Source organism: Malania oleifera, chromosome 13 (genome assembly GCF_029873635.1).
Source record: "Malania oleifera isolate guangnan ecotype guangnan chromosome 13, ASM2987363v1, whole genome shotgun sequence".
In the NCBI taxonomy this organism is placed as follows: domain Eukaryota; kingdom Viridiplantae; phylum Streptophyta; class Magnoliopsida; order Santalales; family Ximeniaceae; genus Malania; species Malania oleifera.
In genome coordinates, this window is record NC_080429.1 from 68,513,106 (window position 1) to 68,801,463 (window position 288,358).

The 288,358-nt window shown below is 37.4% G+C and overlaps 5 protein-coding genes across 8 annotated transcripts; 1 reads left to right on the forward strand and 4 right to left on the reverse strand.

The window, feature by feature from the left end:
• Positions 1-42,110: 42,110 nt before the first annotated feature.
• Positions 42,111-43,870, reverse strand: LOC131146017 (protein BASIC PENTACYSTEINE2-like). Its single transcript, XM_058095269.1, has 2 exons — positions 43,590-43,870; positions 42,111-43,278 (listed from the first exon to the last, which is right to left on the reverse strand). The coding sequence occupies exon 2, from the start codon at positions 43,148-43,150 to the stop codon at positions 42,293-42,295; it is 858 nt and encodes a 285-aa protein (XP_057951252.1). The 5' UTR covers positions 43,151-43,278; positions 43,590-43,870; the 3' UTR covers positions 42,111-42,292.
• Positions 43,871-44,831: 961 nt separating this feature from the next.
• LOC131146018 (uncharacterized) lies at positions 44,832-63,975 on the reverse strand. The gene is made up of 6 exons (XM_058095270.1): positions 63,772-63,975; positions 63,514-63,664; positions 51,437-51,597; positions 50,435-50,521; positions 46,695-46,853; positions 44,832-45,298 (listed from the first exon to the last, which is right to left on the reverse strand). The coding sequence occupies exons 2-6, from the start codon at positions 63,647-63,649 to the stop codon at positions 45,200-45,202; spliced, it is 642 nt and encodes a 213-aa protein (XP_057951253.1). The 5' UTR covers positions 63,650-63,664; positions 63,772-63,975; the 3' UTR covers positions 44,832-45,199.
• A 70,066-nt stretch (positions 63,976-134,041) lies between these two features.
• On the forward strand, positions 134,042-175,624 carry LOC131146540 (uncharacterized). Of its 4 annotated transcripts, XM_058096185.1 has the most exons (11): positions 134,074-134,767; positions 148,486-148,743; positions 154,234-154,476; positions 155,155-155,304; positions 155,675-157,197; positions 158,478-158,551; positions 158,695-158,776; positions 158,852-158,971; positions 159,143-159,243; positions 162,665-162,822; positions 175,172-175,624. In XM_058096185.1, exons 1-11 carry the CDS (start codon positions 134,327-134,329, stop codon positions 175,418-175,420), a joined length of 3,399 nt encoding a protein of 1,132 aa, XP_057952168.1. In that variant the 5' UTR covers positions 134,074-134,326; the 3' UTR covers positions 175,421-175,624. The 4 variants fall into 4 exon arrangements, 3 of the variants coding, with proteins under 3 accessions (XP_057952169.1, XP_057952168.1, XP_057952170.1); XM_058096186.1 differs by lacking the exon at positions 154,234-154,476 and having other exon boundaries at positions 134,042-134,767; XR_009134395.1 differs by lacking the exons at positions 162,665-162,822; positions 175,172-175,624 and having other exon boundaries at positions 158,695-158,768.
• Positions 175,625-177,441: 1,817 nt separating this feature from the next.
• Positions 177,442-217,129, reverse strand: LOC131146785 (surfeit locus protein 1). The gene is made up of 6 exons (XM_058096571.1): positions 216,861-217,129; positions 216,542-216,639; positions 215,631-215,869; positions 196,527-196,701; positions 196,144-196,427; positions 177,442-178,103 (listed from the first exon to the last, which is right to left on the reverse strand). Exons 1-6 carry the CDS (start codon positions 217,054-217,056, stop codon positions 178,034-178,036), a joined length of 1,062 nt encoding a protein of 353 aa, XP_057952554.1. The 5' UTR covers positions 217,057-217,129; the 3' UTR covers positions 177,442-178,033.
• Positions 217,130-230,624: 13,495 nt separating this feature from the next.
• On the reverse strand, positions 230,625-231,226 carry LOC131145879 (uncharacterized). The gene is made up of 2 exons (XM_058095057.1): positions 231,190-231,226; positions 230,625-231,118 (listed from the first exon to the last, which is right to left on the reverse strand). Exons 1-2 carry the CDS (start codon positions 231,224-231,226, stop codon positions 230,625-230,627), a joined length of 531 nt encoding a protein of 176 aa, XP_057951040.1.
• Between the last annotated feature and the right edge of the window lie 57,132 nt (positions 231,227-288,358).

The window sequence follows — 288,358 nt, forward strand, 5'->3', positions numbered from 1 at the left end:
CAAGGAAAGTTTTTAGATTTCTTTTCCAACTCATCAATGACTACCTTTGGATTGAAGTTTGCAGGTATCCAATAGCCAAAAATACTCTACAAAACTGATTTAGTAAGTTGGAGTCTACCAGCATAAAAGAGATATTTTTAGCTTAAGATTGAATTCTAGCAAATATCCTTTTAACAAAGGACTCACACTCAGCCTTTGAGATTCTTTTTGTAACTAAAGGTCCGCCAAAGTACTTCACCGAGAGATGTCCTCTTCAGAAGGCAAGATTTCCATAATAGCAAACATATCTCATTCGAAATTTCAGCATTGTAAATCAAAGTTACAGTTCAAGCCAGTCAAGCTGTAAAAAAACAGGAGGGAGTTTGGTATATACTTGCAGCAGAGTCCATATCACCTTTAGCTAGAATAAGCCAATCCTTAGCATAACTGAGATTAACTAATCCAATTTTTTCACATTTTGGATGGAAATAAGAAGAGCTTCCCATGAATAGTTAAGAAAATAAGGATTCTATTGAGAACCTCCATTAACGTAATAGACAGATAAGGAGAGATGGGATCTCCCTACCTTGAACCTCTCATACCTTTGAAAAAGTCATCCATGGATCCATTTATCAAAATGGAGAAAGGAAGAGTAATGATGCACTCTTTGGTCAAGCCAATGAAGTTCCAAGGAGTTTCAATGTAACGTAGAAAGTTAGATAAGGGAATTCCAATCAACTGAGTCAAAAACCTTCATGAGGTCAATCTTCAAAGCCAACCTAGGAGGTTTCTCTCATCTTTTTTGGTAATTGTGTACTAATTCCTGAGCAATGAGTAGGTTGTCTTGAATGTTAGGAACCTGTGAGCATCCAGATCAAATGTGACACCAAAATTTTAATGTGGTTCGGTCAATAACGACCTACGTCCATGGAGCACACACCAAATATTCACTATCGCCAGAAAAAATACAATTCTCTCACACTCTCTCTCTCTCTCTTCCTCCCTTCTTCCCCTATGCTCTCTCTGAGCTTCTCACTGTTATCTACTTTCTTGTATTCTCAGCCCTCTATTTATAGGGCTCACTATTTAATCATAATTAAATCACAATTTAAATACAATGAATCAAAACATGGGAAGTTACAATCATGGGATTAATTTCACCGCGTGAGATTAATTGTAATGCGTTTTCCAACTCAGCTCCATGAATGGATCGCGTCTCCAACTCAGCTCCAGCTCTCTCACTTGGAGACAGAGACGCCTCCTCATCCAGTATCATGAATAAATGATGTGCTCAAAATATATGTCTTCAAGCATGAAGACCAACTGAAGTTGAACACAACTTCAGCTTCTCTACAATTACCATCTTCCTGTCTGCTCGATTCCTGCGAACTAATCTGATGGCTGTCATCTTCACAACTGGTGTAAAAATGTCAGTGTAGTCAATCCCTTCCTTCTGCTCGAATTCTTTGACTACCAACCGAGGCTTGTACCTTCTGGAGCCATCATGCTCCTCTTCGATTCTATACACCCACTTGTTGTTAAGGCCTTTGGGCAACTTCCACATTCTGTTGGAGGTGAGGCGCTTCATCTCATCCTTCATCGCAAGCTCCCACTTGCTCGTATCTGCCACCTGACATGTTTCATCATAGCATTCAGGCTCTCCTCCATCTGTAGGAAGTAAGTAATCAATATACCTTCTGTTTGGTATATGAGACCGAGTAGATCTCCTAAGCTCCGGAGCTAGAGTAGGAGATGGTGGTGCGACGATCTGCTCCACTGGTTCCTCCACCTGAGGATTCTCGGTATTCTGATGTTGTGTCCCGATACATTTTGAGTGGACCAGTTCTAGTCCCTTCTTCTTTGGGGCACGGGTGTTTATCTGGAAACTAACCCTCTTCTGTTTCCCAACTATACAATCCTCACACATGTCAATCTGTACTGAAATAGACATTGAGGCATTTGAGGTTAGAAAAAGTGTTCTGATTTTCTTACCTCACGCAATCGTTAGCACACCCTTTGAAACTTTCCATTCATCGCCAATGAATTTCGTCGTGTATCCCTCATCTTCCAACTAACCAACTGAGATCAAATTCTTTCTCAGGTCGGGAATATACCTGACATACTTGAGCTTCCATACTGACCTGTTTATATTGATCTTCACAACTCCCTTGCCGGTTACGTTGCAAGGTTGATCGTTGCCAAGGTACACCTTACCAAAATTACCTAGTGTGTACTCTTCTAGGCAATCTATGCAGTATGTGGCATGAAATGAGGCTCTGGAGTCTAAGACCTAAGACTCTTGCTTGCTCTCCAAAGAGCAAATCAACATCTCATCATTCTCGGAAGTAATATTTTCTTCTGTCATTGCCCTCATCTAGAATTCTTTCTTCTGACTCCTGCACTAGTTCTTGTAATGACCAGTCTTTCCACAATTTCAGCACTCAATAACTTTTGTGCTTTGGGAACCTGTGTCCTGAGTACCTCTAGGATTTTCAGATTTAGACTGTCTGGGCTTAGATCTGCCGCGGTTGTTTGACCGTCCATGCCTGTTTCCTCTGCCTCGACTCTCTATGTTCAAGGCTAAACTCAAAGTGGAGTTATGGTTCGACTGCATTCTCATTTCCTCCTTCAAAATCATGTTGACAACTTCATCGTATACAAGCTTCGATTTTCCTGCGAAGCTACTGATGGCAGTAACAACACCATTCCAACTTTCAGGTAGCTGACAGAGAATCAGTAGGACCCGAATCTCATTATCAAACGTTATCCCGACTAAGGCGAGTTGATTAGACAACTCATTGAAGTTATTCAGATGCCTGCTAAAACTTTCACTTGTAGACATGTTCATCATAAATAGTCTTTTCATGAGATGTACCTTGTTTGCAGTTGAAGGCTGCTCGTGCATATTAGAGATTGCATCCATCAGAGACTTGGTGGATGTTATATGCTTGATATTGAACGCCATAGATTTCGACAACGTCATTCTGATGGCTCCGAGGGATTTTCGATCAAGCAACTCCCACTCGTCCTCATCCATGGATGTTGGCTTACCCTTCAACGGTAAGTGCAATTCCTTCCCAAACCAATAATCTTCTATCTGCATCTTCCAAAAAATCGAAATTGTTTCCGTTGAACATTTCAATTTTTGAGCTCTTTTCATTCAACATCTCGATTCCCTAATATAAATATGGAATTAGCTTAAATGGATAGCACGGTTGAATCCGAAATGATCAAAAACCCTAGAAATGGTTCAAGTCGCTCGAAAAATGGACCCAAAACGACTCCGAAAAGCTCAGTCAAAGTTTGGTCAAACTTGGTCAACTCTGCTCACATGGCGGCTGACGTGGCACAATGATGTGGCAGTGGGCCCACCTAATGACGTGGCGCTTTGAAGGTGGCTTACTCAGCAATGCTAACATGGCTGGGTCTATGCCTGCTGGTCGGATCCGGTTCTCGCGGACCGGGTCTTGGGTTGATCCATTCTGAGTCAGCGTCTAGGTCAGGTCGGGTTTCCTCCGGGTCGAGTTGAGGCTGACCGGGCGAGGACGTTGCGTGCAACGCATGTGGCACATAAGGGAGCTGGTCACTGGCGCGTCGCCGGCGCCTAGAAAGGCGTATTGCTCCGGCAAGGCGGGTGAGGGCGCGTAAGCCTTCGTCTGAACTCCGTTCGAGCTCCGACTTGCACAATTCTCTTCATCTCGGCGAGCTGAATGCGATGGTGGCCTCAAAACTTGGTTTCGATCCACTGGACAGAGCTCTGATTTCGGGATCACTTCCAATCTGGCTTTCCTACTCCAACCTAGCTCTAATACCACTTGTTAGGAACCTGTGAGCATCTAGATCAAATGTGACACCAAAATTTTACCATGGTTCAGTCAATAACGACCTATGTCCACGGAGCACACACCAAATATTCACTATCGCCAGAAAAATACAATTCTCTCACTCTCTCTCTCTCTCTCTCTTCCTCCCTTGTTCCTCTCTGCTCTCTCTGAGCTTCTCACTGTTATATACTTTCTTGTATTCTCAGCCCGCTATTTATAGGGCTCACTATTTAATCACAATTAAATAACAATTTAAACATAATGAATCAAAACATGGGAAGTTACAATCATGGGATTAATTTCACCCCATGAGATTAATTGCAACGCGTTTTCCAACTCAGCTCCATGAATGGATTGCGTCTCCAACTCAACTCTAGCTCTCCTAGCTGTCTTCTGGCTCCAGATCTAACATTGAATGCTCCTTCCTAGGAGGATGCAGTTTGGCTTGGGTTAATGAGGGAGTGCAAGCAGCCTTCGAGACTACTGGCTAGATTTTTGTGACGCGCTTATAAATAAGGTTTCAACAAGCAATTGGTCTAATTTCTTTTGGATGGGAAGGATTTTTAACTTTAGGAACTAAGGTTATAAGGGTAGTGTTTCCTACTTCAGTGAATTAGCATGCTTAAAGAAAGAGAGAACAACATTAGTTATGTCATTTCACACAATATGCTAGCATTACTTGTAGAAATTGGTGTTATAGCCATGATGACCAGGAGGTTTATCATTTGCAAAGGAGAACATGGTAGCTCTATACTCGTCTTTATGAACAGCTCTATTGTGTTGTGCCTCATCTTTTATCAGACCTGATTAAGAAGTTGTGCAACATTAATTACTTAAAATGTGGTTAGACCTGTTTGTAAACAACGCACAAAAATGCATATAGACTATTATGCACCAACAGCATTTGGAAGAACTGCCTCCCAATGCATCGACCATCCCTTCATAATGTCTTGAGATAGTGGATTCTAGGTTTCGTAAGAGGCACCTTAAAGTTTTGACTCTATGAAATTTTATATTTGAGGTTGTAGACAATGTATTGTTAAAATCAAGAGAAAATTTCTGTGTTTATTTCACCATTCACAATTACATGGAATAGTAGGTTATTATATACAAGAAAATTTCTAATTTTGGACTACACTGATTTTAAGGCTAGAATTAGGGTTGTCCCTTGTATCAAGGGATTTACAATGAAGACATTAATACAAGGGATTTACAATCACGACTTTTCTTAGAATCTCTCTATTAACAACAACTCACACCAACACTCACCCTCAAGTTGGTGCATACAGGTCTCACATGCTCAATTTGTCAAGTGAGTAGTAAACGACTTTGTTACATTCAACCTTTGTGAGTACATCTGTCAACTGATCTTTAGACTTAACAAAAGGAAATTGAATTGTCTTGCCCTTAAGATTTTGTATAATGAAATGTCGGTCCACCTCCACATGTTTAGTTCGGTCTTGTTGGACAAGATTGTGTCAGATATCAATTGTGGCCTTATTATCACAGAACAGGTCCATCTCACAACTTGGGGCAAAACCTATTTCAGTTAGTAGTCTCTTAAGCCAGAGAAGTTCACAAAGACCTTTAGCCATTCCACGGAACTTAGCTTCAGCACTTGACAATAGCACCACATTCTGTTTCTTACTTCTCCAAGTTACAAGATTCCCGCCAACAAACATGAAGTACCCCGAGGTGGATTTTCGATCTGATATATTTCCTACCCAATCTGCATTTGTATATCCCTCAACTTTGAGGTGTCTATTTTTTTTTATTTTTTTTTTAGAACATAAGCCCTTTCCCTGGAGATGACTTTAAGAATCGAAGAATTATGAGCACTGCATCCATGTGATCCTCACTTGGACAGTGCATGAATTGACTTACTACACTTACTGCATAAGCAATATCAAGGCGAGTGTGTGATAGATAAATAAGCTTTCTGACTATCCTCTGGTGCCTTTCTTTATCTGTTGGCATGTGGTCTGGGTATTCTCCTAGTTTGTGGTTTTAATCAATTGGTGTCTACAGGTTTGCATTATAGTAGTCCCACCTCAGATAGAAAGTCTAGGATATATTTCTGTTGGGAAAGAAATATACCTTACTTTGATCTAGCAACCTCAATTCCCAGGAAGTATTTAATTCCTCCCATATTTTTTATTTCAAAATCAATCACCAAACGCTCTTGAATTCTTGATATTTCTTCAAGATCATCTCTTGTAATAACCATGTCATCTACATAAATTATTAGAGCTGTGACCTTGCCCTGTTGATGCTTTAAGAAGAGTGTATGATCTTAGTTGCTCTGTTGATAGCCATATTTCTTCATTGCTAAGTTTAATTGCGCGAACAATGCTCTAGGTGATTGTTTCAGGCCATACAATGCTCGTTATAATTTGAACACCACCTCAACTTCGAAAGTTGCTGTATAGCCTGGTGAAACATCCATGTAGACCTCCTCCTCTAGATCACCATAGAGAAAACCATTTTTTACATCAAACCAGTGCAATGGCCAATCAAGGTTTGCGGCAAGGGAAAAAATTACTGTAACCGAGTTCAATTTTGCTACTGGCAAGAAGGTCTTTTAGTAGTCTACACCATATGTCTAGGTGTAACCTTTCGCTACTAGTCTTGCTTTTTATCGATCAAACAAACCATCTGCTTTGTGCTTAATGGAGAACACCCATTTACACCCCATCGTATTCTTTCCTTTGGGCAAGGGAACAAGTGTAGAGTCCCAAAAAATAATAGCAATTAAATAATAGAGAGAAATAGGGATAAATGGGAGAAAAAGGAAATCAAAAAAAGGGAAAAAGCAGGGTTCGTCAACGAAGCCCGGTTTTGTCGATGAATGCCCATATATGGTTCTTGGATGAGCTTCAGTGTCTTGTTGACGAAGAGATATGGAGATGGGAAATTCACTCTTTGGCTCATCGATGAACTTCCTTCTTCAGTTTGTCAATGAGGCCACGTGTCTTGTCGACGAGGCCACGTGTCTTGTCGACGAAGCCACGTGGCCAGCCATCTATAAATACACAAAAATCATAGTTTTGGCAAAAATTCAATTGTTTTCCTCTCTCTCTCTCTCTCTCTCTAGATTTTCGGATCATCTTCCTTCTCTCTAAGATTTCGACTCCGATTTTCCCCAGTTCGATGATCAGAAGCTACCACGTTGATCCTGTGGAGATTCTTTGCAACATAGCCGGAACAGAATTTTGATTTGAGAAGTTTAGGCACCATCCCAAAATCAGGATAAGTAAGTTATTTTAGGGTTTATATGATTAGTAGGTTTTTCTAAACCCAGATCTTGTGTAAGATGAAAATATACTGAAGTTTGAGTTGATTAAACTAGGGTATTGTGATTTCAGGGTTTGGGTTTCCAAACACCACAGGCATGGGCGAAGGATCCCATCAGGTGTTTTCTCAGGAACTCAGGTAATGCTGATAAATAACTAGCAGTTTAGAATTTCATTGATAAAGATATATGTGAGCCTGGGGAAAAAGGCGAGTATATTTATTATTCTGAATTTGGGTTGACTGAATTAGGAAATGTACATTATTTCAGGGTTTTGAGTTTGGTACGCCGTGGGCATGGGGATAAAGTTGAGGTCAGACTTCCCAGTTAGTTAGGTAAGGGAAATATACTATGCCAGTTAAATCAAATTTTTTTACCAGAAAAGTGTAGTATATGTTTATGGGTTCCAGAGTAAGAAATTATACAGTTTTACATATTATAGTTAATAAATATTATTTACTTGTGTGGCATGAGAAATATTGGTATAGTACATTATTCTACATAGCTTTTACAAAATTACGCTTATACAGTTTTATAGAATTATGTTACATAGAATATACAGTTTTATTTACAAAGCTACATTTATTCAGTGTTTTACAGAACTATGGTTTACTCAGTTTATACAGATATTATAGTGTACTCAGATATGCAGTTATATATAGATTTACAGTCTTACTCAGATATACAATTTTATTCAGATAAACAATTTATACAATACCACGAAATTCATATTATAGAATCATGGAAATACAATATTTTACTAAAACATGTATATACAAAGTTTTACAGAATCACGATTATATAGAATTTTATAGAACCATGATTATACAGAGTTTTACAGAACCATGATATACAGAGCATAGAACCATGACATAGAGAAATATAATTGATACAGATATAAAGTTATATCATAGCATCATGGTTAATATAGATAATTACAGCATCATGGTAAATATAGTTGATACAGAATCATGGTAAAACAGATAGATATTATATAGTAATAGTATTATATAGTATTAGACCCTGATGGAACAAAGCAGTTTACAGAGCACGGTACTGTAGCTATACAGTATAGTAATGCAACCATACATCTCATATAAAGTGTGGTGTTGAATGCCGATTGTGCCATTGGTAGAGTAGAGGGCTCTTTGGCGTCCGAACCAAGTGGAGCAGGCCTTTCATGCTATATATATATATATATATAGTTTCGATTCGATGATCAAAAATTACCACGAGACTCCTGGGAGATTCTCTGCAACATAGGCAGGGCAAAATTTCGATTTAAGAAGTTTAGGAAATATCCCAAAATTAGGGTAAGTGAGATATTTTAAGGTTTTATTATTATTTCAACATGTGCTTGAGTGGTCTGATTTGCTATTGATTTGTGTTGTCGTTCATATAAATTGCGAAATAACGTTGGCAGTGGTATGAGGAGGTTGTTATATGGGCGTTTATATTGGAGGGTAAAACATTGGCTGTGGTATGAAGAGTTTGTTTTACCTATTTACCACGAACAAGGTGGTTTGCATTGTAATCTGTGTGATTATTAGTCCTATGTGGACGGTCAAGTTAGGGAAGAAATGAGACGGGACTTCGGGGGATCAAGCTACCCACCAGTGTACTAGGGTTGCACGATTGATCAATTCACCCGTTCGAAACCCTCATTTTTTGAGGGTGGCACTAGCCCAAATAAGGCTGAGACGTGGATTCAAAATATGGAGAAGATAGTGGTAGTGTTGAACTACACTGAGGAGCAGAGGTTCTTTTCACCACCTTCAAACTGGCAGGAGAAGCTGAATGGTGGGGGCATGCAATGAAGCTATTGGAAGAACAGCAAGCAATACCTATAGCGATGACCTGGGGTCGTTTCAAGCAAGTCTCCTACAATACTTTCCCGCCACCACTGGAAATGCAAAAGCGAATGAATTTTTCAGCCTAACTTAGGGGTATCTCACTATTTAGCAATATGCTGCTAAATTTTTGGAACTATCTTGCTTTGCACCTTCCATGGTTCTAGGTGAATACCAAAAGGTGAGGTGGTTTGAAAGGGGCCTGAATCAAAGGATTCACGAGCACATGGCATGTTTGCAGATTTACGATTTTTCAGAACTGGTGGAGAAAGCCATCATGGCAAAGTCAAGTTTGTAGAGGGCTGTAGAGGCGTCAGAACGAAGGAAAAGGCCTGTGTCTCCCCGCTTCTAAACAAATTTAAGACAAGGGTCTTGGAGGGGAGACAAATATGTTCCAGGTCAGGGGTCGAAAAAGAATGATCGAGGACAACAGGGTGATTCATCATGCCCCCACTACCCTAGATGTAACCAGCGGCATTGGGGAGAATGCCGAAGTAGGGGTGTCGTGTGCTATAGATTTCGAAAATATGGTCATTTAGCCCTAGAATGTCAAGAACCACTGAACAATGCACCTACTCCGAATCAAAATCAGCAGAACAACCAAGTGCCTCGTGGCAACAGTGCCCCGACACGTGTCTATATGTTGGGTATACCTTAGGAGGACAATGCTAAAGGTGCAAGTGATATGTCTACATTACCATGGGTATTATTTTTGATTGAATTCGCATGATTCGGTGTTGTATATGTTTAAATTGATTGAAATATGTAAATGCGGTTAGCTAGCTTATCAAATGTGAGAAATGGGTGATTAACGAATTTCGAGGACGAAATTCTTTTAAGGAGAGAAGAATGTAACGACCTGGAAAATTTTAACTATTTAAAATAATAATAAAGATAATAAAAAGGAAAAAAGGGGAAATAGAAGAAAGGGAAAAAAAATTTTAAAAGGGAAGCAAGCAGGCACTCATCGACGAACTCCATTTTCTCATCAATGAGCAATCTTCTAAGCCTCGCCACCAAGTATGCATGTCTCGTCGACGAGGGTTTACTAAGATAGGTTCTGATATATCTAAATTTCATCGACGAGCTCTCAGTTTCATCCATGAGCGGTGTTCTTGGGCTCTTCGACGAGTCTAGATGGTAATGGTACGAGGAGGTTGTTATATGGGTGTATATATTGGGGGTAAAACAATGGCAGCGGTATGAGGAGTTTGTTTTAGCTATTTACCATGAACAGGGTGGTTTGCATTGTAATCTGTGTGATGATTAGTCCCGTGTGGACCGTGTAACCTGTGTGTATGATAGTTTTGTGTGGACTAGTTCTGTGTTGACATGTATGTTGTATGTATGATAGTCCTGTGTGGACTAGTCCTATGTGGACATGTATGTTGTATGTATGATAGTCCTGTGTGGACCAATCCAATGTAGACGTTTCATTTTTTGTGGATATGACACTTGTCTGGGTGTGAATGAAAATTGTACAAATTACCATGTGTGGATTGGTTGTGGCAATTGCATATGTGTGGAACTCTGTGAAATGACAGCATTGGATATGTGTGACTTTAATTACATTAGTATTTACGGTAAAGTAGAATACTCCGCCTATCATGCCCCGAACCCGCAAATGGGTCCCAGGTGTGAAAATAGTAACCTAACCTGTCGCTATATAAATTAAATATACATGATACAATACTAAAAGAGGGTCCGACCCCGTGAGGTAAACAGAAGCCCTACAAAAAATACACATATACATCCATACTCATCAAATACACAGCGCAAACTGTTCAATCTATCCATTTAACATACCATACCAAAGTCTATACAACACTAGGATATATGTTCCCATAATTGCAAGACATACTCTAGGTCAGTACAAAAACCATCACGACAACCCGATTACAAAACTCATACCCATCAGTGATCAGCCGGAACACACTAGTGATATTTCACACCCTTGGATATAGAATTAGATACTCTCGCCCACGGTAATGAACTGGTACATGGCGCATCGTACAGTAATTAACCGCCACATAGTTGTTTCAGCGTGCGGTAATTAGCCGCCACTAGCTGATTTCACAAAACCTGGAATCATTTTGGAACTCACATTCCTATACTCATCAGCGTACGGTAATTAGCTACCACTAGTTGTTTTACAAAATACCTTGAACAATTACATACAACCATACATTCCACACTTATTTGGCATACTATAAATCAAATCGTTTTCCAATTCAAGCATACAGTTTTATACAAATATGAATAAGTTCACCTCAATAATACAGTTTAAATACAACATACAATTTTTCAAACAAAGTAGAGATGATGCCCAATATTCCTGATTTTTCTGAAAATTGTAACCCGAAAATCCCACATTTTTACGCGATAGATTTCCCCAAATAAGTAGTCAAAACGTACATACGATCGTAACCTGCAGATTTACCAATCTTGATTTTAAAAATAAACTAACATAAATAGAATCCCCTTACCTTAACCAGAAACCAAACCACGAACTCTACGGCTCCCAAAACTACGAACCAAGACACCAAAACCTAAATAACGTAGAACAATACTTCCTTACAACTTGTACTACTACCCATATTTTAAAATAGAAATGAAAACCGAGCCTTACCTTGATTTTTTTCGAAACCCGAAACTGCTCAAAACGAGATTTCGATCCACTATTCACGAAAAGAATCTTGCCCTAATCTACGCGGTAACGTTGGATTTATGAATCAAGCGATGAACGGCGAAGAAATCTAGAAAGAGAGATCCTCAAGTTCTAGAGAGAGAGGGAGAGGTTATTTTGAGATTACTTGGCTTGGAAGCAATGGAAACTAATATTTATAGCTCTTGACTCGGCCATCCTCGTCGACTAAATGGTGTCCTCGTCGACGAGTCACTGAAGACACCTCGTCGACGAGCCTGAGATCCCCGGTTTCCTAAAATCCCTCGGCTTCTCCTCGTCAACGACCCTCTGAATTTCGTTGACGAGCAGCACATAGATTTCTTCGACGAACTCTGGCTTCGTCGACCAACTCTGCTCAATTACCAATTCACCCTTCTTTTATACAATTAATCCATATATCACGGTTCGGTTTCTTACAACCTCCCCTCCTTACAAAAATTTTGTCCTCGAAATTTGCAATCTCTCATTACAAACTCATTTATACTACTAAATACATACACACTCTAAGATGAACTAGCGGCCATTTATATGCAGCCCCATCACAATACATACATACATACATTCCCTATCTTATGGTGGAGGAATACCGTGGTTACATACATACATGGCCTCAAGAGCTCACAATACAACAGAACTCTCCTAGAGACTAACCACACAATACTAATACAATAACAGAGTACTACATACATACATGCATACTCATACTAACCCTATTATCTAACTACTACTCAAAACGACTGCAGATACTTCCAACGTATTTTCACTTCTAATTCCCAAGAAGCTTCTTTAACTGTGTGATTCCGCCACAAAACCTTCACTAACGGTATCTCCTTGGTACGCTACTTCTGAACTTTTCGGTTCAAAATCTAAGCTGGTACTTCGTCATACACCAAAGCATCCCGAAGTTCCAAGGACTCGAAAACTAATAACATGCGACGGATCCTGCACGTACCTCCTCAACATAGATATGTGAAATACATCAGGGATGCTCGAGAGCGCAGGGGGTAGCGCAATCCAGTAGGCCACCGGACCCACTTGTTCTAGAATCTCAAATGGTCCGATATACCTCGGGTTCAGCTTGCCCTTCTTTCCGAATCTCGTCACTCCTTTCATCGGAGCAATTCTCAGAAATTCCTACCCCCCACCTCGAACTATAATTCACGGTGGCGAACATCTGCGTAGCTCTTCTGCCGACTCTGAGCCTATTTAATCCTATCCCAGATCAAACCCACCTTTTGAGACGCTTGCTGCACAAGTTCCGGTCCTAACATTTGACGTTCACCAACCTCATCCCAATACAAACGAGATCGACACCTCCAACCATACAAAGCCTCGAACGGTGCCATCCCGATACTAGCCTGGAAGCTATTTTTATAGACAAACTCCACTAGTGGTAGAAACTGAATCCAACTACCACTGAAGTCTAATACGCAAGCCCGTAACATATCCTCTAAGATCTGTATTATCCTCTCTGACTGTCCATCAGTCTGGGGGTGGAACGTTGTACTGAAAGTAAGTTTCGTCCCCATTACTTCCTGCAAGCTCTTCTAGAATCGAGAAGTCAACCTCGGGTCTCGATCTGAAACAATGGACACCGGTATCCCATGCATTCTTACTATCTCATGCACGTACATATCTGCTAGCCTACTCAAAGGGTAACTAACCTTCATCGGTACAAAGTGAGTAGATTTCGTCAACCTGTCCACGATTACTCAAATAGCATTCTGCCCATGAAACGTTGGCAGTAATCCGATAACGAAGTCCATGGAAATGTGCTCCTATTTCCACACCATAACAACTAAGGGCTCTAACGGTTCTTCCGGCCTCTAATGCTCAGCTTTTGACAAGTTAGATACTGTTCCATGAACTGGGCAATATCCCTCTTCATACCACTCTACCAAAAGGACTCACGCAAATTTCGATACACCTTCGAGCTACCCGTATGTACCGTATACAAGGAATGATGTGCCTCCTCCAGAATCGTTCTTCTAATCTCTTCATCGTTTGGAACACACAGCCTTGTCCCAAACCTTAACACCCCTCTCTCAGAGATGTTAAAATCTGCAGTCAATCCCTGCTGTACTTTTTCCACAGTTTCAACCAACTCCGTATCTCTAGCCTGTGCGGCTTTAATATGCTCAAACAAAGTCAGCTAGATCACCAAGCTAGCAATGAAAGTCTGATGATCACCAACCACCAACTCTATGTCAAGGATCTCTAGATTCCATCTGATATGATGTTGAACTATAACTGTAGACACTATCGCATGCTCTGACTTCCAACTCAACGTGTCAGCTACCACATTAGCTTTCCCCAGGTGATAACTGATCGTGCAATCGTATTCCTTGATCAACTCCACCCACCGCCTTTGCCTCATATTCAACTCCTTCTACGTGAAAAAGCACCTGAGGCTCTTGTGGTCAGTGAAAATCTCACACTGAACACCGTATAGGTAGTGTCACCAGATCTTCAGCGCATAAACTATAGCGGCCAATTCCAGATCATGCGTATGGTAATTCTTCTCGTACTCCTTAAGTTCTCAAGTAGCATAAGCAATTACCTTACCCTATTGCATAAGCACACACTCCAAACCTTTCAAAGACGCGTCGCTATAGATCACAAAACTGTTATTCCCCAAAGGAATGGTCAAGATCGGAGCAGGAACCAATCGTAATTTCAACTCCTGGAAACACTGCTCACAATCATCGGTCCAATCAAACTTCACACCCTTCCTAGTCAATCGTGTCTGAGGCCAAGACAACCTAGAGAATCCTTCCATGAACCGACGATAATAACCCGCTAGTCCTAGAAAACTTCGAACCTCCTGCACACTCTTCGATCTCGTCCAGTCAACCGCAGCTTCAATATTGCTAGGATCAACTGAGATACCGCCCTTAGACACCACATGGCCTAAGAACACAACCTGATTCAACCAGAATTCACACTTCTTCAACTTGGCATACAGCTTCCTCTCTCGCAGAATCTGTAGCACCAACGTCAGATGATTTTCATACTCTTCCGGACTCCTCGAGCATACCAGAATGTCATCGATGAAAGCCACTACGAACTGGTCCAGGTACTCATGGAAAACCCTGTTCATCATATCCATGAATACTTCCGGAGCATTCGTCAGCCCAAAAGGCATGACTAAGAACTCGTAGTGGCCATATCTGGTTCGGAAAGCAGTCTTCGCAACATCCTCTGATCGAACCCTCACCTGATGATACCCTGACCGTAGGTCGATTTTTGAAAAGACCTGCATTCCCTACAATTGGTCAAAGAGATCATCAATACGAGGCAACGGGTAACGGTTCTTCCCACTCACCTTGTTAATCTCATGGTAATCAATGCACATATGCATCGACCCATCTACCTTATTCACAAATCAAACTGGAGCTCCCCAGGGCGATACACTAGGTCGAATAAAACTCTGGTCCAATAATTCTTGCAACTGCTCCTTCAACTCCCGAAGTTCTGCTGGAGCCATCTGGTACAGAACTTTAGAGATCGGTGTCTTAACAGGTAGGCAACTCTATCGCAAACTCCACCTCACGATCCGGAGGAAAACCGGGTAAATCTTCTAGAAACACATCCGGAAACTTGTTGACCACTCGAATATTCTCGAGCCTCAACTCCTTCTACGGCGGTTCCTTCACGCAAGCTAGGTACCCCTGACATTCATCCAAGAGTAGCCACCTTGCCTATAATGTCAATAGAATCTATGGTGTCAAACGTACACACGATTCTACGAACTCATAATCCTGCTTCCCAGGAGGTCTGAACACTACTACCTTCCTACGACAATCAATCACCACATAACTAGAGAACAGCCAATTCATCCCCAGTATGACGTCAAAACCAGACATGTCGTATACTACAAGATTCGCTAGTAACAGCCTTCCCTGAATTACCATTGGGTTGTTTCCAAACATCTTACTACAGATCGTCCCACTCCCAATTGGCGTCGCCACAGACAACCTCTTGTCCATCACTCAGGTTTCAACCCCACACAACTTCATAAAACTAGTAGATATAATTGAATGGGTTGCTCTCAAATCAAATAAAATGACAGCTCTATTCGAAAGCAGTAACATGGTACCTGTCACCATGTTCCCAACGTGTTTCGCATCTTCTAGAGTAAGTGAATATACCCTCGCTGGAGCCGTGGTTGCCTGGTAGTTTCCCCGAGGCATATGATTACCCCCACAGTTATGGCTCTGGGCAGGCGTATCTCTCCTCGGTGCCTTACAGTTCCATGACATGTGGCCTAACTTGCCACAATTGTAGCAGTTACCCCAGGACAGTTGACATTCGCCATCGTTCCATTTATGGCACTTGGTGCATGGTGCGGAGGATGAATCCCCCTGAGAACTTTGCCGCTCTGTGTTATGCCGATAACCTAAACTGTAGTTCTTCTTCTTCTTTCACTGTCCTTGCCAAGGACCAGTCTAAGGTCCAGAAGATGCTGGCCTCTTCAGCTATTCCAGCACCACCTTGTCTCCTTGGAGGTCAGCCTCAACTATGGTGGCTTTATCTACCAGAACAAAGAACTCGCAGATCGGCAGCATCCCCACAAGTCGGCGGATGTCTTTCCTACCCCTCTCAAACCTCCAAGCCTTCTCGTACTCGTTCGGGACCAAGTACGGTGCAAAACGAGATAACTCGATATATCTGGTTGCATATCTCTACACCGTCAAGGTACCCTACATCAGGCTCAACAACTCATCGGCCTTCCCATCACGAGCGAAAGTCAGGAAGTATCTCTCGAAGAATACCTCCTTGAAGCGGCCCCACGTCATACTCAATGTACCGGCTCTCTGCTTCTTAAGCAGGCTCGTCGCAGCCCACCAACGCCCGGCCTCTCCAGACAACTAGAAAGTAGCAAAAAGGACTCTTTGCCTATCAGTGCAATGGAGGACTTTCAGAATCTTCTCTGTCTTCGCAACCCAGTCCTCTGCTAAAATCGGATTAGGTCCTCCCGCAAATGTCGGAGGGTGCATACGTGTGAACCTCTCAATGATACACCTCGCATTAGTAGGAGAGTACTCGCATTTCCTAACACTCCGCCCGATCTCTCGCATAACCTGCCTCGTCAAACCTCGTGGCACGGAAAGAGACTCATCACTCGTAGTCCCCTCGGAGCCACAATCCAAGTTGTTATCCTTGGGCTCCATTCTGAAAACAGAATAGGAATCAGTTAGAATTCCTATATCGCACACAGTTAACACAATCATTAGCACTAATCATGTCAACTACCACTCTAACGGGTCCAGGTCTGTCCTATCACACTGACACGAATCCATCAAAGGTTTGTCGTGATCTTTCTGAAATTGTCATTCCAAGAAGAACACAAAACACTGCCAACGAGTCCCTATCTAGCAACAACAAAAACCTCAACCTACTCTACCCATTTCCTACATCCTATACTCTGGTATGTACTCATAAATATGCCTAATCAAGTCTACAAGACCTAACAACCTGATTAACTCTGATAATAAGTTGTCACGCCCCGAACCTGCAGATGGATCCTAGATGTGAAAATAGTAACCTAACCTGTCTCTGTATCAATTAAACATACATGATACAATACTAAAATAGGGTCCGACTCCGTGAGTTAAACGAAAGTCCTACAAAACATACACGTATACATCCATACTCATCAAATGCACAGCGCAAACTGTTCAATCTATCCATATAACATACCATACCAGAGTCTATACAACACTAGGATATACGTTCCCATAATTACAAGACATACTTCAGGTGTCTACAAAAACTATCACGACAACCCGGTTACAAAACTCATACCTATCTAGGTACTACTATAGCTAAACGACACCCCACTTCCAGATGCTAGAATGTCAGTTTCGGCTACCCGAAGGACCTGAAAACATTTGTATATACATTCGGGGTGAGACACCTCTCAGTAAGGAAGAAAGCAAGTTATATCAGTGTGTGGCATACAAATGTTATTTTACGTAAAACATAACATAACACCATACAATACAATACAGTTTCGAAATAATTCCATACAGTTCCATATAGTTCCAGTACTTTCACAAATCCATTCCAGTACATACAATACCCAAACATACGATCAGTGTCATCATACTTAAGCAATCGAAACCCTGTGATAATCGAAGCCTCACAGCAGTACGTCGCCAATACGGTGTAGCTTACACCCATCAGTGACCAACTGGAACACACTAGTGATATTTCACACCCTTGGATATAGAGTCAGACACTCTCGCCCACGGTAATGAACCGGTACATGGCGCAGCGTACAATAATTAACCGCCACATAGCTGTTTCAGCGTGCGGTAATTAGCCGCCACTAACTGATTTCACAAAACCTGGAATCATTTTGGAACTCACATTCCTATACTCATCAGCGTACGGTAATTAGCCGCCACCAGCTGTTTTACAAAATACCTTGAACAATTATATACAACCATACATTCCACACTTATTTGGCATACTGTAAATCATATCATTTTCTAATTCAAGCATACAGTTTTATACAAATATGAATACAGTCACCTCAATAATACAGTTTAAATACAACATACCATTTTCCAAACAAAGTAGAGATGATACCTAATATTCCCGATTTTCTGGAAAACTGTAACCTGAAAACCCTGTATTTTTTCCTCGATAGATTTTCCCAAATAAGTAGTCAAAACGTACATACGATTGTAACCTATAGGTTTACCGATCTCAATTTTAAAAATAAACTGATATAAACAGAATCCCCTTACCTTAACCCGAAATCGAACCACGAACTCTACGGCTCCCAAAACTACGAACCGAGACACCAAAACCTAAACAACGTAGAAAAATACTTCCTTACAACTCGTACTACTACCCATATTTCGAAACAGAAATGAAAACCGAGTTATTCCTCAATTTTTGATCAAAACCTGAAACTGCTCAAAACAAGATTCTGATCCACTATTCACGAAGAGAATCTTGCCCTTATCTATGTGGTAACGTTGGATTTAAGAATCAGGCGACGAACAGCGAAGAAATTTAGAGGGAGAGAGATCCTCAAGTTCTAGAGAGAGAGGGAGAGGATATTTTGAGATTACTTAGCTTGGAAGTAATCGAAACTGATATTTATAACTCTTAACTCAGCTGTCCTCATCGACGAAATGGCGTCCTCATAGACGAGTCACTGAAGACACCTTGTTGAAGAGACGGTGACCTCATCGACAAGCCTGAGATCCCTAGTTTCCCGAAATCCCTCGGCTTCTCCTCATCGAAGAGCCTCTGAATTTCGTCAATGAGCAGCACATAGACTTCGTCAACGAACTCTAACTTCGTCGATGAACTCTGTTCAATTACCAATTCACCCTTCTTTTATACAATTAATCCATATATTACGGTTCGGGTTCTTACACCGCCCAAGAGCTTGCTGAGGAAGGTGAGTGCTCTAGCAATTATATGTGGGTACCAGAGCACAGGGTAGCCACTTGTATGGGCGGGTGACCTTCCCTATTCACGGAGGCTTTACCTTGACACATAACTTGAGAGCTTACTAAGAAAGGTGAGTGCCCTGATTTTAGCACTAGAGCATAGGGAATCTACTTGTATGGGCGGGTAGACTTCCCTATTCTCGGGAATAATCAGTAAAAATAATTATGTATGTGTGTATTTGATTGGGTGACAAAGAAGTCAACGATGATGTGGTTATGAATGCATTTACTTGCCTGCTATTGATGGTGATATACAGTTGTATGTATACTTTGTAATTATATTAAACACTTCAGCAACACACTGTTGTAACTTATTTCTTCCTTACTAAGAGGTGTCTCACCCCGATGATTATTTAATCTTTTCAGGTCTTCCAGGAGATCGAGCTTAGATAGCTCCAGGGCAGGGTTAGTTTTTATGAGTGGATACCAGAACAGATATGTGTTTAGTTTTTTGTTTAATATATTTTTATACTGGTTATGTTATATGAAGAATAAGATTATATTTTATGGGTCTGCATATGTAAATATAGAACTCTAGTATTATTATTTTTTTAGGTAATATAATTAATTTTTCTGCATGAATGGTATCAGAGACGTATGATTGGTCTCATAACACTCCGGACCCCACGTGGCGGGTCCAAGGCGTTACACATAAAATCACAGATACAATACCGGAGTTCTAATACCATCAAACATCACATAAGTGTCTACCCATAAACATAATTACAACCCATGGTGTAAAAAAACATCACTATATACATATCAGTACTCACAAGCACTTACTTTTAACAAAATTATCTAGGTCCCGCCCCAGAGCATTCTAGACTTGATTTCTAGTAAGAAGGAATAGGTTATTATCAGTGTGTGGTAACATGAGTTTAAGTGTATCATACACATATCATGAAAATAATTAACTTTAACTGATAAATCACATAAATCTATACTCACATCTATATATACTTGAAAAATACATAATTTTCATCATAAACATACTTATCGTAATAACTTACTCTGTATATGGAAGTTATCTGTTATATATATATACTCAACTGAACTTTTTCCCTGGAAGGACAATCATATAATATCAATGAATTTATTTACTTTGTCTGAGAAATCATGCAAAACCGTTCTCACCCTCATATATATGAAAACACATATTTTCTTCCCAACATATGCTTTTGCTTAGTAAATTTCTCTATCTACATAAATCTACATATACGTTTTTTCCATATTACAACATATACCATGATCTCAACACATACTTCACAGAAACCCCCATCGTTTCTATATTGCGCTTTCCTCCCCAACGGCCTTTGTACAGACTTCACAATATAATTCTCTATACTGAACATCCCTCCCCATCGGTCTCAGTACAAACTTTACAACATAATTATCTATACCAAACATCCCTCCCCATCGTTCTTAGTATAGACTTTTCAACATAATTCTCTATATTGAACATCCCTCCTCATTGGTCTTTCTACAGACTTCTCAACATATTTCTTTATACTGAACATCCCTCCCCATCGGTCCCAGTATAGACTTTTCAACATAATTCTCTATACTAAATATCCCTCCCCATTGGCCTCAATACAGACCTTTCAACATAATTCTCTATACTGAACATCCCTCCCCATCGATCTCAGTACAGACTTCAACACATAATTCCCTATACAGAACATCCCTCCCCATCGGTCTCAGTACAGACTTTACAACATAATTATCTACACTAAACATCCCTCCCCATCGATTGCAGTACAGACTTTTCAACATAATTCTCTATACTGAACATCCCTCCCCATCAGTCCCAGTGCAAACTTTTCAACATAATTCTCTATACTGAACATCCCTCCCCATTGGTCTCAATATAGACCTTTCAACATAATTCTCTATACTGAACATCCCTCCCCATCGGTCTCAGTACAGACTTCTCAACATATTTCTCTATACTGAACATCCCTCCCCATAATCGATCTTGGTACATACTTTTCAACTTAATTCTCTATATTGAACATCCCTCCTCATCGGTCTCAATACAGACTTTTCAACATAATTCTCTATACTGAACATCCCTCCCCATCGATCTTAGTATAGACTTCTCAATATATTTCTCTATACATAACACCCCTCTCCATCAGTCTCAGTACAGACTTTTCAAACATAATTCTCTATACTAAACATCCCTCCCCATCAATCTCAATATAGACTTTTCAACATAATTATCTATACTGAACATTCCTCCCCATCGGTCTCAGTACAAACTTTTTAACATAATTCTCTATACTGAGCATCCCTCCTCATCAATCTCAGTACAGACTTTTCAACATAATTCTCTATACTAAACATCCCTCCCCATCGATCTCAGTATAGACTCATGTTCCTTAACACTGAATTATCAATAATCATTTCCACAAACAAGAACAAAACCTATCATATTTATAATTTCATAAAAATCCTGTCAAATCATAATTTATGCATAAACTGTCATTTCATAACTAATCACGACATAAAGCTGGCTAAACTATCACAGCATTAAGTCGGCCAAACTGTCACAGCATAAAGCCAGCTAAACTATCATATCATAATTTCTGTAATATTTATAACATTTTCTGAAAATCATTGTCAACCCATACTTGTTTTGGATAATCGTAAAATAATTTGACATGCTTATATATATATATATATACCGTAACAAAAATATTCATACTCATGCCACACAGCTTAAGTGATAAAATATAATATAATAGCTGCCTCGGAAAAATATATTTTTCTAAGGATTAACATTAAATCATCTTCTAGGGTTTACTCAAGTCAAAATACCTGGTTTCCCAAAAATATACATATAATAATTCATAATCACAATTTCCATATGCGTGATTATCCTAAAAAATCATATATATATATATATATATATATATATATATATATATATATATATCATTTCTGTAATCACATACTTCAAATTAATCTGTGAGATTTCTAAAAATACCTGACATAATCTATTTCCCTTACCTTTTTCTTGGAGTGGTGCCTAGGATGCCTAAATAGCAAATCTGCTCCGATTAAACTACTAAGATTTGTCATTGGGATCCTGAAATAGCATTTATCCTTTGATTCGGGCTTAAAACGGATGAAAAATCGAAGAGAGAGAGAGAGAGGAGAGATGAATTTTTTATTAAAAAAAATAACCTTTGAAAGCCTTTTATAGGCTGCTGGCCCAGGGGAAACCGTCAACTGTTTGGTTTTTAACTAAACCTTTTTACCGCATTTTTACCCTTAACGATCCTCTGTAAATCACAACCGTCGATGGTTTTCCAAAGCTTGCTAAAACCATCAATGGTTTGGTCTCACCAAACCATACACACACAAAATCGTCGACGATTTTCCTAAGACTCCTCAAACTGTCGACGGTTTGATCCTATACCAAACCAAATTTCCCTTTTTCTTTACTATTTTAATTATTATTATTTTTTCGGGTCTCTACAAGTAAAGTATGAGATAAGGATAAAGTGGGTGACAAATCCACGGTTCCCGCCCTTGTAGATGGAGATATGACCCTATTGGCGTTAGCAATGCAGGTGCGTCAAGGTTGAGATGCTTTGGAGAAAGCATTTTCATCAAATGTCATGTGATCGGTGGCTCCCGAGTCAAGTATCCAAAAACTTCTATCACCATCGCGATACGAACTACAAAAAGCAGTACCACACTGACCTGGTTCCAAGATCGGTGAATCACCCTAGGCGATCTCCATGTGGTGCGAAAGGGAAAGTCTGGACTCGGCTGCAGCTACTACAACCTGGCCTGTTCCTCCATCAACAACATCTCAATGTTTTTTTGCCTGAAGTTCATTCCACCAATCAAGATATCCATGTAGTTTGAAGCAATTATCCTAGGTATGTTTCAAATTACTGCAATGGGAACACTTGGTGCCATCTAAGGGAGAGACTTCCTGCTTGGAAGAGGTTCTAGTCTTCCCATTGCCCAGAGATAGAGATCAGGTATAATTTGAAGTTGAATGTCTAGTCTTAAAGCTTTTTTAGGCCAAAACTACTCCTTGAGTCTAGGCAGATCCAGCGGTGATCATAACAGCTTTACGGACAGCTTCCCAGCGAACATGAGCATATGCTTGTTCAATTGTAGGGAATGGTCGCATCTGTAATATGTTAATGCAAATGTTATCAAGTCTATCATCTAGGCCATCCAAGAAGGCATACACTCGGTCTTCTTGAAGCATGTCGTTAAAGTGATGAATATCAACATTGCATTCCATGGGGTTTGGGCGAAGAAAACAATCTCACACCATAACCCTTGAAGATTATTGCAATATTTCTCAAGAGAGCCACCTGCTTGTTACAGATGGGTTACACGCCACCGAAGGTCATATACCTAAGATGTATCGCTTTCGTCAAAATAAGTAGTAGCAATGGAGTCCCATGCCTGCTTTGTAGTCAGAAACCGAATGAAGTTGCCGATTAGTGATGGGTCCATGGAGTTAATGAACCATCCCTTGACAATGGCTGTGCCCCACTTTCGAAAGTATGGGTCAGTCTATAGAGGTTGGGTAACATCGTCATTGATAAATCCCAACTTGTCTTGACCGAAGACATACATCTCAACAATTTGGGACCAAAGAGCATAATTGGAACCTTCCAACTTAATATCGGTCGGAGCAGCAGCACTTTTGATGGTCTGCTGAAGTTTTATTCAAGACTTCAGTCATTCTAGTGGGTAGTTCTGTGATGATGGCAGTGGAGTGAGAGTCGTTGGGTTCTACCATAGGCACGGCAGAGTTGTTGGGTTCTGCCATGGGTGCGGCAGAAGAAAAACCACACCAACAGAGAAGAAAAAAAACGCTTCGTCAGGGGCGGGGCACACAGAACAACTGCAGAGTGATGTTGGGCGCGACGGAATGAGTCATGTATCCTTTGTCCGAGGGCTGGGCACACAGAAACAGTAGCCCATGACGTCGGCTTTCAGGCCTCAGTCGGAAATCTACCAGTAGGCACGCCCGGATTCCAGGAAACGGGGGAGTCAAGGCTTTGCTGCTCTCTCTTTTTCGCAGAAGTCAAAGCCTCAGGCTTTCTCTATAATGGCGAATGCTGCGATTTTTTAACTGGAGGGCTCACGGATGCTCGATTTGTGGTGCGCAGGGCAAAACAACCGATGATGGGTTGCCGGAGTCTGCAGAGGGTTCGGATTTTTGACCCTTAGCAGATGATGGATGCCGTTTGAAACAAAATACGGCCAGAATCACCGAGGTTCTGCTGGGTGTGCCGTTTTGAAACAATAGACGGCGGCGGCAGAGAAGGCATGGTAGTGTTAGGGAAAAGCTACGTCCAGAATCGGAACCTTGCTCTCATACCATGTTAAAATAAGGGGAAATTTTGGTGTTTATTTCACCATTCACAATTACATGGAATAGTAGGTAATTAAATACAAGAAAATTTCTAATTTTGAACTACAGTGTTCTTAACGTTAGAATTAGGGTTGTCTCTTGTATAAGGGATTTGCATAATTGTGTCTTCTTTTTTTCTAAAACGTCTCCAATTTTTACTTCAAATTTTCTTGGGAACTCCAGCCACCAACAAGTCTTTCAGACCCCCTGGTGCGGCACCAAACCTACGGATCGGCGTCCTTCCCCTAGGTCTCGCTGATCAGGTAAAGTCTGGAATGCAGACACAGTTTTCGTACATCAGTTGGACGTTCGGCCAACACGACCCTCGGGACACATCTCCATTACCATCCACGATCCCCACTGGCTCATAGAGAACTCTTATCATCCACGGTCCCCGCTGGCTCACAGAGTAAATTCTCACCATCCACAGGTACCGCTGATTCCGTTGGTGTATCTACCTGAAATTGAACCCCCAATACTCCTTCTTACGTGCTGATGTCTTTCCACCGCTCCATGCCCGTGAGGACAAATTTTACTTCTATTGCCTTCATGGTTAATGTACGTGTTATTCCCCTAAGCTCTGAGGAATAAATTGGGTTTTACTAAGTTATAAGATAAATCTCTTAAAATATTCTTTCTCTTTTCTATTGCATTAACCCAAAAAAAAAAAAAACCCCAAATCCTTTATTAAACCTCCAAAATAATATTTTCTTTAACTACCAAATATTTATACTTCAATAGTCTTCTAAAATTACAAGAACAAGTGATATATATGAAATTTATATTTCATGAAATATGGTGTAAGACTAGACTTTTTAATATGGATTTTATGGCTGTCTTTTATGGGATGGAGTATAGAATGGATCCTATGAGAGATGAACAACCTTCTGTCATAAGCTTAAACTAAACAAGAAGTCTCACCCCATTAAAAATAATAATTGGATTTGCCACTAAATGAAAGCCTGCTGAATCTTAACTATGCAATGGAACTCTTCCATATATTTTTTTTTTTTTTTTTTTTTTTTTTTCAAAAAGCATGATGAACTAAGCTCAATTTTAACTAACCATAACTGTGAATTGATGGACTTCCCAACATAATGACATCTTTGGGCCATAAATGGATCTCTTCTGATAAAAGAAGAAAAAGAAAAAAAAGGCTTATTGGAATAAAAAATACAAAACCAAAGTAGTAGCGAAGGGGTCGTTTTGCATCGATGTCGAAAATTATGAAATGAAAATTAGAAACAAAAACTAAAAATCAAAATATAACAACTTGTTTGGTTAATACTTATAAAATTATAGCAAATTAAAAACTTAATTAAAATATCAACATTTTCATCTTTAAATTAAGATATGTTTTTTTTAAATATGATAAAAATAATAAAAGGGCAAAGTAATTCAAATTAAAACTATTCTAATAAAATAAAAATTTTTATATTGTTTTCCTTAATTTTTGTATTTTCAAATTTCACTTTATAAGAACAATCTTATTGTATATGCCAATTGAAAAATAGTACACATATTTTGTAATCAGATTTTTTTTTTTTTGAATTTATTTTAGTTATATTTAAGTTCATATGATCATTTTATTTTTATTTTAATTACAAAAATATACATAAAATGAATGATTTAATCCAAATGCTATTTATGCATATTAAAATTTTCTAACAACAAATTGTCAAAACAACTAAAACCATAAATTTTGATTTTCAATTTTTTTCGAAATCAGCCGAAAACCAATAATAGAAACCAAAAATCGGCAACATGAAGAAATGCATTTTTCTTATATGCTCTTTCACTGTGTAAAAATAGAAAACAACAACAATATCAAACAACTAAGGAATCTAGATGAAGAGAAGTCATATACCATTTTGACACTCTCTAGTGGATCAAATTGAATACATAAAAGCATTAGTAGCAAATTTATATGTATAAACTTGTGTTATGTCAGATAAATGTTAAAACAAACTTCTAAAAGGGCAAATAGAAAGAAAATTTGTATGGAAAACCTTGAGGGATTGAGAGTCCGTTTAGATTAAGGATTTATGGTTAGGGAAAGGAAATGAAAATAAGAAAAAAAAAATCATTTTTCACTATATTTTCTCTCCATACCAAACATTGTTAAAAATGAATATTTGTTCTAACATGATTAGACTTTTTTTAAAAAAAAAAATAAAACATTTATGAGGTGGCCTATAAGCCTTTTATACTAAGAAAAAGATGCTAATGACTTTTTAATTGTATTTATTTTATCTAAATTGATCCTCATAATTAACATATCATCAACATTTAAAGTTGAAATAATAGTAGAATTATCAACGTACATGCTGAATGAAGCATAATTACCTTCAAAGTCATTGCAAATGAGGGCAGCAATAATTTTTTTTTTTTTTTTTCAAAACATGTATAGAATTAATATGTTCAGGGCGCCTTATTTTTCATTCTGGTTACTTTCAAGCCTTGTTTGAACTTGAAAAACAATAGGAAAGAAAAGAAAAACACAAAAATTCATTTACTTTTTAATATTTTTTTTTTTAAATATTCAGTTATAAAGGAAAGTCAATATATATATATATATATATATATGATCAGTGAATAGAAATTTGATAAATATTATCCCCAAGAATGAAGATTTTGAGTTACCCTTTTCAGCCTCATTATATTAAAAATCTACTTTAAACGTTTTACTACTTGATAGTAGGCACTTGAGAACATTTAACTCTTGCAAATAAAAAGGAGGGAAAAAAGTGATTGTGTGCAGTATGCTAGAGCATTGGCAATTTAAATTATTAAATAAATTATGCATGTTCAAATATTATTTTTCTTCTATTTGAATTGAATCATGTAGCTAATTGTTGATTTTTGAATGATCACTAGTCAAGCTTGTTTAGGGCATCATAATTATCTATAATTGCTCGTCTTGTACACACCGAGTGGCTTTAATTTTTTAATAGGACAGTATCACAACAAAAATAGTAAGTATAACTTGATTTTTGAATGACAGAAGGGCTTCTAACTTATCACTAGTCAAGCTTGTTTAGGGCATTATAATTATATATAATTGTTTGTCTTGTACACACCGAATGGCTTTATTTGTTTACTAGGACAATATCTCAACAAAAATAGTAAGTATAACTTGTTAGTCACTGGATGTTTCCCAGTGATAAATTGAAAATAGCATAGAAAACTCTTTTTGATAGGATGAGGGTTCATCAATCATTGTAGGACTCGCTAGCAAGAATAAACATATTTAACCTACTTGTCTTTCTCATTACAGACATATTGTCTACCAAAGTGTGAACAATGAATTATGTATCACTTTACAGTTTACTGTATAACTCGTTCGCTTCGTGTTTGCTTGATACTCCCGCTTCATTTGCATTGGATGGTTTGTGAATTGCAGCATGCTTTGAGGCCACTAATTAAATGATATGCTATAACTAGTGCGACACAACCTTTACAAGGTGTGAAGTGTTCGCATTTTTACTATGAGCTCATCTTTGTTTAGGATTTAAAACAGTTTTTTTGCAATAATTTATATATTTTAAATTTCAATTTCACTATGCAAAAAAGAGATGTGACACCTTCTATCTACCCAACTGATCTCACGGGCCCAGTGTTACATCTTTAAGATCATTTCTTCTCCTCTACGTTTTACTTCACCCAAAAACTAAAAGCAAATTGACGGACTAAAAGGCCATGTGATAGCTCCAAGTCAAAGACATCTCAATTTCTTAGAACAAAAGGGGCAGTTTCTAATCTCCATTTTTATTAAGAAAATGTTATTATATTATACCGGCACTTGCATTAAGGAAGTTTGCGTGTAATCTCTTCGGGGCCCTACAAACTAAAACTAAAAATTAAAAATAAATTGCTCCACTCATGGAGTGTAGCCCCCCTCGTACAATATGCAGTGAAATCAAGCTCTGACAGGCCTCTAGGTGAGCAAGTGATATGAAAGCTAATCATCCTACGACTTAAAGAGTGCTCCATGAAATAAAAGAGTAGCTAGCTACATATCACTAATGAACAGAGGAGTACTCAAAAAATAAAAAAAAGTACAGGCACATAAAATCATCCATCGACGCCAGTTAATAAATGGTTGGCTGATAGATTGAAATAACTCCAGCTTAAATTTTTGTTATGCTGTTGAACACTCGACACTCACTGGTGAGTTGAGCCATATCCATTACTTACATAGTTGTAATAGACAACGGTCCAAGGAGGAGCCAAAGAGAAGCTAGTCATTCAGTAAGGTTAGGACTGTTCAAAAATATTTGATAATCAATCCGATTCAAACTGAACCAAAATTTCGATAATCAATTTGTTCAGTTCGATTTTCATTTATTTATTTATTTTTACGATTTTTTATTATCAGTTCGATCTCAATTTTTATGTTCACGAAACGATGGTTGCCTTAACCGAACAAAACCGATATATGTATTTATTTACAATATATATATATATATATATATATATATATATATCTTAAAATTAGAAAAGAGTATGCACAAATATTTTTTGGGTGATTAATTTATATAAATAAAGTACAAATACACACAACAAATCATAAAACGAGTAAAATATCTCATTTTAATATAAATAAATAAATAAATAAATAAATTATAAAGGTTTGAAAATTAGTTTGGATCGGATAACGAAACCAAATTGTTGACTAACCACACTATCAATTAATCAAAGGATTTAGATCGGTTTCGATTCATAAAAGCATCGAATCAAAATTTTCAAGTTCCAGTTCAATTTCTAGAGGTTCGATTTAGTAAGCAAACCATGAACAAGTAATACCTTAAAGCCATAGAAGAGGTATGCACGTGGGTCCATAACATTGATCGCAACTTGGTGGTCTTACTAAGCCAATAAAGGGAAGGGTACCCACTAAAATATGAAAGCGCCTCGCTAATAAATAGTGAAGCTGGCACCTTGAAGAATGAATAGTTCATGCACATGAAACCCACCCCACGTTAATTAGACATAGAAATGGTGGTTGTATGGATGATTCTCCGAGTACATTCAGATTAAATGTAAATTTAAAAATAAAAGTAATTTGAGATGGTGCTTTTAGTTGATTGTTGAACAACAAACAGGAAGCAAAATTAGAAGTTATGTCAAAGCTTCCACAACAACTGGCTGGTCATTACACTACCGTTTTCAGATTTAATGTGCCCACTCAATAACTGTTGTTAGAAGGTTATATTAATCTGATGAGCAAGGGAATATACCTAATGTGTTGTTGTCACCTTGGTTAACATTCAAAAAAGGAGTCAAGAGAGACTCACAGTGGGAGATAGTTTGCCAGTGTACATATTTGAATTTGAGTTCCACCAAAAAGATTGCTGCAAGAGATATCGCATCACCAACTCTTACATCCCACTCACAAACTAGTTCTTTTCCTTCACACAACTGATATAATAGATGAGTTTTCTGAAGTTTGTACAACAGGTGAATCCTGCACCTCCCTGAGCACAAAACACAAGCCTACTCAAACCATACACCGCCCACGCGAACAAGTAGGGTCCGCTTGTCTTAAAAAACCCCTAGGAACCCCAAACCAAATCTTGCCTGGCCATTAGTTGAGCCAAGGCAGCCTTTAACCCATTAGCACCACAAGGCTCAAAACCCTTTTAACCAACACATTTTCCAAGAACCCAAATTAACCATATCATAAGCTTTTCCAAAATCTAGTTAGAAAAAAATGCCCTTTTTACCCCTTTTCCATGTCCTCGACCACCTCATTTGCTACAAAAACAACATCTACGATTTGCCTCTCTTTGACAAAAGTTGGGCCCATAGATATTGTTTCCCTTGACACCTCTCTAGATGTCCTCGACAAGACCTTAGTAAAGATACTGTAGATACTAATCACAAGACTTATCAACCTATAATCCTTCACTCTCCTAGAACACTCCTTTTTAGGAATGAGAGCGATAAAAGTAGAATTAAAGCTCAATCACACTACACCATTCCTATGAAATTCCTCAAGAAGCTAATCACATCATCTTTCAGCGCTTCCCAACTATTCTGGAAAAAAAAGACAAAGTGAAACCATCTAGTCCTGGGGCTCTGTCCTGTCCATCTCAAACACAGCCCTTCTAACCCCCTCCATCTAAAAGGGGCTTCCTACCCAATTGGCAGTCTCCTCCTCAATAGGTTTTGACTCAAGCCCCTCAACCATCACCCTATTCCTACATTCCTCTATTAAAGTGCTTTGTAGAAATTAGTAATTCCCTCCCTAGTCTCACACAATCCCTTGCCACACTTCCAGAATCTTTCTTTAATCATATTTTTTTCTCTTCTCCTACAACTAGCTACCATATGAAACAATCTAGAGTTACAATCCCCTTCCCTATCCCAGCAAACCCTAGATTTCCAACGGCAGCTCCTCTTCTCCTTTAAGAAGATGCACTCCCAATTCATTACAAAAATGAACTCTCCTCAACCTATCTTCCTCTCCCAAAAAGCTGCACTCCTCTAATCTGTCCAATGCAATCAATTGTTCAGAATGCCATTTTTCTTCTCCTCGATATTCACAAAACCCCCCTTTGTTCCAAACCTTGAGCCTCTCTTTGGCAAACGTCAACTTTCTCATAACCTTACAACCTTCCCATCTTTGAACCTAGCACTCCTTCCACCAATCACAAATCTTGTCTCAGTAGGAAGGGCGTGTTAGCCACATATTGTCAAACCTGAATGAAATCGGACCCATTGAACAAGATTGGAATCCAAAAGGATTAGACTATGATTGAAAGTGGGCCTGACGACCACCTCTTGTATGATATTTGAGAATAGTTCTTCCAAATCATTCACAAGAGAAATCTATCAATATGGGACAAAGCTTGTCTTTCTCCCAAAGCCACCCAAGCAAAACAACCATTATATAGCAGCACATCCCTAAGATCACACTCCCAAAAAAAAAAATCAAATCTCCTCGCATTACTATTCACCCTAGAAACACCCATCTTCTCCCTCAAAGTCTGGGTAATCTCGAAATCACCCTCCCCCACCCACCACCCAATGCAAATCACAAGTCCAATAGAACTAGCCAAATCTTCAAAAAAGCTATTACTTTGAGGTAGCATTTGGTTCACAGTTGGAATCAGAATCAAAATTCACCTGTACATATTATTAAAATTTACTATTATATATTTTTATTAATGATATTAATAATATTAATTTTATCTTATCTTAAGGTTATACATAATGATATAATAAATAAATAATCATACCACAATTATATCATAGTATTTTATAATTTCATACTAATCTATTACTTTTTAGGCATTATAATATTTAATATATTATGTAAATATTAACAATATTGGTTAAAATATTTTATATTAAAAATATGATATATTAGTATACATTTATATTTAATGATGTCATAATAATTAATATTATTTTTTCTATTAATGTAATATATATTATATAATATATAGCATTGTATTAAAATTATTTTTTATAGTTTTATAATATATATTTTATTATATTATATAAAATATTACATTATTATTATTATTATAATTATTATTATTATTATTATTATTATATATGCTTGCATGTATTTAATATACAATAGTATTATATTTTTCCTATACTATATCATTATTAAATTTTATTAATTTATATCAATGTTTTAAAAGGCTTAATCAAGGCTCGCGTTAAGGCAAGGCATGCCTAAAACGCCTTGAGGCTCAATCTAAAATACCAAATCCCAAAAAGGCAAACGCATTACACGCTGAAGCTTACGCGTTTGTACAAAAAGGCACGCCTTTTGCACCTTTTCACTTGAGAGTTATGCATTTTGGGTGTGCAATTCTCAAGTAAGATTTGGCTAGAAAATATTGATTCCATGTTTATATAAAAGGGATGTTATAACATGAGTTAATTTCTAAAACTCTTGAACCTCAACCTTTTCAAAAAAATTGAGTTGTATCTTAGATCTTGAAAAATAATTTGAACTCTGTAATGTTATAGCTATCTCTTGTCATAATTTATGTAATGAATTTAAGCAATTTTTTTTTAATGGCCAAGAAGTAGTTTGCAAATTATATTTGATTTTTTTTTCTTTACATTATATTTGTGATTTTCTTAATTTTTTCTTTATTCTTAAAATATATAACTTATTTACGTATTTTTATCTAAAAATAAAATCTCAAAAGGCTTACGCCTCAATGCCTTAAGGCTGACGCCTCGCCTCTTAAGGGTTAGAGCGCCCCGCCTTACGCCTTTGCCTTTTAAAACATTGATATATATTTATAATTGATGATAATAATAAATATTTTATTTTATTTTATTTTTTAAGAGTATAAATAATAGTATAATAAATCAATAATCACACCATAAGTATATTGTAATATTTTAACATTTAATATTGTTCAATTAATTTTTAAATGTTATAATGCTATTTTATGCAATAAAAAATATTAATAATGATGGTTTAACATTTATATTAAAATATATAATAATATTTTAAATATTAATAATGATATCATAATGTTAATATTGTTTTTTAATTTTATTTAATATATATATTATATAATGTGAATTATCATATTATAATAAACACTTTGTTTCTAGGAATCAAGATTTGATTACGGAGTAAAAGTTAACCCCATTCTTGCATGGAATGGGAATTGGAATAAGATTACCGTAAAAACAAACGTTAAGAATGGGAATCAATCATTCAAATTCCTATGGTTGATTCCCAATTACCAAACACCACTTGAGAGCAAAGAGTAGGACCCCACATAGAAGTGAACCACCAAATTGACAAGGGGCAAAAACAGATCCTAAAATACAATCCTTAAACAAGCTTATTCTACTGTATAGAGTCACTAATCCCCCCCCCCCCCCCCCCCCCCCCCGCGGCCGTAAGCCCCTAAAGAAGGAAAAACCACACACGCTTTTAACCTCGAGTCCCAAATGCTCCTAACGAATGGAGTATCAATCTCCTCTACTTTAGTCTCCAACAAAAACAGAATATTAGGGCCGACTCTCTAACCAAATCCCTAACAATCCTCCTCTCCCCAACCCCACCTAGGCATCTAACATTCCATGAAAGAATTTTCATTTAGAAAAATCCTTGACCCCTGAAACCTAAATAATTGCAAGCCGCCCCCCACCCCCCCCCCCCCCCCCCCCCCCCCCCCCCCGCCCCTTTCTCTGCGGAAGGCCCTAAAGAAGGAAAAAGTTACACACACTTTGAACCTCGAGTCCCAAATGCTCCTAACGATTGGAGCATCAATCTACTCTAATTTAGTCTCCAACAAAAACACAATATTAGGGCTGACTCTCTAGCCAAATCCCTAACAATCCTCCTCTCCCCAACTCCACCTAGACATCTAACAGTCCATAAAAGAATTTTCATTTACAAATCCTTTCTTTCTCATAATTCACTAAGGAGACTAGTCTACCAAATTCCCTACTCATTTCTTTAGTTTTTCTACTCTGCCCAACCCCCTCATTGCATGTTCTAACCTCATCCCAAAAGGACTCGTCAATTTACGACCTAAAACATTCAAAAGATCCTAGGCTTCAATGTGTCTCTCTCACCCCTGCAAAAGGTTAGCAGTTTTAGAGATCCCTTCATTTTCCAACTCCTTATGGCACATATTACCTTTAGGCATTTGCAACATACCCTTGCTTGGCTCCTAGATCATCCATATTCTTGTGTCACCTATGCTTCTCGTGAAACAACAATCGAACTATGCTTATCATATAAGATGCCTTTGAAATTCTACCTTCGTCTTCCTTTCCTACCTCTTCCATCTACAATACATCTTTCTCACTTTGTTTTTCCCCTCTGCCCTTCTTAAATTATCAATCAACAACTCTTCTGCTCAAAATTGTAGGAAAATAATGTTTCCTCCTCATCATCTTCGAGACTCAAGGGTCTCTCATCTTGGCTTTCCAAAGACAGCACTTCCTTCCCTTTTCTCTTTTCGTACTACTTCCTCCATCTTCCTCTTCACAATATCACAGACATCAACAACCTTGCAGGATTTGGGTCAGAATGCCTATATTGTGAACCCCTTCCAATTTCTCTAGTATTCCTACTATCAAAGCCCTCCTTACCCCTCACTTGCTATCAATTTCTTGAATTTGCATAGTAGGCTTCCTTGTTTCATTGTCTCTGTGGCCCCAAAGAATCTCTCCCCTAAAGACGAATGCTCCTAGTGAGTTACTTGACCCAAGCCCGTAACCTAATGAGTGAGCCCAATCTCCACTTGAATAGTAAATGATGGTTTTGGTTGGGCTTCACATAGGCCTGTTGCTTTTAGCCCATTTTGTAAAGTTCAGCTATAAGTGAGTTTCCTCTTATTGGGATTTATAACCCCATTTTTGACCCAGCTTGCCTCAAATTTGGCCACAAAGCCTTCCAAGCTCCTCCACATCCATATCTTCTAAATCCTCCCCTCAAGAACCCTCCTAGGTAATTTCGTCCATTATGCCTTCTAGATCCCCCATGAATCCCTCCATTCCCAAAACCAGACATTTTTCCATTTTCATTCACTTTCCCTACTTAAGTTTCGTCCATTATGCCTTCTAGATCCCCCATGAATCTCTCCATTCCCAAAACCAGTCATTTTTCCATTTTCATTCACTTTCCCTACTTGAAAAAAGGGCAATGTTTTTTAATCGTTATATTTATAACTGTGTTGGTGTTGTGAACTTGATGTAGCAATTCGAGGAAGGAGTTAGTAAGCCCTGTAGTTACAAGATTCGCAACAGCCTTCATCACTCTTTATTCAATACACCTTCAAAAGAACAACTTGAGGTAGATGTTTACCTCTGAGGATTGAAATATTAGTAAATGGACAAAGGAGATGACTGGTAAGAGAGCAGCTAGTATTGTTTTTTTATGCCTACCCTTTTGGAGTACTATTATTTATGCACTTAAATTGGCAGGCCCACTTGTCTGTGTACTCCATTTGCTTGTGGGAAAAAGAAACTTGCAACAGGATATATTTAGGAAGCTATGGATAGGGTTATGGAAGCCATTGCTAAGGCTTTTGGTGACAGAGAGGATAACTTCAAGGAGTCATTTGAAATTACTGATAGGGGATGCCAACTTCACCAACCTTTGCATGCAGCCACACACTTCTTGTACCCAGAATTTTATTATTCAAACCCCAACATTGTGCAAGATGAAACCATGCCGGGTTTGTACAATTGCATTGCAAGGTTAGTGCCATCTGTTTGCAAATGGAATTTCAAATGAGGTGGCAAATTACACAAGCACTAAAGGCCTCTTTGGAATTGATATATCTGTGAGACAAAGGAAGACAAAAGATCCAGGTAACGTAGCTACTTAGCTAGTAGGAAACTGAGTAACTTTTAGTTGGTAAATTAGTATTTGCGTGCATTTTTACTACCTCTTTCTCTTTAAAATAATTTTAGCTACTTAGCTAGTAGGTTTCATTTGAAATTAATTTAACAACAAGCGGGATGGTAGATCTTATTCGGATCATTAGCTCAAGGCTTGCAAAAGTTTGCTGGGAAATTTCTTAGCATCACATGTAGTGCTAATAACCCAACAATGCTTGAACGATTTGGTGATTGATAAATATAATCAAACTTTGGGACGCCAATAACAAGTGTGATACCAATGATCCCATCCTTCTAAAGGGCATTGATGATGGTAACAAGTGGTGTTGATTGGTAGGATGAATGGCAATTCTGATGAGGTCGGTGGATGGGTGTTTGAAGATGATTTTTTGACATGGGGTTTTGTTGCCGAAGCTGCTGGAGTAAACGAGCCCTTGTTTGCACTAGATCAAGAATAAGTAAGAATGTATCATCATCTTCTAGAGGAAGAACTTCATCTAGCACTGTTTATAGATGATGATGAGATCCAAGTGGGTAGTGCAGAGAAGATTGAAGAGAAACAAGATGTTCGAGAGGAAATGTCTGATGAAAAAGATGATGATGATGATATCTTAGTAGACTTAGTTGATGATGACAGAGGAGGGCTATTTGATTTTAGACTTTGAAATATTGTATTGTAATCTTTCCTTTTGATATTGAACTAATTTGTTGACATAGGTTCAGCAATTTCATTTTAATTGTAGTTAGAAGCTTGAACTTTGCGTACTGATGTTGAACTATGTTTGTTTCACTTGGAACATAGTGTTGAGTAGCCATAATTTCTATGCATTTATGTTTTGGTATTATATATTTTGGTATTGTTTAAGTTCTAATATACTGCTATTGTGTTCATAGCTCAATTACCCATCAAATAGGGCACTGTTCAATTTAAATCAATGTGTGCCGTATGTGAGGTGCACGCCTTCACCTCGCATTTTGTGCCCAGGTTCCAACTACCCTTCGCACCTCCGTGCGCCTTGCACCTTTGACGACTATGATGAAAAAGCAAATTTCTTCACATGTTCCTTTCCTAGTCCTAAAGTTTTCAAGTTCCAAACAAGGCCTAAACATAAGGATAGGAATGATAGCTTTAAGCCTATTCAAAATGTCTGCAATTCTAAGATAATAAATTAAATCCAATATTTTAATCGACCTTTTATCTTAAATTTTGTATTTTCATATGAATACTATATAGTTGATCAGTTACTTTTATTTTATTTTTTCAATGAAAATGAATTTCATTTATATTAATTGAAGATCTTGAATATCTTATCATTTTACAGTTATTGCATTTTATACACCCAATATGTGTAATTTTTACATTTACATTTATAATGTTTTAGATCTCAATGATGCATTTTTTGGGGTCAATAAAGAGAAGATTCATTAAAGGGCATCTGCTATCAAAAAAAATTTAAAGGCCATCAAGGGACCGCTCAAGTACAAACACATTATTATGTCTCTTAAATGTTTCCAACAACAACAAGAAGTAACCTTAGTCCCACTAGGTGGGTCGGCTATATGAATACTTTTCTACCAATTCACTCAATCAAGAGCATTTTCCTCTACTAGATTAAGAGCAATTAAAAATCCTTCCTCACTACCTCATTCCAAGTTATTTTAGGTCTACCCTTACCCCTTTCATGCCAAAAACAATAACTAACTCACTCCTCCTCATAGGTGTTCTACTAGGTCTGCGTTTCAAATGCCCAAACCATCTACACCGCCCCTCCCTTATCTTGTCTTCAACTAGTGTTATGCCTAGTTTATTGTGTGTATGCTCGTTCCTTAATTTATCTTCTAATGTTATATCACTCATCCACCTTAACATTCCCATTTTAACAACTTTTACTTTTCGTACATTTTTCTTAGTTGCCTGACATTTTAAATCAATGCTTTAAAAGGTGAACGCGTAATGCGATTTTACCCTTGGCAAGGCAAAGAGTAAGCCTCAAGGCATTAAGGCATAAGCCTTTTGGGAATTTAATTTTTGTTAAAAATATACACAAATAATATTATAAATACTAAACTTTAATACAAATTTTATTAAAATAATTAAAATAAAATGTATTATATTATTTTTAATCCTAGATAGCTTAAAGTGGGGCTAGAGTCAGAACTCATATCAAGGTTTGAAATTTTTTATTTTGACTAAAATTTCAAGGCTTCAACAGTACAAAAAATTTCAATGAAAATTTTAATTTTGATTTGAAAAAACGATGAAAATTAGTAGTAAAGCATGAAATTCTTCTATGAGCTTTAGCAATGGTAAATAGACATAATAATGTGAGTTTTAGGACTAACATATTGCAAATTAAATATATCTATGTTGTGTATAAGCAATAGTTGTAAACTTGTAATATAATATGTGTATTAAACATGTTTGTAATATAATGTGTATCAAGCATATCTGTAATATAATACGTGTATTAAACATATTAGGTTTATATAAATGAAATTCATTAATCAATAAAATATTATTTACTACACAAATAAAGATAATTAGGCAATGAATGGTTACATAAAATGTTGTTGAAAGTTTAATTTTTCATTTAATTTTAAAAGCCCTTGTCACAAATAAAGATAATTTGGCCATGAATAATTAAATATGATGTTGTTGAAAGTTTAATTTTTCATTTAATTTCAAAAGCCCTTGTAATATTTTTTTCATTTCAAAAAAAAAAAGTATAAATTAGGAGAGAAATTTCACTTTGCATCTAAATTTCACATTTGAATTCTAAGGAAATTTCATTCTATAGTCAAAATTTCGACAAGTTTCGCTAAAATTTTGAGATTTCAATAAATTCCAGATGATTTGTTGAAATTTCAAAAAAAAAAAAATTATGCAAGACAAAAATCGACAACCATTTCAATTTCAAGGGTGACGGAAAGAAGAAATTTCAATCGAAAATTTGATAATTTCATGGAAATTTAAGACTGCTTCAGATCCCACCATACAAGTGTTGTGGGTTAAAAAAAGCCATGTTTCTCTAAACATATATATTTAAAAATTCCCATAGCTGGAGTCTCTCTCTCTCTCTCTCTCTCTCTCTCTCTCTCTCTCTGTCTCTGCCATTTCAATTTCAAGGGTGACGAAAAGAAGAAATTTTGACGAAATTTCAATAATTTTTGTGAAATTTTAAGACTACTTTAGATCCCACCATACATTTGTTGTGGGTTAAAAAGAGCCAGGTTTCTCTCTGCTGCCATTTCAATTTCAAGGGTAATGGAAAGAAGAAATTTCGATAATCCCACCATGTTTCTCTAAAAATATATATTAAAAAAATCCCAAAGCAGGACTCTCTCTCTCTCCCTCCCCTTAATTGTTTCTGTCGAACAATCTTCAAATGCAATGGGAGATGGATCATGAAAGATCCAAGAACAATCGTCATTGCTTGTGCAATGAGAGAGATTACGAGAAAATTCTAAAGATTTGGAGATCCTTCTCTCAACTTGCTTGCCTCTCAGATCACCTTAACTATTTGTGTCAAATAATCTTCAAATGCAATTGGAGAGAGATCATGATAAATCCAAGAACAATCGTCACTGCTCATGGAATGAGAGAGGTTACGAAGATGAGAGAAAAAAGTTTGAAGATTTGAAGATCTAAGATATTTCGAGTGTTGAGGATCTAAATCAAATCTTCATGCTTCTTCCTCTAGTCGTTACTCCTCGTGGAATCAAATTGTTCTCGTCCAAGAAGACAAAGTTGCCCACGTAGGAAGATTTGGAGCTAATTGACCATCAAAAACGTTGTTGAAGGTCAGGAAAGAGGAGCATTTGCCAATAGGGATATCGTGCTTCCAAGAGTGACAATGGGCGAACAAGAAGAACCCTAAAATTTTCCTTCTATAAACCGTCCACGACGTGTACACTTCTTTGATTAAGGCGTAAAGGAATGTTTTCTTTGTTGGAGCATACGCCTAGCACAAGAAGGTGTATGCCTTTGAGGATTTTCACCTTTCTAATTGTGCCTTGGTGCGTTTTGGGCCAAAAAATCACTAAGGTGCACCTCAAGGCACGCCCCAATAATGCCTTTTAAAACACTATTCTAAATCATAGAGCATAGCTGACCTTAGTCGTCTAATAGAACTTTCATTTTAATTTTAAGGGTATTATATGATCACACAACACAGCTACCGCATTCCTCCATTTCACCCAACCACCTGCTTTAACTCTATGTATTACATCCTCTTTAATTTCCACTATCGATTGTATTAGATCCAAGTATCGAAATCTACAAGTGCTATTAATTTCTTGATTATCAATTTTAATCTTCTCTCCACTACTCCTTACGTTACTGAAATTACATTTCATGTATTTTGTCTTATTCTTACTGATCCTAAAACCTTTAGACTCTTAAATCGGTTCTCCAAAGTTCTAACTTAGATTTCACTTCAGCCATACTCTTATCAATCAAGACAATATCATCTACATACAACAAGGGATATCAAATTGGATACTCCTGACAAGTTCATCAATCACTAAAACAAAAATATATAGACTCATAGTAGAACTTTGATGTACACCTATTGTGATTAGAAAATCTACAAATTCTCCTCCTACAACCCCGATAGTAGTCATTACTCTATTATACATATCCTTAATGACCTCAATATATCTACTGCATATCCCCTTATTTTCTAAGACCCACCAAAGAATTTCCATAAATACTATATCATAGATTTTCTCTATAGGTCAATAAAAACTATAAGCAAGTCCCTATTCTTTTCCCTAAACTTTTCCATTAATCTTCTTAAAAGATAAATAGCTTCTGCTGTCAATCTCCCAGTCATATAACCAAATTGATTCTCTGAAAATCTCGTTTCTACTCTTATTCTTCATTCAATACCCTTTCCCATAGTTTCATCATATGAATCATAATATTAATTCCACAATAGTTATTACAATTTTGAATATCACTTTTGTTTTGCATAAAGGTATTAACATGTTTTGCCTCCATTCCTCTAGCATTTTCTTAGTTTTTATAATAGTGCTGAATATATTAATTGATCATATACTTACTTTATCAACTAAACATTTCCAAACTTCAATTGGTATGTTATCTAGTCCTATAGATTTCCCACTTCTCATTTTTTTAAAGCCATCTTAACTTCAAGGACTCTAACTTTGCGAATAAATCTCCCATTTTTAGTATTTTCCTCATTCGTTACTTCCAAGTTCAAGCTTTTGTTTTCATTTTCATTAAACAGCTTATCAAAGTATCTCTGCCACCTTTCCATTATGTCTTCTTCTTTAGTTAAGATATTATTATTCTCGTCCTTTATACCTTTTACATTTCCTAAATATTTGCATTTTCTTTCTCTAACTCTAGCAAGTTTATAAACATCTCTTCTCCTTCTTTTGTATCTAGTTTAGTATATAAAGTATCATAAGCTCTATGTTTCGTTTCACTAATGGTCTTTTTTGCATTTTTTCTTGCCTTTTTAAACTTTTCAAGGTTTTCTACATTTCTACAACTTTGCCATGTTTTATACCAGTTTCTTATTGTCTTAAGGGCTTTTTGGACTTCTTGATCCCACCAACAACTTTCTTTACTACCCAAATATCTTCCTTTGATTCACCTAAAATTCTTGTTGTTATCTTTACGATAAAGTTAGCCATCCTATTCCAAAGTTCCATAAAAAATTTCATGCGCTCATATTAATTTCCACCAGCTTTTTAAGATCAAAATCAAAGTCAAAACTGCAACCCTATCAAATTTTCAGTATTTTTAAGCCTCTAAAAGTTAGCAAAAATTGAAATTTAAAACCTTGGTTATAGATGACTAAGAACTCCTCAAAACATCCAAACAAAATGACTAAACAATTAATTAAGCTGCATGAACAATTGAACCAAGAACAGTCTGAAGGCATCCTACCATTATGGCAGATTTTTTTTTAATTCACAATGACAAAAAAGGGGGTGTTATATTTCACAAACTGCAAGTCTTATCTGGAGTAATCAATCAATAGAATTACCGATCACAAAGTCTTGCAAAAGTTGGAAAATCATGCAGTTCAAGCACTAAATCCAAAATACATATCAAGAGCAGTTCGGTGCAGATATCATATTCCTTTAAAGAAGAAAAGTAATATATATATATCCTCCAAGGATCCAGCAAACAAATCAAATCCACTCAAATTTTTTTCCTAGCATCCAATAAGATTAATATTTTATAAACTACATACATGGAAAAGAATGAAGCAGTGCACGCAGAGAGATGTAAAATGAAAAATTAAAAGTATGCAACTTGATTGCAAAAAATTCAGGAAGCAAGCTACCAGGGAAAGCTACAAACTAAATTAGAACCATCTGCAAAAGGCCAAATTGTAAATGTATATATACACATGAAAAAACTGATCAAAAGCAATTGGACCCAAATTACAGAATCCATGTTACAGATCTACCTGATGGTGACAAACTTGTTGGTACCATGTTTTGCCCAGTGAGTCCTCAAATCAATTGGATTAGAAAAATTATAACCGTCTACAGAAAGTCTCTCCAAGACCTTCTTAAATGCTCCCAAGCTCATTTTCCTTCCCGCTATCCTTGCCCCACGCCTCTTGGTACTCATTGGCAAGGGATATACTGACATTCCTGTTGTGCAGCAAGCAGATTGCCACCCTCCAGAGCCCCATCGATAACATTGCTGAGGAATTCCAGTGCATGAGCAAACTGGTACAGGAATACCCGAAATATCCATATCAATCCCATTTATAACAACTCCCACATTTTTCTTCACAGACCTTGTTCCTTTCGCAGAACTACTGCTCCCATCCTTCAAAATGGCAGAAGCTTTCTTCGCCTTTTTTGTCTTTGGGGATTTTGGGGCTTTGCCTGCTGACCTTTTCTTTGAACGACCATTGTCTTTTTCCCCACTTGCCTCTTCCATTTGAATCACCTGATCATCCTTTGATGAACTGGGAGGTTGAAGGATGGGCATAGTATGAGATCCAGGAACCTCAGGTGCAACACCAAAATTAGGGTGGTTTCCAGGTAACACACCCATAAGTTTCTCTCTCGGGTTTATCCAAGCATCCCTCATGTGCTCCATAGGGATAGGTGCTTGTGAATGCGAAAAACCCCAGTCCCTATGATGAAAACCTCTATTTGCACCAGGCATAATTGCAGCATTGCGTCCGTTAAGCAGATGCTTTTCAGCCAAAGGCGACATGAGCTGCAACCCTAGATGACCCTTAAAGGATGCTGTTGGTTCATAAAAACCCCAATTGCGCACATTCAAATCACCGTTCCCTTCCATAACAACTTGAATAAACACCAACACGCACGCCCAATTAATTTTTTGAAACTCCTTCGTAAAAAATTGCAATCTTTATTCCCATTTTCCGAGATTCACCCACTGCATTGCATTGCGCAAAACAACAACCCCTACAAACCACAGAAACAATAAATCCATATCAAATCAAACCAAAAGTAGATTGAATCAAACGCCCGGTGAAATAAACAGCAACCAAAAGGTAAATAACATCATCTCGCAATCTACATTGCGATTTTGTTCTATTCTAAGAAAAAATCTCAACATTTTAGGGTTTGATCTTGGATCGTCGGACGACATAACTAAAATATTAGCCGGATATAAGAATAATCCAAATGCGAATTGAAGAACAAATATTTGATAAGGGAAACGATTACAGATTTGCGCAGAGAGAGAGAGAGAGAGAGAGAGAGAAGGAACTTACTTGCAGGACAAGTACAGCTCGTCTGGGCTGTTTCCCACCTCGGGAGGAAGGGAAAAGGTATAAAGAGGGATGTCTGACGCACGCCGTTTTTTGCGTGGAATATTAAACTGATATCACTTGCAACTTGCAATAAATTATCAAGTACTTCTTCCTCCTCTCCCTCCCTAAAATATGAAAAACCAGAGTGAAATTCTCTTTCTGTTTACATTTTCCCCAAACTAATATATTTTTTAGGAAATATTTTTCCAAATAACACATTCCAAATTATATTTTTGAGCGATTCATCGCTCTAATTTTCTACCTAGGTATTAAATTGGGTAGTTTATATTTTTACTAGATTAAGAAAAATTACTAATTTATTCTTATACTTTATTTTTACTTAGTTTTAATTAACTAGAACTGTAAATCAAGCTCATTCATCTCATAATAAAATCCGTCATTCAAATCGATGCATGAAAAAACAAAATTTATGAGCGTGTTCCTACCCACTGCAATAGAGTTATAATTGATACTCAATTTATACACCTTAAAATAGAAAAAAGAAAGTTATGGGACCTTCCTGATAACCCTTTATTCTCTTACAATAATATTTTATTAGGCCTTTAACTTGCTATTCAATGTTTTTTAGATTTTTGAATAAAGCATGATGGTATCTGAGGCATTTATTTATTTATAGACACGCAAGTTCTTCAGGATAAGAAGTTTGCCTTAAGTATTCAAACAAGCCATCTAGGAATCTAAGATAGATATAAAAAGAATAACGCATGTCATATGAAAAGAAGTAAGAATAGTCACTTTTCAAATATAAGTAGCTAGTAAGTAAGTATTGATGCTATTCAATGAGAGCTTAGTTGCTCTGCCTCATTGCATTCCTTTCAGCTTTTTATTAGAAGCACATAAATTATTGTTCTTTTAACCACATTAATCTTGATGTTTGGTGGTTATTGAAACACATTCATGGGCAATCATGAGCTCATTGGTCAAGAACTACTACACCAACCTTGCACTTTAGTTTGGCATCCCTAAAAATACCAAAATTCATTTTGTTAGTCCATACATTTAACTCACATCCTTTCTCACCCTCTTTTAGATTAAAGTCTAAAACTTCCAACATGTAACTCAAACTCTAACAACTGCTATGTCTCCTAAGAGTTAATAAAAAGGAAACACACACACATGTATGCCCTAAATTTAAGGTCTATCATCACACAACTCGTCCTAAATTTAAAATTTTCAGAGAAATAATGGAGAATTGTGAATACTTTCTTTTGTATTCCATTAATTATTTATTTTATTCTAATTTCAAACATGTAGAACCTCATCATAACTTTTGTGCTCAGTAATAATTTGATATTACACCTAATAAAAAAATATTATATCTATAGAACAGATTTACATCATTTTGCCTTCACAAGGTTATTGCTGAGTGTAGGACAAGTGCGGTATGAGAACTTGAGAATCACCATCACACAGTTATATACTTTCCACAGCAGGTCCACTTCAAAGGGTGGCTATGAATAACCCCTTCTGACCATTGCTAGATGCTCTGCTGAAACTGATTACATGACCACTTCTCTACCTGCTGTAAATGATAAGAGAGCAGGTGACCATCAATTAAACCGTTTCCGGCTAGCAAAGCGCCTCTTCTCTTCCTCAACTTGCTCAAGTAATGCTTCTAGCTCAGCTTCAGTTAAGCTGTCCAACCGCTTCTGCAAAACCAGAACAAAGGAATTTGAACTTTAGGCCAGCCCACTGATTTGATTCAATGCAAATATATTCAAAAAATGGAAATGAAAAAGATAGAAAAGAAGAATGCAAACAATGAAACATACGCAATCCTCTTCTAGGTTCTACTCCCTCTTCACATCCAATTCATAGCCAGTGCAATATTTCAAAATAAAAACACCATTATTGCCTTAATATACACAATTCATTTAGCAGCATGGCTCCCCATCTTTTACATAATTTGAATTCCACCTGACCAAATGGGGTCTTCAACCAAAAGGAGAAGAAAGTGTTCGGACATTCTTCAAAATGATTTTTTGCTTTTCATATAATATTTTTCCAGTATACAATTATCAAAAAATGCTCAATGTGTTATCACTAAGCATTGAATCACAAATTTTAAAATAAAATTTCAACTGTCGGGGGCTGGATCAGAGCCAAATTTTACATATATTTGGCCTTAATTCAAATTTCTAGTATTTCAACCAGGACAACTCTAGCATTTCAACCAGTAAGACTCACACAAACAGCTAAGCATGCTGATATGCTTTTAGTAATGCTATAACTAGATCCTCATGACAATCGGAAAAAAATTATCATTGCACTAGAACATAAAGATAGGAATTTAATCACCCCATAATTTAGCATGTACAAATGATGGTTAAAAAATGAGATTCTCCTGCTCAGACAAGGTAACAACAGCAGGAAGAAGCGTTTGGGTTGTCTACCTATTGAGACATTCCAGTAACAAAGGCGGAATGCTGTGGCCGGACTCAAATGCTGGTAGAGCAGGACCTAATCCGGGATGCAATTGAACATGGGAGCATGGATAACATTAGAGGTAAGAGTGTACAATAAAAATAGGATGCAGCCCAGATCAGTCAATCAACCTGGGGGGAATCAATTGATTGACGGATGAAGGAATATACCAGATTTGATGGGAAGAGAATTGGTTAGTGGTTTATATAGAACTGCTAGAATAAGCAATAATATCTGAGCTTAAAGCTTTCAGCTATAAGGTAAGCCACTTACGTAGGTTATTTGACTTATTCAGCCGTTCTGCATTGGTGGCAACAACATAGCAATTTTAAAAAATATTTAAATATTTTTTCTTTCCATCAAGTGCTCATTATAATAATGATAAATGCAAGAAAAGTATACATCCCTTTGTTTTCTCAATATAATTTGTATTTTAGGCCTCGATTTATTAAAAAATTATAATGTTGGCATGAATCGACTTAGTGACCTCATGGTTGACAGCCAGCCACTTTTGATAGACAAATATCTAGCCTGAATCTAGTAAGACATCCACAAAATTCTTTCGTAGATTAAAAAAGTCAAAGCATTTACATTATAAAAACATAAAACTGAAAAACAAACCTGCATGACTTTGTTCTCATAGTCACGCAATTGTTGAGCGTATGTCATTTCCTTGTTTGAGACTCTGAAAATGTATGTAGATATCCACCCAACCATTAGACCCAAGACAATGATCAGCTGAACAGCATTCCCTGCTTGTAAAGGATCAACCCCGAGGAACTGCATGAAATGTCATAACAAGAACAGGTTATGAACTGATACTTGATAGAAATGCAAGGCATCTATCCGCCAATACCCAAGGTTATTAAAATGGGGATCGCTAGGTTGGTTAGCACGAATTGATTGCAGGATTGGATTGAGGATCATAAGATTCTATGAACTATATAGAGAAATATAAAAAGTGCATTTGTATGCTATTCTTAAACTTTTATAATGTAAACCTACAAAATTGGCTATCCAGTGTTGAAGACTCTTAAAATCACAAGTAGCCCTATGATAAAACCCTCGTGTGACACCAAAAAAAAAAATAGATGAAGTGTTCAGCACGTTGCACTCCTAACTGAGTCAATCTGGCTTATAATGAAAACAAAATAAATACTTATAAAAAAAAAAAAGTAAGAGCATAATTTTTAACACAGAACAACCAACAAACAACTATACAACTTTAAACACTCAATTTTTTTTCAATATAAGTTGCACCCAATTTTTTTTTAAATATATTCTTGATAAACAATGGCCAAACTATCAAGCTAGCTTCTCATCAACAATAATTAATATCAGCATCCAAACCACCATTTATTTCATTAACACACAAAGACCATCATCAAGCCCATCATCAAAATCATCACCATACAGCAACTACAGCAAACAGCAACAAACCAAGCCTTGAGTCCCACTAGATGGGGTCGGCTACATGAATTATTTTCTGCCAATTTACACTTTCATGGGCAATTTCCTTCTACAACTTCAAGACTACTAATTCTTTTTCACCATTTCATTCCAAATTATTTTAGGGATTGTCTACTGCCCTAACAGTAGCTAGCCCACTCCTCCTCACTATGCATTATTTGGGCTATGTTGTAGATGTCCGAACTATATGTGTTGCCCCTCCCTTATTTTATCTTTTGGAGCTACGCCTAACTTACCACAAATATGTTCATTTCTTAATTTATCTTTTAATGTTATACCACTCGTCTAGCTTAGCATTCTCATTACAACAACTTTTACATTTTGGATATGTTGTTTCTTAATTTCCAAACATTTTTTTTATCCATATAACATAGCTGGTCTTATAGTCATCCTATAAAACTTTCTTTAAGCCCACAGCACTAGTCTGTTTTACCTAACCTAAATTACATCTTCTTTAATTTCTCCTTCAGTTTGCATAATAGATCCAAGATATCAAAAACTATTAGTGCTATTAATTTCATAACCATCAAGTTTAATCTTTTCTCTAATATTCCTCCCACTATAACTAGAATTAGATTTCGTATATTTTGCCTAACTAGCCAATATGTCACGTGTGTTACGCGTGGTTGTATGCGAATAATATTGTGTAAAATATTTTTACAATTTTTAATAACTTTTAGACATTTTTAAAAACAATTAATAATATATTGTCATAATTTAATATTTACAAACATTAAAGTGAATATTCAAATTTATTCATATAAATTAATACTTTGTTTAAAAATTATAAAATTCAAACATTGACATGAGATACTATTATAACCCATGTAAATATAAGGATGTGAACAACCTTAAAAAATATATAATACGATATGACACGGATACTCTAATTAGAAGTATGACAAATATTGACTTTTAATACTTACATAACATTATAGATAAAAATAAATACATAAGTAGATTTTTATTTTTTTATTTTATAGAAATCTCAACATATGATTTCTTCCCATAAAATTTTAATAGCTTTATTACAATTTTAAAATTGTGATTTGCTACCTAGAATCTTAATTATTGTTATTTTTTGTTTACTTAACAATAAATTAATGAGTTTTTTAAACTGTAAATAAATTTAAAATTTATCATTTGGAGGGTACTTCTAGGTTTACGTTTCATTTTTAAAATTTATTTTTTATAAATTATATTATTATTTATCTAAATGATATTAGACACTTTAGAATAATTTTAGAAGACATGGGAGGAATTTACCTCTTTTATATTGGGATGTACAATTTATTTAACATTTATAATACCATTGCATTGATTTTATTTTTTTGAATGAAATGAATTTTTCTAGGTCCAAATCTTGCCCTATTCAAAATAATATTATTAAATGCAGATTTGTCTAATTTTTTTTAATTTGATTTTTTTTATAAATGCTTGTGTTACTTCTAAAAGTTAATAATATTTTTGTCCAGAAAATTATTACACTACTTGCACCATATGATATGTATAGACACTGCCTTTTTTCCCGTGTAAATATAGTTTCTTTGTTAGGCTCAAACTTTAGCATATCTAAAACAGATTTAATAAATGCAATTTTATCAAAATTTTGGTCGAATTTATTTTCTTTTAAGAATGTTTTATGTTGCTTTTAAATATAGGACATTTTTGCCACAAAATAATTTACTTTATTCGAAGTTCTATTAATTTATTATCATAATATAGATGGAAATTTTTATATATAATATTGCTTTATTTTATTTTTAACTAAATGGAAGTTTTTTCTTTAAGTCTAAACATCAACTTTTTGACATTTTAAATATAATTTCATCTAATTTTGGTTGAAGTTATTTTCTATATATACATATTATAGAAATTTACTTCTTTTAAGATTGTTTGATGTTACTTTCAAAAGATAAGAATATTTTTTTCAATAAAATGATTTACACTATCTATGCTCTACATATCGTACAAAAATTTACTTCTTTTAGGAATTTTTTGTCTGATAGAAATTTAATTTTAAAAATAAGGATACTTTTGTCCACAAATTGATTTACAATTACAATTTTGAGGAGTTTTTAGTCCTCATTTTAAAAGATAAGTATATTTTTGTCCATAAAATGATATTATATGTAGTATAGATTTCTACTTATCCTAAAACATCTAGATTTTAAAAATTCTATCCATAAAACTAACGTTGATCCTACTCCACCACTAATTTCATCAATCAAGACAATATCATTTGCAAACTACACCACGGAAAACCATCACCATCATTATTGTCAAGTGCAGAAATGTATTTTCTATCTCCATTCTTAGTGTTTAAAGTTTACACTAATAATTATCAATGATCTAAAAATAAATTTTTGAGTCATAATTTTGTTAGTCTTATCACTTCCTAAGTGGTCCGTTACAAGTTTAATCTATGCATGATGACGACCAATGCCATATGACAAGTAATTTAGCAAAGACTGTAAAAATTTAAATGCATGTAGGATCTTAAAAAACATACAATTATACTATGGTCCAACTGATCCTACGAATACAATTCTATGTAGGACCAAGATCGTTTTGGTAAAGTAAGATGAGGATTGCAATTCTAACAAGTAACAACCATGCCAAATGACCTAAAACAACATAGGAATAAGCCTTCTCTAAGACAACATATTTTCCAAAATTATGCCCAAATGCACCACAAGCATTAGCAAAGATGTGCAGAACTAAACATCTTCTTACATCAACCAATAAATTGATCAGACTAATTTATTAAAACGTATAAGAGAACGTCTTATTCTGTCAAAAAAAAAAGGACAAAGCTTCCCCAAGGAAAATAGAAGCAATATATAAAACATAACCATGGAATGAACAAAGAAAAGAACAAGCAAGGGTACCTCCAATCCACTTTTCAGAACTACACCAACAACTGCAACTCCAAGGCCAATCAACAGAACATCTTTCCTTGTGTATCCAAAAGACGCCTTCAGTAGGAACAGGTTACAGTATGATTACTTGAATTTAAATTTAGAAAATTAGAAGCCAACAGGTAGTCTTCATTCAGGGCACTAAAAATTATTGTTACTGATGCATTTTCATACAATTGACAGTTGAATAAAACAATATCAAAATACCAAGCAAAAGAGCAAGATCAAAACAAAGATATATCATCTTTCCCAAGTTTTCAGCTGTGACTCTTAAGAGTCTTAGGGCTTCAAGTAATATTTCACTATAAGGTAGTGGATGTTATAAAAACTAAAAACTGTTATCCCATAGCCTGATAATATTTAAAAAAAAAAAAAAAAAAACAACAACAACAATGAATATTGCTTGGCAGCAGCTGACAAACCCAACCATCTCCCTTCCATCCCCACCAAAAAAAATGGGAAAAAAACAACCAAACAACAAACAAATAAAACATTGAGGAAAAAAAAAAGAAAAATGAAAAGAAATTATTTTATTTATGAAATAGAGGCACATCTTTTGAGCAAAGAAAATACAACAAAAGGGTTAGTGCCATCTTTTCTTTAGCTGATTTTGACCACATCAAGTACTACCCCCTCAAACAACACCCTCCCCCTGGCATGAGGCAGAAAACAATGCACACACTGACACAATCTCTCTATCTCTCTCTCTCTCTCACATGCACCAAAGTCTCTGTCAACCAGCATATCTAATATGCTTTTATATAACAAATCCTTAGCACCTTGTTCAACATAAGGAGAATTAAATTTCATAAAATTACACTCAATAATTGAGATATTATGCATTAAAGACGTAACATTCTTTTTAGCAAATTACATATATCCTAAAGATCTTTCCCGCTAACATCATGAGATGCTAGCAGTAAAACCTCACATGCAGGCAAAAAGTTCACATGAATGGTTACTCCTACATACCTTGCTCAGTTCAGCGGAATCATCCTTAGTGCTATTAGAATTTGAGGAACTGCTGCATTTGGGGATTGTGAGCATCACTTGTTTTGATATCTTGCTGCTGGATCCTTTCCTTGGAAAAGGAGAAGTTTCCTTTGTATATGACCTTTGAGTTATAAATATTCCTTTTACCAAAGAAGAAGAAGAATATAGAGGTAAAGAATAACATAATTAAAGAAATGCAAGCTGCAGCATTGTAAGACAAACAAATCTGACTTAACACATTCCGTAATAGACACTATGAAGCAACAGGTAATAGTGATGACCTAGGGCCTGTTTGGAAACACTCAAAAAATGGACTTTAAATTACTTCTAAAATAAATGGTTGATATTAAATAAGTAAAAAGTTTGAAGCTCTAATCACATCAGTTGGCAAAAGTTGTGTTCATTTTAAGTATGCTGGTCTCTTCAAAAACTTTAGACCCCTGAATCTAGTTTTTAAGTTTATAATTTTTTCTTCAGCATCATGAATATTGTTACAGCTATTTGGTAGCTGTGATGGTATTTGTGATGTACAACTGTAAATGTCAAGTGAGCTATAAGCTGTATAGATGCGGTGGTGTTAAGGAGGGCTGGTGCCTGCATGTGGTAATGTGCAAGTGTGGAAGAAAAAGAGAGGGCATTGTGGGTGATGAATTTGTTAGGGAAAATGTTTTAAAGGGCGAAGGTGAAGCATTTTAGCCCAAATGAGGTAAGGCATAAGCAGGGACAGATCTGCCCATGACAGAGCGTGGGCGCCCCTACTCAATTTACTAAAAACCCCTTAGAGTATATATGTAGTAGAGTAAATCGGTAAAGGGGGGCTTTTGGTAATTCCGCCCATTCACCATACACATACATGGGGTCTAGGTTAAAATAAAATAATAATAATAATAATAATAATAATAATAATAAATCTGAGGCTACTCTCCCCAGGCTCCCTCATTCTCTGCACTCCCAAACTCCCCCCACTACTAGTGCCAGGCCAAACATGTCCACCCTTTCCACCTCCCGCCTCCAGCAAACAGCAGGCAGCAGCCCTGCTGCCAGTCCTCCTCGGCTCCTTGCAACTCCACCTTAGCGCCTAACACCATCATGCCAACAGCCAAAAGCTGGCAGGAACCCCCTCAACCTCAAGCCTCATTCCAGCTCCCCAGCAGGGCAAACCTCCTGGGTAAATTTTTGTTTGAAATTATGTTTCTCCATTTTTTTAAAAGCCTTACTTTGATGTTAGCCCTAGATTGTTTATCTTTTACCACATAAATTTAATATTTTTGTGACCTTGCGAGTAAATTATTTGTTTGAAACTAGATTCATTGATTCCATTTAAAAGTCCTAATTTGAAGTAACTATACATTGTTATAATGCTGTTTCTTGACTCTTGTCATATTAATTTGATATTTTATTATTAATTTCCTATTATTTGAAATTAGTTTCTTAGAGTTATTATAGAAGACCAATTATTAAATTCCTATTCTTTGAAATTAGTTTCTTAGAGTTATTATAGAAGACCTAATTTAAGGCAAATCCTAGATTGTGATTTCTTGCCATTGTCATTAATATTTTTAAGTTGCCTAAAATTGTTATTTCTCATATTAATTAAATGTTTACTTGTTTGAAACTAGATTCTTGATGTTCTTTTAAAAGCCTTATTTGAGGTGAATGCGTTAAATGCCCATGCTATCCTCATATTAATTATATATTTTCTTGTTGGAGGGAATGAGTTGAATGGTCATGATATTTGATGAGTTATAAATATGAAAACTATTTCATTTGAATAGGACATGGATAGATTTCTAAAAGGGATGAGACCAATTGAGAAATAACATCATTTCCTCAAGAAGCGAGACAAAGAGAAAATGAAAGAAGTTAGGAAAAAAATATTTGAGTTGAGATTAATTTATAAGATCTTCTAGCTGACACAGGGTAATGAAATAAAATTTCAAGTTATCATACATAAAGGGACCTTTTCAACGTCACCATCATTATTTCCCTAAAAAAAATGATTGGGGAACAAATGTGAAGGTTTTGTCCTTCTTGGTCTAATGACTTTGGAAATAGATTAGAGTATAGCATTGAAAAAATGCCACTTTTTGTCTATGTTGTTTTATTTCTAGACCCTACTCTAGAAAGTTAAAGGGTAGGGATTCATTTGTTGGTGAGGGATTTCGTAATTGGAATAAGAAAGATTCATTGCTTATGTTGAAGGTCCAAATAATGTTCATAATTAGGCTTGGAAGAAATGTCAATATTTGATGAATCAAAGTCAACATTGGAGTTGCTCTATTTAAGCAATTGTACCAAGCTTGAAGCATATATCAAGAACGTCTAACGGCATCAATTGACTGCGTTCGTTTCCTATTATGCCAAGGATTGGCTTTTTGTGGTCATGATAAATTTTGGACTTCTACTAATCAAGGAAATTTCCTTGAAATTCTCAAATTTCTAGCCAATCACAATGAAGCAATCAACAATGTGATCTTACAAAATGCTCATGGCGGGGATGAATTGTTTGCTATTATAGTTGATGAGTCACATGATATTTCACTTAAAAAGAAAATTGGAGTTGCATTGCTCTATTGGATAAACGGGGAAGTGTTGTTTAGCATTTCCTTGGAACTGAACAGGTTAAAGTAATCACTTAAAGCAAGAATCGAATCATTGTTGTGCAAAAATGGATTGAAAATATCAAGGATATGTGGACAAGGTTATGATGGTGCGAGCAATATGCCAAGCAAACTTAATGATCTCAAAAGATTGATTTTGACATAATCCTTCTACCTTCTATGTTCATTGCTTTGCACCTCAACTCCAACTCACACTCATTACCACTGCAACGAATTGCATTGATGTTGCTTCAACTTTCCACTTAACTACAATTTTTTTAAATGTTGTTGGAGGATCGTGTAAACAGCATGCCATCATTCAAGAGAAACACCTTGCTAAGGTTAGTAAAGCATTGGAAAATGGAGAGATTATAAGTGGAAGAGGCTTAAATCAAGAGATAAATCTTAAACAACCTAGTGATACATGTTAGGCCTTCTATTATGGTTCAATAATGAACATAGTTCTCATGTTTTCTTCAGCAATTGATGTTCTTGAGATTATCATTTAAAATGGTTCTTCTTTTGAACAAAAGGTTGAAGCTCATGGCTTGTTAAGCTCAATGCAGTCATTTGATTTTGCATTCAACTTGGATTTGATGCATAAAGTGTTGGGAATCACAAATGAACTTTCACAAGCTTTGCAGAGAAAAGATCAAGACATCATCAACGCTATGAAATTGGTTAAGATCTCTATGAAGTAGCTTCAGATGTTTAGAGATAAAGGGTGGGAACCTTTATTAGATGAAGTATTCTTATTTTGCAATTTCCATGATATTGACATTCCCAACATGGACAGAATATTTGTTATCACTAGTGACCATGGTGTAAAACTCAACAAGTTACAAGCCTACATCAGTATTATGTTGATTTATTTTATTCTATTGTGGATATGCCACTCCAGCGAGGAAAATACTGAGTTTTTTCTTTGCGTAGCACGTCTTAATCCAAAATCATACTTTCTTTGTTTTTAATGAGCAAAAGTTGATTTCACCTTGCTCAGTTTTACCCCCTTGAATTTCTTCAGTAGGCTAATGGAACTTGATACTCAACTTGAGACTTACATCTTTGATATGCATAATAGCACTAAATTTTTGGACTTAAGAAGGGATTGGTAGCCTTGTAAAAAGGTTGGTTGAGACAAGAGAAGATGTTCTTTATCCATTAGTTTGTTTGTTTGTGAAATTAGCACTAATTTTACTTGTTCCTACTGCAAGGGTGGAAAGGACATTTTCTATAATGAAACTTGTGAAGAATCGGTTGGGAGATGGTTGGACGAATGACTATTTAGTCGCTTATATTGAGAGAGAGATTTTCAATAGCATTACAAATGAATTGATTATGAAGCAATTACAAAACATGAAAACTCGTCAAGGGAAATTGGAAGGTGTATCCTTTTTCTATCCAATGTAGTAAAAGTTAGTATTTTTCTGTTTTGTTAAGTAGTACTCTATTGATATGTCTAAATTCATTATAATAGTTCATAATAATTAATGAATAATTGTAGAATAAAATAAAATTTTCTAGTGCATCAAAGGCTTAACCCCTACTCATAGGGTCTTGGATTTGCCACTGGATATAAGCCTTAAGGCATTGAGGAATAACCTTTTAGAGAATATTATTTTTTAATTTAAAAAAATGAAACTAAATTACATATTTGTAAAAATTAAGAAAATTACAAACAAAATGTAAAAAAGTACAATATAATTTGTAAACTACTTGCTGGCAATTCAAAAAGTACTAACTTGAACTCAATAAGTAAATCATGCCATTAGATAACTATATCATTACAATTCAAATTATTTTCAAGCTCTAAGATGCAACTCTCAATTATTTCAGAAAAGTTGAGGTTCAAAAGTTTTAGAAATCAACTCATATTAAGATATTCCCTTTCGTATAAACACAGTCAAAATTTTCTAGCTAAAACTAACTTAAGAAACACATGCCCAAAACGCACAAGTCGCTCAACTAAAAAGGTGCAAAAGGCAATTTTTTTGTACAAATCCATAAGCCTGAGTGCGTAATGCGTTGGTCTTTTTAGGATTTGGAATTTTAGTCTAAGCCTCAAGATGCTTTAAGCATGTCTTGTCTTGAATCAAGCCTTAATTGAGCCTTTTAAAAGAATGGGTCAGGAAGAAATGTCTTAGATTGGATGATTGGGGAAAAAAAAAATTAAGTTGAACAAGGTAAAGCTTTACAGCGTAAGTCAATTTTAATTTATTTTAGAATGGATAGTCTCTCTAACATTGAGTGAGCTAGGCCATTTATTCAAAGGGATCGGTTGGGGGCAGATTTCTTTCAGAAGTACTTCTTACTAGTTGAGCCAGCGAGGTTAAGCTAACATTCTATCTCTCTTTTTTTTTTTAATTGCTCAGAGGATCATCACCCTTGCCTTCAAAACTTCATAATACAGTCATTTTTTTTTTTAATATATACACATGTGTGTTAAAACTTGGAAGAAAGACACATTGTGAGATGACAAATTTCCAACTACAAATTTACAATACTAAGAATGAAATTTCGCAATGGCAATCTTTCTAGTTCAAAAGGCAAAAAAAGGTGTGACAACCAATGAGAAATACACTTAAACTCAAGGTAAACTGCAAAGGCAAATCATCCCTCAATATATACTACATTATCTTTATAATCACCAAAAAGATTGTATTCTTCAAAAAAGAGCATCCCTGAGCCACAAGGCTCACTACCTCATAGGAGTAGTGGGAGGGCCTTGACAGTATATGCAGGCTTACCTCCATTTTTAAGCAAAGAGGTTGTTTCCTTGGACTTGAACCGATGACCAACCATTTATAAAGGAGTAACCTTACCGTTGATAATAGTACTACTAAACAATACAAAAAAGGCCAATTCTTCACTATGTTGGATAGAAAAAAGATACACCTTACAATTGCCCTCGACGGGTTTTATGTTTTGAAATTGCTCCTATAATCAATTCATTTGTAATGCTATTGAAAATCTGTCTCTCAATATATGTAACTAAACAATGATTCATCAAACCATCTCCCATCTGAATACGCAGCCGATTCACACAAGTTTCATTGAACAAAATGTCCTTTTAACACTTGCAGTAGCAACAAGGCAAATCAGTGCTAATTTCACAAGCAAATAAACTAATCGATAAAGAATAACTTTTCTTGTCACAACCAACTTTTTTGCTAGGCAAAGTCCAAAAATTCAGTGCTAGTATGTATATCAAGGATGTAAGTCTCAAGTTAAGTATCAAGTGTCATGATGCCCACTAAAGAAAATTCCAAGGGGTAAAACTGAGCAAGGCAAAATCAACTTTTTCTCATTAAAAGCAAAGAAAACATGAACTTGATTAACACACACCACACCAAAAAAAAAATAGTGTTTACCTCCCTGGAGTGATTATTAAGCTCCTGGAGTTGCATATTGACAATAGTATGAAATAACTCAAAACGATATTGATGTAGGTTTTTCTAACCTATTGAGTTTTATGCCATGTTGGCTAGTAATAATAAAAGTTCCACCCATGTTGGGAATGTCAATATCATGGCAATTGCAAAATAAGGACATTTCATCTAGTAAAGATTCCCACCCTTTATCTCTAAACATCTAGAGCTACTTCTTAGAGATCTTAACCAGTTTCATAGCATTGATGATTTCTTGATTTTTCTTTGCAAACCTTGTAAAAGTTCATTTGTGATTCCCAATGCTTTCTTCATCAAATTGAATGCAAAATCAAATGACTGAATTAAGTTTAACAAACCACGTTCTTCAGCCTTTTGTTCAAAAAAATATATATAATAACCATCTTCCATGATAATCTCATGAACATCAATCACCAAAGAAAACATGAGAATTAAGTTCATTATTGAGCCATAACGGGAGCCCCAACGCGTACAACCAGGTCATTTAAAATTTGTCTCTTGATTCAAGCCTCTTCCACTCAAAATTTTTCCATTATCTGATGCTTTACTAATATATCAAGTTGCTTCTCTTGAATGATGGCATTTCGTTTACACGAGCCTCCAACAACATTCAACAAAATAACAATAAAGTGGAAAGTTGAAGCAACATCAATGTGATTCTTTGTAGTGGCAACAAGTATGAGTTGAAATGGACGAGCAAAGCAATGGACATAGAAAGAAGAAAGATTTCCTATCAAAATCAAAGAGATTATTATGTTCGTGTTGCATATTGCTAGAACCATCATAACATTGGCCACATATCCTTGATATACTCAATCCATTTCTGCACAACAATGATTCAATGCCTACTTTAAGTAATAAAGCACTAGTATCTCTAACATGTTCAATTCCAAGGAACAACACTTAACAACACTTCCCCTTCTATCCACATCGCGATGCAATTGCCATTTGCTCTTTAAGTAAAATATCATGAAACTCCTAAACTATTATAGAAAAAAAAAATCCATCCCTATAATCATTCATTATTGCAAGAGTGGGCTCAATTGCAACTGCATGTACAATATCTTTCTGAATATCAAGTGCAATCAGTTGTTGATTGTCAGGAGGATTTTGTAAGACCAAATTATTGATTGCTTCTTTGTGATCAACTAGAAATTTGAGAAGTTAAAAAAAATTTCCTTGATTAGCAGAACTCTCAAATTCATCATGACCACGAAAAACCAATCCTTGGTGTAATAGGAAGCCAATGCAATCAATTTATGCCATTAGACGTTTCCGATATATGCTTCGAGCCTGGTACAATTGTTTAAACAAAGCAACTTCAATATGTTGACTTTGACTCATCAAATATTAGCATTTCTTCCAAGTTTGATCATGAAAATTATTTGGGCCTCCAACATGAGTAGTGAATCTTTATTTCTTATTCCAACTACTAAATCCCTCATCAACAAATGAATCTCCACTCCCTTGCTTCACAAAGTTGGGTCTAAAAAGATAAAAATGTTACAACATAGACAAAAGACAGCATCTTTTGCAATGCTATACTCCAACCAATTTCCAAAGTCATTAAACCAAGAAGGACAAAACCTTCACATTTGTTTCCTAATCATTTTTTGAGGAAAGCATGATGGTGAGGTTGGATAGGTTCCTTTTGCAAGTATGCACTCAAAATCTTGTATCCCTCATTTGGATGACAAATTGAGATGTGATTTCGTAACCCCAGGTTAGCTGAAAGATCTTCTAAGTTAATCTCAACTTGATCTTCTTTTGCACTACTTCTTTCATCCTCTCTATGTCCCGCTTCTTGAGGAAATGATTGTAATTTCACTAGTGGCCTCATCCTTTATAGAAATCTACCTATATCCTATTCAAATGAAATAATTTTCATATTTATAACTCACCAAATATCATAGACATCCAACTTATTCACTCCAACAAGAAAACATATTTAATATGAGAAGAATATATATAATTAACACGAGGACAACATAAAAATATTATAGGCATTCAACCCATTCACCTCAAGTTAGGCTTTTAAAAGAATACCAAGAATCTAGTTTCAAACAACTGAAACAAAAAAATATATATTTAATACAAGAAGAAATAACAATTTAGGACAACTTAAAAATATTAATGACAAAAGCAAGAAATCACAATCTAGGGTTTGCCTTAAATTAGGTCTTCTTAAATAACTCTAAGAGACTAATTTCAAAGAATAGGAATTTAATAATAAAACATCAAATTAATGACAAGAGTCAAGAAACAATATTACAAAAAAATATATAGTTCATTTTAAATTAAGGCTTTTAAAAGAAATCAAAGAATCTAGTTTCAAACAAATAATTTACTCACAAGGTCACAAAAATATTAAATTAATGTGGTAGAAGATAACAATCTAGGGTTCGTATCAAATTAGGGCTTTTGAAAAAAATAGAGAAACATAATTTCAAATAATAATTCACCCAAAAGGCTTGCGGGGTTGCCTGCTGGAGAGCTGGAATGAGACTTGAGTTTGAGGGGGTGCCTGCCTGCTGCCAGCTGCTGCACGTGACAGCGTGAGGCACTAAGGCGGAGCATGGAGGAGCCAAGGAGGACTGGCGGCAGGGCTGCTGTCTGCTGTCTGCTGTAGGCGAGAGGTGGGGAGGGTGGATGGGCAGAACCACGAAGGTGGATGCAACAGCTGGAATCTCCGAATGGGACGTGGGGAGGGTGGACGTGTTTGGTCTGGCACTGGCAGTGAGGGAAGTTTGGGAGCGAAGAGAGTGAGGGAGTCAGGGGGGTAGTGCTGAAGCTGTGCAATTCTTTTTTTCAAAAAATTTGAACTAGCCCCAGAACTTTTTTTTATTTTAACCTAAACCCCATGTATGTGTAAGGTGAGTGGGTGTAACTACTAAACCCACCCGCCCCCCGCCCCCCGCCCCCAACTTTTACCATACTACATATATACTTGAAGGGGTTTTTGTAAACTGAGTGGGGGCTATAGCCCACACTCAGCCATGGGTAGATCCACCCCTGCCTATGGTCACCAACAGCCCATATATTCTGCTTAGCTACAGCAGATTGCTGCCACTTGGATTGGGCTTAATTTTCTTATTGATATGATCTAGTCCTCAAAATTATTAATGTGTTTATTGACTGTTAGATTACCACTTTACCTAAAAGTTGAAGCTAATAGGTTGTGGGCCATCAATGCATATGAAGGTTTAACACTCCCCTGCACATGCAGCCTGACAACACATGGAAAGATAACACACGATAGATAACACCCGTTACAAGGAATGCAATAAATTTTTAAACACGACACTATAAACACAGGCAACAAGACTAGAATCTAGGACCTCCTGATAACCAGCTCTAGTATTATGTTAGATTACCACTTTAGCCAAAAGCTTAAGCTGATAGGTTGTACAAATGTACGCCAACAATGTATATCAACCTTTAACATTAACTGAGTTTATTTTTTGAAAGCATAATTTTATTGCTCTGTACAAAGGATTCTTTTTCTGATTTTTAAACTGAGCTTTCTACTAGGTTGTTTGTTCCACCTTTGTCTTCGAGATTTTTTTTTTAGTTAACACAAAAGCCATTTCATATATGAACAAAGAAATAGAAATTTGGCACGCATTAAAAATTAACACTAATAGAAATGTATGAGATACAAAATTGAATTATAATCATATGTTGTTTATTTTGATTTGGCTACTTGTCGAATATTTCAGGCTTACATATGAATAATGCAAAAAGGGGTCGTTTCTATTACTAGTTTATGCACTTCAACTTGGTTGAAGCTAAAGAGCTTTAATAAAGAGTCAAAATAGACATTATTAGAACTCTGCACTATCAAAACATCAATTTTTGTAACAGTGTTAAATGGGAATGAAGATAGGTGTCATTAGCAATTTCAGATAGAAGAACATGTGTCTATTAGTTTTTATCAAATGATGAAGGCTCAGGGTTTGTTATGTGATACAAGAGTTGCTAGAGTAGAAGAGCAAATGAGGATCTTCTTGCTGACAAATGACCACAATGGACAAAATAGGATGATTCAAGAATGTTTCCACACTAATTATTAGAAGACACTTCAAAAAAGTCCTTCTAGTTGTAGCGCATGTGAAATTATCAAACAACATTAGCATTTGAACTATATCCCAAGGGATATTCTTAGGAATAGGAAGTATTACCCATATTTCCATAATTGTATTAGGTGAACGATGAGACACAAAGTAGTACTTCAATACTAAAGGCTGAACAAATTCTTTTTAGAAGCCAAAAGAAATACTACACATAGAATATTATGGCGGCATGTTCATTCAAAATGTTATTCACTTTTGTAAATTTTAGATGAGAGTCAAAGGGCATTGCAAAATGACTTTAGAATTTTGCTAGCTTGCATTCGAAAGAAAGATCCAAATTTCCCTAGGGCCCCAGAGATGAATATTATTTGGTTGATTCTAGCAACCCAAATATGCTAGCATTTTTAACACCATATAGATTTTCATTGTGGGGGTAGATCAAAAGGGAAGGAAGATGTTTTTTTTTTAACCATGCGCACTCATCCTTACATAACGTAATTGAAAGACATTTTGTGTCTTGAAGGCTAGATTCCCAATCTTAAAGAAAATCCCAAGTTAAAACAAATGTTCATTGTTGTTGCGTGCATGCCACAACTTAATGAAGTTACATTCAATGCTTGAATCCTTGTCTAATGACTATGGTCGAGAGGATGTTGAAAAAGAAGAATTGATGAAGGGAAGCTAAATAATATGTATTGGGTAAAAGAAGGCATAGCAAAGCAAAAGTTTTAAGATCACCAAATGAGCCTACTTGCTAATTGTTTGTCTATTTGTTTGCTCTTATGGCATGCATTGGATTTTTTGCTCTCTTTTTTTTTACTTTATTTAGTGGAATTTTGAATTAACTTTGTGCATTTTGCTAGCTACATGTGTTCTTAGTTAGATGACACCATACGTTAAACATGTGGCTTATGCAGATATGAAGGCAAGTGAGAGGAACACAAAAGAATGGATGCACTCTTCCTCTTTTGCCTCTTCTCTTTTGAAATCCTTGGCTTTTCTTAATTGTGAGTCTTCATGAATCATGGCTTCTATTCACTACAAGAGAGGGTGGTTCTCATCAAACTGTAACCCTTCGATCTGCATTTAGAGAGAGGAGGGAAGGGTGGATTGTTTGAAAGGAACCCTCTTCACAAAATAAGCTCATTTTTTTTTAATTTATGGATTGGGACCTTAATGATATAAAGTATTACAGTGTCGATTTCAAAAATTAGAGAACCCAATATAATTTGGCCACTAGAAAAAAGTGCAAAAGATATTCTGTATCTCCAAACTAGAACCTCTGTTTAGTATATATCTACTTTTATGCAAAGATAACTTACTTAGAAACCATATTCAGGTGAACCAAAATCCAAGCAGTGAATAGTTTCCCCCTATTTTACGACTAAAATCACCCCAAGATTCTTTTTCAATCGAACAAATCTTTTGTAATACATCGCCAGCGTTTCGGCAAAGAGAAGAAAATGCAAGAATTATACACTTAAAAGAGTATAGCTAGACCACAAGCAAATCAATAGACTTCAAGTTCTAGTGTTTCTATCTCCAACTTAAAATGATTTGTTTACTCACCGCAACCCTCAATTTTTATTTTTTTTATTTATTTAAAAAGAAAAAAGAAAAGAGTTATGCTCTCCATCACGGGCGTGGGCCCGTGGCACTAAACATTTACCAAAAGAAAAGGCACATACAATTTTGTACACTACACCGAGCAAATTCACAAAAACAACTGGTGCTGTTTTCTTGGAAATATACTGGAACTTAAAAGAGTTCAACTTTACTCAATACATGTTCTCTAAAATTATTTTCATAAATCACACGAACAAGACATTTCATCCCTAATATCCTACCCCCACAATGCAAAAGTGTAAAACCGGAATCCCCAAAAAACTCAAAAAGGCCGATGCCTAAAATGCTTCAGCGCAGCTATATGCAGAACTCCAAGGATAATTTCAGAGCAACTATTTGACTCAGCTGACCTTGCACGAAAACTTCAATATATCTGGCCCTGGATTGCGAAAGTTGAAGAGCCGAAGTACCCAGAGAAGAAATCGCTCCCCTTTCGCGCAAAATGTTGCAATTGGGGCATCCAAGGGAAAGAGAAGCCATGGCCATGACAGGTGCTCGCCTCTGGTAGCATCAAAAGGAAGTTTTTGACAAACGAAATTCTGAAAGTACTGAAATATGAAAACAGGAACACGTCCATGGATGGACAGAGGAGGGAGGGGGAGGATTACCTATGGACGAAGTGTAGAGAGCGAGAAGCCGTTTGTGGAGGACCCGTTTTCCGAAGACGAGAGATTTTATCCATTACGCTCGACCGTTTGTACGCGTTAGCCACACGGGGCTGCGTTCGGGTGGAGCAGAAGCAAATATCTTCAAACAATCAAACCTCTCTTATGAAAAATATGAACGAATTCATCTTCCACCACACCATGTAAAGGACCTTCTCCCTCTCATTTTATATTGTACAAAAAAATAATTAAAATTAGTAAACATATAAAAAGGATAAGAAAATAAGAGAGATAAAGATGAAAGATAAAGCGAAAAAAGATATTTTGTACAAATATGTTCGAAATAATCTTATAATTTTTTTCAAAATAGTAAAGTTTTTTATTTTATCCATCCATAAAGTAGGCATAAGCGAACTGCGTAAATTTCTGTCTCATATCTATTTATTTTTCTACATCTTTTATAACACGTTATCATTACAAAACTCTAATAATCTGAGATATTTCTTTAAATTATATTTAATTTATTTCTTGTAACTTTTATTCTATAAGAGTATAATATTCTCCATAATAGAATATGTCTTTAAAGGTTTAAAGAATACAAATTTCCAGAAAAGATAGTATTCCTAAAGATGCTATATATTTAAATTTTTCGTCAATATATTTAATCTCTCGAAAGAATAGACCTCCTAAATAGGCTATATATCTAGTTTTTATAAGAGATAGTAAATATTTACCTCCTAGAGAAGGTATTTTTTTAACCTCCCGAAGAGATGTTAAAATCAATTTCTTGAAGAGGTGAAATGTTTATCCTCCAAATGAGATAGTATATTTAACCTCTTGAAGAGATGGTAAATTATTACCCATTTTCATATTATAATTGAAAACATACTCCTAAATAGTACAAATTGAGGAAAAATAATGTTCATGAAGAAACATATTTAAGTACCCCTGAAATGATGGAAGTAATATTATATCTATTATTATCTCAATCTTATTTCAATTTTTATATTTTATTTTTCTAAATTGCTTTATTATTATTAATTTATTCAAATGTCGAACCTAAGTAAAATTGAATTTGTTCCCCTTGATATCAAAGGTAACAATTATTTATTATGGATTCTTTATATTGATAACCATCTAAAGGCAATGAACTTGAGAAACACTATTTTAAATGAAAATACCGCATCCTTGCACGCATCCTTGCAGGATTGCGTAAAGGCTATGATCTTCCTCCATCAGTATTTATATGAATAATTAAAGATTAAATACATCATTATTAAAGACCCACCTATCTTATTGAAAAATTTAAATGATAGATTTGACCATTAAAATATTGTGATTTTACCAAATGCTCGATATGAATGGTTGCACCTGAGGTTGCAAGATTTTAAAACAATCGGTGAATAAAACTCAGCTCTGCATCAGATTAGCTCGAAACTAAAATTATGTGACAAAAATATTACTGACGAAAACATGTTTGAAAAGACTTTTACTACTTTCTATCTCACTAATGTGCTCCTACAGCAGCAATCTAGGGAGAAAAAATTTACTAAATTTTTTTAATTTATATCATGTCTTTTTATTGCTGAGCAAAATAACGAGTTTTTGATGAAAAATCACCAAACTCGTCCAACTGGTTCAACCTCATTCCTTGAAGTGAATATGAACACATCTCATGGTCGAGGATGAGGCGGCAGGCATGGTAGTGGCCATGGTCGAAATAATCACTGGCATCGATGTGAGGTTGCAATCCCCCAGAAGTGGGATAACCCCCAGAAGAGGGATGACCCCTAGAAGCGGGATAATGATTAGGATCAATGACCCAGACATCATGAAAATGAATGTTACAGATGCGGAGGAAAAGGTTATTGGTCGCGTACCTGTTGTACGCCTAGACACTTAGAAGATCTATACCAAACCTCTATAAAAGAAAAGGAGAATAGTAAAGAAGTAGAAACAAATTTTGCTGATAATATTGTTCTAATAAACCTTGATGTTGGACCATCAAACTCTACTTATCTTTATGTTACTGATTTATTTTAAAATAAAAATAAAAATAATGATGTAATATTTTAAGATATAAAGTAACAATATTGTATTTGGATTTCAATAAATAAATTATCGTATTTATTGTTGTTGTGATCGATTATAATAATAGGTTTTTAAAAAAAATATGTGTTGTAGTGTGAATTGTCTCAAGGCTTCTATTCTATCGATTTTAAGATGTCTTTGGAAGAAATTTGTTTAACTGATAGTGCTACAATACACACAATTCTTCGAGACAGGAAATATTTTTATTATTTTAATATATTTTCAACAAATGTTAATACAATATCTAGGTCTACAAATTTGATTAAAGGCTTTGGAAAAGCAAATATAAAGTTACCCAATGGTACTTTATTACAAATTGATGAAACTTTATATTCCAACAGAACAAGAAGAAATATGTTAAACTTTAAAAATTTAAAACTTAATGGATATCACATTGAAACTACAAATGAAAGCACTGAAGAATTCCTTTATATTACTTTTATTGTTTTTGGAAAGAAACAGTTAAATCATATAATGTCTAGCAACATAAGTGCAATGACCCAAAGTTATTTACACTTTGGCATGATCATCTTAGACATCCTGGAGATGTAATGATGCGAAGAATCATTGAGAATTCTCATGGTCATCCACTAAAAAACCAGAAAATTCTTTTATCAAGTGATTTCATGTGTACTACTTACTCTCAAGAGAAATTAATTGACAAACAATTTATTTCAAAGATAAGTCTTGAATCTCCTAATTTCTTACAAATAATTAATGGTGATATATGCGGACCAATAAATCCACAATTTGGACCATTTAGATATTTCATGGTCTTAATTTATGCATATACTAGATGGTCACATGTTTATTTACTTTCTACTCATAATATTGCATTTGTTAGACTTTTTTTCTTAATTGATTATTACAAGTTCATTTTCCTGATTATCCAATTAAATTAATTCGTTTGAATAATGTTGGTGAATTTACATCCCAAACTTTTGATAACTATTGCATGTCACTTGGAATAGATGTTGAACATCTCGTTGCTCATACCCATACACAAAATGGTTTAGCTAAATCTTTTATTAAGAGACTTCAACTCATTGATAAACCTATAATTATTAGAACCAAATTGTCTTTATTTATTTAGAGACATGCTACTCTTCATGCAACTTGTTTAGTTTGTATAAGACCAACTACTTAAAATAAACTTTCACCTATGCAATTAGTTTATGGGTAACAACCTGATATTTCTTATTTAAGAACGTTTGGTTATGTAGTATGTGTTCCTATGCCCCTCCTCAAAGAACTAAAATGGGTACTCAACGTAAGTTTGGTATCTATGTTGGTTTTGATTTCCCTTCTATTATTAGATATCTTGAACCTTTAACAGGTAATTTGTTTAAAGCACAGTTTCAATATTGTCATTTTAATGTAGCAGTATTCCTTACATTAGAGGGAGCAAAATCAGTGTCTGAAGCATAACATGAAATCACATGAAATGCTATGAGTTTATCTCATATAGATTATCGCACAAATCAAAGAGAACATGAAGTTCAAAAGATTATACATTTGTAAGAGATTGAAAATCAATTATTAGATTCTTTTGCAGATACCAATGTCATATTAAAATCTCATATACCTGCTGCAAATATTCCAGCACGTATTGATGTCCTTGAAAGACAACAATCGGCTAATAAACTTAAACCACAAGTTAAGTGTGGAAGGAATGTTGGTGTAAAAGATAAAACTCTTAGAATGAGATAATTAAAGTTTGTAAACACTCTAGAAGAGGTTATAGAGGTGGATAATACATTCGACATTCACAAACATGTTTCTCTTGAAAATGAAATCCCTATTATGGAACCTCCTGAAGAGGAACCCCCCGAAGAGGAATCTCTTGAAGAGACATTCCTTGAAAAAAGACAGGTACCTAGAAATAATAATAATAAGATCTCAATTCATTACACAAGAGAAATGTGGGATAAAAATAAAGTTGTTGTCAACAACATATTTTCATATGCATTAACTACTGACATTACCAAAAGTAATGAGGGTCCTAAACCTAAATCTATTAATGAATGTCGATATAGAAGTGATTGGCCAAAATGGAAAGAGGCTATCACATCAAAATTAAACTTTCTATCAAAAAGATAAGTTTTTGGACCTATAGTCCAGACACCAGAAGATGTCCAACCTGTTAGATACAAATGGGTATTTATGCACAAGCAAAATGAAAATAATAAAATTAATTGATATAAAGTAAGGTTTGTGGCACAGGGTTTCTAGTAGAAACCTGAAATTGATTATAAGGAGACATATTCTCACGTAATGTGTGGAATCACTTTCAGATTCTTAATTGGGTTAGAGGTCGCTGAACGACTGAGCATGTATCTTATGGACGTAGTAACAACATACTTATATATATCGTTAGATAATGAAATTTATATGAAAATCCCTGAAGGATTTAAATTGCCTCAATCAAAATGCGGAAACTTATATTCAATTAAACTCCAATGATTACGCGTTAAAGTTGCTTAATTAAGTATTTAAATGCTTTAGTTAAGTGTTGTCATTTTAATTAAATACTTAATTATGTCAAGTATTTTAATCATCGAGTTTAATTGATAATATTAAGATAATTATCCTATTTTTGCTGTAAATTTACGAATATATATATATTTAATTAGTGCAAGATAAAAAAATCGAGCCACGTAGAAAATTTGTAGAGCCATGCATAAAGGGAGTTGTATGCAATGAAGGAGCATTTGAGGTTGGCAGCATGCGTGAAATGAAGCCTTTGTGTATGAAGTCGCATGCACGTGAAAGGGAGTATGGCAACCGATGAGACGCCTTGGGCTGTGTGCACTGCCATGCACCGAATGGAACCTAGGGAGCCGTGTGAGCTGGGAATAAAATGGAAAGGCCCATGCTTGCAATATGCATTCGACTGGGCTATGAAAGGAAAAGGGCCGTCCCATGCATGTACGTGAAGGAGCATGCAAGCCGTCCCATGCATGTATGTGAAGGAGCATGCGGGTTGTCCCATGCATGCACGTGAAGTAGCAATCGGGCCATTACATGCGCTGGGAAGCCGTGCGTGAAAGGAGACCGTAGTGTAGAGTGTAGGCGTAAATAAGGCAGGTCGTAAACATTAAAGAGCTGGAGCCCGTGCTAAGCATCGGGTGGGCTGGGCATTGGACAATAGGAAGCTGACATGCAAAGTGACAACCAATGGGTCGTATGGGGGTTGAGTATGTGCATGGGCCATGCACGTGAGAAGGCCCATGTGCTGGGAGGTTTTGGGAGCCCGTAGGGCTTGACAACTGTTGAAGGGCTACTTTTCTTGTTTCCAATACCTTAAAAGCCCCACCACATCATGCACAACCCCATTATTACTTGGTTGAAGTTAAGTAATTTGGATCTACTACATCCATGACTCACTCAAAAATGAGCAGCGCAAAGGCTATCCTAAGTATAGGAGTTTTATCGCATAATAATTAGCCCAAAAGGTCAGATTATCTCCTCAAGGAATGCAAATTAATTTTCAAACTTGCATCAAATAAAAAGAAGAAAATAAAAAAAATTACTAAACACAGTTCATATTCAATTTCTTTGGGTTTTTGAGAGTTCGGGACGAAATTAAAATAAGCGAAACTTAAATTAAAAACATAACATGCTTAAACAGGAAAATAACTACGATGTAATTAAACAAATGAACCAACTACTCCAACCCCTTATAATCCATTTAATAACTCAACAAAAATAACTAGACTCAACAATGACTTTTAAAAGTAATCTCAAACAAAAATACTAAACTTCAATCCAACAATAGATTCAAACAAAGACCAACTAAACTTAAACTTCAACAAACTCAACACCTTAATAACTTAAATGAAAAATAGATCCAACAATATCTAACAACCAAAATAATTAACTTCAACAATGACTTAAAAGTAATAAACCAACTCAACACAATAGTAGCTTGAATAAAATAAATAGATCCAACAATATCTAAAAATAAACTAAACTTAACAATGAATTAACTAAAAATAAACTAAACTTATCAATAAATTAGCTCAAACAAAGTCTTAAACAAAGATAACTAAACTTAAACTAATAAAAAACTCCAAGAAGATATTTAAAATGACATTAAAGTAAATTAATAAACTAAAATTAAACTAATAAAAAGCTCCAACAAGATATTTAAACTAGCATTAAAGTAAAATAATAAACATTAAAGTTCCAACAAAGTATTTAAAATGACATTAAAGTAAAATAAAATAACTAAATAACAACAAGGGAAAGAGAGAGAATGAGAGAGAGAGAGAGAGAGAGAGAGAGAGATGAGAAGCCGAATGAGGGGTGAAGAGCCTCTGTTCGGGTCCTCTACACAGCAGCAAAGTTGCTGCCTTTTCCATGTTCAACGCCGCACAGTCCCTTGCTCTCTCCTCCCGGTTCCCTAGGAGAGACTCTCCAAAAAAAGAACCCTAAAGCCCCTCCTTATAAAACCCTAGCTTTCTATTCTTTTTAAAGCCTTACTCTCTTTTTTTCTTTTAACCCTACGACCAGCTCACTTCTTTTTCATTCCAGCGCATACCTCCCTTGTTTTGGACCCAGCGCACGACTTCCTTCATGTTTGCATGCATGGCCCATGCAAGCATGGGCCTCTTTACGTACACAACTCCTCACAAGCATGCACGAGCCTCCTATAGAATTCCAATACACGACCCAACTTTCCTTTGCATGCATCGCCCGGTCTCCTCTTCATTTTGCATGGCCCGGTCTCCTTGTCATTACATGCATGGCCCTTCTCTTTTTTCAGCTCACACGACCTTCTTGTTTTTCATGCATATGAGCCACCTTTTGCATGCATGGCTCTCTTACTTCTTCACATGCATGGCCACCTTGCTTCTTCACGTGCATGGCTTCCTTGGTTTTGCATGGTTGTGCACGACCACCTTAATTTGCATTTTTGTGTCTCATTTAATTTCTGAAAATTATTCTGCAATAATTAAACATGAATATTCATAAATTTATGGCAAAAATAAGATAATTATCTTAAGATTATCAATTGAGCTCAATGATTAAAATAATGGACGTAATTAAGTATTTAATTAAAATTGTAACACTTAATTAATGCATTTAAATACTTAATTACGCAACTCTGACGCGTAATCAATCCAAGCCAAAATGAGGTCTCCTCCATTAACAAATGATTTGAAACGCTAAAAAGGGTTATTGTAGAATTAATTAAACTAATCAAGGTAAGGCACCAATGGCTGATGTGGGCCCCTCTCCACCACCAGGAATACCTTATGGATATGCTCCCTCGATTGCCCCAACTATACAAAACCTTTATACATTAATGTAAGTAAAATGAGTACCCTGGTAGAGCAAATCAAGGTAGAGAAAGAAGTCGAGTAGTCATCGGGTGAAAGGGACTATATGGTTATGATAAAGGAACATTCAAGGCCAAAGCAAGGGATTCAATGAATAACTTCAAAATGGGTTCAAGGCTAAAAAATTGGTGGACTAAGGTAATAAGAAATTTGTGGACTATATCATGTCCTAAGCCTCCAAGAAACAAACCACAAGGAAAAGGGCATCATTTTTTTGGGGGGGGGGGGGGGGAAGAAGAGCAAAAAAAGATAAGGCAATATCGCGAGTTGCAAGATCAAACAGGCACATATAGGAAATCAATAGTTAGCCTTTCAAGCTTACACTGAGTTCGTCTACCTCCAAGTCTATACCTCACCAATCTACCCACAATTTGCTTACTCAACTCCTTTAGCTTATGTATTAGATGCAATCTTTGGCTCATTTCTCCATGCTGAACCAAATCGCTCCTACCAATGTTCAATCCAATCATGCACCAATTGTACCTAATTCCAATACAATAATCTCCAACCTAGCCAACCCTTTCAATAAAAAGTAAGAATTCAGTGCCTTCCATATCCCACTACCTGAACTATACCAACAGTTGGATGGTTAAGGCAAAAATGCTCTTAACCTCTGAAGCCTGGTCCTTTTTGTGGTTTCATCAAAACTCTAGAGTTTTAAATAAAGAGTACAAGAAAAAAAGTTTGAAAGAGTTGGAAAGTTAGAGGGAGAAGTTAAAGAGAAAGATTGAGAAAGATATAAAGATAGGCAAAGAAAGATATAGAGATAGGCAGAGCGAGAGAGATAGATAGATAGATAGATAGATAGAGAGAGAGAGAGAGAGAGAGAGAGAGAGAGAGAGAGAGAGAGAGAAAGTTAGTTAAAGAATAAAAGGAGCAAAAAGGAGAGGAAGGAAAGCCCTTATCGAGAAACTAAGCGATCAAATTTCCAAACATGGCTGGTTGTGGTTGATAAGGTCAACAATGACCATTTGAAACATCATGGCAGACTATAGTGCAGGGACAGGGAGAGGGAGAGAGAGAGAGAGAGAGAGGAATGCATGTGTTTCTTGGCAACCACCAGACTATTAATGATGTCTCTAGCTGGTGATAAGATCATAAGCAGGGCAATGATCAAAAGCAAGGCGACAAAGGATGCTCGTAGGCGTAGACCCTAGGTATGTAATGAGGAGCACACAACAAGTAGTTAGGAGGAAAGAAAAGGAAAAAAAAAAGTTTCTAGCAACCTCCATTTTGTTGAGTGTCACTAGGTGGGAGTCAAAAATAGGAAAAAGGCTTTAAGGCATGGGATACAACACATAAGTAGAGCAACTATAGTGGAAATAGGGTTAAAAAAAATCTTAGTGTTAGCCCTAAGTTCTATCTAGGCTAACCTTGTACACTGCATCAGAAAATCAATGAGGACAAACCTTAATTCTCTTGCTCTACCCATTTTTCCATTTCAAGGCATTCTAACTCTTTTTAGCAATTTTTAATCATTTTAGGTGATTCAAAATAGTCTAAAATGGTTAGGAATAGCCCGAGAAGGTTTTTGCATGAAAATTATGAAAACTTTTATTTTGCAGGATTTTTTTTAAAACATATTTTAGCCATTTTGGATGTTTATAAAATTATGCTTTTCCACAATTTAAAAAATTATGTTTTTTTTTAAATAAATCATTATAATTAACTAAATAATTTGGCGCATGGCTCCATATGTTTGCACATGACTCCACGCAAGCATATAGACACTCACACAAGACCTCCTTGAACGGTGTTGTTTTGTGTTTTGAAAGTTTTAAAGTGAAAAATAGCAAGTGTATGACCCCAAAATAGCATCATTCCAATTACATTTAAAATTTTAAAATAATAAATGCGGGGGCTAAAAGAACGTGGTTTTGGCCCTATTTCTTCTTCCTCTAGTTTTATGTGTTTGGCATTGTTGGCTTGCAAGCTTTAGCAGCCTTTTCCTTCCCCTTTCGTATATTTTTCTATTCTACCTTTTCCCCACCTTCCCAACCCTTCCTCCTTCGGGCAAAACCCATTCAACCTGTTTGCCTAAAGCAACTCCAGCTAGCCTTCCTGTCTCCCTGCTTACCTATGTGAGCTCCCTTCTTGCCTCCTTTATTCCATCTTCGTATACCCTTTTTGTTGACAATATTTATTTATTGCTTATTAGCACCTATCCAAACAACTTGAAATGGGATCCCTTCAATCATTACTACTTGAAAATTCTAAAATTGAGTCTCTCTCTCTCTCTCTCTCTCTCTCTACCATCAAGTCATGTGAGTGTAGGTGTGTGCATGTGTATGTAATATATTAATTGGTGTAAGGGTTGTTTATAACAACATTGTGATGCATGCATGTGAATTAACTAAACTATTTGAGTGTAATGGAGTGCTAATATTCGAGTTTATATATGTGAGGTTGTATATACGATGTGTGTGTATATGCATGTGTTCATATGCTGTGGGGGAGAGAATATATATGCATGTGTATAAGTATGTGAAATCATACTTATAAAGAGTCTATAAATGTAGACACAAGTGTACGTGTGTGCACGCATTTAGGTGAATAAATGTTTTGATTTATATGCGTGTATGTTCTAAGGTGTATACATTTGTGTTGTATACAAATGTGCATGTGTATGATTTTGCATAAGTGAGCATATATTTGTAAGCATGCATGTAAGTGATTCATGTGTTTACATGTCCGTTCATGTCAATGGTGCAGGAATGTGTAGGTATGTATGTGTATATAGACGAATATGAATGTGGAAGCACGAACATATATAACTTATAAATGCATGCATGTGTGTAATGGCATGGTCATGCATAGGAATGTGAGTATGGATGTGTTAAGGTGCATATATATTTGGATTTGCATGCATGCATGCGTAAGAAAATGCATGTTTGAGTATATACATGTGTTTATGGCATGTGAATGCATATTTGTATAAGTAAATATTTGTATATGCATGATGTGAGCATGCATGAAGGTGCTAGTACATACATGAGTGTCCATATAAATGAATGCATGAATGCATGTGAGTCCATGCATGCATGCATGTATATGCAATTGTAAGTGCATGTAAGTGTGTATAGATGTATATGCATATGAAAGCATGTAGTGAATGTGTACATGTATGCATTTATGCATAATGAGTGTGTAAAAGTGCAAGCATACATGTGAATGTGTTGGTAAGGATGTTGTTGACGCGCAATGATTTTAATCTTCTGATCAAAAAAATAAATAGCACAAAGAACATTCACAGAAAAAATGTAGACGAGAGATTTTACGTGGTTTGGCAAGATTGCCTACGTCCACGGAGCGTGCACCTAGAGAAAAATCCACTATGAAACGATAGCAGTACAAGATCTGATCAGACTCTCCCCGATCCCAGATCCCCTGTACACCCCTTCACCTGTCAAACCAGTGAAGAAAAAAATCTTCCTAGAGAGAAAGCCCCCTTTAGCTCTTCTTGCACAAAATGACAAGCAATACACTCTTTTTCCCATGGCTTACAAACATATATATGACACCACACAATCGTTGGATTTAGAGACAATCCAACGGATGTGATAAAAGCCACAATAAATAAATTAAAAAAATATATATATTTTTTAACAATCTCCACCTTGGCTTTTATTCACAGCCAAGCACAACATTCCATCCCCACACTCTAGGATGCTCTATCAACAATCAACAAGAGACTACATTAACTAAGCCCATACAATGCTTGAACTTAGCTAATGTAATAGGCTTTGTGAGCATATTTGTAGCATTTCCATCTGTGTGGATCTTCAATAACTGGAACTTACGACTTTTAACCCGACCTCTAACTGCATGGTACCGCTCGTCAATATGCTTCGTGCGAGAGTGGTAGACCTGATTCCTTGCCAAGTGGATCGCACTCTGACTATCACAGAATACGTGTAACCTATCCTGTATAACACCAAGTTCCTCAATCAGTCCAATTACCCACAAAGCCTCCTTACCTGCCTCTACCAAAGCTATGTATTCAGCTTCTGTAGTAGACAAATCTATAGTAGGCTGCAACATAGCCATCCAACTAATGGAACCACTATTCATGGTAAAAATGAAGCCAGAAGTAGACTCCTCCTATCCAAATCACCTGCATAATCGGAGTCCACATAACCCTGAACATTACAATCATTAGTACTTTCAAACAAGATACCATAATCAGAAGTGCCACGCAAATATCTGAATATTCATTTCATCGCATTCCAATGCATTCTACCTAGATTAGCCATATATTTGCTTACCAAACTAACTGCATATGAAAAGTCTGGTCTACTACATACCATAGCATACATCAGACTCCCTACTGCACTGACATAAGGCACACTAGCGATATCCAACTTATCCTCATCAATAGAAGGACACAGTTTAGCAGACAACTAAAAATGAGCAGCTAGAGGTGTACTTACCGGTTTAGACTTATCCATATTAAGACTTTCCAACACCTTCTCAATATACTTACCCTGTGACAACCATAGCTTTTTCCGTTGTCTGTCCCTCCTGATTTCCATGCCAAGGATCTTTTTAGCTGCACCAAGATCCTTCCTCTCAAACTCATCCTGTAACCTGACTTTCAACATATTCAACTCATCAGTACTATTAGATGCAATCAACATGTCATCCACATATAGCATAAGGATCACATATACACCACTATCTAAATCATGCATGGCAACCAATGCTAACAAGGATCTAATAGAAGCATGCTTAACAACAAGAGAAAAAATTTCATTATAATCTATACCTTCTTCCTGTTTGTATCCTTTTGCTACTAGCCTATCCTTATATTTTATCCCTTCTAAGTCTGAAGTAGGTTCTTTCTTTCTGAAAACCCACTTACAACCAATCAGCTCCCTGTCCTTGGACTTCTAAACTAACGCCCAAGTGTTATTCTTATGAAGTGACTCCATCTCCTCAACCATGGCTCCAAGCAACCTATCTCGTTCAGAACTCTGAATTGCTTCCTGAAAATCAAAAGGATCTCCACTACTAGTAATCAGAGCAAATGCAAGCCAGTGGTTAGCCCTATAGGCTTATGTCTATCATTTGTCTAAGAAATTTCTTGAGGAACTGTAGCCTGTCTCATTATATCCTGTGCTATAGAATCAACAATAGTAGTCTGAGTATTACCCATGCCTAAATTCTGAATACTGTCCAACTCCACCTAAATAAGTACTCCCGCTGTATCAGACTCCACCTTCTTATCAACATTCTCCTTCAACATGGCTTCCACATCGAAGACCATATCCCTGCTAATGACCACCTTCCGTGTCATAGGGTCCCATAACCAGTATCCCTTCACTCATTCTTGAAAACCAAGAAATACGCACGGTTTAAACTTAGAGTTCAACTTTGATCTTTCCTGTTCCTGCACATGCATATATGATGGACAACCAAATATTCTTAACACAAAGTAATCTACTGGCTTACCTATCCATACCTCCTCAAGAATCTTTGTGTGAATAACTGCAGAAGGAAACCTGTTTACCAGGTAGCATGTCATACTCACTACTTTTGCCCAGAATGACTTAGGTAGATTAGCCTAAATCCTCATACATCTTGCCCTCTCTAGTAATGTTCTGTTCATCCTTTCAGCCACCCCATTCTATTGTGGCCCATGTGAAACTGTATAGTGCCTAGTGATCCCCTCTTCCTTACAGAAGTTAATTAACTGGTTGTTTTTGTACTCCAGTCCACTGTCAGATCTTAGAAATTTCACATGTTTCCCTGTTTGTTTCTCTACCTGAGTTTTTCATTCCCTGAACTTACTAAATACCTCACTTCTGTGCTTTAGAAAATACACCCAGACTTTCCTAGAAAAGTCATCAATAAATGAGACAAAATAAATAGCACCACTATGAGACTGTACCTATACTGGACCCCATACATCTGAATGAATGTACTCCAACACCTCCTTGCTCGTATGCTTTCTTGTTCTGAAACTCAACTTGTGTTGTTTACCAAACAAACAGTATTTATAGAACTTAAGCTTACAACAAGAATTACCTCCTAGTAAGTTCTACCTGTGTAACTCCTGCAAACCGCGCTCACTCATGTGACCCAGCCTCATATGCCACAGAGTAGTATCATCTGTATTTGTATCTGAAGAAGTACTACCTACAGCTCCACCTGTCACTGTGCTACCCACTAGAGTGTACAAATCGTTCCTCAGATGACCATTCATTACAACCAGTGAACCTCTAGCCACTTTCAGCACACCATCATTAGTTGAAAAAGAGAAATCATTACTGTCCAAAGAGCCAAAGGAAATCAGATTCTTTTTCAGATCTGGAACATGCCTCACATCCCTAATGGTTCTAACCACACCATTAAACATCCTGATTCTAACCGTTTCAATACCAAGAATACCACAGGAAGCATCATTACCCATCAACATCATCCCTCTAGAGATTGGTTCATAGGAGTCAAACCAGTCCCTGTATGGACACATATGATATGAGCACATCGAATCCAAATTCCAGGTATTGGTTAAGTAACTGGAACCTATAGCAACAGCCAAAAGATCCCCATCAAAAACTGACGAAAAACTCTCCACTATAGTAGCCTGCTTAGTTTTTTTCTTGTTCTTTTCCTTTAAATCTCTTTTCATCCTTAGACAATGTAGAGACCCATTGAATTATAGCAATTAAATAATAAAAGAAAGGAAAGGAAAAGGAAATTTTTAAGGGGGTAGACAGCAGGATCTCATTGCGAACGCGAAGCTTTCGTCGACGAAACAGCTTATTGGGATCGTCGATGGGGACACGTGTTTCGTCGACGAGGAATTACCAAGAGGGCTATTTCAAGGCCTGAAATTTGTTGATGATGAATAAGTGTTCGTCGACGAACTCTTTACTTGGCCTCGTCGACGAAGTGACATGTCTCCTCGACGAAGGCAGACGTATAAATAGCTCAAACTTGGTCTTCAGTGAGAAAACCTACATGTAATCCTTTTTCTCTCTCTCCATTTCGTCCCCCACCCCTTCTCTCTAAGATTTTGGGTCGGTTCTTCGCCGATTCGACGATCCGAAGCTGCCATGCTACTCCTTGGAAGATTCTCTCCATATCTGCTAGAGTGGATCGTTGATTAGGCCTACTTGGGCACCATCCCAAATTTTGGGTAAGTTAGTTAATTTCAGTTTTATTATGTTTTTGGTCTTTCTGGACTGAGAAGAATATGTTAGGTAAGATAATACTGAAGTTTTGTTGGAAAAATATCAATTTTAGGGTGTTGAGTTGGGGACCACACGGGTGTAATTTTGGAGTAATTTGTAGGCTTTTCCATAAATCAGGTGAGGGGATAAATTAAGTCTGTATATCTATGAAATTATTTATTAATATTCAACTTTTATTTTCAAGGAAACTATGTATGGTATAGAACCGAGTTTGGGAATATTGGTTTTTAATAGGAAAACTATTTTAATACAGTTCAGCAAGGATTAAGATTTTGTGTAAATTTTATGAATGGAACAATATCCATTTTTGTGTGGCATGAGTGTGAAATTCCATGATTTTATGTAATATCTGAATATTATGTTTTCAAAATAAGCATGTTTTTACTGTTTTTAGGAAAATATTAAAAAGGATACATGGATTTTCAAACTATGAATGTTATATGACATGCCAGCGTAAGGGCCGTGGACTTTATATGATATGTCGGCGTTAGGGTCGTGAATTTATATGATATGCTATGCCGGCGTAAGGGTCGTGAATTTTACATGATATGCTATGCAAGAATTCATGAAAATATTATCATGACAGATATTATTTTGAAACAACTATGTATCATTATTTGAAATTTACTATATGTTATCAAAACCCGAATGGCTTGGTTTAGGCTTTCACGAAGCACGATACCATAGCTATATGATCACGATCATGTATATGTTAGTGCTACCACTTGTCGTAAAGGGCAGTGGGAGATTGGCAGTCGATGTGGTTTTATGGTAGTGCAGGCGTCCCTCTGGTGTCCGGACCAGGACAGGCAGACCCATCGTACTTACAAACATATGTTGATCTAGCGTGGTTGGCCAACTATTGCTAGGTCCCGCATTCGAGCCGCACAACCTAGTCATGTGGGGATAAGACATGACACCAGCTAGCTATCCATCGAGGGTGTTATTTCATGTACAGTAATATGAGATTATTTTTATGTATAGAAATTTAGTATGTTATACCATGTTATGAGAAATTATGTTTTCCCCATATATGATACAGACAGTTTCATCAAATGAGATTTATGTACTATTATACGTGTAACACAAAAATACTTATGTTGCCACACACTGATATTAGTTTATTTCCCTTACTAAGAGGTGTCTTACCCCAGCTTTATAAACATTTCAGGAGCCCCAGATAGAAGAGCGGATAGAGCTCCGCAGCATTAGTGGTTGACCGTTCTACCCTATCGAAAGAATAAGTCATTTTGTTTGGGTCTAATGGATATTTAGGTTGTAACCCTAGGGCATTTTTTGGTTATTTTACGATGTGGGTATGCATGTTACATTTTCAATAAGACTCTGGTATTGTGTTGGTTGGATGATTTGTTATGTATATGATTTTACGTTTCGTGCTGCTTAGGTATCTAAGTTGTATTTTGAGTATCTCCCTGGTACCCATGGGTCCAGGTTGATTATGTTATTCAGTTGTATAGTATTATTATATTAAATGTTATTATGGAAAAAAATAATTGGTAAATTAGGCAGGACTTTACAATTTGGTATCAGAGCCTAGGTTGCTAGGTTTTGTAAACTTTAGAGTGCAGCGAAAACAATACCAGTGTTTAGGAAAATGATTTAAAGTTTTGTTTTTTAGTCTAGAGGTAGTATTTCCATGGTGGTTTTTGTGTCTTTCCTGGGGTGACGATTTCAGGAAATCCATAGTAAACTATTGTCGAGCTGTGTTTCTACAGTGTAGAACTGAATCTTGAAATAAGATATGGATGTCAAGATAGGGGATTTTAGTTAGACTTGTAAATTATAAGAATAGGGTCCCTGAGCCATATTTATGGTCTTTTTAGGATGGACCTTGGAGGTGGTAGTGCCCATGCTAGCGGTAGTGACAGTGCAGGGCCTTCGAGTGCAGGAGGGACTGATTTAGATGCAGTACTACGCAGCGTAACTCAGTAGGTTATGGCTGAGATCGCTAGGAGGTCCAGAGAGCAGGGAGGCCCGTCTGCAGGTCATGGGTGCACGATAGAAAAATTTACGAAGATGAATCCTTTGGCATTTTCAAGAGGAGTTGATCCTGCAGCTGCCGAGAATTGGATGCAGGAGATCGAGAAAGTTTTGACAGTATTGCAGTGTACAGAGGAGCAAAGGGTCCTCTTTGCCACCTATAAACTGACAGGGGAGGTTGAGAGGTGGTGGGCTGCTATGAAACTTTTGGAGCAGCAGAGGACGACGCCGATAGCTATGACATGGGACCGATTTAAAGAATTATTCTTTGACAGATATTTCCCAGGCACTATCAGTGAAGCTAAAGTGGAAGAGTTCTTGAATATGAAGCAGGGACAACAGTTAGTCCAGCAATATGCAGCACAGTTTAAAGAGCTATCCCGCTTCACCCCATATATTGTTCCTAATGAAGTAAACAAGACGAGACAGTTTGAAAGAGGGTTGAGGCGAGGAATATATAAGCAGGTGGTAGTGCTGAAGATAAAGGATTTTGCTGAGTTAGCTGACAGAGCAGCTTTGGCCGAGACTAGTGAGTGCATGGATGCAGAGGAGCAGGAACAAAAGAAGAGATCTGTGCCTTCAAGCTTCCAGCAGGGATCTAGGCAGGGTCAATGGAGGAGAGGAAACTATGTAGAGGACAGAAGCAGGAGACTGGAGGTTGTGAGTTTTAGGCGATGCATCCTGTCTGTCAGACTTGTGGAAAGAGACACTTGGGAGAGTGTAACGTCCTCAATTTCTCACTATAAAATGTAACATGATGAATAGAAAAGTCAACCCGAACCCATGGGTAACGGGGACCCCTGTCAATCACAGCGGAAACCTAAGCAGTAGTAAATGTAATCACATTCATCAACCAATATACACATAATACAGAGCTTATTATATTTCTCAAAGATACTGTATTCATATATACAATCTTCCAAAATAAAAAATGAGCCTAGGATCAAACAACAAAAATCTTCTGATCCTTGTACAACGCTTACCCTACTAGTAGGGAAGCTCCAATCACTTAACGACGGCCTTGACCTGCCGGTCCCTCTGGGTTTCCTGAAAATCATTTAATGTTCGGGGGTGAGACACTTCTCAGTAAGGGAAATAAACTAAATACAGTTGTGTGACAACATGAACATTTAAGGCAGTTATACATATACAGTACATTTCATATTTCTGTAAACATTCATCATATCGTACTGAATAATCATATATTTTCATATTTTCTAATAAATCATATCGTACATAAAACATCTATTATAACTAATAATACTGAAAACAAACCCAGGATAAATAGCTAGCTGATGTCATGTATTACCCCCCATGACGAGTTGTGTAGCCCGAAGGCAGGACCCGACAATGGCTGGCCGAACATTGCCGAGTAAAAAATGTTTGGAAGTATGATGAGCCTGTCACACCCTAGTCCAGACTGCCAGGTGGACGTCTATTGAAAGCCGCATCGACTATCCATCTCCCACCCCCTCGTGGGGTGGTTAGCACTAATCTGATTATAAACGTCTGATCTATAAGCTACGATACCGCGCTCCCGAACTGAACTAAACTAACATCTGGGTTTTGATAACATATAGTACATAATAATATAGCATCTTTCATAATTTCATAAATACGACCTCGTGCCTAATATTTCATAAATACGGCCTTATGCCAAACATTTCATAAATACGGCGTCCTGCTGATCGTTTCATAAATACGGCCTTGCGCCAAAATCATACATAAACACAACCTCGCGTCGAAATCATACATAAATACGTCATTATGAAAATAATCAATTTATCACGTATTTGTCAACGTCATAATATACTTTATACTTTCATAATTTCTCAAACCATACTTCATTTATATCATAATATTTCTCCATATAAAATAATATTCATGCCACACATTTACCGTTTAAAACCTTACATTGTATTCTAAAATCATGATTTCTGGCATCTCATACATATATACACGTTTCAATATAATAGCAGTATTTTTCCCAAACGTACATTTATTCCATAATATTCAAATATCGTAAATATTTTCAAGAAATCAACTTGCTCATAAATAATAGTAATTTGCATGAAAAGTAACTGCTTTAATTTATTCTCTTACCTAGCTACTGAGAAAGCCCCCAAAATATCCTAGTCTAACACCTGTAGGATTTTTTGATCAATACCCTAAAAATGAAAACTCCCAGTCTTAAACTTTAGTATTTTCACATGTACATCATTTCCTATAACTACCACAAGACCAAATTTGGCTTAAAAAGTCTTACCTCAACTTAGGGATGATTTCCAACTTGATTTCACCAACGATCCGCTCCGGTAGATTTGGAGAGAACTTCCCTAGGAGCATCGTGGTGGCTTCAAACTGTCGATCCAGCGTAAATTTAGCCCGAAATTGAAGAAAAAGAAAGAGAGAGAGAGAGAGAGAGAGAGAGAGCCGAAGCGGAGAGAGGAGAGAGGAGAGAGTTAGCTTAGTTGAGAAGTTAAAACTCAGATTTTTTATATTTATAGGACTAGATTCATTGACGAGCCACGCCATTCGTCTACGAGTCCTGTAATAATTTCATTGACGAAATTCAATCTACTAAAAAACCTCTCTCGGTATCTCCTCATCGACGAATCCTGTCTTCGTTGACGAATTCTCTTATACCCTCGTTGACAAATCCCCTGTATTCGCCGACAAAGCTCTGATAATTCCCTCAGTTATTCCTCTCAAAGTGTAATGTTTGACCTCCTCCTTTTGTTACTGTTTTCCATTTTCCTTCCTCTTTATTATTTAAATTCCATTTTTATTTGGGTTGTCACAGAGAGTGTCGAGTGGGGAGAGTTGTCTTCTATCACTGCGGTAGGCAGGGACATCTGGTGCTAGATTGCCCCATACAACTTGATACCGCTTCTGCTCCCAGACCGTACCGAGGAGGCTATCAGGCGCCACGTAAAGGCCAGCAGAGGAATGTAGCTCCAGCGAGGATCTATGCTTTGACGCCTGGAGATGCTGAGAGAGTCGGCAATGTGGTGACAGGTATGATTAACATGCTTTCATTTAAAGTTATTGTATTGTTTGATTCAGGAGCCACACACTCGTTTGCGTCTGTGGGATGTATTAGATTATATGAGGCAGAAACATAGTTGTTAGACACCAAACTATTAGTAACTACACCGACAAGGTCAGTAGCGAGGTGTAGTAGAGTGCTCTGAGGCTATCCAGTTGATATTCAGGGGAAAGTCTTGCCAACAGATTTGATAGTATTGGATATGCATGGGTTCGATGTAATTTTTGGTATGGACTAGTTGGCAGCCAATTACGCCAATATAGACTATCTTTCGAAAGAAGTAATATTCAAACCTTCGAGAAGACTAGAATTCAGGTTTATAGGGTCGTGTGCACAATCCCCACCTCAGTTAGTATCAGCCATACAGGCGAGGAGATTACTCCTAGATGATTGTCAGAGGTTTATGGCCTTTGTAAAGGAGGTGTCAGAGAATGAATTGAAGATGGACAATACACCAGTGGTCAAGGAGTTTCCAGATGTTTTTTTAGAAGATCTATCTAGGTTACCTCCCGATCGCGAGGTAGATTTCGTTATTGATATACTTCCTGGGACGACACCAATCTCTAAAGCTCCTTGCAAAATGGCTCCAATAGAGTTGGGAGAGTTAAAGGGTTAGTTGCAAGACTTGTTGGATAAGGGTTTTATTCGGCCCATTGTATCACCGTGGGGAGCTCCAGTGTTATTCGTAAAGAAAAAGGATAGGTCTATGAGGATGTGTATAGATTACAGGGAAATTAATAAGGTGATGATCAAGAACAACCTCTATCCCGTATAGACGATTTATTTGACCAGCTTCAGGGCACGTAGGTCTACTCCAAGATTTACCTCAGATCAGGCTACCATTAAGTGAAAGTAAAAGCAAAAGATGTCTCAAAGGCAGCTTTCAAGACCAGGTATGGACATTTGAATTTCTAGTTATGCCATTAGGTCTGACGAATGCTCCCACTGTGTTCATGGACTTGATAAATAGGGTCTTTCACTAGTATTTAAACCAGTTCATTGTAATTTTCATTGATGATATGCTAGTCTACTTTAGGAATTTTAAGGAGCATAAGACGCATTTACGGCTGGTACTTTAGATGCTCAGAGAAAAGAAGTTGTATGCTAAGTTTAGTAAATGTGAATTTTGGCTAGAGAAAGTGTCGTTTCTAGGACATGTTATTTTAGGGGATGGTATTTCAGTGAATCCCAGTAAGATTGAGACAGTGTTGAATTGGGAAAAGCCAAAGAACATCCAGGAAATTAAGAGTTTCTTGGGACTGGCGGGTTATTACCATCGGTTTGTAAAGGGGTTTTCAGCTTTATCGAGACCTCTCACACGTTTGACCAGGAAGAATGTTAGGTTTGAATGGGATGATGGTTGTGAGCAGAGCTTTTAGGAACTGAAATAGAGGCTTGTCGCTACATCAGTGCTAATCATTCCTTCAGGGGGTGATGGATTTGTCATTTACAGTGACGCATCTTTGAAAGGGTTCGGCTGTGTATTGATGCAGCATGGTAGGGTTGTAGCTTATGCCTCCCGACAGTTGAAAGAGTATGAAAAGAACTACCCTAACCATGATCTGGATTGGCTGCAGTGATGCACGTGTTAAATATTTGGAGGCATTACTTATATAGGAAGAGATGCGAGATATTCTCTGATCACAAAAGTTTAAAGTACTTCTTCACTTAAAAGGAGTGAAACATGAGACAGATACGGTGGTTAGAACTTATTAAAGATTATGATTGCACTATTAGTTATCACCTAGGGAAAGCAAACGTGGTATCTGATGCTCTGAGTAGGAAATCAGTAGGACCAGCACTGGCAGCTATAGAGGTATAACTTCTGATTCAGATGGATCTAGAGAGACTCGGTATAGAGTTGGTAGAGAGTGATCCTCAAACATTTATTGTCAATTTGGTTGTGTAGCCTACTCTACAGGAAAGAACTAAGACAACTCAGAGAGATGACGTAGAATTAGCAAAGCTGATAGCTAAGGTGCAGGATGGAAAGGGAGATGAATTCACTGTTTCTGATGACGGGACCTTGAGGTTTCGTTCCTAGTTGTGTATGCATTCTGTAACAACCTGCTATTAAACTTGGTTTTTTTTTTATATATACTGTAAAATTTACAATGCTCTGATACCAAACTGAATTAAACCCAATCATCAACCTAAATAGTGAGAAGCAGAAATCAAATGAACATAACCATATATAATTATATACAATACCAAAGTACTAAAATGTTTCCCAAAATATACATGTACGATTGTTCCCCAAAATACCCTCAACTGGGTTAGGGTTATACAAAAATACTCCAAAAACATACTCACTGTCTACTGACAGGGCAGTACTGAAGCCCTTCTATTTGTGAGCCTGGTCTGCTTGCCTACCTGAGTCACTTGAAAAATGTTAAAGTAATGGGATGAGCCAACGCTCAGTAAGACGAAATATGCTATTGCTAGTGTGTGGCAAATGAGTTATAATATTATGAAAATTTGTTCCTATATAATCATGTATAATTGAATTGTAATTGCAATACAAGTAATATAAACCACCCTCCTTTCCAGGTTGCTTAACATATCTATACTTTAGGTTTCTATTCAAAAATACTTCTAATGTAGATAAGTATATTTTCTGTCTCTGTAAATCTGTATATACATAATAATTACTGAAAACTTCCCTGCGGATAATTGTGTGTCATGATTTAACCCCTCATGACAGGGTTGTGCGGCCTGTAGGTGGGATCTACCCTGGCTGGCCAACCAGGGTAAATCACTTACTCCCTCAGTCAGATCGTCCACTCCTCAACCCATATCTAATGGGGAGCCTGTCCACGTCTGGGCACGATCGACCTACTACCATGTATTATCTGAATAGGTGGTTGCACTCTGAACTGAATATCTGTAGCTACGGTACCGTGCTCTATAAATTGTAATAGTCCAACAGGGTCTGATACTATATAATATATTTTTGTATACAACTATCTGAATTACCATGATTCTGAAATAACTGTAATAACCAAGACACTGAAATAAACTGTAACAGTGTCAACTGTATTTCTGAATTGAATTGTAATCTATAAGTCATGGTACTGGAAACTGTATAATCATGGTACTGAAAACTATATAATCATGGTATTCTGTAATTACTATAAAACATATCCACTCGTTGTATATTCTGTAAAACATACCCTGAAAATACTGTAAAACATACTTCCGTACTATTTTCATATTCTCAAGCCACACAATAATTTAATACATAATATTCATAATTAATAAACTGTAAAATGTGCTGCTGTGAATAATAATAACTTGGTAAAAATATACATTTCACACTGAAAATCATTTTAGAACTACCTAGCATAGCATATTTCCCTTACCTGTTTTTTTCTAAAAACCCCCTACTGTAGCGGGTCCTACACCAGCAGGGCTCTCCACTCAACACCTTGAAAATAACATTTGACAAAATAGAATATCAATATTTCTTTGCCTACATCATTTCCTACAATTGCCAGGAGGCCAAAAATTGACTAAAAGGCCTTATCCTGAATCTGGGAAGAAATTTGACTCAATCCCACCGACGATCCGTCCCAGTAGACTTGAAGAGAACTCCACTAGGAGTGTCGTGGCGGCCTCAGATCGTCGATCCGGCGATTGACGGGGCTGAAATCAAAGAAAGAAGGGTGAGGGACCGTAGGAGAGATAAAGAGGGCTTTTCGGCTGAAATTTTGCGTAAAATCCGAGTTTAAGCACTATTTATACTGCTGGATTCATCGACGAGCCACGTCACCTCGTCGACGAGTCTTGTAGAAAGTTCGTCGACGAACCTGCATCCTCGTCAATGAATTTCAGACTTCCCAAAATCCTCTATCGGTATCTTCTCATCGACGAGACGGGACCTCGTCGACAAGATCCTAAAGAACCCTCGTCGATGAAACCCCTGTGTTCGTCGACGAGGTCTGGGAAATTTTTTGGAATTTTTCACCTCCAAAACTTCGCGTTCGTCGATGAAGTTGGTTGCCTCCTTTTGTTACTATTTCCATTTTCCTTCCTCTTTATTATTTAAATATCATTATTCTTCGGGTCGTTACACTCTCCCCTCCTTATAAAATTTTGTCCTCAAAATTTACTATTTGTATTCCCTTCTATCAGCCCATAAAGGCAAATAGTCTACTTATTTTATTACCTGCCCTCACTTATGGCGGAGGAATATCGTGGTTACATGGGTAGTTCTGGGAGATTACAAATATAAAATAAAATTCTCCCTAAACCAAAATACTACCTGTCCTATACTCTAAATTGCATTTACGTTGCACAAAACAAAACTATCACTACTTTAATTACACATCACTACTATGACCCACTAAACAAGTGGGGATATTTCCACATGATCTCATCTTCAAGCTCCCATGAAGCCTCCTCAATTGTGTGGTTTCTCCATAGAACTTTTGCTAATGGTATCTTCTTACTGCGCAATTCTTGTTCTTTTCTATCTAAAATTTGTACTGAAACTTCTTCATATGCTAAAGCCTCACTAACTTCCAATTATGTATGGCTGATGATATAGGAAGAATCTGGGACGTATTTCCTTAGCATGGAAACATGAAATACGTTATGAACTCGAAATAAAGATGGCGGTAAAGCTAGCCGATAGGCTACCGACCCAATCTTCTCAAGTATCTCAAATGGGCCAATAAACCTGGGGCTTAACTTACCCTTCTTCCCAAATCTCAAGATCCCCTTCAGTGGAGTTATTCTCAGAAATACATGATCACCCACTTCAACCTCTAGTTTTCGATGGCGAGTATCCGCATAGCTTTTTTGCCGACTCTGCGCTGCACTGATCCAATCTCAAATAAGTCGAACTTTATCACATGCTTGCTGAATTATCTCTAGGCCCAAAACTCGCCTTTCACCAACTTCATCCCATAAAAGAGGAGATCGGCATCTCCTACCATATGATGCCTCGTAGGGTGCCATGTCGATGCTAGTCTAATAACTGTTATTATAAGCAAATTCAACTAGCACAAAAACTGAATCCAGCTACCTCCAAAGTCTAGCACACAAGCCCGAAGCATATCTTATAATACCTGGATTGTTCTCTTAATCTGACCATCGGTATAAGGGTGGAAAGCGGTGCTAAATGCTAGCTGAGTCCCCAATGCCTCCTACAAACTCCTCCAGAACCATGATGTAAAATGTGGATCACGGTCCGAGACTATGGATACCGGCACTCCATGGGGTCGAACAATCTCCTGTATGTAAATCTTTGCTAACCTGTTCATAGAGTAGTTAAACTGAATGGGCAGAACGTGCGCTGTCTTCATCAACCTATCAACAATTACCCAAATGGCATTCTAACCATGCAGCGCTGGCGGTAGCCTAGTAACAAAATCCATGGACACGTGGTCCCACTTCCACTCAGGAATGAAAAGTAATTGCAATTGGCCAACCGGCCTCTAGTGCTCAGCCTTAACCTGTTGGCACGTCAAACACTACTGCACAAATTCTACTATTTCCCTCTTCATGCCACTCCACCAGAAGTACTCCCGCAGATCCCTATACATTTTCGTGCTGCCTGGATGGACAGTGTATAGAGATCTGTGTGCCTCCTCTAAAATCGTCCTCTTGATGCTGTCATTTGCAGGCACACACAATTTGGTGCGAAATCTCAGAGCCCCATCGTCGGCAATACTGAATTCCTCTCCCTGACCATCCTGTATTCTGGAAATCACTTCTACCAATTCTGGATCATCCCTCTGAGCAGCTTTAATCTTTTCATATAATGTGAGTTGTACAACCTGACTGGCAATAAGCGCCTGAGAATCATCCTCCACTAATTCAACATCGAATCTTTCCAAGTCCATCTGAATCGGGTGCTAAACTACTATTGCTAGCTGTGTTGTATCTCCTGATTTACGACTCAAAGCATCAGCCACCACATTTGCTTTACCTGGGTGGTAACTGATGGTGCAGTTGTAATCATTGATAAGTTCTAACCATCTCCTCTGGCGCATATTCAACTCTTTCTGTGTAAAGAAGTACTTTAGGCTCTTGTGATCCGAAAATATTTCACATTTCTCACCATAGAAGTAATGTCTCCAGATCTTCAGTGCATGTACAACTGCAACTAATTCTAGATCGTGAGTAGGATAGTTCTTTTCATACTTTTTCAACTGCCTGAACGCATACGCCATCACCCTACCATGTTGCATCAGTACACAATCGAGCCCTTTCAAAGACGTGTCACTATAAATCACATAACCATCACCTCCTGATGGAATCGTCAGTACTGGTGCAGTGACGAGCCGCTACTTTAATTCCCTAAAACTTTGCTCGCATTCTTCATCCCACACAAATTTGGCATTTTTCTTGGTCAAACGCATGAGAGGTCATGACAAAGCCGAAAACCCCTCAACAAACCGATGGTAATAACCAGCCAGTCCTAAGAAAATTCTAACTTCCTATACGTTCTTCAGCCTGGCCCAATTCACTACTGCATCGATCTTGCTAGAATCCACTTATATACCGTCTCCTGAGATCACATGCCCTGAAAATGCAACTTTCTCAAGCCAAAACTCACACTTGCTAAACTTGACATAGAGCTTTTCTTCCCTGAGGGTTTGCAGTACCTGTTTTAAAGGCATCTCATAATCCTCAAAACTCCTCAAGTACACCAGTATATCGTTAATAAAAACCACCACAAACTGGTCCAGATACTGGTGAAAGACTCTATTCATCAAATCCATAAACACGACTAGGGCATTCGTCAAACCAAACGGCATAACGAGGAATTCGTAGTGCCCATACTTGGTCCTGAAAGCTATCTTTGCAACATCCTCTGCTTTTACCCTCACCTGATGATAACCTAATCTGAGGTCGATCTTGGAATAGACCCGTGTACCCTGGAGCTGATCAAACAAATCGTCAATACGGGGTAGAGGATATTTATTCTTAATAGTAACCTTGTTGATTTCTCCGTAATCAATACACATCCTCAGAGACCCGTCTTTCTTCTTTACAAACAACATTGGAGCTCCCTATGGTGATACACTGGGTCGTATAAATCCCCTATCTAACAAGTCTTGCAACTGATTCTTCAATTCTCCCAACTCAGTTGGAGCTATACGATAAGGAACCTTAGAAATTGGTTTCGTCCCTGGAGATAGATCTGTGGGAAAATCCACCTCGCGTTCGGGAGGCAACCCTAGTAGCTCCTTTGGGAAAACATTTGGGAATTCTTGTACCACTAGGGTGTTGTCAATCTTCAATTCATTTTCAGATACTTCTTTCACAAATGGTATAAACCCCTGACCTCCATCCAGGAGTAATCTGCTCGCCTACACAGCAAATACCAAATGCAACGGCGCACGTACACGTGAACCAGCGAATCTGAATTCCTGCTCACTAGGGGGTCTGAAAACTACTTCTTTTTTATGACAGTCAATACTCGTGTGATTGGCAGCCAACCAGTCCATACCCAGTATTATATCAAACCCACACATAGCAAATACGACAGAAGTACCCGGATCTCTTCAGCGGGGATTAGTAGTAATCGGGAAAAGTTACTGGTGAATATGTAAAAATTTCTTTTGTGCAGGTTAGTTAGATGTAATAATTTTCTAGTAGTAGATAGTATTTTGGTTATGAGAGAATTTTATTTTATGTGTATATGTAATCTCCCAGAGCCTTGAATGTAATCACAGTATTCCTCCACTATAAGGGAGGGTAAATAATAAAAGCCCATTTTCCTTGAAGGATGGAGTTCAATACAGATAGTAATCGATGATGAAATTTTTATAAGGAGGGGAGAATGTAGAGAATCGGTGAATTATAGCAATTAAATAATAAAAATAAAAGAGAAGAAAAGGAAAATTTTAAGGGGGTATACAGTAGGTTCTTGTTGACAAACGCGAAGCTTTCGTCAACGAAGCGGCTTATTGGGATTGTCGACAGGGGCACATGTTTCATCGATGAGGAATTACCGAGAGGGCTATTTCAGGGCCTGAAATTTGTCGACGATGAATAAGTGTTCGTTGACGAACTCTCTACTTGGCCTCGTCGACGAAGTGACTTGTCTCGTTGACGAAGTGACTTGTCTTGTTGACGAAGGTGGACATATAAATGGCTCAAACTCGAGTCTTCAGCAAGAAAACCTGCGTGCAATCCTTTTTTATCTCTCTTGATTTTGTCCCCCACCCCTTCTCTCTAAGTTTTTGGCCGGTTCTTCACTAGTTTAACGATCCGTAGCTGCCACGTTACTCATTGGAAGATTCTCTCCATATTTGCTGGAGTGGATCGTTGATTAGGCCTACTTGGGCACCATCCTAAAATTTGGGTAAGTTAGTTAATTTTAGTTTTATTAGGTTTTTAGTGTTTTTGGACTGAGAAGAATATGTTAGGTAAGATAATACTGAAGTTTTGCTGGGAAAATATCAATTTAAGGGTGTTGAGTTGGGGATCACACGGGTGTAATTTTGGAGTATTTGTAGGCTTTTCCATAAGTCAGGTAAGGGGATAAACTAAGTTAGTATATCTATGAAATTATTTATTAATATTCAGCTTTTATTTTCATGGAAACTATGTATGTTATAGAACTGAGTTTGGGAATACTGTTATTTAATAGGAAAACTATTTTAATACAGTTCAACAAGGATTAAGATTTTGTGTAAATTTTATGAAAGGAACAATATCCATTTTTGTGTGGCATGAGTATGAAATTCCATGAATTTATGTAATATCAGAATATTATGTTTTCAGAAATAAGCATGTTTTTACTGTTTTCAAGAAAATATTAAAAATGATACAGGGATTTTCAAACTATGAATGTTATATGATATGTCGGCATAAGGGTCGTGGATTTTATATAATATGCTGGCATAAGAGTCGTGGTTTTATATGATATGCTATGCTGGCGTAAGGGCCATGAATTTTACATGATATGTTATGCAACAATTCATGAAAATATTATCATGACAGATATTATTATGAAATAGCGATGTATTATTATTTGAAATTTACTATATGTTATCTGAACCCAGATGGCTTGGTTTAGGCTTTCACGAAACACGGTACCGTAGCTATATGATCACGATCATGAATCCACGTATTTCAATCAGATTTTTCAATCGAAAAATTTTGAAATAATTTTCCAACACCTGATATGAATCTGTGTACCTCAATTCGATCCGAATGAACCACTCTGATCTTGAGCACTCCCGCGGAAAAACTACTCGAAAAATTTCTTTCGATCTGACTTGATCTATCATATGTGCACCCAATTGAAATTGTGCTCTGATACCGCTTGTTGATGCGCAACGATTTTAATCTTCCGATCAACAAAATAAATAACACAAAGAACATTCACATAAAAAATGTAGATGGGAGATTTTACGTAGTTCAGCAAGATTGCCTACGTCCACGGAGCGGGCACCTGGAGAAAAATCCACTATGAAATGATGGCAGTACAAGATCTGATCAGACTTTCCCCGATCCCAGATCCCTTGTACACCCATTCACCTGTCAAACCAATGAAGAAAAAAATCTTCCTAGAGAGAAAGCCCCCTCTAGCTCTCCTTGCACAAAATGACAAGCAATACACTCTTTTTCCCATGACTTACAAACTTATATATGACACCACACAACCATTGGATTTAGAGACGATCCAACGGCTGTGATAAAAGCCACAATAAATAAATAATAAAAAACATATTTTTAATAAATGTGATTTTGCTTTTGTCTGTTTATGCATTGGTGTAAAGAAGTACATAAATGTGTTTCTATGTCTTAGCATGTAGGTATGTGCTAACATATACATACGTGTTTCATAGCTATTATTAGAATTGTCATGCATCTTTTTTCTTATTATTATTGTACGAGAAAATCCTAAAATTTTGTTTTCATTCTTCTTATTGTTGGTCATTGATATGCCCCAAACATATCAGCCTTAAAAATAGTCCATCTATCATAAAGAGCGTTAAGGAGCCACTACAATTAGGGTCGTTATCACTCAAGGGTAGCTGTTCTGGAGGAGTCAACGCCATGCACACCCAAATGGTTCGCGCCTGCGCCACAGATAGCTTTCCTCAGCTCTATAAAGGCTAGAGCAATTTGTGTCCATGCCATAACTAGCCAATAAATGGTCATACGCCCCTGGGTCAACTTTAGCCACTATAAGAAGGGACACAGAGAAGAGGCCAAGGTAACTCATTCAACAGTCACTCTTACTGTTGCATTTAGCCTCTTTGAAGCATTCCCCTTACTTAGGCATCAGAGTGATCCCTCGGAGTACACCCAGGGTCCTTCAAGCCTTTTTACTTTCATCCTTTTTAGGTCAACGAAGATTTGAGAGCAATCTCGCTGGTCACCACTGATTTTATCCCGCAACAGTTGGCGCCATCTGTGGGAACTACTTCAGAGAGGCACTCATCTTGCTTTTGACCTCCAATATTCAAAAAATGCCAACCACACATGGCTCTAGCTCCGGCCCTGCCGCTAGAAAAGAGTCACCCTAGTCCATTCACTCCACACCCACAGAACCTTCAGAAGTCATCAGGGAAGAATTCCTCACCTTCTAGAAGAAAATGGAGCATATGTTCAACCTACTCTTACAGCAAAAGGGTTAGGAAGGGCATGTCCCCCACAAACAACAGGTGAGTCCCGATCCACTCAAGAAAGCAGATAAACCAAAGGAAAGTGAGGAAAAAACCCACCTCACTAATAAGGTGGAAGACGCGAATAGCGTGGGTGTCAACGAGCAAAGATCCACTGAGTTGGAAGAAAGGATTAAGAAGATAGATCAAATTGAGAAGATGTTGAAAGAAGGCATAACCAACCCCTTCTACGGGGAAGCCTCTCTAAGATCTTCAGAGCTGCCATTCACCAAAGAAGTGATGGAGGTCCCGCTGCCCAGCAAATTCAAAATGCCTACCTTTGAAAGGTATGAGGGTTTGTCCCACCCGGTCAATCATCTGGACACCTTCAGGGTGTTGATGCAATTACAAGGGGCGCGTGACGCCATCATGTGCCGAGCTTTTGTAGCAACCCTCAAAGGTAATGCCAGGGATTGGTACCAAACCCTATGACTTGGATCAATCGGTTCCTTCTCGGAGATGGAGTAGTTGTTCACCGGCCACTTCCCCAATAGTCGGAGAATCGTCAAAACATTAGCCCATCTAATGAGCATGGTTCAGGGAGAAAGGGAGACATCAAAAAAGTTCATGCATCGTTTCAACACTGCGACCCCATAGATCCGTAACCTAGATATGGGGGTGGCTTTGGTAGCTCTAACCACAGCCCTCCAGCCTGGAAACTTCCTATATTCACTAGGGAAGAAGCCACCGACTGATGTGGGAGAACTGATGGCCAGAGCGCAGAAGTACATCAATCTGGAAGAAATGATGGACACTAAGGGAAATTGGATCTAGTTGAAAAGGAAGGGTGGTAGCCGGGAGACTGGTGAACCTTCCTGACCCACAAAGAGACAGGAGACCACAGTGCTGCACACCAAATCTAAGATGAGAGGGCATCCCATAGGTTCTCCACCCACACACCACTAAACGCACCACAGACTGGCGTGTTGATGCATATAAGAAAGAAGGAATATGTCTCGTGGCCCTAACCTATGTGAACCCCCTCATATGAATGGAACATGTCCAAGTTCTGTCAATTTCATAGGGATCACAGACACAACACATAAGAATGTATTCAGCTAAAGAACAAAATTGAAACCTTGATAAAAAAGGGATACTTTTCGAGATTCATAAAGAAGGGAGATAGACAAGTGGAAACTCACGAGCAGAAAAGGCCAAACAGGGATGAGAAGAAGGAACAAATCATAGGAGAAATCGCAGTGATCCTTAGAGGGTCTGCTAGTGGCAGAGACAGTGGAGGTGCTTACAAAAGATATGCTAAGCAGGTACTCTCAGCATAGAAAAGGAAATCAAGCGGCAAAAGGAAAAAACAAGATGATGCTATCGTTTTTTATAGCAAAGATGAAGAAGGAGTGCAACAACCATATGACAACGCTCTAGTAGTCTCCCTGCTGGTGGCAAATTATAAGGTGAGGTGTGTGCTGATAGATAATGGGAGCTCAGCCAATATTATGTTCTGGTCGGTGCTTGAGGGGATGAAGATCGGTAGGGAACAACTCAGGCCGATCTCCACCCCCCTGCTCGAGTTTGGGGGAGATGTAGTACATCCCGTGGGAACTATTACACTCCCGGTAGCAATGGGGACAGCCCCACAACAAATCACTTCCTTAACGGATTTCTCGGTGGTCGATTGACCATTAGTGTACAACATCATACTAGGTCGCCCCCTGCTTAATGCGGCCCGAGCCGTAACATCCACATATCATCTCAAGATGAAATTTCCTACTCTACACGGGACAAAGATGGTTAAGGGAGATCAAGCAGCGGCTCGGAATTGCTATGTAATGGATCTGAAAGGTAAGACAGAAGCAAGGGAGGCCTTCACTGTAGAAGACTTGGAGGTAAGGGGAGAATACTCTCAAATTAGCACGTTGGATAAAGACCTCATGTAGTGATAAAAATAAAAATAATAATAATAATAATTTAAAATTAATTAATTAATTAATTAATTAAATTAAATTAAAAATTAAATTAATTAAATGATAATAAGTATTAATTAAATAATATAATATAATATAAATATATTAATATAATATATTATATTATAATATAAGATTATATATATATATATATATATATATATATGTAAAGGATCCCAAAGCTTCAGGATCAATTCGAATTTTAATTCAAGCATAGAAGTAAGATGCGCCCCCCCCATAAGATGTCAACTACTCCAGCTGCCACTCCTCCGTCTCTTTTCTTTCTTTCCTTAATTTCTTGACAGATATTCAGCTGATCGGGAAATAGAAGGTGTCGTTGGATTCCTAGTTCCGCCGCCGACATTTCTACTAAAGCAGATTTGTCGTGGGAGCGACTTAGGCACTACTCCTGAGGAAAGGTAACTTTTCCCCATTTTCCCAATTTCTCCTTAAATATGTCATTAAATTGACGATCGGGCACCACCATGTGGTCCTAGTCGTGATTGTCATCATTTTGGCATTCCAATTGAGGTTTCCTATGCCCCACTCCAAAGTAAGAGTAAGATTTGGGAAAATAAGTAAATTAGCTATATTTGAGGGTATAATTATTGATTTAGAATTTATGGACCTAGGGAATATTAAAATAGTATTTTGTTTAGGGTTAATTTAATAGAACTATAATTTTTATTTAAGGGCTCAGGTGAGCACCGTAGGTATCTTTTTGGGGTCCCTGTTGACGTAGTTCAAGAAACCAGGTAAGAGGAAAAATATATATTAAACCACAATTCTTATGAATTTAATGGAAAATGAATTGTGTTATATATACATGTATATGTTTCGGTTTGGGTTTAAAATTTCAACCCTTTAAATTATGTTTTCTGAGCCTAGGGTTGTTTTATTAGATACTTATATGTGAATCTGAATTGATGAAATTGGAATATTTTTCAGAATAATTATGTAAGAAATTAAAGGTATTTGTTTCTAGTATGTGAATGTTAAATGTGGGTTGACTTATTTTATAGGAAATATATATGAATTTTACTGCTAAATAGTGTGACATGAGTAAATAGGAATGTTGTGTAGAAATATGTTATATGTATGAGATGCAGGATATACAAGAAATGAACTGAGTACGAAAATGTTATGTGAAATATGTTGCATGTGAGTGTTAATGCAACCATGTAAAACAGCTGAAAAATGTTGGATAAAACAGTTGAAAGATGTTGGGTAAAACAAATGGAAAATGTTTGGTAAAATAGCTGAAAAACACTGAGTAAAACAGCTAAAAGATGCTAGGTAAAATAGTTGAAAGATGTTGGGTATGAAATGAAATGAAAATGGAAATGAATGAAATGTGAAATGTGAACAATGTAAAATGAAAAAGAGTCACATAAAGTGAAATGAAATAAAAAGTAAAAGATGGAAACATGAACAGTTGAGAAATGCAAAAATAATGGCAAACAAAATAATGTATTATGGTATTATCAGTACTTATGCTAATAAAACATGTTACGTTTGGGTAAGGCAAACTCTTCGCCTGAGAGCTTGCTAAGAAAGGCGAGTGCCCTGGTTGCATCAAGTGTAGCGGTAGGCTACATAACGTGCTAGGGTACTTGTATGGGTGGGTAGATTTCCCTATTCTTGGGAGCTTTCGCCGGTAAACTTTTGGTATGAACTGTGTGAGTACAAGATTAATCTATCACTTGAGGGCTTACTGAGTAAGGTGAGTGCCCTAGTATGCTTTTGCTATGACTTTTGGGTTGCCTAATGTATCAGAACAGAGGGGTGCTACTTGTATGGGCGGGTAATCACTCCTATCCTTAAGTAATCTCGTGGGTAAAATACCTTACATGTGTTTGAATAGGATCAGAAAATTATTTCAGAAATTATCTTAATGATTTGCAAATGATGAATAATATGTTAATATGTTGTTTTTTCCATTACTGAGATGTGTTCCACTTGAATATGAACTTATCTTTTTCAGGACTTCCACAAGATCGAGCTTAGAAAGCTCGAGCTGTTATAACACTTTTGAGGAAAAGGGTATAATTTTGATAATATTTTGGGATGTAAATATTTTATGTTTTATGTTTTATGTTTTAAGTCTTATGAGAAATGGATGGTTGTGAAACATACTGGTGTTTGTGAATACTATAAGTGTAGGTTATGTTCTGGAGATATGTATATCTGTGAATATAGGTGGAAGCATGGTTTATTATGGTGTGTAGTTAGATTTAGAAAACTCTGGTATTATATTTGTTGGAAGATTATAGTTATGTCTACCGCTGCATAAATGATATTAGAATGTAGATTATTAGGTAAATGAATGGACTAGTAGCACTCCGGGCCCACGTAGAGGGTTGGGGTATTACACCTCACACGCGTACCTATGAACGGCAATTAGGAGAGGTGCGTGCAGATCAGGAGTCGTATGCCCGATGCTTTGAGAGCAGAACTAAGTGAGCTACTGAGCGATTTCACAGATGTGTTCGCTTGGTCGGCCAAAGATATGCTAGGTATTGACCCTGCAATCATGGAGCACAGGTTGCAGGTGGACCCCAACCACAAGCCCGTAAAGCAGAAGAAGAGGAGCTTTGCGATGGAGCGAATCAAAGTAATAGATGAAGAAGTGACGAAGCTGGTGCAATCTAAATTCGTTAGGGAGGTCAACTATCCAAAGTGGTTAAGCAACGTAGTTCCGGTAAAGAAACTGAACAGGAAGTGGCGCACGTGTATTGATTTCACAGACTTGAATAAGGCATGTCCAAAAGACAGCTTCCCTCTTCCTTGAATCGATCAGCTGGTGGATTTGACCTCCGGACATGAGCTCCTGAGTTTTATGGACGCCTACTCGAGATACAATCAAATCTTGATGCATCGATCAGACGAGGAGAAAACATCTTTCATCATTGAGAGGGGGCTTTATTGCTACCGAGTAATGCCCTTCGGGTTAAAGAACATGGGAGCGACATACCAAAGGCTAGTGAGCAGGATGTTTAGAGATCAGCTCGGAAGAACGATGGAGGCCTATGTAGATGACATGCTAGTGAAAAGCCTAAAAGCAGGGGAGCATTGCAAGGATCTAAAAGAGACATTCAAACTGCTGCGCAGGTACCAAATGAAATTAAATCTTCAAAGTGCGTGTTTGGTGTCTCTTTGGGGAAGTTTCTTTGCTTCATGGTGACGCACAGAGGGATAGAGGCCAACCTTGACAAAATAAGGGCGCTGTTGGAGATGGAAGCCCCTCGAACAAAGAAGGAGATCCAAATCTTGACAGGAAGAATGGCCTCCCTCGACATAATTGTCTCCTGTTCGGGAGACAAGGGTTTACCCTTCTTTCGGCCATTGAGAAAGAAATGAGGTTTTGAATGGAGGGAGGAGCAAAGTAAAGCATTTGAATAGCTCAAGCAGTATCTTGGCTCCCCCCCCGGCTACTAACAAAGGAGAAGGCGCGAGAAGACCTATACCTATACATAGCTTCGACTCCACATGCGGTCAGCTCGGTCTTAGTCTGAGAGGAAGGAAGGCAGCACAAACCCATATATTACACTAGCAAGGTGCTGAGCGGAGCCGAGAAGAATTATAGTATAGCAGAGAAGGCAACCTTCTCCATCATCTATGCCACATGGAAGCTAAGGCTCTACTTTCAGGCACACAAGATAATTGTGCTGACAAACCTACCATTAAGGCCGATTCTCCAGTGGCCAAAGAGTTCGGGAAGGTCGATGAGGTGGTCAATTGAGTTGGGGGAGTTCTACATATAGTACCAACCAAGGCTTGCCATCAAGGCTTAGGTACTAGCTGACTTCACAGCTAAACAATCCCACAAAATGGCGAAAAAATTTGAGGTATGGGTGTTGCACGTCGACGAGTCGTCTAATGCAGCCAGAGGGGGAGCAAGGTTTATCCTCACGGCACCAGACAACACGCAGACCTTATATGCATTGAAATTGGAGTTCTCAGCAACAAACAATGATGTTGAGTATGAAGCTCTACTAGCAGGGCTATGCTTGGCGAAGGCACTAGGGGTGGTAGCACGAATTCAGGTATCGAGTGATTCCCAGTTAGTGGTGGAGCAGGTGAAAAGAGAGTTTGAGACTAGGGATCAAAAAATGAAGAAGTATCTAGCCAAAGCCCATGAACACATTAGGGTATTCGTTCATTTTGATATAGAGCACGTACCAAGGGCTAAGAATGCAAAGGTTGATGCATTGGCGAAATTAGCCTAAGCCACATAGCCGGAAGGGAAGAATGCTATCTATTTGGTGCGAGTCAGAAAACCTTCATACGAGGAGGGCAGTGTTAACCTGCTAGTTGTGGAAGTCAACGAAGGGGATTGGAGAGCTGCTCTGATGCAATACCTCCATGACGGATCGCTGCCATAGGAGAAGAATGAATATTTAAAGGTGGGGAGGAAGGCAGCAAGGCACACACTCATAGACAACGAGTTGTACAGGCGGTCTTTAACGCTACCATACCTACTGTGCCTAAGTAATGGAGAAGGAGAATACGTGCTAAGGGAGATCCACAAAGGGGTATGCGAAAATCATCTAGCCAGTAGAGCTCTAGCCCACAAGGCCTTACGACAAGATTTCTATTGGCCCGCAATGAGGAAGGATGCGATTGAGTTCGTCAAACGGTGTGATAGGTGCCAGCGATGTTCGGGAATACCACACGTGCCATCCAATCTCCTCTCCCCCGTAACCAGTCCTTGCCCCTTCGCTTAGTGGGGAATATATATCTTGGGGCCACTACCTCAAGCGACTGGGCAAAGGAAATTTCTATTGGTAGCAATTGATTACTTCACCAAGTGGGTAAACGTCAAAGCCCTGGCTCATATAATCGAGCAAAACATCACCCAATTTGTGTGGATGTCGGTGGTTTGCAGGTTCAGAATCCCATGGGCTATAATCACGGACCACAGGAGGCAATTCAATAATGAACACTTGAAGAACTTTTGCGCCGATCTATCCATTAAACTCTTATTCGCATTAGTGACGCATCCCCAAAGTAATGATTAGGTGGAAAACATGAACCAAACGATATTACACAGTTTAAGGAAACAACTCGAGTTGTCACAAGGCAGGTAAGTGGAAGAGCTCCCATCCTTAATCTGGACAGACCACACCACCCAATGAGCAGCGATAGGGGAAACTCTATTTATGCTCGTGTTCGGAGTAGAAAACGTTATTCCTACTAAAGTAAGGATCCCCTCCTGGTGAAGGCAAGACTCTGACGAACAAAACAACATTGAAAAGCTAAAGGCAGAGATATACCTCCTAGAGGGGACACAGGAGCAGACACATATGAGAATCGCCGCGTACCAGCAAAAGGTGGCGAAGTACTACAATAATCGCGTCAGAGTGCAAACGTTCCACCCAAGAGATTTAGTCCTCAAGAAAGTGTGAAACAGCCCAACAGAACCTAGGCTGAAGAAGCTGAAGCCAAACTGGGAAGGACCATATTGAGTTGCAGCGGAAATTAAGCCGGGAACATACAAATTGGAGGACGTAGTTAGGAAGGAGATAAAAAATACATGGAACTCTAATATGCTGAGAAAATATTACTCTTAAGTTTTTCATTTCACAAAAATTTTTATAACGGAATTGTAATCTCAAATGAAAAGTTGTACCACCAAGAAACTTAAAAAGTACGTTATGTCATATTCAATAAAACTACAGAGATAAACTATTTAGTAATTAGTTGGCTTTGCTTCCCTCTGCAGCCTCCTATTCCTCCAGCTCGTCCTCCTCATCCATCTTGTCTACAGACTCGGGACTCTCACCGCTGTATCCATGTGAGCACCAGCCAAATAAAGGTCAGGGTGCATTGTGCTGACCTGCTCACGGCACCTCCTGAAACCAATACGATATGTCTTGGAGGTGTCCAAGACAAATAGTGAGGAATCCTTATACTCTCTCACCATAATTTTTGTCATGCCCTAAACCCAGAAATGGGACCCAAGGGTGAAAATGTAATCTAACCTGTCCCTGTATCCAATAAATCATCCAAAGATACAGTACAAAGGATGAGAGTCCGACCCTGTGGGTTTCCCAGGCACCCTATACACATCTAAATATAACAAAATGTACGCAGTGGAATAAGGTCTTACTATATACATACAGTACCATACCAGAGTCCATACAAGGGCAGAAACAGGCTCTAACATACAACGTATATCTTGGTGCCCAACAAATCCCAAAATGGCAACCCACCAAAACACAGTCCTAGCACTTACGCAAGTGCTAACCGCAGTACACCGGCTACTACGCTTCCTACACCAGGATGCTAGTTCTGATTACTCGAAGGACCTGTAAAAATGTACGTACAGTAGGGGTGAGACACCTCTCAGTAAGGAAGGACACAGGTTACAACAGCAGTAGCTGACTCCAAATCATGCAAGGGTAATTCTTCTCATACTCTTTCAATTGCTGAGAAGCATATGCTACTACCTTACCTTGTTGCATAAGCACACATCCCAAACCTTTCAGAGACGCGTCGCTATAGATCACAAACCACCATCCCCCGAAGGAATGGTCAAAACTAGGGCAGTAACCAGTTGGTGCTTCAATTCCTGAAAGCACTGCTCACAATCACTAGTCCACTCAAACTGCACTCCCTTCATGGTCAATCGAGTCAAAGGACCAGACAGTTTAGAAAACCCCTCCACGAACCGACGATAGTAACTCACCAGTCCTAGAAAACTCCGACCCTCTTGCACGTTCTTCGACCTCACCTAGTCGACCACTACTTCAATCTTGCTTGGATCAACTGATATACCATCACCAGTCACCACATGACCTAAGAATACAATCTGACTCAACTAGAATTCACATTTCTTTAGCTTTACATACAACTTCTTCTCCCACAAAATCTGTAATACTAACCTCAAATGGTCCTCATGTTCTTCCAAACTCCTTAAATATACCAAAAATATCATCAATGAATACCACCACGAATCGATCCAAGTACTCATGAAAAACCCTGTTCATCATATCCATGAACACTGCCGAAGCATTTGTCAACCCAAATGGCATGACAAGGACTCGTAGTGGTCGTATCTAATTCGGAAAGCCGTTTTCGCCACATCCTCAGCTCTAAACCTCACCAGATGATATCCTGACCGCAAGTCGATCTTTGAAAAGACCTGCGTCCCTGGTCACCTTGTTAATCTCACGGTAATCAATGCACGTACGCATCGACTCGTCCTTCTTCTTCACAAACAGTACTGGAGCTCCCCAGGGCGAAACACTAGGTCGAATGAATCCCCTGTCCAATAATTCCTGCAACTACTCCTTCAACTCTCGAAGTTCAGCTGGAGCCATCCAGTATAGAGCTTTAGAGATCGATGCCTTGTCAAGCAGCAACTCTATAGCGAACTCCACCTCACGGTTCGGAGGTAAACTAGGTAAATCATCTGGAAACACTTCCAAGAATTCGCTGACTACCCGAATATCCTCGAGCCTCAACTCATCTCGAGTTGGTTCCTTCACACAAGTTAGGTACCCCTAACATCCGTCCAAGAGTAGCCTTATCACCTGCAATGCTGATAGAATCTGTGGCATCGGATGCACACACGATCCCACGAATTTATACTCCTGCTTCCTAGGAGGTCTAAACACTACTACGTTCCTATGACAGTCAATCACAACATAACTGGAGAACAACCAATCCATCCCCAGAATGATATCGAACCTTGACATGTCGTATACCACAAGATTTGTTGGTAGCAGCTTCCCCTGAATTCCAACTGGGCAATCTACCAACATCTTCCTATAGAATGATACACTCCCAGATGGTGTAGTAACAGATAACACCTCGTTCATGACTTGGGTCTCAACCCCACACCACACCATCCAAAAAAACTCCCAGATATAAACGAATGGGTTGCACCCGAATCAAACAAAACAGAAGCTTTATTTGAAAGCGACAATAAGGTACCTGTCACCACGTTCCCCGCATGCTCAGCGTTTGCTGGAGTAAGGGAATATACTCTGGCCGGAGCGGTATTCGTCTGAATGATTCCCAGAGGCATCTGATTGCTCCCTCGATTCACACTGGATGCAGGCACATCTCGCTTTGGCGCATGACAATCACAAAACATGTGACCTGACTGGCCACAGTTGTAACAGTTACCCCCAAATGACCAGCACTCACCCTTATGTCGTCTGTGGCATCTGGTACAATGTCCACTAGTCTGGCTCCCCTGTGAACTCTGGCGCTCGGTATTTTGACGGTAACTCGAGCCCTTGTTCCTCTTCTTCCATGATCCCTGATGAGATCCAGTTTGAGAACCAGAAGGTACTGTCCTCTTTCTCAATTCCCGATCCACCTCGTTTTCTCGAATACCAGTCTCATTCACCGAGGCTTTATCCTCCAGCACCGAGAACTCACGGATCTGAAGCATACCCACCAATTTGTGGATATCCTTCCTCAAGCCCTTCTCGAACCTCTGAATCTTGTCATACTCGCTCGAGATCAAACACGGTGCAAACCGGGACAGCTCTATATACTGAGCCACATACCCCTGCATTGTCATACTCCCCTAAATCAAAGTAGAAAACTCATCCGCTTATGCATCACCTACTGAAGCTGGGAAGTATCTATCAAAGAACGCTCCTTAAAACGGCTCCACGTTATCTCCTTTGGACCACCCCTCTGCTTCTCCAACAGGTTCACTGCAGTCCACCATCGACCCACGTCCCCAGATAGGTAGAAGGTGGCATAAAGGACTTGTTGCTTATCTGTGCAGTGCAACACCTCCAAGATCCTCTCTGCCTTCTCCACCCAATCATCTGCTATCGTTGGGTCAGGTCCTCCCGAGAACGTCGGAGGATGCATGCGCGTGAACCTTTCATTGGCACACCCCGCAATAGTAGGAGAACGCTCGCGTCTCCTCACACTCCGCCTGATCTCCCGTAACACCTGCCTCGTCAAACCTCAAGGCACAGAAGGAGACTCATCACCCGCACTCTCCTCAAAGCCATTTCCCAGGTCATTATCCTTGGGCTCCATTCTGTAGTACAATAGGATTCTATCTGTATCCCTACAACTCATACAATTAACACAACGATCTACGCTAATCGTGTTAACTATTCCCTGCCAGGTCCAGGTTTGTCCTATCACACCAACAAGAAAGTCATCAATGATCTGCCCTGCTTTTACTAGAATCATCACCCTAGGAAAAAACGCGAAATATCGTCGACAAATCCCGGTTTAGCAACCAAACAACCCTCAACCAACTCTACCCATAGCCAACATCCTATACTCTAGTATGTATTCACAGCTAAGCCTAACCAAGTCTACAAGATCTAGTAACCCAGTTAGCTCTAATACTAAGCTATCACGTCCTGAACCCGGAAATGGGACCTAAGGGTGAAAATGTAATCTAACCTGTCCTTGTATCCAATAAATCATCCAAAGATGCAGTACAAAGGATGAGGGTCCGACCCCGTGGGGTTCCCAAGCACCCTATACACATCCAAATATAACAGAATATACGCAACGGAATAAGGTCTTACTATATACATACAGTACCATACCAAAGTCTATACAAGAGCAGAAACAGGCTCTAATATACAACGTACATCTAGGTGCCCAACACATCCCAAAATGGCAAAACACCAAAACACAGTCCTAGCACTTACCTAAGCGCTAACCGCAGTACACCGGCCACTACACTTCCTACACCAGGACGCTAGTTCTAGTTACTCGAAGAACCTGTAAAAATGTACGTACAGTAGGGATGAGACACCTCTCAATAAGGAAGAACACATGTTATATCGGTGTGTGGAATTTGAGTGTTATCATGACGCAACATACACACAGTTAAATGCAGTCCAGTACTAATTTTACACAGTGCAAACATGCACGCACACACATACGCACGCCCATGATCTACCCAGTGTCGTCACACCCATCAGCCTGAAGCTAGCCCATGACATATGACGTTGGCCTGTAGCCAACTCGGGAACACGGCGCCACCGGAACATGGCTTGTCCCTGACTCCCATGGCATCATACCGGCGCTAAACTGGTGGATCCACACCCTTTGGTGATCAGTCGGGATAGGCTCACGCCCTCAGATATAGAGTTGGACACTCTTGCCTACGTGGCAGGCAATAAACACACGCCCTTGGATATAGAGTCGGACACTCTCAGTACCTGGAACCAATTCAAAACCCCGTTCCTACTAGCCATTTAACCAATCACACACACATGCATGCTCATACAACCAAACAAACCACACCCATTTGGTAATCTAAAATCATGGTTTTCCAAATACATACAGTTTAAACAAGTCGAGGCACGACCATCCCCATAATACAGTATAAATTAATATATACGCTCGGTTTTTAATAAAACCAGGGATGCAGCTCGTCGCCCCCTTTTTCCCAAAACTGTAGTCATGAAAAACCCATAGTTTTCCCCGTTAGATCCACTAAAATGAGTAGCCAAAACACACACAGGACTATGAACCACAGTTCCACCGAGTCCAATTTCAAAAAATAACCGATTCAAAAACAATTCCCCTTACCTTTTCCCCGAATAGCCAATCCCGAACTCTAAGGTCCCTAAATAGCGAACCGAGTTCCAAAACCTACAATTAACAATACACAAGATACTCACAACATTGTTTCCTACAAAACTACTAAATCAGAATTGAAAATCGAGTCCTACCTTGATTTTTCGCCGAAATTTGAAAATCTTTGAAATAGGATTCTGATCCATAGAACTTGTAGAGAATTCTTCCATGATCCTCGTGTTAACTTCAGATTCACAATTCTAATGACGAACGATGAAGAAATCTAGAAAGATAGAGAGTGGGGAGAGTTCTAGAGAGAGAGAGATAGGATTTGAGTTTTCTTAGCTTGGAAGTAAAGAAAACTTCTATTTATAGCCCTTTGACCTGGCCACTTCTCGTCGACGAATTGCGTCCTCGTCGACGAGGTCGTGGAGTCTTGGATCTCTAGTTTTTCCGAAACGCCTCGACTTCTCCTTGTCGACGAGCCTCCGAACTTCATTGATAAGGCTTACATAGACTTCGTCGATGAACTCTGGCTTCATCGACAAATCCTGTTAAATTCCCATTTTGCACCTCTTTTATTTATTTAACCCATATATCATGGTTCAGGTTCTTACAACCTCCCCTCCTTACAAAAATTTTGTCCTCGAAATTTGCCATCTCTCGTTCGCAAACTCATTCGTACAATCAGACACATATACACACATCTCTAAAAAGAACACTGGTGACTACTATAGCGCAGCCCCATTATACACATACATTTACATACCCTCACTTGTGGCTGAGGAATACCATGGTTCATATACAACCATCTCAGGAGTTCACAATATACCCACTCCCGATGACTAACCACCTATCCCAACCCAAAGTAGGAGAACATACACGTGCTCAAAACAACTGTGGATACTTCTGGCGTATTTCTGTTTCCAGTTCCCAAGAAGCTTCCTCAATCTCGTGGTTTTGCCACAATACCTTCACTAACGGTATCTCTTTAGTACGAAACTTGTTGACCTTATCGGTCATGCCCGGTTTTGATAATGACAAATACTCATTGTAACTAATAGGTGTTTGAGGTTTTGTGCAGGAACTAAGATTGTTAAGATCAAGATGGGCACAAAGCAAGTAAAAGTCTGAAGACCGATTATCGATCTCAATTGTAACATAATTCATTTGTGAAAATCGGTCTGTAATAGTAAGTAGGGCTCTGGTTTGTAATAAGCTCACACACATCACATGCATGATAATGCATAAGCTCAAACAAACCATAAATGAAAAATGACCTTAGAAAGACCTTAAGGGTCGGTCAACCGACACCGGAATTTTTCAATGTCTTCTAAATTGGACCCCAAGTGACCTTAGGACACTCACCTTCACACTTGCATGCATTAGGCACTTGAATAGGGTCTTTATGTTTCGAAACAAGACCGAAATGCACACTTGGTGCACTTTCGATCGACCGGCCAAGGTAGTTCATTTTGCCCTGGTCGACCAAAACAGGCCTGGGTCAACAGTTGACCAAGGCCCTGGTCGACCGACCCTATGCAGTTCAAAACTCCCCGGTCGACCGAAACCCTCCCTGGTCAACAAATTGACCACCTAGTCGACCGAACCATTGCAGTTCAAAACTTTCGGTCAATCGAAACCCCCTGGGGTCAAATGTTTGACCATCTGGTCGACCGAGCACTTTTATTCTCCAACTACCTAGTTGACCGAAGGGTCCTCGGGAAAATTTCCAACTATCTGGTCGATCGAACCTCAGAAATTTAAGAAATCATCCTCTCCTAGTCGACCGAGCCCTCAGTTCAAAAGTCCACTGGTCGCCCGAACCATATGAGACTTGGTCGACCGAACCTATTTTGGTCGACCGGACCTCTCGGGTTGCCCTAATTTTTACCACAGTTAAATATTTTTAAATATGGTTAAAATATTTAAAAGGTCATTTATCTTTTCTAATTATTCGAAGTGTGTCCCCAACGGTCATATTTTGTGGGGTATCTATATATATCCCCTCATTTGGGATAATTAGCAAGGGATTAAAAATATTGATTAAGAGAAATTCTCTGAAAATCCCAAAACCTATAATACTCATATCCAATCCTCATTCACTCATGCTTACCTTCTTCGATTTCTTAAATCCTCTGTAAGTTGATTGAGTGTTTATATTAATAGGTTTGCTCTCTCATTCATATTTGATTGATTTATTTTCATTGAGAGCTAAACCTAAGTATTCTTAGGAGACTTTGTTGATAAGTCTATCCTAAGATGACTTTCATTTCATCTTCTAAGATTGCACCTTCATTGCAACATCTTGAGAAGATTGTATTTGTTTTTGGTTGCAAAATATATTCAAAATACTTTCAAACATCTAGTGTGCTTTATCTTGATAAATCTTTGAAGAGATATTTGTTCGTGTGAGAAAAATCTTTGTTACAATATTCATTGATTTATATCTTTAGTTGAATACAAAGATTAAACTCTTTTTGCAAACCAAACTTATACATTGCTAGAGCTTCATATATATATATATATATATATATATATATTGTTTGGTTGATATCTTTGTTTGAGCACTTAGATTGAATACATCTTGTGAAACAAAGATTGTAGTGTTCGCACTCTCACGTACTCATTACACTGATAGTAAATATATATATATATATATATATATATATATCTGAGAGTTGAAACATTGGACCACATTGAACTTACATATTGAATCATATTGTGGTGTATGTTATTGCGCGTATTTGGGTACATATCTGCTTTACACGAAAGCATAATCATTGTACCATTTGATTGTAATACACATCTGTTGTATTTTCAGGCACGGGCCTGTAGAGGGAGACTAGCCCTGGAATAGTCCCGGATTGGCTTAGACCCGATTAGGAAAGCTAGGTGCATTGTCCTGTTAAAGCGTGTAGGTTGAGGTCAACCCCGCTAATTGACCTGGTTAAGGTTGAGGTCAACCCTGTGTTAATTTGACCTGATTGTAAACGGTGTCGCTCCACCCTTAAGTGAGCTATTAGTGGAATCCTCGGGCTTGCGAGCTAAAGGCGGGGACGTAGGCACAGTTGACCGAACCCCGATAACATATCGTGTGTTGTGTATATTGTCGCACTTTATATTTATCGCACGTCTATGTTATTATGTAAATGATGCGCTTGATTTAAATTTCTGCATATCATATTCATCAGCGTATTTGGAACTGAATAGAAAGACTCTAGGTTGTTATATTTTGCTAACACCAATTTCAACCTAGGAGAAAAGTTTAAAATTCCAATTCACCCCCCCTCTTGGGAATACACCAATTCCAACAAAACTTCTGAAACATGTGATAGATCCAGCACGTACCTTATCAACATGGATACGTGAAACACACCATGGACCCTCGAAAGTGCTGGGGGTAGTGCAATCCTGTAGGCTACCGGACCCACTCATTCAAGAATCTCAAATGGTTTGATATATCTCGGGCTTAGCTTGCCCTTCCTCCCAAATCTCATCACCCCTTTCATCGCAGCGATACGCAGAAATACTTTACCCCCCACCTCAAACTCTAACTCATGGCGGCGAACATCTGCGTAACTCTTCTGCCGACTCTAAGCTGATCTAATCCTATCCCAAATTAAACCCACCTTATCAGACGCCTGCTACAAAAGTTTAGGTCCTAACACCTGACGTTCACCAATCTCATCCCAACACAAGAAAGATCAACACCTCCGACCATACAGAGTTTCGAACGGTGCCATCCCGATACTAGCGTGGAAGCTGTTGTTATAAGCAAACTCTACTAGTGGCATAAATTGTAATAACCCAAAAAAAAAAAGAATAATAATAATGGTCATTTAGTTAGTATCAAAACGAAAGTATTTTTCTATTAGGATCCGTGATTCCATGTTTGATGCCTAAGAAAGACCTTGTCTAAGTGAGTGCCGAGAGACCATTGCGGCTCAGTCACTCCCTGGAGGTCGGCCTGGTGAAAATGGAATTTCATAGGATAAAACAGGGTAGACACTGTTTATATACGTAAATAAGTACATAAAATAATATTTTGACTAACATAATTTGTAGAAATATATAATAAAATAATAATAATAATAATAATATAGGTATCCTATGTGGGGCCCACAAGACATTGTGGGGCCCACATGAGTCCCGAAGCCGTGTGGAGGTTTACACGAGTTTCGAAGCTGTGTAGGACTTATAAAATCATTTGAGAGTTATTGGAGTTACGTAGGATCTATTTGGGTCTCGAAGTTGTGTGGGGCCCACAAGACCATGTGTGGCCCACATGAGTTTTTCAAAATTCAAATTTAATTTTTTTTCAAAATTAAATAATAAAATAAATAAATACTAAAAAATAGTTTGAAAGTAATAATAATGATTTTAAAAAATAAAATAATAAAATACTTAATTAACTAATTAATTAAGTAAGTAATTAATTAAAAATTTATTTAATGGGAACGGTGGCAAGCACTCCCACATGGCCTCCATCCCCATCCTACACTCAACCCATACCTTGCACATCCCTTGTCCATTCTTTAATTTTAAAAAAATTATAATTTCACCCCTCTCCCCATACTTTAATAAATTCTATTTCTTCCCCAAAATATTCCTATAAATAGGAAGCTCTCAACCTTCATTTTTCACAACAATTTTTCCAAAGAAGAGAAGGATTAATGAGTGAAAGAATTTGTGGTGGAAAGAGATTTTTTGAGTAAGTTCTCACTCACCCACTCTTTCCAATCTCATTTCTTAGAGATAGCTATTGTGTTCGTAACACAAGGTAAAAAAAGAAGGTAAGTAAATTTGATTATGTTCGTTTTTTTTATTTAAAATTAATACCCGAGTTTATTTTTTAAGTAAATTTTAATTATGTTAGTTAGTTCCATACATGAGTTTATTTTTACGTAGAATTAATTATACCAATTCTATTTTTAATATACTTGCATTTATTTTTGGGTTAAGAAATGTTCTAATCCCCTTGGGTAAATTTTTAGCATTTCTTTCTATTCAAAAATATATATATTTTTAACACAAAAATTGTGTGGCATGAGTTTATTTCTACCTTGCATTTTTTTTTTATGAAAAAATGAGTAAAAATGAGATTTTCACGATATTATTTTAAATTATAATAAGATGATTTTAAAACCCCTTATGACAACGAAAGTTCAAAGTTACAAATGCTCAGCACCGAAACTTAAAATTTAAACGGATTAGAGTGCACCCACACTATTTACAGAGTGGTTATTTATGTTAATGGATTTCTCCTGAGTGCACACCTGATTCCGGACTAGGACTTAATAAGGAAAATCTCACTTAATGTTTACGTACGTTGATTTAGTTTGGTCGGCCAGCCAACTAAGTCCAGTTTTCGGACCGCACAACCCAGTCATGGGGGTAAACATGACTTACGGCAAACAGACCTAAGGGTGGTTTTTTTTTCAATATATGTTTATACATATTTAATTACGTGTATAGAGTTATTAATGAGTTGAAGGAAAAATATAAGTTTATATGAAAAGGGTCATTCTTGTGCTTAAATGACGATTTAAAGGAAACGTATAAGGAAAACTATATGTATGTATATAGTTAAATATTTTTATAGTTTTAAAGTTAAAAATTTAATTTAACAGTCATAGTATATGGTTATTAAATTTTACTGTTATAGTTGATGGTAAAAGTTTTATGCAGAAGTTTTTATATTTACATTTATTTTAGAAGAAATTTTTAAGTTATAGTATTAAATATTATTTTATGAAATTTTTAAAAGTTCATTTTGGCCACACACTAATAATAATCTTATTTACTTACTGAGCGTCGTCTCACTCCAATCATATTTTTATTTCAGATAACTCTGAAGGGCATGTCGGAAATCAGGCTTAACAAGCATACGAGTGGGGATAGAAAAATAAAGATTGATTAAAAATATTAGTATGATGCTACATATTTATGCTTGTGTAATTTTTCTTCTTTTAAAATAAATGATTGTAATATGGATAATTAACACTCTGATTTAATAATAATTGAGTTTATTTACTTCTGCTGTAAATCAATAGTAAAAAGTAAATATCCTAGACCCTTCGGGGTTAGGGTATTACATTTAGTATCAGAGCAATTGGTTATAGGTTCTGTAGACTTTAAGAAATAATTTTACCAAAGCATAGACATAACCATGATGTGGGTAAGAACGGGTAAATTAGGATGTTTTTCTTTTTCTATAACTTTGATTAAATTTTAAAGATAATGTTATGATTTTAAAATAACTCTAGTCCTTTCCCTCAGAATGGACCCAAGGAACAACAACGTGAGTGTTGAAGGAAACGAGAATAATACGAGCACTTGCAATGGAAAAGACATTAATGCTACTACAGTGTTGCGTGATGTGGCATAAGTCATGAAGGAATTTCTGCGGAACTCCAAAGATCGGAATGATCCACCAACCCATGAAGGTTGTACAGTTGAACAATTCAATCGAATGAGCCCTCCGACTTTTGAGGATAAAGCTGATCCAATTGCTGCAGAAGATTGGATGCAAGTAATGGAAGAAATATGAACGTACAACAATATGCAACAAAATTCATTGAATTATCATGGTTTGCACCATATTTGGTTTCGATGAATCAAAGAAGGCCCAAAAATTTGAAGAAGGCTTGAACTCAAGGATTTATGAAATAGTGTTGACCTTATTGGTCACACCCGGTTTTGATTATGACAAATACTCATTGTATCTAATAAACGTTTGAGGTTTTGTACAGGAATCAAGAATGATAAGATCAAGATGTGCACAAAGCAAGAAAAGCTTGAAGACCAAATCATATTCTTTGTAATATACTTATATTGGTCTGTAATAGTAATTAGGGCATTCAGTTTGTAATAAGCTCACGCACATCACATGTATGATTTACTACGTAAGCTCAAACCGAACCATGAATGAGAAAGGACAGTAGAAAGACCTTAGAGTGCCCTTCGGTCGACCGACACAAGATTTTTTCGATGCTTTCAAATTGGACCCCAAGTGACCTTAGGACATACACATATTCACATATATTTGTTAGGCACTTGAATAGGAATTGTTTGGGTAGATACGGGACCGAAATGCACACTTGGTGCACTTTCGGTCGACCGTCCAATTCAGTTCAATTTGGCCCAGTCGATCGAAACCGGTCCGGGTCAACTATTTGACCCAGGCCCGGTCAACCGAGCCCTTATAGGTCATTTGACCTCGGTCGATCGAACCACTTGGGAGTCAACAATTTGACCTCCCGGTCGACCTACCAAATTTGTACTCTAACTACCTGGTCGACCGAGGGGTCTTGGGAGGATTCCCAACGGTTTGGTCGACCGAGCCATGCAGTTCAAAAAGGCCCCAGTCGACCGAACCTCGGAGTTTTGGAAAATCGCCCTTGCCCGATCGACCGACCACTCAGTTCAAAATGCCCCTAGTCGACCGAGCCATTTGAGTCCTGGTCGACCGAACCATTTCTGGTCAACCGGACCTCTCGGGTTGGTCCAATTTTTACCGTGGTTAATATTTTTTTAAACAAGGTTAAAATGCCTTAAATGTCATTAAACCTTTCTAATAATACCCAATAGGTCCCCAACGGTCATATTTTCTCCCTTGCCTATATATACAAGTTCATTTGAGAAAATTAGTGTGGGATTAGTCACTTTGATTAGGGAAAATTCTTTGAAAAACCAAAACCCTATGACACTCATTTCCAAGCTCCACACACTCAATCCTACGTTCTCATATTGCCTACATCATTTGTAAGTTGGTTTTGAGTGTTTAAATTTAATAGGTTTGCTCTCCCATTCATATTTGATTGAGAGCTAAACCTAAGTATTCTTAGGAGACTTTGTTAATAAGTCTATCCTAAGAAGACTTTGATAGATCTTCTAAGATTTGCACCTTCGTTGCAACATCTTAAGAAGTTGGTATTTGCATTTTGGTTGCAAAAACATTTTCAAATATCTACTGTGTTTTTATCTTGAAAATATTTGATGAGATATTTGCTAGTGTGATAAAATCTTTGTTGCAATATTCGTTAACTCATATATCCCTTGCTGAATACAAAGATTGAGTATCCTTTTTACAAACCAAATTTATACGTTGCTAAGAGCTTCATATACATATATGTATTGAGAAAACTAGTTGATTGAAATATATGAAGTTTGGATAATATCTTTGTTTGAGCACTTAGATTGAATATCTTGTGATACAAAGATAATTTAAGTTTGCACTCTCACGCACTCATTACAACGATAGTAAATCTATTTGAGAGTTGACATCTTAGACCACATTGAGCTTACATACTGAATCATATTTGTGGTGTATATTATTGCGGAAATTTGGGTACTTATCTGCTTTACTTGAAAGCACAATCACTGTACCGTTTCATTGTAATACACTTTGGTTGTATTTCCAGGCACGGGCCTGAAGAGGGAGACTAGCCCTAGAATAGTCCCGGATTGGCTTAGACCCGGTTAGGAAAGCTAGGTGCGTCGTCTTGTTAAGGCGTGTAGGTTGAGGTCAGCCTCGCTAATTGACCTGGTTAAGGTTGAGGTCAGCCCTGTGTTAATTTGACCTGGTTGTATACGGTGTCGCTCCACCCTTAAGTGAGCTATTAGTAGAATCCTCCTGCTTGCGAGCTTGAGGCAGGGACGTAGGCACAGTTGGCCGAACCCCGATAACATATCGTGTGTTTGCTTACATTTCCGCACTTTACATTTACCGCACATGTATGTTATGGGTGAATGATGCGTATGACTTAATTTTCATATTATATTTATCTACGCATTTGGAAATTGCATAGATTAACCTAGGAGAAAAAGTTTAAAATTCCAATTCACCCCCCCTCTTGGGAATACACAAATTCTAACAAATGGTAACAGTATTCGAGCTCGAAGACTTCTCCAAGTTGGTAAACAAAGCAACAAAGGCAGAAGAAAGTCTACAAAGGAGTGCGGAGATATCAGACTAGAGAAAGAGGCCCATGCCACAAGGGTTTCACTTTGGTAGAAATCAAGGACCTTGGAAAAGGAGCAACAACAACAACAACAACAATGTGGGGCGAGGGCAAACAGCGAGAAATCCAAACAATGCACAAAGCACCCCTTGCCCAAAATGCAACAAATTACATGGGGAAGAGTGTCGAGCCAGATTAGGGGTCTGTTATCGGTGCGGTAAACCTGGTCACATGAAACGAGAATGCCCACAAAACAACTACAACCCAAATCAACAAAGAGGAGGCAACTAGGTACCTCGAAATAACAATCAACAAAACATCGCCCAGGCACGTGTCTATGCCCTCACTCTAGGAGATGCCAAAAATACTAATGATGTGGTGACATTATTCCCATATTCTCTAAGAAAGCAGTAGTATTATTTGATTCTAGAGCCACACACTCCTTTATATCTACAACTTATGTTAAAATATGTGGGGTAGAGACTCGGCCATTAGAAACTAAGTTATCTGTGGTTATACCAACGAGAACCTTGGTAGTATGTAGAAAAATACTTAAAGGTTACCCAATTTGTATTGAGGAAAGAATACTACTAGCTAACTTGGTAGTATTTAGTATGCACGGGTTTGACGTAATTCTTGGGATGGACTGGCTAACTTCTAGTTATGCTAGTATAAATTGCTATAATAAGGAGGTGGTGTTCAGACCTCCTAGAGAGCAAGAATACAAGTTCAATGGAACTCATGTATGCCCTTCACCACAAAAATTGTCGGCTATCCAAGCAAAGAGATTACTCTTGAATGGATGTCAAGGGTACCTAGCATGCATGGTGGAGGCACCAAAGGAAGAATTGAAGCTCGAGGATATCCCAATAGTATGGGAATTCTCGGATGTATTCCCTGAGGATTTACCTGAGCTACCTCTTGACCGTGAAATCGAGTTTGTTATAGACCTACTACCAGGGACGACACCGATATCTAAAGCTCCATACAGAATGGCACCGGTAGAATTAAAATAACTGAAGGAACAATTACAAGAGTTGCTGGACAAAGGATTCATCAGACCCAGCGTGTCACCATAGGGAGCACCAGTACTATTCGTTAAAAAGAAAGATGGATTGATGAGAATGTGTATTGATTATCGAGAAATAAATAAAGTGACCATTAGGAACAAGTACCCAATACCTCGCATAGATGACTTGTTTGATCAACTCCAAGGAACACAAGTCTTCTCTAGAATTGACCTCCAATCAGGGTACCATCAAGTGAAAATCAAATCAGAAGATGTTCCAAAGACTGCATTCCGCACGAGATATGGTCACAATGAATTCTTAGTTATTCCATTTGGACTAACCAATGCTCCTGCTACCTTTATGGACCTTATGAATAGGGTCTTTCGTGAATATTTAGATCAATTTGTGATGGTCTTCATTGATGATATTTTGATTTATTCAAAAAGCCCCCAAGAACATGAGAACCATTTGAGGCTAGTACTCAAAGTACTAAGAGAAAAGAAACTCTATGCCAAACTTACGAAATGTGATTTCTGGCTAGAAAGAGTTGCATTCTTAGGGCACGTGATATCTAAAGATGGTATTTCTGTGGACCCAAGTAAAATAGAGGCAGTAGTGGATTGGGTGAGACCGAAGAATATTCATGAGATCAAGAGTTTCTTAGGTTTGACGGGATATTATTGTCGATTTGTGGAAGGGTTTTCTAAAATATTTGGTCCTCTGACGAGATTGACAAGAACGAATGTGAAATATGAATGGACTGATGAATGTGAGCAAAGCTTTCAAGAATTAAAGCAACGACTCATCACTGCCCCAGTGTTGACAATTCCATCAGGAGAAGATGGTTTTGTGATCGACAGTGATGCATCTTGGAAAGGGCTCGGGTGTGTATTAATGCAACAGGGGAAGGTCATTGCATATGCTTCTTGACAACTCAAGGAGTACGAGAAGAATTATACCACGCACGATTTGGAACTGGCAGCTGTGGTATTCGCACTAAAGATCTGGAGACACTATCTCTATGGTGAAAGGTGTGAAATTTTCACAAACCATAAAAGTCTCAAATACTTTTTCACACAAAAGGAATTAAACATGAGACAGAGAAGATGGTTAGAATTGATCAAAGATTATGATTGGGCCATCAACTATCACCCGGGAAAAGCCAACATGGTAGCAGATACATTAAGTCAAAAGTCAATGAATACGTCAATCTCGGCAATGGTGACCCAACATCAAATTATGATGGACCTGAAAAGATTTGGTATAGAAATAGTGGAAGGAAATCATCAAGCTCTTATCGATAATCTGGTAATCCAACAGACCTTACCGGAAAAGATTAAGGCTGCACAGATGGAAGATGCAGAGCTAGTGAAGATTATGGGTAAGGTACAAAGTGGACTGAAGGGAGACTTTAACATCTTTAACGATGGAGTTTTGAGATTCCATGCTAGATTGTGTGTGCCCAATGACAAAGACATAAAAAAAAAATCTTGGAAGAAACTCATCGATCTCTTTATACAGTGCATCCGGGAAGCACGAAGATGTATCGGGACTTGAGAGAGTCTTTTTGGTGGAATAACATGAAGAGGGAGATTGCACAATTTGTGGAACAATGTCTTACTTGTCAACAAGTAAAGACTGAGCATCAGAGACTAGCAGGACCACTACAACCACTCCACATTCCCAAGTGGAAATGGGAGCACATCTCTATGGATTTTGTAATTGGGCTACCTCCAGCACTCCATGGAAAGAATGCCATCTGGGTGGTTGTTGATCATCTAACAAAGACTGCTCACTTTATTCCAATCAAGGTTAACTACTCTATGACCAAGCTTGCAGAGTTATATGTTCAAAAAATAGTTAGACTACATGGCATTCCCATGTCTATCGTTTCAGATCGAGATCCATGATTCACATCACAATTCTGGAAAAGTTTGCAAAGAGCCTTGGGATCACGACTTACTTTTAGCACAGCATTTCATCCTTAAACTGATGGACAGTCGGAGAGAACAATTCAGATATTGGAGGATATGTTGAGAGCTTCTGTACTGGATTTCAAAGGGAGTTGGATTCAGTATCTGCCGTTAGTTCAGTTCACCTATAACAACAGTTATCAGTCCAGCATAGAGATGGGACCGTATGAAGCATTATATGGTCGAAAGTATCAATCCCCATTATTTTGGGATGAGGTTGGTGAATGATGAATTTTAGGTCCCGAGATTACACAACGGACCTCTGAGAAAATTAAGCTCATTCGGGACAAAATAAAATCTACTCAAAATCGGCAAAGGAGCTATGCGAATACCCGTTCGGCGTGAGTTGGAGTTTGAAGTGGGGGATAATATATTTTTAAAAGTTGCTCCAATGAAAAGAATCATGAGGTTTGGGAAGAAGGGCAAACTAAGCCCTAGGTATATTGGACCATTCGAGGTATTGGAGAAGATTGGTCCAGTCGCATACAGAATTGCCCTACCTCCTGCATTATCGAGAATCCATGATGTATTCCATGTCTCAATGCTAAAGAAGTATGTTCCAGACCCTTCTCATGTGATAAGTTATGAGTTGTTAGAAGTTAGTGACACTCTATCATATGAAGAAGTACCAATCCAGATTTTAGACAAGAAGGATCAGGAGTTACGCACCAAAAAATTTTCATTGGTAAAAGTGCTTTGGCACAACCATGACATTAAGGAAGCATCATGGGAACTAGAAGCAGAAATATGCTAGAAATACCCTCATCTTTTCGATGATTGCAGGATCGGATAAAAGCACAACATTATACTAGGTACTCATTTTAATTTTAGTAAATTTCGAGGACGAAATTTTTATAAGGAGGGGAGGATGTAATAACAAAAAAAAAAAAGAATAATAATAATGGTCAGTTAGTTAGTATCAAAACGAAAGTGTTTCTCTGTTAGGATCATTGATTCCATGTTTGATGCCTAAAAAAGACCTTGTCTAAGCGAGTGTTCAGAGACCATTGCGGCTCAGTCCCTCCCTGGAGATCTGCCTGTTCAAAATGGAATTTCATAGGATAAAACAGGGTAGACACTGTTTATATACGTAAATAAGTACATAAAATAATGTTTTGACTGACATAATTTGTAGAAATATATGATAAAATAATAATAATATAGGTATCCTATAGGGGCCCACATGAATCCCGAAACCGTGTGGAGGTTTACATGAGTCTCGAAGTTGTGTAGGACTTATAAAATCGTATGAGGGTTATTGGAGTTACGTAAGATCTATTTGGGTCTCGAAGTTGTGTGGGGCCCACAAGACCATGTGGGGCTCACATGAGTTTTTCAAAATTCAAATTTAATTCTTTTTCAAAAATAAATAATAAAATAAATAAATACTAAAAAATAGTTTGAAAGTAATAATAATGATAATAATGATTTTAAAAAAATAAAAAAATAAAATACTTAATTAACTAATTAATTAATTAAAATTTTATTTAATGGGAATGGTGGCAAGCACTCCCACATGGCCTCTATCCCCATCCCACACTCAACCCATACTTTGCCCATCCCTTGTTCATTCTTTAATTTTAAAAAATTATAATTTCACCCCTCTCCCCACACTTTTATAAATTCCATTTCTTCCACAAAATTTTCCTATAAATAGGAAGCTCTCAACCTTCATTTTTCACAATAATTTTTCTAAGGAAAAGAAGGATTAGTAAGTGAAAGAATTTGTGGTGGAGAGAAAATTTTTGAGTAAGTTCTCACTCATGTACTCTTTCCGATCTCATTTCTTAGAGATAATTATTGTGTTCGTAGCACAAGATAAAAGAAGAAGGTAAGTAAATTTGATTATGTTAGTTTTTTTTATTTAAAATTAATATCCGAGTTTATTTTGTAAGTAAATTTCAATTATGTTAGTTAGTTCCATACATGAGTTTATTTTTACGTATATTTAATTATACCAGTTCTATCTTTAATATACTTACATTTATTTTTGGGTTAAGAAATGTTCTAATCCCCTCGGGTAAATTTTTAGCATTTTTTTCTATTCAAAAAAAATTATATATAATTTTAACACAAAAATTGTGTGGCATGAGTTTATTTCTACCTTGCATTTTTTTTTTTTTTTAATGAAAAAATGAGTAAAGATGAGATTTTCACGATATTATTTTAAATTATAATAAGATGATTTTAAAACCCCTTATGACAACGAAAGTTTAAAGTTACAGATGCTCGATACCGCAACTTAAAGTTTAAACAGATTAGAGTGCACCCACACTGTTTACAGAGTGGTTATTTATGTTAGTATATTTCTCCTGAGTACACACCTGGTTCCGGACCAAGACTTAATAAGGAAAATCTCACTTAATGTTTACGTACGTTGATTTAGTTTGGTCAGCCAGCCAGCTAAGTCCAGCCTTCGGATCGCACAACCCTGTCATGGGGGTAAACATGACTTACGACAAACAGACCTAAGGGTGGTTTTTTTTCAATATATGTTTATACATATTTAATTACGTGTACAAAGTTATTAATGAGTTGAGGGAAAAGTATAAGTTTATATGAAAAGAGTCATTCTTGTGCGTAAATGACGATTTAAAGGAAACGTATAAGGAAAAGTATATATATGTATATAGTTAAATATTTTTATAGTTTTAAAGTTAAAAGTTTAATTTAACGGTCACAGTATATGGTTATTAAATTTTACTGTTATAGTTGATGGTAAAAGTTTTATGCAAAAGTTTTTAGATTTACATTTATTTTAGAAGAAATTTTGAAGTTATAGTATTAAATTTTATTTTACGAAATTTTTAAAAGCTCATTTTGGCCACACATTAATAATAATCTTATTTACTTACTGAGCGTCGTCTCACTCCAATCATATTTTTATTTCAGATAACTCTAAAGGGCATGTCAGAAATCAGGCTTAACAAGCATACAAGTGGGGATAGAAAAATAAAGATTGATTAGAAATATTAGTATGATGCTAGATATTTATGCTTGTGTAATTTTTCTTCTTTTAAAATAAATGATTGTAATATGGATAATTAGCGCTTTAGTTTAATAATAATTGAGTTTATTTACTTCCGCTGTAAATCAATAGTAAAAAGTAAATATCCTAGACCCTTTGGGGTTGGGGTTTTACATAAATTGTATCCAGCTACCACCAAATTTTAACACACAAGCTCGCAACATATCTTCCAAGATCTGTATCGTCCTTTTCAACTGTTCATTAGTCTGGGGGTGGAACGCTGTAGTGAAAGTAAGCTTCGTCTCCAGTGCCTCCTATAAGCTCGTCCAGAATCAAGAAGTAAACCTCGGGTCTCGATCTGACACAATGGACATCGGCACCCCATGCATTCTCACAATCTCATGCACATACATATCTGCTAGCCTACTTAAAGGATAGCCAATCTTCATTGGTATGAAATGAGCAGACTTCGTCAATCTGTCCACAATCACCCAGATAACATTTTACCCGTGAAGCGCTGGTGGCAATTCAGTCATAAAATCCATGGAAATATGCTCCTATTTCCACACCGGAATAGGCAAAGGCTGCAATGGCCATGCCAGCCTGTGATGTTCAACTTTCACTTGCTGACACATCAGACACTACTCCACAAACTGAGCAATCTGCCTCTTCATACCCGACCACTAGAAGGTCTCGCGCAAGTCCCGATACATCTTTGTAACTAGGATGTACCACAAACAAAGAATGATGTGCTTCCTCCAGAATCGTCTTTCAGATCTCATCATCATTTGGAACACATAACCTGGTACCAAACCTCAGTACACCTCCTTCAGAGATATTAAACTCTGTAATCAGTCTCTGCTGTACCTTTTCCATAACCTCTACCAACTCTACATCACTAGCCTGCGTGGCCTTTATACGCTCAAACAAAGTCGGCAGGACCACCAAACTAGCAAGATAAGCCTGATGATCACCAACCACCAACTCCACGCCAAGGCTTCCCAAATCTCGTCTGATATGATGCTGAGCTATAACTGCCGATACAGCCGCAGGCTCTGACTTCCGACTCAACGCATCAGCTACCACATTAGCCTTCCCTGGGTGATAACTGATCGTGCAATCGTAGTCCTTATTCAACTCTAGCCACCGTCTCTGCCTCATATTCAATTCCTTCTGCATGAAGAAATACATGAGGCTTTTATGGTCGGTGAAAATCTCACACTGCACACTATATAGACAGTGTAGCTAGATCTTCAGTGCATATACAACAGTAGCTAACTCCAAATCGTGCATAGGGTAATTTTTCTCATACTCTTTCAATTGTTGAGAAGTTAAACGCTACTACCTTACCCTATTGCATAAGCACACATCCCAAACCTTTCAGAGATGCGTTGCTATAGATCACAAACCCACCATCCCTCGAAGGAATGATCAAAACTGGGCAGTCACTAGTCGGTGCTTTAATTCTTGAAAGCACTGCTCGCAATCACTGGTCCACTCAAACCACATTCCTTTCCTGGTCAATCGAGTCAGAGGTCCATATAGTTTAGAAAACCCCTCCACCAATCGACAATACTAACCCGCTAGTCCTAGAAAGCTCTGAACCTCCTACATTTTCTTTGGTCTCACCCAGTCGACCACTACTTCAATCTTGCTATGATCAACTGATATACCCTCACCAGTCACCACATGGCCTAAGAATGTAATCTAACTAAACTAGAATTCACATTTCTTCAGCTTAGCATACAACTTCTTCTTCCGCAGAATCTGTAATACTAACCTCAAATGGTCCTCATGCTCTTCCGAACTCCTTGAATGTACTAGAATATCGTCAATGAATACCACCACGAATCTATCCAAGTACTCATGGAAAAACCTATTCATCAGATCCATGAACACCGCCGGAGCATTCATCAACCCAAATGGCATGACCAAGAACTCGTAGTGGCCGTATCTAGTTTGGAAAGCCGTTTTTGCCACATCCTCAGCTCTAACCCTCACCTGATGATATCCTGACCACAAGTCGATCTTCGAAAAGACCTGCGTCCCCTGTAATTGGTCAAAGAGATCATCGATATGAGGTAAAGGATAGTGATTCTTCACAGTCACCTTGTTAATCTCATGGTAATCAATACACATACGCATCGGCCGTCCTTCTTCTTCACAAACAGTACTGGAGCTCCCTAGGGCGAAACACTAGGTCGAATGAATCCCCTGTCCAATAATTCCTGCAACTACTCCTTTAACTCTCGAAGTTCAGCTGGAGCCATCCGGTATAGAGCTTTAGAGATTGGTGCCTTGCCAGGCAGCAACTCTATAGAGAACTCCACCTTATGCTTCGGAGGTAAACCGGGTAAATCATCTGGAAACACATCTGGGAATTCGTTGACTACCCGAATATTCTCGAGCCTTAACTCATCTCGCGGAGGTTCCTCCACATAAGCTAGGTACCCCTAACATCCGTCCAAAAGTAGCCTTATCACCTACAATGCTGATAGAATCTGTGGCATCGGACGCACACACGATCCCATGAATTCATACTCCTGCTCCCAAAGAGGTCTAAACACTATTACCTTCCTACGACAGTCGATCACAACATAACTGGAGAACAACCAATCCATCCCCAAAATGATATCGAACCTTGACATGTCGTATACCACAAGATTCACCGGTAGCAGCTTCCCCTGAATTCCTACTGGGCAATCTACCAACATTTTCCTATAGAATCATACACTCCCAAATGGTGTAGTAACAAATAACACCTCGTTCATGACTTGGGTCTCAACCCCACACCGTGTAACAAAACTCGCAGATATAAATAAATAGGTTGCACCCGAATCAAACAAAACAAAAGTTTTATTTGAAAGCAACAATAAGGTACCTGTCACCACGTTCCCCGCATGCTCAACGTTTACTGGAATCATCACCCTAAGAAAAAACACGGAATACCATCGACAAATCCCGGTCTAGCAACCAAACAACCCTCAACCAACTCTACCCATAGCCAACATCCTATACTCTAGTATGTACTCACAGCTAAGCCTAACCAAGTCTACAAGATCTAGTAACCTAGTTAGCTCTGATACCAAGCTATCACGCCCTGAACCCGAAAATGGGACCCAGGGGTGAAAATGTAATCTAACTTGTCCCTGTATCCAATAAATCATCCAAAGATGCAGTACAAAGGATGAGGGTCCAACCCCGTGGGGTTCCTAGACACCCTATACACATCCAAATATAACAGAATGTATGCAGCGGAATAAGGTCTTACTATATACATACGATACCATACCAGAGTCTATACAAGAGCGGAAACAGGCTCAACATACAACATACATCTGGGTGCCCAACACATCCCAAAATGGCAACCCACCAAAACACAGTCTTAGCACTTACCTAAGTGCTAACCGCAGTACACCGGCCACTACGCTACCTACACCAGGACGCTAGTTCCAGTTACTCGAAGGACCTGTAAAAATGTACGTACAGTAGGGGTGATACACCTCTCAGTAAGGAAGAACACATGTTATATCGGTGTGTGACATTGTGTTATCATGATGCAACATACACGCAGTTAAATGCAGTATAGTACTAATTTTACACAGTGCATACACGCACACACACAATTACGCACGCCCATGATCTACCTCGTGTCGTCACACCTATCGGCCTGAAGCTGGCCCGCAACATACGACGTTGGCCCACAGCCAACCCACGAACATGGCGCCATCGGCACATGGCTAGTCCCTCACTCCCATGGCATTGTATCGGCGCTAAACTGGTCGATCCACACCCTTCGGTGATCAACCGAGATAGGCTCACACCCTCGGATATAGATCCGGACACTCTTGCCAACGTGGCAGGCGATAAACACACACCCTCAGATATAGAGCCAGACACTCTCGGTACCTGAAACCAATTCGGAACCCCGTTCCTACTAGCCATTTAACCAATCAAACACACATGCATGCTCATATAACCAAACAAACTATGCCCATTTGGTTATCTAAAATCATGGCTTTCCAAATACATACAGTTTAAACAAGTCATGGCATGACCATCCCCATAATACAGTATAAATCAATATATACGCTCGGTTTTCAACAAAACCAGGGATGCAGCCCGTCGCCTCTTTTTTTACAAAACTGTAATCATGAAAAACCCATCGTTTCCTTGTTAGATCCCCCCAAATGAGTAGCCAAAACACACACGGGACCGTGAACGACAGTTTCACTGAGTCTGATTTCAAAAATAACTGATATAAACACAATTCCCCTTACTTTTTCCCCGAATAGCCAATCCCGAACTCTAAGGTCCCTAAACAGCGAACCGAGTTCCAAAACCTACAATCAATAGTACATAAGATACTCACAACACTGTTTCCTACAAAACTATCGGATCAGAATTGAAAATTGAGTCTTACCTCGATTTTTTGCCAAAACCCAAAAATCTCTAAAACGGAATTCCGATCCGTAGAACTTGTAGAGAATCCTTCCACAATCCTTGTGGTAACTTCAGATTCACGCTTCTAATGACGAACAATGAATAAATCTAGAGAGATAGTGAGTAGGGAGAGTTATAGAGGGAGAGAGAGATAGGATTTAAGTTTTTTTAACTTGGAAGTAAAGAAAACTTCTATTTATAGCCCTTTGACCCGACCACTTCTTGTCGACGAATTGCATCCTCATCGATGAGGCTCTATAGTCCTCTCGTCAACGAGACAAGGACCTCGTCGTCGAGTATGGGATCTCCGATTTTTTTGAAACTCCTCGGCTTCACCTCGTTGATGAGCCTATGAACTTCGTCGATGCGACTTAGATGGACTTCGTTGACGAACTTTGGCTTCGGAGATGAATCCTGCTAAATTCCCATTTTGCCCCTTTTTTTATTTATTTAACCCATATATCATGGTTTGGGTTCTTACAGTTTTGGTGGCATCAGCAGCAGTAGCAGCAAGAATCTCCTCCCTTCGAATCTTCTCTATTTCTTCCCAAAGGGCCTTCTTGCGATGCTTGGTCTCAAGGAACTCATTCTGAGCAATGACATACTTTTCTCTGGCATCCAAGGTCTGCCGGTACATCTCGGTAACCTTTTCCTCCTAGGCCAAAGCCATGGTCACCAGCTGAGAACAAATAAAAAGGAATAACGAGTTAAAAACTTTAAAGAGAAAAAGGAGGTCGGACGAAGTACAGTCGAAACGCATGAGTTGCGTAGGTACCTGGTATGTAGTATGCCTAATCTTCGTGGATGGGAGGTCCGTAAGGGAACATTGAGCTGCCACAAAATCCTACAAATGAACTGCTCTACGCAGTGCGAGAACATAATGGGTCAGCTCATGGAAGATCACCTCAGTAAAAATGGTTGGGCCAGGAACATTCAGTGCAGCAACATTCGCCACAGCAGGAGGCTTACTCTCGCCTATAGTGACCTCTTCATTCTGGGAAGATTCCCCTTCAAGTTACCTCCTCTTCTTCTTGCTCTTACTCGCCCTCTGCTTCTTGGCTTCGCCTATGAGAGACTCATACTTGTTGAACTCCATATCTGCAAAAAAGAGAAAAGAAAATAAGTGAACAGAGAACGACAGGGGTATCCGAATATACATAAGGAGATTAAGGGTAAGATAAAACTTGGAGAAACGGGGCTGATCCCCCACTACACAAGGACTCTCTCCTTGAGCAGCTCCTCGTAAGGGACAATCCCCTGCCGACCAAGGGCTCGTAGGTCTTTTAGGATGACCTGCTCAGAGGGAGACAATGTGGGAGGTATATGACGCACCCGAACTAAAAGAAAAAGAAGAAATAGGTAAGCAACAAGTACCTACACATAGCTTGCGCATACGTAGAAAGTAAATAAAGAGAAGAGAATATCACCATCGAGAGGGGCAGACCAAACGTGAGACCTAGAATAATCCAACTCCCTAGATGCAAAAAAGTATCGAGACTTCCAATTGTGAATGGAAGAGCTACTTGGGGTAAAAAGTTTATACCCAGACAAGGAGTTGAAGTAGTATAGTTCTTTCTCCACAGAGTAAGTCCTCATTTGGAAGCAACTCCAAAAGAGAGGCACCATGGGTTGATAACCTTGACGGAAGAGGAGAACAGCAAATCACACCAACGAAAGGTAGAAGTTCGGAACAAGCTGCGAGGGGGCTATACGATAAAAGTGCAACACCTCATAAATGAAAGGGAGAAAAGGTAGTTCGAGTCCTAGGTCCAAGTAGTTAGTGTACAAACAAATTTCACTGGGGTCAAGATTAAGAGCAGACTCCGAACTGGTCGGCAACCTAATGTTAATGTTTGTGAGGATAGCAAAGAAGTAGTGGACATTTTGCATATCCGAGGAAGACGCACCCCTCACCGTGACTAAAGCCTTCACTAGGGGCGCTGAAGACTCCATGACAAAAGCAAAGTATAAAATAAACAAGACAAAAAACTCACGCAAAAATACAAATGGATCAAAAGGTAAACTTCCCACAAAAACAAAGACGCTACTGTACGAAAGAAGATCAAATACGTAGACTCTGCATAAAAACACGGCAGACACTATGCAAAAGAAGATAAAAAAGGCAAACTTTTCATAAAAATAGTGAAGAACACGAAGAACAAAACAAACATACAAATGCCACACAAAAACGGAATAAAGCAACCAAGGAAGGGCAGAAGGAGAGTGTACCTAGTAGATAGAAGGGACCCTTTGGGTGAGATGAGAAGCAAATGAGGGAGCTCGCGACCTTTATAGAGAAAGCCTACACGGATCCCCAAGAGAGTTAACATCTCAAGAAGGCAGGAATCCTCCAACTCGGGTGTGCGTCTCGAGGGAAAGAAATCACATCCTAGCACATATGCCAACGTGGCACCAATTCCAAGGAGTATCAGTTATCCCAAGGTACGGCTCAACTAACAAGTAGTTATTAACTTTTACAAGGAGGCGAACGTCATGAAAGGACTTCAACGTCGTATCATAGCAGCTAGACTGACAGGCATAGCAGAGGAAACTAGAAGAGAGTATAGCAAATGAGCAAGCTCATTAGGCAAGCAAGGCCCAACTGATGAGCATTGCTTATGAGGCCATGAAACAACCTAGCAAATGAGCACAACTCATTAGGCAGACAAGGCCCAACTGATGAGCACTGCTCATGAGGCCATGCAGCAGCCCCACAAATGAGCACAACCCAGTAGGCGAACAAGGCCCAATTGACGAGCATTGCTCGTGAGGCCTTGTAACAGCCCCGTAAATGAGCACAGCTCATTAGGCAGACATGGCCCAACTAACGAGCACTGCTCATGAGGTCATGCAGAAGCCCCACAAATGAGCACAGTTCATTAGGCGAACCCAACTGACGAGCATTGCTCGTGAAGCCATGCAATAGCCCCGCACAGCTCATTAGGCAGACAAGGCCTAACTAACGAGCACTGCTCGTGAGGCCATGCAGCAGCCCCATAAATGAGCACAACTCATTAGGCCAACAAGGACCAGCTGAAGAGCCCTGCTCGTGAGGCCATGCAATAGCCTAGAAAGTGAGCACAACTCATTAGGCAAAAATGCCTCGACGAGCAGCTCGGCAAAAATGGCTCGAAAAAAATGTCTGAAAGAGCAGCTCGACAAAAATCAGCTTGGCAAAAGAAAGCCTGAAAGAGTAGCTTGGTAAAAATGCCTAAAAAAGCAGCTTGACAGAACTAATCTCAGCAAAAATGACTGAAAGAGTAGCTCGATAGAAATTAGCTCGACAAAAATGCCTCGAAGATTCACTCGCTAAAAACGGCTCGGCAAAAAAGCCTGAAAGAGCAGCTCGGCAGAAATCGGCTCGGTAAAAATGCCCCCAAAAGCAACTTGGCAAAAACACACCCAAGAGCAGTTCGGTAAAAAATAGCTCGACAAAAATGCCCCCAAGAGCCGCTCAGCAAAAATGCCCTCAAGGGCAGCTCGGCAAAAAAATGCACCCAAGAGCAGCTCGGCAAAAATGCCCCCAAGAGTTGCTCGGCAAAAATGCCTCCAAGAACAGTTCAGCAGAATAGATTGACAAAATGCCTCGAAGAGCAGCTAGGCAGAAAACAATTATGCAAAAATGCCTCCAAGAGTAGCTCGGCAAAACAGCTCAGCAAAACATGCCTTGAAGAGCAGCTCGGCAAAATGCTTCCAAGAGGAGATCGGCAGAAATGCCTTGAAGAGCAGCAAGACAAAAAAAAAAAAAAAAGCTCGGCCAAAGATGCCCCGAATAGCAACTTGGCTAGAACAGCTCAGCAGAAAATGACCCGGAAGAAATAGTTGTCGAGATCAGCTCGACAAAATCTAGTCGAAACAAAATTCCCTCTAGAGGCTGCTCGGCACAGATGGCCGAATGGAGTTGGTCGGAAAAGTTTGCTCGGCACGAACCCGCAAGGGTAGCAGGACAAGATGACCTACTTGGCACAGCTTATCTCCTGCATATTGGCTTGGCTAAGTCGTTTGAGCCACATCATCGGCTCAGACCCGATGACATCCCACCGATCGGCTCGGATCAACCGTGTTGCACCCCTCCTTGGCTCGGATCAACTTGTTCTACCCCTCCTCGGCTCGGACCAGTTGAAACCGGCTCGGCAAATTCGTTCAAGCTCCTTTTGCCCTCAGTAGAGGTTTTTTGAAAAAATAAAATAAAATAAATAAAAATAAATAATAAACTATAGGCACATATGGAGGAAATAAGGCCACCTTTAAAATTCCAAGAACCAGTTCCGAAAATTTGAAACCAAGGGAGGGGGGGGGGGACAACTAATATGCCTTAAACATATCAGCCTTAAAAACAGTCCATCTATCATAAAGAGCATTAAGGAGCTGCCACAATTAGGGTCGTTATCGCTCAAGGGTAGCTGTTCTGGAGGAGTCAACCCCATGCACACCCAAACGGTCCGCGCCTGCGCCACTGATAGCTGTCCTCGGCTCCATAAAGGCTAAAGCGATTTGCGCCCATGCCATAACTGGCCAATAAATGGCCATACGCCCCCGGGTCAACTTCAGCCATTATAAGAAGGGACACGGAGAAGAGGTCAAGGTAAGTCATTCAACACTCACTCTTACTATTGCATTTAGCCTCTTTGAAGCATTCCCCTTACTTAGGCATTAGAGTGATCCCTTGGAGTACACCCCAGATCCTCCAAGCCCTTTTGCTTTCATCCTTTTCAGGTCAATGGAGATTTGAGAGCAGTCTCGTTGGTCACCGCCGATTTTATCCCGCAACAATCATTATTGTCTTGATGCCATTTTAACAAAAAATCAAAATTGTCTAAACCCATTTTTTGTATGATATCATGTTATCATCTTTTACATTATGTATATAAAAAAAGTCCCATTAATGGAGGACCAAAGATGGGGCATTTTAGGTCTCATTTATTTAACTCTAAGGGCATTTTGTCTTGTTCAATCACTTTGATCTATCTCGATCACTATATAATATGATATGTGATTTGCATTTTTTTTTGCATTTTTTTTCTATTATTTGTATGTACAACACTTTATTTATATATTCCTCTTCTAAAACATTATTACATAATTATTCCAATGATGGAACTCAAAAGTGGGGTAGTGGTATCCTTTCGAGGTGACATCAATCTCCGCTATTGTAAAATTGTTCAATATTTAAAGATTGTTAAACCAAATAAACATTGAAGAGTTGATAGTCTTGATAAGTTAGTGTTAGAAGGGTGTTGATAGTCATTTCTTGACTAGACTGCCAAAATCGAGCAACAAAATCCCACACCAAAGATTGACTTTGATACCTTGACATATTTTGACCATCTCGAATAATTCAAAATAGTTTGAAAGGGTTAGGAGCAACTTGGGCTGATTTTGGATTTTTGACATGAAAGCTAAGAAAATCTCCTTATTCGTTTTTAGCATTTCTACTCCCTTTTAACAAATTTTGACCGTATATCTAGAACGATCCGAAAGGATTATAAACGACCTGGGCAGAATTCATATTTTTGGCATGAAAACCAAGAAAATCTCACTCCCCGTTTCAAGCATTTTTGCTCTTTTTTTTTTACCAATTTTGGTTGTCCTTAATGATTTGAAATAACCCAAAAAGGATAGGATCAATCTAGATAGATTTCAGATTTTCCCAAGTTTTTTCCCATTTTCTAGTGTTTCCTACCTCTTCTGGATTTTCCTAGATTTTTAATTTTTTTTCTCAAACTCTGTTGGTTTTTTCCAACTATGGGAAATTAGTTTTTTTTAAAAATAAATTTAATTTTTTTAAAATAAAAAAAATTAAAAAGCTAAAAAATAAGAAGGCGCATAGCCACAAACACCAATGAGTGGTGGATCATGCATAGCACATGCGGATACACGCCTAGCTAAAACAACATCGTTTCGCATTGACCAATCAATTGCCAATGCCTCCCTTAAGCTCGCATGTGGCCACACATACTTCAATACAATGTCGCTTTGATGTTGCATTTTAAAAAAAAAAGGTGTTTGCATGCGCTCGCATCTTTTAATTGAAGCAATTTCATTTTTATTCAAAAAAAGGGAAAAAAAAAAGGATTAAAAGAATGGATTATTTTCAAACTATATATCAACAAGAAGCAAAGGTTATTTATTGCAAATATATACTTTATCATTGTTCATTTGACAAAATCTTTAATTAGTACTTAGCAAAAAAGTAAGCTAAACAAGCACTAGGAGATGCACATTCAGGAATTTGTGGTGTTCATCGGAATAAATTATTGTCAGTGTATGACAACATGAGTTTAAATGAGTTAAAACACGTTCATTTAATAAATAATTTAACTGAGTAGTCATGAAATCTGTACTCATATTCATATACAAATTACACATTTGCAACCATATATTCTTCTCAAAAATATATATGTACTCAATACGTTTTCCTGGATTCGAAACCCAACATGTCTGTAAATGTAGTTTCATCGTGTTTGTAATTAGAAACCAACCTGAATGTAATCACCCCACATGACCGGGTTGTGCGATCCGAATGCGGAACTTAGCCATGGTTGGCCCACTAGGCTAAGTCAAAACAATTATCGTCTGTAGTACGATTGGCCCACCACTGTCTGGTCCGGACCTAGGGGCGGTCAACAACTCTCTATAGGCCCAATCGACTTCCAATACCAACACTCTCCTCAACAAGTGTGGTTGTACTGACTCATTTCCTAGCAACGGTACCATGCTCTCAAGTACATCACTGGTCCATCAGGGTTCTCATTTCCACAATTTCCACAGTAATCAATATAAAAAATATCATATATGTATAAATCACATTTTTCGGTATCAAAATATCATGTATGTATTTTCAATATTTCTCATAAGTGAGTATAAATCACATTATACCATAAAATATTCCCACATATTAAATATAAAATCATATTCTACCATTTCACAATATCTACTAGAATAAATCACATTTTGTCATAAAATATTCCTACATATTAAATATAAAATCATATTCTACCATTTTACAATATCTGCCAGTATAAATCACATTCTGTCATAAAATATTCTCACATGGTAAATATACGGTAACAAAACCAATACTCATGTCACACAAAATTTTGAGTAATATTTCATAAATTAATAATTGCCAGATAAATATATGATATTCTAAAACTAGTATTTTCAAATGTCGGGTACGTTAGAAAATCCTTTACATTATTATTATTTTCTCATGCTTTAAATTAATAAACTGATTCCCAAAATACATAGCATAATTTATTCCACTTACCTGTTTCTCGAAGAAATGTCTGCAGGGGTCGTAAAACAATGCCTACTGCGTTCATGCAACACCCTGTATCCATAGATCCTAATTTAATCAGTTCAACTCCAAGATAAATATAATTTTAACATTCCTAAGCCAACACACTCCCATTAACCAATTAAATCCTAAAAACAACATATATAATTCATTCCCTTATCCCAACCTTGGGGTGATGTCTAGGATTCTCAAAAAACAAATCTGTTTCGATTAAAATGATGAGGGTTGAATTTAGGACCTCGTGGTGGTGTTCGATTGTCAATTCGGGTAAGATTTGAGGGAGACAGTGAAGAGAGAGAGAGAGAGAGAGAGAGAGAGAGAGAGAGAGAGGAATGAGTTTTAATCTAAAAAAATGAATTGAAATATATTTATAGGTTTTGGAACCGAAGCAAAACCGTTGACGATTTGATTTCAACCAAACCTTAATTCTATTGTTTTACCCTTACCCAGTTGTGATAACTCAAAACCGTCGACAATATTTTGAACTCATCCAAAACCGTCGACAGTTTGATCTATACCAAACTAAATTTCCTCCTTTCTTATTTATTTTTATTCTTATTATTATCTAGATCACTACAATGCAAATCAAATATCATTCTAAAAAATAAAACATGACCACTGCATAGACTAAGAAAAATGCAAAGCAAAAAAAAAAATTGACAAAATAAATCTCATTATACAACACATAATTGAGCAAAATATTATAGGTGAAAAGAATTGTGGAACACATAAAAGTTTGTAAACTTTTAGAATCTTAAGACATGTTCAAAGTTTTATATCATATGTATCATAGCTAGTAGAAATTTCAAAGCTCAAAAAAAAAAAAAAACCAGAGGGAGAAGCCTTGCCCAATCATTGGACGCAAAACCAAATGTAAGACCAATCCTCTCGCTTATTCTGTTTCTTTTGACAGGGACATGGCCGTTTGCCTTTCTGCTCTCTTTCCAATCCCTCCAAAGCCCCCATTCTCTCTCTCTGTTCCCCTCTTCCTCCTTTCTCGACTTCCTCTCTGTAACCATTTTCTCATTCAGATCTGTACAACTTCCCCCTCTCTCTCTGCTCGAAGATTCTTAATTCTTGAATTATCCTCTTTACATGTATTTCACTCTCTAGAAACCCTAACCCCGATCGCCCTATAAATGGCGATTGTGACAGGGGATCGGTACCTGGAATCCCTGGTGAAGTTCGTGGAGCAGGAGGCAGGGCCGTTGATTGAAGGAACTCTGGTGCTAAAGCTAAACCCGGTGGGCCTCCATTACGTGCACTCTAGGCTGGAGGCTCTGCAGGAGCTCGAGAGCCTCCTTGCTGGAGCTCCCGTCGACTACCTCCGTGCCTATGTGTCTGACCTCGGTGACCATCGCGCGCTTGAGCAGCTGCGGCGGATACTCCGCCTTCTGACATCGCTCAAGGTTGTGTCGGTGTTGGCGGCCCCAGCGAGGGATCCGACACCGCTGTCTTTGTTGCCGTTTGGAAGGTTGAGGTTATTGGAGCTTCGTGGATGTGATCTCTCCACGTCCGCGGCTAGAGGCCTTCTTGAATTGAGGCACACATTGGAGAAGCTCATTTGTCACAATTCTACTGTGAGTTTGTACTGAATTTTGCTTAAGCTTGTTAGGGTGGACTCTCCCATGTGGCTGGGCTGAATGTGTGTGTGGGGTTTTACATTGATTATTTTTGAATTTTTTTCCTGCACAAGGCTACCAGGCCATTGGAGGCTTAAGGAGGGCAACATGTATGCAGCTAATGTTTGGAGAGAATGTTTCATGATTTGAACTTCTCATGCATGCCAAGACTTAATTAAATGTTAGGTCTGCTGATTTGATTGTGCTGGACTGGTTGGTTGTTTCAATATGTAGCAGGGCTCACGTGTACCTTAATTTGGTCAGCCAAGTCAATTTTTTTTGGTCATTATTTTAGCTTGAAGTAGTGTGCTGGGTGGATTTTTCTTTATAAAATTTTTAAATTGGGTTTTTCTTATCCTTGTTTTATTGCATCAGAGATCTGTGATTTCGTCTCTAATATTTACACGGAGGAGGATGTTTGTAGGAAGATGATCAGGGATCTAGATTGGAATAGTTGAATGAGAAGACTTTTGAGGAGGAGGAAGTGAAGATAATTGTGTGTGGGATGGAGAGGGATAAGACTCTGGGTCCATATGGGTTCAATATGGTTTTTCCTCAAGATTGTTGGAATGTGGTAAGGGTGGACCTGTTGAAGGTCTTTAATCAATTTTATTAGAATGGGATCCTTCAAAAGAGTATTAATTCCACTTTCATCAATTTGGCGCCTCAGAGGAATAAATCTATTAAGATTGCATATTTTAGACCAATTAGTTTATTGATTAGTGTGTACAAGATCATTGTTGAAGTGCTAGCTAATAGGGTGAGTGCAGTGTTAGATGAGACTATCTCGAAGGCTCAAAGTGCGTTGTGCGGGGCAAACATATTGTGGAGGATGTTCTTAGAAGGAATGAGAAAGAGATTATTTTAAAATTGGATTTTGAAAGGGCTCTGGTGGGGTAAGTTGGCATTACAAGATTTTTGCTAGGAAGGGTTGGGGACAAGTGGTGGTCTTGGATGAGAGTTTTTTTGTCTAATGTTTTCTTTTTGATTATAGTGAATGAAGAATCTAAATTGTGGTTTAAAGTGATGGGGCAATTAGGCAAGCGGATCCATTATCTCCTCTTTTTGTTTGTGTTAGTGGTTGATGTTTTGAGTAGAATGGTAGTGAGGGTGGTTGATAATGGTATTGTGGAAGGGTTGTCCCATCTTTTGTTTGCTTTTTAGGTGATCATAGAGATTCTTTGTTGAAAATTTTGTCTCTTCTTCAAATATGTGAGTGAGTTTTTGAGCTTAAAATTAATTTGAGGAAGAGTGTTATTGTGGCTATTAATTTGAGTTCTTCTAGATCTAGGGACTTGGCTGCACCTAGTGTGTTGTGATCTTATTGATTGGTCCTTCTCTTATTTGGGAGTCCCGTTGGTTGGTAATCCTAGGTCGGTGGTTTTTGGGATCCGGTGGAGGAGAGGGTGTCTAAGTGTTTGGATGGGTGAAAAGGTCCCTGAGGGGTTGCGTTACTATTTTTTAGTCTTGTCTTGTTAGTATCGCTCTTTATTATTATTGCTTATTTTTAGGATTTGAGTGGGGATAGATAGTAAGCTTGAGAAGATTATGAGAGGTTTCCTTTGGTTTGAGGTTGGAGATAAGAGGGACCATTTAGTTGAGAGATTGTGTTGATTGTGCATGGGTCTAAGTTGGTTGGCGCTTTGAGCTTGGTAAGCTGGTGTCAAAAAACACCACTGTTTTAAAAGGCGAAGGTGTAAGCCTCAAGGTGTTGAGGCGTAAGCATTTTGGGACTATATTTTTTTAAATAATTAATGAATAAAATAAATTTATATATAGTAAAAAAATGAGAAAAGATTTAGAATAATGGAGAAAAAAAATAAAAACATAATTTTTAAATATCATATAAGCCAATTTTAGATAACAAACACAAATAATTCATATTAAAAAATAAACATGAGCCGCATTATCAAAAGAATAGAAAAAGCCAAATTAATAGAAAAAGCCAAATTAAAGTCATCCACTAATTTGTAAGAATATAAAACTAAATGAACAGAGGTAGATCAAATTGGAAAGGTCCACGACTCGTTGGAGAGAGACGGGAAGCTTGGAGGAATTGTCAGAGAGGGAAAAGGCGCTGGAGGAAAGCTACAGAAGCTTCGTCGAGTCGTTAGAGAGGGAGAAGGAGCTAAAGGAAAGCTACGGAAGCTTCGTCGACTCGTCAGAGCAGACTTGAGGCTTTGCCGAGAGATCTAAAGGTTCGTCTAGTGGAATTGTTGAGAGAGGAGAAGACTAGAGGCTTCGTCGAGAGAGGAAAAGAATGGAGGCTTCGAAGAGAGAGCAGAGGCTTCGTCGAGAGAGCAGAGGAGAAGAAGCTTTGCGGGAGAGAGAGGGAGGATAGGGTTTTAGGTGTGTTCTGGTTTCGAGTTTTTTAAATATATGTTTTAAACCAAGAATTTCAAAAGGCGTACGCTTTGCATTTGAGGCGTAAAAAGGCGAGCTTTTTTGACTGAGGCATACGTCTTCTCACTTGAGGCATACGTCTTTGTGGACGCGCATTTTCACTTATGCCTTGGTGCATTTTAGGCCAAAATCGCCTCAAGGCGCACCTCAATTATGCCTTTCAAGTTTCAAATCACTGAAAAACATTGCTCTTATGGCTAAATGGTTATGGTGGTTTCCTTAGAGGTGTCCTCTCTTTGGCACATAGTCATTAGAAGTAAATTTGGCTTGCAAGTAAATGAGTGGGATACTAATTTGGGAACTAGATGTTCTTTTGAAAGTTCATGGATGTGTATTTCTCAAATTTACCACTTTTCATTCCTCACAATTTTTTTTTTTTGGGTAATGGATCTTGAATTCGTTTTTAGGAAGATATCTGAGTAGGTGCTAGTATGAATTTGGTGCATAACGATGTTATTTCTTCTTTTTTGACTTATGTTGTTGATTTGTGTTCCTTCGCTTTTCAATTTCGCAGAATTGTAAATAGTAAAGAGATGGAGGAGCTTCCTTCTTTGCTACTTTTGTTTGGAGAATTATCATCCTTTTTGCCCAAGGGATAGTTGTTCTTGATCTTTAGATTTTTTGGGAGTTTATTCTTGCAAATATTTCTTTAGTCTTTTGACTAATGCTAATATATACTTTCCACTCCATACAACTATTTGGAAGGCCCAAATTCCTTCAAAACTCAAGGCCTTTTTATTTGGTTAGTTGTTCATAATAGAGTTAGGACCAACAATTTGTTGCAGAGCAGGAGACCTGCAAAGGCACTTCCTCCTTGTGTTTGTCTTTTATGACTAACTTCTCATCTATTTTTGCACTGCACGTTTGCTTGGAATATTTGGAGTGAGCTTTTTGGTCTTTTGGGAGAAACTTGGGTTTGTTTTCATATTTTTGCGGGGTTTATGGCTCGAACAAAGTGCTAGTATATTTATGGGAAAACTTGAATTCCTCTTTGTTGAAAAGATTCATTATTTAGCCTCACTTTGGTGTGTTGCTGCTGGTTGTTTTAAAGGAGTGAGTTTTTTGGATATTTAACAGTTCAACTAACTTTTGTTGGTCTGATTGCTTTTTCTTCTCCTTATGCATTCTTTCTATCCTAATGAACTCATATTCTTTTGTTATCATTTTTTTTTTAAAATTTAAATTGGGGCCTATAGGTTTATTTAAGAAACATTAATAAGTAAGAGGCTGTCTTATGGGTAAGTATAGGTTATTTGCCAAAAAGTGGGTTTGAGAGCATTACAAAGAGTTTCACATTGAAGTCTTTTTCTCCTATACCTCTTTTCTTCTTTGGATTTAAAAAAGGTTTGTGGGTTCTTAAAAGGTGTGGGGAGAGCAGCGTTTAAATTCTCTTGTTATTTTCTTCAATATAGTGGATTTTTTCTTATGAATTGTTTGCGGATGTAGGCCTAGCTTGTGCTTGGGCTCTTTTTTCTTTATTATTTTCTTGCAATTTTTATTTATGCACTTCATCCAATTGGGTGTGGGTGGCCTCACAGCCCATCGAAGGGGTATGAGTCTCGACTTCTTATTGACAAGGTTTGTGGTGAAATTGCTTGCAAGGAAAGAAAGATGGAGCAGTTTGTGGGTAATTGGTCAAGATGGAGAAATTTGATGGTAAAAGAAACTCTAAAAGGTTCATGATGCCTGAGTTGGGATGTAGAAATCTTTACTTTGTAAGGAGAAGAAGTTGGAAAAGATGTTTGATCATAATTGGGAAGAGATGGACATGCAAATGATTTTTAGTTTTTACAATTGCTCATGTCTATTGGAATGATACTGTGCTCAAAGTAAAAGGTGAGAGCATACAATTATTACCGAAAGGTGAAAAACAGAAAATCGGCTCCCAAAACCCATTCACTTTTTGGTTCAGTCCTTTGGTTATGGTTTTCAGTTTTAAATTGGTTTTGGTTTGCATGTAAATTGAATTGAAAAATCGAAATGTGGCTCTATTACTTAAGTTACATTTAGAAGTATGCATTTATAGTACACATACGTCTATATTTTATCTTAATTATTTGAATTTACTATTTTATAATTTGAGTCATATATTGTAAAAAAATGTGAGTATGGGAAGGCTTTATAGAAGAGAAAGAGACTTCCAATGTGGGACAAGCATCATATTCACACAGCCACTGTAGATCTGTAGCACTATGCATTCCAATGCACTTGTCTTAGATTGGTTATTAGTAGAAGGAAACCAATTCCATCTCCTATATACTCCCCTCAATTCTCTTGCAACACCCAAGTGGGCCTAGCTTCTTTTCAAGTTGGGCCTACTCTTGAGCCCAAACAAGAGTGGGCGTGGCTAGGATTCTATAGAGGATGATGGTGACTTTCTTTGGTTGGGTTGGGGGGGGGGGGATTGGAGAGATTACCTTGTTAGTTGGGTGGTTGTTAGTAGACCCAAATCAAAAAGGGGGGCTGGGACTCGGGGATGTGGCTTTCAAAAACATCTCTTCAATTGAAAATGGTTGTGGAGTTTAGAGGTTAACTCCTTATAGCACAAGGTGATTAAAAGTAAACATGGGATGCATCGGAATGGGGTGGGACTCTAGAGGAAGTGGTCTTATTTTTCTTGCTAGCCTTGGAAGTTCGTGTCTCGTTTTATTTCTATGCACCCATTTCAAAGTGGGCTACGGTAACAAGGTTTGTTCTAGGAGGATCCTTGGTTGGGAGAGGGTTTGTTGGAGTCATTGGCTTAGACTCTTTTCCCTTGATAATGCACCCATTAGCACCCCATTTTTTTTTTCTTCCTTCTGAAGGGGGCAATCTTCCTTGAGATTTCCACTTCTTTAGGATTCTCAACAAAAGAGATATTGTTTAGATGACCCCTATTGTTTAGATGACCCCTATTTACTCAATACATTGAATCATTTTGTTCCATCTAGTAGGGGTGATCAGATTGTGGGAAGGAGAATCTTCAAGACTTTTTTCCACCAAATCCTTTCTTCTTCACCCTCTCAAATCTTCCACACCTAACTTGTTTTCTTGGAGCCACATCGTTTGGAAAGCTGGAGTTCCATTCAAGATTTGAACCATTTTTCTGGACAGTGACTTTGAACAGGATTAACATGGATTTTTTTAAGATGAGAAGGCCTTGCATGGCTTTCAAGCTTGATATTTGTGTGATGTGCTGATGTTGACCTTTCCCTACATTGTAGAGTTGCTGCCCATTTTTAGTGCTCTTTTTCTTGCGTTGGTGAAGCCTAGATGCCCCCTCAGGCTGTGGGTGATTTTTCGCTTGTGAGTTACTGAAGTTTTGGAAAGAGTAGGAAAGAAGTGCCATGGCCAAGGTTGTTAGAATTGGGATTCTAAGGGGATCGTTGGAGGGGTCTCAAGATCGAATCGTAGAATCGGATTGAGAATCGTAAGATTCTACTTTCAATGTAAAATAAATATTAAAAAAATATATATGTGGAACTTTATGACAAGTCTTAAGACTAAAAACTTGGTTAGTAACTTAGTAAGTATAAGAAGGTTAAAAATACAATAAAAAGTTCAAACAAAAAAAAAGAAGAAAAAGAAGAAAAGCAAGAAAAGCAGAAGAAGAGGGAGAAAAACAGTGCTCACTATTGAGTCTTTTTAAGAAGCAAAAAATTTGTTTCAAAGCATACCTCTGCAGCTCTGCTGGGCCAGCCGACTTGGCTCTTGGCTGCTGCTGATCAAACAAGAACTCTGTGTTGAAGAGGGCTGATGTGTTATTGTTGAACACCAAAGAAGGAAGAGGACTGAGGACTGAGGACTGAGTTTTTGTTGAACCCCAGGAACTCTGTTTGTTGAATGTTAAAGAACTGTTGATCAAACAGCAAGACTGCTAGCTGCTGCTGATCAAACACCAGTCACAAGATGGAGGGCTCTCTGGTTGTCGAACATAAGAGAAATTCAGGTGCAGGGTTGCTGAATTTCAATGAGGAGTAGAGGACTTAGGTGTCGAACTCAAGGGAAATCAGGTGCAGATTCTGCTGAATCTGTTCACTGATGGGAAGCTGCGAGCCATTTTGCCCCAGTTTTAGAAGACTTTGGACCAAATGTAAACCTTTTGGGGCCTTTGGGCGAATAAAAACATGTATTGGGCCACATTATTAAGGCCCAAAAAAGAAAAAAAATCCCAATCCTGGTAACAGAATATGATCTGTATGATTCTACGATTCCAACTCTACGATTCCAACTCTACGATTCTACCAATTCTTTTACAATTCTACTTGATTCTGATTTTTATGGTGACTTGGATTGTTTGGGTGAATCTGGATTGTAGAATCATACGATCCTACGATCTAGATCGCGATTTTAATGACCATGGTCATGGCATAGCCCCCATTTGGGGGCACTTAAAAATATGTGCTTATTGCACTTATCACTTAAAACATAAGAATGGGGTAATAATCATTGTAGATAAAGACCTCAAAGATAGTGTTATAGATGTTAAAAGATCAAGGGATAGAATCATAAAAATCAAGGTGAAATGTCATTAGTGCTTATGCTCCTCAAACTAGCTTTGTAGAAAGCCTTTAAAGATAAATTTGGGAAGATATGGATAGTATATACTAAGGATATTAGGAGTTTAGAAAATATTCATAGGAGTTGATTTGAATTGACACATTGGAATGGACAATAAATGTTGGTAGGATACATAAAGGTCATGGATTGGAGATGAAAATGAGTCTGGTCATATGATCCATGTCATATGATCTTATTACAATGAATAAATTCTTTTAAAAAGAGAAAAGTCAGATAGATTTTTTCTTAAGCAGGAGGGTAGATCATTTATCATGTAACCATTGAAAAGTTATCTAGGTAAAAGTTTAACTGCACAACATAGAGTTTTAGCGTGAGATATATGTATTAAAATATGGACAAGAAAGAAAAAGGGTAAAATAAATTAGTATAGCATCGCTTGCAGGTGGATGGAGGATGGCCCTGTTCGTCTCTCTCTTTCTCTCACACTAAGAGTCTCTCTCTCTCTCCCCCCTTGCAATACTATTCCTTTTCCCCTATTGTGCGTTTGCTGCGACAAAGTTTGATCTAGGGTATGACGAGCCGAGTGATCATATCAAAGGAAAATCTTTTGATTTGCATCAAGGGCGAGGGGAGTTCATCTATGCTCGTGGTTGAGAAGAATGCTATTTGCAACAAATGGGTGAGGTTATTGAAAATGGCTATTTCGTGGTTTGTTGAAGGGTTGTCCGTTTTTGGTTGGACGGAGAGGGGTTTTCAGATTTTTTGCAAGGGTATTACAAACTATTGGTTGTTGATGGACAAAGGTGGAAGAGTTTTTGGAGCTAGGGTTGGGCTGGAATCTTAGAGGTTTTTTGTGTTCATTCCTGGTGGCGCAAAAGGTGAGGGATGGTGAAGCTTCGCAAATGTTTTTTGTGACCTGGCAAAGGAAATACGAAAAGATGTGGGTGAAATAGTTGTAGAAGGTCAGCTGCTTTTCAGATTGTGGAGGCAGGTTGTGCTGGTAGGTACTATTGATGGAGGTGAGGGTCATGATTGTCAAGCTGTCTTTGGAGGTCGAGTTATGGCAGCCGACAAGGAAGATATATGCTGTACGTGTGGCGGTGTTGTTCAGTTGAAAAAGCCGAGCTTTCAAAGTCAGCGGCAGTAGCTGTTAATCGGCTAGAAACCACAATTGTTCGATCAGTGAAGAATGACCAGAGAGTCCAGCTATCTAGTGTTTCGAATGGAGAGTGGAAGCTAGCCAAGGCGGCTAGGGAGATAGGTGCTGTACGTGTGGCGGTGTGGTTCAGTTGAAAAAGGCTGAGCTTTGAAAGTCAGTGGCGGTAGCTGTTAATCAGCTAGAAACCCCAATTGTTCGATCAGTGAAGAATGTCCGCACAGTCCAACTATCTAGTGTTTCAAATGAAGAGTGGAAGCTAGCAGAGGCAGCTAGGGTTGTGCTTGGGGAAGACAAGACATAGAATATTGGGCCTGGAAGCTTTGTTTTCATCTTGGACCTAGGCCAGTTAATTGAAAAAGGAGCAGTTTCTTTTTTAACTAAGTTGGGTGAAGTTATTGAACAAGCCCATACTCTTGGTAAAAACGAATTGGGCCATTTTTTGGAAACAAAGGAGATTTCTTTTGAGGTGGGTCATTCTCAGATGGATCATTCATTTAAATAAGCCCATTGTCTAAATAATGACCAGGCCCAAGAGGCTGGTTTAAATGTTCAAGAAACTGGTCAGTACTCAATTAGCGCCCAAGAGGTTCCTTCCAGTGGAGTTTCAAAATACCAAGGATGTTTGGCTGGGATGGTTGGGAGGGGTGGATAAAAAAAGAGCACTTGCATGAAGCTGTTATAGAAGCATCCTCTTGGCTTGAGCAGTAGTTACCAGAAGTTGTAGGTCAGGTTGAGGAAAATAAGAGGTTTCCTGCATTTCAAACCCAGAAATTTCCCACTAATTGGTGTAAGCAGGCAAGGGACATAACAGGTAGGCTGTCTTCCAAACAGATTTTGGGTACAAACCATACATCCAAACTGATTTCGGGTACAAACCATACCTTGCAATGTTCAATTTCAAAGCAGATTGGCCAAGATGGATTGCCATATTCATTAGAAAGAAGCAATAGTACTAAAAGGGTAAAAGAGAAGGAGGCGATGAAGGAAAGTATTGTTTCAAACAATTTTGAAGTTTTGGTTGATGGTTGTGTCATGAAGCAAGCGCATGTTGCACCTAAGGTTTATAATGGTGATGGTGTTTTGGGTAGGATATCTGATACCTTAGACCTTAAGGCAAAGGGATTTAAGGGTCCCAAATTTTAGACTCGTTGAAAGATTGTGCAAATGGGTGCGCAGATACGAAGAAGTCATTCGAAGAAAAAAAGAGCATTCTGGTGAGGTAGTGCCAAAGATTTTAAAGAGGAATTTAGAAGGAGACTTAGTATTATGGAAGATATAAAATTTAAGATAAAGACATGCAATTCTTGTGATGGGGTTAGCAAAGGAAAGGAGGTATTGAAATGGGGGGATTCATCAGACAATGAAAGCGATGGTTTAAGTGAGTTTTATTGTGGTGATGGTTTACTATTAGATGAAATTAGGGAACGATATGCATATGTTTTTGACTACAGTGACAGTTTAGGGGACTTATCATATGTACATCCATCCTCTTTGGAAGGATTGGAGGGGGTCTCTTTATTTGAAAATGACGATTTGGTTAATGAGATGCAACACAAAGACAGTATTTTACCAACACCAGTGGAGGAGATTTTAGAGAAGGATTTTGAAGTTCAAGATCTCATGGATAAATTGGATTTAAAGTTTTGTGATCTGAGGGGAAATGAAGTGCATCTTTATGGGTGTGAAAACAGAGCTCTCAAAGGGAGTTAGCTAACTTGATGAGTTAAGTGTACTATGAAGGAGAAGGATTGTAAAGCGGGTTCCTTGTTTAGTTGTTAATTTTTCTTTTTTCCTTTTTCTTTTTATTTTTTCATTATTTTATTTTATTTTATTGTTTTGGGATGGACTTCTTGTCCTCTTTCGATGTAACTCCTCTTTCTCTATCTAATATACCTTCTTTTATTATAAAAAAAATAGAGTAAAATAAATCATTGCAAGAAAACTAGGTGTTGGAAACTAAAAGGAGAAAATATAATAAAATTTGAAGATAAAATGAAGAAAGTTGGTGATTGGACAATAGGGGATAGTGTTGAAGCAAACACTCTTTGGAGTAGGACAGCTAGGTCTATTAAAAAGATAGCAATAGAGATTTTAGGTGAATCTAAAGGAAGATTTTTGGCTAGTAAAGAAAGTTGGTGGTGGGATTAAGATGTCCAAAAAGTAGTAAAGGTGAAAAAAATTTGGTATAAACCATGGCAAAAATATCGAAACATGGAAAATTTTGAGAAGTATAAAGAGACAAGCAGAGAATCTAAGATGTAAAAAAGGCTGTTAATGAAGCTAAACATAGAGCATGTAATAGTTTGTATGCTAGATTAAGTACAAAAAAAGACATATTTAAAGTTGCTAGAGCTAGAGAAAGAAAGAGCAAGCACTAAGTAATGTAAATGTATGAAAATGAGGATGATAGTGTCTTGGTTAGAAGAATTACTTTAATAAGCCATTTAAATAAAACCAAGTATAAGGCCTAAACTTAGAATAAAAAATAAGAAAAAGGCTAAAAAAATTGAGATTTATTTGCCAAATTAGAGTTAATATCTTGAAGTAAAGTTTGCATTAGAAAAGATGAAGAATGAAAAAAAAGCTATAGGACTAGATGACATCCCAATTGAAGTTTGGAAATGCCTAGGTGATAATGGAATTGTATGGTAAACATATTTATTCAACACAATGATAAAAACTAAGTGAATTTTAAATGAATGGAGGACAAGCGCATCAATACCTGTACACAAAAATGAAGAAATTCAAAATTGTAATATCTATCGTGGAATTAAACTTACGAGTCATGCAATGAAATTGTGGGAAAAGGTTATTGAATAATACTAAGGTTAGAAATGAGGGTCTCAGAAAATCAATTCGATGTCACAGGCATGAACCAAATTGATTTTATATATATTTTAAGAAGAATAATGGAAAAGTTTAGGGAAAAGAAGGGGGACTTGCATATGGTTTTTATTGACTTTGAGAAAGTCTACAATACGGTAGCTAGGCAAGGTCTGGTGGGTTTTAAAAGAAAAGAGAGTATGCACTACGTATCTTGATGCCATTAAGGATATGTATAATAATAACTAGCATTAGGACTACAGTGGAGAGTCTAGGGAATTTCCAATGACAATATGTGCATATCAAGGATATGCTTTGAGCTCTTATCTCTTTGCACTAGTGATAGATGAACTTATTAGGGGTATCCAAAGTGAGGTTCCATAGTGTATTAGAACCTAAGTTAGATTGATGAAACTAGGGGTGAATTAGAACCTAAGTTAGAATTATGGAGAGAAGCTTTAGAATCTAGGGGTTTTAGGATGGAATAGAAACAAGATAGAATATGTGAAATGTAATCTCAATTATGGTAGGAGGAGTATTGGAGAAAGATTAAACTTGATGGTCAACAAATTTATAGCACTAATGGATTTCAATACCTTGAATTTGTTATGCATGCTGAAGGAGAAATTGAAAAAGATGTAATACATGGGTTATAGCAAGTTGGGTAAAATGAAGAAGTGTTTTGGGCGTGTTGTTTGATCGTAAAATACACTTAAAGTGAAAAGGAAAGTTTTATAGGGTGGCTATTAGATTGGCTATGCTCCATGTATCAAAATGTTGGCTAACTAAGAAACAACATGTGCAAAAAGTAGAAGTTTTAAAAATGAGAATGCTAAGGTGAATGAATGGCAGTGTTAAAAGGTAAATTTAGGAATGAATATATTCGCAGTAAGTTAAGTATACCACTAGAAGATGAGACAAGAGAGGGGTTGCTCAAATGGTTTGGGCATTTGTAACATAGGCCAAATAGTTCATGAGTGAGAAGGAGTGAGCTAGTTGCTGTTAATGACAATAGAAGGGGTAGGGGTAGACTTAAAATAATTTGGACTGAGATAGTGAAAAAGGATTTAACAATCCTTCAACTATCGATGGAAATTGCTCACGATCATGTAAATTGACAGATAAATTGCCTATGGCCATGTAAATTGACAGAAAAGGATTCGTGTAGCTGACTCCGCCTAGTGGGACTTAAGGCTTGCTTTGTTGTTGTTATAATTGGCCGTGGTTGGATCATTGATTGGGCCATTTTAAACTCTTGTTTGAGCTCAAAAGTGTAGGCACAGCTTGAAAGGGTGTTAGGTCAACTAGGGTAGTTGCGTGTTGCAATAGAATTGAGGGGAAATCATTGCCTTTTATAGAAGGGGCGGATTTCCTTTTGATAAATAACGGACACGGGACAGGTGCCTTGAAATGCACAGCACTGTGGTAGACAGCAGTGTGAATCTGATGCTTGTCCCACATTTGCCAGGTAGAAAGATGGGAACCTCTTGCTCTTCTATAAAGCCGTCCATACTCCCATTTTATTACAATATATGCCAAAAAAATTATAAAAATAATAAATTTAAATAATAAAGATAAATTATAACTATATTTGTGCTATATATATATATATATATTTAATTTTAATGATTACTTAAATAGTAGTGCCATATTTCAGTTTTTTCCATATGGTTTACGTGCACAACTGGAATTAAAAATCAAAGATTGATTTTTTGAAAATTTAAAACTGTAACAAAAAAATTGAATCACGAAGTGAAATGGGGTTCAGTTTTGAGCCGAATTTTGGAATATTTGTACATTCCCATCTTCAAAGTTTTAAAGCTTTTACTTGGGCTGCTATTCTTAGAAAATCAATATTAATGACTAGCTATAGAAGTGAGGACCTGACAAGGCACTGTTGCCCGATGTTTGTCTTTCATTTTATGAGTGGGGAGAATAACTTGTTTGGTATTTTTGGCAAAGATTGATTCTGCGCCCTTCTTTTGAGAAATTGTGCAATATTATATTTTAGGGGTTTGGCATGAGGAAAGAGAGGAAAGCATTGTGATGTTGTACTGTTGTGGGTATCATCATGTTTGTCTTTCATTTTATGAGTGGGGAGAATAACTTGTTTAGTATTTTTGGCTAAAATTGTGTCTGCTCCTCTTCTTTTGAGAAATTGTGCACTATTGTGTTTTAGGGGTTTGGCATAAGGAAAGAGAGGAGAGCATTGTGGCATTGTGCTCTTGTGGGTATCATTTGGTGTATTTGCTTGTCAAAAATGCTAGAATTTTTAAATGGGCAGCCGCTTCTGTTCATGCTTTGGAGCAGAGTGGTGTACCTTGCATTCTTTTGTGTTTAGCAACTGGCTTCTTTCGTCATGTATCTTTTGAAGACCTACATCGGGATTAATTCACATTATATTATCAGAATTGTCTTGTATTTTCTTTTTTGCCTATCTGTTTCCCATTAATAATGGGAGGATATCTTGTTCGCTCTGTTTTTATTTTCTTTTCTTTGTTATGCTCCTTTCTTTATCTAATATATTATTGTTTATAAAAAAAAGAAAAAAATATTTTTTTTATTTTAATAAATCTGATACTAAAACTGTAACGTAATCTCTCTCCTCTGTCTCTGATTGAATTATGCCCATATTATTGCTGGTTGGCAATTTTAAACACGAGATATATTAGATTGAGCAGCGGAAATTTTGATTAGTGTTCGAATCCCTGAAAAAGTTGACTTTTGATCATTTGTCTTAATGTATGTTGTCAGATAATTTTCTCATTATATGTGCTGTCAAATAATTCAGGATGCACTACGACATGTGTTTGCCGGTAGAATAGCTGAGATAGAGGATTCTCCGCAGTGGAAGCGGTTGTCATTTGTTTCTTGTGCTTGTAACGGTGTGGTTGTGATGGATGAATCTTTGCAACTACTCCCTGTTGTTGAAACCCTTGATCTAAGCAGAAACAAGTTTGCAAAGGTTGATAATTTACGGAAATGTACCAAATTGAAGCACCTGGATCTTGGGTTCAATCATTTGAGGACAATTGCATCTTTCAGTGAGGTGGAATAATTGGAACTATTGCTTTCATATGTGTGATTTAAGTTCCTTGTGTTATATATAATACATAGATTAGTTTGAAAAATCACTTTTTTTTTATGATATAATTGCTTGTTAAATTTGTAATCAGACAACTGTTTTCTTCATTTGTTTGTTTTGTACACTTTGCAGGGTCAAAAATGAAATGCTTTACTATATTATGTACATAAGATCAAATTTCAACTTGAGATTGAGATATAGGCACCAAAACTATTGAAGATGTCTGAATTGCTATTCCAGAAAGCTATAATCTATGCGATCCATGGGTTTTTTAGGGAAAATTAGAATTTCACTGAATATTTTTTTTCCATAAAGATTTTAAGAGAAAAGAAGGTAAAAAAAGGAGAATATAAGATGCCTCCTTAGAAAATATAAAAAGGAAAAAGAAAAATATCAAAACAGCACTGTCCGCTATCATGCTGTAAGTCTGCAAAAAACTATACTCGGAAACAACTAGCTGCAAAAGCCTGCAACTAAGCCAAATACTATGCAATGAATGGCTTGGAGAAAATTATTAAAATTTTGAGAAATCAACAGGCATAATGAAAATAAAAATTCAGGGTAATTCGAGTTATTTCTTGTTTTGTAGGAGTTGGAATTCCGAATACCAGCAGTAAAAATGGTTGATTTTAAAGGATTTGCTGTAAATCCTGAGAGTGAGTAAAATATTTCCAAAGTAATATGGGTGATACAATGAACCTCTTTGTGATTATTCTCCACTGGAACCTCAAACCCCAATCTCCATCTACCTCACAACCATGTCTGCAAATGCCTTGCCCTCTAAACTAATTTCCTCCACCAGACTGACTCAGCTCAAAATCAATTTTTGATTTTTTGTTGTGCTGAGGCTTTGACAGTGTTATTGTGTGTTCACTTTACTTTTAAGGCTGAATGGAAGGAGTTCAACTTGAATTGCGTTGATTTATCTGCTTGTCACATATTGGAATTTTCTGGGAGGCTCGTATCCATTTTCTCGTTGAAGAAAGATGTGTTCTTGTGGGTTTTGAGGTCGATGGATGCTTTGTGTTCTGGAATTTGAGGCCTTGATGTCAATTTATTTTTTTGGGGGGGGGGGGGGGGGTTGGCTTGCTCTCAGAGCAGTGGGAGGATAGGTTGAAGATTTTCTTGAATGGGAGGGGCAGATTCTTGTGCCTAGAGAAGGTTATCAAAGGAGCGAGAAGACATGACTTACACATCCCTGAGTAAGAACAGAGTTCAGGGTGATGATCCTTCTTTGCTGCTCTGATGGAATTAATGATTGGTAATGATGAGTCTGGCGGAAACCAAAACCCTGGCTTGTGGTGCGCTTAGTGTGGATCCTTGAACATTTAAAGTTCCAATGTGCAGGTCGATAGCGTCTTCCGCGGCTCTTGTTGGGGCATTCTTTTTCCGGCGTGGTCACAGGTGCTTTGGCGACTGGCTTGATGTTCTCTGGGATGCATGACACCTGCAATTGCAGGGATCGGGGGCAGATCTTTCACTAGCTCCTGCTCTCTGGAAACCTACTGGCAAAGAATCTTATAATTCAAAATTTAAACGTTTTTGATGAGCCTACGGGTCCTGGCAAAATTGGGCCTTTACCTTTTGGGTCTATTCAGATTGAGCAAGGTATGAATGTTTACAAATGTGTCGATAAGAAAAAAGAGATGAGCCCTATTAAGGCTGGAGTTTTGAGCCCATGAATGGGTGATAACTAAAGAGATATCTAAAGGAGTATTGGGCCTTTCTAAACTAGATAAGGGCAGAATTTTGTGATGACGGAGATGGGCGATTAAGGATGTATCTCCTTTGGCCAAGAGTGAGGCTGTTGGTGTAAGTGAAGTATAGGAATTACATGAAGATAGGGTGATTTGCCCAAGGTCTTAGATTTAGATTTTGACTCAAATTTCGAAGCTTCAAAAGTACGGAAATTTCGATGAAAATTTCTATTTCAACGTCAATTTCGATTTCGATTTGAAAAAAATAACATAAATTAGTAGTAAAGTATGGAATTCTTTGTGAAACTTTAAAAATGGTTAACAAACATTATAATATAAGTTTTTGGATTAATATATTACAAATTAAATACATCCATGTTTTGTATGAGGTGGAAAAGTTGTAAAATAGCATGTCTCAAACATATTTGTAAGATAATATACATTAAACATATTCAGTTAATACAAATGAAATTCATAAATCATTTAAATATTATTTATTATACAAATAATGATAATTTAGACATGAATGGTTAAATAAATTGTTACTGTAAGTTTATTTTTTCATATAATTTCAAAAGCGCTTGTAATAATCTTTTGTTTCGATAAAATAAATAAAATAAATTAAGATAGAAATTTCACTTCACTCCTAAATTTCTCATTTGAATTATGGCAAATTTCCATCGTATAGTTAAAATTTCGACAAATTTCCCTAAAATTTCGAGATTTTGATAAATTTCGGATGATTCGTTGAGATTTCAACGGAAATTATGCAATACGGAAATCGACTGCCATTTCGATTTCGAGGGTGACGGAAATCGGAAATTTTGATGGGAATTTTGACAATTTCGTGGAAATTTAAGATCATGGATTTGCCCTATGGTCAGTATTTGGTAATTCCCGAGCAGAAGGAAGAATGCTCTTCCCTTCGAGAAGGACCGAAAACATATTGGAGAAAGACTCAATTATCCCTACTGAAACAAACAGTTCTGTTAATAATGCTTTCTCTGCTCTTTATCTGATCTCTGGGGCAAATCAAGGGCAATGGATTTTGTTGATCAGAGGATGCTTTGTCTTTTGATTCTAAAGATGAGATGACATGGATGTGTGAATCCGAGAAAGGCTTGTTGGTTGACCAGTTGAGAGCAGACTCTGTTTCGGTAGGGGAGGACACTCTGTTGCAGTTACCAGGGGATGATTTTGATACTGATTCTGAGGAACTTGTGCTTCTAGATGATGCCTTCTTGCAGGAATAAGAACAGCTTGAGGAAGTGTGCCCAAACATGATCTCTGAGGCTGCTCAAGTGGGTGAAGACCTTTCTAAGTACATTGATAAACAGATGAAAGAGTTGATTGCTAAGGGATATTTGGCCATTTCCCTTGTCCTTGTGCATAATTCTAATCCAGTGGATACTATGGGCATTTCTTCTTGGGTGGAGAATACTGATGAGACAAATGTTCTCTTGGAGGTGTCATTCTCTTTCCTATTCATTCTGTTCGTACCTCTGATGTTTTATGCCAAAGGGGGAGTCTTTTTGAGGGAGATGCTTCTGGTTTTAGTCTTAGGAGAGAGGGGGTTGGGAGTGAGAGAGAATATAGAGACCTGCAAAAGCTCCTTGATGACTTGAGTTTGAAACTAGTGAGTCCTACGGGGCAAGAGGTGAGGGTGGGGATCCGTCTTAAAACTTATGAGAGGAAAAGAAGAAGGTTCAGAGAGAATTAAAAGATTTAGTATCATCTATACTTGAACTTGGTATCAGTTATGGCTTACCAAAGTTTCAAAACAGGGGATAAATCGTTTTTGTATTCTGTTATATGGGGAAGAAAATTGCAATGGAACATCTAAAATGACTATGATCGTTATGATTGCACGAACTGGCACCATTTTATGAAACTATGAATTCTGTAGGTCAATAGGCCAGGCCACGGATCATTGTTCCAATTGGCCTGGTTTGTCCAGGATTAATTACTATGACTTGGACTATGTACATTTGATGATTTGGACTGCCTAAACTTTTGACTTGTTCAACTACTTCAAACAAAAGTTGTAGCTTTAGTCCTCTTTGAGTGTTTAAGATCCTTATTGGCAAGATTTCTTGCCTTCCAAGGTTTAATATGGGAAGGATTTTTATCTTAATAGATGAAGGAATTTTTTATGAGAGGAGAGAAAGAGAAGGTGAGAACAACTACTAACCAGACAAAGAAAACAAAAGAAATGGAAAAGAGAAAACGGAACACATCAAACTAGTAAAAAAGCCAGCCACTAACGTTGAACAAAGACACTCCTTTGAAACAACCAACAGAGAAAAGTCAAAGCAACACCAAATTCTATCCAAAGCAATCGTAATGGCAAAAAATCTCTTTAAAAATGTGCATTACAAAATAGCACATCCACAATAGCATCATAAGTCCTTCACACCCAATTCTCTCCAACAAGGCAGATAACCTTCCGATAACCTTTAGACTGTAGAGCAGTGGAACAGTTCGTGAGAATGTCTCACCACTATTAAAACACATCACCCAAACATATGGAGATACGGTCTTGTGAGGCTGGCTAATCTGTAATAGAATGTTGTTATTAACTTTATTAAGGATTGTCAATCTTAAAAGGCCTAGACTATGGAAGGGACCCTAGTTCTCTAAATATGATTAGCAACTGAAAAAGAAGATGAATGAATCACATGGGGAAAAAGGATTTTCAAGAAAAAATCCCAGAGCCATCCAGAGTCTAGGCTAGAGAATTCCTTTTAAATGATGGCAGGAAAGAATCAGATTAATTAAGCAAGAAAATCTCACCAGCCTTGTGATAATTTAGATTTCTATGAGAATGCAAATTTCAAGAAACACCATCCCTTCAAAAACCACGAAGGAAGAAATGTGTAAATGTGTACAACATGCAGTTAAGTAATATAAAAAACTCAAGGAAAAGAACAAGGAAGCATCCCTATGCACATATCTTCCCAAAAACGTGCCTGATAGGCATCATTTTACATTTAATATGGCCAAAGAACAAGAGAGCGATATGTGAAAGGAATTTCCAATGACTCTCATTACTAATCATAGTTTCAACATTAGCATCCATTCACCTGCAAGCTGAACTTTCTTTTAATCATTTTATGTCAAAGCCTTGCCACATCACTTTCCAAGTGCAATGTTCTTGGACATGTAGTTACCAAGACCCTACCGTTCTTCATCATTAGACCAATACAGACGCTGAATAAGCAATGCCAAGGCCTTTTATTCTGGTTAACTAATCTCTCTCTGCTTTTGGAATCAAAGGCAAAGGGTTAGCAAATTGTTGGCTCAATGTGGGAGAGGATACCGGTGAGACTGGACGTCATTAGTCCGAAGTCACATGTAGAAGATAGCTTTAGAAAAAAAAAAACATGCATGTCACATATGAGATTAGATGATTATTTTTTAGATAAAGGGAATGATCTGAATATATTTGACGTAAGACAAGGAGTTTTCTGCCAGCATTATGCGGAGATAAAGGTCTATGTTTTCAGAACTGAACTTGCCTCCTTTACTCTCCATTTGTTGGCTGAAGCAGCTTCAATTTCAAGGATGAACAACTCATATTTTTCCAAAATCAATTTTTTGACAAAAACTCAGATGGTTTTATTTTGAGGCAAATGCCCAACACAACTGATTCTTCCATGTTTTGTAGTTAGTGCACTAAAGTAATTTGTTTTGGTTCTTAATTTTTGACTTAGGAATTAGCGTTGGACCCATGCACCAGTGTTGTTGGACTATGCAGGTCTCCTGTCATATTGTTAAACTTGTTTTGAGGAACAATGCTTTAGCTACATTGCATGGGATTCAAAATTTGAAGTCGCTTGAAGGGCTCGATCTTTCCTACAATGTTATTTCCAAGTTTTCAGAATTAGAGATTCTTAAGGACCTTCCGTCTATACAGTGTTTATGGTTGGAAGGAAATCCCTTATGTTGTGCTCGATGGTATCGGGCACAAGTATTCAGCTTCTTCACCCATCCACATAAAGTAAGTAATGGTTTATATAAGCTTTTGGAACATATGTTGGGCCATGAACTCTTAGTTTCATGTTTATTTATATGTTTATTTATTTTTGTCTATACTCATGGATCTCAAGTGGCATAATGTGTTGTTCTGTGTTTTTACATATTTGTAAAATAATTACTGTTTTCTATACTTTTTTTAAATAAAAAGTTGCAGGTATTATTTTCTTAGATACCTCCCTAGTAAGTTGGTCAGTGTTCTTGTTTAGGTGTTGGCGCGTCCAGCTAATGTGGTAGGTTTTCATGGGATTTGACTTTTGTGGGTTTGGGAGAAGTAAGAACAAACATATTTTTTTGTGGAGGTATGCCTGGTTTGGTATTCTCTGGGTGTAGTGAATTGCACAAAATGAGATGACTTATTGATAAGTTCAGTCCTCCTTTGCCTTGGGATAGAGTTGTATTCCTATACTTGATGGTTTTTCTAGGGGTATTTCTTTGAGGTGACTTGCAATGTGATTTGAGAGTGCCTTTGAAGTAAATTTTTTTTTTTATTATTAGGAGGATAAGTATTTGTATTTCTCCTCTTTCTTTATAAATGTTGTTTTTTTCCTATCCAAAAAAGATATATCAGATGGCCTCATCTAATGCATTCCAAACTTCTAAGTCCTACTCATATTTTTCTTTTTGTTCTGTGACTGATCAGTTGAGATTAGATGAAAAGGGAATAAGCATGAGAGAGTTTTGGAAAAGGCAAATTATAATTGCCAGCAGGCAGAAACGTCCTGCCAGTTTCGGATTTTATTCTCCTGCACAGGATGATGCTGAAGCAGAGGGGAGCATCAACATAAAAAGGGTAGGTGATTTATGATGTTGACAGGAAGGTTCTATAAACTGTTTTTAAGGTGGGAAATTGTTTGATGAGCCCATAAGTATGGGCAAAAAACTGCATTTGCTCCCCTGATTTCAAATATGACATTTGCCCATTGAATCTCTGTCAGCGAACAAGTTGACATAATGAGAGAGGATGTCATGTTAGATACATAAAATCTAGGGGCATATAGAAACAATTTTCAAATCTTGTGGCAGTGTGTAATTTTTCTCCAAATTTTATAGCATCTTGTTAAATACATTACCTAATCTAAGTTAGAAAGTGTTCTATATGTAGCCTTTTGTATTTCTAACCTTTACATTTTATTAATAAAAGTTATGCATTTTTTTGGCAGAAGAAGCTATCGCGTCTTGTTTGTATTGAGAGTGAGCAAGGCCCATATATCTGTTCTGACCATGAGTCAGTCTCGTGTGATAATGAGATTCGAAGTGGAGGGGAGAAAGTCATTTCCGATGATGAAGCTGAAATTGCTGATTTGATGAATAGGGTTGAACTCATGAAGAAAGAGCGTTCTGTTCTTTGGTTACGGGAGTTTAAGGAGTGGATGGATCCGGTGTCTGAGAATTTCTTGGACAGCAGTAAATATGATGGAGCTAGTTTAAGTTGTGAAAAAAATTATATAAAAGACACAACTACAAAGAGGAATTTTGGTGAAAGCTCAAAATTCGTCTCAGATGGTATTCACGCTTCAGGAGATGAGAGCAGCACAAACATTTTAGAATCTGAAAACTCTTTTGCAGATGTGTCTGTTGGTTTATGCATCCACCAGTTTTTTGATCAAGTTGGTGAAGCAGGCTCACTGGGGGATGCCTCCAATAATCCTGTCTTACTCTCACAGAGAATGGATCTGAATCAGGAGCATTTGAAATCTAATAGACTTGAAGGGGTTAATTGCATCTCTGTGGAATCTAAGAACTCTAATCCCGATGCTGTTATTGTCCGAGGACACGGAATGGGTGCCAATGTTGGCATCACATCGATGACTGTGATTGATGATATTATGGAGTCTCATTCATCCTCTGGCTGTCCTGGTTCACCACCCCACTACCAAGAGGATATTTTACAACGTCGTCACAACTTGGTGGAAGAAATACTGCAGCTATCTGCTGAGTCTTTTTCAGTGAGATCATCTGATAGTAATACTAGTGATAGTGACGATGATCTCTGTGAATGTGAGACATTAATAACTGAAGATGTTCTGACTAGTAGGGTGGATGGATGCTTGCATGTAAGTCCTTTCGAGGACGCATATTATGACCAAAGAAATGATGCTGCAGAGGAAAGATCAAATGGTAGAGGTTTTTTAAATTCTCATGATGTGCAAGCCTCAAGCAGTCCAAAACTTCTGAAACTAGACCACTCCATGCAGTTGTGCAGCAATGATTTTCCTCCTGGTGGTGGTGGTGGTGGTGCTGAAGTTGCTCACTCTGTGTCTGTGAACCTAGGGAGTAATTGGACGGAGAAAAAAAAATGTAGGTGGAGGCCTAAAAGAAGAGTTATTTTACTGTCGGAGGAGAATAATATAATTAGCAAGACTGAAACATCCCAAAATGTTAGTGGGAATTTAAATGTTTCAAGATATAATGAAAAATATGAGCCAAGAAAACAAATTTTTGATGCCAGTGATTTCGCTGTTATTCACGATGAAAAACGAACACAGGCAGATGCAATCGCAGGTTCATGTAGTCATGATACTCATGAAATCCTTTCTGGGGTAAAACAATCCTCACTTGAGATTGATGATTTCATTGAGGACTATTTCAACACAAATCTTGCAGATTCCCGAGTTCATGAGACTTGTACACAGTACATGTGTTGTGGATGTATACTTGAACTGGAATCTAAGTGCAAAGAAAGGTAAATATTTTGTCATCCTTATGATTACTGGAAGACACAAGATTTAGTGGGTAAAACTTTCTTTCCACTCCACAGGAAATGCTATCCTGTTATGGTAATAAGTCCCAAAACCATTATTGATGGGGCTTAGAGGAGCTGATTCTTTTAGTACTTTGCCTTGTAGAGTTCAGCCTGTTTCGTGACTTTTGTTGTTCATTGTGCTTCTTTTTTATCCATTCAGCCTCGTTTAGGTTGTCTCTTTGTAGTATTGTGAGAATTTTCTTTTCGCAAAACATTTATATGAATGTCTTATTTCCATTCTTCATGGTCTTCTCTTTCTCTCTACCTTTATGCTGTATTCTTTAGTTCTTTAAAAGCTATATAGCGATGGGGATACTTCTTTTTGTTTCATTTTAGCATGAAATTGTTATTATTTTTCATTCTTTGTAATCCTTTCAGATAAAGTTGTGCTGGAAGCATGCTTAATCTAGCTTTGCTCTATTTGACGTTGCTTATCCATCCTTTTATGGATTGGCCTATTATTTTCTTCAACTGTACTCCTCCATTGCAATTTGGCGAAAAGACGCATACATCCCTTGAGGTTTTGAAAATCCTAGAGATCTCCCTTGAGGTTTTAAAAATTTCAGAGACCTCCGTGGAGTTTTGCCACAAAGATACATGCCTCTTCTTATATTTGCCAAAACGACAAGCTTTTTAAGGGGTATAAATGTCCCAAGAATCAAATGCTAGGGGAGGTTTATGCAAGTTTGAGATTTTAGGGGAAGTCCATTGGTTTTTGAAACATTAGGGGAGGTCCGCATCTTTTTGTCAAACCTCACGGGAGGTCGATGTCTTTTACCCTTTTGTTTAAATTCAACTCTATAGATTTCCTTCCTTGCCCTCTGGTTTTCATCCCACTGAACGACGACTGTTTCATGAGATCAGTAAACAGAGTCCACTTGAGCCCTCATTTTTTGTGGTATCATTTTGACATTTTGAATATAAGTTCGAGGCATGGAAACAGTCTCTTGCAAATTTTCAAGGTAAGGCTGTGTACAATAGACCCTGCTCCCTTTCTGGACCCCACGCACGCCGATTCCTTTGAGTTCAATTTTATCCACAATATTTTATTCCCATAACTTTTTTTAAATCATTTTTGAATTTATTGTTAGATCTGTCTCCTCTAAACTTAAAGAATTTTCGAGGAATACCTAGCTAGTAATATTTTGATTCTATCTAAAGGATTCTCATGATTTAATATCCTTGCCATCTGTCCCCTGCTCTCCTTTTTCTGTGTGCAGAGAAGTGGCTGTGTTAGTTAGCAGTGAACAGAAGTTGTATGTGCTACTCATTGATGCCACACTTGATGGGTCAGGTTAGGTTTGCTGTGGTATGAAACTAATACAGGAGGCATACCTTTCATTCCTTGCTTGGTTAATGCAGTTTCCTTGGTGTATGTTTTCTGTTTATTTTCAATCTGTTTTGACAACTGCAGTTCAATTTGCTGGCTATTTTCAGGAATTGCACTAAAAGCAATGGATTGCCACAAGGTGGAAGAAGTTCGAGAGGTTTTGATTGCTCTAGGACTTCAGGTTGTGAGGTTAGTTGTTTCTGGTACTCCTAGTAAGAACAAACTTCCTCATTATCTATGTGTCATTCTCTATGGATTCAACAGGGTGTACATTGCGGGCGGTGCAACATACCTGTTTATAACTAGAGGTATTGAGAAGTCAAGGGAATTGCTGTGTACGTTGCAAGTCTCTGATTCATCAAGTGATAAATGTGTTTTGAGGAGGTAAGCTATAAAATTCTGTATCCTTGCATTGAAATTTGAAGCTGATATTGGTGTTGTGCTTTTGAAGGAATTTTTTTACCCTGTATCTTCATTTGCAATCAAAATGTGCTGTAATCTAATCATAATTTGTTTCCCATGTTATGGTGGACTGGGATTATGGAATTAGTGCAGTTTGGAGCAAGTTCAGGTTGAGTTGTTTGAAAAACTGATTTGTGGAGGTTTGAGAATGAGCATGTTCCAATATTCTTTGGTGCATTTTTGGTCCAACAGAGGTATGTCATTACCTGGATTTTTTGTTCCTAATTGTTTGTTTGTTATATTTATTTTTTAAATGGCCCAGTTTATGTCCTGAATGAAAGTACGGTGTAATCCCAAGAGGGGGGTGAATTGGGTATTTAAAATTTATTACGTGGAAGCTTGACTTATTTTAAACCTTTATAACAATTTTAATTGCAATCTCAATCACCACACAATCAACTAATCAGCGACTTGCTATACCAATAAGCATCCTAGGTATATATATTGTATTTAAAAACTCAATCTGAATTTTACCTTCAGCAAGTTCAACAATGAATTCTAAATTCCAACAATGAACAAGTATAATGTTAATAATGTTAATCATGTGAGTATTCTTCTTATACTTGAACAATCAAACAACTACAACAATTTTACCTCAGCCAACCAGATTAAATTCAGAGTTTCAGCAATTAACTGATATCCAATCAGAAATTTAAACCATACAAAGCATTCACAATCCGATGTAATTAATCAAAGTGATCCAAATCCAAACTCAGCATTCAATCAGATTTTCCCAATAAATTTAAACATACACAGCAGTTTATAAGTGCAGAATTAAAGAGAGTTAGGGAAAGAAGATTGAACACACGGATTTTTTACAAGGCTCGGCTTCCCGCCTACGTCCTTGCCTCAAGCAATTTGCTGTGAGGATTTTCCTTACCTACTCCGTTCAATAGGTGGAGCAGCTTCTCTCCGTTGGAAGATGGAGACCCCTCTCTAGCAATAACGCCCTCTTGCTGGGCAACAACTCTATCCCCGAGTTATCTGATTGCAAAACAGCAAATCAATTGTTCGTACAAGTAAATTACTCTCACAGAAGAGCAGATTTTGTACGATAATAAAATCGCTATATACTATAAACAACAATTTGCAGTGAAGCTCAATAAGAAATCTAAAGGTTTTCTGATTTGTATGAATGAGATTTCAGAAGAAGAAATCAGAAAAATAGATTAGGGCTCAAGGATTTCACACAGCAGCTTTTCAAGAAGAATGTATAATCGTGATATGTATTGGAGCCCAAATGCGAATATAATAACTCTTATATAGTTTAGAAAGAAATATTATCGTTTTCCCCAAGTTTGGAAACCATATCTTGTAATTTTGGAAAGAAATCAGTGCAGTTCATAAGTTTAAAACACAGACTTCAGTCGCCTAAACCATACGTTCAGTCGCCTGAACTATTTAAAATAAGCGCTCCAGAACTGGCAGTAGTAGTTCAGTCACCTGAACTCGTGAGTTCAGTTGCTTGACCCTGTTCTCATTTCTTTTTACACTGGCATTAGCACTTCAGTCGCCTGAACACTATGTAACTCAGTGTTTTTCCATATTTTGATTCCAACATTTGTTTGTATTTACTTTGAAAAGAATTTTGGACTTTATAAAAATATTTTCCAGATTTTTAAATAGGTCTCTTACTCTCAAGTCCAATGTTTATTCCTGAGAGCCTCATAAACAAATTTGAAGTTTAAGAGTACTTAAATAAGACTAAGAATATTAAAAAACATGTAAATCGTAAGTCATCATGTAGTATTGCTTTAACGTTGTCCAAGCTTGATCAATACTTCAATGAGCTTGTATTCTTCATGACTTGTGAATTTAAGTTGAGCTTTAGTTAGTCTTTACCAGGTTTATCCATTGTGCTTGTGAGAAATATAATACCTGAAATTTAACTTGAAAGCACAATTAGTATTCTTAGTTTGTTATCATCAAAATGAGATTAAGCCTGTTAGGCCAACATTGAATTTCCTCCACCCACCCCAAAAGAGAGAAAAAAAAAAAAAAAAGTAGTCTAATAGCCATGTCCCCAGCCCCTGCAATGGTCAAGCAAGAAACAGTCAGCTCCGACCCTGTGTACAACATGGATCGTAGGATGAGGACATGTACTAGGTAGAATTGCACGTTGATATTACACTCTTTTGGGGATGGGTGATCTAAAGTAGAAGCATCTTCGGAAATTTTTTCTTCTCGAATGCTCCTATCATGTATGACTCCAATGGATAATAATTGGTGTACACAAAGGTTCTGCTTTGAGTTCATGTCCTTTTGCATTAGTGATTATTGAGTTTATTAGGAGTATCCAAAATAAGGTACAATGGTGTATGTTGCTTGCATATGATATTGTCTTGATCAGTGAAACAGAGGTGTAGTAGAATTTAGGTTAGAATGATGGAGAGATCTTTAGAATCTAGAGATTTTAAGTTATTTAGAAATAAGGTAGAATATGTGAAATGTAATTTTAGTCATGGTAGGAGGAATCATTGAAAAACTTACACTTGATGGTTAAAAAACTAATAGCACTAGTAGGTTTCAATAACTTGGATCTATTACGCAAGCAGTAGGTGAAATTTTAGGAGATGTTATAAATATATTTAAAGCTTGGGTAACATGGATAAGTGCGTTGGGGATGTTGTGTGATTATAGAAAACCTTAAAATTAAAAGGATAAGTTCTATAGATGGCTATAATAGCAGCTATTGTATCTAGATCAAAATATTGGATAATTAAGAAACAACATATCCAAGAAACAAAAGCTGCCGAAATGAGAATGCCAAGGTGGATGAGTTGTATAACTCTAAAGGATAAATGAAGGAATGAACATATTCGTGACAAGTTAGGCATAGCACCTATAGAAGATAAGGGAGGGGCAGTTGAGATGGTTTGGCACGAGCAACTTAGGCCACTTAATGCACTAGTGAGGAGGAGAGTTAATGTTAGAGGTAGTAGGAGTGGGGTTAAACCTAGAATGACTTGGAATTATTTAGCAAGTATTTAAGAACCCCCTTCATTTAAGAAGATATTGCCCAAGATCATGCACATTGGTGTAGAAGGATTCATGTACTCAGCCCCACTTAGTCGGACTTAAGGTTTGGTTGTTGTTGTTTTAACCCGAAATTGAACCTAAGCACTATATAGTTGGAAGGACTCCAATTGGTATTAATTTATTGATGGCAAGTAAATTGAGTCAACTTACTGTTACATAAAATGTCACAAAGCACAAGTTCTCTCTAATATTACATCAATGATATTCAATTCTTGCTTTTGATGGCACCTTCCCACTTTTTTTTGAACAAATAGTACCTGTTTATGGTATATTACTGTTTAGTGCCCACAGTACTATAGACATAACTATGTGAAAGTTTATTTTGATTATGACTTAAGAATGATTTGGGGCTACAGAAGATGTACCAAGTTCATTTTGTTAATAAAAAACACCAATTGAAATTCAGGGATTCCTGGACAGCTTGCGCTTAGTTTCCTGTGATAAGTTCTGAATAATTAAAAAATGAGGCACTGAACTATCTGTTGAAAGTTCATGTATCATAAATGTTGTTTGGGACTATTTGTTATATATGTATGATGATTCTTTGAAAATTTATATTATTTTTTGACTGGGCAGAGAAATCATGGCTTTCAAGATCGCTGTTTGTTATTGGGGTTGATTTGGCTCTGTGTATTGAGGACTTCAAGCAACTAGACTCTCTTTCACTGCATACATCTTCCTCTCCATATTTCTTGCTCGATTCATGTTGCTCCATCACTGATGTATCTGAGATGGTAATTTCTTTATTTACTGAAACTCTTGTTTAGATTTGGTATATCCAAGAGAAAATTCCAGATCACAACACCCCCCTCCCCCTGGTTGGAAAAAGAAGGCAGTTATTATATTTGTTGCTAGCCATCCACCAAATGTCAAACGGATTTCTACTGTCTCTTGTATGGTTGCAAAAAGTTTATGTTGGGTAAAGTTCTAAAATTGTCTTTATGTCAATAAATTGACGGTTTTTCATCATTAGATCTTTAAGTCAATATGAAGCTGTTCTCCCTGTGACGTTCAGTGTTTCAAATTAAACAGTTTTGAAATTCTCAAATGTAGAATTATGGAATTGATTGATGATGCATTTTGTGTCTATATGAGAATGAAACAGACAATAAAGTTATATCTTGGAAGTCTGGGTAAATGATTTAGCCTCCTTTCTAATATTTGAAACAGATTTATCGAAAGATCAGGCTATAAAATTGAGAGATATCTACCTTTCTCACTTAGATGATTTGTGAAAATGTCAAGATAAAGGAAAGATAGGCTTTCTTGTAAACTTTAGTGACTTGGGAAAACTGAAACCATGTGACGTGGACTGTGATCAGCTTCAAGAAGGAAGGAATGAGAGCATTGTATCGACTTAAAAACATCACTACAATGGACTTGTGACTTTTGAGTCTTGTGACTAGCACAGGAGCAGTAGATGAGAAGTAAATTGTCCATGATGATCGTGTGCTTGTTCAGAAAAGCTGCCATGGCATGAAATATTTGTTTATGATATAGTTTTAAGTGAAGCAACCAGAACAGGAATAGACCAGAAACAATGCAAAAACCAATTTCCCAAGTTAATGCAAAATGAGTTTCTTTTGAACCATGATATAATTTTATCACTTGAATGATTCAGTGGAGCTTTCTTGCTCATTGATTCGTTGAAGGATTAGATGGGGAAAGGGAAAACTTCAATTAGCTTTCATTGACTCATGAAAAAAAAAAAAATCTTGTAAAAGGGTTAGATATATATATATTTCTTATGTAATAAACTGTATTAAAATATAGTACTAGTCTGAACACCATTGGAGAGGGGAATTTCCAGTGACAACTTACTGCCCATCTCTTGTTGCCTCTGACCATAGTTGTCAAATCGAGATTTGAAAATCAATTCTAAATGACTTGCGTGCATATATTGATATACAAACAACAAGCAACATAGTAAAATACATTTAAAAAATTTTGACATTAAAAAATATTATATTTCATGTGTATGCTTTCCCTAAACAAATGAAAAGTAAGAGAGTGAGTCTGGAAATATGAATAAAAAATGAGCTTTATGTTGTTTAAGGGAAGGACTAAAAAAAATAAAAGTAAAAATTTGAACTTTTGGTGCTTATCAACAATTAAAAAAGTAATAATATTTCAAGTAGTGGATGTGTGAAGACTGAAATATAACTGACAGCTGAATGATTGGGTACAGTCGTGAGGTTTAGAAGGGGATCTTTTGGTTTGCAGAATCTGTACGAGATTGTGGCAACTACTCTAGTATGTGAAAAAATGTTCTATTTTTTGTTCACGTCCCATGTTAGAAGTTTAAAATTTCAACTTAAGCTAAATAGAAATAAAATTTTAGCTGTTGAAGTTTCACTTGAACTAAACACTCCCCACGCCAATTGCTGCTAGATTTCTAAATGATTTTACAATCTCATTAGAAAGATTTTCATCTGAATCTGCTTCACTTCAATTAAGAATCTGATGTGTTGAATGTTGTGCTGTCTGGTGGAGTTGCCATTAAAGCATCAGTGGGATTTAATTTTGATCCCCAAAAAAAAGAAAAAGAAAAAAGAAGTGTGCAAACCATGTGATGTAGGGCAAATATTAGAATTCAGAGGTAGAGAAAGAATTGATAGAATTAGGGGACAGAATTAGAATAAGGTAAGGGAAGAAGATCCTTCAACTGCAAGTACTAGAGAAGGCTGCAATGCCCTCTGATTAAGTAGCAAGCCCTCCAAACAAGAAATCAATTTAATATCCAAATCTATTGGTAGCTCAAGCAAATATGTATTTGGTCCATATTCCAGAATGATGGACAGTGTTTCATCTGATTTGGTTAAAGAAGATGTGGAGGGAGAAGATGCAAGGGATGGTGGCACAAGTTTATTGGATTGAGGAGAAATCATCTCAAGGGGATTTCAACAATAGGTTCCATGATTAAAGAATTTTCAACAAACTCCGGTGCAACAAATTGTTCCTCACTCTTCGGGTTAGAAATGGAAAATTGAGCTTGAAAAGCAAGGTCATTGACAAACATATCTGTTTTTAGTGGTTGGCAACTCATCTTGATGTTCATTGCAAGTCTTAACAACCAAGTTTAGTGACAAGTCAAGGTCCATCTCTGGCCTAGAGGCTCCAACAGTGTTTAGGGTCACTAAAGACAGTTTACGACCTCATTTTGAAAAGATTCATGACTCATGTGCACAGAAGAATCAAAAAATTGTGCACTAGTTATATTCAAATCATTTATGTAGTCATGATATTCAATTATGCAACAATTTGCATTGGTATTTCTGATATTTGATTGTTTATCCTAAAAAAATTGAGTTTTTTCTTGAACCATCTTGGGAGGATCTAGGAATACCTTGTGACCATGGAGAAATTGATCTATATTGATTCAATTCTTTAAAACAGAAAGTGGTGTTATGGTTGGTAGCTGGGGAAATCTCTTAGCTTCCAACACCATATGGTAAGCCTCGGATAGAGTAGTAGTATGTTTTTGAACATTTATATACCTTTTGATTTTATTCCTCAACTCTTGCTTGAACAAAATTACTGTTTTAGGTTCCTTATTAACAGCACACCGATTAATGAGATTTCTAAATTCAAGGTAATAATTGGTGAGACTAGAATAAAGTTACCTAAAACTACACAGTTGGACCAGTAATTGCTCCCTATGAGAATGGGGGGCATGTGTCTCTCTTAAGATATATTTCATTTTAGATCATTTGGTTACAGGTGGTTCTCCAAGACAATTTTTGCCCCTTTCAAGCCAATATTAATTTGCTAACTAGCTAAGTACATACTTAGATGGTCAGACTATCCAGTTAAAATAATTGTCCATGTCATTCAACCAATCTAGGAAAGAATGAACAAAATAAGGACATTTAGGTTTTACAAATTGTTGAGATTTTCCAACCAGGTGGGTACTAGATATGTTGAACCGACTCATCATTTTTCTTTTTTGACTGGAGAACAAATATGGACCAATGCAGATTCAAACGAGGACCAAATAAATAACATCAAATCAATTTTTGTGGAGCCAAAGTACTGTGAGTTCATACAACATTACCAAAAGGTCCATGCGCTGACTTTGTAGCTTTTGAGAGATTATTCAAATATTACTCTTCAATTTCTCACAAATGCTCCAACCAATCTCCAATTGTAAACCTGGAAAAGGGTGCTGGCACATTGAATTTATCTGTCAAAATAATGTTCTGAGCAATCAAAATGAATTTTTTCAAATCAATATCAAAATATCACAGAGGAAAACCAACTTGTTGCAGTAAATCTCAAAACATGGCAGCTGAGCCTCAATCTCGAGATTTGCTCTGATAGTCCAAGATTAAGCTGAATTGATTCTTAGAAATGTGAACCAAACTTGATAATTCAGTTTTCAATTAAAAAACTTCAAAATATCAGGAGAAAATGGAAAATATCATGGCTGGAGGCAATTTCTCATGAGTCTGTAAAATAGAGAAGCGCAGCAATTCCCTCACACGCACGGCCGGCATGTGGGCTGCTGCCAGGGATCCTCCAGCAATGAAATTCTGGCTTGAGGTAGGTCTGGGGCTCGGGGGTTGAAGGTTGTGGTGGTGTGTCAAGTAAACACTGTCAGATCTGGGATTACAAAGGGGGTTCAGCTGGAGAACATTGTTGTGGTGGGGCCACACCCCTTGTCGGGTGAAGGTGAAATTGCAGGGGAGGTGTTTTTGGAGGGTTCTAATTCTGATGGTGGAGGGGTGTTGTAAAATGGTGCCTGGATCTTAGAGTTTGAGTCCACTGGAATGACTATAATTTCTGGAAGGTGATCGTGGTTTGCTCTGATGCCAATTTGATGTAGGACAAGTATCAGAATTCAGAGGTAGAGAGAGAACTGAGAGAATTAGGGGAGAGAACAGAAGAAGAGAAGGGAAGTAGGAGAAGAAGAAAAAGAAGAAGAGGCAGAAAGGGGATCCTGTGGGAGAGAGACAGAGAGGGAAACAGCAGCAGTTCTGATTTCAAAATGATTAACCGTACACTAACTTACATGTCCAGCACTTATGCCACCACAAATGCATTTACATAAAAGCCCCAACAAAACAAGGAATTACAAAAGAACTCCAAGGTACTTAAACGTACCAAATAAACCTAAATTAACTTAACTTATTAAATAACAAGAGTTTTTTCCCAAACTAAAATATAGAAACCTAGCAACAAAATAAACATCTAAGTTTCTCCATTGGTGGTTCTCCATCACCGTGGTATCGTCCCTATTTTGTGGGAAGCTCAGCTGGGCTCTCACTCTTTAGGCTTCTCCAGTTAGCTCACCACCTTTGAACCTGGATTGACACCAAGTTTGAGGGTTGAGCTAACTGGTAAAAATGTGTGATAGGTTAACACTTTACCTAAAAGCTTAAGCTATTAGGTTGTGGGCCAAGAATGTATATCGAGCCTTAACACTCCCCTGCACGTGGAGCCTGACAGCACGTGGGAAGAAAAATACACAGCCAATAACACCCATTACAGGAAGTACAATAATTTTCTGAACACCACACAATAAATGCGGGTAACAATACTAGAACCCAGTACCTCCTTAGCTCTGATATCATTTTAGATTACTACGTTACCTAAAAGCTTAAGCTATGTTGTGGGCCAACAATGTAAATCAAGCCTTAACAGTGCATTAAAAAAATGCTGGCGTGTTGGGGTCTGGCTGTGGACTGGATGGGCAGTGGTTTACTAAGGCAATTTTGGCAATAACCAGCCTGGCGTCCAAGTGGGCCAATACTTGTGCAGCGTAGCTTTCCAGCTGCCCAGCATAGTTTCGATGCTTTGTTGGGTCTTACTGTGCTAACACTATGATGCACAAAATAATGGAACATTAAAAGCAAGTTTAAAAGCTTCACTTTATTTTGGTGTTCCCAGAGCAGCGGATTGGTAGATTGCAACTTTATTATCTTCAGGGGCTTAGTTGTAATTTCCTAATTTTTTTGCTTGTTATTTTGGATTATTATTAAAGAATCTTTAGTGATGTTGTCAAATTATTTGTTTGGAAGTTAGTTATTGGTTGGTTTTTGAAGTTCTTTCTCACCCAAGCGAGTTGAGTTCTAGTATGATTGGTTATTAAGTCTCTATAAAAGGTGGTCATGTTTTAATTTCTAGTAGATGAAGAGATGAATAGAGAGAATTTTCTGGGATGATTGGTGAGAATTTTCAGGGATCGGTGCTTTCTGTTGGCCATCATTTGCGTGGTGGATGACTCAGAAATGAGAGGTGGATAGGTTCCATCCTCCTCTACTTTTCTTTTTCAATTCTTTTCATATTTTAGATAGGATTCCATCCCTATTTCCTCAATTTCTCCAATGACAAAAGCCTAGTTTGAAGCCAGTCTCCCAAATCCATATTCACAACCTTAGAACCTAAGAGCCCTACATTTTAGCATAGCTATCATTTCCTTGTTCTCCAAGTTTCTTGCTAAGTTTCACCCATCAGAAGCCTAATCAAAGGCCCAGATTTAGTGAGCCAACCAGCCCTTTTTTTGATAACCCCAAGTCTTAACTTCCAGCCTTACAAAACCACAAAATACTTATTAAAATCTGATTTCAGTATCTGATTCTTTTTTGATTGAGTTGTCTTGCTTTACCCTGCCGTACCACATTTATTTTCAGTAATATCTGTGGTGTTGCGTGCCCAAACAGTGAGAACCTTGTTCACTGATAGAGGTGCGTGTTTTGCTTCAAATAGAGAATATCTCCCCTTCTCCCCACCACCTAGAAAGGCATTTTAGTATGTGATATAGGACGGCAAGGGAAGAGGACAGCTAAGGAAGAAAGAGAGAAGACAAAGAAGGAAGAATCAGAGAGAGCAAGAATAGTCGACAAGAGAGGGGGAGACAAGTGGGGATTCTGGATTCAAATTACATTAGCACATAAACTATTATATTACCCTGCAGCAGTTATGTGACTTATGTCTTACATTGCCAATGTTCACTAGATAACTTCTAAAAAAGTTGGAATTCCCAAAACAGATAGATTTTATAAATTGAAATAAAATTCCAAACTTCCTCAGCCTATGCCTGAACTGAGTGTGTCGTACAAGCAGCCCAAGTGAAGTCATCCATCATATTCCCTTGGTTAGAAGGAACATGACGTTGGAGATACTGCAAGCACCACTGTAAAAGTATTGTCTCAAATAGCAGTCATAACATTATGTAGCAGAGTTTTGGGGTTCCAGATGCTGCTCTAAACCATTAAATTTGTGGCATTAAAAATCACAGCCCCAATATCTGTAGATTGTTACGGCTACATAGTGACCACTGCAGAGCTGCCGCAGAACTGTTACAAGACTGATGCAGGGTCTTTTACTAACAGCACTATTCCTATGGAATTAATGCTTAGGTTTATAAGTTTTTGGTCAGGTGATTGGAATCGGGTTAGTTGGTTACGCAACTGTTCTTGCTGCAGACACAGAATCACAGCTATGTTCCAGTCAAACATGCTAATGATAATATCGCCCTCTAGGAATGGAACAAAACTGGGGACTTTCTTGCTCACTTCGTTGCTTTTAAAAGAGATTATATGCCCCTTTATATGGAGTCCTTTCCTTGGTGACCAAGTAAAACTTGAAGAAAAAGTCAACAAACATTTGGATTTATCAAGAACTTCTAGACTCACTAAAACTAACCCAAATAAAACAACCGACCTGAGAGCAAAATCCAACAGCTTTGGTCCACCACTATGATTCTGTGACCCAAAATTACCAGAATACCTTTGAACTTAAAAATTGAAAATGCACAAGAAAAACGAAATCCTTGAACTCTTTAGGCAAGACCTAACATTTGAGTCTTGATAAATAACATAATTTTCCACCAAATTCGGTTTTCCCATTTTCTTGCAATATTTTCCAAATCGTCCCATCATATAACTTGCATTAAAACTATTTTTAATTTGTTTAAGCCTTTTCTCATTCTATCCCATTTCCTTTTAGGATGACCAGGATGCACAATTGTTTATAGGAACCAAATTTACTTATAAAAACAACTATGCAAGTTGATGAAAAAATTGGTATATATATTTATGAAATTTTGATAGCTAGTAAAATGATGGTACTTGTATAATTATTTGAATTATTCACCTTAGAGATTAGTGTGTACTTTGCTATGTGTGTTAAAGCTTGATATACATTGTTGGTCCACAACCTAACAGCGTAAGCTTTTAGGTAATGTGGTAATCTAATATGGTATCAGAGTTCTAGTTACCAGGAGGTCCTGGGTTCTACTCTTGTCGTCTGCTTTTATTTTGTGGTATTATTTATCATTTATTTGTCTCTCCATGTGCTGTCGGGCTGCACGTGCGGGGGAGTGTTAAAGCTTGATATACATTGTTGGCCCACAACCTAAGTGCTTAAGCTTTTAGGTAATGTGCTAATCTAACAATATGTTTATTAAATTTTTAGATTTTAATAAAATAATGGATCTTCTATGACTAATTGCATGTATTGTGTGTCTAATAGATTATTTGTGTACATTGCATTACCTGCATAATCTATTCTGTTTTGTTAATTTGTTTATCACATGACAATTTATATGATTGATATACCTGTGCATTTAATATGATCGATCAATGATTTGTTTATGTTGATTATCCTAATTAATAAAAAATGAAAAAAATTAATTTCCTTTGACAATATTTTAAGACCAATATAATTTTTATTATCTTATCAGATAAGGTGCGAAAGATAGTAGGCCTTTTCCAATTATTATCCAAAACAGTAGACCAAGGTTTGTCAAAATCATTTTTTGAAGAATTAGGAAATCTTACGACTTTACAAACTAATTAAAGTAGTTTTTGAAATGAATAAAATAATACACACACATGGGATTGCTCGTGTTTTGAGCTTTTCTATGTTTTTTCATTTGCCTACTCCTTTTAATCCAATTTCTTATATAGGGGGAGTGAGGTGTCATGGATTATCTATTTCCTAGCATTTTGAAAGAGAGGGAAAACGATAATTCAGTGCTTTTGTTGAATCAGTTGGGTCTTTTTGGTGTTCTTTGGGGAGCAATTATTGAGTTTCAGATTCTTCTGGGAACTTCTCTTGCAATTCTTTTTTCATTCATTTGACTGATGTTCCTGCTATTCTTCTGTTTCTCTTGCTTGCTTTTATACAGAAATCTAATATTCCTCGAACATAAAGCTTTTACTTGGATTGCAGTTCTTAATAGGATCAATAGTAATGATTTACTTTAGAGGAGAAAAACAAATAAAGAACTTTTCAGGTGTACACACTTTGTTTTTAGAGTGGGAAGACTTGTAGCATCTGTTCTTATATTGCCACTTTCTATATGGTATTTTAAGTAATTTATTTGGTGTTATAAGTCAACTTTTAGTTTCCTTTACTTTTTGTATGTTTATGTCTTTGTCGGCTTTGGGAAGCAGAGGAAAGTCATTTGGGGTTCTAGTGTTGGTTTTTCAAAAATTTATTTGTATCTAGTCCTAAGGATGGTTTATGCATTTGTCAGTTTTGATTATTTGCTAGAAAATTTCGAGGGCTCTGTTGCTCCTACTTTGTTGGTTTGGAGTAGGTTGTTGATTGCTGCACAGGAACATAAAAAGGGAAGAGAGAGAATTAAGAGAGAAACGGATAGGGAAGAAGATTAAGGAAGAGAAAGAAGAAACAGCAGTGATGGGGAATGCGTCCAGAGGGAGAGGGCTGCATGAGAGAGAGAGAGAGAGGAAGAGGATAGAAATCCAGTTCTGAATTCAAAATATAATAACTGTCTAACACAATAAACAAAGTACTTGTACCTCTAGTATTACAACAAAAACAAATAATTACAAGATAACCTCAAAGTACTTAAAATGCATAAAATAACCTTAAATTAACTAAAATTCTAAAATAAACAGTTTTTCCCAGCTAAAATGTGAATCCTAATTTCTAAAACTATATCTACAATATAAGCGTCTAAAGTTCTCATTAGTCTTTCTTGTGTCACTTTGATTTTTTTTTCTTTTTTTCATTTTTCTTGTTGGCTAGGAGAATGCCTTATCCACCTCTCTGTATATTTTTTTTCTTTTTCCTTATAATTTTATTTGTTTATAGTGAAAAAAATAAAAATAAATAATGATTATGAAGAGAGACCTTGGCAATCACAATTGGGATCTTAGTAGGGGTGCACAAATATTACTAGGAAACTAAAACCCAAACAAAACTGAACTATTTGACATTTACTTTGGTTCTAAATCACAACCATCTTTGTTAAAGTCATTGCAATTTTGTATTGCATTTTATTTAAATTCATAGAAATCTAAATCCAAGGTCTGAACTCCAAGCTCCAAAATATATATTAAGTTTTCATTTCTTTTTTTTTTTTTAAATTGAAATCGCAAATTCTAAATTGAAATTTCTATGAATGGAGACCCTTATAGTTTCATTCAAATTGAATTTTTAGTTTTTGGTTGTACTTAGACTCTCAAGCTCACTTGATAGGTTGGCTAGCCTAAACAGATCTACGAGTTTCTAGGGGTGTAAATCACCTTATTAGGAGCTACATAAACTAGTCTAGAGGATGTGTGCTGATGAAATATGGAATTAGTGGTCGTCTCCCATCCTTGAGCTTACATAGTAATTTCAAGGCATGTTGAATTATTCATGAAGTTTCTTTTATAGGGGAGAATCTTACAAAGTAATTAATTGGAAAAATAAAGTTTGAGCATCAATATTTGGGGTTTCAATTGCGCGTGTGTGGGGTGGGGGTGGGGGGTTCATTATTCTTCCTGGTGGTTGTGCAAAAGAGCAAAAAGTGAATTGGAATGGTTGAATGCCAAGGAAAACTAAATCAATTTTTGCAACTAATATGAATTCTAAACTACTAAGTTGCAAACAACCAAGCCAACATATATAATGCAAACAAAATGTCGAAGTTTTGCCAGGTGCAAGCCAAAATGGCTAGAAAGAACTAAACATGGCAAAGGTTAGAAGTGAGCGAGATAGATCACTCAAAATAATAGTGTGGAAGGGCCAACAACAATTTCCCCTTTTTTTATGTTTTTGTGTTTTCGTTGTGTTGGTTAATGTCAATGGATAGATTTCTTAGTGCATCTCTAGATCTTTCGTGATGATGAACCCTGGCTATTTTTGGAAATACTTGGGAATGTATACACAATTTCCAGGCTCTGACACAGAAAAATCAATCTCTCACAGAAAAACTCAAAATATTGTTGCTGTATTAGGTAAAATCCTAGCTGGCAGCTGCAATTTTTAGGATTCTGAAATTCTCACAATGAATTACAATTTCTTTCAATATGTACTGATTTATCATATATTTGGATTAAAATATCATTGGGTTTGAAAAACACCAACAACACTAAGCCTTAGTCCCACTAAGTGGGGTCGGCTATATGAATCATTTTCCGCCAATTTATGCGATCATGGACCATTTCTTTTGATAGATTCAAGGATATTAAATCTTTACTCTCTATCTCCTCCCAAGTTATTCTAGGTCTACCCCTACCCATTTTACTGCCCCCCATAGTAACTAAGTCACTCTTCCTCACAAGTGCACTATGTGGCCTACGTTGTAAGTGTCCATACCATTTGAGTTGCCCCTCCCTTATCTTATCTTCTATCAGAGTTACACCTAACTTATCACGAATATGTTCATTCCTTAATTTATCTTTCAATATTATACCACTCATCCATTTAAGCATTCTCATCTCGACAACTTTTACTTTTTGGATATTATGCTTCTTTGTCGCCCAACATTCCGATCCATATAGCATAGCTGGTCTTATAGCTGTCCTATAAAACCTTCCTTTCAATTTTAAGGGTATTCTACGATCATATAGCACACTTGAAACACTTATCCATTTTACCCAACTTGCTTTAACTCTATGCATTACATCATCTTCAATTTATCCTTCAGCTTGCATAATAGATCCAAGGTATCGAAATCTACAAGTGCTATTTATTTTTTCATCATCAAGTTTAATTTTGTCTCCAATATTCCTCCTATCATTACTAAAATTACGTTTCATATATTCTGTCTTATTTCTACTTATCCTAAAGTCTCTAGATTCCAAAGCTTCTCTCCACAATTCTAACTCAGCCTCTACTCCATCCCTAGTTTCGTCAATTAATACAATATCGTCTGCAAACAACATGCACCATGAAACCTCCTTTTGAATATTCTTAGTCAATTGGTCCATCACTAAAGCTAAAAGATAAGGACTCAAAGTAGATCCTTGATGTACACTTATGGTGATTGGAAATTCTCTGGTTTCTCCATCTATAGTCCTTACACTAGTCATCATCGTACATGTCCTTAATGACATCGGTATACCTACTACATATACCTTTTTTTTCTAAAACCCACCATAGAACTTCCCTAGGTATCCTATCATATGCTTTCTGCCAACTGCCAACTGCCAATGCGAAGTTAATAATGCTTCAAAGTTCAGTCAAAGAAAATTGTTATTAAAGAAAAAAAATATTGTTGGGTTTGGTGAACATGTTTTGATTTCTGGCCAATTTTTCAGTGTCTAAGCCTACTATGGCAGCTGAAGTGGTGTTCCTCTGTTAGTATGCCTGTACAATTTTCTTTGACTGAACTTTGAAGCATTATTAACTTCACATTGGCAGTTGACAATGCTACAGCCAAAAAATTGGTCAGAATCAAAGCATGTTCACCAAACCCAACGAATTTTGTTATAACAATTTTCTTTGACTGAGCTTTGAAGCATTATTAACTTCGTATTGGCAGTTGGCAGTGCTATATTTTTATCCACTCGATCCGTTTTCCTGATAAGACATGATAGATGTGAATTCCACTCTTGACCCTTTTGTTCCTTTTTTCTTTCTTTTTATTGGCTGATCACTCTCTTTTAATCAGAGAGTTGTTGGAAGAAAACTGACCATCTCTTAATTTTGGTGATGATTCAATTGTAATTTCTTTGTAGAAATGCGATCCAGCACAATATTAGGAAGTCTTATTATGCTTCTGAAAAATATATATAGTGGCTAGTTTTTGCTGAGTACAATTTCTCACAGCTTGCACATATGGTAGTGTGCTCATTGAAGCTTTGACGAACTTCATGATCCTGAAGGAAAGTTTATTTACAGGTTATTGAGATCGAGGGTTGCTCTGTGACACTGGCTCTTGAATGTGCTCGGTCAGAGTTCTGCTGTACAGCTAACACTCAGATGTTTAAGGATGTTGCTGGACTTGATAACCAAAAAGTGGCCTCAGGCTCTTTGACATGGAAACTGAGGTGGTCCTCTGAGGAGAGTCTACTCAAGTTTTTGATGTTATTGAAGGCAATTCATGCAGGAACAGCCATGTCTCCTTTGCTTGTAAGGTGTATATCATAGAACTTTTTTGCCCATATTCATTCATTATATTCTTTTGATATGGTGTGTCCACCCTGTTTGCCTGTTTTAGTGTGGCCAGTAAATAGAATATTTGTATTCTTTGATTTGTTTCTTCTAGCATCTAATTTTCCTTATGTACAATTTGTACAGTATAAAGCAACAAATGAAATTGCCAGACCCAATCATTTTTTTTTTTTATTGACATTGCTGCTGCTCTCGTTCCGTTTGTTGGTCCCCTTGCCCCCTCTCTTTATTTATTTATTTATTTGGCCAATTTGAAAGACTTTCTTAGTAGTGGTATCAGAGCAAATATGAATTCTTAGTGGTATCAGAACAAATAAGAAATTTGTGTAAGTTTTCTTATTTTCCTAAAATGTTCTTGAATAATAATAATAATAATAATAATAATAATAATAATTTGCAGTATTGATGCAATACTGATGCCATGCCATAAAAAAAGAACCAAATTTTAATTTGTCTTGCTAGAGAAGATTCAAACATAGTAATGATCATGCGGCGAAGGGTATACCAGTTTGTTCCATGCCGTGTTGAGTTTTGGAAGATAATGTAGCATCTGTTTGGGAAATACTTAAATAAGGTAAAGCTGCAATCATATTTAAATTTTCTCCGACTGAAACATAGAACAGGAATGTCTCTTTACTCAGTTTGTTTGCAAGTTCATAGTAGAATAATTCTTATTCAGCAGCAAGGGCCAAGGGCAAAAAATCTAGTCAGGGTGGTGATATGAGAGATGTGAATAGTTTTTGGGTTGCAATGGATTCTGTGTTAGTTGGGATTTCTCACCCAACATAATACAGGAATATGCATACTTTGTTATGTTTCATTTTGTTGCACTACATTGCCTCGTCTTCCTTTGTTATTGCAGCAATTTACAAAATAGCCTAAAATAATGAAATAAGGCAATAAATACTGGTGCTAACTGGTGAGGCAAGGGAAAGGCTTTTGTTTTAGCACCAACTTGTTTAACTTCAATTTTTTATTTTTTTTTTTGGTGCCAATATATCTCAAAATATTTTGAATAGCTTACCACTTGCGATAAACTAGGAGAATTGGACACCCGAATTATGGCATTCGTCATGACTCAAGGAAAATTTAAAATAGATCTTTTGAAAATCAATGCGTTCAGAAATCTGTTTTCAGTCCATTAATAGAGTAGAAATCAAGTTATCAGATTTATTTTATGTTAAAATGCAATTATTCCACCTTCTTGTTCCCTTGAGGTCTTTAATTGATCATTGATGGCACTCCCTGTGTGTTTTAGTGAAAAGTACATAAATAGCAATGGCTAAAAGAAAACATTTTTCTCTTCAATGCAATTCAAGGAAGATAGTTGCACCCTCTCTTGGATGTGAAAGACAACGTGTTATTTTTTTTTTTATTATAGTAATTTTCTCAAGTAATATCTATTTGTAATATTAATTTTTTGCAATATTCATGTAAATTATCTATAACTACATAATATTAAAAATGTCCCAAATATAAGACTTTAGTTCTTTCCTAAATTTGTACTATATAATAGATATAAAGATTAAATCATGGGTAACACAAATCAAACTTCCAAATTTTTATGAAAATGTTGGAGAAAATAAAACAATCATGAAAAACTGAAAAAAGATCCAGGATGCCTTCACATTTTAGTGGTAAAATTGAATACTTGAAATTCAACGGATCTATTTTTCGTTTTTTCCCCTTCTTTTGAAATTACTATAATGTTTTTGACTGCCCAACAATAATTCTTGGAACAGCAAACAACCAGGGCCTACCACTCACTACAAGATATTTCCATTGAGATTTAAATTCATTGAAAAATAAAAAAATACACATGATAAAATGATAGTTGTTATCTACTCCGAGAACAAATTATTGGTCTAATTGAATAACTAAAACCTACCACTCACTACAAGATATTTCCATTGAGATTTAAATTCATTGAAAAATAAAAAAATACACATGATAAAATGATAGTTGTTATCTACTCCAAGAACAAATTATTGGTCTAATTGAATAACTAAAACAATATATATATTTTCTAATTTATTATATAGGATATGTTTGGAATATATAACAGCCTCCCAAAAGGGCAACCATATTGTCCAACACTCCACGAGCCAAAACAAAAAAATAAAGGAAAAAATTGTTTTTTCCTCAGAAGAGAAACAAAAAAAAAAATAGAACAATATCCTTTTCTGTATGTGCCAAGGAAATAAGAAATGAAACTACCAAAGAAAAAATCATTACGACAAACTGGGGACTATTGTGGCGCCGTTGCGATACCTGTTCTTTCCCACAACCTCTATTTGTCTTCAAGGGAAGTAAAAGATGATGAACACGATACAAAATTGCTTCAAACAGTAGTACCTCTAATGATAAAACTGATGAAACAGACTGTCTGCCCAAATAATTTTCCCATATTTCTGTTCATGTAGCAGCTAATTTTCCCTAATGATTGTACCCATAGGAGAAGCAAAGATCTGAGGGACAGCTTCCAGCTCAACAGAAATTAGCATTATGCAAAGAATTGTTTAACAAAATTTCTGTATGTTATTCAAAGAGTGGATCAGTAAAAGCTGAACCTCCTATAGTTGAGGGTTGCTATCTCCTGCTCTTTTTTGGCATTAATCTCTTGAAAGCCATATATGTTACCGCAGCAGAAAGAGAATACCTGTTCATAACAAACGGACACCAGCAGCTTTTGAGTAGGTATGACATACTTTTAAAATAAAACAATATTAAGGAAGAAAAAGAATACAGAAGGAGAACAAAAAATCCTCCAGAAAAATAAGTAAAAAACAACAGTGAGAACAGCACTCCAATCTCTTGGAAAGTAAAAGAATCCCACAAATTTCTTGAAGCTAAAGGTCCAAAGAAACTGTTAAAGAAAAGATGCACATGTAACCTGATATCTTGAAGATCCTTCATCAGCACCTGAAGAATGGTAAAACCAGATGCATTGCCAGAAGATCTTGCTTATGACCAGCGCTACCTCAATAAGCAAAAAACTTATTTACAAAGAAAATCTACTCTTTATTGGGAAACCAATCTCTCAGCAAAAATATGAAACAAATTATTCCATACCTAAGAGAGAGAAAAAGATGCCGATTTGTTTGGTGACTAGAATAACACATCACATAAACATCAGGGATAACTGTCCTGGGAGGCCTTCTAGTAGTTGTTATTGTTATGGGCCGAAGTCCAAGTGAACATCATGATCTTAAGAGGGAACTTCCACCTTCCAAATAATTTTTTCCAGAAGGAAGGCACCAAGCAAAATATTATTCCTGAAAATTTTAGATCTAATAATATGTCATCTATATCTTCAAACCATAAAAAATTTTAGTACCAAGCACCTCTTCCAAACAAACACACGCGCACACACACAAGATGAATGCAGCTAATGATTTCTTTGCCCAACTAAGCTCCTCTTCCAGGTCTTCCTTTCTTGAAATTTGAACTGAATATCTCTTTACCTTGTGGTATTTCACATCCAGACCTTTCTTATCTTGCACAATCAACTGAACTGGCCAGGTTTCAGCTACAATCTGTTCAAGGGTGCTCAGCCTCTGATAAAAATGATCATCTTCAACTTCTATTGTAAATGTAAACCTCATTAGCTCAAGGAGTGTCACAGTACCCTATGGGATTCGAGGATGAGCGCTTCTTATGAATTTTCTCACCTACTTTTTTGCACCCTCTCCTCTTATTTGAGTCAAATTATCCTAATGATGACGTGATAGGCTTGATTTTCAGTAAAATTCATTAAAAACCTTCATCAAGTCATCTTTAACCATCACCCAACATTCTTGAAAGGGAGCCAGATTGAAATCATCTGGACCTAGAGCTATATCCCTTTCCATCCCAAAGATAGTAGATCTCACTTCTTCTTTCTTGAAAGGTCTCTCTAACCAAGCTATCTTATCACTAGACAAAGGCCACTCTAACCCTTCCAGCATCGGTCTATTTTCATCCACCTCAGAAAACAAATTATAATAAATATCAGTAATCTTTGAAGCTATCCTACTATTATCCGAGATGATTTCCCCCCTATCCAACTCCAGCTCCCTTATCAAAATTTTCCTCATTTTCCCACTTCCCATCTGATGAAAAAGTCTAGAATTACAATCACAATCTCTTACCCATTTAAACTTCGTTTTCTGCCTCAAACTTCTCATTTCCTTAAAAATCAGTTCTTCCAATTCATTCTTTAATGAGACTCTTCAGCTCCTCCTCTCAAATGAGATTAATAACTTTTCCTTTCTACCTAAACCAACCCTCCTAAAATACTAGGTCCTCTTCCAATTCATTCTTTAAGGAGACTCTTCAGCTCCTCCTCTCAAATGAGATTAATAACTTGTTCCTTTCTATCTAAACCAACCCTCCTAAAATACTAGGCCTTTTTAAGCTTAATGTCTCTGAACACCTTCCTGTTCCACTTTCAATTTTTCTTTCAGCCTCTTCAATTTCTTCATAAATCTAAAACCTTCCCAACCCTGTCCAATTTCTCACTCCAAGAGTCCCTCACCAAAGGCTGGAAAGTATCATGATCCAAACACATGTTTTTAAAACTGGAGGGAGCAGGCTCCCAAGACACCTTCCTAGACTCCAACAAAATAAGAAAGTGGTTAGAGGTGGGTCTAGGTAGAATGACTTGGAAAAGATTAGGGAACTCCTTCTCCCACTAGCTAGAGAACAAGATCCTCTCGAATATACTAGCCATTGCCCTAGGTTTAACCACTGACCAAGAATAATTAGCATTACTAGGAATATCCCTCAAGCTGCTCTCCCTAATGAATAATTCAAATTTCTGCATTGTTGAGTAACCTTACCTTCCCCCTTCTTTTTCCTAAGGGAACCTCATTGCATTGAAATCACCTCCCACAATCCCAAAAGGAACTCCTCAGAGCAGGCCTAGAAGGACCATACACCGAACCAACCACTGACTACGATCTCTCACTTCTAACAAGACAGACAGAGAAAAGAAACCCACTAGATTATCTACTTTGGAGATAACACCCACACCATAAGAATGCCCCTTGCCAACCCTTGAGAAGGTACAAAGACCCAATCCTTATTATGCCCCTCCCAAATCCATCTAACAACCTTCCCATTGACTAATTTAAGTTTAGTCTCCTAGATTCAAACAATATTTGAAGAACTCCTAAGCAAATCTTCCCTAACCAAACTTCTCCTCCTAACATCCCCTAGACCCCTAACATTCCAACTGACAATCTTCAGAATCTAACGTGTTATCCCCTTCCATGTACCCTTTCCACCCCAACAATTGATAGACGAGGTTAGATTCATTAACTCTTTCATAACTTTCTTTTTTCTCCTTTTGTAAGTTTTAGGACTCAATCTCAATCTCACCTAACCTCTAGCAAGACTCACAAGTTTCAAACCCAAGCCATTCAAGACTTCATTTGGGTCTCTGCTGTAACGCCCCGAACCCATAAACCCGGTCCGGTGCGTTATGCCCGATAAAATCTTGATAATCCATAAATAAACATGCAGCGGAAAACATAACTCTGATCCTTAATCATAAAAATACCAAAGTTTACTATGTCTATCTACATTCCATATAAAATCATTCATCCATTGGCATCCATATTTACACATCTCCAAAAACATAGCCAACAACTTCCAGTATTCACAACCCAAAAGATTGAAAACATAAACATAAAACATAAAATATACACATCCCAAAATATCATCAAAATGTTTATACCCTTTCTCTATCTATAACCCAAAAATGCTATAAACCTCGAGCTCTCTAAGTTCGATCTCATGGAGGTCCTGAAAAAGATAAATTTGTATTCGGGTGAGACACATCTCCGTAAGGGAAGAAACAATATATATTAAAAACAGTGTGTGATCAACATGAGATTATAAATAACATACTAATATCATTTGCAAATCATTAATATAAATTCTGAAATCATTTTCTATACCTAATCATACACATGCAAAATATTTACCCATGAGACTACTCAAAGATAGGGGTGATTACTCGCCCATACAAGTAGCACCCCTTTACTCTGATACATTAGACAACCTAAAGGTCACAACTAAAACATACCAGGGCACTCACCTTACTCAGTAAGCTCTCAAGTGATAGATTAATCTCGTACTCACACAATTCATACAAAAGTTTAACAGTGACGCCTCCGAGAATAGGAAAATCTACCCGCCTATACAAATAGTTTCTCTCTGCCCTAACACGTTATGCAGCCTAATGCCACATCTGATACAACTAGGGCACTCGCCTTTCTTAGCAAACCCTCAGGCGAAGAGTTAGCCCCGCCCAAACATAACATGTTCTACTAGCATATATACTGATAATACCATAATACATTATTCTGTCTATTATTTTAGTAATTCACATCTGTTCTTGTTCTCAGCTTTAACATTGCATAGCATTTCACTTTACGTAACCCTTCACATTTTACATCATTCACATTTCACATTTTATATCCATTTCATTCACATTTCCATTTCATTTCATTCATTTGTACTACAGCTTCTTTTAGCTGTACATCAGTTAGTCCACATAGATATGCGCTAGCCTGCTAACACAGCTCCTTTTAGCTGTCATCAATTAGTTTACAGCTCCTTTTAACTGTCATTGTATTCATGGTTGCATTATCAAACACAAACAACATAATCCTTATAACATTTTCATTCTCAGTACATTTCTTACATAACCTACATCTCATACATATAACATATATTTGCATAAAATTTACATTTACTCATACCACACAATTTTGCAGTGAAATTCATATATATATATATATATATTCCTTGTAAAATAGGCCAACCAACATTTAACGTTCATATACTGAAAACATACCTTTCATTTCTTACATAATTATCCTGAAAATATTATTCACTTTTATTAGTTCATTTTCACATATACATAACTAAATAAGTAGCCCTAAACTCAGAAAACATAATTTACATGGTTGACATTTTATACCCACATGAAAACACATATACATATATATAACATAGTCCATTTTAATTTAATTCATGAAAACCTGATTTAATATATAAATTTCCCCTTACCTGTTCCTCGGGATTCCCGCCTAAACCAAACAAAACGAGATCTTGTATTCCAAGAACCCCAACTTACTCAAATCTTAGAAAAATACTCATTTAATATTTCTTAGGCTCCAAATAACAATATTCGTTAAGAAAATTTCAAAATAACTCACTTACCCTGATTTTGGGATGTTTCCCAAACCTCTCAAATCAACAATCAGCTCCCACAACCTTACAGAGAACGAACCTACGAACCTCGTGGTGGTTCCGGATCATCAAACTGGGTCAAATCTAGCCCAGAATCGAAGAGAGAAGACCGTGGGTCCGTTTTCTAGATAGAGAGAATCCGGAATTTTTCTCGCTGAAAAATGAAAGCAACTCTATTTATAGGCAGGGTCTTGTTGACGAGACACGTGGACTCGTCGACGATACCATGAAGAACACTCGTCGACAAGGCCGTGAGCTCGTCGATGAGTTTCAAAATATCTCAAACCCTCTTAGTTAATCCTTGTCGACGAGTCTCAAAAGATCTCTCGTCGACGAGAAAATCCAGCTCGTCGACAAGCACCTACTTGTTACCTTTTTAAAATTTCATTTTCCTTTCTTCTATTTCCCCTTTTCCTTTTATTATCTTTCCTATAATTTTAAATAGTTAAAATTCTCTAGGTCATTACATCTGCAGTCTCTCTCACCACTCCCTATGCCAAAAACATAGGCATAACCCCCAGCAAAACCTTCCTTGAGTCATAAAGCATCAAATGAAAAAGAGGACTGAATCGAAAGGGAAGAATACCTTTCCTAGATTCGATTGAATTTGGATTGGCCAAATGAATAGTTGTCACTTCATCAATACCCCTTCCGACATTAGAAGAAATACCAACAATTTCCACCGTATCATGGATAGACTCAGGAACAAAGGACAAACTCCTTTTCAGTCAATTCTTTAGTTTGGTTTTGAGTTGTTCTTCATAGTATCTTCATCCATTGTTCAGTATCAAAGGACAATTAAAAGATCTCTTCTCCTAAATGTTGAGTTTCTTGTGAGGGAATTACGCTTCAATTGATATCTCCTCCTTCATTTGCAAAAAGTCTCTTTGAGAGTTGAACACAATCATCTTCTCCTTACATGACTAAATTGGCTTGCAGCTGATCAATCAACAAACCATTTTCTGAGTAACAAAAACTACTCAACTTGTCTTCTGAGTCTAAGAACTTTTCTTTGTCATCATCTTCCTCACCCCTTCCGATTGATATCTCCTCCCCTTCATTTGCAAAAAGTCTCTCTGAGAGTTGAACACAATCATCTTCTCCTTCCATGACTAAATTGGCTTGTAGCTAATCAATCAACAAACCATTTTACGAGTCACAAAAACTACTCAAATCGTCTTCCGAGTCTGAGAACTTTTCTTTGTCATCATCATTCTCACCCCCGTTTGTTACCTCAAAATTGGAAAAATATTGGAGGAAGAAGACCATTATCAATACCACTCTCAATTCTTTTACTGAGTGATGGATCAACTTTTGAAAAGTTGCAAATGGACATAGAAACTAATAATTCAGGTACTCAATTTTGTCCCTCTTCAAATTGCCTTTTGCTTTGTGCTCTACAACCCCATTAGCTATAATACTCCCTCTCCCCCTTGAATTCAAATGTGATTCTTCAGAATTGTCGATTTTGTCTTTAGGTTGAGAGACCTAACAATTAGCCGAGGGTCTGTCTCCTTCCATGCCAGCTGCAACTGGAGGAATCAGGAGCTTAACTAGGTTTCAACTCTTACTTCCTCACCCTCCAGGAGGCTGATTCCCGCTAGCCTATGGATTAATGAACCCACTCCTTAAATCCACGAAGAGACAGAGGTTCCTCCTAAATTGGAATAAAAAACAATTTGAAATTCGAATTGGAATGGAAACCAATCCTTTTGCCCATGAAGTCGAGGGATCAGTCCCTCTCTTGATCTCCCTCCCTTGCCGGCGTTGTTTTGACGACATCGGCAAAAGATCACTTCTCTGATTGCCTTGATTCCCCACTCCACTTCTTTGTGTGCATCTCATGGCTAATAAAAGGTTTAAGGAGCCACACTCTATACACTAGAAAGCAAAACCATCATCAAGTTTAGTCAAAAGCTTCTAGAGATCTTTGAAGAAGCTTCTCCAAACTTTGCTACTCTTGAATTCAGGTACACAAAGGACTTTCCTCTTTCCTCCTTCGGTACGCTTCTCTATGAATATGAATCTCCCCTTCATGTTAAGTCACAAATTGATGGGTTACCGAGGCGCCTCTGCCTTTGAGATTAAGGCCTCCTCAAATATGCTCTTTGACACCTCGACTTCCTTTGAATTCACCTTTAGAGCCTTCATAATCCATGAAAAAACTCCTCACTCTTTAGCAGAATAAAGGAGAAGTGTCTCCCAATGAGTTTCGATATTTGAATGATTGAGGAATCAAGCTGATTTGCACAAAGTATTTATGCTCCACACTAATAGTCGAATGGCCTTCCCATGCAAACGCCAACTCCATATCAATTTTTGATTCATCATCCACCCGTTCCTCCATTTTCAATAGTCTCCACTAGTCGTTTGAGAGCCTCTTTTCAATTGATGAGAGGGGAAAAGAAGCTGCATCGTCAGAGATAGAGAAGGGCAAAAATGTTGCAGCGCCAGAGCTATGTCGGACGAGCTTTTTATTGTTTTTCCAAGTCATATTGTAAAAAAAAAAAAAAAAATTGACTCTACAACGGCTCAATAGTCTCACCCAAAGGACTGCCAACATCAACCCTATCCCCCCGCCCCCCCCCCCCCCCCCAATAAAAAAAAAACTGCATGTGAACCTTGCACAAATCCATAGTTCAAATTCCAAGTTCTTGCATCTCAAAATGATAATCCTAAATACCTTTGTAGGATGGGCTCTATTCAACTCTCAAAACCTCAACTCCCACAAGTCTCCATTAAACATCATCCACCTAGACACTTCCTTGCCATCCAAGAGGATGAGTGACTCCCAAAAATCTTTTCAATATATAAAAATTGCGCCTATCATGCGCCAATGTAGAAAGGAAGCTAGTGGTTTAAACATTTTAACCCCATTTTGGAGCATGAATTTCAAGCCTTGAATTTGGATCGAACTCTGTAGATTTTTTTTTTTTAAATAACAAAAGAAGTATTAAGAGAATAGAGAAATATACAAGCTAGGGGCAGAGGACGAGATCCTCAAAATCAAAAAAGAGAAAGAAATAAAAAAGAAAAAAAACCCTAGAAGAAATAAATAAAATAAAAACAAACAAAAAAAAGAAAACAAACCCTAATTGAGGAAACCCCTATCTTTAAACCCTTCCCTTCATAATTGATAGAACTTTGAAGCCTTGCTAATTCCTGCTGAACTATGTTGATTTACTTTTAGCTCAATCCAATTGAACTTCAATCCCTCCATGATCAGCCATCCATAATCCCATTTTATCTAAAAGATTTGAGCCGCTTCATAGGTGTAGGTACTATCCCATCCTTACGTTGATTCCTCACACAACCAAATTCTCAACTAGCTCTCCTTCAAAGATTGAAACATCCTCTAAACCTTCAAGTAGGGAAGGGGATACATAAGAAGTATACCCCTATACATCCGTAAAATTAGACCAATCCAAATTTTAACGTCTCTCATCCATTATAAACTTCTATCACAAACAAAAACACTATCAAATTCCCTATCCTTATTTGAGGCATCTTCCCATTTTTCTTTCTCTAAATTTAATTCATAATTTTCCCCATACTAACCTTATCCAATTTTGAGATTCCTCAACATAAAAATTCCCAGCATCATCGATTTTTAATAATTTGCACCCCCCCCCCCTCTCCTGATCCATGGGTTCGAATTCATAGAATTGTTAACAACGAATTTTTTCTTGTCTTCCCCTCCTTCCTTGAATCCTTGTTGATTGACGCTTGTAAACCTTCATAACCACATCCGTCTTACATTCATTTTCATTCTATAAATTCCTATAAATACTTACCTCTTGACCGAAACCATTAATAGCACACTCATCAATTTGTTCTCCTATTGATTGAATTTCATACTCCATCTGAGATATCCATCCCCCTTAGTATCTTTGACAAAATTCTCCTTTCTCAAACCAAGAACCCCACTATCCTCATGTTTATTCCTTAAAACTTCTCAAGTTTTTCTACTGCTTAAATTTCTCCCAAAAGAAACCCTGTGGCCTTTATCATAATGTTGATTAGGCTCTTGGGCTTTCAAAACACCAATTAAGAGTATGGCCATGGGCCTGATCATTACAATGGCCCATCTTAGAAAAGGAACAACCCTCTCTTCTTTTTTTTTTTGCCAAAAAAACTATTGATGTACGCATCTTTAACGCATTGGGCCTGTTCAAAGGCTTGACCCATCTTCAATAATAAATGCCCTCCTCCTTTCTCGAGTAACTAGCCCAAATCTAAGACAATCAAAAAGTTCATGGCCCATCTGCATTCTCTCATCAACCCCAAGAGAAACCCTAGCAGCCTTTAGCACCTCACAACCATAGCCACCTTGTCAATAGGAGTTGCCACCTCCGAACAAGTAATAATTATTTCCAGAGCAGATTATTTCGATTGCAGCTCACCTCCACATTGAAAGCAGATCGGAGGGCTTTCTCTAACAACTAAAACAAGAAGAAAAGGAAAATAAAAACATAGAAAAAATTTATTAAATTATAAAAACTAATAAAATCTGCACATTTAAATCTGGAGTGGAGAAGGAAATGTGCCAATCAAAAGCTCACCCACCTAGTCAACTTTGGTTTTCCTATCAAGACTGGCTTTCTTCTACAATTCTGGTTTTCTAATCTTCTTCAATGGCAGAAAAGAGGCAAAAATACAAGAAGGCCAACAAACTTCTTTCTTCTCTCTTTTGGACTGAACTCACATGAACAGTAAATAGAAGTTCATCATGACAAAAAAAAAAAGTGTTTAGAAGGCTTCAAGTTGGTTTTTGGAGTTTGATCTGACTGGATCTGGGATGTGAGCCAATATTTCTGAATCCCACAATATGTGCAATTCGATTTGATTGTATGGTTCACCCTCAGTTCATAGCCTTCTGTGATTCTCCTATGCAGTTTGAACTGATTTATGCTTTCTCAATAGGAATCGTGCAATTCAAAAATCAATAATTGTATGACACGATACATATTCTCCTATGCAGTTTGAACTGATTTATGCTTTCTCAATATGAATCTTGCAATTCAAAAATCGATAATTGTATGATACGATACATATTAGTTACAGTTCTAACAACTATGGCCAATATAATGTTTCTATTTAGGCTATCATAGCATGGCATGGCTCATGTCACCATGTAAAGTCAGCAACAGCTCAAGTGTCTGTTGGGCTACCTTTAAGTATTTATTTTTTTCATTAAAAAATTAGAAGCAACTTGAGTGATATCATTCAATTTTCAATTTTTATGAAGGTTCATATTATGAAATATTTTATTTGTATCAGGCACTGGAGACCTCATGATAGTTGTTGTGGAGGGGAGGGTGTTGGATTTAGACAGTTCATATCAAGCTCAAATGTCAATTGATAGGCAAATGAACATCAGGCAGTCTGAGGATGAGAGTAAAATGCCAAGGAAAATGAAACATTTAGAAATATTCATGAGACAATAGGGCATGATGATGTGTGGATATAAAAATGGTAGTGAGTGAGATTTCTACAGTTTCAAGTAAAACGAGTCAAATGCTTAAGAAATTTATGTTTTTTATTTTATTTTTTCCTTGTGGGTTGTTTGTATTTAAGTCATGTTTGGTTCATTGAATGTCTATTCCTTGGAATAGAGGGGAGTAAGATGGGAGTGTAATAATAATGTACAGGATATAATGATTAAAAAATACTCAAGCAAAAGCCTGTGTTATTTTATTCGACATGGAATATGATAGGAATATGGATTCATAAAAATATTCGCATTTAGTTTGCTCTATGTTGACATGACAACTCCTTCTGCAAGGTATCAAAATCTTTATTTATGACCATTCTATTCTATTATTAGAAATAGGCGAGCGCAAACCAAACATAACTTTAGTGTTAGACAAGTGGCCATATTCTAATAGAAGAATGCAATCTAGTACCTCAACTAAGGAGGAATGGATATCTTATTGAACTAACAGCATGGGTGCTACTTGAATAATTTAAGTAGCAGTTTTAAAAATACGATATACTACAAATGACACACAATGGATGCAGGCTCTCTTAAGAAAAGGTAAAGAAGATGGGACTTTTCTGAACAGGCTTTGATTCAAGCATGCCAAGATAAATCTCTCAAAATTATCCTAGAAACCCAGTTAATCTCCATTGGCCACCATATGGCATACTGACGACAAATCAAACATTAAGTATAAATCGGCGTCGGCCCTCATAGCAGTTGATTACATGTAATCATGAAAAAGACTAAATTAATAATGATAATATATAACTGCGACAATGAGAATCATGTGGGAAATTAAAATATTAATCTCATACATTCATGCCACAAACAATAACTGGCAACAATCATGATTATATGGCAGCGAATGCAAAATAGGTCATCAAGGACCTGAGCAGGGATCTTGGAATGAGCTTGTAACACCTTAGAAGAGACTAATCCATGGGCCATAAAAGCTTAAGCTCAGTGTTACTAACGCACTCCCACAACCCATTGTGGGATTTCTATCAAGCAAGTCCAGCACCTCAAACACAGATTCCTCACCATGCACCTCCTGCCCTAATGAGGGTATATAGCACGATCCATGTGCTTTGCTACTCAATGTGGAGCTCAACACTTGAGAAGTGCACATTCCTCTACTTGCAAGCAGTGGAGTCTAGCACAGTGGAGACCATGTTCCTCCACTCAAAATCATAGACTGCATGGAGTTCATATTCTTCTTCCAATACAGTTCTAATCATCCCTTCATTTCCAGCTAACGCTGGTATACCATAGCATGGAATATGTAATGAGCTTGTAATACCTTAGAAGTGCCCAAATCTACAGGACTTAAAAGCTGAAATTGTTGTACAGAGCCATTCCACGAAGTGATAATATAAAACTACAGTTATCAAATTTACTCAATATGGGATTTCTATTAAGCATTAGAACATCTCAAGGACAAGGGATGTTAAATGGCTTATCAACATTTTGCCCCCTACACTGGTATTCCATTGGTTTCTCAGAGGAAAGGCTACCACTAATCATACGACAGCATGACTGAATCACTTTCTAACAGGCATGATGCACTCCAAAAGCCATGGTAACTTCTAGAGGCACAAAAGTCTACATATACACATCTCCTAAAATCTCTGCTCACTGAATGTGGGGCAAGATCATATGTTGGCATGAATTAAGCACACAAGGGTAAGGGTGCAACAAAAATGTGGAAGCTTATGCAACTTTTCGACAAGAAAAATTCTGTATATAATGCTTCTGAGTCAGAGCCCAAACAGAACCAAACTTACTGAAGGTAAGATGCAGAAAGGGAAAGTCATGGGGACCACATATTGGCATGACTACTGCAGGTGATAAAGTAGCAGACAGGATCAATTTGCACAATATATTTCAAAAGCCCTGACAAGTTTTAGAGGAAATTTCTAGACAAGCAAACCCAGCTTATACAATACTCTTAGCATGCCTGCAATCCTTGGCTGAATACTTCTAGTCATACAGGACTTTTCTCCCTCTCTTATTAACGAGAATCCACAACTATTTTGCGTTAAAAAGTTTAAACTAATAAATTGATCAATAGACGAAGATTCAAAACCAGTGGGGGTAGTTTGCTGCGAAAGGCTAGGTCACATGTGAGCATCCCACATGGTCACCTGGGTTTTGTCCCACGTCTATGGCCTAAGACAGGACAAAGGAACTCCTGAAATCCTCCCACATGAAGGCATGTAATAAGGCTGCACAACAGACATCCTGCAGAAGACAGCTCGTGCAGCCTGCACACACTTAGGCAAGGAAAACCATTGCCCACTGTAGTGACCCCAATGGGAAATCAACTTGAGCTAATAAGTTTCTGGTCAAGCGTGATTTGGCTGTTGACACTTCCAATACACATGGCCACTTGTCACATTTCCACATTGTATGTGTACTAGGGAAATATTGAGCTTATAAGGATGGTTTGGGCTCCAACTATGTAAGACACCTTTTATAAGAAAAAACCACGAGGCTAGTGTGCCAAAGTGGACAATATCTCACCAGAATTGGACCCCGCACAGTGACATCACTCCACTAGGGAGTTCCGTATATCTATTATGTTCTAGGAGTATAACAATCTTGTTCGCATGGTTCACCAGCTCCAAACTCAGTCCTCTACATGTAAGTGCATGCAGCCCATTCAGGCAAACTCTAAGCTTCTTGGCTCTTCGTCCTCCACTCATTGGGTCATTGATTCTGGTGTCTCCTCCTACACAGTACTTTAGTCCTTGAAACCAACACATAACACTCTTAAGGTTACTCTTGCTGATCGTTTGACTACCCTGGTTTCACAGCAACCATATTCTTTGGCTTCCTACTATTCCTCTTTCATCTATATTATATGTGCCTAAATTTCCCTTAGTCAATTAACCAAATCTCATAACTCCTCCATAACCTTCTTTCCCTTCTCATTGAATCATTCAGGATCTCAGATTCTCAAGACGAGGAAGAGGATCGATATACAACAAGAGAAGGATGGCATGTAATATTTCACTGGTGGTGGTGGTAAGATATCGTTCCTATCACCCGATTTCTTCAAAAAAAAAATTTGGTGAAAATAAATTGTATCAATAAAGGAGAAGCACGGATTTAAACAGCTAGTAGTGGGTAGCATAGTGTAACGGTAATGGGTGTAGTGGAAAGCAGGTGTAATGGCTGTGAATTTTTTTAAAGCACACACAATCTTATGTATATTGGTTTATTCACATGTTTTAAGCTTTTAACCCTCCTTAAAAAGAGTTTGCATTTTGAATCCTTTAGTTTGACTTACTAACATTGACTAGTAAAAAAAAATATTTTGCATTTTTTTTAAAATGCTTTTGATAGAAAAATTATATATATATATTTTCACTTTTCCATTAATACACAAAAATACAATAACTTAAACAAGTATATTATCTTATTTGTTAAAGTAATAAAAATCTAATAAAGCATTTTTGGCTTGCATAATGGAATGACCAAATGAGGTAGGAAAGAAATGGAGTGAAAATTTAAATGGGGAATAGGATGAAATCAAGTGAAAAATTCGGTTCCATTCCTTCCTACGTACCAAACATGCAATTAAAGTCTTAGACCAACATGTTATATTTTATATCCTAAGATTTAAAATTTATAATATATAATCATAAAATCTATCATTAAGAAACAACTTGAACACAGCAAGAACTGGAAAGAGAAAAGGTTGAAGTTGAACAATACAGAAAAGAAATATCAAATTATTAATATTAAAAAAATATTCCTTTTATCAAATTGTTACTTAAAGCCACACTTGTAAACATTAATAAAAATAAATAATTTTTAAATCATTATCATCCTCATTATAATCTTCTCCCCCCTCTCTTTAGATAGCTCACCAAGAATGACTTATGAGAAGGAAAAAAAGATAAAAAATGAGAAGAAAAATTAAGAAAATAAAAATATATATCAGCTCGTAGCAGCAGTTATGGCTGTTAATTTTCTTCCTGCAGTGTGTAATGGTATCGGGAACCCAAGAAAAGTTAAGTCATGGCTTCTATTTGAAACCATGAGATGAAATTACAATCTAAAAAGAGGACAAGAGATCCTCAAGGAATGAAAACAACAAACAAAAATCAAAAGAAACAAAAAGAATTTGATAAGAAAACTCCCTTTTTAAAACCTTCCCATCGTAATTCACTAAACACTGCAAAGTTAGCTAATTGCACAGACCCTTCATCTTTCATTTACCCTCAGCTTCCTAACGGATTAGAGGACCACAGACTTGTCTTATCCAGCAATTGTCGAGCTTCTAAGTATTTCTGATTTATCTTCTCCATAAGAGTGGGCAAAATGCATCCTTATCGTCCTTTACCCATTCGACCAGCCTCGAAGACAGGGACACCCTAGAAACCTTCCATTGGAGAAGGAGGAAATCCCCAATTAAATCAAAAGGATCAGAACCATAACCAAATTATTCTTGAAACTCATCTAGAAACAGACCACCATCATGATGGCTAGTGTCTATCACTATCACTCTTTGAAATATCACCTATTCTCCTTCCTTTTGCTAAATTTGTTTTTTCTCTCCCATCAAAATCACCTCATTTGGCTTCAAAAGCTATTACCATATTCGCACCTACCTGCCCTGCTTCAAAAGCAATTCCCATATATCCACACCTATGCACCCAACGTGTTGACAATGTATATTTACGATCCAATAGCAATTAAGGGTGTAAGTAATCGAAGCCTACCAGCTAGCAACTCACTCTCTAACTCGACTCAATTTCGCTCAACTTCTAAACGAGCTCGAACTACCAGAGTAGCTTCACGAGTTGAGTTCAAATTTCGTCATACTACTCACAAGCCTTATTGAGCTTTTATATATATTTTATGTATACATTTAACATATATATCCAAATTGAGCTTAATTGAGTGGAGTTCAAGTTTTAAGAATATGTAGATGAGTCGATGAATTCAACAATTTTGAGATTGATTTGAGTTCAAGTGGAGTTTTGAACTTCACATTTCAAGTTGAGTCGAGTTCGAGTATCTCATTTTTTCTACTCGAATCAACTCAAATACACCCATGAGAACAACCGTCTTCAGCTGAAGACCCAAAGACGATAGCTAGCCTCCTAGACTCATCTACATCATTGTTATTCTAAGCTAGCTTCCATTGTGCTGCGTTCACCTTGTCCTTGAATCAGAATATTGGGCTTGAGTAGACACCCATTAAATTCTCCAACGAATCCCCAGCTCTCCCTTTAGTCCTTGTACACTAGGCCTCAACATTTCCCACATGGGCTGGCTCCTTGGCCTTCTTTGATCAAAATTAAAACCAAAACTACCCATTTTACTTGGCAAAGGGTACAGATCCAATACAATTGTGAAGGACCAAGGCTCAGACCAACCCATCTTCAAATCTTGACTTGCCTCACATGAAATTAGCTGCCTCTATCTTGCGCTAATTGTCTGCTAACCCTCATAGCTTTTCGCCATTCTCTGCTAGTATATTCTTCTTCACCATACTTATTTTATTTAAGAAAAATAAACAAAGAAATTTAAAAGAAAAAGAGGAGAAAAGTAAAACAGGAGAAGAAAGGGAAAAATGGAGGATAAGATGTCCACTTGAAACAAAATAAAAGAAGCAAAAAAAAAAAAAAAAAGATCTACTCAAGCAAAGCCACTTATTCCTACTATAAATCTACTAGAGGAATATGACAAAAGAATCCATTCATCGAAGTCCAGAGTGACGCAACAAACACCACTCTAATCCAAAGGAAGTCAAGGGGGGTGTCCAAGTTCCTAAAAATTTTGTCATCCCTCTAACCATATACAGCAAAATACAGCCATAATCAAACATTTCCACAAAACCTTTTTCTCCTTCTTCTTACCAACCCCTTAAAAGTCAAAGAGCAAAATGCCTCCAAGGAGGAAGGGCAAACTCCTCTCTCTAAGAATTCTGAACTTGTTCCAAACGACCGAGAGAACTGACAATGTAAGAACAAGTGAGAGTAAGTCTCTCCACTCTTCAAGCAAAGGAGACACACATCAGGTGGAAGAGCCCTATAAGGTCTATGTTTCTAGAGCAAGTCAATTAGGAGCACGAATCAAATGAGAATAGAAAGAATTACAAGAAAAAACACCAAAAGAATCTAGATCCCAAACTCTTTAGTGAATCTTTGAACTGGAAAGAATGTAGCTTAGTTCTCTCTCATTAAGTTTCCTCTTCAAATAAAAAACTAAGAATGCCCACTCTCTTGCAAGTGGACAAAAAAAACAACAGGAGAGTCACTAAGAAAAGGAAAAGGGAAGAGACAAGGATACATGAAAGCCAAAGGAGCCCCCCAATCCAATGATCCTCGTAGAATCAGATTCTCTCTCCATTACCATAGTGAACTAAGCACGAGGGAGAAACAAATGGTGAATTTGGGACTAATTATCAAGGACTAGAATAGGCAATGCTAACCCCAAAATTAGCATCGTGCTCATTATGAAGAAGTCCAAATTTACTTAGATAATTTTATGCCAAAGAGAGTTAGGTTATAAATGGAAACACCATACCCTGTTACCAAATAGAAGCTTTTGGAAACCAAGTTACTGAGAGCCAAATTTCTCTCCCTTTTGGACCTACTCAGTTGCTCAACTAACAAGATAGTCTCTATAGTGCTCACTTATTCTCAACCACAAGAAATCCTTCATTAGTTTCTCTAGCCTATTGGTCACTCCCACAGCATTTTGAAAAGAGATAGGTAATATAGGGGAATAGAAGATTAGAAAGCAAGAATAAGAGTGGTGTGACCACCAAGAGTGAAAAAACACCTTTCCACACATCCAACCTCCAGTAAACTCTCCCAAAAACTGGGCCCCAAAAGGAATCCACAACATGTTACCACCTAAGGAAAGACCTAAAGAGATAAGGCCATCTCAAAGTACCACAACCAACTAGCCTAGTGGAAGGACTTGGGTTAAACTTGATACCCATGGTGCCACACTTTGAACAAACATGAACATTTTCCGACATCACGACTCCCTTAGATGACCAATCACCTCGTCGAGCTACTGATTCACCTAGTATACTCAGCTCTGTTTGCCATTGAACAGAATATCTGCATTCTGTTTATTGAGTTTGTACTTCTGGCAGACATTCATGTCATCACCAACACAATGAGCTTGCTTGTTTCTTTCTTGCTGCCATAGGGGCATGTTCTATAGTCTCCTCGCGGCATTTGATTATGCAGTCATAGTTTGTCACTTTGTGCTTTTTATACTCTTGCGCTTCAAAATTCAAGGTAAGACTGCATACTATAGACCCATCTTGGTCCCCACCATCCCGGGACCCTGCATGGACAAGAGCTTTGTGCGCCAGACAGCCTTTTTTATTTGACAGAAAAGTCATGTAAAAGCATAAACATCTAATCAAAGAATAAGTGGTATGGAGCAGAGACTAAAAAATACCTGGCTTCAAATTTAAATTTTAACCTGATTTTTCAAGCAATTGAAGGGTGTAGATGTATGTTACAAATATAATTTCTAACCAATAGAAGAATTTCATTTGAGTTAACTTCATGAATATTGTTCATGAAAATAGTTCATAATTCTATTTCAAGCTCTAAAAGATTGAAATGTTTTTAGAAAGTAAAAAATTAGAGCAAAAATTTGCGAACAAAATTCACGACCAGTTTGAAAGCATAACAGCCTGTTGCAGACAGTAAAGGTCTATAAAGGACAATAACAGCCGTTACAACACCATGGCAGTGCTGGTGGTACCCATGTGAATCAGGACACACGTGAAATATTGTCCTGTTAACTGTACTGGAAAGGCACCAATTTTGTTACATAATGATGTTGTGTAACGGATGATTTTTAATACCATGGTTGATATCTAATCTCGTAAGGCACGGGGGAAAAAATCAATACATAATATTCAATCACTTAGGCATAAAAGAATTGTTTATGCAAGCATAAATTGAATAGAAAAAGGCAATAAACATACCACGTCAATGTGTAGTTTAGATGGTCCTGGGGCATCACAGAACTATGAACTAAGGTATTTGCATCCTTTGGAACAGGGTATGGGTTACTAGGATTGATGTTTTCATTGATGTCTTCAATGTATGTAGCACTCTCAGAAAGTCCACAAGCATGGGCAATAGCAGGGACATCAACATAGAACCACTGAAAGGAGCTTGGATCATTTGCTGGAACAAATATGCTAGGCTTCTCACCGCTGCGAACAACTCCAACTACTTCTACAGAAGCTGCAGCATGAATTTGATCCTGTAAGCAGCAAGAAGTCTTGTAAGTTGTTACCAATGTCATCTTCAAAATGAATTGGCTGCAAAAAAAATTAAACATGATGAAATGACAAGAAACAACCTCAATATCTCTAGGCTTCTTAGCCCAAAACCTCCACCAAGAGTGTCTTTCACTCTCTTGAACAGAGGAATGTTTCATATTTGATGGTTGTACAATGTCTCGTGAAACATCTAAAGACTTGTCTCTCCAACTGCGAGGAACCCATCCTCTATTGACCAGAACTGGAGACTGCACGCTGAGAGAAAATTTCTCAATATATTTTTAGCTAAAATAAGAGATAAAAAATCATCTACTGAATCAATCAAGAATCCCAATGAGACAGACAATAAGGTTGCATGGACATGACTCAAATGAAATAATGTTATGTCACAATGTTGTTAAAGGCACTCATGCTGGCCTACCATGCGACGCAAGGCACACTGAAAGGCTCACTTAGGTCCAGCCATGCAATGTCAATCAGGCAAAAGCCTAGGTGAGCCCCAGGGATCAGACGCCACTTGGATGAAGCACTCACATCACCTAATTTTGTAAAATTTACATATCGGCCCCCGATTAAAACCACGATTGGTGAATGTGCTTGAGGGGCTTTTCGTTAAAGTATGATATAAAATAAATAAAATAAAAGGCATTAGCTTCCGGCTTTTGATTAAGAAAAGGCAGCATACTTTTGGGTTTGGAGAGGCATACCCCCACAACAAAAACTTAAGGGTAAAGTCCAGCAACACCCCCTGAGTTTTTTGAAAATGACACTCCACCCTCTGTTTTAAAAACTAACAAAGAACCCCATAAGGTTTAATTTTATTGACAAAATGAACCTTCCATTAGTTGACTATCAGTCAATCATTAAGTATATGCAAAAAAAATTTAATTTTAACCATAATAAAATGATTTTTTAAAAATGACACCTGTTTAATAATAAACTAAAAAAATTGGTTAGCATAATCTTGAAAATGCAGCGACTCAAAAACCTAATTGATTCTCAAATTAATCCAATCACTTTGGTTCAACCAATTGACATCAACATAACAAAAAAAATTCTATTATTATTTCAATTTATATGAAAAATAAAAATTATTTAAATTTATATGAAAAATAAAATTATTTATAAATCATAAAAATACCTAGTAATTATAATACTACAAAATGTTTGTTAGATTTAATTTTTATAAAAATTTAACAGCTAAACACAACAACAACAAAACCAAGCCTTAGTCCCACTAAACATAGCGTTTTTAAAAAAACTAAAATTTTAAAATTCATTCTTTATAAATTAGAATTATAAAATTGGATATTTGTTCTTCTATGTGAAAGAAATATGAATGCTAAATGGATAAAGAAAACTCAAATTTATTATTGGTTGACCATTTGAGACAATTCATAGACATTTTCTGATTTTATTCAAGTTGCTATGTTATTAAATATGGAATTCAACTAGATCTAGAAAGCAAGACACAATTCAACCAACCATGCGAACTAAGCCTATTTTTTAAAACTTTATTTTATTTGTTAAAGATATATTTTGTCATTTAATTTCATGAAATCTATACAGCAAATCTATTGTAACAATATAATTATTTAAGTATTTTTTTAACTACTAGTATTATTTATTTATTTTCATAATTTTTAATTTTTTTAAAAATAATAATTTAATTATATTATCATGCCTATGTCAACTGATTGACCTGGCTAAATTGCTAAGTACTCAATTCAGTTATAAGTTTACTTTTTTCAAAATATATTGTAATTAACTGATCAATTTTTCCAACTTAATTTGTTAAATTAATGTCATTTTCTTAATTTATCTTATCAAAATAGAGTAGAAAGGTAAATTTGCCATTTTATTTAGAATAAATTTTAGTTATTTTTCACTAAACTTAATGATTGACTAACAATCAACTAACAAAAGATTCATTTTATCAATAAAATCAAATCTCAAGGGGTTATGTGGTAGTTTTCAAAGCCTCAAGGAGTGGAGTGTCATATTTTGAAAAGTGAGCGGGTGTTCTTGGATTTTAAAACTAAAACATGACAAGAAGAAAAGATGTAGCATGTGAAATTTAAAAAGGCGACCACAGAAAGGGCTCGGGGTGTTGCTTTTTTGTATATTTCCCTTTATTTTAGAGCTTTTTCCTTTTTTCACTCAGAATAGAGCTTTATCCTCGTTCCTGTCATCTGTTTCCAAGATTTGTTTCCTTTAATTAAAAAAAGGGCTACAGCTATGTTTGCATTTCCATCTCTCTCCCTTCTTCCCACTCCCTTTCTTTTGGCTCTGTTGGCTGCCATGTTCTTCATAAGAAAAGAAGATACTACTAATAACTGAAAGAATGCACAAGAGAAAAGACAAAGAAGTGCACCCATGATGCCATGAAAATCAAAACAACCAAAGACCTTAGAAAACGAAAGCTCTGAAGCACTTTATCAATGCACATAGTTACGGATGCACCTGGCACTTGGCAGTGCTAGAATTTTTTATTATTTTGGCTATAATGTTCCCCCTTTTTAGATTAGATAACAAAAATAAATATTATTAATTGAGAAAGCAACGGATACACAATAAGGACAAGAGGTCATCAAATCAAAAGAAACCTAAAAGAAAATAAAACAGGAGAAAATTTCATAAAAAAATTAACATAACTTGTTTAGAAATGATCAAATATATCATATCATATGATACTATTTTTTGAGCAATTGATGCGTCCACTGTACTTAGCAACTAATGATATGGTATGCTATTCAGGAATACTCTACTAACTAAGAAACTTGGAGGCTACCAAGTATTAACCCTCAAGAGTGGGTGTGTTTTACATCATTGCGGGCACAAAGGGGTCATATAATTGTTTGGGATGGTGGAGTGGCATCCATTAAGAAAGTCATTGAGGAGTCCTTTTTGTCTTAAAAATTCATGATATGGTATGGTATTCATGAATACTCTACTAAAAAACTTAGTGGCTACTAAGCCTTCAAGACTAGGTGTCTCTTACTTTGTTGGGCAGCGCCAGGGGGTCAAATTATTGTTTGGGATATTAGAGTAGTGTCCTTTAAGAAAGTCCTCGAGGGGTCCTTCTGTCCACCTTGACATTAGAGATGTAGTGGAGTGGTGATTCACTTCTGCCTATGGGCTGATTTTTGTCTCTTTGAAAGCCAATTCCTTGAGGAGTTAGTAGTTGGTTTGTGTAGTCCTTACTTGGTTTGGTTTGTTTTTTTTTTTTTGGTGGGAGTTGGGGGGGGGGGGGGGGGGGGGGAGGTGGGATTTTAAATTTGTCTAGAGAGATCCTAGGGAGCCCTAGGACTTCTACGAGCATGAGAAAGTTCGACTTCCTTATCTGGGGTTGTGGGCTTAGAGGTATTCGTATTGGTAACAATCAATTAACTTGGGCGGCTTCTGGGGAGAGATAGGATTGCTCCCATATTGACAAATTTATGTCCCCAAGGGAGGATGTGTGTGTGTGTGTGTTTTCAAATATTAGATTGAGGAAGACAAATTACAACCAAGGGGGAAAGAAGTTCATTGGAAAAAATAAAAAACAGAATCAACATAAAAAATAATAATAATAATATTTAAAAATAAAAAAATATTGAAATAAAACTAAAAATAAACAAATAGAACAATTTAACTAAGAAAACCCCTTCCCATCGTAGTTCACCAAGCACTTTAAATTTGCTAGCCGCATTCAACCCTTCTTCACTTCGAACTTAGTAACTTAACCCCATCAAAGCACAGTTCAATTCCGACAGCATCACACATTTTTAAATCCAGTTTATCCATTATACCCTTCCTAGATATCACCTCCGTTGGTGTAGTTGAAACTCCATCCTTGCGCTGCAGTTAATTATCCAATGCATTGTTTCCACATCTTGTCTAGTAAATCCTCCTAGATTCACCTTTGACTGCTGCCTTCTCCTTTTAGAGTCCAACCCTGTGAAGTGGGGGCCCAACCCTCCACATTTTTTAGAACAATTGGATAACATATCCATCCTTTTGAGAGAATGTTAGGCTGGTGGGGCGAGTGTCAAGTGGAGGGATGGAAGGGTTTTTAATTCATAAAGTTGAAATTCCTGAATTCTACGCTGAAAGATTGGAATAAAGAGACTTTTGGGAATATAATAGATGCAAAAAATTGCACTCTCCCTGAAATCACGGGGTTGGATAGGTTAGAAGAGTGCGGTCTTCTCATCGAGGATAAGTGTAGGAGGGCTGATCTCAGTAATGAGTTAGAAGTTCTCCTATTGAGAGAGGATATCTGTTGGTGTCAAAGGTCTAGTGCAAAATGGGTGAAGGAGGGGGACTAACTCTAGTTATTTCCATAGGGTAGCAAATGGGACGAGGAGGAAAAGTTACATAAAGTTGACTTTAGACTCAGGCAAGGGGCTGGGTCAATCTTAGATTGGAGTTGAGACCACTAACTTCTATGAACTTTTTTTTTCTGAGCTACCCGAAACACATTGATGGTGAAAGGCCTTTGTCGGATTTCTAGGGAATAAATTAGGAAATTCTATTTTTTGCAAATAAAATCTGAAATTACTAATTCAGATTCTAGTATTTTCTGTTTCCTGTTTTCTAGCCAAGAGATCTGCTGATTTGATTTGCTGATTTTGTGGGGATTTGATTTGCTGATTTTGCGGCCTTCCTAATTTGGTGGCCTTCCTCTACTATTTATCTTGTAATCGCGTCACTTGAAATTAAATAAGAATGGTTATTCTTCTTCTCAAAAAACCTTCATGGTATCAGAGCCTCATGCTCTTTTTCTATTTTGTTCCTGATGATGTCGTATAAGTTGGCATTGACCGGCGCCCAATGAATTCCTGCCGGCTCTTCCAATACTTCCGAAACCATTCCGCCCAATCCCACTATTCCTCCCAAGCCTGTATCTGCTGATTACTATTCCCAGAATTCAGCCCTTTCTCTCATGGTTACAAAACTCAATGGGCACAACTATCTCGAGTGGGCTCAGTCTGTAAAATTGGTGATCGATGGCAGAGGCAAAATGGGGCATTTGACTAGCGAAATATCGAAACCTGCTGTTGGTGACCCAAATCTAAAAAAATGGCAGTCCGAAAATTCTATTGTTATTTCTTGGCTCATCAATTCCATGGAACCTGCCATTGGAAAACCTCACCTATTTCTTCCCACTGTTAAAGACGTCTGGGAGGCCGTTCGAGATCTTTATTTGGACCAGGAGAATTCTTCTCAAATATTTGAGTTGAAAACATGACTCTAGAGATCCAAGCAAATGATTGCGATGTTACTACTTATTACAACAAATTGGTAACGTTATGGTAGGAACTTGATCAGTGTAATGATGATGTTTGGGAGAATTCGAACGACCATGCTCACCAAAAGAAGAGAGAGGAAAACAACAGGGTTTACATGTTTTTAGCGCCGGCCTTTATTGGAGTTTGGACGAGGTCTGAGGCCGCATTCTCGGCAGGAAGCCATTGCCCTCTATTCAGGAAGTTTTTTTTGAAGTTAGACATGAGGAGTCAACGAGAAAAATCATGTTGCGCAACACCGAGCCTGGTTTCAACCTGGAACCTGAGAGCTCTACTCTTGTGTTAAGAGGTGTTGATTCTGACAACGACGGGCGTAAGAAACCGTGGTGCAAGCATTGCAAAAAACCGTGGCATACGAAGGAGACATGTTGGAAGCTTCATGGTAAACCAGCAAATTGGAAGCCAAAATCCAAACATGACAATCACGCCTACCAAGCCACTGTTGAAGAGCTCAGGAGCCTTCTACCAACTCGGATGTAGTCCCTTTTACCAAGGAGCAATTCTGTACAAATTGTTTCAATCTCCAAAACTGAACTTAACTTCGTCTTGTTCTTTGGTGCAAAAAGGTAACTCTCTTGCTACTGCATTTTTAGGTGTTATTCCTAACTCTGTTTATTCTTGGATAATTGATTCTAGCTCAATTGATCATATAACTGGTTGCTCCAAATTGTTCTCATCCTATAGTCCATGTGTAGGCAATAAAAAGGTCAAAATTGTAGATGGTTCACTCTCGGTAATTGCCGGGATAGGAACTATCAAACTCACTTCATTGTTAACTCTCTATGATGTGCTCCATGTTCCCAATTTGTCTTGCAATTTGTTGTCCATCAGTAAAATAACTTCTGATCATCAATGTCAAGCTAATTTCTACTCTTCCTATTGTGAGTTTCAGGAATTGACCACGGGGAGGACGATTGGTAGTGCTAAGGAAAAAGATGGACTCTATTGTTTTGACGATGGACCTAACTCGAGTAGACAATGGCAAAGTACTTGCTTAAATTATGTTTCTGATTTCAAAGATAATGATATCATGTTATGTCATCATAGGTTAGGCCATCCTAGTTTTCAATATTTAAAATACTTGTTTCCCAATTTATTTCGAAATAAAAGTCCATCTTCTTTTCAATGTGAAGTTTGTCAGTTTGCTAAACATCATCGTGCATCCTTTTCCACCCAAACCTACAAACCAACTACACCATTTACTGTGATTCATAGTGATATCTGGGGCCCATGTTGAACATCTACATATTCTGACAAAAAATGGTTTGTGGCCTTTATTGATGATCACACGAGATTAAGTTGGGTTTATTTGATGAAGGAAAAATTTGAAGTGGAAACAATTTTCAAAAAATTTTACACCATGGTACAAAAACAATTTCAAAAAAAATATTCAAATATTGCAGAGTGATAATGGTTGAGAATATTTCAAAAACATTTTGGATCAATTTTTTTTGAAAAAGGAATTGTCATCAAAGCTCTTGTGTCGACATGACGCAACAAAATGGGCTGAAAGAAAAAACAAACACTTATTGGAAGTAGCTCGGACATTACTTTTTACCAATCAGGTACCTAAATATCTTTGGGATGCAGCCGTTCTTACTGCTACATATCTCATAAATAGAACGCCTAATAAGGTTTTAAGCTTTGAAACACCTTTTGATGTTTTTCATAAGTTTTATCCAACAAATCAGCTTTCTTCTTCTTTACCACTAAAGATATTTGGTCATACTGTTTTCGTTCATATTCATAGTCATAATCGAGGAAAACTTGAACCCCAAGCCACAAAATGTGTGTTTGTTGGTTATGCTCCCACTCAAAAGGGGTATAAATGTTTTGAACCCATTTCCAAAAAAATATTTGTTACCATGGATGTTACACTGTGTTTCATGATTTTTTCCAAACTAAAGACTCACAAAATGATCCTTCCCCAACTTTGATTATTCAACTTGAAAACCCAAGCTTTATTATACCAGGAGAAAGTGCGTTGACTTTTTTAGTTTCTAAAAAGGCATGTCTTCCTATAGTGCCATCTCATGATGTTCATAATCCTATAATGACTTGCAAAGGAGAAACAAAAAAAAAAAAACACCACAACTTTGGTACCATTTGACATTGTCTACTCTTGACAGAGGACAACTTGAAAGAAAGGGTCTTCCAATCCTTTACACTGTCCAAAATCCATAAACCCTCTAGGTAATGTCCTCACCGAGCCTTTACTCATGTTCAATCCATTTCATCTTCGAGTTCTAAGTCCTCTAGTTCTAAACCCAAGTTTGGTTCCAATCCTAGGTTCAATGATTCCGAACTTCTCATTGCTGTCGAGAAGAGTGTTGAGGTTTTGCACCCAACATCCATTGTCCAATTATGTGTCATATGAAAATCTCTCACCTGTTTTTCGTGCTTTTACCTCACAATTGTCTTGTATGGAGATTACTAATACTGTGCAGGATGCTCTGAAAGTTCTTGAGTGGAAGGAGGCTATCTTCAAGGAAATGAAAGCTCTTGAAAAAAAATAGCACGTGGGAGTTAGTTGATCTACCAAGAGGAAAGACAATTGTAGGGTGCAAATGGGTGTTTATAGTCAAGTATAAACCTGATGGTTCTCTAGAACGGTATAAAACTCGATTGGTCACCAAGGGATTCACTCGGACCTATGGCATTGATTACTTGGAGACATTTGCCCCAGTCGCAAAGCTAAACTTTATAAGAGTTCTTTTTTCACTTGCAGCTAATCGTGACTAGCCTCTGCAACAATTGGATGTAAAAAATGCATTTCTCAATGGAGACCTAGAGGAAGAAATGTACATGGATGCACCTCCAGGATTTGGTGAAAAGTTTGGCACAAAGGTGTGTAAACTGAAGAAGTCCTTATATGGGTTAAAACAATCACCAAGAGCCTAATTTGAGAAATTCACTCAGTTTAATAAAAGTCAGGGGTATACTCAAGGGCAAGGTGATCATACGATGTTTATAACATTCATAGGATGGGAAGATAGCGATACTAATTGTGTATGTAGACGATATAATTCTCACTGAAGATGACGTACTTAAGATGAACCAATTGAAGACTTCCCTCTCATCAACATTTGAGATCAAGGACTTAGGATCTCTGAGGTATTTCCTTGGAATGGAGGTTGCTTGGTTGAAGAAAGGGATTGTTGTCTCCCAATAGAAGTATGTCCTTGAACTCCTTAAGGAGACTGGGATGAGCGGTTGTAGGCCAGTAGACACTCCAATAGATCCCAATTAGAAACTTGGAGATGACAAGGAAGGTGATCAAGTGAATACAACTCAGTATCAAAAGTTGGTGGGAAAGTCAATTTACTTATCACATACACAACACGATATTGCTTTTGCTGTGAGTTTGGTAAGCCAGTTTATGCATTCACCCTACAAGAAACGTCTTGAAGTAGTTTATCGGATTCTCAAATACTTGAAAAGTACACCAGGCAAGGGTTTACTCTTCCAGAAGACCACACAGTAGAACATAGAGGCATACACTGATGTAGAATGGACAGGCTCAATTATTGATAGGAGATCCACATCAGGATACTGTACTTGTGTCTAGGGAAATATGGTCACATGGCGAAGCAAGAAACAGAATGTGGTTGCAAGGAGCAATGCCGAGGCAGAATATAGGGCTATGGCTAACAGAGTTTGTGAGATGCTATGGCTGTAGATAATTCTTGAAGAGTTGTGGATGCTAGTGAACATGCCAATGAAGTTGTATTGTGGCAACAAAACTGCCATAAGTATTGCTCAAAATCCAGTACAACATGATCGCACGAAGCATGTAGAGATTGGCAGACACTTCATAAAATAAAATATTGATAGTGGAGCTGTTTGCATGCCTTTTGTTCCTACTACTCAACAAATAGTCGATATCTTCACCAAAGGACTTTTCAGACCTAGTTTTGAGCTCTTTATAAGCAAGTTGGGCATGATAGATATTTACGCTCCAACTTGAGGGGGGGTTTCAGATTTCTAGGGAATAAATTAGGAAATTCTATTTCAGATTCTAGTATTTTCTGTTTCCTGTTTTCTGGCCTAGAGATCTGCTGATTTGATTTCCTGATTTTGTGGTGATTTGATTTGCTGATTTTGTGGCCTTCCTAATTTGGTGGTCTTCCTCTACGATTTATCTTGTAATCATGTCTCTTGAAATTAAGTAAGAATGGTTATTCTTCTTCTCAAAAAACCTTCAGCCTTGATTGGAGTCCCATACAGGAGAGTTCTGCTTGGTGGCCAGAATGGCCTTTTGAGGCACAAGAAATTAGAAAAATGGTCTTTGCTATGTGCAGAGACAAGGTCCCAGGCACACATGACTTCATGATGGCATTCTTTCAAAATAACTTGGGAACGTTGGAACTTTTTTTTTTTCTTTTGAAGAATTCCATGATTCCATAATAAGGTGAATACTAATGTGAATTCTGCATTTATCACCCTTGTCCCCAAAAAAGAGAGAGCTAGGAAAGTCAGTACCGATCAGTCTAGTTACAAACCTGTATACTTTTTTTTTAGGGAGGTAGGTGGGGTTGTGGCTTTTTTATATATTTCCCTCTATTTCAGAGCTTTTCCTTTTTCTTTTTTCTTTTTTTCCAAAACAGAGCTTTATCCCTGTTCTTGTCATCACTCTCCCTCCATTTCCCATATTTCTTCCCTTCAATAAAACAAGGGCTTCAACTATGCCTACATTTTCATCGCTTTCTCTTCCTCTCACTCCCTCTCTTTTGGTTCTCAGTTGGCTGCCATGTTCTTGTTGAGAAAAGAAGATTCTACTAAGACAAAAGAAAGAATGGACAAGAGAAAAGAAAAGAAAAGAAGTGCACCCATGAAAATCAAAACAACAAAGATCTCGAGAATTGAAAGCTCGGAAGCAAGATTTCACAATATTGCTTTATCAATACAAGCAGTTATAGATGCACTTGGTAGTAGGGGTGAGCAAATGGTCGGTTCGGCCAAATTCGGTTAATTAACTAAATTAACCGAAATTTTCGGTTAATGAATGCTGTAACCGAACCGACCGAACAGCTGGGCCTCACCAAACTGAACCCGACCGAATTACCTTCTCGGGTAATTCAGTTAACCGAATTAATTAATTAATTGAAGTTTGGAATAGAAATAGTTATATTTTGTCATATAATTGGAGCTTAATCACAGTATTTAAGGAGCAAGGATCAGATTTACTAATAAACAAATAAATATCACAGGGAAGGGAATAGTTAATTGGGAAGCTGGGGGAAGAGGGGACAACCAACTTTTTTTAAAAAAAAGTTATCATTGTTTTACCAGAAGATATTTTTACAAGATTTTTACCATTGCTGTATTGTATAAGATAGCTTCACTAAAATTTTTATTCATATCTCATGTATGTTTTACATTAGAATTCGAACCCCACAAGTGTCCAGTCCACTCCAGCTTGCACTGCTCTGTCTCTCTGCAGTGTTCACTTCCAGTTTCAAACTTTTAAATGAGCCCCATCTCCAGTTTTGAATTTCAATCCGATCCTCTCATGGCCACCCACATCCCTTACTCTTCGTTACCCAGTTCAGTTTCGGACTCCAAGTTTGTTTCTCTGTAGCACTTCACAAGCAAGCACAGATCCAAGGAGCTGCCGCCTTTAACAAATTAATAGATACTAATTTATATTTAAATTTTAATTAATTATTAAATTGGTTAATCGGTTAACTGAATTAACATTTCCTATTCACCGAACCGAAACTTGATTCACCGAACTTTAATGAAGTATAACTGAACCGACCGAACCGGTTTTTTTAACTGAACAGAACCAACCAATTTCGGTCGGTTAATTCGGGTTTCCCCGAATTATGCTCACCCCTACTTGGCAGTGTTAGAATTTTTTTTTTTTTTTTTTGGGGGGGCTGTCATGTTTTCCCTTTTTTAGATTAGATAACAAAAGAAGTATTATTAATCGAGAAAGCAAAGGATACAAGGTAAGGACAAGAAGTCCTCAAAGCAAAAGAAACCTAAAAGAAAACAAAACAAGAGAAAAATTCATAAAATTAACACAACTTGCTTAGAATAATGCAATATATCAAATGATACTGTTTTTTCTTTTTTTTTTTTGTGCAACTGATGAATCCACTCCACTGTACTCAGCAATTCATGATATGGTATGGTATTCATGAATACTCTACTAAGAAATTTGGTGGTTACCAACCCCTCAAGGCTGGATGTGACTTACTTCATCAGGGGCACCAGGGGACCAAACTATTGTTTAGGATGCTAGAGTAGCATCCATTAAGAAAGTCCTTGAGGGGTCCTTCTGTGCTTGACATTAGAGGTGTAAAGGAGTAATGGTTAACTTGTGTGTATGGGCAGAATTTTGTCTCTTTGAGGAGCCAATTCCTTGAGGAGTGAGTAGTTGGTTTGTGTAGTCCTTGCTGGGTTCCCCCCCCCCCCCTTTGGTGGAGGGAGGGGGTGTTTAATGTGTCTCGTAGCTCTTGAGAGATCCTAGGGGCCCCTAGGACCTCTATGAGCATGAGAAAGGTTTTCCTTATCTGGGATGGTGGGCTTATAGATACTCACTTGGGGGGCTCCTAGGGAGAGATGGGATTGCTCCCGTATTGACAGATTTATGCTCACCTCGGCTCTGATCACTGCCTTCTCCATTTAGAGTCTGACCCTATGAAGTGGGGGCCCAACCCTCCAAATTTTGAGAACATGTCGTCAACATAGCCAACATTTCGAGAGAGTGATAGAGACTGGTGGAGCCAATGTCAGGTGGAGGGGAGGGAGGGTTTTAAATTCATGAAGTTGAAGTTCCTGAAATCTAAGCTGAAAGATTGGAACAAAGGGATTTTGGGAATTGGCTCCTCAAAGAGACAAAATTCAGCCCATAAACAGAAGTGAACTACCACTCCCCTACACCTAAAATGTCAAGGATAGAAGGACCCCTCAAGGACTTTCTTAATGAACACTACACTAGTATCCCAATAATAATTTGACTCCATGGCGCCTTCGATGAAGTAAAACACCCAGTTTTGAAGGGTTAGTAGCCACAAAGTTTTCTTAGTAGAGTATCCGTGAATATCATACCATATCATGAAATGTTGAGTGCATGTCCATCAATTGCGCAAAATATAGTATCATAAGAGATGTTGTATTATTCTAAGCAATTTGTGTTAATTTTATGAATTTTTATCCTATTTTATTTTCGAGGATAAGTGCAGGAGAGCCAATCTAAGTAATGAGTTAGAAGTTCTCCTATTGATAAAGGACATTTGTTGCAGTTAGAAGTCTAGGGGCAAAATGGGGGAGGGGGACTAAACCTAGTGATTTCTACAAGGTAGTGGGGAGGAAAAGCTACATCAAGGAGTTGATTTTAGACTCGGGCCAGGTGTGAGGGGTCAATCCAATATTGGAGTTGAGATCACTAACTTTTATAAACTTTTGTTTTTTGAGGAGAGCCCAAACAAATTGATGGTGGAAGGCCATGATTGAGTTCCATACAGGAGAGTTTTTCTTGGTGGCTGGAAAGGCCTTTTGAGGTAGAAGAAATTAGAAAAATGGTCTTTGACATGTGCAAAGACAAAGCCCCTGGCCCACATAACTTCACGATAGTTGGAAGTTGATATCCTAAATTTTTTGAAGAATTCCATGATTCCATCGTAAGGGTGTGGTGAATACTAGTGCATATTCTACATTTTTACCATCCTTGTCCCCAAAAAGGAGCTAGGAAAGTCAAGACCGATTAGTCTAAGTCACAAGCTTCTATAAAATTCTATCTAAAGTCCTTGGTAATAGACTTAGGCTAGACTTGAGGAATATAGTTTGCAATATCCATAATAGACAAGTCTTAGTTGATGTTCGAGTGGCTAATGAGGTGGTAGAGGATGTTAGGAGGTATAGGAAGGGGCTTCTCATTGAAGTGGATTTCAAGAAAGCCTATGATATGGTCAAGTGGGGCTTCTTAGACATGGTGTTAGGTTAAAAAGGCTTTGGGGACCTATGGATAAAGTGGATCAAGGGTTGCCTAAGCTCGATCCATGTGTCTGTCATTGTCAATGGTCAACCTAGTGAGTGGCTTAGTGTCTTCAAGGGTCTTAGCAAAGGATATCCACTCTCTGATGGAGAACCACCAATGGAGGATTTTAGATGTTCATATTGTATCAAGTTTTTTTATATTTTAGTTTGGGAAAGTCTTATTATTTTAAAAGTTTAGTCAATTTAGGTTTATTTTGTGTATTTAAGTACTTTAGGGTTATTTTTTAATTTCTCGTTTTATTGGAGCCTTTAGGTAAATATGTGTTCTAGTTAGTAGTGGGTATAAGTGCTGGACATGTAAGATATTGTACAGTTATTGTTTGAATCAGATTGCAGTTTCCCTGTGTGTTTCGCGCTCTCTCTCCCCCGCAGGCTCTGCTGTTCTTCTTCCTTCTCCTCTCTTCTCCTTCTTCCTTCTCTTTCTCTTCTGATTCTGTCTCTCACCTCTATTCTGTTCTGTTCTTCCCACTGCTGCTGCTGCTTCTCTTCATCCCCTTCTTCTCTCCTTCTAATCTTCTCCTCCTCCTCCCTCTTCTTCTTCTAATTCTCCCAATTCTATACATAAAAATATATATTATGTATTTTCTAACATCTATCCTGCATCAATTTTTTTATGGAGAACCACCAATGGAGGATTTTAGATGTTCATATTGTATCAAGTTTTTTACATTTAGTTTGAGAATGTCTTGTTATTTTAGAAGTTTAGTCAATTTAGGTTTATTTTGTTTGTTTAAGTACTTCAGGGTTATTTTGAAATTTCTCATTTTATTGGAGCCTTTATGTAAATACATGTTCTAGTTAGTAGTGGGTATAAGTGCTGGACATTTAAGTTATTGTACAGTTATTGTTTGAGTCTGATTGCAGTTTCCCTCTCTGTTTCTCTCTCTCTATCTCTCCCACAGGTTCTGCTGTTCTTCTGCTTCTTTCCTCTCTTCTTGTTCTCTTGTATTCTTCTTCTTTCTTCTCTATTTCTGATCTCATGTTCTGTCCATAGTTCCCTGCTGCCCAGCAGCAGTCAGCCCTCTTCTTCTTGTCTCTTTCCTTCTTCCTTCTCTTCTCTCTTCTGATTCTGTCTCTCACATCTATTCTGTTCTATTCTGTTCTGTTCTTCCCCTACTCTGTTCTTCTCTTTTTGTTCTGTCTCCCTACTGCTGCTGCTGCTGCTGCTTCTCTTCTTCTTCTTCTCCTTCTTCTTCTTCTTCTTCTAATTCTCTCAATTCTATCTATATATATAAATTCTAACATCTGTCCTGCATCAAATTGGTCTCAGAGCCTAATTCGATTCAGTTCCAGACAGACTTCTTGTTGTTCTTACATCATATTCGAAACTCCTACAACAATCTCCATAAGGTTCATCCAAAAACTCAAAAACATCCAACACACAGCTGCATTCTCCAACAGGCTCCATTGCTGCAACAGTAAGTCAGAAATCGCAAGAAAATCCCAGAAAACAAAAGCAATCATCAGCCTGCAACTTTTCCAGAAAATTACAGTCATGCCACTGGGTTTTGAAATCCTAATTTCCACCAACCAAACCACAACACCTCCCTTACCACAAAAATCAGACACCCCCGATAACTCCTTCCCCTACAATATCATCTCCATCCGACAAGGGAGTGGCCCCCACGCGCCACCTGATAATTTTCCAGCCGACTCCCCCCCTAAATCCCCCATTTCCAGCAATTTTTTTCCTGCACAGCCACCCTCACTGGAATACCCACCCTCTGATCTGGTTTCACCCAGAAGCTCATCACCAGAGGAGCCCTGAAGGCAGCCCACGCGCCACACGCGCAGGGAAGTTGCTGGACTTTCCCTGTTTTGCTCAGATTGGCAAGAAATTGCTTCCAGTTTCTCAAATTTGGGTTTTGCCTCATATTTTGAAGCTTCCTGAGTGAATATTGAAGTATCAAGCTTGGTTCACATTCCTAAGGTGGAACACAGCCTACTCTTGGGCTGCTGAGCAAATTTCAGAGTCTGCCAACATCCAAACTGAGGCCTAGTTGTTGTGTTTTGAGATTTTACTGCGACAAATTGGTTTTCCCCCGTAAGATTTTGATGTTGATTTGAAGAAATTAATCTTGGATTGCTTAGTACATATTTTTGGAGGGTAAAATCAGTGTGCTATCATAGTTCTTGAAGCATCGGTGAGAAGTTGAAGTGAAATATTTGAAATCTCGAAACTACGAAGTCAGAGCAACGACATTTTGGTAACATTATATGGACCATAGAAATTGAGTTAATGTTGCTTATCTATTTGGTACTTGTTTGAGTTTGCATCGGTCCATATTTACTCTTTGGTTGAAAAAATTAAAAAATAGAAAATAAAAAAAATAACAAATGAGTAAATTCCATTTATGTGGTTCCTACAAAGTTGGCAATTCTCAATAATTACTGAACTGAATATGTAGTCTAAGACAACTTTCTTCCAGTGTCACTGACTATTACCTTAAATTTAGAGACCTCATTTATCGGTGTGCTCTTAGTAAGAAACCTAGAATGGTAACTTTGTTTAAGAAAGGGTTAAGGGATGAATTCAAAAGGTTTATGATTATGCAAATTCAAAAATATCCTACCATTCGCTTTGAGGCTTACCACATGGCTTTAGAAGCTGAGAGATTTCTCCAGCCACCAACCTATAACACCACTTCCTATCTTGAAAAATTTCATCACTCTAGATCAATTTCTACGTGGTCATGTAGTATTCCTAGATCCTCACAAGATGTTCAAGAGAAAACTCAAATGGTTTGAGGATAAACAATCAAATATTGAAAGTGCCAATGCAAATTCTTGTGTAATTGAGTATCATGACTACACAAATGATTTGCAAATTACTAGTGCATAATTTTACATGACTCATGAATCTTCTAGTCAGAAGGTAGTCCTAGGCTCATCAAAGATGTTCAAGAGAAAATTTGTTGAGGATATCAAAAGTGCCCATCCAGATTGTTGCATAATAGAATATCATGACTACATAAATGACATGCATATAACTAGTGCACAAATTTTTGATTCTTCTGTTCTTCTCAGAATGAGGTTGTGGACTTGTCTTTAGTGACCCTAAGCACTATAGGGGCCTCTAGGCTAAGATGGACCTTGATTTGTCATCACACTTAGTTGTTGAAACTTGTAATGAACAACAAGATGAGTTGCCAACTACTAGGACAGATATGCCTGTTAATGACCTTGGAAGCTCTTCAACCTCAATTTTCCATTTCTAACCCAAAGAGCGAGGAACAATTGGCTGCTGTAGAGTTTGTTGAAAATTCTTCAATCATGGAATCTATTGTTGAAAATCCTCTTGAGATAATCTCCTCAATCCAGTGAAATTGCACCTCCATCCCTTTCATCTTCTCCCTCTAAATTTTCCTTGACCAAATCTAGTAAAACATTGTCCATCATCTTAGAGTATGGTCCGAATGCATATTAGCTTGAGCTGCCTATAGATTTGGATATTAAATTCATTTCTTGTTTGGAGGACTAGTTATTTTATCAGAGGACAGTACAGCCTTCTATGCTACGTGCGGTTGGACAATCTACAACATATTTTCCAATGGTGATTGACAAAGCAATGCAGATCGCGCCTCCTTTTGGTTTGCCTGCATGTTTGACTTTGTTCCCACACATGAAACTAAAGCTATTATGTCATTACAAAACTCGAGGTCAAGTTTTCTCTAACAAGGGGTGTTTGATGGAGAACCACCAATGCAGGATTTTAGATGTTCATATTGTATCAAGTTTTTTATATTTCAGTTTGGGAAAGTCTTGCTAATTTAGAAGTTTAGTCAATTTAGGTTTAGTTTGTGTATTTGAGTACTCATTCTTTCATCTTCTCCCTCTAAATTTTCCTTAACCAAATCTAGTGAAACATTGTTCTTGTTTGGAAGACTTGTTACTTTATCAGAGGACAGTGCACCCTTCTATGCTACTTGCGGTTGGACAATCTCTACATATTCTCCAATGATTGACAACGAAATGCAGATCGCGCCTCCTTTTGGTTTTCATGCATGTTTGACTTTGTTCCCACACATGAAGCTAAAGCTATTAAGTCATTACAAAACTCGAGATCGAGTTTTCTCTAACAAGGGGAGTTTGAAGGAGAACCACCAATGGAGGATTTTAGATGTTCATATTGTATCAAGTTTTTTATATTTTAGTTTGGGAAAGTCTTGTTAGTTTAGAAGTTTAAAAATGTGTTGTGTTCTTTAGTTAGTAGTGGGTACAAGTGCTGGATATGTAAGTTATTGTACAGTTATTCATTGAGTTAGATTGCAGTTTCCCTCTCTCTCTCTCTCTGTTGTTCTTATGCTTCTTCTTCTTCTCCTTTGGAAGTTGATTGCCTATGGCATATGGTGATTAAGAACAACATGGGATTCAACAAAAAATGGGAGGCGACAACCAATTGCATCCTCTCATGCGTGTCCCTAGAAATTCATGTCCTAGGTAGCTAGTTAGTTCTTTCATCTCATTCGGTTTGAAGTCAATAATAGCAAAAGAACATTCCCTTCTTAAAGGATGTGTGGGTAGAGGAAACCTTGTTGGAGTTAAATTACTCATTTAGTTAAGCTTTCATTGCTACAAAACGCTACCATAAGATCCTTCATTTTTTCTAAGGGGCTTTCTTCTTCTTGGGGTTCCTATTTTTTTAAGGAATCTCAATGAAAGAGAGGTCAATAAGCCCACTACCTATAACACATGGACCCACTACCACAATATTGTCCACTTTAGGATGAACCCCTCACGATTTTAAAACGAGACGTGATGGGTGAAGATCCCAAACCCACATATATAACTGAGGCCCTTCTCCTCCCCAAGCAATTTGAGACTCCTCCACATCCCAAGATAACACTCCGGGTTGTCCGTCTCACCCGACTATGTGATATATTGACATAGAGGGTACACCCAGCTGCCGAGACTTGTCGTCCTTGGCAAGTGTCATCCTCACAAATGGATGAGGCTCTTCCCCTCCCCAAGCAATGTGGGACTCCTCCTCACCCCAAGATAATACTCCTAAGCTGTCTCACTCAACTCGGCAATCTTTTGACATAGTTGGTACAACCCACCTACAAAGACTTGCCATCCTCAGCAAATGTCCTCCCCACACTTCTGATCGAGGTCTAGCTTTGATACCATATTGTAACGTCTCGACGCACTACCATGATAATGTCTTCTTTGGGGTGAATTCTCACTGTTTTAAAATGTATGGTGACAGGTGTAGGTCCCAAACCCACGTATAAGGTCAGCAGCCTTCTCCTCCCCACACAATTAGGGACTCCACCCTTGTCTCACCCATGGGTGAGACAACAATGTTTACATTTAGATATCAAATAGGCCATTGACACCATGGGATGTTTACATTTAGATATTACTTCTCAAACAAGTTAGATTTTTTTCCCCTTCTTCTTTGGAACTATTCCAATGTGTCGAACTATTGATTCATTGTTTTTTTCTTCTTTGTACAGATCGGTCATTTGAGCCATGCTTTATAATTATATATCTATAGACACACAAATAAATATACTTTATATATAACAAAAACAGCCATGTTTTTATATTGCATTTATCAAACATGTTTCTTGTTTATAACAGCAGAAATTTTTTACAAAAATATTTTATTATTATTTTTTAAAAACAAAAACAGCACTAAAACATGTAGAGCATATTTCTGGGAAACAAACAGCAATGAAGCATTTCCAAAAGCACCTTTTAACAATTTAAAGTAGTATTTTATTATTATTATTATAATAATTATTTTTATTATTATTATTGGGGTTTTTTTTTTGGCGGGGGGGGTTCAATAACTTGATATTCAATAGACAAGTTTCCAATGAGTAACATTTTGGCTTAGCCATATTTTTAGCTGAAGACTGTAAAACCAATAAGTATTACCTCTCAGGATCATCCGGGATTGGCATAAGCGGTGTAATGATATAGTATCCATTTTCAGTCACTCCTGAAATGCTTCTTGAACGTGGACCAACATATATTGATTTATTCTCATCAAAAACTCCTTTGCATACCACCCTCCTGAACTCCAGAGAATCAGATTTCTCGCTCAAGGGTACTAGGTTGTTCAACTGAACAGGTTCCATATCTAACCTCAACCGTCTATACTCCAACATTTTTATCTGCAGAAACAGTCGTTATGCATAAAATTGTAATCCATTTAAGCTCACACAAAGTCTAAAGAATATAGCAGCTCCCTTGTTAACACAATGGCTAAGCAATCAAGTTGCATAGTTCTATCCAAAATGTAACCTATGAAAAGAAACATGAAATAAGAACAAAATCAGAACAAACAAAAGGCAAAAAAGACAAAGTCAACTTGAAATGAATGGCCAGGAAAAAGTCAAATTTTTTTATAACGCAATCAATTTTTTCCCAACCTTCAAAATAATTTGAATGGATTTTCCAGCCAAATGATCTTCTCTTTTGCAATTCAATTGGATATAATGCCTTAGTTATTAAACTTTTTTGTCTCAAGTCAAATTCAAGGATCCAGGACAAATCTAATTATCACCTAAGTTTCATAAATGTCAACGAGCTTCAAACCATGAAAAAATAGAATTAGTAAATAATTTATTTTAGGATGGTAAGCATTTCCTAGAACTTGTGAGCAAATCAAAATGATATCCAAGGGTGTCCAATCTTTCTGCACGCATATATGACCACACATAATTTTTTTGTAGGAGAACAAGAAACGTTATTTGACATGAAAATATTCAGAGAGAGAAAGAAATCACTAATTCAAGAACCGAAACAGCAAAACTGCTCATAGGAACGGGGAACGACTTTCACACTTTTTCCTGTCTTCTGAATATCTGCCAGGTTCCCAGGCCAAATGTGATAGCCGCAGGAGTAAAAAGCAACCATCTCGTCCATCTTCCCCGCGGTTTTTCTAAAAAACACCCATAAAATAAATAAGTAAACAAATAAATAATCCTCATATATAACTCAAAACTGTTCATAATCCACACTACCATCAACCTTGAGAATGAGCTAAATTCACCACAATGCACGATATAACATATGAACATAAATACACACATGTATGGGCATAAGTGTACACACACACACACACACACAGAGGGAGAGAGAGAGAGAGAGAGAGAGAAGAACCTAGCGATTGGGAAGAGGAGGGTGATGAAGAATTAGGTGAAGAAGAGGAAATCGCAGGGGCAGAGCTGGAGAAAGAAGAAGACGAGGGTGTAGGGGCGTAACGCTTGGGAAGGGATTGAAGAGCCCAATTCCCACGATGGAGCTTCCTTAGGGTTTTGGAAATGGAGACTGCTGCCATACTGAGGCCTGCTGTCATCCCATTTTTCGCCGTGCTCCGGTGCGCATACAAGTCCAAACGGGTCCAACCTCCCTCTCTCTCTCCCTCTCGCCTTCTAGAGACCCGTGTTATCCGCGAATAAAAATAAATTTAATTTTGTGAAATTATTATCTTAATATTAAACCGTTTAAAACTAAAATAAATTATTATTTTCTGAATCAATTTTTAAAAATATGTTCCAAAACTTTCAATAAAGTATACTAGTCTTAGTCCAGCCTTATGCAAGTTGCATGATATTTAAAAATTTGAAATTTTTAAATATTTTGTTATGTTTGTGTTTTACAAGCATGATCATGTATCGCGAATTAAGTTTGTTCAGGGCTTGTAACCGCTTGTCTATAAAGTATACTAGTAGTTTCTTTCAATAAAGTATACTAGTAGTTTCTTTGTATGTCAAATAAGACAGTATGACTCCTCGGTCACTTTAATATTTCCTAGTGCCTGGATGACATTTATATAAAAACCTCTTTAGGGGAGGGTGAGTGTTCATTAGTCTTATAAAACTCACTGGCTATTGTCAACGTATTTAGCATACTTGCCTCTTTCGTTAAACACACAATGTCAATGGAAGTGTTGTTAATGAATTGCATTGCTTCAATGTTTACTGCTTGCTTGTCACTGCTTTCATGATTGCTTACTGTTTCTATTGCCATTTGATTGAATGCTAATGAAAGTGTTTCGTGGATGAATGTTGGTAAACGATAGTCTAGCAAGTTAAGAAAGAGTACTTTAGCTAGCGCCGCACGACCCTTTCACAAAGGTGTGAAAATAGTCAGCCTGTTACACTTGGTATCAAAGCAGAGGTTAGTTGCTACAGGAATTCAGTTACCTTCGTCGTAAGATTTAAAAAGCTTTGGTAAGTGATCATGGCACCAAATAATGCTGAAAGAATTAGCATGCTAGAAGCACAGGCTGATGCAAAAGCCAACACTGTGGTTGCGGAGGTGGCCCAGATAAGGGAACTTGTTGATGAAGTGATGGGATCAAAAAAGCATCAAGTAGTTTTGTTAGGTGAGATGTCAAATGACTTTAACGATACAATGGAAACTTTGCAATCGCAGATCACTGGTCTAGATGCAAAGATGAATATGATGGTTCTTGTTATGGGGAACTCCAACACTTCAAGAATTAACAAGACCAAGGTACTAGAACTTAGGACATATGGGGGTGCCCGTGATGCCAAGGAGTTGGAGAACTTATTGTTTGATGTGGATCAGTACTTTTGTGTTGTGACGACGACCTTAGAACATGTGAAGGATACTGCGACCATGTACTTGGTTGGTGACGCCAAACTGTGGTGGCGTACCAAGTACCAGCAAATTGAAAATGAAAGCTATGTAATGGAGAGTTGAACAGAATTGAAGAGAGAGCTCAAGGCTCAATTCATTCATAAGAATGTTGAGTATAATGCTAGGAAAAAACTGAGAGACTTTAAGCATACTAGGTCAATCAGGGAATGCGTGAAACAATTTTCTACTTTGATGTTGGATATTCGAGACATGTCGAAGAAGGACAAACTGTTCTGTTTTCTTGAGGGGATGAAACTGTGGGCAAGAACTGAACTTCATAGGCATAGAGTTTAAGATTTGTCTACTGCACAAGCTTCTACCGAACGCTTAACTAACTACGCTGGGGATAATACCACTTCGTCCAAAGGGTTTGGCTCAGAGGGAAACTGTCACGACCCAAAAATTCTACTATATATATTTCATACTGCTAAAACATAAAAATGCTTTGATACCAAATTTAATATCCACAAAGTCAACCTGGACCCTAAGTGGGGTACCAGGGATATACCTGTCATAAATACATACTATCTATGCAGCAGAAAACATAATGTACCTGAACTTCATATACAATACCAGAGTTCTACTATCTCCATAAATGTACATGTACGCCCCCAAAAATCCATAAACATCCTAGGGATTACACAAAACATATCTTCCAACTCTACCACTTACCCTGAAACTAGGACTGTACCAACACCTCCTTTGCCTCAGAGCTCGCTTCGCTCGTTTCTATGGATTTCCTGAAATGTTTGAATTCTGGAGTGAGACACCTCTTAGTAAGTTGGGATAGATTATCATCAATGTGTGGTAACATGAGTTATAGGGTGTTATAAACATATATTGCAAGTAATTTAATTGTAATATAATAAACTGTAACTACTAAATTAGGAAATTTATACTCATACTTATATAAGTCTGGTGAAATCAATCTTTTCATCATAAGCATACTTTATCATAATAAATTTCCATAAACATGTAAATCATCTGTTATATCTGTATAATATTGAAATTCTCCTCTAGATGGATAATTAGCCGATATTGTAACGACCCGGAGAATTTTAACTATTTAAAATAATAATAAAGAAAATAAAAGGAAAATGGGAAATAGAAGAAAGGGAAAAAGAAATTTTAAAAAAGGTAACAAGCAGGTGCTCGTTGATGAGCAGGATTTTCTCGTCGACAAGAGATCTTGTGAGCCTTGTCACCGAGTATGCATGTCTCATCGACGAGGATTAACCGAGAGGGTTTGAGATATTCTGAAACTCGTCGACAAGCTCATGGCCTTGTCGATGAGTGTTCTTTAGTGGTTCGTCGACGAGTCTTGTCTTCTCGTCAACGAGTCTACTTGGCAAAGTCGAGTATAAGAAGGTTTTGGGAAGCTTCCATGCGAAGGAAACTTATTTTCCTTCGTTTCTTTCTCTATCTAAAAGTTCCTCTGCCTTATCTCTAGCTTTCCGGCCCAGATTCAGCCTGAATCGATGATTGGAGATCGCTACGGTGTTCTAGGAAAGATTCTCTACATATTTAGCGGATTAGTTTTCTAAACTAGACTTTTCGGGAAATGCTCCTAAGTTGAGGTAAGGGTTAGGATTCCTAGTTTTTGGGTTTTAAAAGGTTTAATTGAATTTTATAAATTGAGAAATTGCTTAAATAGTAGATTATTTGGGGTTTATCTCATCTAACTATGATTTTGATTCAGGGTCCGGGTGAGCACCACAGGCATCAGTTTGGGATACCTGCTGGTGTAGTTCAAGGATTCGGGTAAGGGGAAATTTATATATTAAATCAAGTTTTCATGAATTAAATGAAAATAGACTATATATATATATATATATATATATGTATATGTATATGTCTTTTCATGTGGGTATAAAATGCCAACCATGTAAATTATGTTTTCTGAACTTAGGGCTGCATATTTAGCTATGTATATGTGAAAATGAATTGATAAAAGTGAATGATATTTTTTCTGGATAATTATGAAAGAAATGAAAGGTATATTTCAGTATATGAACGTTAAATGTTGGTTGACCTATTTTATAGGGAATGTATGAATTTTATTACAAAATTGTGTGGCATGAGTAAATGTAAATTCTATGCAAATATATGTTATATGTATGAGATGTAGGCTATGTAAAATGCACTGAGAATGAAAATATTATAAGGATTATGCTGCTTGTGTTTGATAATGCAACCATGTATACAATGACAGTGAAAAGGAGTTGTACACTAATTGATGACAACTAAAAGGAGTTATGTTAGCAGGCTAGCGCATATCTATGTGGACTAATTGATGTACAACTAAAAGGAGCTGTAGTACGTATGTATGAAATGAAAATGAAATGGAAATGTGAATGAAATGGATATAAAATGTGAAATGTTAATGATGTAAAATGTGAAAGGTTACGTAAAGTGAAAGTTATGAAATGTTAACGTTGAGAACATGAACAGATATGAATTACTGAAATAATAGATGGAATAATGTATTAAGGTATTATTAGTACTTATGCTAGTAGAACATGATACGTTAGGGCGGGATAAACTTTTTGCCCGAGGGCTTGCTGAGAAAAGCAAGTGCGCTAGTAGTATCAGATGTAACAGTAGGCTGCATAACACACTATGGCAGAGGGAAACTATTTGTATCGGGTAGATTTCCCTATTCTTGGGAGCCTTCGTTGGTAAACTTTTGTATGAACTATATAAGTAAGAGATTAATCTATCACTTGAGGGCTTACTGAGGAAGGTGAGTGCCCTGGTATGTTTCAGTTATGACCTTTGGGTTGCCTAATATATCAGATCAGAGGGGTGCTACTTGTATGGGCGGGTAATCACCTCCTTGGGTGGTCTCGTGGGTAAATACTTTACATATGTATGATCAGGTTCAGAAAATGATTTCAGAATTATGTTAATGGTTTACAAATGATATTAATATGTTATTTATAAATCTCATGTTGGCCATACGCTGTTTTAATATATTGTTTATTCCCTTACTGAGATGTGTCTCACCCGAATACAAATTTATCTTTTTCAGGACCACCACGAGATCAAGTTGGATATAGCATTTTTGGGGTTATAGAAAGATAAAGGGTATAAACATTTTGATGATATTTTTGGGATGTGTATATTTTATCTTTTATAATTATGTTTTAAGTTTTCTGAGACATGGAAGGTTGTAGAACATACTAGTGTTTGTGAATATTGAATGTTTTTGGAGATATGTGTATATATAAGAATACAGTTGATGAATGATTATTATGGATTATGGATAGAAATAGTAAACTCTAGTATTATTTTTATGATTGAGGATCATAGTTATGTTTTTCGCTGCGTATTTATCTATGGATTATCAAGATTTTATCAGGTATAACGCGCCGAACTGGGTTTAAGGGTTCGGGCTGTTACAGATATCATGTATTACCCCCACATGATTAGGTTGTGCAGCCCGTTAGCGGGACCTAGCAATGGTTGACCTACCACGCTAAGCCAAAATTGACTCGTTTGTAAGTACGATTGGCCTGGCCAGCCTGGTCTAAACTACTAGGGGGGCACACTACTCTTCTCTAGGATCAATTGACTATACCAATCACCAAAACTCTATCTAATATGTGTGGTGACACTAATCTGACATAATAGCTACGGTACCGTACTATTAAACTAAACTAATCCATCAGGGTTCTACTATCATATAGTACATTTCATAATATAAGTATGACATAACTCATTTCATGTTTCTGTGTAAAATCTGTCATATTAAAATTTCAGAATAAATTGTTATATATATCTGATCACGACACTGGGCCTACTGAACTCTCACGGCACTGGGCCGACTAAACTGTCACTACTCTAGGCCGATTGAAATATCATGACACTAGGCCGGCTGAACTGTCACGACACTTGGCCGGCTGAATTGTAATAGTATACTGTGTAATATTTTATTTTCTGTAATGTCTATATCATTTCTGAAAATCATTATCAAACTGCACTTGTTTTGTATAATCATAAAATATTCTAGTCTGTACATACATACTGTAAAATAATCATACTCATGCCTCACAAGTGAGTGTTACACTATAGTATACTAACTGTCTGGGGAAAACATATATTTTTTGAAAAATAATATTAAATCTGATTCGAGGGTTTCCTCATATCAAACAACAAATTTCCCAAAAACATACATTAATTCATAAATATCCTTCCCATATACTTGAATATTTAGAAAAATTATATATATAATTTTTGTAATCAAATACTGTATTTTAAACCGGTAAATTTTTTAAAAGTACCTGACATAATCTATCCCCTTATTTGATTCCTAAAGAAATGCCTATAGGGATCTTAAAACCGTGCTTGCAGCGTTCGTACAGAACCCTATATCCATAAACCCTAATTTAATCAGCTTAATCATAGAATAATAACCATTTTAACATCCCTTAGGCCCACACATTCCAAATAACTTATTTAAACTTGAAGAACAACTTCTTTACCTTAGTTTTGGAGTGGTGCCTAGAATGCCTGAACTATGAAACCACTCCGGTTAATCTACGGAGAATCATCGCTTGGATCCCGTAATGACATTTATCCTTCAATTTGGGCTGAAATAGAGCCAAAAATCGAGGAGAGATAGAGAGAAGGCCGCAACCCTAGAGAGAGAGAGAGAGAGAGAGAGAGAGGGAGAGAGGATTTTAAATTTCACAAAAGAAATGAGCTTATGACTATTTATAGATGGCTGTACCCAGATGAAACCGTCGACGGTTCCCTGAAACCGTCGACGGTTTGGTTTTTAACTAAACCCTTTTTCACTGTTTTACCCTTACCAAACTTCGGTAACTCAAAACCGTCAACGGTTTTCTGAGCTCATGCAAAATCGTCGACGATATGGCCTGTGCAAAACCAAATTTCCTCTTTTCTTTATTATTTTTATTATTACTATCTTTCCGGTCTCTACAGAAACAATGGAAAGTCTTTTAAGAAAGGCAAACCCAAAAGTGGAGGAGCCTACTATAAAGCATCAACTTCTAAGGAAGCTTCTTCGTCTCGAGGGTTCAACACACCCAATGGAAAGGGGAAGAGTAAAATTTCATGCTACTTGTGTGGAGGACCTTATAGAGTGAGTGAGTGTCCACACAAGGGGTTACTCAATGCCTTACAAGCTTCCACTTCGAGACAAGTGGTGGAAAGTTGTTAGGAAGAGGATGATACCTCGAGGATGGGTGCAATGCGGTAGGTGAACGTATTGGAAAAGTAGGCGAAAGCATCGAGAGAAAGGATTAATGTTTGTGTTAGAATTGGTGTATTCCCAAGAGGGAGGGGGGGTGAATTGGAATTTTAAACTTTTCTCCTAGGTTGAACTAGATGTTAGTAGAATATTACAACCTAGGGTCTTTCTATGCAATTCCAAATACGCTGATAAATGTAATATATGAAAATTTAAATCAAGCGCATCATTCACATAATAACATACACATGCGATAAATATAAAGTGCAAAAATATAAACAAACGCACGATATGTTATCGGGGTTCGGCCAACTGTGCCTACGTCCCCGCCTCTAGCTCGCAAGCCCAAGGATTCCACTAATAGCTCACTTAAGGGTGGAGCGGCATTGATTACAACTAGGTCAATTAGTACAGGGCTGACCTCAACCTTAACCAGCTCCATTAGCGGGGCTAACCTCAACCTACATGCCTTAACAGGATGACGCACCTAGCTTTCCTAACTAGGTCTAAGCTAATCCGAGAATATTCCAGGGCTAGTCTCCCTTTTCAGGCTTATGCCTGGAAATACAACAGATGTGTATTATAATCAAATGGTACAGTGATTGTGCTTTCGTGTAAAGCAGATATGTACCCAAATACGCGCAATTACATACACCACAATATGATTTAATATGTAAGCTCAATGTGGTCTAATATATTTCAACTCTCAAATATATTTTCTATTAGTATAATGCATATGTGAGAGTGTCAACAAACAATCTTTGTATCTCAAGATATTCACCCAATAAGTTCATACAAAGATATCAAGTCTCAAATATTTCAATCAGCAGGATGTCTCAAGCATGTAAATGTCAAATAATGTATATTGGTTTGCAAAAGATGTGTAATCTTTGTATTTAGCAACTAATATATGAGTGAATGAATATTGCAATAAAGATCAGTATCACATAAACAAATACCTTCTCAAAGTTATATCAAAATAAATACCACAAGATATTTGAAAATGTTTTGAAGAGATTTTGCAATCCACAAACAAATACGAACTTCTCAAGTTATTGCAATGGAAATGCAATACTCGGAAGTTTAATACAAGTCTTCTAAGGTGAGACTTATTAGCCAAGTCACTTAAGAACACTTAGGTTTAGCTTTCAAGAAAATTATATTAAGCAACTAGAGCAAGGAGAGCAAACCTTTATGGACAACCACGCTTAAACACACTTACAAAGATATTTTAGAAGTAAGATCTGGTAAGAATAAGTGTTGGAAGTTCAAAGATGAGTACTATGGGTTTTGGGATTTTCAGAGAATTTCTCCCTAATCAAATATGCTAATCTCATACTAATCTTAGCAAATGATGGGCTATATATAGACATGGGACAAGTTATGACTGATAGGGACATATTGGGTATTATTAGGAAAGTTTAATGACCTTTCAAATATTTTAACCCTGTTTAAAAAATATTTAACCACAGTAAAAATCAGGGCAACCCGAGAGGTCTGGTTGACCAGAACCATTTCGGTCGACTAGAGTTCATATGGTTCGGTCGATTAGGGCATTTTTGAACTGAAGACTCGATCGACCGAAAGTAGGCGATTTCCCATTTTACCGAGGTTCGGTCGACCAGGCCATTTTGACCTGAATGGTTCGGTCGACCAGATAGTTGGGATTTCTCCCAAGGACCCTCGGTCGACCAGGTAGTTGGTATTCATTTTTGGCTCGGTCAACTAGATGGTCAATTTGTTGATCTCAAGGGGTTTCGATCGACCGGGGGGTTTTAAACTACATTGGTTTGATCGACCAGGACCTTGGTCAACTGTTGACCCAGGCTTATTTTGATCGACCGGGGCAGAATGAACTGCCAAGGTCAGTCAACTGAAAGTGCACAATGTCTGCATTTCGGTCCTATTATGATCCACTCAAACCCTAATCAAGTGCCTAACATTCATAGGTGCAATGGTGAGTGTCCTAAGGTCACTTTTGTCCAATTAAAGACACCGAAAAAGTGGTGTTGGTCGACCGAAACCCTTAAGGTCATTCTAAGGTCACTTTAGGTTGTGTTTGGTTTGAGCTTACGTATTATATCATGCATGTGATGTGTGTGAGCTTATTACAAACCAAAGACTTATTTACTATTTCAGACCATTTACATGAATGAACTATATATATTACAACACAATGGTCTTCAATCTTTATTTGCTTTGTGCTCATCTCGATCTTGACAATATTAGTTCCTGCACAAAATCTCAAATACCCATTAGATATTATGAGTATTTGTCATAATCAAAACCGGGCGTGACCAATAAGGTCAACAGTTTGTGGACTTGAGGATCAATGGGAAGGGTACCCATGCTATGGTAGATACCAGGGCTACTCATAATTTTGTTTCGCAACTCGAAGCTTGGATACTCAACTTATCCTTAGAGAAGGATACATGATGCATGAAAGCAGTTAATTCTGTCGCCCAGCTTACTCTAGGAGTAGCCAAGAAAGTGATTGTGAAGCTTGGGTAGTGGGAAGGTCATGCAAATTTCATAGTGGTGCCATTTGATGACTTTCCAGTCATTTTAGGAATAAAGTTCTTGAGGGGGATGAAGGCAGTGTTGATGCCTTCGGTTGGTTCCCTGTGTCTGATGGGAGATCCATTGTGCATGGTGCAAGTCGTTGCAACGAAAGGAGATGATGGGAAGTACCTTTCAGCCATGCAACTCAAGGAGGGATTGAGAAAGGCTGAGCAGGCACATCTAGCCACAGTGGTGGTTAGATGAACAAGTAGGCCAAGAGTTGGCGCCTATGACCGTCCAAGCAGTGTTGGATGAGTATAAAGAGGTGTTGCCAGATAAGAAGCCTCACAATTTTTCTTCACTACAAACTGTGAGCATGAGATCAAGTTGTTGCTAGGAATGAAATCACCTGCTAAAGGGCAATGTGGGATGGTGCCTCCAAATTCAGAAGAGTTAGGGAAACAACTTTATGGGTTGGAAGCGGGACGTGTTCGCCCTTCCAAAACACCGTCGGGAGCATCAGTGTTGTTTCAGAGGAAACATGAAAAGCATCTATGGAAGGTGTTCAACAGGTTGAGGGGAAATAGTTTGTATGTAAAGAAATAGAAGTTCTTTTTCGCTCAGCGGAGCAACAAATTTCTTGGTCATATGGTTGAACAAGGTCATGTTCAGAGGGGTATGGAGAAGGTAAGGATGATTCAAGAATGGAAGATCAGTACGATAGTGAAGGAGTTGCGTTCCTTTCTTGGCCTTAATAATTATTACATGAATTTTGTTGAGGGGTATTCGTGGAGAATGACTCCAATGATAGGACTACTGAAGTAGAGGTATTATTGGTCGCACATGCGAGATGATGTGGTTGATTATATCTGAACTTGTCTCACTTGCCAGCAAGACAAGGTGGAGCGAAGGAAGAATGTAGGGTTGTGGGAGTCCTTACCAGTACCATCCAAACAGTGGGAAATTGTCTCATTGGACTTCATCACCAACTTGCTCAGAGTGGGAGATGCAAAGTCTATACTTATGGGTGTAGATAGGTTTTCTAAGTATGGTACATTCATGGCCGCACCAGGTACTGTTCGTAAAGGAGACGACACAATTGTTCCTTGTGACTATTGTGAAATATTGGGGTGTTCCCCAGGACATTGTTTATGATTGAGACTCAATATTCACTGACAACTTTGACATAATTTTTTAGGTGCCTTAGGTCAAATCTTGACATCTCTTCGAGTTCTTACCGATAGACAGACAAAGAGATTCAAAGAGCTACTAGAAGAGTACTTGCGCCATTTGTCAACGACAACTAGAAGAATAGGGTGTAACTACTTGACGTGCCTTAGTTTTGTTGCAATGCCCAAAGGAGTTTAACAACCAACAAGAACCCTTTTGAGTTTGTTATATGCCAGCAGTCGTTGTTACCTCACACAGTGGGCAAACCGTATAGAGGAAAGAGTCATAGAGCGTACATCTTCAATGTAGTGCATCATGTGTTTCATGTTAGCTGCCTCAAGCCATTCAACGCCGACATCGACGATCTGAGCAAAAGTCAGTCAAACAAAGCAGAGTTGAAGATAATGCCACCTAACAGACGTGAAGTTGAAGATATCCTTGAAAACAGAGAGTTCATATTCTCAAGGAAGAAGTGATAGGAGTTAAGTGGAAAGGCATTGGTGATGAAAAAATCAACTATATTTTTGCGAAAGATAGGCAACCGTTCATGGACAAAGTTGAAGTGTACCTAACGCCAAAGTCTATAAGGACGTCAATCGAATAAGTGAGGGAGTGTCACAAGCTAAGCTTGTTTAGGGCATTACGCTTGCCTATGACCGCTTGTCTCGTGTGCTGGGATAGGTTTCCATAATGTAAATACTAGTGTAGGGTTATTTTCTACTTGTAACACCCCGAACCCATAAACCCGGGTCCGGTGCGTTATACCTGATAAAATCCTGATAATCTATAATTCAAGACATACGCAGCGGAAAGCATAAACATAATCTCCATAAACATAGTTCTACAATACCAACATTCCATAGTACCAGAGTTTGCTATATCCTAACTAAAAATCCATAAAATTTATCCATCACCTGTATTTTCCATAGATACACAATACTCCCAAAACATTTCAGTATTTTCACATTCATTCCTTACTTAATATCCTTAAAACATAAAGACATAAAACATAACATATACATCCCCAAAATATTATTAACATATACCCTTTCTCTTTACAATCCTCAAAAGGCTAAAAACCCTCGAGCTCTCTAAGCCCGACCTCGAGGATGTCCTGAAAAAGAAACATTTATATTCGGGTGAGACACATCTTAGTAAGGGAAGAATATATACATATTAAAACAGCGTATGGCTAAGATGAGGTAGATAGATATCATTTTAATTACATTTGCAAATCATTAACATAACTATGAAATCATTTTCTGAACTTAAGCAATCACATGTAGAGATTTAGCCCATGAGATTACCCAAGGATAGGGGCGATTACCTGCCTATACAAGTAGCACCCCTCTGCTCTGATACATTTGGTAACTCGAAGGTCATAATTGAAACATACCAGGGCACTCACCTTACTTAGTAAGCCCTTAAGTATTAAATTGATCTCGTACTCACACAATTCAAACAAAGGTTTACCGGCGAAGGCCCCAAGGATAGGGAAATCTACCTGTCCATACAAGTAGGTTCCCTCTACCTTAATACGTTATGCAGCTACTGCCACACCTGAAGCCACTAGCGCACTCGCCTTTCTCAGTAAGCCCCCAAGTGAAAAGTACTCCTCGTCCAATCATAACATGTTCTACGTACATAGGTACTTCTAGTATCACAATACTTTATTCCTTTCTGTCATTACATTTATACACATATGTTCATGTTCATAGCTAAAGCATTGCATTTCGTTTCACTTTAAGTGACTCTTTCCCATTTACTTCGTTCACATTTGTCATTTCATTTAATGGTCATTCCATTGTCATTTCATTGCATAACGTTTTCATTTCATTTCTTCGTACTACAACTGGTCTTTAGCCATCATCAGTTAGTCCACATAGAAATGCGTTAGAATCTGCTACTGTTAGTCCACATAGAAATGAGCTAGAATCTGCTAACATGGCTGTCTTTCAGTTGTCTTACATTTACATGATTGCATTTAACATATACAAGCAACATTGTCTATATCATATTTTATTCTCATTACTTTACTTGCTTAGCCTGCATCTCATACATTTAATATATATATTTGCACAGAATCTCATGCCACACAATTTAACAGTAATTTCATACATATTCCTGTAAAATAGGCCAACCCACATTTAACATTTATATGCTGAAAATTACATTTTCATTTCTTACATAAATTCCTTAGAAAATTACTTTTCACTTTCATCCGTTTACTTTCACATATACATAGCTATATAAGCATTCCTAGGCTCAGAAAATATGGTTTTACATGGTTGGCATTTTAAATCCACATAAAAACATATATATATATATATATATATATATATATATATATATATATATAAAACACATAATCCGTTTTACTTCTTGAAAAACCTGATTTAATACATAAATTTCCCCCTTACTTGACTTTCAAATGACGCCTCTAGGATCCCCGAACTGATATCCACAGCGTTCACTTGGACCCTAAATCCAAAAATCCTAACTTAATTAAAATAAATTCCAATTAACTCAAATATTAAGGAAAACACTTATTTACTACTTTTTAGGCTCCAAGTAACATTATTCCTTAAGAAAATCCCAAAATAACTCACTTACCCTGATTTTGGGATGTTTTCCGATCCCCTCAAACGAATGATCATTTCCTACAGCCTTGCAGAGAACGATCCTACAAACCTCTTGGTTGTTTCGGATTGTCAGACTGGGTCAAATCTGGCCCAAAATCGAAGAGAGAAGGCTGGTAGAGCCGTTTTAGAGAGAGAAAGAGAGAGGAGAGAGAGTTCGTGAATTCTCGCTGGAAAATGAAGAAAACTTTATTTATAGGCAGGACTTCGTCGACGAGACACGTGGGTTCGTCGATGAGGCACTATAGAGACTTCGTTGACGAGAAGATACCTTTGTCACTGAAATTCAAAGTTCCAAAATATACTCTCTCGGGATTCCTTCGTCGACGAGGAACTAGATTCATCGACGAGCTTTAGAAGGACACTCGTTGATGAGGATAGGACATTCATCGACGAGGCTTGCTGTTCCTTCTAAAAATCCTTCCTTTTCCCTTATTATCCATTAATTCATTCCATTTATTGTATTTCCTAATTATTTTAAATTTCGGGTCATTACATTCTCCCCTCCTTAAGAAATTCCGTCCTCGAAATTTTACTATCTAATCATCCTTTTACATGACTTACATTCATTCGCTAACTACCATCATAAGAGCTTAACATGCATATCATCATATAAATCATTCAATCATTATTGATTAAATTAAATCATCTTATACCTGCTTCTTTGATGGCATCCTCCTCAACTTAGAGTGTGTACAATCGGGGTAGAGCACCTCTTTCAAGTGATATCTGCTACTTTCCCCTGTCCTGATTCTGAACAGATACCATAGGCATTGATTCTTGGTAATCTTTCCTGTGGTTCCCTGGCTTACCGCACCTGAAGCAATTCAGAGTGCCATACCAGCATTCGCCCCTATGTCTCTTATTACACTTCGGACATACATAGCCTATTACTTCCTTCCCTTTATTTGCTGATCCCTGACTGGCCTCAGACTGAAAACCAGATGGTACAAGTCTCTTCTTCTGCTTTACAGACTCAGTACTACACTGGATACTCTTTTCCAGCACCGAAGCCTTATTAACTAATTCTGAAAAATTATAAACCTGAAATCCAACCACCAGCTTGTAGATCCTGCACCTCAGGCCTTTCTCAAATTTCCTGGCTTTCCTTACCTCATTTGGGACAAAAAATGGAGCGAAATGTGACAATTCCACAAATTTAGCCGCATACTCCGCAACTGTTATATCCCCCTGAGTCAGATTGGTGAATTCCTCAATCTTTTTCTCTGAAAGATGAAGGAAAATACTTGTCAAAGAATAGCTCTTTGAATCTCTCCCAAGTAAGAGCTATCTTTACCACCCTCTGATCCTTTAGCAACTTCATAGAAAGCCATCAGTGCTTCGTCTCTCCTGTCATCTTGAAAGCGGCATAACAGACCTTCTGCTGGTCCGTGCAGTCGAGTACAGTCATGATCTTTTCTATCTCTTGTACTCAATTCTCTGTTGTCACAAGATCAGGTCCTCCTGTAAAGGCTGGAGGGTGCATCCTCATAAACTTTTTTGTGCTGTAGCCCTGTCCTGCAAGTGGACAGTTCTGTTCCTTTGGATCCTTCTTCATTTCTGCTTTAACTTGACAGATGATACCTCGCAGCACCTTAGAGGTATCTATTTCTTCCTCGCTATGGATCATTGAATCCTCCCTTCCTTCAGCCTCTACATTCTTATCGCCAGAGTCCATCCTGAAAATAGGACATAAAAGAGATAAGAATTCCATATTATAACCTTAAACAACATAATCATTAGATTAAATCTAATAAAAATCCAAAACCTCCATATAAGGATCAGTCTCACAATTCAGAAACAAAAACATCTAAGGTTTACCGTGGCTTTTTTGAGGTCGTCGACTGCTATAGAAAAATCCCATGAAATCGCCAACGTATTTTCGCATCTAAATTACAAAACAAAATCCTATACTTCCCAACATAAAACCTATTTCTCAATACCTAACCTATTCATCTCCTATTTTCATCCTAACTCATTCCTATACTTTGGTAAATCATTTCCTAAATTATCAAAATCCCAAAATCATTTATCTAATACCAAAATGTAACACCCCGAACCCATAAACCCGGGTCCGGTGCATTATACCTAATAATCTATAAATCAAGACATACGTAGCGGAAAATATAAACATAATCTCCATAAACATAGTTCTACAATACAAACATTCCATAATACCAGAGTTTGCTATATCCTTAAATAGAAATCCATAAAATTTATCCATCACCTGCATTTTCCATAGATACACAATACTCCCAAAACATTTCAGTATTTTCACATTCATTCCTTACTTAACATCCTTAAAACATAAAGATATAAAACATAACATATACATCCCCAAAATGTTATTAACACATACCCTTCTCTTTACAATCCTCAAAAGGCTAAAAACCCTCGAGCTCTCTAAGCCCGACCTCAAGGATGTCCTGAAAAAGAAACATTCATATTTGGGTGAGACACATCTTAGTAAGGGAAGAAAATATACATATTGAAACAGCGTGTGGCGAAGATGAGGTAGATAGATATCATTTTAATTACATTTGCAAATCATTAACATAACTCTGAAATCATTTTCCGAACCTAATCAATCACATGCAGAGATTTAGCCCATGAGATTACCCAAGGATAGGGGTGATTACCCGCCTATACAAGTAACACCGCTCTGCTCTAATACATTTGGTAACCCAAAGGTCACAATTGAAGCATACTAGGGCACTCACCTTACTCAATAAGCCCTCAAGTATTAAATTGATCTCGTACTCACACAATTCAAACAAAGGTTTACCGGTGAAGGCCCAAAGGATAGGAAAATCTACCCGCCCATACAAGGAGGTTCCCTCTTCCCTAATACGTTATGCAGCTATTGCCGTACCTGAAGCCACTAGCACACTCGCCTTTCTCAGCAAACCCTTGAGCGAAAAGTACGTTTTGCCCAAATCGTAACATGTTCTACGTACATAGGTACTTCTAGTATCATAATACTTTATTCCTTTCTATCACTATTCATTTGTACACATTTGTTCATGTTCATAGCTTAAGCATTGCATTTCGTTTTACTTTAAGTGACTTTTTCCCATTTACTCCGTTCACATTTGTCATTTCATTTCATGGTCATTCCATTTGTTTTCATTTCATTCCTTCGTACTACAGCTGGTCTTTAGCCATCATCAGTTAGTCCACATAGAAATGCATTAGAATCTGCTACAGTTAGTCCACATAGAAATGCGCTAGAATCTGCTAAAATGGCTGTCTTTCAGCTGTCTTACATTTACATGGTTGTATTTAACATACACAAGCAACATTGTCCATATCATATTTTATTCTCAATACTTTACTTGCTTCGCCTGCATCTCATACATTTAATATGTATATATTTGCACAGAACCTCATGCCACACAATTTTACAGTAATTTCATACATATCCCTGTATAATAGGTCAACCCATATTTAACATTTATATGCTAAAAATTACATTTTCATTTCTTACATAAATTCCTTAGAAAATTACTTTTCACTTTCATCCGTTTACTTTCACATATACATAGCTATATAAGCATTCCTAGGCTCAGAAAACATGGTTTTACATGGTTGGCATTTTAAATCTACATAAAAACATATATATATATATATATATATATATATATATAAGTAACACATAATCCATTTTAATTCATCAAAAAACTGATTTAATACATAAATTTCCCCCTTACCTGACTTTCAAACTACGCCTGTAGGATCCCCGAACTGATGCCCACAACGTTCACTTGGACCCTGAATCCAAAAATCCTAACTTAATTAAAATAAATTCCATTTAACTCAAATCTTAAGGAAAACACCTATTTACTACTTCCTAGACTCCAAATAACATTATTCCTTAAGAAAATCCCAAAATAACTCACTTACCCTAATTTTGGGATGTTTTCCAATCCTCTCAAACCAACGATCAGCTCCTACATCCTTATAGAGAACGATCCTACGAATCTCGTGGTGGTTCCGGATCGTCAAACCGGGTCAATTTCGGCCCGAAATCGAAGAGAGAAGGCTGGTAGAGCCATTTTAGAGAGAAAGAGGAGAGAAAGTTCATGAATTCTCGCTGGAAAATGAAGAAAACTCTATTTATAGGTAGGGCTTCGTCGACGAGACACATAGGTTTGTTGACAAGGCACTATAGAGACTTTGTCGACGAGAAGATACCTTCGTCATCGAAATTCAGAGTTCCAAAATATACTCTCTCGAGATTCCTTCGTCGACGAGGAACTGGATTCATCGACGAGTTTTAGAAGGACAATCGTCGACGAGGACAGGACATTCGTCGACGAGGCCTGCTGTTCCTTCTAAAAATCCTTCCTTTTCCCTTATTATCCATTAATCCATTCAATTTATTGTATTTCCTAATTATTTTAAATTCCAGATCATATCACTGCTAGTAGTTTCTTTGTATGCCAAATAAGGCAGTATGACTCCTCGGTCACTTTGATGCTTCCTAGTGCCAGGATAATATTTACTTAAAAACCTCTTTAGGGGAGGGTGAGTATTCATTAGTCTTGTAAAACTCACTAGCTATTGTCAACGTGTTTAGCCTACTTGCCTCCCTCGCTAAACACACAATGTCAACAGAGGTGTTGTTAATGAATTGCGTTGCCTCAATGTTTAGTGCTTGCTTGCCACTGCTTTCATGATTGTTTACCGTTTCCACTGCAATTTGATTGAATGCTATTGAAAGTTTTTCGTGGATGAATGTTGGTAAACGATAAGCTGGCTAGTAAAGTAAGAGTGCTTTAGTTAGCGCCGCATAACCCTTTCATAAAGGTGTGAAAATAGTTAGCTTGTGACACTATGCATCCATTCATCAATTTATTACAAATTAATTATTCAAAATTCTAAATTATATTATTAATTATCTCATCAACAAAAGGGCATGGTGATCAAAAATATGCAGGTTATGCTTAAAATTAAAGCTTTCCATCATAGTGATGCATAAGTGCTCTCCACGGTTAAGCAAGGTCTTGCTCTGTGGCTACAACCTGAAGCCTCGTTATTGGCAATCAAGTCAAAATTTTCATCTTGTTGAGCTTCTCTAGAGCCTTCACCTGCATCTTTATCTCCATCTTCACCTCTATTTTGTGATTCATTTGCATACAAAAAATTAAAAATTCAAAAAATTCCGACAAGAGTTAATCAAATTAAAAGTAGAAATCATGTAAAAGAGTTAAATAGGCAAAATTATGTAACAAAAAAATTATAAAAGGAAAGACTATAGAGATGGAGAAGCTCAAAGAATTTTAGATTTCACAGGTTTTTTCATTAGGAAATAGCAATCTAGTGCAAACGCCGAATGCCCAAACATCACTCAGGCATTTTAGATTTTTTTCAAACCATAGATAATATAACCAATTCAGATTTCATGAAAAATTAAAAACAAATAATAGTCGTAACCATGAAAATTGGGCATTGCAAGAAGAAGAAGAAGAATTTTGCCTTTAGGTTAAAATTGAGAAGGATGGTTAATGGAGTGGCGATTGAACACTTTTATATTAAGGTTCAAATTAAAGGGCAGGGGGGGGGGGGAGTGATAGCCCCATAGAGAAAAAGATGATTATTGGGGGAGGATAGGAGAATCGAATGTCTTTACAATATGTTTGGAGTATGAATTTTGGACCATGAATTTAAATTTTGATAGATTTGGATATATATATTAATATAATTTATATTACATCATATACAAATACAATGTGTTAAAAATATGTTTATTTTTATTCATTTATTGTGGCTTTTATCATAGCTGTTGGATCATCTCTAAAATCCAACGGTTGTGTGGTAACATATATATGTTTGTAAGCCATGGGAAAATATAGGGATTGCTTGTCATTTTGTACAAGAAGAGCTAGAGAGGGGGGGGGGGGGTTCTCTCTAGGAAGAACTTTTCTTCATCGGGTTGAAGGTGAAGGGGTGTATAGGGGATCTGGGATCGAGGAGAGATTGATCATATCTTGTAATGCCATCGTTTCATAGTGGATTTTTCTCTAGGTGCACACTCCATGGACATAGGCAACCTTGCCGAACCACGTAAAATCTCTCGTCTCCATTTTTTTGTGAATGTTCTTTATGTGATTTATTTTGTTGATCGGAAGATTAAAATTGCTGCGCGTCAACAAATGGTATCAGAGCACGGTTTTGATTGGGTGTAGATCTGATAGATTAGATCAGATCAAAAGAAATGTTTTTTTGGATTTGTAGTTTTTTCGTGGGAGCGCTCAAGATTAGAGCGGTTCGTTCAGATTGGATTGAGGTGCGCGAAGATTCATATTAGGTGCCGGAAAATTATTTTGAAAAATTTTTCAATTGAAGGAGGATCATTTTTTAGTTGAAGGTGTGAAAAAAAAATTTGGTAGAAAAAAAAATATTTTCACAGATGAAGAACATGATGAACAGTGCCAGAATTGGGTGACAGATCCGAATTCAGAATCGGGTCAGGTTAGAGCGCAGGTCGAGGTGCGAATACTCCATATGGAGCGTTGATGTAGAGACCCAAAGAATTATAGAAATTAAGTAAATAAAAGAAAGGAGAGAAAAGGATTTTTCAAAAAGGGGTTTCAATATGGTCTCGTCGACGAGTGCAAAGTGCTCATTGACAAACAGGCTTCTTGGGCTCATTGACGTGGATGCATGTCTCGTCGACGAGACATTACCAAGAGGGCTGATTTTAGGGCCTGAAATTCATCGATGAGGAGTAAGTGTTCGTCAACGAACTCCATTCATGGACTCTTCGACAAGGTGACGTGTCTCGTCAACGAATCTGTGTTTTATAAATATGTCAAACTCGGGTTTCAGTGAAGGAAAATTTCATGCAAGGGTTTCTCTCTCTAAAAACTCCTCTCCCTCATTCTCTCTTCATTTCTGACTTCAATTCTCATTGGTTCGACGATCAGAAGTTGCCACGCTACTCTTGAGAAGATTCTCTTCAAGTCTGCTAGAGTAGTTCATTGGTTAGGCCAACTTGGGCACTATCCCAAAATTTGGGTAAGTTGATTATTTTAAGTTTTATAAGGTATTTGATGTTTCTAGACTGCGAAAAATGCTTTAGATAGAATAATACTAAAGTTTTGTTGGGGGAAAATGTAATTTTAGGGTGTTAAGTTAGGGAACACACGGGTGTAGGCTTGGTTTAAATTATGGGTTTCTTAGTAAGTCATGCAAGGGGATAAATTAAGTCAGCATTTTTATAAAATTATTTATTATTATACAACATTTATTTTCAGGAAAATAAGTATGTTATAGAACTATGTTTGGGAATACTGCTGTTGAACAAGGAAATGATTTTAACACATTTTATAAGAAAATATGATTTCAGAACAAATTATGAGTTTATCAGGCTACTTACATTTGTGTGGCATGAGTATAATATTTCCATGAAAATTATGTTATTTTGAAATATTATGATTTTTCTAAGATAAGCATGTTATAGCAGTTTTCAGGAAAACCATAAAAACAGTACAAAAACTATGATTTTAAGAATATTATGTTAACAAGTGCAAGATTTTCATGTACAAGTACATCATGTTATGCTGGCGCCGGTGTTATGATTTTTATGTTATGATATGATGACATAAAATGCCGTAATTATGCATGTTATGTCAAGATTCAAGAAAATATTACCATGTCATGTTTTACCTTAAAATATGAAATTGTTATGTTCAATATCATGAAATGTATTATATGTTATCACAACCCGAATAGCTTAGTTTGGTTTCACGAAGTACGATATCGCAGCTGTATGTTCACGTTTACGTTTATGTTAGTGCTACGACACATCTTATGTAGAGTGTGGGAGATGACAGTCGATGTGGTTTTGGGGAGTGTCGTAGTTCCCCCGATAGTCCGGCACAGGTGGAACAGGCCCATCGTATTTACACTGTAACCGATGTTTGACTGTCGGCCAACCATTGCTAGGTCTTGCCTTTGAGTCGCACAACCCTGTCATGTGGGGCTAAAACCTGACGATAGCTGACTATCTATCTATCCTGGGTAATAATTCAAGTATGATAGATTTATATAAAATGATTTTTTAATACATGAATTTAGTATGTCAAGTTATGTTATGATAAATCATATTTTATTCAAATATGATACAACTATTTATACCAGATATGAATTACGTACTGTTTATGTATATAACATGAAAAAATACTCATGTTGCCACACACTGATATAAGTTTATCTTTCTTAATAAGAGGTGTCTCACCCTAGCATTACAAACATTTTAGGAAATCCAGGTAGGAGGGCGGATAGAGCTTTGTAGCAGTAGAAGAGGACTGAGCTACCCTGTTTGTAGGGTAAGTGGGTGAGTTAGGGTAAGATGGATTTTTGGGTTATGACCCTAGGATACTTTTTGGTTTTTTGGGATGTATGTATATATATATATGACATATTTAGTAGAACTCCGGTATGGTTTCTTGTGTTTTGTGGCATGTATGTGATTTTATGTTTTTCGTTGCGTGCTTAGGTATCAGAGTTGTATGACAGGTATATCCCTGGTACCTATGGGTCCAAGTTGATCATGACCTAGGTAGTTTAGCAGGTTATTAGAATTATTATAAATGTTATTATGTGGGGAAAAAAATAAATATGGAAAATAGGCAGATCGTTACAGTTTGGTATCAGAGCCTAGGATGTTAGGTTCTGTAGACTCTAGAGTGCAGCAGAAACAATACCAGAGTATAGGAAAAAGGATTTGAGGTTTTGCTCTGTAGTTAGAGGCAGGACTTCTGTGGTAGTTTTTGTATCTTTCCTAGGGTGACGATTTCAGGAAAGCCATAGTAAACTATTACCGAGTTGTGTTTCTGTAGTGTAGGACTGAATATTGAATTAAGATAGGGATGTTAGGGTAGAGGGGTATTAAGAGTTTTGAGTAGATATGTAAATTATAGGGATAGGGTTCTTAAGTCATGTTATTTGTCTTTTCAAGATGGACCCTGGTAGCAGCAACATGAATGCTGGAGGTAGTGGCAACGTAGGGGCTTTCAGCATTAGTCGCGGCTACTCTGAACAGATGCTGCGTAGTACAGGTCAACAGGTTATGATTGGAATTGTGCAGAATTTTAGGGGACGGAACTGGTCACCAATTGATCTGGGCTGCTCTATCGAGCAATTCACCTATATGAATCCCCCGACTTTAATAAGAAGGGCTGGTGCAATTACTGCGAAGGAGTGGATCTAAGAGATGGAGGGTATATTAGCAAGTCATTGTTGAGCAGACGAACATAAGGTGTCGTATGCTATTTTTAAGATGACTGGGGAGGTTAAGCGTTGGTGGATGACGACGAAGTTACTTGAGGAACAAAAATTAGTATTAGTGACCTTGATGTGGAATCATTTTAAAGAAATTTTCTGTGAGCAATACATTTTCCCTTCTATTTGGTATGCTCAGGCGGGGGAGTTTATGGATTTGAATCAGAGGAAGAGGCCTACGCCTCCTAGGTTTCAGGCGGGGCCTAGCCGAGGTCCAAGGAGGAAAGGTGGACCTAGAGGTGGTTAGAGACAGGAGATAGGGAGCTGTGAGGTTCAAGGCGGGCAGACCTATCCTGTTTGCCTGACATTTTAGAAAATACATAGGGGAGAATGCCGAGCAGGGAAGAACGTTTGCTACCAATGTGGTAGACTGGGTCATATAGCACGAGTTTGTCGTGCGAAACATATCATAGCATCCGTTCCTAGATAGCTTCGGGTTAACCCAGGTGTCTCGTGGAGGTCAGCAGCGAAATATTGAGCAGGTGTGGGTTTACCCGTTGGCATCGGGAGACGTTAAGGCTGTCGGAGACATTGTGTCAAGTACTTTTATTTTTTTACCATATAAGCTATTGTTTTTAATTTGACTCAGGTACCACTCATTCATTCGTATTATGGGAATATGTTTAATTATTTGGGATTGAGACACAGTTGTTGGATGTAAAGTTGTTAGTAATTACGCTGACTGGATTAGCAATGGGTTGTATCTAGTGGGTATTAGGAGAAAGTATCACTAATCGACCTTGTAGTGTTAGGCTTATGAGGGGTTCAACGTGATATTGGGGCATGGATTGCGGGCAGTTGAGTATGCCAGCATTGTTGCTATTAAAGAGAAGTAATCTTTAGACCCTTGAGTGAGTAGGAATTCAGATTCGTAGAATAACATGTGTGTGCCCCGCTACAGTTAGTGTTGGTTATCCAAGTGGAAAGGCTGATATAGACTGGATGCCTGGAGTATGTTGTGTAGATTCCGTAGACGTCAAACGAAGAATTGAAACAAGCTGATATTCTAGTAGTTAGAGGATTTCTAGATGTTTTTAGAGTAACTATCTAGCACCAATATTTAATGTATCCTATGGAATGACCCCTGATGAACTGAAAGAGTTGAAAGATCAGATGCAGGATTTATTGAATAAAGGGTTTATCAGACCTAGTGTATTGCCCTGGGGAGATTCAATGTAATTTGTGAAAAGAAAGACGGGTCTATGAGGATGTGTATAGATTATAGGGAAATAAACAAAGTAACAATTAAAAACAGGTATTCTCTACCACGTATTGACTACTTATTTGATCAGTTTCAGGGTACACATGTCTATTCCAAGATTGACCTCAGGTTAGTTATCACCAGGTGAAATTTAAAACTGAGGACATCTCAAAAATAGCTTTCAGAACCAGGTATGGGCATTATGAATTTCTAGTTATGCCATTTGGTCTGACGAATACTCCTGTTGTATTCATAGATTTGATGAATAGAATCTTTCACTAGTATTTAGACCAGTTCATTGTGGTTTTCATTAATGACATACTAGTTTACTCAAGGAGTTTTGAGGAGCATGAGGCGCACCTAAGGCTAGTACTTTTGATACTCAGGGAAAAGGAATTATATGCCAAGTTTAGAAAATGTGAATTCTGGTTAGAGAAAGTTGCATTTAAGGGGCATGTTATATCAGGGGATGAAATTTCTGTAGATCCCAGCAAAATAGAGGCAGTAGTGAATTGGGTCAAGCCGAGGAATGTACAGGAAGTCAGGAGTTTCTTGGGACTAGTGGGATATTACCATCAGTTTGTAGAAGGATTCTCAGCATTGTCAGGGTTTTTGACACGACTAACCAGAAAGAATGTCAGGTTTGAATGGGACGACAATTGTGAGTGAGCAGAGCTTCCACGAATTGAAACAAAGGCTTGTCACAACACCAGTATTGAATATTCCATCGGGAGGTGATGGTTAAGTGATCTACTGTGATGCATTTTTGAGGGGGCTCAGATGTATATTGACGCAGCAGGGCAGAGTGGTGGCATATGCCTTCAGACAATTAAAAGAATATGAAAAGAATTGTCCAACTCATGATTTAGAATTGGCTGCAGTGGTTTATGCATTGAAAATTTGGAGGCATTATTTGTACGGCGAAAGATGTGAAATATTTTCAGACCATAAAAGTTTAAAGTACTTTTTCACGCAGAAGGAGCTGAACATGTGGCAAAGAATATGGTTAGAGCTCATCAAGGATTATGACTGTACTATTAGCTACCATCCAGGTAAAACAAATGTGGTGGTTGATGCTCTGAGCCAAAAATCAGGTGAAACAACACAATTAGCAGTAGTATTCAGCACTCGATCCTGATGGACTTGAAGAGGCTTGGCATGGAGTTAGTAGAAAGTGATCACCAGACATTTATTGCCAACCTAGTGGTGCAGCCTACCCTACAGGAGAAGATTAAAGCAGCCTAGAAGAATGACGCAGAGTCGATTATCGCAACGTCCCGGAGCGCGGGTGCCCTAGGGTAGCAAACTAAAGATTGTGGTTTAAATTTTTGGGAAAAATGGTGTAATGGAGTCGCCACTAACCTTTTAGTGTGGTTAGAACACTTAATTACTACATAGTTAAGGTAGAATGGGTCTGCGTTACTAAAACCAGGATCGGGAGTTCGGTCACGTGAGGGGAAGGTACGAGCACCCCTTACGCGCCCGTTCTTACGAACGATACCTAATTAATTATGAAATTATCCCAAAGTAAATTTAAAAAGCCTTTTAGATTACCCTTTTTGTGAATTTACAAATACACGTATAAAATAAATAAATCATACAAAAATATATGTAATATATATATATATTCCCTCAAAACAAAAGGTACGTGAAGTCCAGAAGCTCAAACCCCTTTTTTGAAATCATAGGGAAAAAATCGAGAAAATATCTTATGAAAATAGCTCCTAGATTTATTTTCAAAATTTAGAGAATTTTCATAAATAATTTAAAATATTTCCAAAATTCTCTAGGAGGTTTTAATACGTAATAATAGGATAATAAACCAAAATACTAAACTAACACAATACATATAATAATAATAATAATAATAATAATAATAATAATAATAATAATATTAATAATTATACATATACACTAAAACACATACCAAAATAAATGATAAAATACCATAATACTATATGTATTAGGACACTAAAGATACTAAAAAAGGTAATACCATATACATAGTGCAATGCTATAATACTAAACATATAATATACTAGCATAATACTAAAATGCTAAACTTACCATAATAAATAATACCGTATATATTAAAATACTAAAATTATCATAATAATAAATGCTATATATGTAATATAAACTAAAATATTGAACATACCTTAAAATTGAACGCTAAACTAAAATACTAGAGATACCTTACTACTAACGTACTAAATATACTAAAATACTAAACACCATATTACTAAGTATATCAAAATATTAACCGTAACCAAAATATAAAAAATATAAATCAACTATATAACCCTAAACATAATAATATGTAAAAGCATGATAAAAAAAGAAAAAAAAATATAATAACAATACCACCTTAATAAGGTGGGACCGCGATGGGTCAATAAGGTGGGATCGCGATGGGTCAATAAGGTGGGACCGCGATGGGTCAATAAGGTGGGACCATGACGGATCAATAAGGTTGGATCGCAATGGGTCAATAAGGTGTGACCGCAATGGGTCAATAAGGTGGGACCGCAATGGGTCAATAAGGTGGGACCGCGATGAGTCAATAAGGTGGGACCGCAATGGGTCAATAAAAGTAGGACTATGAAGGGTCAATAAGAGTGGACCGCGATGGGTCAATAAGAGTGGACCGCAAAGGGTTAACAAGAATAGGAACGTGAAGGGACTAAGAGTGGACCGCGAAGGGTCAATAAGAGTGGACCGCGAAGGGTCAATAAGAGTGAATAAGATAATCAAAACAATTTGGATGGAACTACTCGTATGAATGAGATAATCACGAAGGCTTGGAGGTAATCTAATGCTTTGATTTCGTTATGAACAGCACCATTTTTGGATTTGAGGGCCGATGCCCTAATTTCAAGGTAGATGACTCAATTTGGACCAAGGGGATGGTTACTTTGTATGGGGAATGAACAATTGGGTACGAAGTCTCGAGATCTTTTGGGAAGTGTCCTCAAGTGTAGGGTTCTAAGTCCTAAAGAATTATTCCGCTGAGGATGATCCATAGGGTGCAAGATCCTGAGACTTCGAAGAATAAGCTCATATGTCGGGTTCTAAGTCCTGAAAAATTACTCCACTGGGGATGATCAATCGGGTGCCAAGTCCAAAGATCTTTTGGAAGGTCAGTATTTGGAAAATGGTTACCCTACTGAGGGTGATCAATCGGGTGCAAGACCCCGAGATTCTTCTGAAAAATGTCCTTAGGTGTAGGGCTCAGAATTACTCCATTAAGGATTATCGATTGGGAACGAAATCCTGAGGTTCTTTGGCTGTCTTTAGATTACCCTCTTTGAGACTCAACAACCAATGCCTCAATAGATTCCTGGGGTTAACTGCCACAGCTTCAAAGTATGTCAATCTGTGTATGGGGTCAACTACCCTAGTTTCAAAATATGTCTAGACAAAAATGGCTCAGTCAAGGATGCAAAAGGATTATTCAAAAGTTTATTTAACCAGACAAGTATGAATAAATGGTGCTCTATTGCTATATGTATGCATGTTGCTACCTGAGATGCTAGAATGCAGTGATATGTTACTATGTGTGCGTGTGCATAATGATGCATAAATGCAAAGATGTATGCACGTTGTTTGATATGATACCAGATCATGGGGATATGTATACATGTTGCATGATATGACATGTATGCATTTTTTATTTTTTTATTTTTTATTTCTCTTTTGTGCAATGCATAAAATGCATGATGATGCATGAACTTCCTTTTTCCAATGTGGCTGTAATCAACAACTCAAACTTTGATGTTGGCTATGTTGTCTCTAAATTGGTTCCCCTGAAATTGAACTCGAAACCTGCCCCAATTTAATGGATCTATAACTGATCTTGGCCCGATTTTCTTAATGGAGGCGGTCGACTTGGCTCAAATGAAACTCAATCACAAAATCTGCCCCAGTTGAATGGATCTATAACTGATCTTGGCCTTATTTTTATATTCCAATATGATAAGAAGGTATTTGAATGAGTTCCACTGAAACTCAACTTGAAATTTGCCCAAGTTAAATGTATCTATAACTGCTTACTGCCATGTTGTTAAATTCCTCTTGAATAAGCAAATCTCTGAATCGACTCGCGTTAACTTTTCATGACATTTGGCCCAGTTAGATTATTCTGTGACTGATTCTACCCGCATCATACATTCCCAATGGGGACCTTCTCAACAAGAAGCCTACTGGTGATTCCAAAACTCTTCGACTATCTGTCTTCTTTTCAAGCTTGGAAGAGTAAGAAGGGTTTTTATTTTATTTTATTTTATTTTTATTTTTTTATGCAATGCATGAAATGCATGATGACGCGCCAATTTCCCAACGAGCCCATAATAAACCAAATTCTGATCTTGGCCATTTTTTCGAATTCCCATTTGACATAGATGTCCCTGAATGTGTTCCTCTAAAACTCAGCATGACACCTGCCCCAGTAGATGCATTTGTAGCCGATCCTCTCCTTCTTACATTTTCTCCACAAGGACGTTCTTTGGATTGCATTCTTAATTTTTTTAAAATCTCTTTGAAATGTAAATAAATAAGCATGCAATCAGATAACTCAATCTCAATAGGAATATGGATGAAATGCATAAACTTGCTTGTCTTTGCTTGATTTTCTGTGCTTGTTAAATAGGAAACAAATTTTACTAGTACTTTGACACTAATGTAACTTTGCTAGCTTAGAGAATTATATCAATGGGCAAACTTTTTTTTTTTTTTTCATTATTTAGCCTCATAACCATAACTCCTCCACTGTATCACCAGTTAGAGATTCTTTCTTACTTATTTCAAGCTTATTTCAAACTCCCTATCTTGAATTATAACTAGGGTCCCATTAAGTAGTTTGATCAATATTCCAATCTCAGGGTGGACTTTAAGACACAAGACGAAATGTAGGCTTAGGATTTAGGTTTCACCAAGAACAAGGAAATTAAGGCTCAAAAATTCATCCCCTAATAAAAATTTTTGCCAGAGTTTGTAGTGCAATATCCACAAAGTATTGACCGAACTTGTCATTTGAATAAGCTGCCTACGTACCTTTTCAAGATCAGGTCATTACGTAGTTCAGACTCAACATTGAGTTTGACAAATTATTTGAGACAACAATGTATACCAATCTGGTCAGGACATTCATTTGGACCGTAATGTAAGCTAGAGGGTATAGGTTAAAGAAGAAAATTGTTTAAATAAGGCTCAAAATTTATCAATCTCATCACAAGTATTTGCTAGTCAAAGATCACATATGAATCATGTCCCTTATTTTTCTTTCTTTTCCCTTTTCTTCTTCTTTCTATTTTTTTTTTGCTTTTTCATCTTCTTCTTCTTCTTTTACCGCAACTTTTGCTTTTCCTTTTATGAAGGAATCTTAATTTTCATTTGAATTCCATTTGGGGCTGATATTTTTTTAAAACTGCCCCAGTGTTGGGTGTGATCCTTTGACGGGTTAATTAAGAATTGAATTGTTCAGACTCAAAAAGGGCTTGCAAGAGATTTCTTCTTTGACTTTCTTTTAGATAGCAGAAAAATGGCCTGCCATCATTTTGATAGTGATCATTGCCTCAAATGACTTGTCAAACACTAGGAGACCCAAACCCAGGTTAAATTTCTAATAAACTGACTTTTAAGAAAAGATTGGTTTAACATTCAGACTCAAGTTGGTTAACAAATGGTAAATCGATATTTGGTTTTTTTTAGAGATACTGGTCGACCAAATATGACTACCTCTTATTTGATCAGAATATAATCATTATACCTTTAAGACACCAATCGTAATTTAGATAACAAAGACAGGAGACTTTGTTCATCGATTTCATCAAACAAATGTATTACAAAGATTGATAAGTCATTTCTATATACTTCTCCTACGACTCTTCATCATTTTGAAATCCACGTCCCAACTAGGCTCTTGACAACATCTTGAAGTGGGGGTCTTTTAGCTTGGAGGCTTTTCCATTTTTTTTTTGCCCCCCTAAGTAGACTCCCAACCAACTAATGGCTCAAAGTTCTTTGTACTGATAAAACTATTTCCTATGTTACTTACACAAAATGCAAGCAAAAATAGGCAAAATTTGGCACAAGGTAATGATCCAAGGAGGATAGGATGAGATGAGATTGAAAGACATTCTTATTTCGTTCAATTTCAAAATGATTTAAATGAAAATCATGAATGCATTCCTCTTGTTATCACCCTTAGAAGATCAAGCACATCATTTTTGTATCACGTGAGCTCACTTTTGAAGTTGAATACCAATCAATCCTTCAATTTGATGGCATTTGTGACATTTCAATTGTGATCTGGCAACGGGTTCCCATGATTCTAACCTTTCGCAATAGAGGGATCATTTTTGTTCTGCTCAATGATGGAACCCCGAATCTTTAACTTTGCCACCTCGGCACACCGGGTTTACAGAAAATTGGGATATGATTATCAACTTATTGGAGATGACTATGCATGCATGGTTATGAAATTGAGCATGAGATACATGATTATGTTGTGCAATGGACATTTATGTATGGGTGTAACTAGTGCCAACATACATATAAATAGGGATATGAACATGCATGCAGCCTATCGTGCATGACTATGCGTATAATTATGCATGAATGCAATGTAACCTAAATAACCACTTTGCCAAAATTCTAGAAAAAATTCCACTAATGAAAGATTTCAAGATTAAGCCGACCATTGATGGACCACTGATTCAATTCAATTCAATTCCTCCCCTCGACCATTCCTTTCCTTAATGATGGTCCATGTACCTTAGATCCTATGAAGGATTAGGTTATGATTTGGGTTTGGGATTAACTCGGGCGAGTTAACCCATTGGGTTGGTTCAACGTAGGCTTGTGGACTTTGATGTGCACTTGGACCCTAGGTGTTTCAAAATATGGGCTTCAAACTATTTTCTGATGGGCCGAGGCTCGAGTTTAAAGAGAGTTGGGCTTAGATTGCTTTAAAAATGTTGGCCTGAATTTTTGAGCAATAGGGTCGAAGCCCCCTTTTGAAATATGGGTTTGACCCTTTTTGAAATCAGGCCCGAGTCGAGTTTTTTGTTTAGAAAAAGGTTGGGCCTTGATTTTTTTTTTTTTTTTCTAAAAAGAGTTGGTTTGAGTTATTTTAAAAGGATTGGACCAACCCATCTTTTAAAATGTTTAGGCCAAGTATTTTATTTTTTTGAAATGATGGGCTATGGTCTCATTATTGGGCTTTTCCAGAATATCGATTAAGTGGTATAGATGCCTAGAATGGATGCAAAATGCAAGACATATTACAAAGTATCTAAAAACATATATACAAAAGACTCGATTATAGGGTTTCTTCATTACTCTATCCTAGTTAGGGAAAACTATAGACAAGTATGTGTGGGTAAGCACTATTCCCTATAGATAACGGGTTCTTAGCCTGAACCCTATCTTTATCCAATGGGTTTGGACAGAGTTTAAATTGGGCGGAGTGGTTCACGCGTCCCCAAAGACCTTGTCCCATAAGGGCTAACGGTACTGTACTCATTTCTAATCTTAAAGGGTAAAGCCCAGGTAGAAGGTTAGTAGAAGTGTATGAATTTATAAGCTTAGCCTAATCCCTCTACCCCCACCTTTATTACATGCTTATTCAAGCAAGATATTCACAAGTAATCACATGCTTATTCAATAACAAAGGAAGCAAAATATTCACAATTAATCACATGTTTATTCAAATAATAAAAGAAATAAAATGTTTACAATCAATGATATGCTTATTCAAAATATGGAAACAAGATACTTACAATTAACATAATTATTGTAAAAATTTGGAAACAAAATATTTGCAATTTATAAAAAAGATTTGGAAACAAAATATTTGCAGTCAAAATTTGGAAACAAAATATGTACAAATAAAATGCTTTATTTAAAAAAATTTGGAAACAAAATATTTGCAATTAATAAAATTTGGAAACAAAATATTTGCAATAAAAATTTTGGAAAAATATTTGCAATTAAAATTTTATTATCTAAAAAATTTGGGAATAAAATATTTGCAATTACTTTGCTTATCTAAAAAATTTGGAAAAAAATATTTGCAATTAATATGCTTATCTAAAAATGTGGAAATAAAATATTTGCAATTACTATGCTTATTTAAAAAATTTGGAAATAAAATATTTACAATTAATATATTTATCTAAAAAAATTGGAAATAAAATATTTGCAATTACTATGCTTATAAACAAAATTTGGAAATAAAATATTTACAATTAATATTCACAAAATAAGGAGCAACTAAAAGATTTATTAAATTTGAACTCGGGATAATTTCTAATTAATTATTGGTTCGACTCTCCAATATCTTTGGTGGAGTCGCTAAGCTGTCGCGACGTCTGAGAGTGTGGATGCCTTGGGGTGGCGAACTAAAGATTGTGGTTTAAATTTTCGGGAAAAATGATGTAATGGAGTCGTTACTAACCTTTTAGTGTGGTTAGAACACTTAATTACTACCCAATTAAGAGTAGAATGAGTTTGCGTTACGAAAGTTAGGATCGAGAGTTTGGTTACGCGAGGGGAAGGTACGAGCACCCCCTATACGCCCATTCTTACGAACGATACCTAATTAATTACGAAATTATTCCAAAGTAAATTTAAAAATAGATTACTCTTTTTGAGAATTTACAAATACACATACAAAATAAATAAATTATACAAAAATATACGTAATATATATATTCCCTCAGAACTAAAGGTACATGAAGCCCGAAAGCTCATACCCCTTTTTTGAAATCATAGGGAAAAAATTGAGAAAATATCTTATGAAAATAGCTCATAGATTTATTTTCAAAATTTAGAGAATTTTCATAAATAATTTAAAATATTCCAAAATTCTTTGGGAGGTTTTAATACATAATAATAGGATAATAAGCCAAAATACTAAACAAACACAATACATATAAAAAGTAAAAATAAAAATAAAAATAAAAAAATAAAAATAAAATAATAATAATAATACATATACAATAAAACAAATACCAAAATAAATGATAAAAATACCTTAATACTATATGTATTAGGACACTAAAGATACTATAAAAGGTATTACCATATACATAGTGTAATGTTATAATACTAAACATATAATATACTAGCATAATACTAAAATGCTAAACTTACCATAATAAATAATACCGTATATATTAAAATACTAAAAATATCATAATAATAAATACTATATATGTAATATAAACTAAAATATTGAACATACCTTAAAACTGAAAGCTAAACTAAAATACTGGAGATACCTTACTACTAACATACTAAATATACTAAAATACTAAACACCATATTACTAAGTATATCAACCGTAACCAAAATATAAAATATATAAATAAACTATATAAGCCTAAACATAATAATGTGTATAAGCATAATAAAAAAAGAAAAAACTATATATAATAACAATACCACCTTAATATATTAACACCACAATAAAAATAACATGTAACAATAATGAAAAACTCTGCACAATAAATATAACAAATACATAACAATAATAAGAAACTTTAGCAATATTATACCACCAATACATAATAATAATAAAAAAACTCTCTCTCTCTCTCTATATATATATATACATGAATACAACTTATGCAAACAAAAACTGAATTTTGATAAAAAATAATAATAAAGCATGAGTGTGTTTGGTGTATGTGTGTAGAGTGTGTGTGCAGAGTGTGCGTGCAGTGTGTGTGTGTTTGCAACAGCAAGAACTGTGTGCGTGGGTGGTTGACTACTGTGTGGAGGGGGGCGGCGACGAATAGCGTGGGCGACGGCAACGGCGAGGGAGATGGGCGCGACGACGGCGAGGTGGCGTGAGCGACGACGACGAATTGGAGATGGTGAGGTGTGTGAGCGACGGTGAGACTGCCCTGAGTGGTGTCATGGCCGTGAGAGGTGGGGTGGTTTTCGGAGACTTGCTGGGTGATTGTGAGGCGGCTGGGTGGTTGCCGGAGAGCTGCTAGGTGGCCGTGAGGTGGCTGAGTGACGATGACGGCGACGCAGGTTGCTACGATGGTGAAAAGACAAGGCTGGTCTACGAGGGGCTAGGAGAGACAAGCTGTAAAGACCCGAAAAATTAAAATGATTGAAATAATAATAAAATAAATAAAATAACAAACAAATAAATAAAAGGAATGGCGTGGGAAAAAGAAAAAAAATTAAAAAATTAAATTAAATTAAGATAAATTAAATAATTAGTTATTAAATTAAACATTATTACATTGGATTAAAAAAAAAAAAACTAACTGAAATAAGATCTACATATATATATATATATATATACATATATAGGTTAGTTATTATATAATAAATATATATATATGTATGTATGTATGTATGCATAAGTTAAGTTTAATATATATATATATATATATATATGTATGTATAAAAGCAAATCTCTTAAAGATAACTTTAGGAGATCCAGAGATCAGAGGAAGCCACCCCTTCCTGCCCTTTGCTCCGTCTCCATCTCTCTCTCTCTCTCTCTCTCTCTCTCTCTCTCTCTCTCTCTTTCTCTCAATTTCTCGATGGATTTGCAGCAGATCCTGGTTTCGCTGTTGACATTTCTACTAGAGCAGATTTGTCATGGGAACGACTTAGGTACTACTCCTGGGAAAAGGTAACTTTTCCTCATTTTCCCAATTTCTCTTTAAATATATTGTTAAATCGACGATCAGCCACCACCACGTGGTCTTAGTCGCGATTGTCGCCATTTTGACGTGAGAAAATTTTCAATTGGGGTTTTCTAGGCCCCACTCCAAAGCGAGAGTGCGATTTGAAAAATTTGGTAAATTGGTTATATTTGCGGGTATAACTATTAATTTGGAAATTATGACCCTAGGAAATATTTAAACAGTATTTTATTTAAGAATAATTTAATGGAGCTAGGGTTTTTAAATCAGGGTCCGGGTGAGCGCCGTGGGCATCTGTGTGGGATTCCTGTCGGCGTGATTTGAGAATTCAGGTAAGGGGGAAATTTATATATTAAATTAGGTTTTTATTGAATTAAAAAGAATTATGTGTTATCTACGTATATATATATATATATATATATATATATATATATATATATATATATATACATATATGCTTTTATGTGGTTTTAAAATGCCTACCATGTAAAATCTTGTTTTTGAGCCTAGGAATGCTTATATAGCTATGTATATGTGAAAGTAAACGGATGAAGGTGAAAAGTAATTTTCTGATGAATTATGTAAGAAATGAATTGTAATTTTCAGCATATAAATGTTAAATGTAGGTTGGCCTATTTTACGGGAATATGTATGAAATTACTGTTAAATTGTGTGGCATAAGATTTTATGCAAATATATATATATATATATATTAAATGTATGAGATGCAGACTAAGCAAGTAAGTATTGAGAATAAAATATGATATGGATAATGTTGCCTGTGTATGTTAAATGCAACCATGTAAATGTAAGACAGTTGAAAGACAGCCATGTTAGCAGATTTTAGCGCATTTCAATGTGGACTAACTATAGCAGATTCTAGCTCATTTCTATGTGGACTAACAAATGATGGCTAAAGACCAGCTGTAGTACGAAGGAATGAAATGAAAATGTTATGCAATGAAATGACAATGGAATGACCATGAAATGAAATGACAAATGTGAACGATGTAAATGAGAAAGAGTCACTTAAAGTGAAATGCAATGCAATGTTAAGTTATGAACATGAATGGATATGTATGATTAAATAAAGACAGAAAGAATGATGTATTATGATATTAGAAGTATTTATGTATGTAGAACATGTTATGGTTGGGCTAGCAAACTCTTCGCCTGAGGGCTTACTGAAAAAGGCGAGTGCACTAGTAGCTTCAAATGTAGTAGTAGCTGCATAACGCATTAGGGCAGAGGGAACCTATTTGTATGGTCGGGTAGATTTCCCTATCCTTAGGGTCTTTGCTAGTAAACTATTGTTGAATGCGTAAGTACGAGATCAAGTTAACACTTGAGGGCTTACTGAGTAAGGTGAGTGCCCTAGTATGCTTTAGTTATGACCTTAGGATTGCCTAAGTATCAGAGTAGAGGGGTGCTACTTGTATAAGCTGGTAATCACCCCTATCCTTGGGTAATCTCGTGGGTTAAATATTTGCATGTGATTGTTTAGGTTTATAAAATGATTTCAATGTTATGTGATGATTTGCAAATGTAATTAAAATGATATCTATTTACCTCATGTTGGCCACACGCTGTTTTAATATATATGATTCTTCCCTTACTGATATATGTCTCCTCTAAATATGAATTTATCTTTTTCAGGTCATCCTTGAGGTCGAGCTTTGAGAGCTCGAGGTTTTTATAGCATTATTGGGAAATAAAAAAAGAAAAGGGTAAATTTCTATGTTATTTTTGGGGAATGTAAATATTTATGTTTTATGTCTTTATGTGTTAAGGCTGTTGAGTAAGGAATGTTTGTGAAAATATTGAAATGTTTTGGGGGTTATGTAGATTTATGGAAATGCAGGTCATGGATGATTTATTATGGATTATAGTTAGAATTAGTAAACTCTTGTATTATGTTACATGGAGATTATGTTTATGTTTTCCGCTACGTATATTATGAATTATGGATTATCAAGATTTTATCAGGTATAACGAGCCGGCCCCGGGTTTGAGGGTTTGGGGAATGTAAATATTTATGTTTTATGTCTTTATGTGTTAAGGCTGTTGAGTAAGGAATGTTTGTGAAAATATTGAAATGTTTTGGGGGTTATGTAGATTTATGGAAATGCAGGTCATGGATGATTTATTATGGATTATAGTTAGAATTAGTAAACTCTTGTATTATGTTACATGGAGATTATGTTTATGTTTTCCGCTACGTATATTATGAATTATGGATTATCAAGATTTTATCAGGTATAACGAGCCGGCCCCGGGTTTGAGGGTTTGGGGCATTACACAAGCACAGGGTGGAAGAAAGTGAGAGAATGGGAGAGAGGCAGAGAGGGAGGTTGGAGTTGGTCGGAGGCGGATGTGGCAGTGAGCGTTGACGGCGATGATGGTTCTTGGGTGTCGGTGTTGCGAGTGAAGTGCTTGGCTACTAGAGTTAATGGGCGTGGCAATGAAGAGGTGAGGATATTGCGATGGTTATGGCTACTATGAGTCTTTTCCAAAAGGTGGTGGCTTTAGCCGGCGGTGTCTGAGACATTGAGGGTGGCCGGAGATGGCAGCCTAGTATGGAGCGGATATGGGAGGGTGAGAACTAGAGAGAAGAAAGAATGGTGCGTCGTGCGGAGGCTCCTAGCAGCATGAGAGAGAGGCCGTGAGGTGGCGATGATGTGGGAATGGTGGCTGTGCCGCTACCCCTACGTGAGAAAGAGGGCGAAAGATGAGAGAGACCAAACTTAGGTTTTTTTCTTTTTTTTTTGGTCTTCACCACCCCCCCCCCCCTTGAGTGTGAGTCCCCTTTGCAATTTATAATTTTTTTTTCCAACCCTAAGCATGTTCCACCCGCCTTTTATTGATTGATTTATTTATTTTTGTAACAATAATAATAATAATGATAATAATAATAGTAATAATAATAGTGGTAAAAATAATGATAATATTAATAATAATGATAATATAAATAATAATAATAATAGTAAATATAGTAATAATAATATTGATAATAATAATAATAGGAAAATAATAATAATAATAAAGTAATAATAATAATAATATTTAAAAATAATGATAATAATAATAATAGTAATAATAATAATAATAATAATAATAATAATAATAATAACATAAAAAATAATAATAATAGTAATAATCATAATAATAATAATAAGGTAATAATAATAATAATATTAAAAATAATGAAAATATCCTAATAATAATAATAATGCTAAAAGTAGTAGTAGTAATAATAATAATAATAATAATAATAATAATAATAATAATAATAATAATAATAATAATAATAATAATAAAATACGACGCCTTTGTTATATTTGGCTCGAGCAAAATGGGGTGTCAACATCGATGGAGTTGATAGAGGAGGTACAAGAAGGACAGGGGGAGGGGTTTAGTATTTCAGATGACGGAGTTCTGCGGTTTCGTACCAGATTGTGCGTGCCTGCAAATGAGGATATCAGAAAGGCGATCGTTGAGGAGGCTCACAGGTCCCTGTACACGGTACATCCTTGTAGCACTAAAATGTCTAAGGATCTGCCAGAGTATTTCTGGCGGAGTGACATAAAAAGAGAGAGATTGTCGAATTTGTGCAGTAGTGTTTGACGTGCTAGTAGACTCGCGGGACAGTTGCAACCATTTTACATCCCAGAGTGGAAGTGGGATCACATTTCTATGGATTTCGTGATGGGTTTACCGCCAGTACGACAGAGGCAAAATGCTATTTGGGTGGTCATAGATCAACTGAGGAAAACCACTCACTTTATTCCTATCAAAGTCAACTACTCCATGGACAAACTGGCAGAAATATATATTCAAGAGATAGTACGATCACATGTGGTGGAAGAAGCTTCTTAGGAGCTTGAGGAAGAAATACAACGGAAATACCCGCACTTGTTCAGTGGGGACCAGTAGTAGACAGAGAGAAAAAGCAGGTATTATTCAAGTAAAGTCGATAAGGTTTGACTTATTTTACGCTAAGAAGGATTGTAGAGACCCGAAGAATTATAGAAATTAAGTAAATAAAAGAAAGGAGAGAAAATGATTTTTCAAGAAGGGGATTTAATAGGGTCTCGTTGATGAGTGCAGAGTGGTCAACGAATAGGCCTCTTGGGCTCGACAACGTGGACGCGTGTCTTGTCGATGAGAGATTATCGAGAGGGAAACTCATCGACGAGGAATAAGTGTTCATTGACGAACTCCCTTCATAGACTCGTCGACGAGGTGACTTGTCGTGACGTGTGTCGTTGACAAATCTGTGTTTTATCAATACACTAACCTCGAGATTGCAGCGAAATTTCATGCTGCAAGTTTTTCTCTCTCTCTAAGTTTCATCTTCCCCTCCTTCTCTCTTGATTTTCGGCTTGGTCTTTTGCCGGTTCGACGATCGGAAGCCGCCATGCTACTCCTGGGAAGATTCTCTTCAAGTCTGCTAGAGTAGTTCATTGGTTACGCCAACTTGGTAACCATCTCAAATCTGGTTAAGTTGGGTATTTTAAGTTTTATAAGGTATTTGATGTTTCTGGACTGAGGAAAATGTTTTAGATAGAATAATACTGAAATTTTGTTAGGAAAAATGCAATTTCAAGGTGTTGAGGTGGGGAACACACAGGTGTAGGCTTGGAATATTTTGTGGGCTTCTCAGTAAGTCAGGTAAGGGGATAAATTAAGTCAGCATTTTTCATGAAATTATTTATTATTATACAATATTAATTTTTAGGAAAATATGTATGATATAGAACTACGTTTGGGAATGCCGCCGTGGAACAGGGAAATGATTTGAATATATTTTATACGAAAATAAGATTTCAGAACAAATTATGAGTTTAGAAGGTTATTCATATTTGTGTGGCATGAGCATAATTTTTCCATGAAAATTATGTTATATTAAAATATTATGAGTTTTCCAAGATAAGCATGTTATAGTGATTTTCAGGAAAGTCCTAAAAATAGTACAGGAACTATGGTTTTAAGATTATGTTAAATAGTGCAAGAATTTATGTTTATTATGTTATGAATTATGCCGGCAGAAGTGCCGTGATTTTTATGTTATGAATTATGCTGACGTGAATGCCGTGATTTTTATGTTATGAATTATGCCTGTGTAAATGCCATGATTTTTACGTTATGAATTATGCTGGCGTTGATGCCATGATTATGTATGATATGTAAGAAATCATGAAATATGTTTATGTCAAATATTACTCTGAATTATGAAACAATTATGTTTTAATATGGAATGTATTATATGTTATCAGAATCCGGATAGCTTAGTTCAATTTTATGAAGCATGATACCGTAACTATATGTTCACGATTATGAATATGTTAGTGCTACAACACATCTTATGTAGAGTGTGGGAGATGACAATCAATGTGGTTTTATGAGAGTGTCGTAGTTCCCCTGGTAGTCCGACACAGGTGGAACAGGCCCATCATACTTACACACCTATGTTTGACTTAACATGGTCGGCCAACCATTGTTAGGTCCTGCCTTCGGGCTGCACAACCTTGTCATGTGGGGGGTAAGACATGACAATAACTAACTAACTATCTATCTTGGGTAATAATTCAAGTATATATGGTTATATAAGATGATTTTGCAGTACAGAAATTTAGTACGTTAAACTATGTTATGTTAAATTATGTTTTACTCAGATATGATACAACTGTTTATACCAGTTATGAATTATGTACTGTTTATATGTACATCACGAAAAATACCCATGTTGCCACGCACTGATATTAGTTCATCTTCCTTACTAAGAGGTGTCTCACCCCATCATTACAAGCATTTTAGGAAATCCAAGTAGGAGGGCGGATAGAGCCCTGCAGCAATAGAAGTGGACTGAGCTAGCTTGTCTGTAGGGTAAGTGGGTGAATTAGGGTCAGATGGATTTTTGGGTTATGACCCTAGGATACTTTTTGGTCTTTTGGTATGTATGTATATGTATTTGACAGATTATTAGAACTCTGGTATGATTTCTGATGTTTTATGGCATGTATGTAATTTTATGTTTCCGCTGCTTAGGTATCAGAGTTATATGACAGATATATCCCTAGTACCCATGGGTCTAGGTTGATCACGACTATGACGGCTTAGCAGGATTATTATGTATATTATTATGTGGAAAAGAAAAAAATGTATATATGGAAAAATTGGCAGATCGTTACAGTTTGGTATAAGAGCCTAGGTTGCTAGGTTCTGTAGACTCTAGAATGTAGCAGAAACAATACCAGAATATAGGAAAAGGATTTGAGGTTTTGTTCTGCAGTCTGGAGGCAGGACTTCCGTGGTGGTTTATGTGTCTTTCCTGGGGTGACGATTTTAGGAAAGCCATAGTAAACTATTGCCAGGTTGTGTTACTAAAGTGTAGGACTGAATCTCGAATTAAGATAAGGATGAAAAAATAGAGGGATAATATGAGATTTTGGTTAGATAAGTAAATTATAGGGATAAGGTCCCTAATTCATGTTTATTGTCTTTTTCGGATGGACCCTGGTGGTGGTAGTGCTCATGCGAGCGGTAGTGAGGGTGTAGGGCCCTTGGGTGTAGGCGGGGCTGATTCAAATGCAGTACTACGTAGTGTAGCTCAGCAAGTCATGGGTAAGATTGCACGGAGCTCCAGGGGGTAGGGAGGCCTGTCTGCAGGCCACAGGTGCACGATAGAGAAATTCACCAAGATGAACCCTCTGACATTTTCAGAAGGAGATGATCCTGTAGCCATCGAAAACTAGATGCAGGAGATAGAGAAAGTATCAGAAGTGCTGCAGTACACGAAGGAGTAGAGGGTCTTATTTGCCACCTATAAAATGATAGGAGAGGCTGAAAGATGGTGGACTTTTGTAAAATTATTGGAGGAACAAAGGGCGGTGCCTATAACTATGACTTGGTGTCGGTTTAAAGATTTGTTCTTCGACAGATACTTTTCGACCACTATCAGGGAGTTCCTGAATCTGAAGTAGGGAGAGCAGTCAGTCCAGCAGTATGCAGCGAGGTTCATAGAATTATCTTGCTTTGCCTCGTATATTATTCCTGATGAAATAAAGAAAGCAAGATAGTTTGAAAGAGTTTTGAGGCAAGAAATTTATAAGTAGGTGGTAGGGTTGAAAGTGCAGGACTTTGCCAAGTTAGTTGATAGAGCAGCTGTGGCTGAGGCCGGTGAGTGGATTGGTGCAAAGGAGCAGAGATAGAAGAAGAGGTTCAAGCGTTCAAGCTATCAGTAGGGATCTAGTCGGAGCCAATGGAGGAGAGGTAATTATGGCAGGGGATAGAGGCAAGAGACGAGAGGTTGTGAGACTCAGGATATGCAGATCTACCCAGTTTGTCAAACATGTGGAAAGAGACACTTAGGAGAGTGTTGAGCGAGCAGGGAGAGACATCTGCTATCGTTGCGGTATGCTGGGACATTTAGTACGAGATTGCCCTACACCACCTGTTACCGCACCTGCTCCTAGATCGCACCGAGGAGGTTATCTTGTGCCTCGTGGAGGCCAGCAGAGGAATGTAGCCCCGACGAGGGTTTATGTTTTGACGCTGGGAGACACGAAGGCCACAGACGACGTTATTACAGGTACCTTTACTGCTTTATCATATTGAGCTATTATTTTATTTGATACAGGTGCCACCCACTCTTTTGTGTCTGCGGGATATGTTAAATTGTTGGGTGTTGAGACACAGTTATTAGATGTTGAATTGTCAGTAGCAACACTGACAGGGTCAGTGATGGGGTGTCGTAGGGTGTTCAGGGATTACCCAGTAGAAATTCAGGAGAGAGTATTACCAGTTGACCTAATTGTGCTATATTTGCATGGATTTGATGTAATACTGGGTAAGGATAAGCTGGCTACTAACCATGCTAGTATCGACTGTCATCTGAAAGAGGTGATTTTCAAATCACTAGGAAATCTAGAATTCAGATTTGTGGGATTGCGGGTGCAATCCCCACCTCAATTAGTGTCAGCCATGCAGGCAAGGAGACTGCTTCTGGAGGGATGTCAGGGGTTTATGACTTATGTAAAGGAGGTGACGGAAAATGAATCGAAACTTGTCAATACACCAGTGGTTAAGGAGTTTCCAGACGTTTTTCCAAAAGAAATACCTGGGTTGCCTCCCGACCGTGAGATAGATTTTACTATCGACTTACTTACAAGGATGATGCCAATCTCTAAAGCTCCTTACCGAATGGCTCCAACAGAATTGGGAGAATTAAAGGATCAGCTGTAGGATTTATTGAATAAAGGGTTTATCAGACTTAGTGTATTGGCCTGGGGAGCTCTAGTGTTATTTGTGAAGAAGAAGGATGAGTCTATGAGGATGCGCATAGATTACAGGGAAATAAACAAAGTGAAAATTAAGAACAAGTGTGACGACCTGCTTAATTTCCATATTTTTTTTCGTAATACAGTATAACCCAACAGATCATAATTCACCTGGACCTGTGGGTACCAGGGATACATCAGAACACATAATGGAAGCCTAAGCAGCAGGAAACATGCAATCATAATATCATAAATACAAAATCATCTATCACAATACCAGAATTACTACAACCACTGTACTTATATATACACACAGTACACAACCCGAAAGATATCTAGGGTCATCCCACAAAATACATTCGACCCTATCACAACACTTACCCTTCTGGAAAGGCAGATCAACAGTACTAGATCAGCGGGGCTTTACCCGCTCTCCTATCAGAGGCTCCTGAAATATTTATAAAATTTTAGGGTGAGACACCTCTTAGTAAGGGAAATAAACTAATACTAGTGTGTGGCAACATGAGTATTTCGTGTTATACATATATCATATAGAAACATATTTAGTAAATTGTTGTGTCATATATGGGAAAACGTATATATCATCATAACATGGTAGAACATACTGCATTTTCATAATCATATTTCATCTCATAAAATATAATACAAAAACATTCCTAGTAGGTTAGCTGGCTGTTGTCATGTATTACCCCCACATGATTGGGTTGTGTGGCCCGAAGGCGGGACCTGACAATGGTTGGCCGACCACTGCCAAGTCAAAAGTACAATCTGTAAGTTCGATGGGTCTGCCAGACCTAGTCCGTACACCAGGGGCGCTCACACACTTCTTAAAAACCACATGGACCATTCAATCTCACACCACTTCGTATAGCGGCGTTAACACAAATATCATGATCATGATGACCATGGACACATAGCAACTGTACCAAGCAAGTGCTAGCCTAGACCAAGCCAACCAGATCTGATATCATATAGCATATACTGAAACTGTGATACATGAATATCTTATATCATTAATTTTCAAATCAATCATATCATTTTACATATATATGTATATCATGAAAATCATCGGCTCGTACGTCGGCAAATCATATCCATAGTACAGCTCGTACGCTAGCAAATAATTTCCATAGCTCGGCTCGTATGCCGGCAAATCATATCCATAGCACAACTCATACGCTGGCAAATCATTTCCATAGTTCAGCGCGTACCCCAGCAAACATATATAAAAATCTCGGCTCGTACGCTAGTTTTTATTATAAAAATCCATATCATTAACACATTCCCAGAAAACAGTATTTCATAACAATTTCTACTTATGCCACACTAAACAGGTTTTCCATATATTTAACATACCATCATTTTCAACAGTAATTTCAAAATATAAATCATATATAAATATATTTATTTCCTTGAAATCAAATGTTGTAACAATATACATATTTTTCATAAAATACTAGCTTAATTTATCCCCTTACTTTCTTGAAAAGCCCCTAAATCAAACACTCCTGCACCCGCAGGGTTCCCCGTTCAAAACCTTGAAAAAAACATTCCCCAAAACTAAAGTTCAGTATTTCTACGCATACTACGCTTTCTACAACTGTCAAACAACCAAATATTGAATAGAAAGCCTTACCCTGGATTTGGGATGGTTTCCAACTCAGCCCCACCGATGATCTGCTCCAGCAGACTTGCGTAGAAATTTCCTAGGAGCATCGTGGTGGCTTCAGATCGTCGAACCAACGAAAATCTGGCTAAAAAACTTAGAGAGAAGGAGGAGGAACCACAGGGTGAGAGAGAGAGAAGTTCTGCGCAGGAAAATGACTGAAAAATCACATTTAACCCTACTTATACTGCGGGATTCGTCGACGAGCCATGTCACCTCGTCGACGAGTGCTGTAGAAAGTTCATCGACAAACTTCAATCCTCGTCGACGAATTTCAGGCTTCCAAAAATCCTTTCTCGGTATCTTCTTGTCGACGAGATGGGACTTCGTCGATGAGATCCTAAAGAACCCTCATTAACGAGGCCTGGGAAATTTCTCGAGATTATCCCATCCAAAATGCAATGTCGTTGACTGCCTCCTTCTGTTCTTGTTTCCATTTCCCTTTCTTTTTATTATTTAAATACCATTATTCCTCAGGTCGTTACAATAGGTATCCTCTACCCTGTATAGACGACTTATTTTATCAGCTTCAGGGTACACGAGTCTATTCCAAGATCGACTTCAGGTCAGGTTATCACCAGGTGAGAGTTAAAACCAAAGATATTTCAAAGACAACTATCAAGACTAGGCATGGGCATTATGAATTTCTAGTTATGTCATTTGTTCTGACGAATGCTCTTACTGTATTCATGGATTTGATAAATAGAATCTTTTACCAATATTTAGACCAGTTTGTTGTGGTTTTCATTGATGACATACTGGTCTGCTCGAGGAGTTTTGAGGAGCATGAGATGCACCTAAGGCTATACTTCAGATGCTCAGGGAAAAGAAATTGTATGCCAAGTTTAGCAAATGTGAGTTATGGTTAGAGAAAGTTGCATTTTTAGGGCATGTTATATTAGAGGATGAAATTTCCGTAGATCATAGCAAGATAAAGGCAGTAGTGAATTGGGTCAGGCCGAGGAATGTACAGGAAGTCAGGAATTTCTTAGGACTGGTTGGTTATTATCGATGGTTTGTAGAAGGATTTTCAGCATTATTAGGGCCTTTGAAACGACTAACCAGAAAGAATGTCAGATTTTAGTGGGATGACAGTTGTGAGCAGAGCTTTCAGGAATTGAAGCAGAGGCTTGTCACAACACCAGTATTGACTATTCCATCGGGAGGTGATGGTTACGTGATCTACTGTGACGCGTCTTTGAGGGGGCTCAGATGTGTATTGATGTAGCATGACAGAGTAATAGCATATGCCTCTAGACAATTGAAAGAATATGAAAAGAATTATCCCACTCATGATCTAGAATTGGTTGCAGTGGTTCATGCACTAAAGATTTGGAAGCATTATTTGTACAGAGAGAGATGTGAAATATTTTCAGACCATAAAAGTTTAGAGTACTTCTTTATGCAAAAGGATTTGAACATGTTGCAGAGAAGATGGTTAGAGCTCATCAAGGATTATGACTGCACCATCAGTTACCATCCAGGTAAAGCAAATGTGGTGGCTGATGCGTTGAGCCGAAAGTCCATAATAGTAGCATTGTCAGCAGCAAAAATTCAGCACCTGATCTAGATGGACTTGGATAGGCTTGGCGTGGAGATAGTAGAGAGTGATTCTCAAGCATTGATTGCCAACCTAGTGGTGCAGCCTACGCTATATCAAAAGATTAAAGCAGCCCAGAAGAATGACATAGAGTTGACGGAGTTGATAGAGAAGGTGCAAGACGGATAGGGAGAGGAGTTTAGTATTTCTGATGACGGAGCTCTAAGGTTCCGTACCAGGCTGTGTGTGCCTATAGATATTGATATTAGAAGGATGATCCTTGAGGAGGCTCACAGATCCTTATACATGGTTCATCCATGCAGCACTAAAATGTATAGGGATCTGCGAGAGTATTCCGGTGGAGTGATATGAAGAGAGAGATTGCTGAGTTTGTGTAGTAGTGTTTGATGTGCCAGCAGGTTAAAGCTGAGCACCAGAGGCCAGCGGGCCAGCTACAACCACTTTAATCCTAGAGTGGAAATGGGATCACATTTCTATGGACTTTGTGATGGGTTTACCGCCTGTACGACAGGGGCAGAATGCTATTTGGGTGGTCGTTGATTGACTGATGAAGACCGCTCACTTTATTCCTATCAAAGTCAACTACACCATGGACAGACTGGCAGAAATATATATTCAAGAGATAGTACAATTACATGGTGTGGTAATGTCTATAGTATTAGACCGAGATCCACGTTTCACGTCACGATTTTGAAGGAGCTTACAAGAGGCTCTCGGGTTTCAATTGTCATTCAACATGACATTTCATCCTTAGATGGATGGAAAGTTAAATAGGATAATTAAGATATCAAAAGATATGCTACGGGCATGTGTGCTAGCTTTTAGGGGTAGTTGGACCCAGTATCTGCCGCTGGTAGAGTTTGCATACAATAACAGCTATTAGACCAACATTGGCATGACACCTTACGAGACGCTATATGGTAGAAATTGTCGTTCTCCCCTATACTGGGATGAGGTAGGTGAGAGGCGAGTTTTGGGACCAAAAATAGTGCAGCAGGCATATGATAAAATTCGACTTATTAGAGAAAGAATCAGTGCAGCTCAGAGTCGGCAGAAAAACTATGCAGATAATCGTCGCCAGAAATTGGAATTCAAAGTAGGAGACCATGTATTTCTGAAAATAGTGCCACTGAAAGGTACCATGAGGTTTGGGAGGAAGGGTAAGCTGAGCCCTAGGTTTATTGGCCTTTTCGAGATACTTGAGAGGGTGGGGTCAGTTGCCTACCGACTAGCCTTACCACCAGTTTTATCCATAATACATGACGTGTTTCATATTTTTATGCTAAAAAAATACGTCCCAGATCCCTCTCACGTGGTTAGTTATGCAGGGATAGAACCCAAAGAATTAGTGGCTTATGAGGAGATACCAGTGCAGATCTTAAATAGAAAAGAACAGGAATTGCGTAATAAGAGAATTCCATTAGTAAAAGTCCTGTGGAGGAATCATGTGGTGGAAGAAGTTTCATGGGAGCTTGAGGAAGAACTATGATAGAAATACCCGCATCATTTAGTGGGGATCAGCAGTAATCAGGAGAAGATGCAGGTAAGTATGTTAAGTTTCTTTTGTGCAGATTAGTTAGTACATGTAATAATTTTTTGTTAGTAGGTAGTATTTTGGTTTGGGAGATTTTTTATTTTATGTATTTGTAATCTCCCAGAACCCTGATGTAATCACGGTATTCCTCTGCCACAAGTGAGGGTAAGTAATAAAATAAGTAGCCCATTTTCTTCAAAAGATGGTGTTCAATACAGATAGTAAATTTCGAGGATGAAATTTTATAAGGAGGGGAGAATGTGGACACCAAAATAATTATAAAAATTAAGTAAATAAAAGAAAGAAGAGAAATGGATTGTTAAAGAAGGGGATTTAGCAGCATCTCGTCGATGAGTGCATAGTGCTTGGCGACGAATAGGCCTCTTGGGCTCGTCGACATGGACGCGTGTCTCGTCAACAAGACATTACCGAGAGGGTTGATTTTAGGGCTTGAAACTCGTCGATGAGGTGATGCGTCTCATCGACGAATCTGTGTTTTATAAATACACTAACCTCGGGATTTCAGCGAAATTTCATGCAGCAAGTTTTTTTTCTCTCTCTAAGTTTTGTCTTCCCCTCCTTCTCTCTTGATTCGGCTTCGTCCTTCGTCGGTTTGACAATCGAAAGATGCCATGCTACTCTTGGGAAGATTCTCTTCAAGTCTGTTGGAGTAGTTCGTTGGTTAGCCCAACTTGGGCACCATCCCAAATCTGGGTAAGTTGGGTTTTTTAAGTTTTATAAGGTATTTGATGTCTTTGGACCGAGGAAAATGCTTTAGATGGAATAATACTGAAGTTTTGTTAGGAAAAATGCAATTTCAGGATGTTGAGTTGGGAAACACATGGGTGTAGGTTTGGAATATTATGTGGGCTTCTCAGTAAGTCAGGTAAGGGGATAAATTAAGTAAGCCTTTTTCATGAAATTATTTATTATTATACAACATTAATTTTTAGGAAAATATGTATGATATAAAACTATGTTTGGGAATACCGCTGTGGAACAGGGAAATGATTTGAATACATTTTATATGAAAATATGATTTCAGATCAAATTATGAGTTTAGAAGGTTATTCATATTTGTGTGGCATGAGTATAATATTTCCATGAAAATTATGTTATATTGAAATATCATGAATTTTCCAAGATAAGAATGTTATAGTAGTTTTCAGGAAAATCCTAAAAATAGTACATGAGCTATGGTTTTAAGATTATGTTAAATAGTGCCAGAATTTATGTTTATTATGTTATGAATTATGCTGACGTAAATGCTATGATTTTTACGTTATGAATTATGTCGGCGTGAATACCATGATTTTTAGTTATGAATTATACTGGTGTAAATGCCATGATTTTTACGTTATGAATTATGCCAGCGTAAATGCCGCGATTTTTACGTTATGAGTTATGCCGGCGTTGATGACGTGATTATGTATGATATGTATGAAATCATGAAATATGTTTATGTCAAATATTACTCTGAATTACAAAACAGTTACGTTTTAATATGAAATGTATTATATGTTATTAGAATCCGGATAGTTTAGTTCAGTTTTATGAAGCATGGTACCATAGTTATATGTTACGATTATGAATATGTTAGTGCTACCACACATCTTATATAGAGTGTGGGAGATGGTGGTTGATGTGGCTTTAAGTGTCGTAGTTCCGTTGGTAGTCTGGCACAGGTGGAACAGGCCCATCGTACTTACACACCTATGTTTGACTTAGCATGGTCGGCCAGCCATTACTAGGTCCTGCCTTCGGGCCGCACAACCCTGTCATGTGGGGGTAAGACATGACAATAGCTAACTAACTATCTATCCTAGGTAATAATTCAAGTATGATATGGTTATATAAGATGATTTTATAGTACAAAAATTTAGTACGTTAAACTATGTTATGTTAAATCATGTTTTACTTAGATATGATACAACTGTTTATATAAGTTATGAATTATGTACTATTCATATGTATATTACGAAAAATACTCATGTTGCCATACATTGATATTAGTTTATCTTTCTTACTAAGAGGTGTCTCACCCCAACATTACAAACATTTCAAGAAATCCAGGTAGGAGGGTGGATAGAGCCCCGCAGCAGTAGAAGTGAACTGAGCTACCTTGTCTGTAGGGTAAGTGGGTGAACTTGAGTCAGGTGGATTTTTGGGTTATGACCCTAGGATACTTTTTGGTCTTTTGGGATGTATGTATATGTATATGACAGATTTATTAGAACTCTGGTAGGGATTCTGGTGTTTTATGGCATGTATGTAATTTTATGTTTCCGCTGCTTAGGTATCAGAGTTGTATAATAGATATATCCCTGGTACCCATGGATCTAGGTTGATCACGACTATGACAACTTAGTAGGATTATTATGTATGTTATTATGTGGAAAAGATATATATATATATATATATATATGGAAAAATAAGGAGGTCGTTACAAGGATAATGTATGTATAAGTGTTATTGTAGGTTATAGGATAGGTAGTGTTTTGGTTTTGGGAGAACTTTTCTTTTATGTATTTGTAATCTCGTAGAACCCTGAATGTAATCATGGTATTTCTTCACCACAAGTAAGGGTAAGTAATAAAATAAGTAGCCTATTTACCTCAAAGGATGGTGTTCAATACAGATAATAAATTTCAAGGATAAAATTTTAGAAGGAGGGGAGAATATAGAGACCCGAAGAATTATAGAAATTAGGTAGATAAAAGAAATGAGAGAATATGATTTTTCATAAAGGGGGTTTCAGCAGGGTCTCGTTGAGGAGTGCAGAGTGCTCGTCGACTTGGACGCGTGTCTCGTCGATGAGACATTACCGAGAGGGCTAATTTTAGGGCCTAAAATTCATTGACGAGGAGTAAGTGTTCATCGATGAACTCCCTTCATGGACTCATCGACGAGGTGACGAGTCTCGTTAACGAATTTGTGTTTTATAAATATGTCAAACTCGGGTTTCGGCGAAGGAAAATTTCTTGCAAGGGCTTCTCTCTCTAAAAACGTCTCTCCCTCCTCTTTTCATTTTCGGCTTCAATTCTTGCCAATTCGACGATAGGAAGCCGCCACACTATTCTTGGCAAGATTCTCTTCAAGTCTGCTAGAGTAGTTCGTTGGTTAGGCCAACTTGGGCACCATCCCAAAATTTGGGTAAGTTGATTATTTTAAGTTTTATAAGGTATTTGATGTTTCTGGACTGAGGAAAATATTTTAGATAGAATAATGCTGAAGTTTTGTTGGGGAAAATGTAATTTTAGGGTGTTGAGCTAGGGAACACACGGGAGTAGGCTTGGTTTAAATTGTGGGATTCTCAGTAAGTCAGGAAAAGAGATAAATTAAGTCAACATTTTTATGAAATTATATATTATTATGCAACATTTATTTTCAGGAAAATATGTATGTTATAGAACTATGTTTGGAAATACTGCTGTTGAACATGGAAATGATTTTAACACATTTTATAAGACAATATGATTTCAGAACAAATTATGAGTTTACAAGGCTACTTACATTTGTGTGGCATGAGTATAATATTTCCATGAAAATTATGTTATTTTGAAATATTATGATTTTTCTAGGATAAGCATGTTATAGCAGTTTTCAAGAAAACCATAAACACAGTACAAAAACTATGATTTTAAGAATATTATGTTAACAAGTGTAAGATTTTCATGTACCAGTACGTCATGTTATGCCGGCTTTGGTGTCATAATTTTTATGTTATGACATGATAACATAAAATGCTGTAATTATGCATGTTATGTCAAGATTCAAGAAAATATTACCATGTCATGTTTCACCTTGAAATATGAAACTATTATGTTCAATATCATGAAATGTATTACATGTTATCACAACCCGGATAGCTTAGTTTGGTTTCAAGAAGTACGATATCGTAACTGTATGTTCACGTTTACGTTTATGTTAGTGCTACCACAAATCTTATGTAGAGTGTGGGAGATGACAGTCGATGTGGCTTTATGGGAGTGTCGTAGTTCCCTTGATAGTTCGGCACAGGTGGAATAGGTCCATCGTACTTACACTCTAACTAATGTTTGACTTAGTATGGTCGGTCAGCCATTGCTAAGTCTCGCATTTGGGCCGCACAACCCTGTCATGTGGGGGGTAAGACATGACGATAGCTAACTATCTATCTATCCTGGGTAATAATTCAAGTACAATATGTTTATATAAAATGATTTTTCAGTATAGGAATTTAGTATGTTAAGTTATGTTATGATAAATCATGTTTTATTCAAATATGATACAACTGTTTATATTAGATATGAATTACGTACAGTTTATGTGTATATCACGAAAAATACTCATGTTACCACACACTAATATTAGTTTATCTTCCTTACTAAGAGGTGTCTTACCCCAGCATTACAAACATTTCAGGAAATCTAGGTAGGAGGGCGAATAGAGCCCCACAACAGTAGAAGAGTTCTGAGCTACTCTGTCTGTAGGGTAAGTGGGTGAGCTAGGGTAAGATGGATTTTTGGGTTATGACCCTAGGATACTTTTTGGTCTTTTTGGGATGTATGTATATATATATATGACAAATTTAGTAGAGCTTTGGTATGGTTTCTGGTGTTTTATGGCATGTATGTGATTTTATGTTTTTTACTGCTTAGGTATCAGAGTTGTATGACAGGTATATCCCAGGTACCCATGGGTCCAATATGATCATGACCTTGACAATTTAGTAGGTTATTAGAATTATTATAATTATAATTATGTGGGAAAAAAATAAATATGAAAAAATAGGCAGGTCATTATAGCTGACGTCACGTTGATGCAGAAGTTGACGCAGGCACTGTTGCTGACGTCATCCTGACAGGTACTGACGTCAGAGGAGAGAAGAAATTTTTTTTTTTAATGGTGAGTACTTCGACGGCCAAGTTCGAGGTGGAGCCTTTTAATGGGAAAAATAATTTCTGTCTGTGGCAGAGCACTGTGAAGGATGTGTTGGTCTAACAAGGAAATTAAGGCACTATATGGGAAAGACAAGAAGCTAGAGACCATATCAGATGATCAGTGGGAGGTGCTGGAAGTGAAAGCGGTAAGTACCATTTGCTTAAGTTTAGCTCCATAAATTAAATACAGTGTGTTGAATGAAACATTACCAGTTGAGCTTTGGAAAAAAATTGGAGAATATTTATATGTCCAAGTCCCTAGTTAATAGACTGTATTTGAAGAAACAATTGTATCAGTTGAGGATGACTGAGGGCACAAAAGTTAGAGACCACCTCAATTATTTCAATAAGATAATCACGTAGTTGCTGAGTATTGAGGTAAAAATTGAGGAGGAAGATAAAACACTGATTCTGTTGTTTCGCTTCCCAATTTACTTGATACTTTGACAATCACACTATTGCTAGGTAAGGAGACTCTTATAGTTAATAAGGTGACTATTGCCATTCTGGAGAGTGAGAATTTTCACAAACCAGATTGTCCAAGACATAAAGAAGGGTTGGTGGCTAAAGGTGTGTCTAGCCAACAACGGGGTAGGATTTCTAGTAGGGGTAATTGGAATCGAGGAAAATATCGATCCAAGTCTAGGGGTAAGAGTGGGAACTGGAGGAGTGGTTGTTTTTATTATGGGAAAGAAGGACATATGAAGAAGAACTATCTAAGGAGGAAAAGAGATTTAGAGGAAAAGAATAGGATGAAGACTGAGCAAGCTACTGTAGTGGAGAGTAGTTCATCAGTTTTTGATGGGGATCTTTTGGATGTTACTACAGGTTCTAGTTACTTAGCCGATAATTGGACTTTGGATTCGGCGTGCTCATATCATATGTGTCCATATAGGGACTGGTTTGACTCCTATGAACCAATCTTTGGAGGGACGGTGTTGATAGGTAATTATGCTTCCTGTAGTATTCTTGGTATTGGAACAGTCCAAATCAGGATGTCTGATGGTGTGGTTAGAACCATCAGGGATGTAAGGCATGTTCCAGATCTGAAAAAGAATCTGATTTCCTTGGGCTCTTTGGATAGTAATGGTTTCTCTTTTTCAGCTAGGGATGGTGTGCTGAAAGTGGCTAGAGGTTCACTGGAAGTAATGAAAGGTCATATGAGGAACAATTTGTACACTCTGGTGGGTAGCATAGTGACAGGTGGAGCTGCAGCTAGTACCTCTTCAGATACAGATACAGATGATACTAGTTTGTGGCATATGAGGCTGGGTCACATGAGTGAGCGTGGTTTGTAGGAGTTGCACAGGCGGAAATTACTGGGAGGTAATTCTTGTTGTAAGCTTAAGTTCTGTAAATATTGTTTGTTTGGTAAACAGCGCAGGGTGAGTTTCAGAACAAGAAAGCATACGAGTAAGGAGGTGATGGAGTATATTCATTCAGATGTATGGGGTCCAATACAGCTATAGTCTCGCAGTGGTGCTATTTATTTTGTCTCATTTATTGATTACTTTTCCAGAAAAGTCTGGGTGTATTTTTTGAAGCATAGAAGTGAGGTATTCAGTAAGTTCAGGGAATGGAAAGCTCAGGTAAAGAAGCAAACATGGAAGTAGGTGAAGTTTCTAAGATCTGACAATGGACTAGAGTACAAAAACAGCCAGTTCATTGACTTCTGTAAGGAAGAGGGGATCACTAGGCACTATACAGTTCCACATGGGTCACAGTAGAATGGGGTGGTTGAAAGGATGAACAGAACATTACTAGAGAGGGCAAGGTGTATAAGGATTCAGGCTAATCTGCCTAAGTCATTATGGGCAGAAGCAAAAAGTATGACATGCTACCTAGTAAACAGGTCTCCTTCTGTAGCTATTAACACAACGGTTCCTGAGGAGGTATAGACAGGTAAGGCAGTATATTACTTTGTGTTGAGAATATTTGGTTGTCCATTGTATGTGCATGTGCAGTAACAAGACAGATCAAAGTTGGACTCTAAGTCCAAACCGTGCGTATCTTGGTTTCCAAGAAGGAGTGAAGGGATATTGGTTGCGGGACCCTATAGTACGGAAGGTGGTCACTAGCAGGGATGTGGTCTTCAATGAGGAAGCCATGTTAAAGGAGAATGCTGATAAGAAGGTGGAGTCTGATTCAGCGGGAGTACCTATTCACGTGGAGCTAGACAATATTCATAATTTAGGTATAGGTAATACTCAGACTACTATTGTTGATTTTGTTGCACAGGATATAGTGAGACAGGCTACAGTTCCTCAAAAAATTCCTCAAACAGGTGATAAACATGAACCTACAGGGCTAGCCACTGGCAGAGAAAGGAGGAGTGTTAAGCCTCTGGTTAGGTAGGGGTTTGAGGACTTTGTTGCATTTGCTCTGATTACTAGTAGTGGAGATCCTTTTGATTTTCAGGAAGTAGTTCAGAGTTCTGAACAAGATAGTTGGCTTGGAGCCATGGTTGAGGAGATGGAGTCTCTTCATAAGAATGACACTTGGGTGTTGGTTCAGAAGCCCAAGGACAGAAAGCTGATTGGTTGTAAGTGGGTTTTCTGAAAGAAAGAACCTACTTTAGAATCAGAAGGGATAAAATATAAGGCCAGGTTAGTAGCAAAATGATACAAACAGGAAGAAGGTATAGATTATAATAAAATATTTTCTCCTGTTATTAAGCATGCTTCTACTAGATCCTTGTTAGCATTGGTTGCCACACATGATTTAGATCTGGAACAGATGGATGTAAAGACAGCTTTCCTTCTTGGTGAGTTGGAGGAAGATATCTTTATGGAGCAATCCGAGGGGTTTGTGGAACAAGGTAAAGAGCACATGGTATGTAAGTTGAATAGATCTCTTTATGGTTTAAAACAATCCCCTAAGCAATGGTATAAGAGGTTTGATTCTTATATGTTGAGGATTGGGTATGTTTTAGATTGCTTAACAGTGGTGTATATGTGATCCTTATGTTATATGTCTATGACATGTTGATTGCCTCTAACAGTACTGAAAGATCTTGGTGTAGCTAAAAAGATCTTTGGCATGGAAATAAGGAGGGATAGACAACAGAAGAAGCTGTGTTTGTCACAGAGTAAGTATATTAAGAAGGTGTCGGAAAGGTTTAACATGGATAAGGCTAAACTAGTAAGTACACCTCTAGCTGCTCATTTTCAGTTGTTTGCTAAATTGTGTCCTTCTACTGATGAGGATAAGCTGGATATGGCTAGTGTGCCTTATGCCAGTGCAGTAGGGAGTCTGATGTATGCTATGGTATGTAGTAGACCACCCTTGTCATATGCAGTTAGTTTGGTAAGCAAATATATGACTAATCCAGGTAGAATGCATTGGAATGCAGTAAAATGGATTTTCAGATATTTGTGAGGCACTTCTGATTATGGTATCTTGTTTGAAAGTACTGATGATTGTAATGTTCAGGGTTATGTGGACTCCGATTATGCAGGTGATTTGGATAAGAGGATGTCTACTTCTAGCTTCATTTTTATCATGGCTGGTGGTTCCATTAGTTGGAAGGCTATGTTGCAACTTACTACAGCTTTGTCTACTACAGAAGCTGAATACATAGTTTTAGCAGAGGAAGGTAAGGAGGCTTTGTGGTTAACTGGAATAATTTAGGAACTTGGTGTTATGTAGGATAGATTACACGTATTCTGTGATAGTCCGAGTGCAATCCACTTGGTAAGGAATCAGGTCTACCACTCTCGCACGAAGCATATTGACGTGCGGTACCATGTAGTTAGAGGTTGGGTTGAATGTGGTAAGTTCTAGTTATTGAAGATCCACACAGATGAAAATGCTGCAGATATGCTCACGAAGCCTATTATATTAGCTAAGTTCAAGCGCTGTCTGGACTAGGTTAATATAGTCTCTTGTTGATTGTTAACAGAGCATCCCAGAGCGTGGGGATGGAATGTTATGCTTGGCTGTAATTAAAAGTCAAGGTGGAGATTGTTAAAAGATATGTTTATTTTTATTTATTTATTGTGACTTTTATCATAGCCGTTGGATTGTCTCTAAAATACAACTGTTGTGTGGTGTGTCATATATATGTTTGTAAGTCATGGGAAAATATAGGGATTGCTTGTCATTTTGTGCAAGGAGAGTTAGATGGGGGTTCTCTCTAGGAAGAACTTTTCTTCATCGGGTTGAAGGTGAAGGGGTGTATAGAGGATATGGGATCGGGGAGAGACTGATCAGATCTTATATTGTCATCGTTTCATAGTGGATTTTTCTCTAGGTCCATACTCTGTGGACATAGGCAACCTTGCTGAACCACGTAAAATCTCTCATTTCTATTTTTTTGTGAATGTTCTTTGTGCGACTTATTTTGTTGATAGGAAGATGAAAATCGCTGCGCATCAACACAATGCAAATTCAAATCTAAAGTCTCTCCTAACATAGGACATTTCTCTAATTGTTTTCTAGGACTTCTTGTATTTTGACTTTGAGGAAGTGAATTTCATCTTCTCACTTTTCTTGCTAAACTTATACAATATATTAAATGTAGCGGGTCAATATCTTAAATAAAATGGGCACAATAATACTTTAAATTTATACTTATTAAATGATAATGAAATTTTGTAATTGATTGTTGTTACTTTTTTTTTTAAATTCAAAAACACTAGAATTAAGACATGCACAAACCAAGTATATATAGCAAATTGTGTGGAAAAAATTTTCGTCCGGGTTGTTCTATTTATTTATTTTAGTTATTTATTTTAAAAATAGAAAGAGAGAAAGAACTGATTGGCAAATTTGTCAACCCTTTGACTCAATTGTTTTTTATTCTATTAAATTGCATGAAAAAAAAAATCTCGTTATTCTAATGTTTTTGTAATTATTTAATTCAAAAATAGACAGAGGAAAATAAATGATTAGCAAATTTGTGGGCCCTTTAGGACTATTATTTTTTTTATTATATTAAATAATGTGAAAAAAAACTTGTTTGTAAGAAATTGTTTTATAATTATTTAATTGAAAAACATCAAAATTCAACAGTTTTTTCAAGCATTTTCTTTAAGTCTAACTTTAGTGAAAAATCTTAAAGTCCCATTTAAAATTTGAAAACATTAGAAAAATAAAAGAAAAAATATGAATTTTTCATCTAGTTAAGCATCACTAACATTTGATTTTTTTTTTCTTAACTTGTAGTCATATTCAAACAAATTCCTATTTTTAGTAATAATTGGTATGAGAAAAAATATAATGAAAAATAGGTTTCCCAATGAAAAGATTTTTTTCTTGATTTTAAGCAACTCTGACATTTTTTTCTTGACTTTTAATTATATTAATTTTTTTTTTTAGTTTTAGTAATATATGGAGAGAAAATATAATGGAAAATAAATTTCCTTCTTATTTTATATTCCTTTACCCAATCACAATCCTTGATTTTTTAAAATTATATGATAAATTTATAATTTAATTAAGAATCAATTAACTGACACTGTTTGAATCAAAGAGACAACTAATAACAACTAAGAAAATTAAATCAACTAATAAAAAAATTAGAGTTAATTAAATAATTCAAAATTCTAGAAAGCCGCTAGATAATCTTTTTTTAATATAATAGTAAGATTTCAAACATTTTTCTTATGCCCGAACTTTGATGGAAACTTTAATGGGTTGATTTTTTTGAAAAATATCTTTAATAATTTGAAGTTACTCAATAAAAATATAATTTAATAAGCTAATTAATATTTTCAAATTGGTTTATAAATACAAATATTAATATTTTGAAATTGCAAAATAAATTTGTATTTTAACTTTTGTAACAACTAACAATTTGAATTGAAGTTTATATATTTGTAATCACAATTGAAATAAAATTTTTGTAACCATCAATAAAAGTTAATATTAACTCATTATAATCCAATTTGCATCATTATGGTTCATAAAAGGAATAAGGGGAGATCCAACAGAAAAATATTGGAAGGGAAAAATAATTCAACGATGAACCTGTTCCCATACAATATTTAGAAATTCTAGATGGTACTATACAATATTGGACTACTATTGGCTATTGCTCCCATCTCCCACCATTATAAAAATATCGTAAGTCTAACCTTTTGGGTTTTAAATCCAAAAGGCATATGGTAATGTTCCTTCTTATCATCATAAAAAACACAAATGTCCTTGATTGGGATGTACATGGAGGTTGGATTGTGAGCTTACTATCGTAATTTGTAAACCTCTCTTGAAATTTTGTCCCTACTTATTATTTATTTATTTATTTATTTTTTTGATTACATAGGAACTCCAACCACTAACAAGCCCTTCAGACCCCCTGGAGTGGCACCAAACTTACGGATCGACGTCCTCCCCTAGGTCTCGCTGATCAGGTAAAGTCCAGAATGCTAATACGGTTTCCATGCATCAGTTGGACGTTTGACCAACCTGACCCTCGAGACACATCTCCATTAGCATCTACGGTCCTCGCTGGCTCACAGAGAACTCTCACCATCCACGGTCTCCGCTGGCTCACAGAGTAAATTTTCACCATCCACAGGTACCACTGGCTCCGTGAGTGTATCTACCTAGAATTGAACTCCCGATACTCTTTCTTACGTGCTGATGCCTTTCCACCATGCCATGCCCATGGGGGCCCTACTTATTATTTATTATTTTGCTAGATAGGTGTCTACACTTTGATAACTCTTTGAATTTCAACACAAGGCGCGTAAATGATGTAATGCTCTAATTTTTCGAAAAAATGGATGACCCTATTAATATACTATATCGTTTACAAGATTATGGAGTATTGCTTCAACTGAATTCCTTTAATCACCTTTTCGCAATATTGTGATTAAATAATTTCAATGTGAGAAATTCCATATCCTTATTGAAATGTTTTTATGCTAAACATCAAAACAAAAATATTTATAAGAATTTATAGTCATGATTGAGTAACAAGTGAAATCATAAATCGTTTAGGAAGTTCATACACTTATAATCCCTAATTTCCCATCATAAAATATTAATTGTCTTTAGTGAATCTTGTGGGGCATTTTAACTATTAGTTTAAAACTTTCATATTGAAAGTCTTGTTTAATCATTTAAAACTTGAGAAATGGTAGGAAGGAATTGGTATTTAATGGGAGTTGGACTACTTCCATTGCTTAATTAGAATGGATTAAACAAAATAAAGAAATTGTTCATATATATAAAAGAAAGAGCAAACACGTATATAATTGAAAGATGGCAAGTATATAGTTAAAAGAAGCAAGTCGGGTTGTTCATGGACATGATGTTCAATTTCTGCCAACCTTAGGGTATTAAGGATAGGGGTGGGTGGTGTATTGGTGTGTCAAAACTCATTAAATTTTGGGTGATCTCATGATGAGTGGTGGTGGGTGTAAAAAGGTTTAAAAAAAAAAAAAAAAAAAAAAATTAAAAAATCAAAATCCTTAACTAAATATTTACATTGAAGGAGGATAACTTAGGGTCTATGATGGGGTGTCACCTTCATTCGATCCACATGCACATTGTGCCCTGGTTATGCATTCCAATAGATTTTTTCTTTTAACAACTAGGCTTTCTTCGGTCTGTACACTGCATACATACATCACAAAAAGATCCTCGCTTTTGAAGCTGTTGAGAGAGAGGAGAGACAATGTTTCTTTGGAGAAAACATCTACTTCGTTTATCAAAGGTAGATGATTAAAAAACATTTTAACTAACTCTAGTTAATATTTCTCATATGTCTTAAACCAATCCCAATTGAATAAAACTTAACCAGTAAGCGTATTAAGATTGCACTTACAAAATCAACTAAAAGAGATATTTCAAGGAAAACTTGAGGGATCTGAGAGAAGAAAATAGAGAGGGAGACAAAGAAGGTAAAGAGTATTATAAGTGTTGAAGAGTAAACTTGATAGTGGCAGCAAAAATTGACAACGGCTGCCGACCAGCCGCTTCTGTTGATCGGCGACCACCAACCTCACCAACCAACCACAATTGTTGATTATCATGATTTAGAATCAGCTATAAATAAATGTGTGTGTGTGCAATGTAGTATGAGGTATTGAGAGAGTGAATAACCAGTGAGCGAGAGAGAGAATTGTTCTTTGAAGTCCTCTATATTTATTTTTCAGATTAAATTACATCATTGTTTTTGCAATTGATTCTCATTGAATTTCAGTCACAACCAGTGACTGAGTGTCCCCTTCACCCATCAGTGGTATCAGAGCATCCAGGTACGCCGAAATCTGCCAAATAGAGACGAACAGAGGAGAAATTCAATTTTCTCCCAGGTTTGAAGTTGCTCAAAATCCATAATTGAGTCTACCATTATAAAATTCGCGTCGAGATGATTCCAATGGTGAAAACCACCTCTCAAACGAAATTCGAGAGACTCCACATGCGCTCACACACGCCTCCAGCGGAGTTAGCGTCCTTCCTACACACCGCACGTGCAAATGAGGATTCCGATCGCCAGCTTCATGCGCTCCACATGCCCCGCACGCATCTTCCTCTCCTGGCTGGTGAGATCTGACCCGGCCACTCGATCCGAGACCCGGCTCAGTGACTCGCGTCTAACTACTCGACCCAGTAACTTGGTTTTCAGATCTGTGTGCACAACTTGAACCGATGACCCGAATGTGACCCGACCTGGCTCGCTGACATGCGTTTAGTCGCCGACATGTGACACACCCAGAAGCCGCCACGTGGCTCTAATGGTAGCTATTGACGCCGTTAAATGGCCGTTAAGTCAAACCATTTTTTTTTTATATAAAAAAACCGTTCCAGAATTTTTGGTCGGTTCAGTGATTTTTGGACCAGTTCTTTGCAACCCAAAATCGATTCCTAAGGTTTTTCAACCTTCTGAACACATTGGTGGCATTAGATTTGCCAAAATCAACCCCCATCTCTCTGTTTTTATATATTAAATTCAATGGAGAACGATGCTACCCAAGCGGTCATTCCAAAGTTGACTTGGGAGAATTATGACAACTGGTCTATTCAAATAAGAGCCCTTTTAGGTGCTCAAGATGTCATGGATATCATTGAAGATGGGTACAGAGAAAGCCCATAAGAAAAAGCCAAAGCAACTATATCCGATGCTCAAAGAACGACCTTATGAGCCGATCGAAAGAAGGATTGCAAGGCGAAGTCCATAATCTACCAAGGCATTGATGAGGCCACGTTCACAATCATCGCCCTTGCCAAGACATCCAAAGAAGTTTGGGACTCTCTCTAGCGAACACGCAAAGGTGTAGACAAAGTAAAGAAGATTCGTCTTCAAACATTGCGATGTGATTTCGAATCTCTAAAAATGAAATCTACTGAATCTATTGCTGACTACTATACACGAGTTATGGTAGTATCAAATCAATTGAGAAGAAATGAAGAAACTCTCAATGACGAGAGAATTTGTGAGAAAATTTTGCGATCTCTGGATCCAAAATATGATTATATAGCTGTGACTATGGAAGAAACAAAAGATTTTGAAACCATGTTCGTAAAAGAACTTGTGGGCTCACTCCAAGCCCATGAGCAGAAAGTCAATAGAAGGAATGATGATAAAGCACTAGAGCAAGCCCTCCAAACAAAGTTATCCCTCACTACAGATAGATACGACAAAGGGGGGACGTCACAACAAGGAAAAGGATGATGCCAAGGATCCTGTGGAAGAAATTATGGAATTTTTGACTCTAGAGGAGGTGGCTGAAGCGGAAGAGGTCCCACTAGAGAAGGACACAATCAACATAACTATGTTCCACGAGGCAGAGGACAAGGAAGAGGAGGGGGATACAATAACCGTCAGAACGTAAACAAGAGAAATGTTTAGTGCTACAACTGCCACAAAGGCGGACACTTCAGCAATGAGTGCAGTGGTAATCCCCAAAATCACAAAATAAATGAAAATGCTAACTTTGCAGAAAAGGAGAAAGACGAAGGAGAACCATTGATGCTGATGGCACACAGTTCAACCCACCAGGACCAAAATGTTTGGTACCTTGACTCTGGAGCCAGCAATCACATGATTGGAAGAAAGAATCTGTTTAATGAACTTGATGAAAAAGTTCAGCAAGAGATATCATTTGGTGATCTCTTTAAAGTCCCAGTTCGAGGAAGGGAAAATGTCCTTATTAAGAGAAATGATGGAGAGCATGCTTTTATCTCCAACGTGTACTATGTGCCAGCCATGAAGACTAATACACTTAGTCTCAGACAGCTCGTGGAGAAAGGCTACTGAATTAGTCTTAAAGATAAGCAGATGGTGATAATAGACGCTCGAGGTAAGCTCATTACTCGAGTACAAATGGCAAAGAATCGAATGTTTTCTCTCGCTATCCAACATGATACGCCAAGGTGTTTGAGTGCTATCATCAAAGACAAAGACTAGCTATGACATCTAAGGTATGGACATCTTAATTTTGAAAGTTTGAAATAGTTGGGAAGCAAGGAGATGGTGAAAGTATTACCCAACATCCACCACCCAAATATGATATGTGAAAGCTGTGTTCTGAGCAAACAACACAGAAATAGCTTTGGAAAGCAAGCCGACTGGAGATCTACCATGCCGCTCCAGCTAGTACACACAGATGTGTGTGGTCCATTGAGACCATTTTCAAATGGACAGAATCGATATTTCCTCACCTTCATCGATGACTATGGTAGGAAGAATTGGGTCTACTTCCTGAAATGGAAGTCAGAGGTGTTTGACAAGTTCAAAGAGTTCAAAGCTCTTATGGAGAAACAGAGTGGCTATCATATCAAGTCACTCCAGTCAGACCAAAGAGGAGAATACAAAGACGAAGCTTTCCTAGAATTCCTTATGCAATAAGAGATTCAAACACAGTTCACACTGACCTACATTCCCCAGTTGAATGGTGTAGCCGAAAGGAAGAACTGCACAATCCTTAACATGGCTAGGAGCATGTTAAAGGATAAGAATGTGCCCAAGAGTTTTTTAAGAAAATGAATCCTGGGAATGGGACCAGGTTGAATCTTCCAAAGATGTAGAATTGACACTTGAAAGAGAAGAACTTACATAGATAAGAGAAGTGACTATCGAGTCACAAGTTCCCGAGTTGCAGACACCTCCACATGGTTCACCACAGAGGAACGAAGCTCCATCACTAATTAAGTGTGAAATCTCAGACATAAGAACTAGAGGAGCTCAAAATCTAGCTGATCTATATGAAACTAAAGAACCAATAGAAAAGCATGTTACTCTATATTGTCTGTTATTGACCAGTGACCCGGTTAGCTTTGAGGAAGCTAACAAAGAATCCAAATGGAGAAAAGAAATGGATGAGGAGATTCAATCCATCGAGAAGAACAAGACTTGGGAGTTGATAAATCTCCCGAAGGGTCGCAAAACTATTGGTGTGAAATGGGTTTACAAGACCAAGAAGAACGCTCAAGGAGAAGTTCAGAGATACAAAACAAGACTTGTCACCAATGGCTACAAGCAGAAAGAAGGGATTGATTATGGAGAAATCTTTGCCCCGGTTGCTAGGCTTGAAACCATCAGATTACTAATTTCACCATCAACACAAAATGGATGGAAGATTTACCAGCTGGACATGAAATTAACATTTCTGAACGGTTTTCTGGAAGAAGAGATCTATATTGACCAACCACCCAGATATGTGAAGAAGGGAAAAGAAGATAAAGTGTACAAGTTGAAGAAAGCACTCTATGGCTTGAAGCAGGCACCTCGTGCATGAAACATGAGGATTGATGACTACTCTAGAAAAATGGATTTGAGAAGTGTCCCTACGAGCATGCACTATACATGAAGATGGAGACAGATGGAAGCATGCTAATTGCATGCCTATATGTTGATGATTTGATCTTCACTAGCAACAATCCACAGATGTTTGCCGCTTTCAAAAGGAGCATGGTCAAAGAATTCAAAATAACGAATATTGGCCAGATGGTTCATTTCCTTGGCATTGAAGTCGTGCAAAGTGAGAAGGGAATCTTCATCTCCCAGAGCCACTATGCAAAAGAAGTACTGAAGAAGTTTGGGATGGACAAATGCAACCCTGTGACAACTCCGGTTGAAATGGGATTGGAATTGAGAAAGAATGAGGAAGGATATGTTGACCCCATATATTTCAAGAGTCTGGTTGGAAGCTTGAGGTATTTGACGTGCACCAGACCAGACATACTCTATGGAGTTGGACCTGTCAGTAGGTACATGGAGATTCCTGACTAGTCCCACTTGAATGCAGCGAAGAGGATACTCCGATATGTCAAGGGTACCATCATCAATGGTATGTTCTATTCATCAAGAGGTGATTGCAAACTTATCGGCTATTCAGATAGCGATTGGGGAAGAGATCTTGATGAAAGAAAAAGCACGACGGGATTCACATTTTTCATGGGAGATACAACGTTTACATGATCTTTGAAGAAGTAACACATCGTAACATTGTCATCATGTGAAGCTGAGTATGTTGCTGTCAGCTCAGCTATTTGTTATGGTATATGGATTAGGAATGTATTGAAGTATCTGGGATTTTTTCAAGATAACTCCACAGAAGTCTACATCGACAACCAATTAGCGATTGCACTTGCGAAAAATTCAGTTTACCATGAAAGAAGCAAACATATTGATACTTTATATCATTTTAGTAGGGAGCATGTCAAGAATAAAGAAGTAGAGTTGGTATCTTGTAGAACGTATGATCATATTGCTGACATTTTCACAAAGCCACTCAGACATGATATTTTTGCGAGACTGAAGAAATGCTCGGAATGAAAAAGTTAGGAGAGTCAAGTTTAAGGGGGGATGTTGAAGAGTAAACTTGATGGCGGCAGCAAAAATTGACGACGGCTGCCGACCAGCCACTTCTGTTGATTGGCGGCTACCAACCTCACCAACCAGCCACAATTGTTGATTGTCATGATTTAGAATAAGTTATAAATAGATGTGTGTGTGTGCAATGTAGTATGAGGTGTTGAGAGAGTGAATAACAAGTGAGCAAGAGAGGGAATTGTTCTTTGAAGTCTTACATCATTGTTTTTGCAATTGATTCTCACTGAGTTTCAGTCACAACCAGTGACTGAGTGTCCCCTCCACCCATCAATAAGGAGTTGAGTGTAATGCAAAGAATGAGATGTGAGAGTTAGTTGCAAGAAAGATTTAAATGTTAGCTTTTATTTATAGATTTAAATGTTTAATTAGGATGAGAAATTTCCAACTATGTGAGAGTGATTTTGGCTTCAAGAGGGAAATTCAGCTATGAGAGAGAAGGAAATAGAAAGGAGAGTTTTTGTGAAGAGTGATTTGCAAGTTGTTGTTAAAATGGTCAAAATGCAAGCTGTGAGAGAGAAGGAAATGATAATGAGACTTCTGTGGTGAGCGAGTTGCAATGAAAATAAAAGAGAGACAAGCTGCTGTTACATGGTCAAAATGGAAATTATTTTTTATGGGTTAAAATTATCAATATTTAAATTTTTAACTAGTAGCATGTAACAAAGAAAGATTACATTTAAAATTCAAAAATCCGAAAAGGTAGGATTTTAGGTTTGGAGACTTATGAAACCATAATAATCTCATTCAATATTATGTATGTATGTATGTATGTATGCATGTATGTATGTATGTATGTATGTATATATGTATGTTTGTATGTATGTATGTATGTATATGGTTCACATAGTCTATTGTTGAGGTGAAATTTCAAATAAACATCATGTGTTGATTATTGAGTTTCATGTGTATTGCTTAGAACTAAAAATTGAGATCACTCTTTTTTTTTTGTTGGAGGGCTTAGATTGTACAACACATTATAGCCCATTTCCTATTTCATATTCTATCTTATTCCTCTTGAACTTGAGGCTTCCAACATAAAGCCCCATTAGATGTATTGAATTTTAAAAATTTATTTTGAGATAAAACAAATTATATTTCATGTTACTTTTTTTTTTTTTTACTTTTTGATTACTAGAAGTTCATTATTGAGCAACACAAACAGATAGTGTGAACTATCATCTTATAACGAGTATAAGCTTGAAAAAACATATTAGATCAAATAATCGATGTTGGATTAGAGTGATTATCAAACAAAAGGCCCTAAGCCATATCTAATTCATTTAAATGACAAATTCATGCTTGACTGGATTGGATAATTCTTCGAGAATGACAAATAATCTGCCATATTTATGCCCCAAAAGATTATACAAATTTAAGAATGAATTTTTCATTATGATATTAGGTGGGCACTTTTTGTGTAAGAACCCGAACCGTGATAATGGGTTTATATATATAAAGAGAGGGACATTTTGGTAAAAGAGCAGGTTCGTTGACGAAGCCTTTGTTCTTCTCGTCTACGAAATTCAGAGATTCGTCGACGAGGAGAAGCCGAGAGGTCTGGGAATTTGGAAATATCAGACTTCGTCGACGAGGCCACTGATTCATCGACGAATTTAGTGAAAGATTCGTCGACGAAATTGGGCCAGGTCAAAGGGCTGTAAAAGGAAATTTCTATTACTTCTTCACTAAGTAACTTAGAAAAATCTCTCTCTCTCTCTCTCTCTCTAAACTCTCCTTACTCTCCTTCTCTTTAGATTTCTTCGCCGATCGTTGACGGAATAGGAAAATGGAAGTTACCACGAGGTTTGTGGAAAGATTCTCTACAACTTCTATGGATCAGAATCTCGTTTCGGAGGTTTTCAGGTTTTGATGAAAATCAAGATAAGACTCAGTTTTCATTTATGATCTGGTAGTTTTGTAGAGGATGGTCTTGTGAGTACATTCTATACTATGATTTGTAGGTTTTGGAACTCGGTTCGCTGTTTAGGAGCCTTGGAGTTTGAGTTTTGTTATACGGGGTTAACGTAAGGGGAACTTTGTTTATATTGGTTCTTTTCAAAATTGGACTCGGTGGAACTGTGGTCCACGGTCCTGTGTGTGTTTTGGCTACTCATTTGGGGGGATCTAACAGGGAAAACTATAGGTTTTCATTATTGCAGTTTTGGGAAAAAGGGGGCGACAGGCTGAATCCCAAGTTTTGTTGAAAACCGAGTATATGTGTGATTTATATTATGGTATTGGGATAGCTGTGCCTTGACTTTGTCTAAACTGTATTTTTTAGGAAAACCATGTTTTAGATTACCAAATGTGTGTGGTTTGTTTGGTTATATGAGCATGCATGTGTGTGTGATATGCAGAATTGTTGATGGGACCGCAATTCCAATGATTCTAGGGACTGAGAATGACCGGCTTTATATCCGAGGGCATGTGTTTATCGCCTGCCACGTAGACAAGAGTGTCCGGCTTTATATCCGAGGGCGTGAGCCTATCCCGGCAGATCAGGCCGAAGGGTGTGGATCCACTAGTTAGCATCGGTACGATGCCATAGGAGTTGAGGACTAGGTATGTGCCGGTGGTGCCGTGCTTCGCGGGTTGGCTACGGGCAAACGCCAGAATGCCGGACTGGCTTCGAGCCGAAGGGTGTGACGACACCAGGATTGCTGATCATGTGTTGTGTGTGCGTGTATACACTGTGTAAATTAATACTGGATTTGCATTTAATTGGGTGTATGTTGCATCATAATAACACTTAAATGCCACACACCGATATAACCTGTGTTCTTCTTTACTGAGAGGTGTCTTACCCTTGCTGTACATACATTTTTTTTTTACAGGTCCTTCGGGTAACTGGAACTAGCGTCCTGGTGTAGGGAGCGTAGTGGCCGGTGAACCGAATTTAGCGCTAGGTAAGTGCTAGGACTGTAATTTTGGTGGGTTTCCATTTTGGGATGTGTTGGGCACCCGTTTGTATGTTTTGATAGAGCATTGTGTCTGCTCTTGTATAGACTTTGGTATGGTACTGCATATGTTGATATAGAATGACTCTTTCCGTTGTGTGTATGATTGTGGTTGGATATGTTTAGGGTGCCTGGGAACCTCACGGGGTCGGACCCTCATCCAGTGTAACTGTATCTGTGATGATTTGTATGATACAGGGACAAGTTAGGTTACATTCTCACCTCTAGGTCCCATTTCTGGGTTCGGGGCGTGACAGCTTGGTATCAGAGCTAACCAGGTTACTAGATCTTGTAGACTTGGTTAGGCTTAGTTGTGAGTACATATTAGAGTATAGGATGTGGATATGGGTAGAGTTGGTTGAGGGTTGTTCGGTTGCTAGACCGGGATTTGTCAACGGTATTTCGTGTTTTTCTTGGGACGACGATTCCAGTAAAAGCAGGGCAGATCATTGATGACTTTCGTGTCGGTGTGATAGGGTAGACCTAGACCTGGTAGGGAGTAGTTAACACAATTAGTGTAGATCATTGTGTGAACTGTATGTATTGTAGGGATACTGATAGATTCCTATTGTGTTGCAGAATGGAGCCCAATGATAGTAACCTGGAAAGTGGCTCCGAGGAGACTACGAGTGATAAGTCTCCTTCTGTGCCTCGAGGTTTGATGAGGCAGGTATTATGGGAGATCGAGCGGAGTGTGAGGAGACGCGAGCGCTCTCTTACTGTTGCGAGGTGCACCATTGAGAGGTTCACACGCATACATCCTCCAACGTTCTCTAAAGGACCTGACCCAACGACAGCAGAGGATTGGGTGGAGAAGACTGAGAGGATCTTGGAGGTCTTGCACTGCACGGATAGGTAGCGAGTTCTTTATGCCACCTTCCAGCTGTTTGGGGAGGCGGGTCAATGGTGGACTGCGGTGAGTCTGCTGGAGAAGCAGAGAGCCGGTCCTAAGGAGATGACGTGGAGCCGTTTCAAGGAGGTGTTCTATGAGAGATACTTCTTGGCTTCAGTACATGATGCGAGGGCAGATGAGTTCTCTGCTTTGACTTAGGGGACTTTGACGGTGCAGGGGTATGCGGCTCGATACATAGAGCTGTCCCGCTTTGCACCATGTATGATCTCGAGTGAGTATGAGAAGACTTGGAGGTTCGAGAAGGGTTTGAGGAAGGATATCCATAGGTTGGTGGGTATGCTTCAAATCTGCGAGTTCTCGGTGTTAGTGGATAAAGCCACGGTGATTGAGATTGGTATCCAAGAGGATGAGGCGGATCAGGAATCGAGGAAGAGGACAATACCTTCTGGTTCTTAGACAGGATCTCGTCAGGGATCGTGGAAGAAGAGGAATAAGGGCTCGGGTTACTGTCAGAATACCGGGCTCTATGATTCTCAGGGGAACTAGACTGGTGGTTGTTGTATCAAATGTCACAGGCAGCACGAGGGTGAGTGTCGATCATTTGGGGGTAGTTGCTACAACTGTGGCCAAATAGGCCACAAGTCTCGTGATTGTAGAGCACTGAGGCGAGATGTGCCTGCAATTAGTGGGGACCGAGGGAGCAATCAGATATCTTGGGGAATCGCTCAGACGAATACAGCTCTGGCCAGAGTATACTCCCTTACTCCAGCGGACGCTGAGCATGCAGGTAACGTGGTGACAGGTACCTTATTATTGCTTTCGAGTAAAGCTTCAGTTTTGTTGACTCGGGTGCGACCCATTCCTTTGGGTCTATGAATTTTGTGGTACGGTGTGGGGTTAAGACCCAAGACATGAATGAGGTGTTATCTGTTACTACGCCATCTGGGAGTATATCTTTCTATAGGAAGATGTTGGTACACTGCCCAGTGGAAATTTAGGAGAAGCTGCTACCGGCAAATCTTGTAGTATACGACATGTCGGGGTTCGACGTCATTCTGGGGATGGATTGGTTGTTCTCCAGTTATGCTGTGATTGACTATCGTAGGAAGATGGTAGTTTTCAGACCTCCTAGGGAGCAGGAGTACGAATTTGTGGGATCGTGTGTGCGTTCAACGCCACAGATTCTGTCAGCCCTACAGGCGAGAAGGCTACTCTTGGATGGATGTCAGGGGTACCTAGCTTATATGAAGGAATCGCCACGGGATGAGTTGAGACTCAAAGACATTCGGGTAGTCAGCGAATTTCTGGATGTGGTTCCAGATGATTTACCTGGTTTACCTCTAGATCGTGAGGTGGAGTTTGCGATAGAGTTACTGCTCGGTAAGGCATCGATCTCTAAAGCTCCCTACTAGATGGCTCCAATGGAACTTCGAGAGTTGAAGGAGCAGTTACAGGAATTACTGGACAAGGGATTCATTTGACCTAGTGTTTCGCCCTGGGGAGCTTTAGTATTGTTTGTGAAGAAGAAGGACGGGTCGATGCGGATGTGCATTGATTACCGTGAGATTAACAAGGTAACTGTGAAGAATCGCTATCCTTTACCTCGTATAGATGATCTTTTTGACCAGTTGCAGGGGACGTGAGTCTTTTCGAAGATCGACTTGCGGTTAGGATATTATCAGGTGAGGGTTAGAGCGGAGGATGTAGCGAAGACTTCTTTCCGAACCAAATATGGCCACTACAAGCTCTTAGTCATGCCATTTGGGTTGACGAATGCATCGGTGGTGTTCATGGACCTAATGAACAGGGTTTTCCATGAGTACCTAGATCAATTCGTGGTGGTATTCATTGATGACAGTCTGATATAGTCGAGGAGTACGGAAGAGCACGTGGAACATTTGAGGTTAGTGTTACAGATTCTGCGGGAGAAGAAGCTGTATGCTAAACTGAAGAAGTGTGAGTTTTGGTTAAGTCAGATTGCGTTCTTAGGCCATGTGGTTACTAGGGATGGTATATTAGTTGATGCTAGTAAGATTGAAGCTGTGGTCAACTAGGTAAGGCCAAAGAATGTGCAGGAGGTTCAGAGTTTTCTAGGACTGGCGGGTTACTATCGTCGATTCGTAGAGGGTTTATCTAAACTGTCTGGACCTTTGACACGATTGACCAGGAAGGGAGTACAGTTTGACTGGATTAGTGATTGCGAGCAGTGCTTTCAGGAGTTGAAGCACCAGCTGGTTACTGCTCCAGTGTTGATCATTCCTTCAGGGGATGGTGGATTTGTGATTTATAGCGACGCGTCTCTGAAGGGCTTGGGATGTGTGCTTATGTAGCTGGGTAAGGTTGTGGCGTATGCTTCTCGGCAACTGAAAGAATATGAGAAAAACTACCCTACACACGATTTGGAGTTGGCTGCTATTGTGTATGCACTGAAGATCTGGCGACATTATCTGTACAGGGTGCAGTGTGAGATCTTCATAGATCATAAGGGCCTCAGGTATTTCTTTGCACAGAAGGAGTTGAACATGAGGCAGAGGTGGTGGCTAGAGTTGATTAAGGACTACGATTGCACGATTAGTTATCACCCGGGGAAGGCTAATGTGGTAGCTGATGCGTTGAGTCAGAAGTCAGGGCCTACGACTGTATCTGAGGTTGTAATTCAGTGTCACATTAGACGGGATTTGGAAAGCTCGGGTATAGAGTTGGTGGGTGGTGATCATCAGGCTT

Excerpts from the sequence above, each read along its gene's own strand:
- LOC131146017 (XM_058095269.1), bottom strand. The coding sequence starts at position 43,150 with ATGGAAGGGAACGGTGATTTGAATGTGCGCAATTGGGGTTTTTATGAA.
- LOC131145879 (XM_058095057.1), bottom strand. The coding sequence starts at position 231,226 with ATGGCTTTCTATGAAGTTGCTAAAGGATCAGAGGGTG. Across the intron at positions 231,119-231,189 it reads TGCTAAAGGATCAGAGGGTG|AGAAAAAGATTGAGGAATTC; the intron begins GTAAAGATAGCT and ends TTCATCTTTCAG.
- LOC131146018 (XM_058095270.1), bottom strand. The coding sequence starts at position 63,649 with ATGGCCATGGCTTCTCTTTCCCTTGGATGCCCCAATTGCAACATTTTG. Across the intron at positions 51,598-63,513 it reads TATTGAAGTTTTCGTGCAAG|GAATATTTATAACTCAAAGG; the intron begins GTCAGCTGAGTC and ends CTTTGGTAAAAG. Across the intron at positions 46,854-50,434 it reads TTCTGAAAAGTGGATTGGAG|TTCCTCGGGGTTGATCCTTT; the intron begins GTACCCTTGCTT and ends CATTTCATGCAG.
- LOC131146785 (XM_058096571.1), bottom strand. The coding sequence starts at position 217,056 with ATGACAGCAGGCCTCAGTATGGCAGCAGTCTCCATTTCCAAAACCCTA. Across the intron at positions 216,640-216,860 it reads CTCCTCTTCCCAATCGCTAG|AAAAACCGCGGGGAAGATGG; the intron begins GTTCTTCTCTCT and ends GGTGTTTTTTAG. Across the intron at positions 178,104-196,143 it reads CTAAACTACACATTGACGTG|GTATTCTCTTTCTGCTGCGG; the intron begins GTATGTTTATTG and ends TGTTATGAACAG.
- LOC131146540 (XM_058096185.1), top strand. The coding sequence starts at position 134,327 with ATGGCGATTGTGACAGGGGATCGGTACCTGGAATCCCTGGTGAAGTTC. Across the intron at positions 148,744-154,233 it reads CAATTGCATCTTTCAGTGAG|GTCTCCTGTCATATTGTTAA; the intron begins GTGGAATAATTG and ends TGGACTATGCAG. Across the intron at positions 158,972-159,142 it reads GATAAATGTGTTTTGAGGAG|TTTGGAGCAAGTTCAGGTTG; the intron begins GTAAGCTATAAA and ends GAATTAGTGCAG.